The 288,358-nt window shown below is 39.1% G+C and overlaps 5 protein-coding genes across 10 annotated transcripts; 3 read left to right on the top strand and 2 right to left on the bottom strand.

The window, feature by feature from the left end:
• Positions 1–6,199: 6,199 nt before the first annotated feature.
• ndufaf6 (NADH:ubiquinone oxidoreductase complex assembly factor 6) lies at positions 6,200–33,059 on the bottom strand. 5 transcript variants are annotated; one of them, XM_004551083.5, is made up of 9 exons: positions 32,689–33,059; positions 30,833–30,932; positions 30,187–30,309; positions 29,900–29,956; positions 29,452–29,554; positions 28,388–28,521; positions 18,203–18,304; positions 12,106–12,162; positions 6,200–7,166 (listed from the first exon to the last, which is right to left on the bottom strand). In XM_004551083.5, exons 1-9 carry the CDS (start codon positions 32,877–32,879, stop codon positions 7,038–7,040), a joined length of 996 nt encoding a protein of 331 aa, XP_004551140.2. In that variant the 5' UTR covers positions 32,880–33,059; the 3' UTR covers positions 6,200–7,037. The 5 variants fall into 5 exon arrangements, with proteins under 5 accessions (XP_004551140.2, XP_076746280.1, XP_023008373.2 ...); XM_076890165.1 differs by having other exon boundaries at positions 30,829–30,932; positions 32,689–32,826; XM_023152605.3 differs by having other exon boundaries at positions 30,829–30,932; positions 32,659–32,753.
• Positions 33,060–33,324: 265 nt separating this feature from the next.
• nagpa (N-acetylglucosamine-1-phosphodiester alpha-N-acetylglucosaminidase) lies at positions 33,325–57,640 on the top strand. Its single transcript, XM_004551082.6, has 12 exons — positions 33,325–33,500; positions 37,197–37,402; positions 37,586–37,853; positions 40,003–40,142; positions 42,290–42,398; positions 45,934–46,062; positions 46,235–46,440; positions 47,694–47,741; positions 48,078–48,206; positions 50,393–50,524; positions 54,364–54,445; positions 56,508–57,640. Exons 1-12 carry the CDS (start codon positions 33,418–33,420, stop codon positions 56,767–56,769), a joined length of 1,794 nt encoding a protein of 597 aa, XP_004551139.1. The 5' UTR covers positions 33,325–33,417; the 3' UTR covers positions 56,770–57,640.
• Positions 57,641–70,914: 13,274 nt separating this feature from the next.
• On the top strand, positions 70,915–82,650 carry tp53inp1 (tumor protein p53 inducible nuclear protein 1). The gene is made up of 4 exons (XM_004551081.5): positions 70,915–71,141; positions 73,566–73,957; positions 77,440–77,974; positions 78,332–82,650. Exons 2-4 carry the CDS (start codon positions 73,825–73,827, stop codon positions 78,552–78,554), a joined length of 891 nt encoding a protein of 296 aa, XP_004551138.1. The 5' UTR covers positions 70,915–71,141; positions 73,566–73,824; the 3' UTR covers positions 78,555–82,650.
• Positions 82,651–85,162: 2,512 nt separating this feature from the next.
• Positions 85,163–94,547, top strand: ccne2 (cyclin E2). Of its 2 annotated transcripts, none has more exons than XM_014408223.3 (12): positions 85,163–85,291; positions 86,781–86,820; positions 87,442–87,508; positions 87,618–87,671; positions 88,429–88,571; positions 89,950–90,085; positions 90,173–90,319; positions 90,428–90,523; positions 90,623–90,757; positions 90,900–91,011; positions 91,134–91,291; positions 93,027–94,547. In XM_014408223.3, exons 2-12 carry the CDS (start codon positions 86,807–86,809, stop codon positions 93,138–93,140), a joined length of 1,176 nt encoding a protein of 391 aa, XP_014263709.2. In that variant the 5' UTR covers positions 85,163–85,291; positions 86,781–86,806; the 3' UTR covers positions 93,141–94,547. The 2 variants fall into 2 exon arrangements, with proteins under 2 accessions (XP_014263709.2, XP_014263708.2); XM_014408222.3 differs by lacking the exon at positions 85,163–85,291 and adding an exon at positions 85,754–86,067.
• Positions 94,548–104,826: 10,279 nt separating this feature from the next.
• Positions 104,827–243,456, bottom strand: si:dkey-22o22.2 (neural-cadherin). Its single transcript, XM_004551080.3, has 34 exons — positions 242,011–243,456; positions 185,608–185,796; positions 180,572–180,797; positions 177,580–177,784; positions 173,316–173,427; positions 172,342–172,591; positions 171,748–171,890; positions 166,122–166,294; positions 165,870–166,038; positions 165,132–165,302; positions 163,389–163,561; positions 160,737–160,904; positions 152,964–153,213; positions 151,744–151,871; positions 151,474–151,660; positions 151,177–151,320; positions 136,096–136,379; positions 131,998–132,627; positions 130,909–131,905; positions 128,509–128,602; positions 125,312–125,496; positions 124,595–124,833; positions 119,400–119,677; positions 118,850–119,064; positions 116,620–116,747; positions 116,359–116,462; positions 115,967–116,078; positions 112,906–113,086; positions 112,332–112,498; positions 111,779–112,034; positions 111,180–111,360; positions 110,723–110,973; positions 108,845–109,002; positions 104,827–106,942 (listed from the first exon to the last, which is right to left on the bottom strand). Exons 1-34 carry the CDS (start codon positions 242,972–242,974, stop codon positions 106,271–106,273), a joined length of 8,784 nt encoding a protein of 2,927 aa, XP_004551137.3. The 5' UTR covers positions 242,975–243,456; the 3' UTR covers positions 104,827–106,270.
• Positions 243,457–288,358: the final 44,902 nt, after the last annotated feature.

The raw sequence follows: 288,358 nt of genomic DNA, 5'->3' as shown, positions 1-288,358 counted from the left end.
AAAAACATTATGGAGGGAACTGTAAATTATTTAAATAGTGCCTACATCTGTCTTCACTTAAAGCTGATAAGCCAAACCATGAAGCTATGAGAAAGGGTTGTTGACACTAGCTTAAAAAGAGAGGTGACAATCAGTGAGCAGCAGCATCAGAATCAGAATACTTTATTAATCCCTGAGAAAATTATGTAATTGCCTAAACTAAATGAAATAATACAATATATCACCAAGTTCCAAAATATAGTAAAATATCTTTAATATGTACAAATAGTTATAAATACCCCAGTGTATAACACAAATTAAATATATATGGTTGAAAAGTAGCCATCATGCAGTGAAAAAGCACAGAGTGTTCGTGGAAAATGATAGAGAAGGTCAGAAAGAGCAGCACTGAATCTTTATGGATCTAGAGAAAGCATATAATAGGGTGCTAAGAGGGGAACTATACATGGTAGTGAGACCTTCCTGGAGGCCGAGCTGGAGATGGCAAGATTTTCATTGGGAGTGATCAGAATGGACAAGATTAGAAATGAGGTTACATTTGAGATGGTTTGGACACGAGGAGAGGACGGATAGTCGATATATTGGGGATGTAGAATACGGTGGTTCCAGGCAAGATGAAAAAGAGGAAGACCACAGAGAGGGTTCATGTAGGAATAACTGCAGAGGCTTGGTGTGTCAGAGTAGGATTCTAGGAAAAGGGGGAAATGGAGGCAGCGAATCTCTTTAATATTAATATTTTTCTGCTTTTTGCATCATTAAAATTAGCACTGCAATTAAACACAACATTTGTTGTCTTGTTGCAGCAGTATGTTAAAATCCCAACTTATAGGAACAAATGTGGCCTTGGTGTGTGTCAGGGCTCTCGTGGTCTGATTCTCATTGAGGTCTTCAGTCTCATAATGGAAAACACATGTAAATTAGAGCAGCATTTCAGTGACTCTAAAAAGGTTCACAATTATATTGAATGGAATTGTGAACGATGAGGCAGATATGAATTAATTAACGCTTTCTGTTCTCTTAGTGAAAAGTAGGTGCATCTGCTGATGAAAGCAGCGAGCTTCCCTCGGTCATAGTTAGTAATTACTGGTCTTGGTGCTGACAGTGACAGCTTAAGGCAGAAGAGATGAGGCTTAATTATGGACTAACGAGACACGTGTCACGTCAAGGTGAGGGTAGGGTGAACAACCCTGCTCATCAAATCCGTAAAAAACATTATCCAACATGAGACCATTTCGATTTGTCGCTCCTGTAGGATCTACTTGGCACACTTACAGTAAAGGTCATGCATTTATCTGTTTTGGCTTTCAGTAAAAATCTCTTCAACCTCCTCTCTTATATACTTGCAGAGTAACACATTACATTTCTTTGCTTTTTTTTCCTTTTGAGGAGCTGAATTTTATGCAAATGTGAAATTATAGAAAGCCTAAAAAACTATAGAAAAATTGTCTTCAACCTCTTAGAGCTCTAATTATGTTATATGTTGATGAATGTGAGAGGATGGTCAAGTTAGACTTCAGGTTTTCATTAACTCATTTGAACATCTGAACCCAGGTGAGGTTCTTCTTTTAATCTTGATATAAAATTCTGTCCATGTGTTTCAATAATCCATGAATGTCCATGAGGTAATATATCAGATTTTGCATGAAATTAATTTTAATGGCATCTGAATGGCCTCTTTATGCTTATGAACGGCCTGTCCCTGCTGTCCTACAGCTGACAGTAATCGCACGTTCATAAACAAGCTACACACAAGTCCCGTCTTCTCTATGCCCATCTTCTCAGCCATCAAAACTTAATTTACATAAACAAATCTCCAGATTGTGGTTCAGGTCGTGCTAAACGATGTTTACTGGTCAAAACTTATTTTGTGTGTTCTTTAAGGTAAATTAAATTATATTTGTGTAGCCAGTTCACAGTTCACAACAAAGTCAATTTATTCACTAAGATAAAGACACTACAATATTAGAAAGTGAACTCTTGGAACTTGGTAATGGTTTACACAGACTCTGACCAGTGCACAGCCTTGCATTTTCACCTTTCCACCTGACCCTCTGATTCCAACATGTGTTCTCCAAAGCATACCTCCACCTCTCCAGGCTCTCTTGCACCCACTCCCTACTTACACAGCAGGACAAAGTGTCGTCTGTGACCCTCATAGTCCAAAGAGACTATTACATTGTTAAATACAGAACTATAAACCAAAATCATCATCTTCCTGTGACCTTCTTTTGTTATGTAAATTATTCTAAAACTGAACTGCATGTGGTTTGCTGTAAATAATTAAATAAGAACTCATTAATGAAAAATATTTGAAGTAGTCTCTTGATGTATGTCTCCGTTCTTACTTACATTTTTTCACAATTTATAGCCACATTTTTGTTATTTTTGTCAGATTTTTAACTGGTCTAATCCGGTGCTTTTGTACATTATAATGACTTTATGTCTTACAACTTGCAAGTTTGATAAATAAATAAACAAACATGACTTTGCCGGTGCTAACATATCTGTAGTCTCTGTGTCAGGTTTGGCACAAAAAGGCCAAGCATCTGAAACCACACACGTCATAGATGGACCAAATTAACATGCTAATAGCATTCCAAGCATTCAAAATAACTTTCATTTTTATTCATTTTGTGGCACTGTGGGGTCGCTCGATGCCCAGAGGTGAATTTCCCACGTGATTTCTTTTTATCATAAATGCACATCTCATGAAATATACAAAATGACACGCAGAGCCACAAAAACAGCATCAGGATTGTGCAAGAAGATTTCAGTATTTAAATCTTTGCATTTGAGCTACGAGCTGTCACATAATGTACTGTCCAGTGTTTTCTCCTTTTTTAAACAGGCAATGTTTCCTCACCACATAAACTGATTTTATAATCAACCTGTTTCAAACATTTCAACAGGTGCTCAGAGCAACTGCTGTGGAGTCAGAGAGGCTTAAAGGCTTGCTGATATCTGTGGACACGAAGGAAGCAACCAAATCGATCCAGATGGTCTGGGAATTTGTGAAGTTCCTTTAAAAAACACAACGCTGCTTCTTCTGCAATAGTTAATGAAATATTGCAATATGCAGTCCTTGATGTAAAAAGAGCCCATGTAGCCCACATGTTCCTAGAATGGCCATCATAGTCTTTTTTTTTTCAGGTACAAATTGGATTTTTCCGGCCAAGATTTAGCTGAAACAGTTTTAGCAAGTACAGTAAATTTAAATAAAATATGAAATACAAGAGGCTGCAAACAAATTGCTAGTTTCTTATAATTTTTTTCAGACCTGATTAGCTAAAGGGATGTTCTGCTGTAAAAAACTTTTTATGTTTTTACCCAGATCTGACAAGCAGAATGTGCTCCTCTAAGATTTGGGTTGGGATCACCACCAATGACAAATTCATAACTGAGCGACTTAGCGACATCTTAACTTTTCCAGGTAAACAACAACATTCCTAGGACATCATTGGTTACTTAGAAATTCACTAATCACAGAGCAACTTTGTTCTAGCTGGGGTTGGTGTATGAACCACGTGCAGGATCTTAGAAACAGCAAAATCTGATTTTTTAGGGTATTTTAGTAAGTGAATGACCTCCATCCATCCAACCATTCGCTTCTGCTTATCCTTTCCAGGGTCGTGGGTTGCATCTGAACTTATTGATGTATTTTTGCTTGAGAGAAATAACGAATATTTTTCCAGTAAAACTAAAAAAAAGGAAGTTTAGTAAAAGGTTTTGCCATCGAAATGTAGGTAATGCACCTCCACGTATCTCAGAATTGCAGCATTTATCGAACGACAAGAATAACAGGCAGGTCAGCTCTGTAAGAAATAGCTCATTATATTTAAAGGCTCCAGCGGTATTCTATCCCACAGACACAACAGCCATGATGTGGGGGTTGTTTCAGTCTAGAGAAACTTGATTGGTTGCAATTTCCTCGATGTTTTCCAGCCTCAGTGTGAAACTGAGCTGACGTGCTGCAGTTCTTTCTTTTCTATTCGGGGCTGTTTGGTTTGATAACAGCTGCAGAACATTAGATTTATTTTAGGTGAGACACCTGCTGATACAGTGACTGTAACACACAAAGACAGAGGAACCTGTCTGAGTACGCCGATGTATTGTGCCGTAGAAAACTTCAGACTGCTCTCCACAGGGCTGTTCAGAGATAAAATGTTTCGGGTTTGAACTGCCTGCTTTTTACGTATGCATCTTCAGTCTCATTACCTTTTGAGTTTCTGTACTTATATGTGGCTCCATTCTTTGAGAGGCTCCATGGGCCTCCTGAAGCCAGGAACAAAACTATATGAAAGCTTTGAGTCATATTTTCCTCTCCTGCCTCAGCAATTCTGCATTTAAAGGTAGGAAAGCAGCCTAAAAACCCTTGTATCAAACAAATGGGAAGTTTTTGAAATTACTGGCAATGACAAAAATAACAGGATTACAATTCAGACTGTCTCCCAAGAATAATGCATAAAAGTTTTGCAGAATTTGCTACAGTTGCAAAAGTTTTCCCCAGCTTTTCTTGTATTCTTTATAAGGTTGTATTTTTGTAGTTTGTAGTGTACTCAAGACAGTGAGACAACGTGGAAAGCTGTGAACAGACCAGCCGTACAAAGTATCAACAGTACCCAAATGATGGATAAAGACACCTAAGTTAGTGACATATAGCATAATGTGAGAAGACTCACAGTCTACTTACTTTTTGACGGTAAAAGCAACAGGACTTGTTGGCAGTAAACTTTCATCTAACTTAAAAATGATCAAATAAAAAAAATGACAAAAGGTGAAAGGTCGACGAGTGCTGTGTGAAGTCGGCTTAATGGAGTTTTTCTGCTACAATCTCATCAATTGTGGTCCGATGTGTGTTCGGCTGACAGCTGCTCGGGATTTTATAAGTGACCTATGACCAGAATACTCACTCTGCCCATATGAAACTCTGATGCTTTGACATTACAGCTGCCAAACAACAGCATTAAAACACGGCTCTTTGAGCTAACAAAAGGGTCTAATGTACTATAGGCTGGTATAAGAGTTTAGTGTGTCAAAGGTCCCTTTGCAGCAAGCTGAACTGACACAGTTGCAGAAGAGTGAATGTATTTGTAGGTAAGGTACTGACAATAAGAAACATACAGTTGAAGTCAAAAGTTTTCATATGCTCACATGCTTCATGGACATGAATGTTATGGTAATTTCGGGCTATTAATGATTTTTGAAGTGTTCTTTTTCCATACTGGAATCATTATAAAACTTGTCTAATCATAAAAACAACAAATTTGAATTACTTCTGATTTTCTCTAATCCACATAGGGTCAAAATTATAGTTTTGATATGTGTTTGCGATCACTGTCTTGGTGGGTGTCCCAACCATATAACTGTTGATTTCATTTGAAGTTGAAGAATTTGGAAGTAGTCTTCCTTCTTCATTATTCCATCCAAGGCAGCAAACAGCACCAGCGCATGATGTTAACTCCACCACTTTAACCTTTGCTATTACTGGGTTTTTTCTGAACATCCTAACCAATTTCTGATCTGAGGGTGACAGTTTGGGTTTACTTCAGAAACCTTGGCAAACTTGTGACTCATCTGAATAACTTGCACTTGTTTGAACAGATAAACTCTAAATCTGCAGTTGTTTAAAAATGGCTCGAAGAGACCTTCCCAAGTTGGTGAATCTAGTGAGAGCTGTCAAACAGATCCTTTTATGCTGCCAAAGCTTGTGCACCCAAATCTTGTTTTTACTATGTTGTACAATCATTTTGCCCTGGGAAAAGAACAGTTAAAAAAAATTAAAAGCCCCAAATTACCATGACATTCATGTGATGAGTCCACAGCTGTACTGTCAAAGAATAAACTAGGACTGTTCTGGAGGGCCACATCAACAAGCTTAACTCAATTTTGCTCATATTATTTTTCTCTCTTCATAAGCCTATTGGTGTGGCCCTCCATAACAGTCCCAGTTTCCTATGTAAGCTCTTGAGAACATTAATTGTCCAACCCTGGTCTGGCAGACTTTTACTGAGAAACATCCACGTGTTAATGTAGTCAAGCAGGCATTACTTAGCTTCAATTCATCAGTTACCCCAAGCTTTATATTGCAAGTTGAAGACCCCAGCTCCTATGAGAAAGCACTCGGCATTTGTAAGAGCAGAAGAGACAAGAGAATCATAGGGAAACAAGGACAAAAAAAAAAAAAAAATTCCATAGTTTCTTTTTATTTATTTTTTTAATGTAACCGTCCCGAGGTCTGTCCCTCAGGCTCCTGTCAATTCCACATACAGTAGAAACCATATCGGTAGCACAGCTCACAACAGAATTAACATGTCTGCTACATGTATTGTGTTCCTGGGGAGGCATGATGTTGGTCACTAATGTTTGAAAAAAAACTGTCTGCAGGTACTCTCAAAGTGTTTTTATTAAATATTCACCTAGAGGTTTGTTTCCAACCCACCTGACTGCTCCGGTTTTATCACCCACTATTTTCTCAGATCTCAGAAGCTAAAGCTTGAAGTCATACCTCAGCGTTTCATGTTTCAGTGAACATGTCCACAACAACAGCACAGTAGCAGCGTCGTATTCATCAAATAGACAACTTGACATAACACTAAAAAGCTACATAGATGTAAAAATTTTATGTGTTACTAAAAATAGACAAGTCCAGCTCGGCAAAGGTGACTTCTAACATCCCACAGGTCTCAACTTGTAAGTTTGTGTTTATTACAGAAACGACGAGTGAAAAAACAACAACAACAACAACAACTGACCCAATTTGCAATTAGATTTTTCTGTAAGCCACGAGAAGACATCTGATCAAAGTTTTCATACATTGTGAATAAAACATTACACAAGCATTTTCTGATCAGGATGGCAGGACACCTCCAGTGAACTTGTGGATTAAACAAATATTTCAAAGATATAAGCTGTTGTGGGAACCACAGACTTGGTCTGGTATGGTTTGTGGTTTTTTGGTGGTAGTGGTGAGATAAATCCCCTGCACTTCATTTCCTGCAGCAGTCCTTAAAAAGGCTGAAGGAAGAAGAGAAATGAAGTCAATAAGTCTTCTTCCAGGAGCGGATGTACAGCTGGATTGGGAGAAGGGGATTTCTGTTCTGTAGACTCTTGTGGAAAACATCAAAATCCACCCTCCTCACTCTGTGAAGATAGTCCTCCAACACCACCTGAAGCACACATCACAGGAGAGTTTGGTTTCGGCTTCAACAGGTTTGACCTAACAAGCTCCCGTGTAAACACCGACTCATCCTCCTACAGGTATTGTTCATATGGATATGACTCAGACCTTCATAACATGGTTTAGTTGTTGGTTAGGGTACTTGAACAAGTTTTTAACTGCAATTGCAGTAGAAATAAGTAAACACATACACCACTGGCCATGTCTTTTTTTTGCCCCTCCATATCCTGTGAGTCACTGAGCAAAATGGAGGTGAGTCAGAAACCTGAAACTAGCCAAAAATTGACTATGGCCACAGATGTACACTACTGAGTCTTAAAAATGCTACTTCTATGGTTTTATATTTGGGTATAGAGGACAAAATTGCAGCTTGACTAAAGTAGGAAAACAAACAAAATGTCACCAAATGATTTGAAAACCATCTGCATGACTACATCAGATAAGAGCATTTTAGCTCTCTTAGAAATCTGAGTGATCAATGTCATAAAGAACTTTGCATTCATATTGCTATGGTATTTGTCCTCAGCGCTAAAAAGGTACCCTCTCAACTGTAAGGTTTAAATAAACTACTCATGTGTTAATATAAAAGAACCTAAGCGGCGGTTGTGCGTTTCATGTCCCTCAGGCTTCACTAGGACTACTCTGTTTTTACCCTGCTGTTTCACATGACTCATCCGAGCCTGCCGTTCATTTAAATCAAATCGTCGGCGCGGTGAGAAACGTGAGTGTCTGTGCCGGCTTTCTTGTGCGGGCAAGAACACTGAGCTGGAAAAGTATCAAGCACATGCATATGGACAAATAATACAAGTCCACCGCAGCGTGAACATCATAATCTACACTCAGGAGTGCAGAGTGATTTTTGCTGCAAACTGCAGAGTTGGAGAGCTTTTCAGCTTTGTGCTGTAGTAGATGCAGGTCAGTACATCAGCATCATTATCATCTGAAATCATTGTTTTAGATTCAGAAAACAGCTTCTGCATGCAGGTATAAACAGTCAGCTTAAAACAGTGTATTCCTTTTAGGAACCAATTGTGAGATAAAAGCAGTGCTGCATTTTTAGCTACTGGGAAGTATTGACTAACCCTTCGGTGAATTACATCACTTCAGTGTTGTAGAGTAAAAATTTCCAGGTACTCACACTTTAGTAATGCTGTTAATAAAATTTTAGAAACATTTTTCTTTTTTTTTTTTAAATTCAGCTTTAGTCATATAATGATGCCATTTCATCTCCAAAGAGATGAGCTGCAGTTTTCTTACACAGCACTTAGTGCAAGTTCTTTACATTTTCATCTGAATACATCTACTCTGAAAACACAAGATACATCCTGAGTTGGCAGATATTTGATGATGTATTGTCCAGATTTTACACAGGTAGCAGCAACATAATGACATCAATAATTAAAAACAGGTGTTGATTCCATAAGTTGTTAGTTTTTTGTAGGCAACAGTCTAACATATTTGGAGGACAATAAAGTAGATTGCTTTGATTAATCATATTGTGCTTCATTCTCATGGTACCAAACACGTATTACTTTAAATTCAGTACGCTAGAGTACTAGTGCATCTCAACTAACTCGACTGTGAAAAATTTTTTTTTAAAAAATAATTTATGTCAAAAAGGTAAACTTTTACATCTTCTATATCCACAACACAAAAAGTGAAACACCTCAAGCTTTTAAAAAAAATTGGTTGAGGCTCCTTTATCACAAATTACTGCAGTGATGAGTCATGGAGGTGTTCAACTTAAGTTATTATTGATCTGTTACTGAAGCCCAGCTTGACTTGACGATATCAGTTTCAGCTGTTTCTCATCTTTCTTAAATGTTCTATTGGATTGATGTCAGGAGAGTTGGCTGGAACACTGAAGCACAGTAATCGCATGCTTAGCAAACCCTTTGGTAGTATTTTGGACTTTTCTGCTGGAAAAGGACTTTGCATCCTCATAAAGCTTTTCAGCAGATGAAAGCATGAAGTGGTCTAGAATCTCCTGGTAGATGGCTACTTTGGACCATTGAGCACGAGTCCAGTAGTTCTTCTCCTTAGCCCAGGTATGACACGTCTGTCTTCTCTCATTCAGGAGTGCGCCGATAATAGGAATGTGACAGTTGTGGCTTCTTTCCTGAAGCATGGTGGCCCTTGATGCACCGACACCAGCCTCAGTCCATTTCTTGTAAAGCTGGTATTGACTTTTCTTGACAATCCTCTCAAGGATGAAGTGATCCATGTTGCTTGTGCACCCTTCCCTGTGTTTCTGACAAAGTTTTACTTTCCAGTCGATTTTCCATTACCTTGCTTTCATACAGCACTTGAGAAGCCAGCCTTTCCAGAACTTTCTGTGACTTACCCTCGTTGTGAAAGATGCTGATGATTGTCATCTGGACAACTGTCAGGTCAGTGTCATCCCTGTGATTGTGTGTATTCGCACTGTTTAAATAGTTCTAACAAAAAGGCTTGAAGTTTTCACTTTACATGTCATAAATATAGAATTTGACAGTTTACTTTTTAAATTAAAATGAACTTTTTCAAGCTATTCATTTTTTTGGAGATAGACTACAAATAACAAGGATCAAAACCCTTCTTCACCTCTTTGAAAACACACACAGCAAAGGACTCAACACATAAACACATAACACTTAAAAAAAAAACAAAAAAAAAAGCAGGCAGCTTAATCACAGTCTTTCTTGTGGACACTCAACTTTGACTACAACGTCTATCTGCGTCATGAGGAAAACACTTTGTTGCATACTTGTCTGTTCTAAAAGTGAATTTCTAAACTACCATCTGTGATTAAAACCTTGCGGGACTTGAATCATTGGAATAATTGAATCATGCTGAATCTGTGATTCAAACATTGACCTCAAATTTTATCTATCAACTTCTGTGTCAAACTGACCCAGCTTTCATGCTGAAGATCACTGCTGGAGATAAGAGCTGCCTGTGTAGCTACAAGTCACTGTCCAAATAGTGTTTTGATGAAGAGTCCAGTGCCCAAGTCCAGAGGCAACAAATAAGGTCAGCAGTGCAACGATGAGCATGCTCATGTTTTTGTTTTTAACATTGTGTGCCATCAATTTTCCTCCTCGCTCAAACTGCAAATGATGAGTAACATCCTGAGGCATCTTGAGAAAGAACATTCAGCTAAAATGACCTAAACTGAGTTTTTTGGCCATAAGCAATGATTGCTCACTACCAGGCCCAGTGGCCAGATGTAACCCCCATTTGTTGTTTTCCCCAAATGACAGCCAATCTGAAGGGTTGTTTTCACTCTTTCTTGTATATGGTATACAATGATCAGGCATAACATTAGAACCACCTGCTTAATACTATGTTAGTTCCCCTTCTACTGCAAAAAAAATAGCCCTGACCCAGTGAGGCATGGACTCCTCTTCACCCCTGAAGGTGTGCTGTGGTATCTAGCATTTGTTTGTCCATTATATCCCAGAGATGCTCGATTGGATTGAGATTTGGGGATCTAGGAGACCAAGTCCTAACACCTGAAACTCATAGTTGTGCTGGATGCATTATCCTGCTGACAGAGGCCAAAGCCATCAGGGAATACAGTTTCTATGAAAGGGTTGGTGCTTTCAGTGAAGGATGGGGGGTCAGCATGGGCACCCTGACAAATCCTTACACTTACCCATATATTCCTGCTTCTAACACATCAATTTTCAGGACAAAAAGTTCACTTGAAAGAGATGATCAGTGTCATTCACTTCACCTGTCAGTAGTCATAATGTTGTACCTGCAGATCTGGTTTAACTGTGCAGTCACAGTTAAAATCAAGTTTTCTCAAACTCATCTTTGGGCACGGCAGCTCATTGGCACAGTGGGTTTACTGTTTATGTGGTTTCTTCTCCCACTGAATAATATGTTTTCTTAATCGCCACGATTTCTAATGTAGCGTTACATAAAAGTTAACAGATCTTAAAAATATGCAAATTTTAAAAAGTTTAGGCTTTTCCCAAATTAAAAGTTGCGCTTCCAGAGATATCGCATGTAACAGCTGGAAAACTAAAGAGAGACATATCTTTGTGCCCTAATTTTAAATGTTTTCGTCTTTAAGCAGAACGCCATCGTGCTTTTTTAAAAATAAATAAATAAATTCTCGCAACTTACATCATGGCTGCACAGAATAATCAGTTCTGTGATCTATCGCCTCTCTGCGGATCCTCGTTTGTCAAAAGGCTTAAACTGCGATTGCTTCTTACAAACAATGACTTGCATTCATTTTTAGTTAATAAGCAAGACTTCTAAACATTTTTAAACCTCCATATGTAATCTGTCCTAAAGACAGAAAAGTGGGAAATCAACTGGGAAATATAACGTAATCCAATGCAGAAGCTCAACTAAATACAACTTTATGTCCATAATTGAGGTCATGGTGCTGGAGGTGTTGGAGGTGCACTGACTGAACTGCACTGAACACTGCTGTTAATATTCTGGATACTGGACACCTCATTAATATCCAAGAGAGGTGATGTGGATTTCCAATTTCATTATCTTATTTTAACCCCCCCAAATAAATCTTACAGATATAGAGCCGTAATTTTCAAGCCTAAAGGAATGTTTGAAAAGTCAATTTAACTCTTGATAAGAAGTGATGAGGATACTATATTTGGGTGCAACAGAAGCCTGAAAAATCGCTTTGCCTTGGCCTCAGTGGAAGTCTGTTTTTCTGGTAGTCTGAACAAAAAGAGGAATCCACTAGAATAAATTGATGGGCTCAGTTCTTAAAAGCTTTTCATGGGAGGTTAATTAAAGCTCTGAGTCACTTTAAGACATTTTTTTTGGCATATTTGACATTCAGATGAATTTTTCTCCAAAATAAATATAGAGCGATTTTATACGAAGCAGTTCAGAAGGCATACAGAGGAATGTCAGCATCAAATTGTCAAAGAATAAAACCATGACCACATTATTTGACTTACAGTGGGGAGGAAGGCTGGAGTGGCAGCTGCTGGAACATTGTGGCTAAAGGATTGTGCCTGAAGGAGAGAGCACAATAAACAGAAATTAAATGGAAAGAAAAAAAAAAAATCTACACTCGCCCACACCAAATATTTTAAAACGCGCCCACACCGGCCTTTTAGGGTTGCTTTTCTAAAGACCGTTCACCCACACAGAAACAACAGGAAACGGTTACATCTCATGTTTGTCTGCCGTCACACAGCACATACCTGAAGCTGTGGGACGGACTGGTTACAGTGAAGAACTCAGGTCTTTTTTTGTTCTCTCATGGACACAACTTACACATTTTTGTGCTTCTCTTGTTATACAAAGGAGCAAGTGAACATATTGACACACTGGCAGCTCATAAACTACACTTGCTGCACTGAGACGTCAATCAAATCACTTTTTTAGGAGCTAGACTTCTGCGATTTTCGCCCTGGTTATTGGCTTCTCTTTAATTTTCAAAAATAAATCCGACATATTCGATTTAGATGAATGAAGTTTGTGGTATACTACACAGTAACCAAGAATGACAGTAGAGACTCTTACAATGAGCAAAGATGAAACATGTATGCATTATTTTGGTGGTAATTTGTTTTTCATGGTTTCTTGGGAGAGTGGCTTGTCAGCTCAGACACCATATCGATGGTATGCAGTGTATCTTTTAAAAATTTGATCGGGACAAGTGGAAGTCAAAAGCGATGGCGACTAGTTCCATCTTATACTTTGACGTGTCATCAATGTTCTTGCAGAGCAGCATGACTCCTACTGGGCGTTTAGGGAGGCTGAATACTTTTTCCACACTTAATCAAATCTCCCTGAATTTCAAATCAATTTGTAAGTAGTTTGGTTAGACTTATTGCTCCATCTTGGGCCACCCAATTTTCATGCAGTTGATTCTTAACAGTAACAATAAGCAGATAAGAAACACTGGCTAACTTAAATCAAATTAAATCACTTTTATTGTCACATCACATGTGCAGGCACACTGGCACAGCACATGCGAGTGAAATTCTTGTGTGCGAGCCCCACAAGCAACAGAGATGTGCAAACACAACAACACAAACGAGCAAAATACAAGAATGGCCAACCTGAAACTAATAAATATATGTACAATATATAATAGTGTATGCATTTCTGGATGTGTATACTAAATATTTTCCTACGTGTGTGTGTGTGTGTGTGTGTGTATACACATTTTTACAAATTAAATAGTAAAAAAAAAAAAAAAAAAAAAAAAAAAAAAATAATAATAATAATAATAATAATAATAATAATAATAATAAAATATATAAAATATACAGAGTTGAATATGTGCAAAACAAGTGGCATTTATATACAGTGTGGAGTGCATAATGTTGAAGTTCCAGTAGTGAAGCTGAGGTGTCTATGACGTGTTCAGCAGTCTGATGGCCTGGTGGAAGAAGCTGTCTCTCAGTCTGCTGGTACGGGACCGGATGCTGCAGAACCTCCTTCCTGATGGAAGTAGTCTGAACAGTTTATGGCTGGGGTGACTGGAGTCCTTGATGATCCTCCCCGCTTTCCTCAGGCAGCGCTTCCTGTAGATGTCTTGGAGGGAGGGAAGCTCACCTCCAATTATCCGTTCAGAGCACCGCACTACTCGCTGGAGAGCTTTGCAGTTGTAGGCGGTGCTGTTGCCATACCAGGTGGTGATGCATCCAGTGAGGATGCTCTCAATGGCACAGTGATAGAAGGTCCTGAGGATGCGGGGGCTCATGCCGAATCTTTTCAGTCTCCTGAGAAAGAAGAGGCGCTGCTGCGCCTTCTTCACTGTTTTGTTTGTGTGTACTGACCACGTAAGATCGTCAGCCAGATGTACTCCAAGGAACCGGAAGCTGCTCACTCTCTCCACAGCAGCGCCGTTGATGGTGATGGGGGTGTGTACTTCTCTGCACCTCCGGAAGTCCACTATCAACTCCTTTGTCTTTGCGACGTTGAGGGTGAGATGGTTGTCTTGACACCAGTGGGTCAGGGCGCTGACCTCCTCCCTGTAAGCCGTCTCATCACCGTTGGTGATAAGACCCACCGCTGTAGTGTCGTCCGCAAACTTCACAATGATGTTGGAGCTGTTAGTGGCTGTGCAGTCGTAGGTGTAGAGTGAGTACAGGAGAGGGCTCAGTACACACCCCTGTGGAGCACCAGTGTTCAGTGTGATGGGGGATGAGGTGATGCTGCCCAGTCTGACCACCTGGCGTCTGTCAGACAGGAAGCTAAGGATCCAGCTGCAGAGGGAGCTGCTCAGTCCTAGATCCTGCAGTTTCCTGTCCAGCTTCGAGGGAACGATGGTATTGAATGCTGAGCTGTAATCTACAAACAGCATTCTCACATACGTGTCTCTCTTCTCCAGGTGTGACAGGGCAGTGTGTAGTGTCAGGGCTATGGCATCATCAGTGGACCTGTTGTGGCGGTATGCAAACTGTAGAGGGTCCAGTGAGTCGGGTAGTGCAGAGCAGATGAAGTCCCTGACCAGCTTCTCGAAGCATTTGCTTACGATGGGGGTCAGGGCTACAGGTCGCCAGTCGTTCAATGAGGAGATGGTGGAGGATTTGGGTACAGGGAGGATGGTGGCCATTTTGAAGCAGGCTGGGACTACAGACAGAGAGAGGGAAAGGTTGAAGATGTGCGTGAACACTCCAGCCAGCTGAGCCGCGCATGACTTGAGGACGCGGCCGGGAATCCCGTCCGGACCAGTAGCTTTGCGTGCGTTCACCTTCCTGAAGCACTTCCACACATCCTCCTCAGACACAGTGTGCGCTGCAGGTCAAGCTGCAGGTCAAGCTTAAAAACATCTTAATACAGGAAAGCACCTGACACTTAGATCCAGCAAGGCTTAGAATACGGTGATGAAGTGTGAGACCTTACTAGCCAACTTACTTGTAACTCAAAGAAATAGTAATATGAAAATACAGAACACCATAACAAATGCACAGCATGTTTAAACCCAACCATTTTTTAAATTATTCCTAAATGTTAATTTTGAGATTATATAAAAATATTGACTTGTAAAGAGAATAGTTTGTTTTTTATCCTTTTAATGAATTAATTTTTGATTCAAGTTTGGTCTTATATTTAATTTAAAGTGTCATTAAAGAGATTTTAAAACCAAAAAACAATGTAGTTGTTCATCTGGCTCACAGTAAGTGTTCCTATCACTGGTGTTGCTACACAAGTACTGCAAATAAGAACTAAGACCCATTGAGAAGTCAGTCTTGAAAAGAAACACATCAAGGACGGATTAATCTTGTTTCAATGACCAACAGTGTAGGAAGAGTACCACTTCTTTTAAACCTAGAAAGGAGTCTGTAGAAAAGACAAATGTGACTTTAAGCACACTGTGAATTAAAAAAAACAAACAAAAAAAACCCATTAGAAGTCATTTAGAAAAACTGACTTTATGATAATTAAATGTAACATTTTGTCTGAATTAAAATTTCCAGTTTTAATCATTTTAAATATGCATTTATTTTAATTATAAAAAAAAACACAAAAAAACCCCCAAAAAAACAAACAAACAAACACACACACACACACACACACACACACTTTTGTGGGGGTATCTTATTGACATAATGCTTTCCCTAGCCACTTACAATCAAAAATGAACGCGTAACCCTAACTTATTGTAGTCCTGACACTAAAACCACATTTTGACTCTTAAAAATGCCTTCAAAATGGGGGCATTTGATCCCCACAAACATATGTAAACATACCACACACACAAAGAGGTCATTACTTGCATAATTTGTGTAAACTGGCTCTTTGGTTAATGGCTATAGCCACAATAGGAAAAAAAATAACATTACATCTATTCATGGCAGAGAAATCATTTACATTTTATTGTTTACACTTTAATATCACACGTCCTTTAACTGTTGGCGACACTCCTAACTGGTATAAAAAAGGCTCAAATTAAAACAAGTAACTGCTGATGAATGTTTGGGAAGCCACTTAATGAAAAAGCCTCCTAAAGTACAAAAATCAATGAGGCATGTAAGTGGAGGTTAATAAATCTCCCAACTAATTAGAGCTACATTAGTTAGACAATACTCAAACTGAAGACATTTCCAGGGCATTTTCAATGTGCAAGACGCACATCACAGCATGTCAAAGCATTATGTGTCACTGGTGTTCATTTACATTATAGCACAGCTTTTTGTTCATGCTGTTTTGAGTGGATTAAGAGGTGTTCATGAGTGTTATAAAACACAGTAATGCGGAGGAGAATTTTACTTCATCTCGTCTCTGAAACGAGTCATAATTTCAATCAACAGGTGCTGCAGAGGCATTATGCAAAAATATGTTGTGAGCTTGGCCAGCCTCGATGTGATGCTGCTGCTGAGTTCAAGGCCTTTGTGGAAATCCTGAGTGTGTTAACAGATCAGCCTGGTTATGTTCTATACTGTAGAAATACCGCACTGAAAGACGAGTGTCTCCTACTAACAGGTTTACAAAGCCTGATTATTTCCCCTGAGCACCACTATTATCCAAAGTAAGCTTACATTTGAACTGGGTGAACACAAACATGTAGTTTATAAGAATGCAATCCAGCAAACATATTCATGTGCAGTGCTGACTGAACATATGAAAAAAATATCCATCTCTCTTTTTAACTGTAACTCAATTGAACTGTACTTCGATGTCGATTTGTCACCTGAAAATATTCAGTACTCATTAGGGCAACATACTGGACAACACTGACAAATTAGAGGAAGAGCAACACAATGGCAGAGGTAAAGACCAACAAATTTTATGTTGTTTTTGTTTGAAGTTAAACACAGTTTGGAGTTCAAAGGGCCGACATAACCGTGCATATGTTGTGTGGAATTTGTTTGTGAAAGATCCAAATGTTTTTATTATGCAACTTAAAATACACTTTGTAACTGCGGAATATTAGAATATTTCTAAAAGCTACTGTGGTCAGCTGTTTTAAGCCCCAGTCCCACACGGTTACAGACCCACGGACATTCAATGGGTTGCTAGGGAAAAAAGTGTAATTTTATATACATGAATGTATATAAAATATACACTTAGCATCTTCCCTTAGCATCTTGCATGCAAACAACTGCCAACTACTTGCTAACTGGTACTGAAACTGTGTTGCCTTTACTACTGCAATAGTTATGTATTAAAAAGCGCAACTTTTATTTTGAAAGGAGATATTCTCCATTTCCCGACTGCTTCGAACTTACTCGGGTTTCACTACTGCTTTCTCCATAGTTGGAAAATGTTTGCAGACAAGTTGGTGTCTTTCATGCAAACTATCAGCAACCTACTAGCAATCAAAGCATTCACGAGGTTGTTTTTGGTTTAAAGCCCTCTTTGTGACTGATTTCACCTGCAGCAACTACCAACCGACCCGTCAGGAAATACACATTTTTCTAGTCACCAGGGGGTCACTGACCTCTTTTTAGGCCTATGTATCTAAAGAGGAGGAAAAAACAGGAGGAAATTAGGCCTCCTGTTTTTGTTTATTTTCGTGAACAGTTCCTGAAATTAACAATAAGTGCCAATGAGCTTTAAGCAAAAGCAAGGCAGTCACAGAGTGGCTGGATGATGAGAAATATTCAAATTCTGTTGTTCAGGCTTCCCCTATGGTACCATATTCTCAAATGAGCAACAACTAGCCCTCAAACTCCCACTCAAACTTCAAAAACCACACAAGGGTGCTTACTCATCTAATGTGCTCTCTTGCTCTCCTACCTTACCTCTCAGGAGAAAATGAAAAAAGGTCATTTGCTATGCACTTTATGTTGTTTCATACACTTGCAGGCTTGTTGCACTTGTTTCAAATGGGATATGGTGCTGAGTGTTGAGTTAATTATTCTCAAAGCTTTTCTTTGATCTGTTGTCCCTTACTTTGGACAAAAGCCTGAACCAACTGAGTACATGTCGATGCATATGTAAATCCCAGAAGCCAAGTTTCATAAACTAGCGAATCATATATAAAAGTAGCACTAAAAAGAACTTGTTTTTGCCATGTGAAACATCTATACAGGAATATGCCATGTGCATGTGCATGCAATGTAGACCTTATTGTGTAGGTGAAGTACATACATGTTGCAGGTGCACGTGAGCCTGACTGGCGATGTCATACACAACATCCCGAATGTTCTGCTCCCGGCTGCCGCGGATGAAATCCTCCTGAGAAGCTCCGTGCTGGAGAGACACACAATAACAAAAAACGGTGATGTTTGTGCATTGAGTTCACAGCTGTTCTTTCAATTTAACAACAAAAACTATCTCTGCAGTTCAGCTGTCTCCATTTTAGCTCCACTTCCCACACGAGCCGAGTCTTCTCTTTAATATGCTGAAAAAGGTTTAAAAGCACCGAGTTGGCTCCTGGAGCTCTAGCAATGAAATGTGACATTGTGCTATGGGGGCATATCACCCCCACACTTGAATAGTAAAAAATAAATAAATAAATACACAAACACACACACACACACACACACACACACACTGCAGCAGTGTTTACATTACAGGTTTTTTTTTTTTTTTTTTTTTTTTTTTAACTTGTCAATAGATAAAAATGCTCTGCTTTGCCTCTAGTAGCCCCTGGACTTCTGCAGAACTGCAAAGGATGTTAATTTTATGTTTGGTTCCAGGTGCCTTGCCTCAGTGCGTAGTCGGCTCCCATACAGTACCAACAGTGTGCAACATTAGCGCCGCATCATTTCAAAGTTTCAAAGAGTCCAAAACCCATGCGTGACCATCTTTTTATATATAGTCTATGGTCACGTGCAAACATGGACAGGATACTGAGTGCAGGCCATTTAATGACCATAGCTGTCTTTAAGAGCAGAGGTTCTGTGGATGTTATACAGGAAGCATTTTGTTGCTCCTTGATATTCTTATATTGGAGCCTTAAGTAGCAAGAAAACTGTATTAAATGACATTTTCGTATAAATAAGTAGTTACCCTGTTAAAAACCATGGCAATTTCCGTGTTAGCACCATGTTATTACTGTGGAAAATTTTTGCACGATATAATAGTTTTTTGTTGAGAACCAGCTGCGCCTGACAGAGGTCTCTTCCTGCTAAAAGGGGATTCGTCATTCCCACCATTTACCAAGCGCTTGCTCACAGAGGGGGTGCGATTATTTTTACCCTGGAAGTTAAAGCAATTGTATTTAATTCAAATAAATTATTTACAATTCAATGACAATATACATTTTTTTTAATTAACATAATGTAAGCATCAAATCCTTTGCAATTTATTTAAAAGTGGTAAACACTTCAGTTATTGGTGTTTAGTGCAGTAACTAACATCACACAAAATGCAGTTTAACACCCCACCCACACCCCTTTTAAGAAAAAAAAGAAAAGAAAAAAGAAAAAAAACCCAACAACAACAACAACAACAACAACAACAACACAGGTCACTGGTAGAAATAATAATAAAGTGTATACTGTATGCAGAAATGCATATCAGAACAACCAATTCAATCCCAGACTAATTCCCATTTTTCCATAAATGTATTACCCTGGCTCCAGATAAGCACAACGAGCTGACAAGATAACAACAGGTCATTTTAACTGATGATTTTCAGAATACCTCCCACCTTTCCAGCGACACTAGCGACTGTGTATGAAACTCAACAAAAAAGTAGTGAACATAATCCACTGTTACAATCCCACATTTAATGTCTACTAGTATTCCTGTTGATGTTGAAAGTCTAGCAGGAATGTTGAGCCTATTCCAAGGTGGAAAACACATTCATGAGCTAAGATTGAAATTTTATTCAAGACTTTAATTCAAGGAACTAAATTTTGTGCTTTTCCACACCTGCAGACATGTCGCGTTTTAATAAGTTCTTTCAACTTGTTGGATGATGTGGTATTAATATAACTCCCACTGGTGCGTCTGCATATGTGGCCACACATAATGATGTGACAGCAAGTCAAGGCCACTAAGAAGAAGAGAGAAATCAATGACTGGTGTCCATTATTGACATCCTGCAGTTTACATGGATCATTAAAGCAGCAAAGCCTGTTCTATTTATTTCACATAAACTGAAAGCATTGATTCCTCTGCACCATGAGCACTTTTCCTCCAGCAGAATATAAAATCTTACATGCACGACCATTTGCAGGTTACCTTATAGCTGAGATATAAAAAGGAACAAAAGTGATATTTACAGCAGGATTTAGGAAAATTATTCCCTACAAACAGCATTACATTAACAAAGATTAATTCTCTTTGTCTGTAACATCTTTATATTGTTCTGCGATTATTTAGTGAATATCTCAAGACTCGTATGTTTGGTTGGTAACAATGATCTATTCTTTTTGTACCTAAAAAAAAATATATATATATATATACTCAGGTGTTCAAGGGTTTTTGAATTGAAATAAATAAATTAAACTTCAAGAAAACTTGAGAAAGTGCTAAATGAGCTTTTGGGAGATGCACAAAATAACTGTTTCTGTAAACATGATAGGCAACTTTTGGAAGCCTGGTAGCCACTGGGACTTTGGAGAGAACAAAAACTATGAAAGTTTTGCTGTGTACCAACAATATTACATTAAAATATGTCACAATAATTCAAAACAATGGGAAAAAAAAAAAGCCCAGAAAGCCACGAAAAGCTAAAAAAACAAAACAAATGTCATCAAATAATTTTTTTTTCTTTCATATTTGCAAATCGACCGACACAGAAAGAAACAAACTGCCTTCAGACCACATGGTTGTGTGATTAAAAGTTTTCAACTTTCAGCACATAGCATGTAATTTTTCTGAAACCGGACCAAAGTGTTGGTCTTTTGTGATATGGCATCTGTACGTCACCTAAAATAACGTATTTAAGATTTAACTGAAGTTTAGACTGTCGGGTTTATTTCAAGGATTTTAACCAAATACGGCATTGACCATACAATACATAGAAATCTTTCAGGACTCCCTGTAAATCACAACTAGGTTGGACCTCCTTTGTCTTCAGAAGTTCCTTAATTCTTCACGGCACAGATTCAACAAGGTGCTGGAAACATTCCCCAGAGATTCTGGTCCACATTGACATGACATCCACTATTTGAACCTCCTGACCACCACATCATACACTGATTGAGATCTGGTGACTCTGTGGGCCGTCTGATTCATTGTCATGTCCAAGAAACAAGTTCCTGACCTTGCACATTACCCTGCTGTAAGCAGCAATCAGAAGATAAATCAGTTAGTATTAGTATTAAGGGACACGAACTGTAGCGATCAGCCTAAAGTATGGACGCGAGGCAGGATAGATCTAAGCTTTTATGCTGTTTTACTAAAAAATTTTGAACTTAACATCTGAATTGAAACTCACACCAAACAACGATTTTAAAATCTCCTAAAACTGCCACTCACTAGGTATTTTCTCTTTTTCAGACCTCTCTGTAAACCCTGGAGACTTTGTAGGAAACTAAGACCAGCCGATCTGACACCAACAACCACACCCTGTTCAAAGTCATTTAAATCACCTTCCTTCCACTTCCTCCAGCAGGTATGGGTTGCCACTATGCAAATGGCTGAACAGATATTTGTGTTACCAAGCTACTCAACAGTACCTAATAATGTGACCAGTGAGAGTATATCTGTCTTCTCTTTATTTAAATCTTTGTTTTATTTAAAATCTGTTGTGGTGGTGTAGAAAAAAAAATCCCTCTTCAATAAATGATGGGATTTCCAGTATAATGTTGCATAATTACACAGTACAAAAACGTAACAATAACATTTATATTAACCATGAAACAATTTACAAGCTGGCTTGATTTGGAAAATGGAGACTGTATACTGTATCATTAGTTAAATTGTCATTTGTTGTAATCAGCATCTTTTTGAATCAAGACAGGTTTCTTTTTGGACACATGAGGAGATTCATTTTGCTCCGATAAAAAACAAAACAAAACCAAAAACCAAAAAAAAGAAAAACAGACATTTGACAAAATCAGCTATCATAAGCTTTTATTAGCATATTCACCACATACAATGAATGACTGTTGGATTAATAGTAATTATTAAGTATTGTTAGCCCTATATATGATATTCTGGATTACTTTAAAATATTTGAGTAGCAGGAATCATAATTTAGCAAATTGATATCTTCACTGTTCGATATAACGATATATATCGGATGACGATATAAAAACGTCTAGTTTCATTTTACGCTATCGTTTGTTTCGTGGTGTCGCAAAATAAACTGTTTACGGCAATATTTTTTCATCGTTTTGATGGTCACTGTAGTGGCTATATTCATTTCTTAAAGTTCTCTCTTTCTCTTATATTTAATATAACCACGACGGACGGACAACGACAGTAGCACCATTGCGTGTCCGCTTGCTTATGTTCCACATAAACCTTTCACAATAAAGCTCAAGATCCTGTTGAGACTTTTCAAAATAAACTGAATCACATGAAAGAGCAGATTATTTACGGATGAGAAGTAAAAAAAGAGCCGCCAGGTGCTAAAAAATAAACCTTAGACTCAAACGTTAGAACAGGCTTTTCCCGGCAGCACGCCGTGTAATAAATACTCACAAAGAAAACGGCGGCCGTTACAACTTATGTCTAAAAATGTATCGTTTCATGCATCGGTTAAAACACTCGACTCCAGCTACATGACGCGCAGCTGGAAACACTTCCCGCAAGTCGAGCTGCCTGAGATTCACAGAATTTACAGAAAATGTTACATTTTTGTGATTTATGTCGTTATCGGACGATAGAATTCTATATGGGGATATGAGATTTTGGTCATATCGCACAGCCCTATATGTTTACATCTCAGACAAGCAGATAGTAGGGACTAAACTGAGACTCTCAGCTCTAGGTCTGCTGGGGGGGGGGGGGGGGGGGGGGAGTTGCGAAGGATGAGCTATTGCGGGAAAATAATGGAAAAAAGTAGAAAAAGGGGGGGAAAAAGTGGAAGGCAATAATAAAAGTGACGTTGAATATGAGAAATTATTTCCAGGAAAGATGATGAGGGGTTCCTGACCATCCAATTACCTCTAACCAGACTACCTGCAGTGTCTGCCTATTATCAGTTGTGTAATTTCTACCTTTTTCGCAGTCATTTTCAGAATTCAAGCATCAATGAAACACAAAGTAACACAAATTGTGTACCCACACTGCCCAGCTGTTACACTGTGTGAGTGAGAAAAGTCAGGTGACAAAATCCAGACGAAGCAATTTGGTCCTGTGTTTGGATTTGTTATTTTTGCACTCACAACATAATATTTATGAATGTAATGTCAGAACTTCGACAGAGGCAGACAGATACTGAGCAGAGTGAAGAATGACTGCAAACAACCTACAAAAGCTGTGCCGCAGCTTGTAGTTCAAGTGTTATTTATGGTGCCAAATGGAATAAGAGCACAAAGGTGATGATATCTCCACTGCCAGCATAACTTCAATCAATATTTCATGTGCCTCATTTAACAAAAGGATGGAACAATCCAGACTGTTAAAGCTGTTGCTATTCTGAAAGTCCTTTGTGCCAATTTCAGAAAATGATAGAAGCTTATCATATGCCAGGTTTTTGCTGTATTTTTAAGTGGACTGTTCGATGCACTCACACTCACTATACTTCAAAAAACGAGAATGTCATTTAATACTATTTTCTTGCTACTAAAGGCTCCAATAGAGGAATATCAAGGAGCAACAACAGGCTCCTGTATAACATCCACAGAACCTCTGCTCTTAAAGACAGCTATGGTCATTAAATGGCCTGCACTCAGTATCCTGTTCATGTTTGCATGTGACCATAGACTGTATATAAAAAGATTGACACACATTGGTTTTGGACTCTGTGACTTGAAATGATGCGGCGCTAACGTCGCACACTGTTGGTGCTGTTTGGGAGCAGACAACGCACTGAAGCAAGGCACCTGGAACCAAACATAAAATTAACATCCTTTGCAGTTCTGCAAAAGTCTATGGGCTACTAGAGGCAAAGCAGAGCACTTTTATATATTGGCAAGTAAAAAAAAAAAATCCCATTAACGGCACTTTTCACATCTCAGTTTAGCAACTTTTACAGCCCTATATCCTCTTTTAAATTACTTTCCACTCAATCAGTGCAAAACAATCACTCTGAATAATCTGTACTTCATTTAATTAAAACATCCACCACATAAGTAGCATAAAATAGAATAGATGATTACTGCATCCATTCTTTTTTGCTGCCCTTTATAAACATCAGGCTTTCTATGTGTTGTACCAATCACAGTGTTTCCTGCAGTGAGTTATGGTGATTGAAATTCCACAAAGGGCCCTGAACAGCCTCCTGCAACTAAATCTGATTTAAGTTGACAAGTGTATAAAATACAATTAACATTTGTGCATACTATTAAATTTATTTCAATGAAACTAAATACACTGTGACCTCGTGCAACAAGTGAGTGGGTTTACCTTTAAATCCTGCAGATTTTGATGCGCGTCACTCCCTGTCAGACTGTGACAGAACTGAATGGAGCTCACAATGAAATAAACTGCAGGACGTCAGTCAGTGTTAATGAATAAAAGATGAGAGAAAACTCTCACTGTTCAGACTGTACATTCTAGTAATCCTGCATGTAAATAGTTCTGTTACAGACTCAGGCAATTCAAAGCCTTTTACGGTTCAAGTAAAAGTCACCCACACGCATAGTATTTTCATTTTGTACCTAACGAGGTGCTTTCGCCATCACATAAAGATGACACACATCAAGTTTTTATTTTTAAGGGAGGATTTAACCCAAAGCCCAAAGGTACTGTGACATGCTGACTGGGGATCAAACCACCAACCTCACAATTTATGGACAATCTGAACCACAGCTCCTTAACCAACTGTAGGCTTGTTGTCCCAAATATTAAAAACAGTCCAAATTCTTTCAACCAATAAAATGATCCATGTAGTGCATAAAGTATCGGATAAAGTACTGAGTATTAATCACTCCAGTTGTTTGTGAAAAAAAAAAAAAGGTTTTATGAGATTGAGGTGATTCAGAGGTTAACAGCAAATTAGCTAGCTAGGTGACAGCTACAGATGACATGCCTGCAGTCATGTGAAAAAAATATTTTTTTCAGGAATCTCTGCAGTCGGGTAAAAAAACTTAAGTACACCCACACAGCTTCCAAGGGAGTTAAGAGTGTAAGCTACAGGTGCTGCTAGTCACATGCACTTAACCCTCTCAAGGCAGGCGTTGCAGATTTGCAACAGTTAAACACTAACAACCTGATTTTTTACTCAGAAGTACCCCTGCAGGACGTGGTTGTGTATTAGCAACTAAAACTTAATTTGAGCCTGAGAGGGTAAACTAATAATCAGCAAGTGTGAGCACCTGTGTAAAAGCCAGATGTTTGGGCAGTTTGCCAGATAGGCGCATTCACGTGTGTGTTAACACAATGCCAAGGAGAGGACGCCCCAGCAAATTGACTCAAAGGTCTGACTGCTCAGTGAAAGAAACTGCAAAAAACTCAAGAGCTACATCTCTGCAGGCCTGATGTGATACATCCGCACAAACGCCCCATGCCAACTGTCAAGCACAGCGGTGGAGGTGTGATGATTTGGGTTTACTGCATTGTGCGTTGACTGAACTGCTCTGTATACCAAAGAACTCTACAGTCAGACTGAAATGCTGTAACAGGTCCTCAAAAGAGCTGTGAACAGAAATGTGCAAACCTCAATGAACTGAAATAATGCCGCAAACACATTCCTCAACAATGATTTGAGATGCTGATAAAGTCATACAGAAAATGATACTACCAGTGGTGGCTTTACAAGTTGCTGAATTATGGGGTAATTTCAGTTTTGGTTCCCATTTTCACAAGACTGTGAAGACTGTGACACCACAAATATAACTTTGGAGATGTTAAAGACTAAAACCTAATTACCAATGACATTTGGAGAGTTACTGCAGTTGGCTGACATAAGAATGTGCCATCTTGTGGGTAGCTACAGAGTGTTTTTTAGACTAGTACATTAGCACAGTGAAGCTCTAGGATGAAGGTTAAATTTTCCTCCATAAATATACACAAGGATGCTCAGCAGGCAGAGATAAATGCCAGAGCTTGTGAAATTAGCCCATCCATAACACAAAGGATGTCATTAATATGCAGCTGTGTGGTTTGGATTACTTGCTGTGAAAAAGTTTTGATCCCAAGCTTCATGCCGACCCTGCCAAAGAGTCATTGGAGAACAATGTGAGCCCATCAGCTGCAGCATACACTGTCGGTTTCTAACTAATCCAGGTGATTGGACCTGGAAACAGGGTTGTTACCTCATCTAACCTATTAATTTAACAAGCAAATAAATATGAAATATTTTTAAACTAAAACGCAGCAAAAGAGAGCAGACCTCTTAGATCCAGTGGAACCTATACATGGACAGTCAGAGCTTAAAAACCCTCTTTGGGGAAGAACAGCAGCTATTGTAACAGCAATTTGAACAAATTAGATACAATTACAGCCCATTAGACTTAGTTGAACAGAAACATTATCCCTGTGTTAATCAATAAACCCTGTTTATGTGGCATATTACAACCATGAAATCAAATCAGATTTTTTAAAGCCTATGTAAGTGCAATGTGTGACTTAACTGCAAAGGTTCACATCAGGCTGTGGTGTGTTGTTCTAACAGTACTATAAATCCAGCTTAACCAGTGAGCTGTGCTGGAAAAGCATTTTCTGTTGCTCTTCAATACAATTTGCTATAACATAAAAGTTTTTGTCCTGTCTTTGTGCTCCATCCTTCCTATCCAGCAAAACCAAAAAAAGAAGAGGTTACCAATTAAGTTTGAATATTATATTTTGGTAATTGATTAAATCTTAAGACTCATATATGAACGGAAATTTAATGAAATTCAATCAAGCAAATCTTTGTAAATAGAAACAAGAAAGAAAAGATTTTATGGCAATTCAAAAGATGAATGTTGCATCAAAAAAAATAATCAGATCCCCTTGTGAATGTTTGCAGTGATTTGATTGACTGTTTAAACAACATTAACTCTTCAGTCTACTTACCAGCCCCTTTTCCCTCCTCAACTTGCTCCCCTTGTGCTTTTTTAAACATGAGTGATTGTTCGAGTATCGGGACAATTTATTCCATCGCGCCTGCCTGCTGTGTCCAAGAAATTCAACTCCTGTTTGCTAATTGAGGGAACATTACATTATAACATTTTGTTAGTTCATTAGTGATGTGCAAGTCACCCTGCATGGATAATATGAGCCGAAGTGTGCATGTGTACATGTGCAGGGTATTACAGCACACCACCAGCGCCCTCTTAAGGCAGCAGAGGGCAATGACATGAGGTAGGTTTTGTCACAAGGCTTCGAAGATTTTAAGGGCACCACCTGCATGCTACATTCAATAGTCCAAACGCATCTGCACAGCAAATACAGCCCAGCGCATCCTGGCTCCCTCTGCATCGCCGGACTGTTATTGTTCTGGGTGTGCGACAGATGGCTCAGCGTGTGGATGCAAATTGTTTGAGGTGTCTTTTGTTTTTCTGCTGTGCCTGCAAATATGCAAACTAAGAGGGTTTTGCCATATTGTTGTTGTGTAATAATGCCTCACAGTTTTGTTTTCGGTTTATGGTGGACAAAAATTTCAACACTGTTCCAACAAGAACGTCACTGACAACGCGGCAGAGTCGTGCCATGAGTCGGTCAAATGTTTGCTGGCATGTGTGGGATTGCCTTATGTTACTTTTGTGAGGAAGATTCAGACTCAGCTAAATATGAAGTAGCACTTAAAAGATCCTTCACTGAAAGTACTCTTAGGTTTCTGTTACAAGGCTAGAAATGCTTAAATTACATCCATGCCTTCTGAAAAAGCCTTGCAAAGTTTATATGCAATTCAGGCTTCAAGTTTTCACATCACTCTCGTGTAAACTGGACCATGATTGGCTTCTAAACTGGATGTGATGTTAATAAAAATTCAAAAACATCCTGCTTGCATACACAAAAAAACCTTTGATTTTCACGGGACTTGATTTAGTTGCCTGAGTAAGGCAACATTAAAGTAAACGCTAGGGTATGACTCTTGAGAAATGAATTTAACACAATAAATAAGAAATAAATAACAAAGGCACATTAATCTGCTGATGATGATACCAAAAAATCATCTGGCTCAAGTCCTGAATTTGTTGATTTCCTGGGTTTGATTTGGGTCAACAAAACCACAGTTTATCAGACGTGTCACCTTCATTAAAGTCTCAACAGCTGCAGCTCAAACCTCACCCAAGTTTTTCGCTCCTTTGGGCCTGAAATCAAAGAAAAAGTTCAACTTACCAACATGCAGATGTCCATGGGCAGGTAGACTTTCCGTCGGCTGCTGTGATAAGGAGTCGCTCTCAGACATGTTATGATTCCCTGAGCTTTACCGATGTGACTCGCTGCGTGGTCCGCTTGGACATTTTTGACACCTGCAAAGAAAGACAGCCACACAGTTTGGCATCACCTACTATAATTCATTTTCACAGGTAAATCACACTCCTCACTTGAGGCAAAAAACAGGTTTTTGTTCTGGAAATAAAATGCTGTGTGGATCAAAACCATTAATTTTTTTTCGTAACACCAAAGTACACCAATTAAAGCATCTAAAACAGACTTTTCTCATTTTGAGGGGCCCAATCCTAACTACAGTCCTTCCATTTTAAATGTCTCCAAATCATAATCCAATCTGACACCTATAAATTTACTTCAGTGTTGATTAAATATGTATTTGGCACAGAGTAATAGCCACAGCCTTCTTCTAGCTTCCTGGCATATTTACTCACAATGTGACACAATTAGAGGGAGGGGCCTGCTGGTATTACAGAATGATGAATCCACCAGCACAAAACACCAGAAACAATATTTGGCAGGATACAGAAAGCAGAAAGAAGACAAAATGAACAACAGACCATTTATTTTGACCTATATTTAAGTTTTTAAATGGCTTAAATGGTAAAAAGCAGAATTTGTGCTGGCTAAAATGAAACTTGTGAATTTGCTAAGAAGGTTAGACGAGCTGGCTTAGGCCGGCACAGCTGTCAGAGCAGAAACAATCACTGACCAGATAATTTTTTCCTTTTCACACTCTGTTAACTTTCACTCTCATATCCAGTGAAATGCTGCTGTGCAGAATCCGGCTGTGATTAAAGAAACCTGCAGCCACACGGGCACACTGAAGTGACAACACACAGCAGAGCTGAAAAAAAGAAACTACTGGATTTTGACTGGATTTGTTTCAGCAAACAATGACCCATAAAATATGGATGGATCTGCCCAGATAAAGGTCTTTAGGAGGGACTCGGGACACCCCTCAATTTATAATTACTGTTTGTCTTTTAGCTATCAACACAGTTTCTTACCTAAACACTCCAGCAGGAGGTAAATCAAGGATGACTGTGTGTTCTCTGAATATGCCTCCAGCTCCTGAAGGTTCCTGTAGGCTCTGTCATCCAAGTCCTTTTCCTGGTAAAACAAAGTTTTAATAACAGAAATGTCACTTTTCCCATTTTTAATTACGCTAAACAGCAGCTGGCAAGTTTCGTTTTTATTTCCATTAAAATAAGCCATTATTTAACCTCTAAGGGCACAGGATGCAACCATCTGACAGGTCTTGTAGATAACCCACAAAGCGAAAATAATAAATGAAAATTGAAAAAAAGCAAAATATACACATGCAAAGACAAGTTTATATTGTCACATTTAAGCAGTTATTCGTGTTCAGTTTCACTCATCAGCAACTTCATTTATTATATCACAATTTAAACTTGCAGCAATTTGAATTTAATGATCATCTTAATTTTGTCTTACTCTCTCTGTTATGATCCTCAGCAGCCATCTCTTTGTCAGTTTGTGTGTCCTCACTGCCTGAAAAACACCACACAGACTGTTAATTAGCTGAGGTGCAACACTGATTCAGATTGGTGCCCCTCAGCTAATTGAAGCCGAGGGACAGAAACACAGAAATCCGACACACTGCATGGCATGTTTAAAACTGAAATAAGACATCCAACATCCTGACAGTGTTTCCCCTATATATTGCTAACATGAAGAAAAAACATCTTAAAATACCCTGTATTCTGTTGGCTAATATTTACCCTCCACAGCTCAGTGCTAACTGGTTGGTTCGGAGGCTCATCTCTGTAGATTTCTTCTATAGCCGTCTTCCAAAACTGCATTCGCATCAAACCAATGGTCTTTTGGGAAACAGAGTCCTTCACCTTGTAGAGAAACAAATGAGCAAAACAATTGGTTGACGAGCCAGTTTGAGAAGGACCTGAAATTAGCCACTGTAAGGCAAGGCAAGTTTATTTGTATTGCACAATTCAACAAGGTGATTCAAAGTGCTTTACAGAGACATTAGAAACAAAAACAAATAAAAGCATGATTTAAAATTGATTAAAACAAGCAAGCAAACAAAAAACAAACAAACAAAACAGTATATAAAATCAAAAATCAAAACAGATAAAATCTGAACAGTAGATAAAATCAGTAGTTAAAATGTAAGTTTTGAAATTTAAGCTTAAGTGTGGATTTGGTGCTTTATTTAAATGCAGCTGAGAATAAGTAAGTAAGTACTGTAAGGATTTCATTAAATTCCTTTCTTTTTTAATTTTAATTAAGAGGAAAGTCAGGAATAGTGGCGGTATAACAGTAGTAGCAGCGGCAGTGACGCAAGTAGTAGAAAAACAGCAGTATTATCAGTAATCATTCTGCATTCAGCCTGATTGTACCAATACCTGCCTGTGCCAGCTCCACATTGAAGGCCCTCAGAGCCAGAGAAGAGCGCCGTGCCTTCTCTGGGAGGAGGAGAGAGGACAGGAAACCATCATAGTCTCTGGACCTGAGGAGGAGAGAGAGAACGAGCTGATAGGGGTGCCGGGAAGCAGATGAGATTTCATGTTTTATCCAAAAACATTTTCATACCCATATAACAAAATAGTCCCATTAACTTGCTACTTCTGTATAGCCTTTGACAACACTGTAATTTTGCATAAGTTGGACAAGATAACTTCAAAAGCCACATTTTAAAACAAACACTTTAAAAATAATAATAAATAAATAGGAGATTAAACAAACCAATTCTCTTAAATATGTTCAAACAAAAATAAGTTCACATCAAACACAACCGAAAGAGCTTGTTACCTCCAGTGAGTTTCTGACAGTTTTACTAAAAACTAAACAAAAGTACCTGCAAATAGGGATCCCAGGGAACAGTTCGGGATCCCAAAATATTAGAAAGTCTTAGTTGTTAGGGATTCTTTTAAGAAAAAAAATTCAAGTGACCCACCCATATTCCTACAAAATAATAGTATTTTGAAACGATTGTTTTTCTAAAACATTTGATCTGTAAGTTCTCATATAAGAGCTCAAGCAACCAATGTTAACGGGTGGAGAAAATAAGGGCACAATATGTCTTTTTTTCTAGCACCATTTAGAAATTAGAATATTAGAGATCAGCTTTATAACACAGAAAAGAAAGTCAGCGCTGCAGATTTTGTTTAATCTTAGTGACGGACAATAACAATGATCATATACATACAACAAGGGGAGGTATGTGATCCTCGTGGCTTTTTTACAGCTGTTGTTTCCATTTTAGTTCATTTTCTGAAGATGTCATGATTTAAATTATGATCATATCAGTTCATAACAAGAATAGAACTGGTAGTTTCTCATTGCAAGCTTAAAAGGGCTTTGTTTTTACAGGCCTCATTGAACTGACCAGCAATGAGAACCAGAAAGTCCAAGGAATCCAGTGCAGATCTAAGGAGAAGTGTAGATTTACACAGGTTGGGGAGGTCTCGTGGAGCCATTTCTAAACAACTGCAGATTCCAAGATCATTGGCTTAAAAAAATGTATGAAAGTACAAGTTATTCGGATTTGTCACCACTTGGCAAAGGTCTGGAAGAAGACCTAAACCAGGGGTCCCCAATCCCAGTCCGCGAGGGCCGGTGTCCCTGCAGGTTTTAGATATCACCCTGGGTCAACAAACCTGAATCACATGATTAGTTCATTACCAGGCCTCTGGAGAACTTCAAGACATGTTGAGAAGGTAATTTATCCATTTAAATCAGCTGTGATGGATTTAAACTGGGATTGGGGACCCCTGACCTAAACTGTCGCCCTCATATGAAAGGAAATTGCTTAACGATGTTCAAGAAACCCACTAAACACTAAGGCCCAACCCTGCCATCAGAATCAGAAAGACTTTATTTATCCCCAAGGGGCAATTAACATACAACAGAGCAGAGCGTTGAAGATAAGGGCAGGGCATAAACAGGCAATAAGAGTGAGATAATATGAATGAACTATAAACTGCTGGCGCATTAAAGAAATCATTAAAATGACATACAATTTATATTCATTTGAATAATTGGTGTATGTAAACTGTAGGTGTGCGATATTTGAAAGAAGTCTTGCATAGAGATGTGTCCCCACAAAACTTAAAAACTTTAGATTGCTTCCATTTATTTATTTATTTTTTCAATAACAGGACGAAGTTTCTTGCTATAAGTGACCGGATTATATCTGCTTTCTATAAACACAGATTAGCTAATTAACCACTAACCCAGTTTGTGTTGCTAGCAGTCAGACCCACCTAACCAGATCCAGGCAGTACTTTTGAGTGTGTTGTGAGTCTCCCGTCGTGCTGGTTGATGCCCTCACACTCTGTATTTCGGCTGCTCGCTGGATACAAACACTATAAGGTGATATTTTCCTCTGAAGACCATAAACCAGCCGGGCTTTGCTGCATAATAATCCATGTTTCACACTAACACCAGCCGCCATGTTCCCCTTTAGCGTGCACCCCGACCTTGTGTTACATCAAAATAGTTCACCGACCACCTTGAACCAGCAGATTTATTTATTTATCAATAAAATAGCCAGCGCCCATGTTGTTAATTAATTTCCATTGAATATTTGAAATATAAAATATAAAAAATACATCTGATTTGTTAAATAGGTATAAAAGTCCTAATTCAATTGAACTGATTGTAGTTACCGGTGTTCCGGTAACACCACCGGATATGGCATGACTCTGCTGCCAAAATAAGAGCCGGTATCCTATACTCACATTTACCACAAATAGTTGATGATTAAAATAAGGGGAGATTCTGTTTGTTTTTGAATGATTTACGAACATATTGCAAAATAGACATGAAATAACTTTCATATCTATTCTTCTGACAACGATGTGCCACATAGCAACCATTATTTTGAAATTTAGCAGGAAAAGGAGTTTGCCGTGTGTTTTCTGCTGGCTTTGATAAGGATGTGGGATCCACAGGAGGAGACAGGAGTTTGACAGGCTAATTTTCCTCTTCATATGGCAACACAGTCGGTGAAATGTACGTGTGTCTGGCTGCTGTTGTGGCTCTGTGTCCGGCTGTCCCAGACCACAAATACCCGGTAAGGCGCTACTTCCTGGTTGAGCTAACTGTTATATATAGTCAACTGCTAACTAACTGTTGTTAGCCAAGAATAAAGATTAAAAGAAACGTGTCTTCTTCATTTTCTTTTTCTGGTAAAATAAAAAATCACTTGAGGTAGGTGGCTGACGATATTTCGGGATGAAGTTGACTTAATGTGCAGTGTTTAATTACCTACACGTCAGCATACAAACTTAGGTAAGGTCACTTGCCAGCTGTTGGGTAACAGTGTCCAATGTTTAAAGTCTTATCAGAAGAGTCCAAAGTTCACTATTCACTCTTGCGGTTATTCACTAGTAACCGCAAATACAGTACGTAATTTAATGTGCTTATTTAAATACATCTAATAATAAATAATAACAGCATTAACAAACACGTGTAAGTCATTTGTGGTTGGCTCGATTGAATGTCTTCTCACTAACTAACAGTGTTCTTTACACTTAACTTTTCCCGTGTTTCTGTGATTGCAACTGTACATAATATTTATTTAACCCAAACTTTTGGTCACAAGACGAGCCGTCACGTTTTTGGTTTCATTTAACACGGAAGTTGACGGTTGGAGAAAATGTTGACGCAGTTGGATTTATTGGCCGCAAGACGGCGCTGATGTATTATAAACTTGAAACTTAAATTGGATCAGTTTTGATATTTGACAGTAGCAAGTAAAGCCTAAATGTCATTCTTTTAGCCAGAAACGTTATAACTTCTCCTAAAATTAACCAAAATACACAAAAATTACAATAATTTAAGGTTTTGTGCTATTGTACAGGTGCTACAAATTTTTGTACACAGAGGCTCACCACTCTTTGAATAAATGTGGGTCAGTTTGACCCATATCTATTTAGATGGTTTTTAGATTCACCAATCATGTATGTGTATTTTTTTTTTTTTTTTTTATGGGACAGCAGTTACAGAGGTTGAGGGAAAAAACTTGACAGGTACTGAGCTTTCTCTTGGTAGCCTAGCTTCTTTCCACTGTCTAAATACATATGTGTCTGAATAAGTAGGAATTCTGTACTGACAGGCACATGAAGTGTATGTATTAAAGTGTTATATAAATGTATAGTTAAAAGTGTGACTTGTTGTTAGAAGATCTTTGAGGTCAGTTAGACTACAAAAGTACAATATAAATTCAAGTACATTACGAGTCCGTCAGCGCTGACAGGTGCAAAGCACAAGAACTCACAATGTAAGAAAATATACAAACAAAATATAAGCCAGTATTCTACACCTAATGAGATGAAACTAACTCAGAACAGCTGAGATTAAACACTCTCTGAAATGGAACCCCCTTTGCTTTGAATGCACATACTGATTTGCAATAAGAAAGTTGTATATTCTATATGTTAATATTGATAATTAAGAAGTAAAGGATTGTGTTTAGTGGTTGCAGTGGTTATATATTGGTTATACAATAAATCCTAGTAGTTCTAAACATTCCTAGCACAGCTCAACTGGTATTACGAATACACTATTATTAAAGATATCTGCAAGAAATAGTTAAATAATATTATTAGAGTTTCAGTTAAATACAGCAAAGGAACAGCACTAGTGGAGGTTACAAATTATTTTCCTATGCTTCGGGCAGTGGACTCTGTTTGCCCTGTTAGACTTAACTGCAGCATCCACTGACCACAATGTTTTACTACAGAGATTAGAACATACTGCTGTTATTAAAAAGAAACTGCACTGGAATGGTTTGAAACATATCTATGTGCAGTACTATCCATACATGCTTGTAATACTGCATACATAATCTTTGCTATGCAGTTGATACCCAGCTATATTTATCTGTGAAGCCAGATAACACATTTAAGCTACAGGCACGTCTTAAATACATAAACATCTGGATGTCCTGTAATTTTCTTTTCCTAAATTCAGAGAGAACTGATGTAATTAACCAGATACTCACCTAGCAACACTGTGAGAAATCTTATTGCCAGGATATCTCCTTCAGTGCTCACATTAAACAAATGTGTAGGTCTTCCTTTTTCATGTAAGCAATATCTCTAAAATTAGAGACATCCTGCCTCAGTGTTAAGCTGAAAACTAGTTAATAGATTCTAGGTTGGACTAGCTTTTTTTCTCTTCTCTTCCCCAAGTGGTCGTGGGGTTTTTCCTTTCCACGATCTCAAAGTGTTTGCTGATAGGTGGTTGCTTAAATGTTAGGGTTTTCTCCTAAATACTGCAGGACCTTTACCTTATAGTATAAAACAACTTGATGTTATTGTGCATTGACACTATAAAACACACCTTAATGAAGAAACTAGTGGTAGATGTTAGGAGGTCCAAACAGGTGGTTTGAGAAAGAACATTTATGGCCCTTTTAGTGGAAAAAATACTGGCTACAGCAAAAGTTCCCAAATGGTGGAAAAACTGCCAGCTGGCCAGTGACATCGTTTTTATTGGCTCTGGGCCATCAGGCTATTGGTTTCATTGAAACCTGAATAAAAAAATATAGTAAAAAGAACCAAAATATTCTTACTGGGCAGTGGGCATACATACAAGTTATTTGTTTTGTATATATACTTCAGAATATAAGAATTCTAAGAAACCAAATTAAGGAGTAAGAGTTTAACATTCAAGTAATAATGGGATCTTTGAAGATTTAGGAAAAAAAACAGGCTGTGCATGGACTATTTTTGCATGACCCTGAGCAGAAACCACAACTCAGCACTTTTGAAAACACATTCCTTCATGTGATGAAACTGTGATTTGACCAGCTAAGGCTGTGATGAAATTTTCTCCATTAAAATATGTCCTCACATGATTTATTTGTTTAAAGATTAACACGCAAATGCGTTTTTATTTCCACAGCGTCCCTAAGGGGAAGGGGTTTTTGTAGCTCTTATTTTTGGAGATGTGGGAATGTTTTTCTTCCTCACAGAGAGCCAATGGGACACACTGAGCTACTAAAGGGTTTATTGACATTACATGTTGGTGCAGTGGATATCAGGATTTGTTATTTTTGTTGCTGTTATTTTTCTAGCAAAACTGCAGCATCTAATATTAGTCGAGGTGTGTGTTTTTAACACATATTTGTTGGCTACTAACTAATGATTACTAATGATTTCAATAATTTTATTATTTTTATTATTATTGTTTTGGTTATAAAAGCATGGAGCCCCTTGTAATCTCAAAGAACCCATAGTAATATTCAGTTTGCTGGCATTGATCAAAAAACTGTCCAGAATAATATGATATGTGATAGGTTGGCAGTATATGACAAAGCAAAGCACCAGAGCTTTGTTGTGAGAAGATGGAACTAGAAAATGTTTGGCATTTCTGCACACAAACGTACACAAAGATTCAGTTATGTCTTTAGATCAATGAAGGGATTAACAGGTCCGTTCATTTATCTGGCTTTTTTCCCCAGTAAAACCTTTTTCAGTCTCCAGACAGTCTTGAAAGAATTGTGATGGAACATTGTCCAACTATCTACTAAGTTCACTTGAGAAATGTTATTTCTACATTGGCCTTTGTGTAGAGACAGGGTGTTTCCTTTGTCTGTCTATAGGTAGAGTTCTAATATACAAACACTTGGGTGCAACTTGGAACCAAAGGCACACCCACACACACACAAAATGTTTTTGCATGCAACACCTGCCACAGGTGGCACTTTCTAATTGACTTTTGTCACTTTCAATTAAGACCAACAACTCTTCTCTCGTTGCAGAGAGTCTATGGACGATGACATCCTGCTGCCCTACACACAAGGCCACGGCCCCTCCCACTCTCATCGCTATGTCAGGGATTGTCAGCCCATCATTCATGGCAACACCACCTATGAGAGCTGGGCCTCCAGTAACCGCAGCGGGCAGCCGGTTGCTGAGACCAAGTTGTTTGTGTCGAATATTCCGGGGAGCTCCAGAATTGTTTATGGTTAGTGATGACATCATAAGTTAAAGGAACAAAAAATAATATCAATCTCTGGTGTTTGATTTATTGATCCCTCTTTTTACTTCTGTACTCGCCCACCTTCATCTCAAAGTGTTGGCAAGAATCCTTTATTATATATCACTGAAGATTCAATTTCACCTCATCCTGCTGCGGCTTTCTTACCAGGACACATGACAGTGGTCAACGACCCCCTGAGGACGGTGTCCGTGTTGGAGCCAGGGGGGCCAGGCGGCTGCGAAATGAGAGTGAGGGCAACAGTACGAGAGACGGCTGAAGCGGCTGAGTGCCTGTATGCGCAAAATGCTGGTTTCTTCAATACAGTAACAAGGGAGTGTCTGGGAAACGTGGTGAGCAACAGCAGGGTGGTGCGGGACAGTGGAGGACTGCAAAATGCCCAGTTTGGAATCAGAAAAGACGGCAGCCTAGTGTTTGGGTAAGAAATGCGGCTTGAAAATGTAAAACAGAGAAATCCGTTTCAGTGATTGTTGATTCACCATTAGATCATAGCCCCAAAGACAAAGGATGAGTTCATCCAAATACTCAAAGATATCTGCATGAACAGACATGATCCAAGGTGAGGTAATGTTTTATATGCAGTTTTAAACACCCTTTAAACAGCATATTACACACAGTATGCAAGGAGGCAAAAAAAGTCAAACCTTTTAAGAAGTGTGATCATACATATCAGTATGTTTTTATTTTCCAGACAGCACGTTTTCTCCTCTGTCAAGTGTGTCTCAAGTACCGTTTCTGTCAGGCATCTGTGCTTTATATGGCTGACTGTTGGATATTTTCCTAAAAAGATAAAAATTGTAAAACAAAGGAAAAAGAAAAGATGCAGAATTAAAGTAACAAATGTTCGTGTCAATCCAATTTTATATATAGCACCAAATAACAGCAACAGTCACCTCATGGTGCTGTATATTTAAAGGCATAGACACTAAAATAATATGGAGAAAACCCCAACAATCAAACATCCTGGTATGAGCAAGCACTTGGGAACAGTGGGAATGAAGAACTCCCTTTTAACTGGAAGAAATGTCTGGCAGAACCAGGCTCAGGGAGGGGCAGCCATCTGCTGCAACCAGTTAGGGGGGGTGAAGGGAGGGAGACAGGACAGAAGACACGCTGTGAAGTTACCAATAATTGTAGAATTACTGCTAGATTGAGCTCTCAGATTACAATATTCAACGTACAAGCCAGCATTTATTTTTACAAGGTACAGCCCACTTTCACAGTTTGTATCATCAGTGTTTTCAAACAGCCAGAAACCACACCGTGAATAAAAACAAACCTCTTTCCATTCCCTCTTTGTTCTTAACTGTACCTGACATCATGGCACTAAAATATCTTCTCACCTCTGCCTCTGATACTGGCCTCTTTTCAGGTTTTGTCCCAAGTAATGCACATTTGCAATACAGTGACTTCCTGTTTGCATAAGCTTATAACCTCTGCTCTTTTTTAATGTGAAAAACAAAAGAAGATGAGCTCATGTCTGAATCACTCACTGATCTAACTAGTGTTTATCATTGTAGCATGTTAAATCAGTGGAAATGCATTAAACTATCATCAAATTGTTGTAGAAAAAGAAAACTGCATATCTTTACATTAATGCTTTAAAGAGAATCACATTAAAATTGAACTAGAAGTTAAATAACACTCATATGTGAAGCCACCACATTTTCCTCGATGAACAAAAACAAAACATCTGCTCATCGTCTATCTTTAAACCATGAAGTACTCTATGTAACTTGTTTGTTTGATAACTGAGGTCAGAAATGCACATGATGCAACATGATGTGGTTTGTGTCGTCGGTCACACTCCCAGGGAGCGAGTGCACCTCAGTAAAAAAATAACCTGCTCACAGTCCTGCTTGGGCCCTTTGTGCCGTCCATGACCTGTCAGTCGAGCTCATAATAAACCTACCTCTGATTTAAAATAGGACGCATTGCTTCGCCCACAAAATGACAGTTTTGGGTCCTAGTTTGAAGTGACTGTTGGGCTGTTTACTCCTCCAGATGGAGCCGAGCTCAGTTTTTCTTTGTAGACACAGTGTCCAAAAGTTCAGTAGCTTTGGTCTACTAAACTAAATCAAGTACAGAGTCCAAACAGCTGTTTGCTATGACTAATATGTTGTTAGATAACTGAAGTGTTGATATCTGTGTGTGGGTTGTGTGGTTTTTTTATTTTTATTAAGAGACGCATCAAACAGCTACAGCGAGTACAAATGTGGGAACCACCGTGCTATGCTGTTTTAACATTATCCCTCTAAGTTAACAGAAATGCTGTTAAAGTTAATAAAGCTGCCTGAACCTAAAGTGGTAAAAAAGAGGATTTGTTAGTAGTTGTAACACAAAAGTAAAAAAATATTCTTTGTTTTCTCTGGGGTGCATAAAAAACTGTGCAAATTGATGTCAGACATTTCAGCCTGGACTAAAGTAGAGGATTACCTACCAGCATTATTTATCACCACAAATATCAAATATAGAAACATGAAATTATAATATGTACTACAGTAGTATTATATTTATTTTATTATTTATATATTTTTTGAATTCCTTTCTCCCCTCTTACCGTTCAGGTATCTATCTCAGGATGACGTTTTGGATCAGTCCAATCCGTTTGTCCAATTAGTCAGCGGGGTGGTGTGGTTACTGAGAAACGGCGAGATTTACATCAATGAGAGCATTGAGGCCGAGTGCAACAAGACACAGGAAACAGGTAATGATGCAAATCCACATCCAGCTGGATTCATTTCTTTGACCACATGTATGTATAAAGGTTTTCAATCGTAAGATTTTAGGATTTGAGAAATAGAGATATTTATAAATCTTGTCACGGTATACTGATATTGATGGTGACTGAAGTTAAGCAAATAAAAGTAAAGGTTGATTCTGACTGGTAGAATTTTTTTAAATCTTATATGGATATTGCGATATTATCTGTAAAGTCTTATTCCACGATACTTGCATAGTGAAAATTTGATATTAGGACCGGTATTGACCCAGATTTTTGGTTACGTTAAACTGTTACATAAAAGGATCCAGCCTGTCAGTAACCAACCCCCCCCCCCAAAAAAAAATGAAGAAATAAAATAAAAAAACATTTCTCAGGATTTCAGTTAAAAAAAAAAAAAACAGAGTTCATTTGGAGGTAATTTATTTTAGATTACTCTCTGCTTGTCCAGCATCATTTTCTCTGACCTTGGAATTGTCTGGGGCTTATTCAATCAGATTCAGTAACTAACTGGCTAGAGTGCTTCAGTACTGGCATAACCCAGAGGCCTGTTCATAATGCCCACAATGTCTTTACATTTATAGACAGCTAATTCTTTTACATTGTCTGTGCTTACACTCTCTGTCTTCACTAAAATTAACAGCTGCTATCATGTGTGTAGACCCAGGTTTTCTAAATCTAGCTCTGAACTAACACGGGGGGTGTGGCATGGCGCCAGATGATAAACATGACACGTCTAGAGTCATTTGTCTTACACAAAGAGCAAACTAATCCTAAGCCACTATAGTCGTTATTAAAGTAATTTTTATCTTGTCTTATTTAGCCTTATCTATCAACCCATACATGTTTTCAAGGCTGAATTTATAACATGGAAAAATATAGAGCAGTGCAAGAGACATGGTGCAGCCTTTCATGTGTTGCCCATTAACAGCCAGTACAATATGTCTCTGTGTACCAGCTAGCTGGAATAAGTAGTAGTTCTCAGTATTGACTGATAGATATTAGTAATGACTAAATGTAATGGCCAAAAGCCACATTACTCATCAATGTCATGCAGCTTGCCTTAATTTAGTTGTGTATAGGGAACACTTACAGCAACCTTAAGTGTTGGAGCACCTGGCTCCCAGAAAAAAAATTCAAAGGTCACGACCTTATTGTCTCAATAGCTGCTGCCTTGTTCCTGTAGCCAACAGTTGATTACAGTATTTAAAACTTTACTGAACTGAACTGGCACCCTGGATTGACTCTTCAATCGAACCATACTGAAACAAAAAGTGATTTTAAACATTGTTTTGGAGCAAAGACACAACATTGAAATAATATTTTTATCAAATTTTATTGGTCATTCTAATAAAGGTAATTGCTTTTTCTTCATTCGTTCGGTTAAATGTTTGGTCTTGTTACTGGGGATGTATGATTAAAACACATTTCTGGCTAATTTTCACTGCAGTTTTTGAATTTATCAGTGAGAGAAAAACAATCATCATCTCACTATAAGGAATATTAATGTCAGCTTCAACATAAGGACTCACAAATGTCAGCAAATTCCTGAAAGGACATTGATGAAACTGTCAGTATGGATGTGAGGGGTGCACAAAGGAATGGTAGAACTTGAGGGAAAAGTATGTTGGCCCCCAAAAACAACAAAGAGTAGGGACCCAGGAGGGAATAGGGAATATAAAACACAGGGACATGACCACAAGGTAATTGACACATAATGCACCAAGCACAAACATAAATGCCAGCAGCAACGCTGGGGACTTACATATTACATTGTAGGCTCTACAAGCATTCACTGCAGAAGTTTAAATCAGCCATTAGCTTGAAATAGCAGCACTGAGGCATTATTGAGTCATGTCTTTATAATGCATCATTTGGATGTAAAGGCATGGTTAGGAAAAGGTGTTAGACTTTAAATTCCCAAATGTGAGGTCAGCATAAAAAAGACAAAATATTGAGTTAATTAATCACAAAACTCCTAATCTGGAATAACTGGTTCATACTGGTGTGCACATTTCTGTAGATCCTGAGTTCTATGGTGGGATAAATTCAAGACAGTTTGATTTAACAGGTTTTATTGAACTGTTAATCGTACATCATAATTAAAAAAGCATTTTCTCATATTTTCACAGGGGGTTTCCGCACTTTTGTGGATGTAGTTTCAGCGAGGACGGCAGTGGGCCACGATGCAGAGGGAAGGTTAATCCTGTTTCATTTTGATGGACAGACAAAAGCACGAGGGTAAGAAAAGGAAAGGTGATAAACAATGTTTACAATGCTGTTTTCTTTTTAAGAAATTTGAAGCAAGAAGTAGTGATGAAATTGAAACAATTTGTTTTTAAAATTACACACAGTGAGTGGGAAGCTATCTACTCCAACCATTAGAAAAGAAACGGCAAACACGGGTGTAAATGTAAGAAAAGAGTCAATTTATCCTGTTAGCTTGAAGTGATTCACTGGTTTTTGAGTCAACACAGGATGTCCCAAGTGGGAATTTATTATCCAGGAACCGATTTCACACACAGTGAAGAGAAAAACAACCTCCATGTACGTTGGAATGTCTCCAGTTTACTTCAGCTCATTGAAAGACTTGACATGACCATGAAAATGACATGTTGGCTGTTTTCCACTTGCTGGTTTTCTAAAGATGTTTAAAACCTTGAAAAAAGTGAATCTTTAAAATTTGTTATATACCAACACCAAACTTAATCCATCAGTGTTTATCTTTTGTTGATCTTGTGACACAAGCATCTACAGCCTAACACTGGCAGCTTCCTTGTTGTGGTCAGGAAATATCAGAGAATAAGCAAGACAAATTACCTAACGACCGTCTAACAAAGACATTTTGGCTGATCTGGGCTCAGTGAGCAGCCCTAAGACCCTCTCAAACTTTTCACAACAGGTACTGGTTTGGCTGTAAGGTATTGCAAACATTTTGCAGCAACATCCTACTAATCAGTTTTTATTTTCTGATGACTTTCTTTTTTTAAACCATAAAAACAATGAGAACAATGGAGGGAATTATTGTCACAACACCAGGGTACAGCACCGGGTTTTATAAATGTAGGCAAGGTTGCTGCATTGTTGTTTTGTTGTCAGTCAGTAAAACTTCACACTGTTAATGGCGAGGTTGAAGAGGTGAAGACTTCTGGCCGTCAAGGACAAAAGGTTCAGAAATGGCCAATCAGCTTTGAGCAGAAACAGCCAAGTTAGCACTGAACAGCAGTTTCCAGAGCCTACAAACGATTAGATCTGCTTTTGCCTCCCCCAGGAAAAAAAACAAAAGAAAGAAGACCCTCAGGGATGGCTCCTGAACTCGTAGCGCACACAAAACCCCCACAGGTATTTTGGTGGGAAAAGGCTTAAGAAGACACATCACAAATGTAAACAGATGCTCAAGCGTAAACACACAAAACACACATGAACACACAGCTTTTTCGACCTGCTTGTTTCCTGTCTTGTAGGTTTGTTTTGACAACAAAACATCTTTTTTTTTTAGAAGCAGCAACAGTAAAAATGTGTCCACAAACTCTGCAGAGAAATGATATTTTCACAAGATGCAAAAAAAAATATATAAAGTTGTTTCAAAATATAGCTGTTAATTATAGATTAGTTTAATCAATAACAACAGCATTGAACAACAAGATGATGGACTAATGCAGGTCGAGGTCATTTGGAGGCTGAAAAATAAAAAGCTGACAGTGAATGTAGTAAACAGGGGTTTTGGTAAACAGAGATCCGATAACACTATCAGGCTTATATTAGCTCAACCCTCTTAGATACTCCACCAATCAATTGCATTGATCTAATTTTCCCTCCACCTTTAGTGCTGTGACCCCACAGACCTGCACTGACTTCAGATATTCTATTGTTGTGTTTATGATCGGGGTTTGAAAAGCACAACAATCGGACACATCTGAACATGTCTGCTGCCCTCTGTATATCTCTGCTCAATATAGGGCCACCTCCCACTCAATAAAACATGAAAAAGTCAGGTCGAAGGAAGCTGTGACCTCAGAAACTGACCTCTAGTTTCCATGAACGACATGCTAGTTCTTTGAAATTCTCAACTAATTCTAGTGGAGGTTGCCGTAGATGATCAGCCAGTCAGACACTTAATCTATGATTATTTTCACAATTAATTAATCATTCTGTGTTCATTATGTGATGCATTGATTAGCATTGAATTGTGAGACATCTTAACTGCAAAGAACCACTTATCCACAGTACAGTGGCCATTTTTGGACTTTTTAGCCTAATCTACATGCGATTGGTGAAATAATCAGGCGTCTGTTTTAGAAATTTGGCCAGACAAACCCAAACATAAAGTAAAATGCCAACAACATGAAAATATTTGACTGCAGTGTTTTTGACTCATTAGCTTTTGAAGATTTTGTGTTTTGTATATACTTTATTTCTCATATTATAGTGCCATTGTAACCACGATGATGGTAAGTCATACTGAGTAAATGAAAAACAATATATTTTGGTATTTGTTCTTCTTGTATTAATTCTGACACAGGCAGGTCTGCATGCTCTCATGATCAAGAACATATTTCTCTTCAGGGACTATCATTTTTATCTTAATCTGCATAATCTTAATTATTTGCAGAGTTTAATGGTTGTTTCATTCCATTTAGATTAACAAAACAAAAATTAAGCCAGACTACTGAGATGAGGTTTTGTCATCTATTGTCACAGTTTCAATTTTAAAGTTACGTCATCTACAGCATCCCACACCTTTCTTTTCTTCTCTACCCTTGAATCCTTGAAAAGACTCACTCTTTTTAAGTTTGGCAGGCAGGTGACACATGAAAACCTGTGGCAAACTGTGACTCCGCTAGAGTTGCTTGCATCATTCACAGTGGAAAATAATGGACTTTGGTGCAGGGCCCCAGGTCATCTTCTGTCTGAGGCAAACCATGATAGCTCCTCTCCTTTAAAGGACACTGTGTATTTAGGCCTGTTGTCTTCTGCATGACTGCCTCTCAAAAAAGATTTAAATGACAGAGGGGGGCTTCTGTGGAGACACACACCCAGAGCTACCATGTACCTGAGGTGACCATATTAAGTATATCCCCCTCCCCTTGTTGACATCATACAGAATCAAGATCAAAAACACTGTTTGCAAAAGACAAATTGGAGACTAAGCTTTTAGATAACTTTTAGAGGTAATTTCTACTGTCTGAAATATATGATATTTGACCAAAGCTTGCCACTTATCCACATTGCCAGCAATTCATATCCAACCATGAGAGGTGATCTGTGGGACATTTTTGCAAAATGTCAGCACTACCTTGTATCTGCTCCAAAAATGATCTTTTTATCACGTGAAGCTTTTACCTGTGTGTCAGTAGGATTCACCTTCCGAGGACTATGAATGTTTGTATACAGTTATTTGAGATATTCTTGTAAATGGATATCTGTTTTGTTTTATTGTTTTTGTATGTGGGGATAAGTATGCAATGTACAGCAGCATATACCAAGGAATTTATAGCCCAAGCTAATGCAACACCCATGCAAGTTTGTTTCCATACAATACACAAAGCTGAATGACTCATGCACAAGATTTTGTGAGAGAAACATGGTAGTTACATAATTACAAACACAAAACACAGAACCAAATAAATGTAGACAGACAGAACAGTAACAGATGCACCAGGCTGTTTGGCAATCACTGATTCTGACATGCTGCCAGTATGACTAAAGTCCTCAACATTTCTATGGCCACAGTGTTTGTCTTCAGTTTTTTCAGTGCTGCTTTTTTTTAACACAGTTTGAGTCTTTGGGAGATGGCTGATTTCCTGAAGGAGCATGGAGTGATCAATGCCATTAATCTGGATGGGGGCGGATCTGCCACCTATGTTAAAAATGGCGTTTTGGCCAGCTATCCATCTGATCATTGGTGAGTGAGTTGTCCCTTCACACTTGTGAAACTTTACACTTACTTTTTTATTCTCCAACATTTAATGTTAAAGTGTGCATATAGGTGTACATGATAATTAATAAATGATTGATTTTTTTAATAGACTTTTTTCTGTCCTTCCATGCTGTCAACACATCTCCTTCCCTCCCAGTATTTCAGATAACATGTGGCGCTGTGAGCGAAAGGTCTCCACCATCTTGTGTATCCATAAAAGACTATGCCAGCCAGCAAACTGCAGCGAGCACGGTGACTGTGTGGACGGACACTGTCTGTGTCATGATGGTTGGCAGGGTGCTGCTTGTGACTCTTTGGTGTGTCAGCCATCAGCTTGCCGACCCCATGGCATCTGTACCGCCAGTAAGTATGAAAGTGCTGGTAAAGATAAAGCAAAATAGCAGGATTACTTATAGTACAGTAATTCTAAACCTTTAGCCCTGTAAACATGTCATCAGTGATGTACTGAATTTGACATCAGTGCACTCTAAGTTCCTCTAAAATTTGAGTTTTAAAGCTTTTAGTGCAGTTGCAGCTGGTTTAAGAGTAATCTTTGTCCAATGTCTGGGTATTAAGAGTACAGCCTTTAAAAATTTCCAGTCATATTTGTCAGATAGGAGTTCCCCTGTGCATTTAGGACAGTATTCATTATGTGTGTCCCCACTTGGTTGAGGAATACCTAAGGGTTCTCCATTTTTTTTTCATTTTATATATGCTTCTCTTGGGGTCCATTTTTAAAAAAACAACATCTCCTTTCATTGCTTTTTAGAGGACCTACAGATAGGTGTACACATTACACCTATACTGACCTCTTTACACTGACTTGCAGTCCATTTCAGGATCCAGTTTAAAATTTGATTGCTTCTTTTTAAGAGTGTCAGTGGTTTGGTGACAGCAAAATCCTAGCTGAGCACTGAGGTCTTTGATATCATAGATCCAGGCTTAAAATCAGAGGTGATAGCCTTTTCAATGGTGGCTTCTAATCTTTGCAACAACAATCCTTTTCACATAAGTGCTGCCCAGTCTCTTAATCATTTAAAAACACTGTTAAAAACCTACTTTTTTTTAGCTTGTGTTGTTCACATTTTGATACCTCAGTCTTACCGTTTTGGCTGCTGCTATTTGAGTATTTTGGGCCCAGAAGTTACCACATATGGACAAGAGGGTTGAGTGCTAAGTTACCAGCAAACGCTAGTAAGCTTGGCTGGCAAGCTGCCACAATAAACAGTACTTTTGAAATCCGCAGACATGGATATCAGCTAAGTAGTGCAAAGTAACAGACTAATAAAATGTAGAATTTCAAAACTGAAGTCCAAACTTCACAAACATAATTAAGAAGTCCGATGACTCAAGTTAACAGATGTGAGGTCTAGCTGACAATGATTGTCAGCTCAATGTGCAAAGACATGCTCCAAACTCCAGAATTGGATACAAACTGCAGTTTGACTTGAGTGGTGGAAGCGTAGAGCAGCACAGTATTTACAGTTATATTTCAAGCCTGCCTAGAGGGGGTATTATAAGTGAAAGATCAAACTTCTTGTTTTCCCCACTGATTGTTGACTCATTGTTTGTCCTCTGTGATTCATGTCTTTCTGTCTGTTCCATCTGTGTTGCAGATGGCTGTGTCTGTGATGCTGGTTGGAGAGGAAAGAACTGCAGCCAAGGTAATCAAAAGCCTCATCCAGTCACACGTACGCAAGAATGCAAACACATGTTTTTGTTCTTCTATACACATACGCAACCTCATTAACTTTCACCAACACCAGCCTCTAATGGTGAGTTATGGTTTGATTAAATGTGGCATTTTTCCCACCCGTGTGGGTCTGTTGGTCATCCCACTGCACCTTTACATGTTGTTTTTTTTTTTTCATTTGTGTTATATTTTGTTTAAATGTGTATGTATGTTCACACATTGTTTGATTGCTGTCCTGTGACACAAAAATAAAACACGCTCCTTACATGAAATGTCTCTGTTGTTTTGTTTTGTTTTTTGTTTGCAGAGTGCCTCGCTGGTTTCTATGGTGACGGCTGCAATCAGACCTGCTCCTGTGTTAATGGCGGTTCCTGTGACCCCGTCCACGGACGCTGCACCTGCCCTCCAGGTTTCCATGGCAACTACTGTGAGCAAGGTAGAGCTATGCATGCTAAATGTCACTTCACCCGGACCTGTTGAAAGTCACTCGGAATTTTAGTGGAAATAAAAGGATTTTCTTTACTATTGTGTTGAACTATTGCATGTATGTTCTGTCACATGTGTTGAACTGCAACTTGATTTCCATCCATTTTTATTTATGCTGTAGAAGGAAATCATTAACTAAACCTTTGCTGTGTTGGCTAGAATTCACACCACTTAATACAAGTTAGTATTATGTGTCACATGTGGATCACACTATGGTCTTCAAGGCATGGTCAGGTACGAAGGGGCCAAAAGTGTGTTAAGAAAATATTCCTCACACCATTACACCACCACCAGAAATAGAGATCATTGATATAATGCAAGATGGATTCATGCTTTCAATTGTAACCTTACCATCCAAATGTAACAGCAAAAACTAAAAATAATCAGACCAGGCAGCATTTGTCCAATTTTGGTGAGAAGGTGTAAATTGTAGGCACAGTTTCCTCTCCTTGGGAGGAGTAATGGCACCCAATGTGGTCTTCTGCTGCCGTAGCACGTCTGCTTTAGAGTTCGACTTCTTGAACATTCAAACATGCTCTGCTGAAAACCTTGCTTGCAAAAAGTGGTGATTGGGGTTACTGTTTCCTTTGTGTCAGCTCAAAGCACTCTGGCCATTCTCCTCTCATATCTGGCATCAAGTAGGCATTTTCAAAAAGAGAACCACTGCTAACTAGAGCAGGGCGATATGACCAAAAATATTTATCACGATATACATTTGAAAATTTGCGATAACGATATAACTGACAATATAATTGACACTAGACAAAATACTTTACAACTCCTCAACTTTGATGGTTTTTTTTGCACTAATAATGTATTTTCACTTAAACAAGCAGCTGTTTTTTATGTGCATTAAAGTTATATAAAAATATAACAGTGCAAATGCAAATTCCTTGCTGACAGTTTAACCAAAAGGCATTTCCAGTGGAAGTTGGCTGACATATCCTCAGCATAACCATGTATAATATCCACAAAACTTTAAAAAGAGGTTATGCACACACAATACGGTAATATTATGTTGAAGCACAGTACGTATCACTTCGTGAGGCTCCTGCCTAAGATAGCCGTAATGCTCCAACAATCCATCAAGTGGTGCGGCTTCGTAGCTTAGCAAAGTCGTACTAAAACATTTGACAGCTTTTCGAGCGCCGTGTACCACATAAAATCATTTCGAGGTCAGTAAACACAAACAGAATTCATACATAAGGCCCACTGGATTATACAGGGGCACTGTCGATTTTCAGAAAAATAAAAGGATTGATTTTAAGTGTGCCGTATTTTCAAAAGAACACGGTACTAACGACAGCCCGCTAGCATGCTCTACCAAAAATAGTGCTTTGTTTAGCTTTCTGACAGACGAAAGCTAAACCAGTTCCACACCACTGAAGTTGCAACATTTTTACAAACCAATTCTGGTTCATCCGTTTCATTCAATGATCCGCTTTCGTCCTTCTCATTCTCCGCCATGTGCGTATGAAAACAAAGGCGCTGCACATGCGCGTTTTACCCATATTCTATCGCGATATTTCATTTTCTTATCGTTGCTCAACATTATACCGGTATTACTGTGAACAGTATGGTATGGCCCAGCCCTACTGCTAACTGGATATTTTCTCATATTCAGAACATTCTCTGTAAAGCAGACAACCATATGTTTGTGTGGGAAAATCCCAGCAGATCTGCTCTTTCTGAAATATGCAAATCCACCAGTGTGGCACCAAACTGCCTTTTTCCCTACTCTTATACTCAGTTTTATACTCAACTTCAGCAGCTTGTTGTGACCATGTCTACATGTCTAAATGGACTGAGAGGCTGCCATGTGATTGGCTGACTATATATCTGTATTAATGAGCAGTTGAACAGGTGTATCACAAAAAAAGTCTGAGTGAAGTCACTCAATAACCTTTTTGTTTTCATTCATGCTTTTATTTTGGCTGTAAAAATGAAACGGGTATTAAAACTTTTCAGAACTTATTTAAAAGATCCGACGATTAAACTTGATTGAAAAGAAACAGAGAAAAATCAACTTGACGACCATTTCAGTCACAAAATGAACCATTTAGTTTGCTAAATTTGTTTGTTCTTTATTTAAATATTAAAAAATGTAAATTCACTTCATTTTTTTCTTTCTTTCAGTGTGTCCTCTGGGTTTCTACGGTCTGTCCTGCGCTCATGAGTGTCAATGTGAGGATCGGTGTCCATGTGACCCACAAACAGGAAGCTGCCACACCACACTGCCAGGAAGCACCAACTACACCTTACACACAGGTACAGACCAAGGTTATTAAAGTTAACCAAGCTAAATTATTTTTTTTTTGTTTTAAAGCTACGTAAAGCATAAAGTAAACTTAAAAGAACTGCTTGAAATAAAAAGAATGCAAACAAAGTTGTTACAAAACTGCAATAACTCCTGTGCAGACCCATATATAGGCACACATACTGCTTGTACACACAGGGTCATATGGTGGTTGATGGTAGCGGTAAAGAGATGAACGAAACCCTGTCCTTAAGCTCTCATGCAGCTGGTGATTAGCTGCAGGGGTTTTCACGTGAATGAACAGTTTGAATTTTTTTTTCTATGCACAGCGCCTCTGTTCCTTCCTTTTCCCTCATCCCTAGCCTGTTTGTTACACCATATTTAATTATTAATTATGCCGCTAGTTGTGAAAGCAGGAACATTTATGGTTGTTTTTGTAGAGAATTTGAAGTGAAACAAGATGCAAATAACTCAGTTTCATCTCCTTTGCCTGCTTTCTTCTGGGCAAAATTCACAGCCAGCATACAAGAGAGGAGAAAGATTAAAGACTAAAGTATTATTTAATAGATGCCTTCTGACCAAATCACAGCAAGTAGCAACCTTTTAAAGCATGTAGTTCCACAGGGTTGGAGACCAAATCTTTTGTCTAACATACTTTGCTGTTTCACTGTATCACATTTCAAAATGTGGTCATCTGTACTGTGTTTCAGTGCAACTGAAGTCCCACTGTGGTGTTTCTCATTTACATTTTTCTTCTTTCTTTTTTTTTTTCCTGTTAACCCTTTACAGCCGATCGGAGCGGGCACGCTCTGTTTTGCGTAACTATTTTTAAATCCCGGTAGCTCTGCAACCACTTAAGCTAGCACAATAATTTTTTTGCATATGAAACTGGAGGAGTTGTACTTACATCTTATGCCATCAGCTTGTCCTAGGTCACAGTTTCCTTCCACATATAGCTTTGCAAAAACTGCATAAAAATCACTTGCAGCAACAAAAACATGATATTCCAGAAACACGCTTCGCCGATCCATCAGCTGTTTGTAACACTTCCTACGTCCATCAGCGCGAACTATCACATGACCGCATGACCTGCCCGAAACCGGAAGTGACGTCATTTTGCGGAAATGTAGTTTTTTACGATCGGGCCCTTATGAGCTTGTGTTTTACTTGTTATGTGTTTTAAAAAGTTATGTTTGAGTTTATGACTTTCTGTGTCGTTTCTGGGATGCTTAGGACTCATATTGCACTGCTGGAAATAGTTTATTTTGATGCATATGCTGTTATTTTGCAAATTTGCACTATAATATTTATTTTCGTTTTTCCTGCAGTATATAAAAATTGGTGTATTTCAAAAATAAAACTATGAAGACACTCAAAATAAATTTCCTGTGGTGGGAAACTAGTTTGTGTAACTTTTTTGTATTTACAGTTTTGAGGGATAAGCCTCTTAAATTTCTCTAACTAGAAATATATGTTAAAAAAACAAAAACGATTTTCAATTTTTTTGTAGTTTATTGCACTTTTTTGCAATTTATGTAATTACTATGCACCTAATGCAGACATATTATTAAAGTTTGGGCTATAATGGTTGTATTGATGTATAGCAACTTGAAATGCTCCCAAAAATGGCTCCACAGCATGTAAAAATATAATATAAGCTCTGGCGAACTTGGTTCTATGGTAGGTCTTAAAGGGTTAAACAGCTGAGCAGATATTAAATACTGATTTGCCTGCTGCCCATAAGCACTACACATGTACACATTAACCAGCTCTCAGTCCTTACAGCTGGTTAATGTGGCTACTTTGTTTCAAATATATTTCCATTTGTTGATTCAGTCATTCTCTATCCCATCTCCTTAAAGTAGGGTGAGATACTCACATAGTAAACATAGTGTAAGAAAGTGAGAGAATATGTGTGAGGAAAAACAGTCAGTGTGAGAGGAGACACTAAAGTAATGTGACACTATGTAAATCAGCTTCAGTATGTGTGTGCGTGAGGAGAAAAGGCAGAGATGGTGTTTATCATTGTGTTGAAGTGTGCATATTCTCACAAGAGCAAATGATTCAATATTTGCAGAGAGCAGATGTAGACGCAGCTCTGTCTTTGTTGCCGTCTGTCTAAACAGAGGAGCACCGTGTCAGCTCATCTGGGAGGACTGGAAATGTTACTCACCTGCATGTCAGCTCTCAAAACTTTCCACTGTAACTCATACGGTTATGTCTTTCTGCTCTACAATCTGTTTTCAGAATATTAGGTACATGTAGCCAAAACTAGTACAGTGAATATCCTCATAAAAGTTAGTAATGTTCAATCATTGTTTATTTAAAAGAGGCTTTAATTCCACTCTGCACTCTACTTGTATTACATTATACCCTTTAATGTTATTATTATCATTGATGTTGTTTTTTTGTGGGGGGGTTTTCAGCTTTCTTTTTTTTCCTTAAATCCTATCCTCTCAAGCATCGTTTTGAAAAATATTTCCACCCACACGAACATATTAAAACACAGTGTCAAGGGCTGTGAAGAGCATACCATAGCAGCAACAGATGGTAATATGACCATAACTGTATAGAAATCCTGGCCAATCAGACGCCTGGGGCAGGAAGTTATTATATAAACAAAAGACAGTGCATAGAGGAAGAAGCGAGATTTGCATTTGTGCGCATGTGTCCGCATGCTTAGAAAAATGCAGATAATATCGTTAACAGAAAAAGTATTTTGTCTATGTCCGCCATTGCACAAAAGCAAAAAAAAAAGCATAAAAATGTGATAAAGCCACACACCTTTGATGTTACATGATGTCATTGCAGAACAAGTTTCTGAAAATCTTGACCCTATAACGAGTTTTCAGGAACGCCATTTTTTGTGACCTAAAGCACTGTTTATGTGGCCTGACAGGTCTGATATTTTACTTACATCATGATATAAATAGACTTGTTTTTTACTGCTTCTGTTATGTTTCTAATAGGAACAACAAAAACAGAAAAAATGATCTCGGATACCGCTGTATGAGTTCAAACCACAAACCTATAATTCATAACTTCCAAATGGCCTTCCTACCTTCCTAACTGCATGCTCTAACTATCCATCGCTCCAGTGTTTTCAGTCTCGTGACAACACATCTAAAGCTGTGTGCTACATGGGAGAAAGTGAAGCTTTAAATACTGTCTTCACCTGATTCTGTTAACATTTTCCAAAGTTGACTTATGATATCAGTTTTAAAGACGTAGTAAATTAATATTCAAATACATCTCTCTAAGCAGTTTAACTCATTGGTCCATGCAATATTTTATCCAACAATAACTTATGAGATGAGGTCTGTAGCAGGCATCGTGTGCACAAAGCCAACACAGAAACATAAACCTCTCCCCAGAGGTGCACAGGCGTGGGAGACTTTATTCAGAAATCCTTTTTCTAAGAGTAACAAGTTGGCAAAATTTAGTGTGACTTGCATATAATTATCTTTGATTTCTTGCCTTAGTTTCTGATTACTAATTTACATGTCCAACTATATCAGTGATAGTCTGAATATCTATAACTGCGCTGGAAACCTGAGCTGCTAATAACTACTCCAGTTTCCCTTTAATGGTGACAGCCTGTAGGTTAAATTTCACACAGAGCTGATATAAAAGTAGGCCATGCTGCTCTATTTGGAAAAACACCAATTTGAAATCCAAGGTTTGGCTGTGGAGGAGATTTCAATTACAGGAGGAGCAGCCAGTGTAATTGTGGCTGAAGTCTGGGTTAGAAAATTACCTTTTCATGCAGGATGGGATTAAAAACACTGACCAGCCACAGTCAGTGTCCTCTGTCATTTATCTCTTGTTCTTTTTCCTCACCTCACCATAGCTGGACACTGCCTGGCTAGAAAGATGTTTATATCTTGGAGGCGAGAAGAAGACGCTTACAGAGAGCGGCCTTATTTTACGGAGTAAGTGTCAAAGATCACACAACCTTAACCCACCCTCCCCTGTCACCTTTTACCCTGCTGTGCATCTTGAGGTCTTTTCAATAAATTGTCTCCCTTTTAAAAAATAAAGTGGTTACATTTTGCCATTTTGATACCATTTTTAGCATTGATTTCAGCTCTCGACGTAGTATTAATGTGTTAAATAAGAAGGAATATGAATGGGAATGAGGTTCAAGAATTCTTATTCACTCACACTGGCTGCACACAGAACCAAGAGCTTTTAAAAAGCTGTTTGTGAAATCTAAGGCTTTGGCCATGTTCCATGTATATATGGTATTGCTATGTATACAGAAAATTACAGATCCTGTTAATAAGTGATCCAGTTTTTCCCTCTGCTCTAAATACTGTAGTTCAGTTTAATAATAATAGAAAACATCTGAAGCAGCCCAGACCCGCATTTGGCTTTTTCTCTCACACTCTCTCTTTTACATGTAAACAAGGCATGTAAAAGACACTCTGGGGGTGGGATGCATTCACTGGCCTCATTACCTTTCACATGGAAGTGAGGGATTGTTAGTTGTTGCTATGGTTTCTAATGTTTGGTCACTTATGTAGGAAAGGACACGTTTAAAAAGAACTAATCCCTTTAAACAGTGTTTGTTAAAAAATTGGACACGTTCCAATTTGTTATATTCAGCAGTAGTCAAAGTGCATGTCAGCGTTGAAATCCCCTTCCCCCAGGGCCTTCCAGATGGGGCTGTCTTTGTCATTCATTTCTTGTAACTTTCCAAAACCAACTCCCACTTCAGGCAGGGATTGATCAGCTGCGACAAAGTAGGTGGAGCTCTGTTATCTTTAACTGTTTCTGTCCCTTATCATCCAAACAAGCATGTGAAGGAGATACTGACTCAAGACCACGGTAACAATAATACCACCAACTTTTCAGTCTGGCACTTAAACTGATTAGATATATGCTAATCTCATGCACAGTCTTATTGAATATTAAACAGTTTTTAACCTGCCTCTAACAAATAGTGTAAAAATCTGCCAATTCAAAGATAAGATAAGATAAGATAACCTTTATTAGTCCCACACGTGGGAAATTTGTTAACATTTGTTAACATGCAGAGCTCCACATGATGGTGACCTCTTTGTGAATAAGAAGGCAGCTGAAAGTAGCTTTTTAAAGCAAGTGAGCAGTCGTCCTGCACGCAGCTTCCTCCAGGCAACTGCCTCAGTACTGACAGAAAGTTTCTAGTGGTCAGAAGAAACCCTTAGCAGACTATCTCATGTTGTGTGCCACATGTGAGAAATGTCTCAGACTTCTTCTCACGGCTTGTTGCTTTTTCCTCTCACTACTTACTATCAGACAAGGAAAAGTATTTGTATTTGCTTCAGGAAATGATAAACTATATTCTACATATTCTACATAAACAGAAGGCTAACAAATTGGTTAAGGAATGAGATACATTGGAAAAATACATTTTAACCCTAAAGCAGCTATTTTAGCAACTGATTTGGTTTTTAACCAACACTCAGGAACACGTAATTTTTAATGGCTCTTTTTCTCTTTAGCATACCCATAACATTGTCTTTATATATAGTAAATGTTTTAAAATAGTCTAAATATAGTTTTCCCAACTGATGTCCATCAGCTACATTGTTTCCATTGTCACTTTGGGCATTAAATCTCCCTGCAGCAGTAAATCTTCCTACTGTAGGACTGTTAGCGGTTCACTATAAAATACTATAAAAGTGGAACCTAAAAATCAAAACATTTGATGTTTAAAAAAAAAACATGCACATATTTCCCACAACTTTATATTATCCCTGCCACACAAGTGGGTCAGTTCCTGTATGAAAAGCTGTTTAAAGTTGTAGGAGAAGGAGAAACTGCACAAGTGCAAATACAGCTGTGGACATTATTGAACTCAGTCACTCAGTAAAATCCAGTTTTAAAATGAAGGCACACTGTAAGGAAACCTTGCTTGCTCTCATTACAGTAAGGCAGTGAGTGCTTTGTACTGATACATGTGGCTTCTGGATTCATCATTGAAATGATCTAACCTCCTCCACTCCTCAGGCGAACGTGGCTGATCATCACCTTCACCCTGGCTACTGTCCTCTCAGCCAGCCTGCTGGTTCACCTCGTACAGGCGTGCCGTGCCGTTTCAGTGGCATCTCACTTTCCCGAGCGCAAGGATTATTCGTACGTCCCTCTGAACAACATCAACAGAGTCAATTCATGTGCCAGAGGCAACACTGAGAGAGCTGAGAAAGAGGATCTTCAATTGGAGGACTCAGACTCTCAGGATGAAATTTGGTCTTCCTCACACTCAGGGTAGTCGTAGCTGTCAAGAGGACCAAGGATAGTGAGTGAAGACAGTTATTGCACAAAAAGATAACGCTGAACTCTGTAATCCTCTGCTTTATTTGCTCTTCTTATCAATGACAGGTTTCTATCAACACTCCTGATAAAATGAAACTGAAACTAAAGGACAAAGCACAACAGCTTTATTGCAGTCTTTAACCCACATACATGCCTAAGGTTTTTGTTTACAGCTATGAAACTTGATCAGCAATCTGAATGTCTCCATTCCAGCTAAACTCCAGCAAAACCACAACTTTTCAAGTTGTGAAGAACTTTAAACTCCTGTCAGGAATCTGTATTACAAGATCGCATTAATGGGTTATCTCACTTAAATGTCAGTTAACTATCTTTCCACTTAGTATAAAACAGATGGATATTTTTTCATAGCTGACTTTTTAGAATCAGATTTAATTTGAACGCATCAGCAATATTTTTAAGATCAGTGAAGCTATGTAACCAAAGAACTCCCAGACTGTTGAGCTTACTTTATGATACTGATTCCTGATAGGACAAACTTTTCCGCGTGTTGCAATGTAATCGGATGAAGAAGACGAAGATGAAAACGTTTGATGTTCCAAGCAAAATGTGGTCCAATCAGACAATTTTTAAACAAAATGATAGAGTTTACTCAATTTGCACTGAGCTCCATGTCTGAATTTCAGATATCTATGAGATAAATGTGAATAATCCCTTTGAATTTCTGTGTAGAAAGGTGCCAATTTTATATTAAATGTTATTAAGAAAATTATTACCATGTCATTTATAAGCATAATCGGACACCCAGAGTGTATTTATGAGATGATTTATTTTTGTTTTAAGCGAAATAAAGTAAATATCACGATTCAGTTTTGGTTGTTCAAAGTAGAAATCATTTACTTTTCTTTCTATGTTCACTTTCAACCTAACACAGTTGTCGGGGCCATTATACTCGCTGCTCTTGCACTCAAACAGCACCATCATGCAAAAGCAACGTCATCTGGTCGGTGCGTTAGCATTTAGCATAGTAGTGTACTAATATTGTATGCTAACTGAAACACCACCATAAAGACTGACTGCTACAGTTGTCAGGAAAAATAAATGACTAAAAGAGTTGACCTTTTAGAAAATCTAGCTGCAAACACAGTGAGATGTGTTTTAAAGCTTCTGAGTAAGCTAGCAAAAAGATCTTGAGTTTTAACTTGTGCTGGTACTATAGCAACTGGTCTTTAGATTCTTCATTACCAGGCTTTAACAATAGTGTTTTGGCCACTGACTTGTTGGTTTTGTGGTGTCTGAACCAATCATATTTAGACAAGACGTTATGGTACTAAGTTGTAAGCAAGCAGGCTTGGTTAGCAAACTGTATCTGTAAACTGTAATACATTGAAACAGAAATCCACTAATTACTGCTAATTAACAAACTTTACTAAACTAAAGCTTTTCTCACGAAATCTGAAGTGCAAACTTTTTGGACAGACTCTATCTCACAAGAGACCATATTATCCAATAGCATGCATGAATTTATACAAAAGTACCAACAGTACTCAGTTCAGATCCAGTTCGATGATTTGATCCGGAGCTAAAAATGCTTTTAATGTTGTAAAATTGGGAATTTTAACATGAAAGTCTTCTGGAGCCAGCCTCAAGTGGCCATCAGAGGGAACTGCAGTTTTCAGTTCAGCACTGGAGTTTGCAGGTTCACTGGTATACGATAACATTAGCCAAAAAGTAAAATCATCTTGTCAGCATGCTAACACGGTTGTGTTAGTGTCCTGTGTTATATAAAGATTGTGTTTGCATGGAATTAGCTCTAGAAGGGACTTCAGTTGGCTGTTTGGGAAAAGTAAGTCTGACCACCAAAGTCAGTGGGATTCTGGGGATACTGAGAGGAATCCACCCAACATTCATCAAGACGGTGAACCAACAGGAAAACAGGCTTAGCTTCTGTTGCTAGATGTTTTGTGAAACTTATATTTCCTGTTTTCTTCATTCTGCACTAACTGTCAAACGGCACAAAGAGAAAGCACTGGGTCATTTTGATGTTTTAATTAACTGTTTATGGAGGGGCTCAGAGTAGAGCAGCTGCTGCTCCACATCGAAAGGAGCCAGCTGAGGTGGTTCGGGCATCTGACAAGGATGCCCCCTGGGAGCCTCCTGGGTGAGGTGTTCCAGGCATGTCCCACCGGGAGGAGTCCCCGGGGCAGACCCAGGACACGCTGGAGAGATTATATCTCTCGGCTGGCCTGGGAACGCCTTGGTATTCCCCCGGACAAGCTGGAGGAGGTGGCTGGGGAGAGGGAGGTCTGGGCCTCTTTGCTTAGGCTGCTGCCCCCGCGACCCGACCCCGGACAAAGCGGATGACGATGGATGGATGGATGGATGGATGTTTATGGAGTGATTTTATGCATTGTGCTAACTGTTAAAGCCGATTTTGTAGATGCACTTGTCTTTTTTTTTCTCTCACTGACTGGCCTTATCCTGTCTTTGTTTATTTGTTGTTCTAAATCAGCATTGTGTTTCCATGAGGAAACTCTAGTGCTGCTACACAGTGACAAAGTTTTAACTGTGCAGAGATAAACAGGCTGAACCTTCACCTGCAGGTGACTGGGGCATACAGTTGTCCTCGGACCTTAACCATGAGCTGCTCACTTGTCACTTTATATAACTTTGTCCTACTTTCACTTTTACTTTTTTTTTTTTTTAGTGATTTTTTTTAACTTGTTCTGAGTTTCCTATCTTCAGCTTTTTGTGTGTTGCTTGAATGCTTCACATTTTATTTTGCTTTATTTGAGAAAGACGAGGGAATTGAGGACATTTGTATTTCTGCTCTGTAAGGCAGTCTAAATGATGGACTTAAGATTTTCTATTAATAAAATACATTTTTCATTCTTTATGGGAGAATCTATTATTTCTCTTCCTTCCCTGGGAAAAATACTGTAGCTCCGGAAGGCATTTTCTTTCTCTATCAGTCCCTAATAAACAGTGACATGAGACTTTCATCATTTGCGGGCTCTGTATATATTTATGGATTCTTTATTTAATTGCCAAATTAATTATTTCCTAAGGCAGTTGCAAGAAACTTAAATGCAGTTCTAATTATGTTCAAAACTCACGGTCCAAAAGCATCCACAAAGCAATCAAAGGGCAGACCAGTTACAGGAGAAGGCAAAGAAAATATATAACTGGAGCTCATTCAGGCACAGTCCCCTTAACTTATGCAATCAAATGTAAACTGATTACAGAAGGGGTAGAAGGATAAAGCAGGACTAACAGGAAAGTTAAAATATTTGAACGAGTTATGTAGTTCACCATGGCGCTGTGGGGATCTGAGTATTATACCATCAGCTGAAGAATTGGGTCACCACTCATATGACATCTGGACACATAAAACACGCTACAAATACTCCACCACTTACAAGTGCTGCATTAGCTGCTCTCACGTGATCTAAACCACACAAATTGCAGTCATCATGCCATTAGACCGACACACTGTTGCATAATATACACTGAATAAAAGGTGATATTTGCATTAATAGAATGCTTTCTCCTTCAATGTTTACTGATTGCAACTGCAAAGTGAAGAACACCCTTTACACCTCAGTGTGGCAGTCACAAAGATGAAATCGAATCAACACAGTATACCAAAAAACAGAGGACACTAAGTCCTTTATACACTGCCACTCTGGTATGTGGACACCAGTGTTGTCAGTTTATTTACTTGCTTGTTAACTTATGCAACCAGATCTTACAAATGTAGGCATCAAATTTACTGACAACTACACATGTAAAATTTAAAAAAATCATAGCTGTAAGTTAGTTTTGTAATAAATAAAAAATCCTTCAGACCTGTTTTTACTTTGAGTACATGCGAGTGCACCATTGCATAAGAGTATGGACACTGCGTATGCTTACACTAACCTATCAACTTGATATTTGCCACACTTCTGTACAGGAAGCATGGGAAATGTAAGAGTGTTTTCAGTCTCATTCATCTTCAGACAAAGAAAACCCATGCTTTTAAACTTAGTCATCCAAATAGTTTCTTCACTGTAAACCATCAGCTGTGGTTCTGTGAAACTAACAGGAAAAGCATTCAATAGAATATTAAGTCAGAAAAAAAATGTTTGTCTGCAGAAAGGAATGCTTTTGTTTGCTTTGCTGAGTTAGGTTAAAAGACAGCAGGCCGTAGCTTCACGTTTAACAGAGAGACACGAGAGGCATCATACTGCTTTTGAATAAATACAGATATTTTCCCTAATGTCAGCAGGAACCAAAGTAACATCAATGTTTACAGTACCAGGACAAATTTAGCTGAACCAAGCAAGTTTATTGTTTCTGTTCCATGGATAAAAAGTTATGTGACTCTCTGTAGAGGACCTCCTGTCGGTCTCTCTGACAATGCTCTCCTGTTGATTTCTTTTATTTCAAGCATTCCTAGTTAACCTACAATGGATATTAACACTGAGCAGCTGCTGACAGTCGCTCTGCAGAGCTCCACCATGTTTAGTAACCATGTTAGCACTGACCATCTGTGGAGAAACACAGTTTGTGACTCAGCAGCTTAGTTGGCTTCACTTCCGCGTTCATCTCAAAAAGTTCACGAGCAAACCAGCTGGAAAACCGGTTATATAGATAGAAGACTCTCGCTTGTTAAGAGTTTTGAAATTCCAGGCTTCCCAGCCAATCATAGCAGGAATACAGGGATTTATACTGCACAAACTACCCTAACGTGGTATGTCACTGTTTTGCTACGAGAGGGTTCCACATGACATTTTTAATTGTAACATGTATTTTTTTAAAAAAGAAAACTGCTGTTTATTCATCAGTTATGTGGCATCATCACAAACTTCCTTCTGCATCATGATGAAAACAGTTGTGCAAAAAAGCCACACATCCTTATACATGAAATAAGAAAAAAAGGTTTTATAATATAATTTTTGTGATAATCACAACTCAAGGTGTCAACATGATTCTTATTGATGAAAAACACAAATTTACAGATTTCACTCATCTCAGAGAGCAGTCATTTGGCTTTTCTACCTTTAAAAGCTGCTGTAGAACAATGAGGATGCAAATCGGATGCAAATTCTTTGTTGCCCAACCTCGGCTGCACAGTAGGAGGGTCGTCCATTAGCTAACTTCTAATCTCAAGGTGGGTGGGTCACTCCTCGCTGTTCACTCAGAAAAGCGTCATTGAGAAGAAACAATGGATCTTCCCACTGCATCCAATGGCTAGGCTGGTGCTGTGAATGCTACCCTGTCCTCATTGTATCCGTATGAATGGGTTAAAAAGGGATTAAATGTTTTTGTATAGAAACTCCATATCAATGCAACCAATTTACCTGGTAATTCTAGACCAGTTAGTTTTAAAGGTACATTTATCCACGTACTGTACTGTAGGTCCCTATTTTAAGTATAGAAAGTTTAGACGTGGTGTCATTCTGGACTAATAGGAATTTTATTAACTCATTCACTGCCATTGACGTCTATAGCCGTCAATTGCAGTGAATGAGTCAATGGGTTTAACTCATTCACTGCCAATGGCTGGCAGTGAATGAGTTAATATTATCATTCAATTAAATGAGGAAATGTATAAGTCATTCAAAAGTGTCTGCTATTTGTGTCTTCTATAAAGTCATTTTAAAATGAAGCCAGAAAATGCTGCTTGGTCATTAGTGAGTAAATATATTCATGTATAAAAGAGGATTTAAGTGTCCGCACCTCTACAACACAACAACTCATCAACACATTTACCTAATTTAAAAACTCACATGCATTTATGCCTTTTTTTTAAAACCTGTTCAGTAATGTTTCTGAAGTATTTAAATGCTTCTTCCTTAACTTTTTTCAACATTTGAATAACCTTTAATGCTGTCTTGCAAAATATTAAACCATAGTGTCATTGTGTACAGTTGCATTGCTTTTTTACATGCAGTCAAACTCTTTTTCCCAAGCTGTGACTCATGTTCTTCCTGCAATTTCCTAAAACAGAAAGGAAACTGTCTGTGTTTTATAACTTCACCACTATTATTAACTCACTTTATGAGCAGCAGGACTGGAGCTGCAGCCAGCAGAAAAGGGGCATTAAGAGCCAATGGCCTGCTGGTTCTCAGCACCTTGTCCCGCCCCTTAGTCTGCTCAGCTCAGCTGATGCAACTCAAGAGGAGGATGTCACCTTTCAGCTTTTCAGATGTTTATATTAAAACAGCTTTCAAGCTTTCTATTCTGAAGAAACTATGGGAGGGACCTTTTCCTTTACTGCAAAGTTAACCATCTGCACAATGTGTTTCTGATACCAGCACATCAAACCCTTGTCGGAATTCTAAAGCAGCATTTTTCCACTGGGTGTGGATACATGTTTGTGTTTGTGGTCTTGCATGTAAAGGTTATAACGAGTTCGAGTGATAATCCGCCCCATCTATCAACAGCTCGAACGCTCAGGTCCTGTAGGCTTTTAATTTCCTTGTTGATAACAAGCAGCATTTTGAATTCATTGCTTATTCATGCATTCAGAGTGGACACATCTCAGACAATTACTGCAGTATAGTCCTCTCCTCTGTCTGTATACCCTACATGGCCAGAATCAGCTGATCCCTTAAATAGCAGGCCCAATAAAACACACAACAGCCCTGACTAATGTACACAACACATTTAGAGAGTATAGCTCGCATCCCTCTAGAAGGATTTACTGTAGTCACTTACGATACATCATTTTCAGTGCAGACTTTGAGCAATGTGTTTTTCATACAAGTTCTTTTGTGGACCCTCAAGTGGGTCAAATACCTTTGTGCATTTGTGCAGCTTTTATGGGCATCTACAAATCAGAATAATGGAATATGAAATCAGATACAGCTATATTCACCCTTTTGTCACTGTGATCATTGTAAGATGCAATTAGTGTCTCTGATTACAGTCTTTAGAAATACAAAAGAGTTGCTAAAGAGTCTTGTTTGAGGGACAAATAATAAATTTGTGAAATATCTGCAGAAAACTGTATCTATTCAAAATCTAAAGCCCTCCATTTTTAAACCACAGGAACTTAGAAATATTATGTTTGAAAGCTTTACTACTACATTTTTGTAAGATAAAGTAGAAGTTGTCATTGATCGTCGTTAGTTGTGAAGCTGTGACCTCTGATGCCTCAGAGGTCAGTGTGCTACTCCCAGCCGGGCCCACATTCCTCTCTGCATCTGTACGTCATAAATCTAAAGTGCAAATCAACAGACAGACGGCTTGTCCCCATAGCAACAGTCAACATGGAGATGATACTGAAAACATGCTGAGAGGGCGCGTTTACTTCTTTCGGCGTTGCAGATGTAAAACAAGAACTGTTTTGATAAAGTGTTAAATTTGATTTAAGTTCACACTGTTTATAAAAGATGGATGTGGCCACAGGGACATCGCTTATTGGGTTGATGCTTTCGACCATTTGTGCCATCTTGACTGTTGAAAGCTTATGTCGCAAGCAAGGGGTGGACCTGACTGAGAACAACACTCATATGGTAGTGGCTTGTCAATCACAAAGTGGCCTGCTCTGTGACACATTCCCTGCTTATGACCATAATATACTAAATTAATATGATGCTGTATTGCGTGACACTTGAAACTAGCAACCTAGACCATAAACCAATCAGAAAAGTATTTATTGAGATCGCTGATAAAGAAATGTTCTCCTAAACGTCTATACAACTGGTCTTCTTCTGCAACTTGTATAGAGTTTAAGCATTTCCTCGTAGTTTCAATTCTGAGACTGCACCTTTATTTACAGATAAGAGTTAGTTATAGATTTATCAAGGAAAATAAAACATAATTACATATTTTGAAATTTATCAAGATCACAATGTCTCAAATGACACCATGTCTTTCATAAATTCCAAGTTGGATATATAATGTTCTAATGTTGGTTCTTTAGGATTATACCTTTGCTTATGCCACACATGGAAACGTTTAACATCTCCTTAGATACATTAATGACAAGGGACCAGTTAGATTTACTCAAGGTGTTTGTACATCACTTACTGCAAGAACTATTTTTCAATCATTTTATTGTTAATACGATTAAATAAAATACGCAGTCAAGGAAAACATAAGAAGGAAAAAAGCACAAACAAAATCTTGCTCTACACTTGATGTTAGGATCGGACTAAATTAACACACCTATCCTAAAAAACACATTCTTTCTTACATGTACACATAAACTATGAATGCCCGTGCATGTAAATATACATATGCATAAAAACTGCACATTAATATGAAAACATCCACACGCATGCTAAGAAAACACATTTTGCATTTAATTATTGTTACACGTTACTTATGTCATGTTAGCCAACATGAATTACAAATATGACATCACAGTTTAATCATTACTGAGTTCATTACAGTCTTTTCCCCATGGGTCTCTCAATAGTTTTACGAGTCCGGATGTTTTAGAAATACTTTGATACCCTTGCTCCACCTTAACACTCACCACTGCTGGAATCCCTGGAGCAAACTGAATTCTTTACGGTCACCTTTCAAAGCTGCAGCAAGTATCACTTTAGTATGAGGACAAACAGGTTCTGGTAGGTTCCTGTGATCACTGTGCAGCATATACGTTACTCAGTGTGTCTTGAATGACATCAAAACAAAGTCATTGACCTCCGCCGTCTGCTCGCCGAGGACAGAATTGTGCAACACAGACAGTGAACATTAGCTCGATTACATAAAGCCGCAGCAGAAGGACGGCGACTGTGCATTGTTGTGATGGATGAATGCGTAGTGTAACACACACAGTACTTATGTTGGCAAGCGGACATTTGGTTCATGACACTCCTGTTTACTTACACATACCAGGGTTTGCGTCACTCCACATGACATTCCTTAGTAAGTCTAACCTGCATCTAATCTTACCCTCATCTTATCATAACCTTAAACCACGACTAAATCTTAGCCATTTAAGTTTTGAGATCTTTTTTGTTTGTATGAAAATAGGTGTACATATGTCCCCACTGTGCAGGTAATGCAAACACACACACACACACCCACAGGACAGAGAATATGCCTCATTAGTCCCGTAGTATTTGTTAATAAGAAACAGCTTAAGTGAACAAACAAGTGTTCGTAAGCAGGGAACAAGCCTTAATTTAAAAGACAGTGAGTACCTGAATTAGCTCATCATCCACACACCCACTCTCCTTTTTCAAGTGTCAGTTCATGTCTCACTACCTCTCAAGTGTTGAGGTTTAATTCAAAAAAGACTCGGGAACTTCCCAAACAAGCTTGTCATTATAGAAGAGTTTAGAGCATATTTTTTGGAACTGCTTTTAGAAAATTTGGTCCTCTGGTATGTGTTTTTGGGGTAGCAGGGAATCGAGTATGTGGTCAAGTCAACTGTGTGTGTTTTTGTGATAATGAAGGAACAAGTCACACAGAATAGCTTACTGATTAAGAGTTTCTACACAACAACAATAAAACTCTGTGGCACTGAGTTCTGTTGAAAACAGCAATAAGACTTAGAAATTAAAGAAAGATAATGCTATTGTTTCAGTCAAGTCAAACATTGTAATGTATTTATTTAACAATCCTGTAACAGGTTGATGTCACTACATTCGTTTTGTCTGTCCTTTCAATACCAAGAATGCTTCTAGTTTTATGATGCAAGTTAGCATTATGGACGTTATATTGGGAGGATGCAGCAGCTGTGATGTAATAGTTCAGAAAGAAAAATAAAACAGAGCAGTTGAGGACATCTTATCAGCGTTGTGTTGTCAGAGTGGTACAGGTGCGTCCTTGTGTTTTGGGAAATGGAAAAACATGGTAGGCTAACACGTTGGTCCTATGTTCTGCGTCCCTGTATGTTTTTTCGACATGGATGTTCCACTGGAATTTCTGTTCTGTTTGCTTGAACCAATCACATTTCTTCTGTGTGGATGTTGACGGCTGTAGAAAAGTCAGGCATACTGCTAGGATTGGTGGCTCTGGACCAGAGAGTCCACTTAAAGTGAGTCCTAACAATTGTTATTGAAAAGTAACTCATCCGGAGAGCTACAATTTGACTATAAAGAGTTCAAAACTAACTAAAATTGCACAAAGATGCACAAAATGACCACAAGGAGACACAGTGATCCCAACAGGGAGCAAAACAACCTCAGTGACCCATAAGCCACTGCCAAATCGCAAAAAATAATGACAAAAACTCACAAAACAAGCTCAAACAGACATAAAGCACTCAAAGGGACGCACAAAGCCACACAAAGGATGAGTGAAATACAAAAAAAGATAGAAAACAGCTATAGGGAGAAGAAAAAGAAAATGCCAGGTAGACAAAGCAAGATTAGGGAAAACAAATTATACTCAAAATACATCCAAAAAGACTGCACAAAGTGACAGCACAACCAGTGATCCCTTATGTGTTTCACAAGTTGATTAAACTCCATGGTTTTAAAGAATTCTAAGTAGCCAGATGTGTTCAATAAAGTTAAAGAGTGTCATGTTGGGTTCTGAAATGTAGAAGAAATATGTGAAGAACAACAGTCTAAAATTACGTAAGAAGAGTAAATATACTCAGTAGCATTCCAACCCTGTAACATCTAACAGTCAATGAGTCAACTTTGAAACTCAAACTTTCCACATTTGGAGGAAAAATAGAGAAAGCAGCTGGAGGGAGAACAAAAGAGAGGAACTTAAGCTAGTCAATATTACAAAAACCTCAAAAACAAAAGCATGAACATCAAGTGTAAATATTTAGTAAAAAGATTTGAAAATATAACATATGGATTGGAAGGAAAATACTAAAAGGTAAAAATTTAATGGGACATTTCAAAGGGAAACATCTATTCATAAAGACTGCAGTGAGCCTCGTGCTGTATGTCAAGTTGCATACTTCAATATTTGCTATTTTGAGTGTTCCAAAGTGCACTATTAGTACCTGGGCTGTGTACTAATAATGGTAAAAACTATTAGTTAACGAGTTAACAATCCAATATGGCAGGATTGAAGGTAAACAGAAGTAAAGCTGTGAACTTTAAATCTGTGCTGCCACTGTTGTGTTTTTTTGACTCGCTAAATACGCTATGCGTAGACCACTGATCAGGCTTTATCCATGAATGTCCTGCAGAGCAAAAAAACAAGCATTGTGCTGCATTGTTAGCGATACACACATTTTTCTATTATGCTAAGAAGCAAAATGAATCCTGTTTTTCATTGTTTTTCTGACTTTACATCTGGAATGCACTCAACTCAAAAGTGACGTCATTCTGAGTTCTGATATCCGACTTCTGAGTTAAAGTCAACACTGGCTATGTGGAGGTACCACCGACCGGGAGGAATACGTTTTCAGTTAATTAGGTGGCACTAATGCTATCAAGCTACCTAACAGCGCCATGTGTTGTAGTCTTATTTGATATTTGTGCCAAACCACAGCCGACACAAGTCCAGTTGCTCTCACAGCCAGCTGAGGCTGGCTACAAGAATGAATCAATCCCCATAGAGTTACGTATTAAAATACCCAACGTAGTACAATTAATAAGGATGTTTACAGCCTGCTACCTGCTTTCATTCCTTTATTACAGCTCACAGAGTAGCTGGTGAGTGTTTATAAAGAAGTCGCTGTATTTCATGCAAACTAAAGGTGACTGGGGCAATCTGCTGTTAACCAACGCAATCACAAGGAGGTTTTTGCCAAGCAGACGGTGATTTCTCAGTGTTTGTCAGATGGCTTTGGACATGTCTGTAGGCCTGTGACACTGGGCCTTATTCACTTAAGCCTACATTATCACCACAATTGTCAACACGCCCAAAATGGAGGAAAAGTTAATGCCATGTGGTTAGTGGTTACATGACTACGAAACCTTAATGGATACCATCAAGAGGGCTAAGTAAATCTTTTATATACAGTCCGTGGTTTTTCCCTATTAAGTGTTTTTATTCCACATGTAAAATTTAAGTATTATGCGTGTTCGAAAGGAATGACAAGTTGTTTTGTCTACATTATCTAAAGTACTACAATCATTGTACAAAGAAATACAGTCACCATCAAAATGCCTGTAATCATTTCTGATAAAAGGGAACATGTTGTGTTCCAATTCTGTTAAAAAACAAACACGAACAAAGTTCTTTTAAAAGAGAATCATTGTCTTTAAGTCTTTCATATTTGATGTGATTTCATTCGTGGTATTGTTTTCATCATTATGTTTTTTAAATGTCCTGCTCTAAAAAAGCCCTCGTGTCCCTATCGTTGGCATTTATGACCACCGTGACAATTGATGTGAGCAATATCCCATAATGTACTAATATGAGGACATTTTTAAAAGCGAGTACTTTCCACTGATTATCTGTTTATAAAGCTACCTGCACTTGCTGGTGTCCACAATAGAAAATACTAGTTGACAGACCACTTTTATCTTATCTACAATTGCATTATAGCGTGTTATACAGTTAGACCTACATGTTTGTGTTCACCTTATGTATACTAGCATTTATGAGAAAAAAAATTGTCAGTACTTTGAACACCATAACATCTTCATAAAACAACTTTATAGCTGGAGATAAAGAACAGAACATACTGGTGGTTCGAGATGAAGAATAACACAACTTCCTGGAGGCCTTTTGTCTGGCCTGATGGCCCTTCCTCCACAGTGTGGGTCGTGTGCAGGGCAATGGGAGGATGAGATTTTTAAAAAGGGGAAGGGGTGAAGGCTAGGTTTCCTACTTCCACCCTTCCGAAGGTGGATCCTATTAAGCCTGCTGCTGACCAAAAAAACCCAAAACTGATGTTATCTCCATCCTGTTAACATGATTTTGAATTTGGAGCCAAGCATGCGAGTCAGAAGCTTATAAATAGTGAAAATTAGGAAGAGGTGCAGCATATTTGTCCTTCTTACTAAATTCATGTTAATATAAAACTCATCTGATTCCCTGATACTTGATGTGGTGTCTTGGAAACTGCAGTGGATACCAATGACAGCTGTTCAGAAAGAGTGGTATTAATCCAGTTTTAAAGGTTAATGCAGCACGAGTAAATTAGTTAAACGTTAACTGTTAATAAAACCGTTATTAGAATGGCGACATTATGTTTATCGGGCTGCTGCTCTCTGTAAAAACGGGTCAGTGAATCAGTGGGAAAGTATTCAGTTTAAATGGAAAATAGTACAGTGCAGGCCACACTGAAGAATTTCATTCATCTAAACATGAAGACAAATCCAGCATACCATGTACTCTTGACATGTCTAAATCCAACAACTGTTGGTTGTTGTTCATAGTATCTGTTATTACCAAGCCTAGAATAAAACATAGTGTGCAGTTTGAACTTAAGAGTATCGACTTTACAGCTGTAGCTAAAGACCAGTGAAGATATCCAAGTGTATCTTTAAGGCCTTTTATTTGGAACTGATGGCCCTTCCTCCACTTCTTCGGTTGGGTGCAGGGAGGGTGATAAGAGGATGAAGTGTGAAACATGGGGGAGGGCTGCATTTTCTCATTTTGCATTTCTGAGGATTGAGACTGCTGAGCACAACACTGATCTTTACTGGATTTTTGCATTTCTTTTATGCTGAAACTGGAAGGGGACAAATATAATGTGGAAGCACATCAACCGTTTTTGGCTTTTAAACTTTTAAATATTAAGTGCTGCTGTAGCATTTTTTTTTCTTAATCTTAAAGCAAAAACAGTTACTCTACTGTAAACGTCACAGATACTCATATTACTTACAAAAAGCCCCAAAACTTGTGTAGTATGCTCTATTTATGTCTAAATGTCAAAACTAATGAAATCATTCTTAACTCTAAAGTAAATGATGAAAACTTTATTCAAACCTCGCTGTGTAATCGTATTTTAATAAAATTGTAAATCTGATGACTCTAAGGGGGTGTTTGAACGGTTAGAAAACAGGAAACCCAGCGGCTGGACCCGGATATCTGCTCTGTTATGTAACATTAACTTGTTTTGGGGGAAAGAAACAAACTATAGTCTTGCTCAGCTGAGCGCTTTGTCCAGTCATGTCCCTTTCTTTTTCCTTAGGAGAGGGAGGAGGGAGTCACGTGGGTTAGTGACTGCCCTTAACGCGCATTTGATTGGCCCCTCGAGGGCTCCGGTTGGCTCCTCCCGCAGAGAGGTGGTCCTTAACGACGTCACGGCCGATCAGCTGTTGAGCTCCACAACAACAACAAAAGAAGGCGCAGTCGGGGGCTCGAGGAGGAAACGGGACTGAAAAGAAACGCCGCACTGTGACTCCTGATGTGCAGTCCTTAAAGTAACGTTTTTATATTTTATTTCTTCCGCGAAGAAACCTCAAGTTTTTCTATTTTTCGAAAAGTAACGCATCTACCTCATTTTTAAGGATTTTAATCACGGTTTGGACTCGTTTACACCTCCTCCTTCTGCCGCAGGTGAGCTCTTTGTTTTCATCTCGGTGAATATACCCGGCCCCAAAGCCTCTGATTTCGGTATTATATATAAATTGCATGCACATAACAGGAGAGGCACTTGGTGTTTTGGTAGATATACAGCAATTAAGAAGCTATGCTCCATTATTAAGCCTTAACTGTGCGTTTTATTCGGCTTTCTCTGCCGGTGGCTTTGGTTGCTGTGGCTCTGCACAGCTTTCTGCCTTTGCTCGACTTGGACTGGAGTAAGTTTATTTTGGGAAAATATTTGATATCATATCATACGGAGATAAAAGTTAAAGTGAATATGCGGTCCAGCACTGTGCGGGTAGAATTACAGCCTCCTCCTCCTTCTTTCCTTGTATAACCATCGAAACCGGCCAACACTCTTAGGGAGCTGTAGCTCCACATTATTACCGAATCACTTCAGCCTTTATCCCCCCACAGTCTGGACGCCAAATCACATTAGCGCTTCGATCACTCCATTGAGAACAAACTTAACTTGGTAATTGGTCTTTTATCAAGCAGAGGTGTCAAGTATTCCTTTCGGTAATGACTATTTGCTGCTTTTGTCCCGTAAAGTCAATAAGAATCTTTTTTTCTTTTTTTGGGGGGGGGGGGGGTGCGCGAAATAAGATGGGCTCCCCAAACAATCTTAACTATTTTCTACAGAAATCATCTAAGGTGAGGATAAAAGCGTGCGCCCTTTGAGTTTAGCTGTGTATTAACTCTTGTTTGCCAGCTAAAACGTGGGTAATCTGTATTTTATCCTCCACTGAATCCCACTTTATGGGTTTATTCTTAATCCCGCAGACTGCATACTGTATAGACATCCGATTTAAACACCATGCAACAGCCCATCTTTCTTTTACAGCCCGTTTCGCACTCAACACCCAAACAAAGCGCGATCTGATGTAATAGATGCATCAATTGCGCTGACGTTCAGTGACCCGTTTAACAACATTAATCAGGCATTAACCAAGCCCGGGAGAGCTTTTCTTTGTGTATGGTTATTATTATAATAACAGGAATAAAGTCGTGTAAATGATTTAGGCCTATCCTGAAATGACCTGCCCTAGGAGGGGCAGGAGGGTGAGCAGGGGGAATGAGAAACAGGTGCTGCAGATTATCAGCCTGCTGTTGTCGGTGTGAGACAGTGAGTCAGTCAGAAGCGTTTTCTGTCCCTCACAGCTGTTCGATGTTTACAGAGGCGGGGTTAGATTGTTCTTGAAAAGAAGAGCGCTTTTTATTCGCTATGTGCCGGAAAATACGAGAGGTAATTAAACGCAACACAGCCAGAGGCAATGCGCCTTCAAGGGTAGGGAGAAAAAAATCGGATATCTGGGCTTGTTTGCTCCTGATGAGAATTTAAGTGTTTTTATCCAGTGCCGTGTTTTGTTTCCGCCTCCTACCGGTGATTACAGTTATTGTAACTAGATGTTTAAGTGTTCGTGGATAAACCATAACTTATCGTGAGTCATTTTGCGTAAGCAGAAAAAAGTGCCAACAGATATATGAAATTAAAATGTCACTTATCCACTGAGAGAGCTCGTTACTCATAACAAATGATTAGGTTGTGAATGATGTAAGATAAGGCTGTTATTACAACAGTTGAGCTACTGCACCTGTTAATGCAGTGTTCATGTGTTGCCTGACACACCTATACATGAAGTATGATGAAATTGCTTATCATATTTGCCACATTTTCTTCAGTTTACATCTAATTTACATGTAATGGAAGTCTTATAGATGATACATTTGCATCTTGCACCATCGTTTGTTTGTTTAGCCATAAGTAAACTCTATAGGGCTATCATGTTGGACAGTAAAAGAGTTCATTTGGACATATTACAGAAACCTGAATTTGTAGAGTGAAGGCCAAAATAAGGGGTGGGTGGGGGGGGGGAGTACACTTGGCTTCAATCTGCTAATATCGTGCCAGTGGGTTCCATTTACACAGCAGCTGTAGGGTGACAGTGACACTTGTGACTTTTCATTTCTTTCTACTTTCCTCATGTGAAAGGCTGTAGTTAGGCCAACAAACAGGCTGCCAGCCAGCTGTGTCTGTACATCCTCTGAGCACAGCAGATCCTTTATTTGCACGTGAATTAAACACAGACAGGACATCTTTTTTCTCCGCTCGTTTCCTTCAGATCAATAACTGAAGAAACTGCAGCTGCTGCTCATGACCATCAAGTCTGACAGGAAATTAATCCATCCCGGAAATTTGTGCAGCTAGAGGCGAATACTAACAGGCTTGTCATTAAAGTCATTCTTGTGTGTGTGTGTTTGTGTTTAAACCATTTCTCTGGGAAGCCCTGGTGTGTTTTCAGGCTCTGTCCTAACATCTTTAATGAGTGGCCTTGTGTGTAAAACCAGCACCTGTAAATGTTTATAACCGAATCCTCATGTTTCTCTGCCTCTCAGGGCTTTTTTTTTTTGAAGACTTTTGCACTCACTGAAGCAATCCTGACGTTGAGCGATGTCCAGCCTGCGCCTGCTGGCCCTCAGATGATCTATGACCACAACTTATTGATGCACTTTAGCACCTTTACGGAGCCTTCCCCCTGCTGTGAACCCCGCAGCTGATGACCAAAACGACCGCAACACCTCCCTGCCGTCGCCCAGAGCCACGCGCCTCCCCTGACCCCTCCCTCATCCTCACGCCCCTGCAGGACATCTCAGGATGTTCCAGAGGTTCGCCAGTGCTCTCTTTGGGGACGATGTGGAGGAGGTGAGTCGAGGCAGCAGACCTGGGGACGGCAAAGTGGAGGAGACAGAGGAGGAGGATGAAGACTGGATCCTGGTCAACTACCTGAGTAAGTCTGATTCTCACAAGAACCAGTTAATGGTTCAGAATCTGTAATCAGCCAACACCTTGCATTAGTACCATAAAGTAGAAGGTAAATAAACATTTTGACACGCAGCAGTGATTTTAGAACGACTTTGAGACTTGCTTCACTTGTTCAGCTGTCAGACAATGCATTTTTGTTCTCAAAACACTGTAAACTAAACTATGAAATGAAAGCTGACTCTAACAGGAGGACACTGAGGAACAAAGGGCTCAAGCAGAAATGTTTTATCCAGCCTTTCATTATATGGCATATGTGAAAACTTTGGGTTAAATAGGTAAACAAATTAGAAACACACACACACACACACTTCAGATATATGCATAGCAAGTGTTAAATGCCATGCATATATGCCAAAAGTAAAAAAAAGTCAATCAGTTTGAGGAAGATTAGAGCAAAATCCACCCCCTGATGAAGACTGTGAGTTCAGGAAAGGCTACTGAGCTAATCCAACATGGAGCAACCAGCTAGAAAGACAGTGTATAACTTTAGAGTTTTGTAATGGCAGGTAAAAACCATGCCAAGTTTCCAGTGCAGTCTGAGACCATAAAAAGATTCCAGTCAAAACAGACACGACACGACACAGAAGAGTTCAACAAGTCACCCACCCACACACTGTATGCAGAAACATGACACACTGCAGTGACTCCCAAATGGCTCTGGATGATTCTTGGCACAGCTTTGGTTTGGTGTTAACCCACAGTGGGTCTTAACTTGAATTGACCCCCCCTCCCAAAATTCCATAACCGTGTGAATATTTCTGGCACGAGGGCTGGTGAGAACGAGAGGCTGTCTGACTCACTTCAAGCTGGAGGGGGTGAAGAGGTTGGATGTCAGGCAGTTTATGGGCAAGTCAACCTGCAAACAGGTCAAACAAAAGTGTCTGGAGAACCAGATGAGGTAAAAATAGGTCCCAGTGCTTCCAGGAGGTAAACATGTATGGGCAGAAAGTTTCCTCAAACATCCCTCCACTATAAAAACACCTGGCTACATCATATCCGTGTCTCCATCACAAAGATACACCATGCTATGTTTTGTACAAGGCTGATAGAAGCTCAGTGTATTTGTGACTCAATGTTTTGTTGACATTTTCTGTCAGGTTTCTCACCAGCTCTGGCTAGAGCTGATTTAAGGGGGACCTATTATTTATTCTATTACAAACATTTGTGCTCTTAGATCTGTGTGGTGAAAGAATTGTGTTTGGGTTTTATCACATAAGTAAGCATGTCAAGAGCAATATTTAAAAAAAAGAGGTTTTTATGGCCTGTCATCACTCATGCATATTATCAAGTGTGAATACAGGCTCATGAATGTGCCACACACAGTGTCAGAAATGAGTAAGAAGTAATAATGTTATAAGAAAGTATGGCTTGAACGTTGCAAATGTGGTTGAATGAGGCCAGGAGCTGAAGAAGTCTGGTTAAAGGTGATGCTGTCTGTTTGCTCTGCTGATGCTCTGCATGCTCTGAGCCTTTGTGGTTCATGGAGGAGACAGGGTTATGTGGGGGATCAGCTGGTCCTTTCATAATCTGGACTGACCTCATTAACCCAATGTACAGTGAGCCCAAGTGTACAAAACACTACATGCACCCCATTCTAGAGCTGGAGACCTGTTGTCTAGTTGACACTGCATACCGTGAGCTGCTGTGTTTGCAAACGCCTGCAGCCTCCGCAGGAAGAGATCAGCAGCTGATGGGGCTCGGACAGTGGGAGCTGTCCCACTGCTGCTGAGAGGATAAAGTGAGAAGATCAGCTGCTGCGAACTGAGTCAGCACCCTGCAACCTCTCTGGCCTGTTGTGGGTAAACAAGGACTCCTCTGTGAACTCCAGGGAGTCAGAGCCACAGGGCGGTGTTAATGTCACGTGTAGAAATTGAGCTTCAAACACTGCTCTCACAGTAAACGGGTGAGAGCACTGAGGTCAGAGGAGAAGGGTGGAGGTCGAAAAACCTTTATCTTCCTCCTGTGTGTTTGATGACCACTAAAACATTCTAATAATCATGTTCTTTACAAAAGTAAGTCCCCATCCTTAAAGAAAACTGAAAACAAGCAGAGATGTCTGCTGTGTTGACACAAAGTTATTTTTAACATCCAGTCTGCAAGCTTGAGATCATGTTGGCCTTCCACCTCACAACTTCCTGTTTCTCTGTGAATCATTAGAAGCTGTGGCTGGATCAAAACAAGAGCCCGACCCGCAGCTTTTGGCAAGCCTCCAGTTTTGCATAAGATAGCTAGCAGGGCAGGATGTATGCGTGCTCGCTGCACACGATGATTTATGTGCAAAGGAACGAGCAGTGGTTGTGTATGCTGCTTCTTGTAGAGAGAGCTTAAGTTGCTCTCCCTGGGGTTAACAGCAGACAGACATTTTTGCAAATTCAAACAGAAACATGTGTGCGTGCGGTTCATTGGGCATGCAATGTTGAGCTGTCAGGCTGTCAGCCTGCTTGCAGCTGTTTGGCTGATCAGCTTCCAGAAAATTATTGTTTACATCTGGCAGGTTCCCTTCTGCTGCGTGGCCAAGCCACAGTGCCTCCTGCTGGTACACTGATGACATTACACAGGCGTTTTACTTTAAAATCAAAACAACAGCTGGAACAGTAAATGACCTGTTGCATAAAGGAGTTTGGATTTATGATGTCTGTAAACCAAATGGTTCGAGACCTCATAGAGAAACATTTTAGAAAAGTAGGGCGCAGAACATGTTTACAAAGATATGCTGTAAAGAGAGGGACGCCTATTTTTGAATCTCTTTTCACTGGTTTGTGTATAACCAATGTAGTTTAAGTTTAAGGGACGAACTTTTTCCACCACTCAAAAAAAAAACATAAACCAAAGTTTTGGGTTATTATTTCAAAACTTCGAGTTTGGTATTTTAAAATTTTGATTTATTACCTCAAACTTCTGTGAAAATAACTCAAAAATGAGAAAATAACATTTCAAGTTAGCCAAAGTCCAAATTTTGAGATAATGACCCAAAGTTATTTTTAAAAATGGATTTATGTTTTTATTGGGTTTTTAAAAAAATAGTTTTTCTGTTTTTAGTTGTGGAAACAAGCTTCTACAAGTTAACGACATTCACCACCACCGCCTCCTGGAAGGTCAATACAAAACAGGCCTTATTGTTTGACAGACGATGGCTTTAAAGATGCTCAAAAAGGCACAAACACTGTCATGAGGTGCAGTTCGATGACTCACAGTAGAAGACACCTGCTGCAGTCAAAGCGGCCATGCCTTAATAATGAATAGGTTTAAGCCTTAAAAGCCTGTTTTTGTAACAGGTTGTTCACATGACTCTTTCTGCCGTAAAAGTTGCCTGTAAGAGCATGTGGGGAATGACTAGTACTTGGTACTTTTCAGATACAGGTGTTACTTTTTTCATAAGACATAAAATCTGATGCGTCTCTAGTACTATTTTCATTCCATTAATGACACCTTCATCTCACCCCTTAGCTGAAGCTGGCTCCAGCCAGTGTAACGATGGCCACTCGGGATCCACCATCATCCAAGATGAAGACGAGGAGGTGGAGGCAGAGGAGGATGAAGAAGATGATGAGCTGGTGATGATCCCCTCACCCATGGGCATCCCACCTGTCCGTTACGCCTCCTGCACCTCCCTCAACTCAACGGCTGACACCGACCCGGACGGTGGTCCAGATGAGGACGAGGAAGATGATGAGAGTGGGTTTCTGCGTGTGGACACCCGCTCTCTGCAGGAGAGCTGGTTTCTTACCCCCCCACCCTGCTTCACTGGGCGTAGCACCTTTCCCATCGTCCTGGAGCCCAGCCCTCTGGAGAACCTGCTAATCGAACACCCCAGCATGTCCGTCTACACTCACCACAGCATCCCACGACTGAACCTTGACCCCCTGCCACAAAGCTCACATGAACCAGAATTGAACTTTTCGTCCGATGAGATGACCGCGAGCCTGACAGCTTCAAGTGGAAAGGAAAAGGCCAGAAGAACACCAGATGGCTCTCGCCACAGGTAAAATCTGGGCTCTGTCCATGGACAGAAATTTCATCATCATTGGAAAATAGATTTCAAGCTTGGACATATTTATAAATATGTCCAAAAGTACCAAATGGACAACACTTCAAAGGCACCAACTTCGCAATAGCCGTTTTTAGTGTTAACTTATCCAGTCACAGGCTTATTGAGACATTTTAATAAAAAATAATCTACTAACTGAAAGAGCACACAAGGTAGCAGATACTTCAAAAATGCTCCTGATAATTGGATATAATAGTAAACCAATGCATGTTCTGAAGCAGCTGTTAAATTACTTATTGCATTGTGCTAAAAACTAATCTGCCTTCTTCTGAAAACTTCTGCCTCCTGCAGGCCAGAGGCGGCAGTTTCACAGCGGCGCTCCAGTCTTCACTCCTCCTGCTACGCCGCGGCGCTCTCCGCTCAGGCCGGCCTTGTGCAACAAAGGCCGGGAAACCCCACCCAACGTACCCAGCCCATGTCCCGCAAGGCCCTGCGACGCCTCAACCTGCTCCGCCCCCCAAAAGCCAACACCATGCACCTGCACCAGCCCAGCCAGAGGCATCTCAACTTCTGAGACATCCTCATCACTATTCATCATCATCATCATCATCAACCTCAATACTTTAAGCAGTACAGGAATGTAACACTGGCCACCCACAAGCATTCATCTCCGTTTTCTTTCATCTTCTCAACAAACAAACACCAGCAGCAAGTTAACTACGACATCAGCCACCACTTACACACCTCACACCTAATTTCTCCTGAAAGCTTAATGGGTGGTGAAATCGGGAAGGTGGCTGTTGACTTTTTATATCAGTAATGTGGCCAGTGAAGACTTTTTCTCCCTCCCTCACTTCACTCCCCACGTCCTACTCCTCTTCATCCATCCTCCATCCTCCTATGTATTGATACTGAGAAGAAGGGATATGTAAAGGTCATAAAGTTAACCCCCCCTCCCCTCCCTTTTCACAAGACCATTTCTTCTTCTATTTCTTCAGAGCATTGTACGTCCAATCACAGAGAGAAACAGAGGTCATGATGACTTCTCTTTCTTTTCTTTCTTCTTCTTCTTCTTCTTTACCGTCACCTTAATGTGTAGAATCAATGCTGTAGGTCACTTTACTAAGCGGCAGGTTCACTGTGTGGCAGGATGGTCTGGTGGTGTCACTTCAGGGTCTCACAGTGAGACTGCTGGTCATCTAGGCAACTTTTTGGACTGACTGAGGGCAGTAGGAGACATTTCAGATCCTAAATGACTTGAACATAGACAGTGCAGCCGGACAACGTTTTCATTTAATCAATGCAGGAGTATTGGAATGCAGTGTTCCCAATATGTTGCCAGTGAAGGGCTGTTCACACTAGAGGATGAAGTTTAGGTGGGTTTAAAGGAAAAAATCCCTTTATGTAATCTCACGTGCTTATAATCAGTGATCTGTACTAAATGCTCTGTTTGTGTCTTGAGTGACTTCCTGCATTTTAGAGGAGAACAGGGTATGTCCATAACAACTGTAGGAACAGAAGCTCTGCTTTATTACAGCTGACTTTATTATAATTACGCCTTTTTGATGGTGAAAGTTTAAAGCTTTATAACATCTTTATTACAGAAGAAAAGTGCAACATTTTGAGCCTCTTTATAAGTGCAATACAAATTCTCTTCTTTTTATAAAAAACATGGTTCCTGCTGTTATGTTTTAATACTAAACGCTTCAGCCAGACTTAAACACGTGCATTCAAAGGTTCTCCTGTGAAACTGGAGGGTGTGTTAACTGAAAACAGAGAGTTTCAGCAAAATTAGAATCACGTCTGAGTCAAACCTAACTATGTACTGTAGCTGCTTTGCCTGTTAGTCCATTTTCTGCTCTCGTACTTTCAGACGTAGATTTCTAGTTTCTGTGCTACGGTTCTCTCTGTGATTCACTTTGGTTGCAGAAGAAACTCGTTCCCTTCACCCAACCTTATGCTGTGTGTGTTTGACTGATTATTAAAAAGCTTCGAAAACACCACAAATGAAGCCAGTGAAGCAAAACACAGCTGTATTAAAGCCTTTAAAGGGTATTTTTCCTTAAGTTCCTGCTTTTTGAGCTCTGCAGCACCACCAGAGGTGAAAAACTTCCATGTTGCTCATCCTGCAGCTCCAGCTGAACCTGCCTCTGACTTTATAATTCAGTACTTTTCATGATATTTCTTTAAAGGAGAAAAAAAGAAAAGAAAAAAATGGGAAAAATACTGGGTTAAATATCACTAAACGCCTTGTTTTAACAGTAGCTTTGAGATAAATAGAAATGTTAAAAAATATGTAAAACAAAAAAAACTTCCAAAAATATTTTTTGAAAAGAAAAAACAAATTACATATCAGTATGAAGTTGGTATATATGCGTCCATGGTTTCTTGCTTAGGTGTGTTTGGTTATGATAGTGTGCAATCTGTTGCATGGTTGTAGAGTTTTGTTAGTGTCATGATGGTGGGGGAAAAAAGAAAAATGGATAATTATTATTTTCTTTCTTTTTTTCTGTTTTGTTTTTGTTCTTAAATGAATCTGCAGTCCACTTCTCAGGGTCACAACCAATCACCTTTACTCTTTAGGAAAATGCAGATTTACTTGACGGCTGATGATTCTTTGTGTGTACTCGGACTTTTCCAGCTATGTCCCTGCGTGCTTTCCCTCTGTGAAAACCTTTGTGAGAAATAATCAACTTCTTGTTTAGTGTCACAGAAACGTCTTTTGGTCCCGGGACTGTGAAATGAACTCTGACACTGTCAGTTGGCTGTTGGAAATCCATCAGGATGGAGAGAAACTGTTGGTTTTTTTCAGCTATGTTTATATATTTTGCTCAACTGTACCTAACATGGTTTTAGAAATGTACCTTATGCTATTTTAACTGTTCTCTTTTCCATGTTAACGTAGTTACATTTCGTTAAATATTTAAACCAAAAAAAAAGTAGCAGCGATCTTTAATCTCTCCGTAGTTTTATTATACTGGTGTTCTTTTTTTTAAAAATTGTTTGAGTGTTTGATAACAGCTCTCGGTTACGGTGCTCTAAAATGGTAGACTGTTTAATGGTTTAATGTGTCTGCTGTAGGGATAAGCGGAGCCCAGGCCGAGTCGCCACACTGCAAAAGTTGAGAAATAACCAACCTTATAGAGTGACTAAAATCTATGGAAGACAATTTCTGCCAAAAAAAGACTATTTAAATCTATATATAGGGTAAACAGGTTTAAAGTAAAGTTCTGGAGCATGTATGTTTGTCTGATGTTAAACAGAAAATTTGACTCAGTCTGTGACTTTTTATAACTGAAAATTTGTTCCAAAATGTTTAATTTTTTTCTGTTTTAAACCCTTTTTTTTTTTTTTTTTTTTGTCTGGCAGAAATCGGCAACCATCTTAATGTTCGTAAATAATTTAAGAACAGGTGAAGGACTCTACATATAACTTCACATTTTGCTTATTTATCAACTTAAAAAAAAATTCATTTCCTTACACACATCAACAGAAACTTACTAAACTCTGTAAATTTGCCTAACGATGATGTTTTGGAAACCGATCCTGTTCTGAAGATACGGAGATGCAGCGTGGAACGAACACATATTATGGAGGAGAAAAGATTCAGTCATTTTTAATGGAAACTGTTGCAGTGTGGTCTTCTAATCGCCTTGTAAACCTGACTGAATGTCTCTAGTCGAGTTTCTGGGAAGGTAGCGTTGTTAACAAAGCCCTGTAAGGCATTTTTGTTATTTGCTGTAAATAATCGTAAACTGTAGTAGAGTGGATCTCTTGTGTTTTCAAGCTTTTTTTTTTTTCTTGTCCTTTCTCGAATGTCTCTCTCTCTGCAGTGAGTTTTGCAATCACGAACGATGTTATTTTGTGTCATTTTATTTTTTGAAAAAGAGAAACTTAAAGACAGAAGGGATCGGAGGTTCCTCCTGCTGTCAGGAGCCTTAAACGATTAATTTGTTTTTTTGTTCTTTTGTTTTTTTTCTTAAGTATCTGTTCTCAGCTCATCTCTCCATCATTAATCTAACAGGGATTTGTAATGCTTTTTGTTCAATGCCTTGAAATTTGTGGATCACGTGCCTTCCAGGTTGAAATGTTATGATGACAATGCATCAATGAAGAACTTGAACTTGTTTTTCTTTTTGTTTAACTTTTTAAGTGGACGTAATAATAAATTAAAACACACAGACAAACATCAGAAACCAACTATGCATCATTCGAGGAAGCTCATATGCTCTCGCCACCACCATCCGCCCAGTCCTTGTACAGCTTTTATAATGACTCAACAAACCAGACAGAATGATGTAGCAAAACCTCTTTTTTTCTCCTATTGTTTTATTTGTAAGTGTGAAGAATATTTTATGGCATTTTTCCACTAAGTGTTAGACTTTTTGGGTTTTTGTTTGTTTTGTATTGTTTTGTCATTTTTTGCTTTTCTGTGTAGTTTACTGGAATAATACTGCACTTTGCCAAAAAGAAAAAAGGTGTAGGACTTTTAGGGTTACCTTTTTATTTATCAACATAACTGGTTTCCTTTGTCTTTTGGATGTATGACAGATCACTCAGACATCAGAAACAAAAAAAAGCTAATTAAAAGTGGGGTCATCTGTTTTCACACTGTAATAGTTAATACATGTGATCTCTTATTAGCCTCTAATAAATGTTTTCATACACAATTTTCTTGTCTTTGTCTTTAGCCTCAGTTTTGCTTATTAACACAACAACCAAAAGCCAGAAATAACACATAATAGTGCAGAAGATAACTTCATATTCTAGGGAGTGCAGTGGTTAGCACTATTGCCTCAGAACAAAAAGCTGCTGACAAGTGGTCTTTTTCAAACTAGTGGCATCAGACGGACAAAATGCACAAACTGATGCTTGTATCCACCTTTGAAATAATGTTACAAGTATCTGCTACATGACCATATTACCAAGAGCTTTAAGTATTTCAGTCTAAATTTTAATTCTATTGAATCTATTTAGCTTGAATCAATTATGTAGAACACGAGCAAAGAAAAAAAGAGTGCATTTTTTAAAGTAGCTCTATTTTCTGTTGTCTACATCGTAGAGAGTAACTTTAATGCCGCACCTAAAAAGGGAAATGAGTACAGTCAAAGGTTAAAGTGGATTCATCAGGTGGAGGAACCCTTAAATTGGTTGTAGTGGCTCAGTGTGGAGAAAAGACTCAAAGCTCACAATAGTTTTGATTGTGAGCTTTAGTAGATTTTCTTAGTGTACAGACTGTGATCAGCTGATCCGCTGCTCCTGCTCTGAGGTTTACTGCTTGTTACAGGGCAGCCTTTTGTGGCTGGATTTACAATGAGGCAGACCAAGACAAGTATAGTGGAACAAGGGGTATTTCTTTATCAGACAGCTCTCCTCACCAAACAGTCCACCCATCTAATGGCAACTAGCAGCCTTAAGTACTTTCAGCTGTTGCAGGCTAAACCATTATTCTATTAACAGGTGAGTTCTCAAACCCAACCTTCCACCACATTATACAATAAATCAACTCAAATAAATAAATATCTAAATACATTTTTCATTTTCATATGAATACATATTTTACACTTTATCCTTACACCAAACCCATTATTATAAAAACGCCACACTCTCTTAACCCATGGCCTCTCCCGGAACCTTTAAATGGTGTCTGGACCCCCAAGGAAACATTTGCCCAAACACCCTGAACAGGACACAAGAAAGAAAGGTGAGTAATTGTGTCTTACAGTTGCTTCTTTGCACCACCTTTATTTCTAGATTTTCACACACACTTGCATTAGTTATCCTTACTGGTAAACCTTATTTGCTCTCAATCACAACCTTTCCTTTTCACAGACAACCACCACATTTCTTGACGAGGAGCAGCTGTCCAGGACCTGGAACAAAGGCTACCAACTGATTTTAAAATACACAATAAATATTCAATGAATAATTAAACTTTGTATGCAAATGTTCTTCCTCTGCAAATCTATGCTTAAAGTACGATGCTAAATAAAGTGCTAGATAAGGTGCTCCTAAAATGCTGAAAATAACAATGAAATAACTTCTTAACGTACAAATTACAACAACAAAGAAAACAAAGAATATGTACAAAAAATACTATTCCCTTAAAAGTAAATACTGCCTGGAGAGGAAGCTGCCTTTCCGGAGGGTTGTGCTCTCAAAGTGCTTGTTGTTTTGCAACAGTTTTGTGTATTTACAGCCATTTTGTGTCTACTTATGGTTATTTAATGTCTCTCTGTTGTTCTTGTAAGACTCTTTTGAGCCCTTTGTAATGTTGTGATTTTTAGGAGTCTCTGTAGTAGTTGACTGTGTATTGGCAGCTGTTTTATGCCTCTCAGTGATCTTTTTGATCCACTTTGGTGTTTTACATATCTATATTCCCATATTATCTCTTTGTCTCTGACTTATTTGTAGTTGCTTTTTAAAAAAAATCTATTTATGAGGTTTATATTAGCATTTTTTTTTACTGATGGCATTCTTAATTATTTGGCTCTTTGTTTTTGAGTATTTGTCTGGGTTTTTTGTTTTGGTTTTTTTACTCCACTTTATTGTTGTTAGGAATCTCTGTAGTGGCTTGGTGCCTTTTTTGTCAGTTTTATTTTCTCGTTACTGGTTGGTAATCTCAAGTTATTTTATTTACTTTCTTATAACTGCTGCTCTGCTATTGTTTCGTGAAGTAATTATAATTGTTGTAGTTAAAAGTTGGAAGTAGCAGCAGCTTTTCAGCACTTCTTTTTGACAGCAGATGCACGTGGTCCTCTGTTTACATTCTGCAGAAGGAGCACGCGGCTGCAGCTGCTCGCCTTCTCATTGGCTCTACGTCATGGAGCTCCCTCCCACAGGCGGGACTCGGATGCGGAAGGAGTTTCGATGCCGCGTAAAAAAGCGAAAATAACTCCACGGATTGAAATAATTACCACCAATATCTATTGCTAGTATACTCAAGGGTGTCTACGGAATCGTTAAAGTTTAACCGGAATGTACAGAAAGTGGTGTTTACTGCATAATTCATACTTCAGCTCGGTGTCCCTTAGAAATGAACGGAGGCTCCAGACAAACTGGAAGCACAGCCGGTTTACCTCCGTCCTGAGCCTGTCAATAAGCTGTTTTATCGCGGTCGAAGTTATAACAACCCGATTAGAACCGTCCAGTTTAGCCGGTTTGTACAAATCTCAATTCGTATTTAAACGTTTAGCGCGTTTCTGTGAAACCGGGAACGCGCATGCGCACTGGCAGGAGGCAGGCAGATGCGGATATAAGGATTGGCGCCGGCGCCACAGCTGATGTACTCATTCATTCTTCACTAAGGAGGTAAGAGCACCGACTCGGAGACTTCAGCTATATGAATATTTATAGTTTAATATTTTATGCCTCGAAGCTGCTTAACCTTTCCTGCGGTTTTCATTTTAGGTTTCGTATTTAAGTCGTCGTTATTGGCGCAAAAAGGATTCAAATGTGGACTAAAGCGGGGACTGCTTTCTTGTTTACTTGTTTTTTAACTGCCCGGGCATTGTTTCCACCTCTGATGTAGTCTGTTCTACTTTAGTTGGCTCTTGCATGTCGTGCCAGATGTGTATTTAGAGAGAATTTGGCCTTTTGGTGGAGATTCTGTTAAAATACTGAGGCGTGTAGCTTTAAAACTTTGTACAAAATTACGTCCTCACGTTGTCTTTGTCATTTGTGCACGTTTCCTTAAACCAAGCATTTATCAATGCGTTTGCATGCAAAAGCTGTAGATGCCCAGTTTAAGTACACATCGGGGTTAGCTGGTTATTGTTGACCTAGTTAGGAGTTACCGAGCTAAGTTTGCTAATTACAGTAGCTCCCCTCTGTATCTTTGGCCTGAGGTCGGTCTCAGTTTCTCTTACTTTGTAGCGCTTAAAAATCCTCTTGTTGACAAATGTGCTTCATAAGGGTTTGTTTTAGGTGCCCAGGTGGCTTTAAATTATATATCGTTTATGTTAAGCGGTCTTTTTGGCTATTTTAACCCGGCAGGCTTGGAGCAGTTTCGGGGAGGTAGGGCTCAAATCCTCCCGCTTCTACGCTGCGGAAATTGGCGCGTCTTTGAGTTTCAACCCCGAATTAAAGTTAGTATTTTGTCGATTTCACTCATTCTAAATACACCAAAGATGTTTGGAGATGTATATTGTGACGCTGAAAGTGGTAAATTTGATATGAATTGCGGAATTTCTCCGCTTTTTTTGTTCAAAATCGAGGGAAAAACCAGCCCCCCTCTTTTCTGGCTGCAGATACCACACTAGCTTACAGGTCCTGCCTGGCTGCTTTGGCTCTGTATTTATCACGTTTTTAATCAGTTTTACCTTTTTACTCTGAAATGAGACACTTGGTAGTCCTTATATGCAGTCTGTCGGCATTGTTAATTCCCCGTTCTCGGTTTTTATCGAATCTCCGTGGCTCCTAAAATGGTGGCCACAAGCTAACACTGCATATGTTATTATAAGCTAACCATCACTTGTAAGCAGGTTAGAAGTAATCCTACAAAGGGATGTCTTATTATATCTGAGGTTGTTGAGCGTATTAGGATCCAGCTGTGGATCATTCACTTTTAAACGGTTTTTTTGGTTGTATATGATCCTATAGCATTAAACCAGATGCCTAGTTGCATTGGGGAGGCATTTTCTTCAGAAAGGGCCCACTTAACTCTTGGAAACTTCCACGAGAATTTGAATTATTTTTCCCAAGTGTTTTTTATTTATTTATATTTTTTCATTTTTTTTAATATCTCTGTTCACAGTGTTAATATTGAATTTAATGTAATCTCTCCTTTTCTTCTTTACAGCGGAGCCATACAATACAGTCAGCACCATGTCCAGGCGCAGGTGAGCACCTCTTGGTGATTGTTCTGAAACTGGGGGCCCGGAGGTGAAGTGGAGCCACTACCCTACAGCAAAGCTATAGGAGCTCCTCAGAGATCAAACTCCAGATGTTTATACATCAGGAGACTTTAATGACACCATTGTTCAAATTAAGCAGAGATGAGTGACTGGAGGTGAAAACTAATAGATGTTTGTACAGTTAGATTGGATCACATTGTCTGTTCACTGTTGCTTTTAGTGTTTTGATTGCTGAAAGGCATAGTCTGTTGTAAATGTGATTAGGTTTTAGAGCCTACAGTGATGTCATACATTTTTGTACTTGTCACCAGTTCACAATCACATGTAGTAAGATAAGATGGCCAGTCGCTCAAATGTAAAAGCTTTAAATCCATCAAGCTGTAATCACCCCTTTCTTTAAATGGGCGAAACTCCTAATACAGTTGCCTTGCTGATTGCTTTTGTCACTGTGGCCCAGTCATTATTTCCATCAATACTGGTGTTTAAGTTGATCACCAATATTTATTTTTTTAAAAGTTGGCTCTAATTGCAGATTAATTCGATTAATATTTCAGTGAGCAAGAGGCAGATTCTTATTTGACCATTCTTATTTAATTTTAATTTCAGTGATCGCATCACTCTTCAAGCCAGAGATCCAAATAGCACCATCACGCTGAGGAAAAGAAAGACTGAGGTTTGTTTCTGTTACTAGCTGCAATCCTGTGTTTCAGTTTATCAGTGTTTGTCTCAGCTTTGTCCTGTTTTTAGCTCAAAGACACATGTTTCTGTCTTTTCTTGTTTAGTGTTCTAAGAAGAAACTACAACCCGCTGCCAAGAAACAAAGCTATGAAATACAAGTTAGTACTGCCCAAATGATATTGATGCTTAATGACTGTGTTTGTTACTGATAAGAGCTCAGCCGTGTGTGTGTGTGTGTGTGTGTGTGTGAGTGTGAGCCCAACTTTTTTTTTTTTTTTTTTTTTTTAATAAGGAAATTAATTTAATTTCCACCATTTACTACATAGTAAAGCTTTATAGTAAATGGTCTCTGTATTTATAGATAGAATGGGTGCCTGTAGTCGAAAATGGGCTTTGTTTGCATTGGTTCCTTTTTATTTAATTAAAATATTTTATTTAACTATTTTCTCTCATGACTTGATACATGGTCCTAAGTGACTTATTTCTAGCAGATTTGTATCTGGATAAGATCATATTATAGGAGTAGGTGAAAAGGTTTCAGTAGTAAATTTCTAGTCGTAGCCATGCACTACCTTTTATTCAACAGCAGGTGTCGCTGTTTAGCATGATATGAAACTGAACTTCACAGTGGTGGTGTAACGTAGAGTCCTGCTGTAGATGAGATGACACTTGGTATGTAGGCAGTGTCAAAAATGACAGAAATGCAGCCACCGATTCCACAGAAAATCATACATTTTGCAAATTTAACATTGTGACTAGGTGAAGTCACAATGTTGAGTAACTTTGATTTGTTCAGAGCAATGGGATGTGCCAGATTAATCCCTTTTAGTATGTTAATACATCTGCTTGACCAACAGTCAGGTCTGGGAGTTTCCGTCTCCTCTTTTAAATTCAAGTTTTATTCTTTCTTTCCAGAAGTGTTGGTCAGAGGATGGAGCGTCTCCATGCATTCTCATAGAAACTCCCCACAAAGAGCTAAAACCAGCAAACCCGTCCAACTTCAAACAATACACATTCAAGAACCTCTTCATCAAGGCTTCGCCCATTCCTCATCTCAGGTAAGTGTAGCTTTTACACCTCAATAGGGAGGTCGTAGCGCAACACTTAATACTCCACAGCGCTATTGTTGTTGGAGATGTTGCTCCACCCCACCTGGTATTTAGGGTTCAAGGCCCTCAATTACAGTCAAAGTCACTTTGCAAGTAAAAATCAAGTTTCAGATGTATTAGGGCTGGGCGATATGACCCAAAATTCATATCTCGATATTTTTTAGCTGGATGGCGATATAAGATATATATCTCGATATATCTTTTTTTAAAGCCATAAAGTAAGAACAAAAAGAGAGTTCTTAGTCAAAGCTGTGTCCCAGATGTCACACAGGCACTTTTATTAACATAGAGCAGATGTACATAAAATTTACTCAAAAATAAATTATGAGCATTTATTAAATAATAATGCTCCATAAATAAAAGAAAACAATGTTGTTTTTGTGCATAACAAAAAGCTCACAAATGTGCAGTCAAAATGTAAAGTAAAAGACGAGCACTATAACAAAGACAGATTTCACAGCTGCTCTGTTCCCAACTTGTACTGCGTGACTGACAGCCTGGAGTTTGTAATCCGCTTCGCAACCACGTCTCTTAACAGGTGCCATTTATGGTCCTTATACACAGTAAGGTAATATTACGTTGAAGCACAGTACGTATCACTCCGCGAGGCTCAGCCGTAATGCTCCGACAATCCATCAAGCGGTGCAGCTCCGTAGCTTACCAAAGTCGTACTAAAACATTTTTTGACAGATTGCTGAGCGCCGTGTTCCACATAAAATCGGTTCGCGGCCATCAAGCACAACCAGAATTCATACATAAGGCGCGCTGTCAACTTTTGAGAAAATGAAAGGATTTTAGTCCGTGCAGCACCTCTGGGCTGCATGGCGTTAGCGTGGTTAGCTCGTTAGCGTGGTTAGCTAGCTAACACGTTGACGCCGTCCAGCCCCACGCACGGGGCGATGCGCAGTAACTCGTTAACGGAGATTTGCCGTGTCCATCTTGTCGCTTCCTGCAGGTGAAGCGATGGGGGAGGAGGGGGAGTTGTGTTCAGTGAAGGAGAGGCGAGGCCGAGTAACGTTGCGTAAAGACGAAAGTGGACGAAAGAAAGGCAAACTTGCGGCTCCGCAAGTATAATTATAACGTAACATAGACTATATCGATATAAAGGATATGGTCACATCTTATATCTCGTATAAAAATATATCGATATTTTTTAAAAACTCGATATATCGCCCAGCTCTAAGATGTATCCTGTTACTTGCTTTGTCTGCAGAACTCGTTAATTCACCTCTCGGATTTTGTCCAGTCTGTAGTCAGTTGTTAGCATCACTGTTGCATGTACTTATTGACCAGCATAAATGGTTAAAACTTGCCGTTTCTCTTCCAGTTGGGCTAGTTCGGACGATGTGTGGATCAAAATGCTTAACAAGGAGCTGAAGTACGTTCATGACAAGAGCTACCTGGAGCGGCATCCTAAACTGCAGCCCAAGATGAGGGCAATTCTCCTGGACTGGCTGCTTGAGGTGAGCGTGAAAATCTTTAATGTGCAGAAATTCGACTGTTCTGGTTTTGGACAAAGACTCAGCCTTTATGTCCGATTGCCTCGGCAGGTGAGTGAGGTGTACAGCCTTCACAGACAGACAGCGTACCTTGCCCAGGACTACTTTGACCGCTTCATGCTCACTCAGGAGAATATCAACAAAGACTACCTGCAACTCATCGGCATCACGGCGCTCTTCATAGCCTCCAAGATAGAGGTGAGTGTCTTAATTCTTATAGAGTCAGATATTTCTGATAGTCAAACCTCTGTTTGTGCTGATGACGTTTAATCTCAATAACCAACTTTGCCCCTTCTTTCTCATCAGGAAATCTACCCTCCTAAAACCTACGAGTTTGCCTATGTCACAGACGGTGCCTGCGACCAGAGGGACATCCAGCGCACAGAGCTTCACATATTAAAGGTACGCAAACTCATCTACTTCACTTTCTAATCTAATCTTGTAATATTGAGTGGTAGCAATCAAAGTTTCTGTGTTGACCTCCGTGTTGCTGTCCCATAGGCGTTAGACTGGAACCTTTGTCCTGAGACCCCCATCTCCTGGTTGAAGCTATACACTCAGGTTGAAGCCCAGAAAAATGGAATGAACTTCCTGGAGCCGCAGTTCTCCCAGGAAACCTACATCCAGATCACACAGGTACTTTCAACGGCTGCTACATTTATTTAAATCCTCTTTTTCTGTTTATCCTTGTTTATTCATCTGTTTGAATTAAAAAAAAAAAATGATGCAAACACTTTCTGATTCAGTATTATACTGATCTTTGACCTGCATGTTACAGCTGTTGGACTTGTGTATGATGGACATCACCGCGCTCGACTATAACTACAGCGTTCTTGCCGCAGCTGCCTTCTGCCACTTTTCCACCTTTGACGTTGTTCATAAAGTCTCAGGTGAGTTTCCCCATTCACATCATCAGATTTAATTTCTATTTTTTTATTTTTTGGCTCTATTTGTTGGTGGGATTCTTTGTTTTATAACTTCACTCACAATCGTTAACTTGTTTTTGTCTCAGGTCTCACATGGGATAGTGTGTCTCAGTGTTATCAGTGGATGACTCCCTTCATGGAAACACTGCGATCTGAACCCAAACCTCAGCTCAAGAACTTCCCAAAAGTCAGAGCAGATGACAGACACAATATCCAGACACACGTGGCCTATCTGAACCTACTGGTAAGAAAAAGTAGACAGAAAACTAAGAATCTGAAATGCAAGATTAGTATCACTGTAAAGTAATACACAATTTTGAATGTTTTTAAAAGGGTTAGAAAGTGTAGTTAAATATCTATATAGACGCCTCCTTGCAAGAGCTTAGAGCAATGCATGCCTATATATAAGTCTATATAATTGAAAGAGTTGTTAATTCTTTGGCTTAAATTTCACATATTTGTACAGAACCGGTGGAGGACTCGAGCCCAAAAAGGGAAAGAAAGAATATAACTGAGGCCACTTAAATTGTTTTACCACAGTGTAACACTTATTGTTATTGTCGCTGGAAAAGTAAGGCACCAATATCAGGCTTTTACCTGGTAAAAATGGTACTCGGGTTTTTAAAAACTTGCCTGATCATTCAGGGTCTACTTGGTATAAACTGGCAAATTTGATCATTAGGGAAACTGCTTAATCCGGCTACATGTGTTCATCCATCAATGACATGAAAGCTTTGAAATTTGATTTTATGACTGACTGGACAGTAGGGCTTAATTAATCGGACAGTAGGGCTTAATTAATCGGACAGTAGGGCTTAATTAATTAATTAATCGTTAGAAAATCACGATCTCAATTCATACTTATGTGCGATCTCATTTCCAAATGACAACTATGTTTAAAAAAAAAAAAGACTATTGTACCGCATTTTGATCCGGGACATAATCTGCATGAAAACAAGCGCTCACTCTTCCTACTCAGCAAATGAGTATACCACGTGATACAGAAGCCAGCTGGCTGCTAAAATTGGCAGGGGGAAAAAACAACGGAGAGCACGGAGAGATGAGGAGAAAGTGACAGGAGAAAATCCGTCCCAGTCAACCACCCAACCATCAATAACGGGAACCTTATACAGCGCTTCCCCATACCTGTCGAACTCCTGCAGGCACAAAGAAATTACGGAGGCTATCACTTATCGCCTGGCTAAAGATATGGCTCCCATCAACACTGTGCAAAACGAGGGATTTAGGAAAACGATCGCCCTAGACAAACGCTACACAGTGCCGTCCCGCAACTATTTTTCTATTGTCGCACTACCTGCTCTATACACGCAGTATCGAGCAACGGTGGAGACGGAATTGCAAGCAGTACAACATTTTGCGGCAACGACAAAATATGAGACATTTATTGTTTTTATGTTCGGTCTCAACTGTTACAAAGTTGATGTGCAATAAATATTTATCTTGGAAAAGAAAATCATGAGAGAATCGTGATCTCAATTTTTAAGCAAAAAAAAAAAAAATCATGATTTTCATTTTATGCAAAATTGTGCAGCCCTACTGGACAGATTTTTGTCCTTTTTTTTTTTTTTTTTTTTTTTTTTTGGTTAACCTCCTAAGACCCGAACTCTTCCACGGCATGCATTTTAAATTTCTCTTTGATATTTGGTCACATTGGGGCACGATCAATGTAAAAACAAAGAATTACCAGATTTTTATTTTATTTTATTTTTTAAACCTGATTTTTGTTTATAAGAAAAATAAGAGCCACATCTGAGGATATTCGTTTAAAATTTTGATAGAACAGTAGCAGTATAATGTCCTCGTAAGTGGATATCGGGCCCTTGAAGAGCAAAAATTGAGTATTTTGGTCTAAATAACCCAAAATGTGATGTCCACATATGTGGACGCCAGGTCCTAGGAGCTTAAAGTATATGATAAAGTGATTTTAATTACTAACATGGAACTGTTTCTTCCTGCAGAGAATGGCTCAGGAGTGTATGATCTCTGAGAGTAACGCCGGTCAGCTATCGCCTGTTGCCGCGGGACCAATTCTGACACCACCCAGCAGCACAGAGAAGCCACCCAATCCCTGACCAGGACAAAACCAGAGAGACGTGCTACCTCTCCTTAGTCCGATAGGAGCCACTTGCTGAATGATGCACAATTTTGGGCAAACTGACCTCATGTAGCTTGTGTGTGTGCGTGTGTTGTTGGGTCTGTTTGTGTGTTGTGTGGTTTTTTTTTTTTTTTTTGGGGTTTTTTTTGTTTTGTTTTGTTTTTTTGTTTTAAACACTAAGATCAGACTTTTAGTAGCCATGGTGATGAATTGACAATGTTCAGCTGTAAAATATTGGGATTTGTCCCTGTTGACAATCCTGCCAACAGTATTGTGGTTAAAGGTGACGAAGGCTAAGATCAGCGTGTTCACGTTTCCATTCAGGTCTGACTCCTTTGATATGGTCAGAGAATGCAGCTCACAGGCTACCTAACTTTAAGTTTTTTTTTTTTTGTTTTTAATATATTTAATACATATACAATTAGCAAATGTTGGTCTGAATCAGCAGCAGCTACTTCAAAACTGATTTTAGCTTGACCAAGCCCACAGATGTGCAGCAGCTGTCGTGGCTTTTCTTTTTCCTTAGACTGGTTTTGGTCTGAAAAAGAGCCAATCATTTCATATCTGGGAGTTTCACTGGTGCTATTCTAAGTGATGCCTGCTTTTGAATGGTGCTTCAGGCCATCTTCTCAGGAAGATGGACAGACTCATTTCCTGTGGTGTGTGTATTATTTTTATTTTGTTAAATCTTAATTACATTGAAAGGAACCTTTGCTCTGAAGAGCTGGATTTTGAAATTTAGTGTGATTAATGTCCCCATTTCATTTTGAATCTCAATGTGCAGACCTGCTGTAAATTGGCAAGGTGGCAAACTGCTTGATAATGAACTACACAATGAGTTTCATAGCTTTGTGGGTCAAAGGAACAATCTCCTGATTTGCTCACACCTAAGTGTTTTCATGCTCGTGACCTGTTGGTGGCTTCCCCCCCCCTCCCCATATTATATAAACTGTTGCAGCCTTGTTGCAGACTCTTGTTACATTCCTGTGAAACTTGATGATTGTGCAAATTTTTATTTTTTTTTTAATTTTAAGTGCTTGTATTTATTGAGCCTTAATATGTAATAGAAAAAAATGTTAATATGTAAATTCTTTCAGTGATTGAGCTCAGTTTGATCACAGCCAAAGGCAAAAGCTATTTATGATTTTTGCTGACGCCTGTTGAATTACAGTTCTTTATAATATGTTGTACACTAGCCTGTCATTAGTGCCTTTTTATGAAAATATTAACTGTATTGATACATACTTTAGGCTGAAGCAAGCCCAAAGGCGTAGATCGAGTAAACCTGTGACTGGAAATCTCTGCAGTGAACCTTCCACCATGTAAACTGTACATAGAAGTCAAAACGATGAATGTTTAAAACATAAAGCAACTCTGAAATTTTTTTTTTTCTCCCTTCTTTATTGGAATGTTTTAAATAAAAGAGAGATGTGACGAAGCGAGTCTGTTTAGTTTACCGATGAAAGTTACCAAGACTTTGTTGGGAGGGCATTATTTATTTTTGCATGTACTGTGTTCATTTACATGCAACCTCACGCTAAAAACATTACTGCTAATAGGCCAGAGGGAGGTTCGGTTAGGTGCTATGCTTTCTACATTGTGTCTGGGTTTCATATTTATGTTTTAGATCATCTTGAATAATAACTCAGAAGGAAAAATATACATTGTGCATAACCTTATGTTCATTGTGGCTTCTATTCTACACAGGGTTGTTGCTTTGAGAAACAAAACCCATCCATGTGACTAATATATTTTAAATTTGGCATACCATATTGGAATATCTTCATTAAAATTGTGATAACCCTGGAAAAAGTAGAACAAAAAAATAACAATGTGGGTTTAAAATATTCAATTTCACAAATACTCTATCCATTGATGTTCCTTTATAATGAATATATATGCATGCACACTGGAAAGCTGTCTATATATTTACATGTTCAGAAGGCTGTTGTAGTCAGCTACAACTAAACTAAAAGTAAGTTTGAAATGATATTCCAGTTTACTGAAATACTATTAAAATGATCATATACTTAAGACAAAAATGAAATAAATTTATACAGGGAAGATATGAAAAGTATTTGGGAGCATTTTAATTTATCAGAGTCACTAACTCATTTGGTTGCAAAGCCATTATAGGTTAGTGCCTTAGTTTGCAGTCTTAAGTGGTCTTGAGTCATTACAGTGTGAGATTTTTTCCTCTTTCAGTCCTAAAGGGGTGAGAACACTATATTCATATGCAGCAGCTTGTGTTATTAGAGGCCAGCTGGGCTGTTTGTGGGCTTTTAGCTTTTAACCATCTTTACAACATCTTTGTTAAGAATGATTGTGATTCAGGGGTGAAAGCTAAAAAAAAAAAGCTGTGAAACACTTCTAAGGTTTCACAAACCTAACAGGGAATGTGAGGCTCTGACTGGGACATCCAACACCTTTCATGGGTGGTACAAACAACAGAGAATCATCTGCTCAGTACTGTTATATCCTTATGGTAAAATACCTTTAGGACCAATTACTCATGCAGCTTTTGTTTTTGTCTTTTCCATCTACTGAAATGCTACAGTGAGCCATCTTTGCCTCAAATAAGCATTTCTTTGAATGAAGTATAATTCTAATGTAAAGTGCAATAAAACTGCTCTGTTAGTTTTCACACTTAAGTGATGCAGGAGCGTTTGTGGTAGGCAGCGGGTGTCAGTTCAGCGTGATGTTTGTTCACAAAGCAACCTGAGAGAAAATAAAGTCTTACTTCATAGCACTCAAGTGCTAATAAGAGAGAGACAAAGAGAAGTGTTGAGTATCTATACTTAAGGATTTCATGAGTCATAAAATAAACCTGAAAACATATTGACAAGCCTCACACATATAACCTGTGACTTCCTGAGTGATTACTCATAAATAGAGCTAAAACAATTAAGTCAAAGGAAATCAACTTTTAATTACTTTAGTTAAACAGCTTTATCAAACACTTACATTAGCATGTGCATATTGTCATCTTTTTCTCCTCGTCATCTGCTTCCTGCATTACTACTACATCTCCACCCTCATTTTTACCTCATCCTATTCCACCTCACCGTAGGCCTCATCTCCTGCATCAAAGTCAGAGCTCTAACACAAGATGTGCATAAATGGCTAAACAGCAGCAACAGCTGGTTATAAGCTAACATCCCAGCTAATGTAAGGCTCAAGTGTCAGATAAACAATTTGATTACATTCTCACATCATATAGTAATTTATTCATACGATGTCCAACAATATTAGATCCACATCTAAGAAAGTTTCACTAACAGCGGTAAAAACAGCATTTTTACCAACAGAAAAGCTCAGGATATCCTCAAAATCTTCCTCATTATAGCTTTTATCAGACAGAAGTGAACTTCACTGGCTCATCGACTCCTATCGGACTCCTTTCTCAAAGTTTTACAGCCTCCTCCAGAACAAATACACATGTACACACACTGGCAGCTGAGGTAAACGGCAGACTGATAACCTACACTCACCACTCACTGCATGTGAACAGTGGCCAGAATTTGAGGTGGTCATCAAAATATATGTTTAACTGACACAAATACATTTTATAATCCTGATTTATTGCTAATTGTTATTGTTAAAATACAGTATATGCAAAAATGATTTTTATATACAAAAAGTAGAAATGCTGTTGTGGGTGTAGTCTAAATTTAATGTTTTTGATCTCTCGACTGACTAAAATGTTTGTCCTACAGTAGTTAGGTTCATAAACTTGAATTGAAAGGGGTACTAAATTCACTAACATTGAGCAGTGAGATTTTACACGCTGTAACTTTAACTAACCTAAAGCCTGCAGTGTGGGCCTTTTACACATACACTGACATCTGTTACATTCATGTCCTTCCTGATTGTTTTCGGATGATAGCAGCCCAGGTAAACCCGTTATAGATGGCTTACCAGAGCCAATAAGGTGAACAACTAGTGCGGAGAAAGCCATAGCATCTTGTGGAGCCTTTGGTGGATTAACCTAATTTGGAAACGTTACCCGTCTTTAATCGATCCTAAAGACGTCAGAACTACAGCCATGGTTTTAGTTGCCTAAACATGTTCTTACAGTTGACCCCTAGGCTTTTTTTCCCAACCCTTGCTCTCCCACTTGAATGTTGAAAGTAGGTAAAGTTGTGCCAAAACCCCTGTGATGTTTAAATGTTTAAGCTAAACTGGACATCATGTTAAACCTAAACTAATCTAACCTAACAACCTCATTGTCTTCATCCTAGAATCTAGTGATCCTGGTGTTAGGAATACACACGAACCCCTGTGCTGATGTGTGTGTTAGACATAGACTATAGTGGCAGACAGGGGCCCCTCATGTGTGTGCACCTCCCCTAGAGTGAGTGCATTGTGTGGGCCTGGGAAAGCGTGGTTTTAACCTCCTCACACACAAACTGACCCCAACACACACACAGTGCTCAGCTTAACTTAAACATGAGAGAAAATGATGAATTCTATTGCCACCATCACCCAAAAAGAAGGAAATTCACAGATACTGAGGTAAAACAAACTTAAACTCAACTGAAAGACAGAACGATCCTAAAGATTTGCTTCAGCGGCAAGAGTCGAAGGCTGACAAAGGAGGAAAGAAATGAGAGAAAAACACAAATGCATGGTCAGTTTTGTTGTTTTTCTAAAATTAAGGAAATTATTGATTAAGACCAAACATATAAATGTATTCATACCTGGATAAGTTATAAAGATAGGCGTCTGACATGATGGGTTAGAGGTGTTTCTCTATAAAGGAAAGTACTTGTAGATTAGCCAAAAATAAGCTTGTGTTTCCCAAATCATAAACTGAAGTTTATGATTTTGTAACGTTATGTCGACTTAAATTGTTGGATGAGGAGGAAGCAGACTGAGAACCTCTTGTTATAGAGGTCCAAGGCAATGCATGCTTCTGCACCACACAGTGTGTGTGAGACAGCTCTTATAGATACCTAACATAGATACTTACTCTCTAACCCTGACATTTGTTATTTTTCTCAATCTTGCAATTATTTCTCAATTTGTTGAAAGTGATCAGTTAAAAGATCCCGTTAAAAGATAATTCATTCTTAAGATATAATAAATCCAAATGTATGGTTGCACGAGGAAACAATGAGCACCTCCAGACAAAACATGAGGTCTCAAGATGTCTAAAATATCTTCACTCTCATTGGTTCACAGAGCAGCAGCTGCATCAGAGCACGATAACCTCTTTCCATTGTTTGTAACAATGCATATGCTTCATGTCACTCAATATCGGCTCTATATGTGTGTCAGATGGGGGAATTAGAGGGAGGGGGAAGGGTCTGAGGCTTTTTCCCCCCTAAAAATTATGACAGTTTTGAAAGATTTTTAAATACATGCATTTAAAACACAAAAATAAAGAATCGTGAAGTCTCATCTCAGCAGGAAGACCAGTGGTTTGGTTATTGTAAAGGAACCAAAGCCGAGTGCTGTTACATCATGGAGTGAACAAAAATTCAAGCTTAGCTGAGAGAATTCCCTCTGAAAACTGACAAACTGATAAAAAAAAACCCTCTGAAAATGGAAAAACTACAGATCTGATGTGGTGATGCAAATTGGGGCGATCGTGGCTCAAGAGTTGGCAGTTCGTCTTATAATCGGAAGGTTGCCGGTTCGAGCTCCAGCTCTGACAGTCTCGGTCGGTGCAAGTTTCCTTGGGCAAGACACTTCACCTGTTGCCTACTGGTGGTGGTCAGAGGGCCCAGTGGCAGCCTCACCTCTGTCAGTGCGCCTCATGGTGGCTGTGGCTATAATGTAGCTTGCCATCACCAGTGTCCAGGATCATTTGTGGTGGAAAGGTTTTCCACCTAAACGATTAGTTTAATTGTTGTGCTGATTTCATTTCAGTTTTGCTCCGTTTGCCATGCTTTTAAAGTACTTCTCATTATACAGTCAAACATGTTATTAGGTACATGTAACTAGTACTGGGTTGGAGCCATTTTTGCCTAAATTCTTCAATGCAAAGATTCAATGGGGTCCTGGAAACATTCCTCAGAGGTTTTGGTCTATACTGACATGATAGCATCAAAGAGTTGCTGGAGATTTATCAGCTGCGTGTCCACAATACAAGTCTCCCATTCCAACACATCCCTGAGGTCCATCCATTTTCTTCCACTTATCCAATTAAGGATTACGGGGAGTGGGGTGGGTGAAGTCTATCCTAGCTAGAATGCAACAAGAGGCAGGGTACACCCTGGACAGGTCACCAATCTGAAACAGGTCTAACATACTGTAGACAGACAGACAGCCATTAACACTCACATCACATCACCAGTTAACCTAACCCCACTAACTGAATGTCTTTGAAGGAAGCTGGAGTCCCCAGAGATAACCCACGCAAACACGGGAGAACATGCAAGCTCCACACAGAAAGGCCCCGGCCAGATGGCGGTAACTCTGGAGGCCATTTGAGTACAGTGAATTTATTGTCATGTTCAAGAAACCAGCTTGATGATCTGAGCTTTGTGACATGGAAGTTGCCATCAGAACATAGCTACATGTGGTCGCCTTGATCGTGGCTACTTGCTTAAATGCATTGAGTTGCTGCCATGTGATTAACTGATTAGCCGTTTGTGTTAACGGGCAGTTGAGCAGGTGTACCTAACAGAGCGAGTAGTGATGCTGTAAAATGACACAAATGCATCTTTATTCCCTGTGATTACACACATTCTCGAACAAAACCAAAATGTTTTAGTGTTCGGGCTCTCCTATCCCTGCTCTTTGCTAACAGTCTATATATAATAAATAAATGTCAATTACGGTGCTTTTGTGAATATTTAAAAACCAAAAAAACGAAAATCGAACAAAAAAAACCTTGAGGTCTACTTAAACTCTTGTCTACTTTTATGCTTTCAAGGCTTCTTGCTCTTGGTAAAAGCAAGGGAAAACTGAAAAGAGCAACTTTTTAAAATGAGCATTTTAGAAATATTTTAATTTGTTTTCAAAAGATAAATCAATAAAATAAAAAAAATAAAAACAAGATGATCACACAAAAAAAGCCCTATGCAGTGTTACCTATTACCACGTGGTGGCAGCATTGCGCCATATGTGTAAATGGAAACTTACTGTGATCTCTCTTTCTATGTGTACAGTTAGGTTTTTGAGCTTTATACATTGAAAACGTAAAACACGATCTCCCACTATGTGTGTACAAAGGTCTGGTCAGCTCTTACAGGAAAACACATCGAGTCCCACTCTAAGTAACGAATGCTATGATTCATAAAACAAATCTTTGAATCGTTGTGAGCCATTTCTGAAGTACTATCATGCCAGTGCAGCAGTGACAGTATATGATTTTTAATGTATGAATGTTTTTCTGTGATTAAATGGGAGTAAATGCAATAAACCACCACTTTCTAAAGCTGAATCTAGATCCAAATCTCTCAGAAAGATACATGGACAGCTTCAAGGATTTTTTTTAAATGTCCTTTTATCCTTTATACTAGCTTTCTTATTTTATTTAGTTATTTTTCAACTTGTTCTCTTACCAGAGAGAGTTTGGGGGGGGGGGGGGGGGGGGGGGGGGGGGGGGAGAGAGAGAGAGAGAGAGAGAGAGAGAGTAAAATCACTGAACAAAGACACCAACATATAAATCATGTTCTTGGGAAGAAAAGTTTTTCTTTTTAATTAAAAGTCACATACAAAAGGAATATTCCACATTAGGTTGCTATAAAACGTTCATTTGTACATCTTATTATACAGATCAGCACAGCTCTGTGGTAAATGACACTTTAAACCTTTACTCTAATAAATGCATATGAATTCAATAAAAATGTTCACGCATCTGTGTTAAACAAAATTCAACAGATGTTGCACACATACAGGTCAAAACATCTGAAGCGTCACAATAGTTTATAAAAAGACACCTGTGTTATTCTATTTGGATGCATAGCTTTAAGTACAGTTCTTACAAGGCTTTTTTAAACATTTTTTTTAAATTCATTATCCAAAAGAAGGGGGGAAACCACTGAATTGAAAACGTCTTATCTGTAGAATCTGTCTACGCAGTAAAAATCTCAGAGCCTAGCAGGCAAATATACTGGCTTTTGAATAAAAAAAAAAATTCTGACTGTATCTGGAAGAAAACCATGACTTAAGTGCAAAACCTTTAAAATATCAGGAAATGTTTATCTATGTTGCCATTTTTGCTGGCTGAGGATTGAGTTACGCCGAGTTCTGTGATTGTACTTTACTTGCTCAGACTTCCTCCACAGGTTTTCTCACTCTCTCTATTTAAAAACTACATTCATCAGGCGCTGTAATGACAATATACTTAGCCAAGAGGTAGGCTGGAAAACAACCATCAGACACGACACTGATCTGCAGCCAGAACCAATAAACATTTGGCTGCTTTAAAAGTTGAAGAAGGAAAAGCTGGTGTCCTGTTGTGCACACGAGAGAAGTCTGACCTCTCCTGTTCTGCTCCTCATTTATCAGGGAAATCATCTAAGAAATTTACCGTCAAAGGATGGCAGCAAAAAAACATCAGGTAGCTTCAAAAGGAACAGAACAAAATGCTTGTGCTCCAAATCAAACAGCCCATTTTACAGATATGGAATATGAGAAGATTATTAAGTGGCCACTAAATAAAAACAGGGAATCAGTGCTGGATTTAAGAGAGTTTAGGTCAGGTTTGCAAGAACAGAAATTCTCAGTGTTACTCACTTTGAGCAGTGCTCATTGGCTCAAGTTTGGTCACTTTGTAATGGTTATATTCAAAACAGCGCTGATTTATTAGCTGCAGAGCATTCCGTGCACACGCACTCGATTTTCTGCTACAACATGTATAAAGTTTTAATAGAAATGGTAGAAGCTCGTTCTGCATACTTATTAGTTTTTTAGATGCTGCAAATACTTTAAACTGGAAGTTTATGAGCCCCACTCTTAATTTTTCCTAACAAGTAAGCAGTTTAACAGTGGCCATGTGACATCAATAAAGTTATATACTGTTAAAAAAATTTTAAACAACACAATACAGACGTCTTGAGTCACCGTCTTTATATTTTGCTTCCAAGCATGGTGGTGCTGAGAAATACTTCTACAAAGTTTTCCAAAGGTCTTCCAGAGTTTTTCTTTGGGCACTGGCTGTTTTTTCCATTCATTTTCAGTTCAATCCTTGTACCCGACTACTTTCAGGGGAAGGCTGTTTTCTTTGTTTGGCCATATATATGAATGATTGAAGCATAAAAGGCACCAAACTCGAGGGATGAAGCAGTGTTGTGTTCATAAAACCATCAGACCTGTTTCCATTGAGACAACTAACAGACAACTTAGCAAAGAACCAGTTCTAGTTACAATTCATCTTACAGCCATCGATAAAGCATGGTGGAGGCTGTGTCATTGTTTTAGGCTTTCGATTTAGCCAGTGTAGTAGGAGTCATAGCCTGGCCTTCCTAGAGCTGGAGCTTTAACATTACTGAATAATCATTCTGACAGAAGAGCCAACGTCAAACGAATATGTGGAATAACTGGAATGAAGAATAAAGGTGGTCTTATTGAATATTGACTTTCAAACACTGCTTATCAATTTCCAAGCAAAATATAAAGAAAAGAAGACTTTTGCACAGTACTGTATTTTAGTAGGATTACTTTATAAGAGAAAGACTTGCATATACTGAATATCCTGCATTTTCATAAAAGAAACAAAGTAAGTAATTTTTGCCTATTTGTTAAAAGCCATCTTCACATGTATCACAACTTTCACTTCCAGCTCACAGCAATGTCTAAGCGTGACTTAGTTTCAGTACCTCTGGCTGTCATGTTGATTTCCAAATGGATTCACAGTTGCAGTGTTTATATTTGACAGCAGTTCAGCCTTCGGAAACACTGGTCTAACAGGGTGCTCCCTGTTTTTTTTTTTTTTTTAGAAAAAGCAAAAACATTAACAGTGCACGACCAACTGCAAGTGAAAAGAAGCTTCTGGGGAGTTTCTACATGGGGGTTACAAAAAGAATGTCATCTGAAAACATACTAGCAAAGCTCATTTTACACGGTGGAGACGCTGTAGGCTGCAAGGTGTTTCACTTGGTGAACTCACAAGGCTTTTAATTGTTAACTTTCTACGTCTTACTTGAAGATGGAGAACTGACTTGCCTGCTAGTGCAACAAGAACGGCAAAGAGAAATGCACGCTGGTTACTGGAAGGTTTTTTTGAGGTCAGGTTAATCTGTGGAAACGCAGAGGGTAGAGAAGCAAAAAAGATATTTCTTAGGAAAATAAAAGTGTAGAATAAAAGCTTGACCTTGGTAGTGCTTCTGTATGAAATTGAGTTTTTGTTTACAGCTGTGGAGCTGCACAGGAGGGTCAAAATAAAAAAATTGCCATGCCAAAGATAAAAAGATTCAAATAGTACTTTAAAATTCCCTGAAAGAAGAACTCGGAGCTGTCTTTGTTAGATTTCTACATCAAGTCCTTCTTACCAGACTGTTTCTCTAAATACAAAGCTCCCCTCATTCTGAACATTTCTGACATAATTTGATGTTATATTCCTCCAGAAAAGAGAAACTTTTGACCTTGAAAGTCTCCATTTTCCATGGAACGAAAAACAGCAACCCACAAACTGCCCTGATAATTAAATAAACAGAGTACACCGCTTCTAAAAGGAAGAAGTACAAGCAAAATAAATAAAAGCTGAGTGATGTATTCCTGTGTTAAGCTCAAAGATGAACTGGTAACCTCGGTTTTGAAGAAACACGAAGATCACATAATGAACCTCGCGCCCTGAAAGTGTCTCAGCTTTTCTGTGGCGATTAATCTACACGGGGGGAACAGAGCTGCTGCGTTCCTGCCCCACCTGAGAGAGATTTTTTGTTTCATATCAGGTAAGATGTGATAATATTCAATCCCATTTGTGCCACAAACATACCGAGAATCAATTTAGAGATAAGACACTCTTTCTTTTTTTGTTTTAGTGGTGTGTTTTGAAGAAACACCGTGGTGGAGCTTGCACTGAAATAAATGAATACACAAAAAACTCGAGAAGGTCAGTGAGAATGAAGGAAATGCCTGCCAATTGCCTTTTACTTGAATTGTCTCCATTTTTTTCCAAAGTTAAAACATCAGAGTAATGCGATTACAGCTGTAAGTCTGCACTTACAGTTGCGATTTATGACTTTGGTGACATTTCTCAGTTTGGTTTACTCACTTTAAAGTTTCTCTGCCCAGATTTCCTGTTTGCTCCACATGACACAGTGACCACAGCATTACAGACAGTGGCTGGACCAGCGTCCTTAAGGGCTGGCAGCCAATCCATCCATCCATCCATCCATTCGCTTCCGCTTATCCTTTTCAGGGTCGCGGGGGGTGCTGGAGCCTATCCCAGCTGTCATAGGCCGAGAGGCGGGGTACACCCTGGACAGGTCGTCAGTCTGTCGCAGGGCCAACACACAGGGACAGACAACCATTCGCACTCACATTCACTCGCACATTCACACAATGGCAATTTGGATTTTCCAATTAACCTATCCCCTCAAGCTGCATGTCTTTGGACGGTGGGAGGAAGCCGGAGTACCCGGAGGGAACCCACGCAAACACGGGGAGAACATGCAAACTCCACACAGAAAGACCCCGGCCTGATGTTGGAATTGAACTCAGGACCTTCTTGCTGTGCGGCAACAGTGCTAACCACCGTGCCACCGTGCTGCCCTCAATCATGAGTGATAATTCTAAGTAACCAATCAAACTCTCCAAAGCCATACAAGTGTTTTCAATCACTGGGGCAGACTGAACATCCTTCTTGTTGTTACCTTAGCTTTGTAGCGTATCTGCCTGACGCAGCCAAATGTCTTTCTGTTCTTTTTTTTAACTAAACCAGTCAATATTTTTAAAAAAAATGATACGTTACAATACAAATAATTCTTTTTCATGCGCTGGTAATAATTTCAATATCAGTGAAAGTAAAATTTAGTTTATTAGATGTTCATGATACTTAAGTAAAGAACTTTGATGTTGTCTTAAGAGCTTAAAAATAAGTGAATTGAACTGAAAGAAGCCTCTTGGAAACGAGGTGAAATGTTTCCAAAAAGTCCAGGTTTCAAGCTCTTACACAGACACGATTTATGTTGATAACCATTTGTTAAAAACTGTAAGAGTAAATACAAGTATGCAAACATATTTCTTTGGTCAGTTACTCTGATTTGTTTCTTTCCTTCTTGTACTTGCATGGCCCAACGTGTCAGGAGTTCTGAAGGATTTACAGATGGCTTTTGCACATGTCATCCCAAAAACATGGTGATTTTTTTTTATCTCTCTGTTGATAAAAGTTTCTGGTTTATGGAGTGCTAAAAAGACTCATGTGCCAACAAATTCAGAATCCGACTTTATCTATCCATTCAGATTCCTGTAAGATTGTGCAAATTTGCACATATTAAGATATAATGCCTCACTTGCATATTGAAACATTATATCCTTAATGTAAATAATAATCTGGGTAAATTTCATGTTGATCTATGAGTTTTTACCCTGTTTACCTGGACGATGCATGATATCTGTCATTTATCACCTGTTTCTACTTGTAAAACTCTCTTGAATAACTGTTGCTGCTGAGGGCTCATCCCTGTCAGACAACTCTAATAAGAATGCACAGTCCTCCCAGCTTTGCTTCTTCTGCCTCATTCATTGTTTTTCTGTTCTTAATTGCTTCTTTATGCCTCGTTATTTTTAATTAATGTGGCAAGCTCATCTTGCTTCACTAAACTCTGACATGAACCATAATCTGACATTTAATTAGCCAAAAGAACTGAAAATATCACTTGTTTGGACCAGTTTGCTTAGAGACCTTTGTAGAAACCACAAACTGTAAAGGTTTACAGCTGAAAAGGTGAAAAAAGGTAGATTTGTTCAGGCCAAAAAAATTCAAATTTGTATGTCTTTAGAACAGTGAGTATATTTATATATATTTCAACATCAGAAAATTAATATTAAAACACATATTTTAAACATATTCCCAGCCATACAAAACAATACCTGACCAGCCATCCTTGTTTTGATTTTTTTTTTAAATTTGACAAGATCACAGCACTGAGTCCCTTTCCACTGTGGCAAATGTTCTATGAGTGTGTACTTGTATTTGGGTAGCACCCCCTAATGGTGATGTGGCAGGGGGTCATGGCTGTGGCTCCTCTGTATGTACGCCATTGCATCCCTGTATGTGAGGGTCAGCTGTGGTCGGTCGTACATCTCACTGAGTGCCTGAAACTTTGGGCCCCACCGCGAGAGTCTGTCATAAACAAAACCTCCATCATCTTCCTCCTCTTCCCCGTCGTCCTGATCACCGTCGTTTGTGTTGATGTTTCTATGGGACACTGCGGACCCCAGTGAACTAAGGCTTCCTGCCGACGACCCGGAGCCTTCCACGCACCAGACGTGGTAGGCGTCTGGCGGGAAAGCCTCATTGTCATTGTCTGCCTCCCAAATGATTCGCGCCACGTAGCTTCTAAAGTCCACGTGGGAGCGTGAGCCAGGCGGGGCATCAGTGTAACTGCCTACGTCGCTTGTCTCCACGTCTCTGTTTACATGAGCAGTGTAATTAGCGTAGGTTGCATCGCTGGTATAGTTGGCGTTGGCGGCATGCTGATGGTGGTGGTGATGTGGGATGCTGAGGTAGGGAGCACCTGAGCTGCACGAGGAACTGGATGGATGAACCTCTTCCTGGGAGCCCGGTGAGGATTTGATGAGCGGAGCGGTCGTGCAGGAGGATGACTGAGACAAACTGGAGCACAGTGGACGCTTCAGCTCTGTGATGTCATAACCGTTCTGGAAGGACGGAGGAAAAAAGAAGATACATGGGTACCTATTAAATCTGATGCTTAATTTTAAAAATTTTATTTTTTTACTGTAGTGCCCCTAGTGGTCAAATAATATAATTCCACATTTTGGTTTTACAACTTCAGGAAGGGGTGCTAGGCGAGTTCATACACCAAGTCTGGTCATAATACATGAAAGATGCTAAGACATGACATGACTTCGTGTCTGAAGTCATGTCATGCCATTGACCACTGTCAACTGGGTTTTTCGAATTTAACTTGGTCTGATGGTGGGTCACTTAATTACACAAATGGTTCCAGCTTTGGTGGCCCTTGAATGCTAAAAACAAATTAGATAACTTGTTTACATTATACATGCTTCCCTTAGGCAGCATCATTAGAAGACATAGCATACATTTTCACTGCTATGCAGATGACACCCAGCTCTATCTGTCCATGAAGCCAGATAACACACACCAATTAGTTAAACTGCAGGAATGTCTTAAAGACATAAAGACCTGGATGGCCGCTAACTTTCTGCTTCTTAATTCAGATAAAACTGAGGTTATTGTACTCGGCCCTGAAAATCTTAGAAATATGGTATCTAACCAGATTCTTACTCTGGATGGCATTACCTTGGCCTCCAGTAACGCTGTGAAGTCATTTTTGACCAGGACATGTCCTTCAACGCACATATTAAACAAATATGTAAGACTGCTTTCTTCCATTTGTGCAACATCTCCAAAGTTAGAAATATCCTGTCTCAGAGTGACGCTGAAAAACTAGTTCATGTATTTATTACTTCCAGGCTGGACTACTGTAATTCATTATTATCAGGATGTCCAAAAAACTCACTGAAAAGCCTTCAGCTAATCCAAAATGCTGCAGCAAGAGTACTGACAGGGACTAGAAAGAGAGAGCATATTTCTCCTGTTTTGGCTTCCCTTCATTGGCTTCCTGTTAAATCCAGAATTGAATTCAAAATCTTGCTCCTCACATACAAGGTCTTAAATAATCAGGCCCCATCTTATCTTAATGACCTTGTAGTACCATATCACCCTATTAGAGCACTTCGTTCTCGCTCTGCAGGCCTACTTGTTGTTCCTAGAGTATTTAAAAGTAGAATGGGAGGCAGAGCCTTCAGTTTTCAGGCCCCTCTTCTGTGGAACCAGCTTCCAGCTTGGATTCGGGAGACAGACACTATCTCTACTTTTAAGATTAGGCTTAAAACTTTCCTTTTTGCTAAAGCATATAGTTAGGGCTGGACCAGGTGACCCTGAATCCTCCCTTAGTTATGCTCCAATAGACGTAGGCTGCCGGGGGATTCCCATGATGCATTGAGTTTTTCCTTTCCAGTCACCTTTCTCACTCACTATGTGTTAATAGACCTCTCTGCACTGAATCATATCTGTTATTAATCTCTGTCTCTCTTCCACAGCATGTCTTTGTCCCGTTTTTCTTCTCTCACCCCAACCGGTCGCAGCAGATGACCCCGCCCCTCCCTGAGCCTGGTTCTGCTGGAGGTTTCTTCCTGTTAAAAGGGAATTTTTCCTTCCCACTGTCGCCAAAGTGCTTGCTCATAGAGGGTCATATGATTGTCGGGTTTTTCTCTGTATCTATGAAGCACCTTGAGGCGACTGCTGTTGTGATTTGGTGCTGTATAAATAAAATTGAATTGAATAACTGTTCCCAATCAGCGTGCCAAATTTCAAAACTTACTTACAAAGAAGAAGAAGAAACACTGGTTAGTTGTGGCCTCAAACACAGGATGTTTGTAGACTATTATTTGATTACCTGAGATGCTAAAATGCATTTTTGACGGTGAGGCCTTGATTCTTAAAAAAAAATCAACTGTCATGTAAAATGCAGAACATTGTATCCATTTATTGTGTGTGTGTTTGGTTCTGTGTACCTGGTCCTGCTCTCCTCCTCCCTCTTCATTGTAGTTGAGAATGTTTTCTCGGATGTCCTCCCAGCTCTCATGCTCAGCAGGGATGTGGTAAACTCCTCGCTTCCTGAACTTATTTCGGCTGCCTTTTTGGTTCCACACTGTCACTGCCACCAGCACCGCTGAGCGCACACACACACACACACACACATGCACAGAGGAGGATGGTATGAATATGCATCTCTTCGTAAATGTGCTTCTGCACCACCGGGACAGACATTAGTTTCCTTCCTGTATATTTGAAGCAGTGGCTCATTAAAGCTGCTCTGTGGAGTCATTTAGCCTCAATAAATCAGTACCAAGTTCATTTAGAAACATTAGTATAATTACGGCAAACAGGTGAAAAATAAATGAGGCAGCCATTGGGAAGAGTATCAAATTCTAACAGCTTTCTACGCAGCATTTTTATTGAGACTACAAGGTCATTTGTGTTTCAAAAATCACCTAGAAGATATTTAATCTGTTCATGTGAGACGAAATGAAGGCTTCTGATGGAAAAACACAAACCATAACACAGTAGGTGTGAAGCTGAGGGAAACAACCGTTCACTGGTTAGATTAAGTTGACTTATGAACAGCTTAAGGGGCGAATGGTTATTTTGTAACATTTATTTAACTGAATTCTCTTTGCGTCACCACAGCTTGTATTTTTAATGATTAGTGCTCCCAGAAAAAACTGTTGATCTTCAAACAGTAAAGGTCTGCAGTGGAGATTCGACCTGACCGGGCTGGATGTATGCACACACTTTTTTGCCAGCTTCCATCTATCTAAATAAGTTTAATTTCTGTTGATTATGCTGCCAGTGTCACTCAGAGATGAGTCATCACATGACTCATACTGAAGTCAGATGTGAGTCATACATTTGGCAAATTTCATCTCCTCCTACCGTAAGCCTCTGGTCGTAACCTGAATCTCTCAGCCAAGACTCTGATGGTCATACCACAATCTCGGCTCATAACCAAGGCGATCTGGCTTTTTCTGTCAGGGCCCTCACTCTTTTGAATATTCTTCCCTCTTTAAAGACACTTTTTTTTGTGAGCATGCTTCTTCTGTGCCTCTAATTTAAGTTATGCTGATATTCTCCTTTATAATTGTTCTATCAACTTCTACTGCTGAATCTTTATTTTAGTTAACCAGTTTGTGGAAATTTGGATTTTCTTTATTCCCCACTTTTAATCTTCTTGTGCTGCCAGGATTCCAACAACTAATATTGTTTCATCTTTATCTCCTCTTAAAGCATGAGTGCTGTCACCCAGGTTGGCACGTGCTGAGATGTGACCCTCTGTTTTCTGAGACAGAGAACATTAACCTTTTTCTCCCTCACACAAGACTTTGTCCAGCTCACTTCAGCCTCTTATTTCTGACTGGCTTCCTCTTATAAATAGAAAGTTTGAAAAGTAGGTGGGAAGGGCTTGAGAGATTGTTACCCACCCTCCCTGAAATCATCAAGAGTCAAAAGTAGAAAAAACCCCCAGTCTATCTTAGAGCGGTCTACAAAGAACACTTGTACACATGCTGATCTCATTTACTGAAACATTAATCACAACAGAAACGAAACAATTATAGATAAATTTGCAGAGTTTCAAAATAACCACAGTTTTAATATAAACTACTAATATGCCATCATACTTTCCTGGAAACAAAACAACAACATAAATATTTCCCGTACTGTTAGTTATATTGTGTAATTCATGACAACATCAGAGTTTATTGTGTGAGGTTTGATTTAGTTCAGTAAATTATGTGTCATTCAGATGACTATAAACCAAAGAACTTTAGCAAAGTTTACCTCATCGTACTCTCTCTTAATTTCATTCTGTTAATGACTCTCTTTGCTCTTACCGAAGAAGACGAGCAGACACATGCTGATGGCCAAGATGGAGCTGGGGCTCAGAGCGGGCAGCCGGTGACCTTTGACCTGCCCCAGCTCGCAGCGTTGACCCCTGAAACCCTCCTGACATCGGCACCGGTAGCTATCGGGTGAAAGCGGCTGGCAGACACCACCGTTACGGCAGGAAGAAAGTCCACAGGGCGACGGCGCGCAACGCTGCTGACCTGAGTCGTCAGTCACGGTTACCTGACTACCAGGACACCTGGGACATGATGGAGAGCAGGACAGATGACAACGTTAGTTAGATGTGGCACTAAAATGGAAATAAATTCTTGGAAAACTTTATGCGTGACCTCATAGGAAAGACAAAAAACTTTTAAGAAACAAAACTGCTAAAAGAATGAATTAATAGCTTCCCACCAGTGGAAGCTATATAAGTGTGCTGCTTTGCGTTTGTGTGTCATTTACTTGCACTGGTGTTTCCTCCATAAGTCGACGCACCACAGCGGGCTGCGGCAGGGCTGGCTGCTGCAGGCATTGCTAGAGCACCCTGAGGTGACACCACGTCTCTCCAGCACTGTCACCAGGTCCCGGCTCTGGCCATCCAGAGGCAGGACGTGACCATTAAATCGAACATCCCGCAGACAACCTGTTTGCCAAAAATTCCTGTTTAGCATTGCGTCCAATATGGTTTTTAAGATAAACTATTCAAAAATAATGCACTTGTGATGTAATGAGTGAAACTCAAAAGCTAAACTAACTAATTGCAATGCTTTATCTTGAAAGAACAATTAACACAAAAACTTAAGGAAAACACAATCATTGCTTCATTTCTGAGTTATCTCTGAATTAAGCATCTGCACAGCTATAAAATATTTAAAAACTGAATTCTAAGTTTTCTGGTAACATTGTGAAAGCAAGAATAAATCCGAAGAGAAACACAGTGTATTTCAAGAATTTAAATACTTGTTGCCATGGCTGTCAGGCACTTAAGAGTCATTTTACTCCATTCAGAACTCACTTGAATAAACAAAGACTTTTTTTCTGAAATTAGATTCAGCTCTCACCCTGGAAGTCAGCCTTGTCTGGTCCATTACCAACCATTAGGCTGGATGGATGAACCACGATCTCCCTGCGGCTCCCCAGGCGGGCCTGCACTTCCCTCGAGCCCCCGCCGTGCTCTAACCGCAGGGTAAACATGTTGTCATAGCGACTGAGGCTGACCAGGACCCACTGCCCGACATCCACCCGCTGGCCGGGAAGCCGCAAAGCGTGAGCGCCGTCACCAAGGTTGGCACGTACTGAGATGTGACCCTCTGTGATCTGAGACAGAGAAGAACATAAACCTTCGAAAAAAAGCTGCTGCTCGGGGATTTAAATTCTCGCAACAAAATCTGTCATGTGGGGAAGTAAAAACTGCCACCCATTGAAAATGCATTCATTATCTAAAAATGGTGCAGTAAAAGTGCAGTATTTGATAAAATGGTTAAATGTTCTTTAAGAAAAAGTGAGATTATCTTGATAAGTGGATGCTGTTTAAACTGTGATATAAGCAGGCTTATTTTTGAGGATAGCTATCATGTGAAAGGTTAGTCATTGTTGTTCTACAGGTGGACTGACCTCCAGTACGATGTATTCATTGGTCTCCCGGGACGTCACAGACAGCAGGGTCCCTGAGGTGGCTCTGGTTCGGACGAGCAGCTGAATGTTTGTGCGTCGGGAGATGCCGCCTCCTCTGAGCTGAAAGCGCACCACACTGCCCGAATCGAAGGAGAACTCTGGCATGGCTGAGGGGGGAGGAACATATAAATGTTTAAATTGTTTCACACAAAAGGACGAACTTGAACTATTAATCTTCTTTGCAGACTGAAAACAAAACATGTACACATAAGGAGGTAATTGTTTTTCACAGACTGTTTGGCCTGACTGCTCTCAGTCAGATCTAACAGGTACAACACTGACTGCTTGCTGTGGATGTCACAATTATTAAGCTGACCACAGAGCCCTGGAAAAGGAGTCAGACTCTCTGTGTGTGCTATTTTAGGCTGACGGGCTTTCTTTGCTCCGAAGTTTCACAGCTTTTATGAAGGTTTCTAAAATTTCCAAGGTCCATAGATCTAATTCTGTATTCCCAAAACTAAAGATTTAAAAGAGGAAACTGCACTGATATGGACTGAAACGCTCTGACCCTCACCCCTGTCACACTTGTGCCCCGTGTATCCAGCGTGGCACTCGCAGCTGAACGAGCCCCAGTCTGCGAGGCAGGTTGCGTGAATCCCACATGAGGGTCCCGCCGCCGTTACGCACACGCCGTCTGTGAGCTTACAACCTGGGGTGCTGTCCACACTCTCACCGGGAGATGCCAAATCATACACCTAAGGGACAACAAAAGAAAGGAGGGAGATGATTATTTGTTGAAAAAAAATATTTACACAAATTTTCTTTTATATCCAGCAAACTTTCGTCACATGCTTTACAAAGGAACCCAGTGCTGCCTCTGGTCATGTGATCCAGGCTGCGCACACAGCCAAGTATAGATCAGAGAAGTTTTTTTTTGTTTGTTTTTTTTTAAAATTCTACCATTTTCCTTCTTTATATCTGAAATAGAACAAAGACCAAATTTGACATGCACTGAATTTCTAAATGTGCCCATTCTTTCTGGTTGGCAGCCATTTTCGTGCTGTGTCAATCTACCTTAATGCATGAGCTACAAAAATGTGTTTTGAATTTTTCTGAGGGAATCAAGAAACCAGCTTTGATTACAGAACAAAGAAAAGCATGTAAGGCGGGGGGTTCTGTTTCTGTCTCTTTTAAGGTTTTAAAAGCCTCTTTCTACTGTCATAAAAATTTGGCTTTGAAAAGTGAAACTAAAGGGGTTCCTCCTCAATGGAGCATGAATGTGCTCAGCAAACCTCCCACAGTTCCTCACACAATATTTCTTCTACATAAAAAACAAAAACAAAAAGACCCCAATTGCTTCCTAATGGTGGCGCCAGTTGAGTCATTGTATCAACACTGTAATTGATCATTTTTGAAACGTGATTTAAAAATGTTGGGCTGTATGTTGTTGATGCAGAGCTTTGAGCTTTGTGAAGCTGTGAGGCTTCAAGTGTGCTAATCTAGTTTAAAGTGGAGCTATTATGGGTTTCTTATCTTCTGTCATATACAGTTGGATCCATAATTTTTTGGACAATGATGCAATCTATTGTAATTTTGCATCTGTATATAACCCCACTGGATTTTAAACCAAACACTCAGGCTTTCAGCTTTATTTCAAGGGGAGTAAGAAAAAGTATATCTTTAACTGTGTAGGAATTACAGACTTTTTTTTTTTACATATACAAAGTCATACCAATTTCAGAGGCTAAAAATAATCAGATAGTTGACAAGCAGTCTGATAAGGCCAGCTCTTGGCTCTTGATGATGATTAATATTGTCATCTCAGGCCCACAGCTCTGGCTATGAGCACAGAATCTCCACCCACCTGATGTTCAAACCTTCTGTTTATAGAAGTAAACCAATGAGAAGAAAGCTGGCTTAAAGGAAGCGTGAGGAGCCAAAAGGGCTTCTTTCAGACAAATGATGAACCGAGGGGCTGTACCAGTTCCCAGCATTAGATAAATAAGGATTCATTTGAGCTGATTTGAGCAAAACTCGTCAAGCACCAAATAACAAAAAGATATAGCTCGAAATGAGCATAGAAAAAATATTTATGTCTATAAGTTTAAATTGATTTAATTTGAACTTGGTACAAAATAACAGCTAGAGGATGGAAAATACGCTGATACCTTCATGCTGGGTTATGCCAACTTACCATATTTAGAAAGAATAAATGTAGCCAAACCTTTAATTACTCACAGAGGACTTTTGATGCATGCTGAAGGCAACAATAGGCAGGTTTTCTCTCAAGATCAGTGTCTCTGCTTCTGTGGTTACTGCATGAGCTCACAAACTGGGGATCTTGTACATGTATATTTATTGATCTTGAATGTATGAAAACATTAAATAAACCCCATAGCACGGTTAGAACATATGACCTCTATGCTCACAGGGCACAGCTCCATCAAGCAGTCATCGCTTACAAACGCACGGTAAACTACAAACAGATCCTGGTTAACTGACACCTCCAGTGAGGTTGTAATCAAACAAAATGACTGCTTTGAATCACTTGCTGAGTTTGTGAGACTCCCCATTATCAGTCACTGCACTGTGTGGAGTCCTGCTTGACCTTTAGTGCAAGAGCACTGATATTGCCCACTGAAAGAAGTCCAGCACCCCTCTCACACTCTTCAGATTCACAATAAATTGCATACATGAGGTTAGAAAAGGAACCACTTTGCCATATTTGCCATATCTACCTTCCCTGTTTGGTGCATGTAGAAACAAAATCTTCAGTCTTCAATTAGAATTTGATACTTTATTAGAGTGCAAACACGACCACTGGAAGGTTAACCTTTAATTACCTTTAATACCTCATTATTATCACTATAAATCATTTTATGTGGCAGTGTTTTGCTAATTTAAAAAAAAAAAATTTTTTAATACAAAAACTGTAACTCATCCACCATTTGAAGGCAGAGTTAATCTTACTCCTGTAAAATCAGAGCATTAGACCGAAGGAGGCATCCCCAAAACACAGGGGATTGCGGTTTGAATGAGGTGCCACAGTGACAGGCTGATGGTAACATACTTCCATATCTTCTTGTCTGAAAGCTGGTTGAAATCTTTCCAGGGGACTATTTTGGGATATTTGAGAAGTGACTGAGGTTTGCAGCAGTAAAGGAACCACAGCAACACGCTGAGCTTCATGAGGACGAGGGAGATTCTTTTCATTTATGTTACATTTTGGACTGTGATGTTGTTATGCTGGCCTTGGCTGAGGAGCCGAGCCTAGATCACCATCTGTCCAACCACCATCCCTGTGGTACTCACAGGCGCACAGATAAACACCATCACCATCCACCAAGGACTGCAAGTGAATACATGCATGAACAAACACAAACAGGTGCAGACCTGCAGACATTAAAACTGCATTTAAGAGCCAAGAAAAACACACACACACACACACACACACACACAAAAAGCCTAATGATCTCTGGGATTAAAAACAATCATTTAAAGAGGCTTTAAACAGAGTATGGCTATTAAAATCTAATCATTTACATTAAGGCTTTTTGCCCCCAAAATTTCACACACACATTCATGTCCCCACAATAGGAACTCTACAAACCAGCATGCTCATATTGTAATATTACCTGACTGTCGACCACCAGGTTGCGGATGCAGCCAGTGAAACTGCGGTAATGTCTGTGAGGGGACATTTCCTTCACCCCTCCCAACTGCAGAGGCTGGAAAACATTCAGATATCTGAAGAGGAGAAGAAATAAGGAAGGGAGGAAAAGAAGTGGAGGATGACAGAAGAAGGGAAGAAAAACAGAAGTAGTCAGAGGATGAAAAGCAGAGTTGGGAGGATGATGTGAAAGAAGAAGATTCGGAAAAGGAAAAAAAAAAAAGGATGAATTGAATGAAAACAAAAATAAAGGAAAAAAGAAAGCAAGAGAAAGGTAAATTGGGTTTTTCACAGCAAAGTTTTAGATTCTCTGTGTTAAATTTGTAAGTAAGCAGTGAAATCTGGGGTTGTTCTTACTTCTGATTTCCAGGTGTCTCTCCTGCAGCTCTACAGCTGGACTCATCTGTCTCCAACTCATTCACAGCCACCCCTCCACACTGGTCCAGGATCAGCTGGACAGCCTGAGGACAAACAGAATGCACACCGTTACCTCATGTAACCCACCTTTTCCTCCTATTTTACAAGTTTTTTGATTTCCTGTTCCTTTGTTTCTTTTTCATTATTTCCACCTATCCAGTCATCCTTCCATGCATCTGCTATACTGCAGATAAGTCTCACCTTTCCGTCACTGATGATGTCGAGGCGATGCCAGCGTCGGTCGGTGACAGTGGATTTGGGTGGAAACTGCAAAGTGAGTGTTCCTGATCCGTGGTTTATGCTCAGAGCTGGAACGCCGTTTCTCAACTCTGAATGGGGAGTTGAGAATATTATCTTTGTTTTCTCTTTTCCATCTCACGGTAAACACACATACGCATACACACACACACACACACACACACACACACACACACACACACACACACACACACACACACACACACACACACACACTACAGTGACCCAAATACAAAATCCCAACAGGCCTAAATAAACAATAAAGTCAAGTCTGTAAACATCAACATAACAAATGTGTAAAACAGGCTGGAAAATATGTTTAGAGCTCATAAAGTGAATTTTGAGGGCTGCCTTACTTAAGTTGATGTGTGCAGTAAAATTGAACACAGCTTTGGGTCATTTAATACCCACTATGACAAAAAAATATTCGTTTCTTGTGTCTTAAAAGTTGACGCATGCCCTGACATCACTTCTCCTTATTGCTACGTAAGCTTCTGGATCCCATCAACAACTGCAGTAAGCCACTTTATCAATTTTCTCTGTGTGAATCTCCCAATATCCTTTCATCTGCTGCTGTAAAATGTGTGGGTTTGTGTCTATGTGTGTATGACCTGATCAACCTCATAGTCACAATATTGGACATGTAAGTGCAAAAACGCTTCAGAGAGATCAATCCTGCAACTATCTTTGATTTTCCCCTCCCCGGACCACTGCAGCAACAGCCTGGGTTCAATAATTACATAACTTTAATGCCACAAGATTATGCAAGAAGTGTTCGAAAGGCCATCTGCAGGCTAATCCATCAGCACCACATTAGGGCCACTGGGAGCTGACATTAGAGTTTATGAAGCTCCTCATCCACTGAGAAACTGTCTATACAGCAGCAGATTGATGAACGCTTTGTGTTTGCTGAAAAGCAGGACCGGCAGCACGTTCCCATCAGCACTGTGAGATTAGTATGATTGTTATAGAGCTAGAAAGTTAAAATAATTTGTCAGCTTTCAGCAAAAGGGTACTGAAGTTCAAGCAGAATGTGTTTGCTGCAGCAAATGAGCCACTCTCAGAGACTTCTGCAAGCATTGCAATAATCACCTCTGCTCCTCATTTTTCTAACGCTTTGTTGGTTAATAGATGATTCTTTTTATCTATATCATACCAAACCTAGCTGAAAACTACAATGACTAGCTGATAGTCTAAGAGTTGATAAATAAAATCAGAGCCATCTGTACACTGAAATGTGCTGTTAGCTTTGAATCACGACAATCTCTTTGCTGGACCAACATGGTGGTTGTGTGGTCCAAAGCTTATGTACCAAAGTGTTGCACGTTTATATTTTTTATTTTGCGTTAAACTGAAAAGTTAAAGGACATCACAGGTCCAGTAAATGAAATGCATTAGCCACATCAATCATCCCAGAGCACACACTAAACCTAATAATTTAAATTTAATTTGATCATTTTCAGCCTTTGTTCTCACAAACACCTTCCAGAGAATTGATTAGATAAAGAATTATATTTAGACAGTGGAATTCAAAAGCCTTTACAGTAACGATCGAATCTAACCTCAAATCCACATATGTCATATAACAGTTCTGACTTCAGAACATCTACAGTACAATGTGCTACTTACCAAGAACATGAAGTTATAAGCTTTATAAACATGGAAGAAAACCCATTAGATCAAAGGCCTTACTGTATAAACTGTGTTCTAATGTCACCTAGTGCATAATGGAGCTGTTGTATAGCTGCATGTAATCAGTGGTGCATTTTCTGATTCTTTGTTGGTTTTGTCACTAAGTCTTAAGATGCAAAGAACACCAACAGAAGGTTAGTAAGGGTGACTGTAAATCATTTATTTATTAGACTCAACACTGGCTCACACTTTCATGTGTGTTTTTGCAGCTATTTAAGAGCACCTTTACTGTCATACTGACATATTCAGGCCAAAATTTCTACTTCCTTCCAAGTGGCTAACTTGAACTGAAATTACTAGATCTAGCCTTATTAGTTTATTTGAAAATACTGACTGTTTGATCTTCATAGATCTTCCGAGTAGAACTCTTTGGATTTGTGTTTTCATTGAGTTTGACTCCAGAGCAAAGAAAGTTAAGATGTTAACTCTTAATCTACAAAAGTAGAAGCTTTACACACGAGAGCCTCAGCGTGAAACTCACCAATGGCAATGAAGTCCTCCTGCTCCCCAGAGTGAACATTACCAAGCGGCCCGTTGTAGAGGAGCAGCCCATTGGCTGACTCAGCCAGGAACTCCAGGGAGATGTGGCTCTGATAGCAAGGTTTGATGGGAGGGAACCAGGCGTAACCCTGGCCGCCAAAGCTGTGTTTGGTCTGCTGACACTCGGGGCCGTCGTACATGGGAGGACACTTGCATCTGAGACAGAGAGTTAATCTACTTTATTTTCTAATTATATTATTTATTTTATTATATTTCTTATTAAAGACTTTTTACTGTCCATTAGTACTGCTGCAAAGCAAATTTCTTTTCTGACAGGTTGACAGGTGATTCACAGTATCTCATTATAAAGAAAACTTTTCCTTCGATAACAAGTTTCAAAGACACAGCACTTTAGAGACTCTACTTGCTGCAATCAGATAAGTGCAACAGTTCAACCTCCAGGTAACTGAAGGTTGAACTGGATCCTGGATGCATTATCATATGAAGAATTATATGGAACATGCAAAGACCCCTCCTTGGCTTACACCTACCGGTATCCCAATGGTCCGTCCTGGCAGGTGCCCCCATTGAGGCATGGGTTGACGGGGTAAGCAGAACAGGACAGGTGGACTGCCTCACGGCCCCGACAGCCACATTGCGCAGTCAAAGAGGCCGCCAGTGACACCAGAGAGATGTTACCAGAGCTGAGAGCCACCGGTGCCTGGCTGAATGAAACCTCATTGCTGCAACCTCCAGACTGGCTGCAGTCTGTGTATGGGCAGTCATCCACACCCACCTGAGAGATGGACACGCCCAGAATGGCCTCCAGCTAAAGGTGATAAAAAAAGGAGTTAAGACACAAACAGAGGAACTTTCAAAATATGATAAGCTAAAAATAGAGACAAACTATTAGATTAGATTAGATTAGATAGAACTTTATTAATCCCTCGGGTGGGTTCCTCTGGGAAATTCGATTTCCAAAAAAGCACAGCACCGACAGAAGTTACAGAGTTACAGAATATTATATATATATATATATATATATATATATATATATATATATATATATATATATATATATACACACACACACACACACACACATATATATAAATACAGAGACAATATAAATAAAATATACGAAGGGGATAAATAGAATAAATAGGAATAGAAATAAAAAGGAATAAAAATAAAAATACAAGTGAATTGCACATTTCAAGTATTGAGTCTATTGCACCGTTGACTATTTACAAAAGTATTGCACAAAAGGTATTGCACAGTGAGGTGAAGAGGCACTACAGCTTAGTTGTTCCCCCCTCCTTTGTCCTCCTGTTTCCCCTCCCTCTCCCCTCCAGGGAGGAGTTAAACAGTCTGATGGCGTGTGGGACAAAGGAGTTTTTAAGTCTGTTAGTTCTTGTCTTGGGGAGAAGCAACCTGTCACTGAACAGACTCTTCTGGTTGTTAATGGCCGTGTGCAGAGGATGTCTGGCATTGTCCAAAATGTCCATCAGATGTCCGGAGATGGACCCCAGAAAAGGAGGATGCTCTGAGGGACTGTTATGACACCACAGACTGGGATGTGCTCCTGAGCCCACATGGTGAGGACATAGAGGGGGCGACACACTGTCTTACAGACTACCTCAACTTTTGTGTGGACACGGTCGCCCCTGCTAAGACGGTACGGTGTTATCCTAATAACAAACTATATAATGAAACAAAAAACTAATGAGGGAAAGTAAAACAATGTTGAAACAAAGTAAAAATAGCATAGAGCAAAACGGAACCTCAGCTCAATCAAAGATAGATAACTCGAGATTTTGCTGAATAAACTGAAGAAACACTGCAAAAATGGGACAAAACTTCTCTGCAATGATCTGAAGGACTGAAAACAATCACTGGTAAATTTGGTTCTATAAATCACTGAAACATGAAGTGTACTTAGTTTTTCATGGAACAAAAACCTGTGAAAACAATTGACTGTAGAATATTTTGATATAGACAGGAGTTCACGATCAGCTCAAAGAGTGTACTGACCAGGTTCTGTGGCCCTTAAACCAAACCCAAATCAACAAGTCTCCATCAGTGTGCTCCACAATTGATATGAGGTGTTTGTGTTGATATCCTGTGTTTGTTTTTTGTCAAATGCGGTACTGTGCATTATTGCCAAACCCTGCCTTTGGTCATCTGTCCAAGAGGCTTGTCTTTTGTGTAGATGCAACTTTTCAAAACTAAACTGCGCTACCATGTTCTTTTCAGAAAGAGGTTTTCACTTGGAAAGCCTGACAAACAAGCCATATTTGTTCAATCTTTTTATAACGTTACTGTCATGAACTTGAACATTTAACATTCTACCCAAGGCTGTGAAGTCTCAGATGTAGTTCTTGTAGTTTCTCTGAACATTTCAGAGCCTGACCCTAGGGAAGATTTTTTGGGATTCCTGCTGCTAGGAAGATTGTGGCACTGTCTTAATACACACCTATAACACACCTTCTGTAGTTTCATTTGCTTCTGCAAGTGTAGCGATTTCTAAAAGAAACAATAAATGTGTACTTAGTTTTTTATAGGACTGCTCAGGTGAAAACTTTATTTTCCACATTGTAGGATTGTAGGTATCCTCGAAACTAGGATAAGCTTGGCTAACCAAAACTAAAACAACCATGAAGCTAAAATTTAAGCTGGCGTTTGGTCCAAACCCATGGACCAAGGTTTCATACCTTGGCATTTTTTGTCTTTGATTAAACTGATGAGTCCAATTCAGTTAGGTATAAAGCTGACCTATGATTAAGCAGAGGAAACAAAACTAAAGCTGAAATGAAGATAAAAAATGGCACACAACTAATTAAAAATCAAATATAAGCCCATCAAGACAGATTAAGTGCTGTGTCGTTAAACTTCAAATAAGACTAAGTACTGTGTGTGAAATGAGTGAAACTAAAACTAGCATGGGGGGAAAGCAAACTCAAACTAACAGCATTGAAGTCATGAGCTCTGTTTGAACATATTAGAGAATTTCAGAGAATGACAGGAAACGTCTTTGATCTGATGTCTACCTGCATCAGTGAAATGTGAATTTACTCTATTTCCCTTACTGTTATTTATGCACTTTGGTGTTTCTCTGTCATTTTCCCTTCCTCTTAAAGTTTTGCTGTCATTTGCTTTCCGTTGCCAAATTCACTCGCTTCCCTGCTTGTCATCCTGATTCTTTTCTCTCGTTTTGTTACTTTTTTGGAGGGGGGGTAGGGGGTGAGAGGTTTTCATCAGAGTCCCTCAGGGTTTCCTGTCTCTCTCCAACTGTGTGTATTTCTTTTTTTTGGAGTTTAGCTATTCAGCTGACACTCTCATCCACTGTGACTTACACTCCCCAGGCACGGCTTTAGATTTTGGCTCCAGAGCCAGTTTCAACATCGTCTTTTTTCGTGATGACTTTGTATCTCTCTGACATTTTTGTTCTAAATCAGCCAAGACACTTTTCCTCTTAACCCTGAGATAATTAAAGACGTACCTTTCATCTTCAGCATTTGATGGAAGTTATTTTAAATCATGCTGTGTTATTTATACTTTAACTAATTTTTATTGTTGTAGGTGCTGATTAGGCTTTTGAGCCAAGCTGCATTAAAGCTGGAGATGTGCTAACTATCTGTGTCTTGACACTTTGACAGGATTTATGTTAGCTTCAATATTTGAACAATATTTGCATCTCTGGTAATATGAAGGCTTTTCTAAACACACAATGTGTAGTTTGTTTTGCAGTTATGCCTTAACATGAGCATTATGCACAAAGTAAAACTAAAACACTGCTAATACCCTGCTGTAGAAGGCAACAGTGTAGAAAATTTGTATACTTCAAGAAAATCATCAAGACACCCCGACAGCTATGTAACCAAAGTGGGAAGGAATTATGTACTTATGTGTTATACTTCTACAACTAAGCCTAGTTAATCAGCAGTAATGCCACCAGGCAATTATTTAAACCTTGATTGAAATGAACTTTACTTTCAGGATATTAAAAAAAAAGTGTATTTATTGCATAAACAGTCACAATATGATAATAAAACACATGCAATAAGGTGTTAAAGGTTGTTTTTCTCATCTTCCTTTCAGCTTCCTTTGACTGTTTTGTTTTTCTCTTATACTGTCTCTGGTGTTATGTATTTATTCCCAGTGCTGTAGTGTTTCTGTGTATATTATCAGTATTATTAAACACTATTATTTAATCATTGAGTGAAATAGCTTTCTGGTGTAATTTCCTGCACTGTTTCCTTCATGTGAGCATATGTACAGTAATATTGATTCACTTTATCCCCCAGCATATAGCTACCCCTTCTTGAGGCTGAACCAGATGTTTCTTCCTGCTAAAAGTTTTTTTCCCCCTCCCCACTGTTACCAAATGCTTCTTTATACAGGTTCGTCTGAGTGTTGGGGTTTATCTATATTATTTTTGGGTCTTTACAATATAAAGTGCCTTGAGGCGACTGTGGTTGTGATTTGGCGATGTATAAATAAAAGTGAATCGAATTAAACAGAACCAGAATTAACTGAACTGAATCGAGCTGTGTGTATAAACTGATATCTGTACAGACATGTATTACGACAATACATTACACATTTCTGTAGCTATCTTTTGCTCCATTGTCAGTAATATTAGATGGTTTTGTTTTAGTAATATACTTTTCAGTTTTTGCTCATATTTTGGTTTTATTGGCCACTTGGAAGCAGAAGTAAAACTAAATACAAATTATGAACCCCATAGTGCATATAGTAACTGAAGATGTTAATGTGAACTGCAGTTATATTACAGTATGCTACAAATCTCTCTTTCTCCTAATAGATTTATTCACATTATTGCTTTGCCAGTGTCATAACTTTTATGCAGTCTTTTAAACAAGACGTCAGCTGAGCGACAGCTGACAGTTAGATATTTGATCTAGCTCGGCTGTCTATGTTTGCGCAAGTGTGTTTATTTAATATGCATATTTATATGATTCACCAACTGCCATCATCTGCCTGCCTGTCACAGAAATGAGATCAGAAGCAGCTCCCAATGCTTTAATGGTATATTTTCATATAAAAGTATACAAGTGTGTACATATGCACGCAAGTATGTGCGTGCATATGTGGGTGTATCACTGAAGAGAGACATGCTGAAGCAACATGTCCACATATTAATGTATGATCAATTTTTCACCTTTCCTGGCATGTGGGTGTGCATGAGTGTGAAATGGTTTACACTTTGTGCTAAATGTCTCTGCCTGTTGAACTGCACATATGAATATGTGAATGTAACATGTAACTGAGTGTAATTAATGCATCATTAATCCTATGGCTGAAGATGTAAACTGGATGGCTCATTTTTCCCGTCAGTTCACCACGTTTACGTTTTCACACTTCACCTTGCTTCACTTTATTTAGCTTTTGCACAATTATCTGTTTGCTTGTTGGATTGGGGCACTTCCTCTTTGATTTTCCCGACCGAAGAGAAAGTAAGTTCCTGAGATTTCCAGTAACAAAAATCACAAATTAGCCGTTGAAGGTTTTGGATTAAATAACTGGTTTTTAACTTACAAAGAAAAATGTAAATAATGGATTTTTTTTAAACATCAAAAATGTGCTCAAGAAATGCCACCTTTCAACTGAAACACTAGAGAGAGTGGAAAAAATGCCAAAAAGTATAATAATTTAACATAATTTATATTCCTACATTTAAATAGTTTAAAGTGTATTTTCCAGACTCTAAGTCTTTCCTCACCTTGGCCTTGTTTGCTGCCACGTAGCCGTGCAGTTTCTCAGCCTTGTAGTAGGGAGAGCCGTGGGCAGCAAACCAAACATTAAGCGCCCTCCCACCATGTTTGCTGGCATCACCCACAGAGAAGATCTGGACGTTTTCCGGCAAAGTCTGCAGGAGTTCAGCCAACGTCAGACCCAGACGGGAAAAGCGACTCTTCTCACCTCCACCACTACTACTGAAAAACTCCTCCACTGTCAGGTCTGGAAGAAGAAGAAGGAGGGGAGGAGAACAGATTTGTTTACTAGCTTCAAAAATCACCATGGGAAATTAGAGGCAGCATAAAAAGCAGCGGACAGACAGAAATATCCTGATACTACAAGTTGAATGAAAAGGTGAATAAAACAGAAGGAAAAAAGGGAAGAGACAAGAAAGTCTGAAGAGATGGAGCTGAAAATAAACAGCAGGGAACACAAGAGATGATAGAAGAAGAGGAGCAGGGAGTTATTTCCAATATTGCGTCTGTGTGCCAATGCTGATGGAGCCTGATCGAGCTGACAGCCCTGAAACTGAGACCCTGAAGCACTGTGCCACATCGACAGTCACAGGAGGGTGTAAATGTGCGTCTTGTGTCAGTGCGCTGAGATGTTGTTAAGTCATTTGACTAACAACTGTTTTGTTTGAGGTTAACAAGTGTATTTTCATATTTTAACAATCTGACATCTTCACTTTGGGACTCACTGCTCAGGCGGATGGAGGCAGCACGCTGCAAGGCAACGTGGTGCAGCTCTGTGACGTCTACTTGGGCGGTGGAGGTGACGTCTGGCCAGGTGCTGTCGGATACACGAACCTGCAGGTGGTATGAGCCGGGAGGAGTTCCCTCCCTAATACTGAGCTGACCTGAGCTCTGGTTCAGACTGAACAACCTGAGAGAGCGAAAGAAAGATTAGTTTGACTTATTTTCTGTTGCTGCTTAGAATTATATTTGTTAAAATACATCATATCTGCTTCTTTCTTGCATAAGAAGCGGGTGCTATTTTCAGTCCCAGCAAAAAAAGTGTGTGTACCGTTTCGGATTTTTGATTTATGTATGTTACATAAATACTTATGTCTGGATTTCCAAAAAAAAGCAGTGCAGAAATACACTTTATTAACCTCTTCCACTCTGGAGGTCTGTTTGCAAGGAACCATTTATTATCTGTCTATTAAGGGTATGATGGATAGGTTGGATATTATAATTGTTGAGCAGAATTCCTGCTGCAGAAAATGCATTAGTTCAAGGACTTATTGTTATAAGGCAAATACAAATTCAGACATTTCAGCTGTTCCTTGTGCTTGGAAAACCAAACACATTCATAAAGTTCCCAGTGAAATCTTCAATCCGGATAAAATCTTTCTCAGATGGGATTTGTCAGATCAAACTCTGACCAGATGGAGGTCAGCTGTTGAACATGGATCCAGGCCGGTGGGGGGGACTCTTGATCTGGAAAACTCTGGCAATCTCTGCTCTGCTGCACTACAGAGTGGATCCCAAACCTTGTGGAGAACATGTGCCGCTGGCTCATGTTAATATTTAACCTCTTCACACTGAAGTGACCTTCAGAGCTCAGACTAGACCAATTAATTAAGCGTTACTGAACTGAGGCCAAAATGAGTCTGCGGACGGTGCTTGTGCTGCCGCTACAAAACAAGCTCTCATGTACCGTCTCCTGGAATACCGTCACGCTTGAGAGATTTCCAAACATGTCAAAGCACTTCACAGACAGGAAACAAATGAAAACATAGCATACCGATCAATTCCAAACAAATCGCTGTCTGCTGAGGCAGAATGCTGAGGTTTTCTGGTTATTTTGTGCGTTTTGTGATTTACTGAATGTCCCCAAATAGCACTTTTTTTTTTTTAGCTTTGACATGTTTTTAGCCCAGCACGGTGGCACGGTGGTTAGCACTGTTGCCGCACAGCAAGAAGGTCCTGAGTTCAATTCCACCATCAGGCCGGGGCCTTTCTGTGTGGAGTTTGCATGTTCTCCCCGTGTTTGCGTGGGTTCTCTCCGAGTACTCCGGCTTCCTCCCACTGTCCAAATGGATGGATGTTTTTAGCCCCTCGGGCTCCTTCACCTTACCAGAACGCTTTTTCATATTTTCCCCTAGATTGTATCTTTTTATATGTAAATAACATTCAACCTAAAGCTGATCTATACTGTGAACAAACTGCTATCTGCTGTATGCTCTGATGAGGGGCGGCAGTTCAGGAGCATCTATGGTAATTCTCTCTCTCGTGGTTCCTTTGTTCTCGGCCATTTCTTGTCGTCTCTTGTCGTCCCTCTTTACAGGTATCTCATTAGAAGAAAAGGTGTCAGGGAGCGCAATCAGGCTCTCCTTTCAATGGGTCCGCGTGAAACCTTGCCTCATCAAACAAAATGAGTGCGCCCTCGCCGTGCTTCACTGGGAATTTTCAATACCGCTGGTTATGAAGTATTAATAGCACTGTTCCTGACAAGTCAGATCCCCTTTTCTATCTCTCTCCTTCCTGTCCTCTTCCCCTTCATTCTCTTTCACTCTTTCTTTGTTTCCCCCTTCAAACTGCCTGTTTCTCTGTCCCAATTTTCCTTTCTCCCCTTTGTCGCGCGGCACCTTTGTACTGTCTCTCCCTCTTTATTTTAAATCTGTCAGCTCCTGTGCAGCTCTTTTATTTTCTCTCTTTTTCTCTTGTGCATTTCTTGCTGCTGCGTGTCACATGAGAAGGGACACTTTAGCAGGGAATCTTTTCTGTATTAGTCCCAACACATCGTAAAACTACTTTACATCTGTCGTTCTCTGGATTCTTTCATCCAAAACTGGTCATAATATGCTCAACAGGAGTGTGTAGATTGGTCCAAATCACACTGTATATTGTGATATTGTGCATACATCTTTAATCCCAACAAAAAACATCGTCTTGTCATTCATGTTTTAATTGTTTCATTCCTTGTTCAGAGTTTCGTGAGCTGTATTCTACATTTACGTTGGTTTTCCAGTGGAAGGTGCAAACGGTACAATTTTACATTTTGGATATATTTTATAGTCTTATTGTGCAAATTAAAATCAAAAGGAACATCAGGTTTGCATTATTATTTAATTATGAGTAGTACGTTAACTAGATGAATAAACAAACAGATTTGAAATGTCACTGCTTACTTAGGATATCGCACAACCACAATCCTAAGCTACAAAGGAATACATTGAAACTGCAGCCTGTCTGGAGTCATAAAAAATGCATTTGCCTGCCTAAAACAAAGCAGCATTTCCATTTGAGAACATTCAAAATGTTTAAAAGAACCAGCCTGTATCTGTTTCCATCTCTTCTCTTCATCATGAATCTCTTTCCTGTCCTCAAAGTGTTTACACGCATGATTCTCTGTGACTTAAGCTGAACTCCAGACAAGGTCCAGACGATCAGGTAAGGACATTATCTGAAGTTGCACTTCCTCACATTTAGAGCACTAAAGCAGATCATATCAGATGTGTTTGCACTGCTGGAAATTCTCATCTTGAGGACGATTACATGAAGATTTACTTTAAAGGGGTGAAGGGTCAAAAACTATTTAATGCTTGATCTAACTGCCATGAACGTTTGTGTTCTCACATATGCCTCAGCTGGGGAAGGACTAGAAAAGTTCAGGGCTGCAGTGCATGTGGGAAAATGGCCTTATTCAAATTTTTCTTCTACTTCTTTTCCTTCCTGTCTTTTCTTTGTTTTGTCTTTAATTGTGATTTAATTAAAAGAATCTTTCTCTATATTTTCAATATTATTGCCATACTTCTGACTTTATCTATATCTCCTTCTTTTTCTTTTTGCATTACTTAATTTATCCATCTGTGCTTTCACCTCCATCACTCTCTTTCTGCAAGTCACCTTTCAGGCATCTCAGAGTTTTCAGCTGATGAGATCAAAGTACCTGGTTGGTTTGCCTTCAAAACGGTACACTTTCTCACTCCAGTCATCAAGGTCGGGGGATTGAACTTGTCCGAGCACTGTCGTCTGGAGAATACCTGTCAGGAGGTGGGAAAAAAAAAAGAAACAAAAAAGTCCAAAAATGTATAAGCTTTGAGAGGAATTAGTTTTGAGCACAAAGGGTCCCTCCGGTACAATCCAAATATTAAGAGTGAAGGAAAAAAAGTAGAGGCTTCTTTAAGGAGATAAGGTGACGGGCAATGCCTCATTGGCACACACGGTCATGGTTTGACGGCACAGCAGTAATATGTTCACGCATTAGTTTCCCCCTCTTCCAAAAAAAGCTGAACACAGCTCTGTAATCTCTTTAGCCGTGAAATCAGCTGCCTTTTAAAAAAGCCTCCTGTTTATGTGCTCATCAAACCCGGGACTTAAGCTGGTCTTAATTGTTTGCTTCATGGTATGTTGTTAAGGTACGTGATGGATTCATATTAGCAGGTTAATGCACTTTCATGTGGAAAGGCCCCCGAGAGGGAATCCACTAAAAATACATTACAGAATACCTTAGTTTTTCCAGCAAATTACAGAGGGCCGACAGATGGTATGAAACGCTAAATAAGTGATGTGGGCTGGAGCAGGAGGCTGTGAGCAGTCGACTGTGACAAGTACAGTTTTAACAACATGAGTGGAGAGCGCTCAGAAGGTGGTGGGAGGGCAACTCGTTCTCACTCCCAACACGTTACATACTGACGCTTGGTCAGGACCTGCAGGTGTCACATGTTAAAACATACTGGGTAACGCTTTAGTGTCATTTTTCAATATTGAAGGCAGTCTGGCGGACTTTAAAAAGTCCCTAAATGTCAGAAGGAGACAGCAAGAGACCATAATTAAATGTGCTCCGCTGTTGAAGGACGCATCAATATGGTGACCAAGAAAACTGAGGAGATGCTTGCTGCAAATGGGAGAAGTTTGACTTGTAATGTGTGGTTAATGCTGTGAAAGAGCATAAAACACAATCTGTTCCTAAACCTAAATAGTGACAGAACAAAAAGGCAGGCATCTCAGATTTGTTGTAAATGATAAATGGTGATATATAGCGCCTTTCTACCTCAAGTCTCATTTACCCAATCACACACATTCATACAGAGCTTAATCTATACCTAGCTTCCTAACATTCGCACACATACTCGCCCTTCGATGAATGCATCTGGGGCAACTTGGGGTTTAGCAACTTGCCTGAGGATAATTCGGCATGAGGCTGGAGAAGTTGGGGATCGACCGAGCTACCCTCCTGGTTGTAGTTGTGTGATTATGCCTTCTACCAGCTCAACTGCATCCTTATTTTTTTCTTATGTGGAAAAATGAAAGTACGGGTGAAGACCCTAAACACTGCACTGAAAAATGGCACTAAAGGGCCACTCAGTGCATTAAACGCTTGATGTGAGGAGATTTTTATGTGATAGGGTGGGATAATAGAGACCTAAAGGTTTAAAAAGAAACCATGCTGAATCCCTCAGAGTGACCAGGGAACTTTTAACTGGGACAATATAATATAATACATTATGTTCTGGGGTAAAGGCGTGTTCAAGCAATAGTACACCCAAACTTTCTCCAGTGGAGTGTAAAATACTAGACTGAACGGTGAGACTCTAATGAAAGAAAAATCCAAAATCAAATGAATGTCTAAATTTTGTGGATACAAACAGCACACATTTATTTAAACATCGTGTTTTCATCAATTTCCAGTTTTCAATCAGTTTTCATCAGTGTGCAGCTAGTTTACATTTATTTTACACTGGTTCACTTTGATGCCTCACTAAATCAGAGAAAAGCCTGGGGCCAGTTTCACAGTTTTTGCAGCTACTGTTCACACCACAAATGTTAGCAGCATTATGTTTCACAAATTACAGATAAATTTACAGACCCTACAGGGCTCTTGCATGCTTACTGTTTTTACAAATGAAAAGCATCGCGATGAACAAAAACACTTTGTTTTCGCAAATCACATTGTGCATTCGGCACATTTAGTGAAACATGCCCACGTTTAATTTTCTCTGTTCGGGGACAACAATGAGATCACTGAATGAAAATGTCATAGATGCAACAGATGAATAGTGGTGAACAATGAAAAACTTGCCGTCACATCTAAAATCAACCCTTTTTTTTGACACAACACGCTTCATGTGATCTGTGTGTAGTTTTATTTGATCATGGCCATAAAAAAAAAAACTTTTTTTTCACAGACTAGGACTTCAGAACCTATTTTCATAAACCTCAGCAAACTCTGTAGCTTTGATCATGGACATTTGGAACCAAATTATGTAATAATATATAGGTTTCATGGAGCTAGTCTCAAAAATTAAGCATTGGAAACCTCATTGAATTAGATAAAAACAAAACATACCTTCATAACTGTAGACAATAAAGTTGGTGTGTCCAGGTGAGTGGGGATGATCATTCCTGTCGCCGATCACAACTGTCAACGTGCTAGTAGAGCTCATTGGAGGAGAGCCGCTGTCAATCATGAGAATTGGGAGGCGGTACTCCTTCTGCCGCTCACGATCAAAAGCGCGGAGCGCGGTGATGGCTGCGCTTCCGTTCCGAAAGTCCGTCAGGTTAAAGTTGGTGGCGTCTGAGGTGAGCATCAGAAGCCGTATGGAAAATGGCCCACTGTTGGTGGAGGTGTCGCGATCGGTGGCATGAAGGAGCAAGGAGGTTTCATTCATTTTCACTGGCTGAGGTGCAGCTGTGTTCTCCCAAACAACAGGCTTGTAGGGGACCTCAAACTCTGGCCCGTTGTCGTTAACATCAAGTACAGTCACCACAACAATGGCAGTGCCAGTCAGGAGGGGACTCCCTGCATCTGTAGCCAAGACCATGATCCTGTGCTGTGAAATTTTCTCCCTGTCCAAAGAATCAGCAACTACAACCCAACCAGACTGGTCCACCAGGAACTGATTGTAGGGATCTGACTCTTTGGATATACTATAAGAGAAACGCCCATTTTGGCCAGAATCTAGATCAGAAGCTGTAACTTGAGCAACAATTGTCCCCACTGGCACATCTTCAGACATAGCTGGTGACTCATAGAATTGTGGAAAGAAGACAGGAGGATGGTCATTGGAGTCTTCCACTTGAATGAGACAATAGGCGAGGCTGAAGAAATCGGCATCTTCGGCCTTCAGGGTCAGATTGAAAGTCCTTTCGTTAGGCTTCTCAAAGTCAACTTTCTTCTTAAGTTTTATTACGCCACGTCGATTCACTTTGTCTGTCTCCACAAAGAACTTTCTGTTTTCATCACCACCTACAATGCTGAAGGTTACCACAGCATTCTCGCCCTCATCTCCATCTGTGGCAGAAACTACAAGAACCTCGCTATTCACCTCAAGGTCCTCAGTCACCTGATCAACACATAGAAGTAAGTGATCTATTTACATGCATCACTGGTAAAATAAATGTAAATGTTTAAAGAAGGTTAGCGAGGTTGACTCACCTGAGTATTGTAGAGTCTCTGAGTGAAGATGGGTGGATGGTCATTGACATCTGAAACCATAATGGTGGCTGTCCCTGTCCCTGCCAAACTCCCTCCATCACGGGCCTCCACCACTACCAGATACCGGTCCTCCATCTCCCTGTCCAGAGAGCGTAGTACTGTGTAGATGGTGCCCGTAGTGGCATTGATAGAGAACAGGTTGAGGTTGATCTCGTTGCGAATGTTCTTGATGATGCTGTATGTGAGCAAGGCATTCCTGCCCTCATTGGGGTCATCCAGATCCATGGCACGCATTTCCATGACGGATGTGTCTGCAGGTGAATTTTCAGGCACTTGACCAACAAAACAACCATCTACTTCCAGTGCTGGGCAGGGGAAGAAGGGAGCATTGTCATTGATGTCTCTGACTTCTAAAAGTACATCAGCAAATCCTGTGAGACCTGCCCCTCCCTCATCTGTGGCGAGGACAAGGAATCTCCAGGCAGGGCGCTCCTCGCGGTCCAGTCGACGTTGAGCATAGATTCGTCCAGTGCGCTCATCAATGGTAAACTCACCACCAGCACCCTGGCCATGGAGGGAATAGCGAAGAGCACTCTGGTCAGCTTCCTGATCGGGATCTGTAGCTGATACCTACAAAATTTACACAGAAATATAACAGTAAAATAAAATCTAAAATTCTCAAAACACTGAGTTTGTAGTTCAAATTAAAAATTAAAGATCAAGCTTGCTGTTTTAGTCACAGTGTTACTAGAAATTTCCAGGTGATATAAAGCACTGTGTAAATGTTTCCCCTGATTTCTTTCAAGGAGCCAGGCTTTCTGGAAATATTTTAAAGTGGTCTTAAGCAATAGTTCTCCAGGCTTTCTGCACACTGGCTGCTTCTTCACTCATTTTCAATCCACTTCTTGTACCTGATCATTTTCAGATGATTGTTTTTTTTTTCCTAAGCCAATGAATATTAGAATAGAATAGAATTAGAATTCAACTTTATTGTCATTGCACATGTCACAGGTACAGGGCAACGAAATGCCCTGTACCTGTGACATTTAAGCATAACAAAGCCCATCTATAACTCCATGGATGAACCAGTGTTGCATACACACATAACGGATAGCTTAGCAAAGAACTATCTTTGGGCACATTTTTTAACTAGCAGTCTGCAAAAACTGCAGGTTCTGTGATGGTTTGGGTTTGCATTTCAGTTACTGTTGTTGGGGATTTTGTCAAAATTTGTCAGAATTTTGAACGCAGAAAAACACCATCAGATTTTCATTTACACATTGCCTTCTAGCCTGTCTGATTGGAAATAGTTTCATTTTTCAGCATGGCAATGGTCGCAAAGTCACTGCCAGTGCAATAAAATATACCTAGATGGAAAAACAAACAATGGAATTTCCCCAGAGTCTGGACCTCAACATTACTGAAGCAGAATAGAAGGCAGCCAACATCTAAAGAAGAGGTTTGAATGTCCTTGAAGAAGCCTGAAGACCACTTAAAGAAATGATGAGAAAGCTTGGCTAAGAGAGTTCAGGTTGTGTTGAAATATAAAGGTGGCCATACCACAATATCAATATTGTTAACATCACAGTATTACCAATACTAATGGTCCCTCACATTAATATCCTAAAGTATTATGTTGTTAAGCGTAAATAAACATATTCATTCCTAACTTTTTCATTTACCAGGAGCACATACTTTAACAGATACCATTATTGTTAACTGCTATGGTTTACCTTAAGGAACTGTTTTAAAATTTGATGTTTCACAGAGCCTTTGACAACCTGTTTCTGCACGAGATGACAAAATTTATGTCACCCAGATTCCTCTGGACACACAGATGCATGAACTGTATTCTGGGCTTTAAGCCAGATGCTGCATTTTATAACATCAGATCTTTATTCAAATTATTTGAAGTGCTTTTGTGTATGAAATGCTGACTAGTCCCCATTTTTAAATTGGAAAAGTGGAAAAAGGGCTGAAAATGTCTTCAGAATTAAAGCACGAAACTTATTGCAGACTTACTAATCAAGCTTTTGATGATGTTGAAAATAATTTTAAACTTAAAAAATTACAAATACATAAAAAATAATCATCAAAAAACACCAACTGAACATTTCCTTGTTAAAAAAGTGGCTTCATTATAGAAGGACTGCAGCAAAAGTTAATCGCAAGCTGTCACATTTGTCGTCGCAAGTCCATTCAATAACATTTTTTTTCTTTAAAGAAACAGTTTTTTTTATTGTTCTTTTATACATCAGGCAGTTTCTTATTAAAAAAGCTGAACTGCTTGTTCATTATGTACAAATGTCAAGCCCAACAAATAGGACACGAGGCAGGGAGCTGATTGCAGCAGCTGCCCCTGCACAAGGGGACTTGCCAACACAGGAATAAACATTTCTCAGTTGCTTTGTCCTGTTTGCTTAATTAACCAGCCTTCCTGCTATCTCTCTGAACAAGGGGACAAGAGCAGCAGAAACGAGACGAGCTCTCACATCTGTCAAGGAGACACACAATGCAATTAAAAGTTAATAGACACAGACAAAAGCAAGAAAAAGTACACTTTTACCCTTTCTCTTCCTCTTTTCTCACCAGAGGGTTTGTTTACAGAAGGCTTTGAAGTCATCCCCCCTTCCTCCCTTCCCCAGCCACCTCCCCCATGTGGGTTCTTTGCATTTCTTGACAACGTGATGCAGGTACACAATATTGAAGATGAGCAGCCGCGGCACCGCAGAGCAGGCTGCTGCGCAGGTGAAGTCAAAAAATATTCATTTCAAATTGGATTTTCCCCTCTGTTCGCTATCTGCTGAATTATATTTGAGGGCAAGGGCTGAAAGTGGCGGGCATTGAGGGAGGCCCTGGTCGCCGCGTAGCAGAAAAAACTATCGAGAGCGTTAGAGAGGAACCAAACGCACATCAAATCAATTCCAGCAGGCGAGGGGAAGTAGGCCCAGGTTGAGGGCTTGGTGACACATGCCTCTCTGACAGAGATTACTTCCCTGGCCTCCCAGACGCGCTTCCACCTTTTTAATCTGATTTAGCTTGGCGGCACATGCATATTACTGTGAATTACCGGTGATAGGTGTGACGAAATGAAAGCCACAGGAGGAGGAGGCTGACTCTGACTTTTCTGAAGCAACTTTTCAAATGGCAGGCAGTTCCTGTCAGGAGGTTTTGGTTGGTTAAACACTGGCGCCTCTGTCAGCTAATATTGTGCTAACCAATTTCATACATGTGCGATGTGTTAGTATGTGGTCACTTGATCTCAGGTAGGTTTTTGCTCCAGGCTAATACAGCTCGATGTTCCTAATGTAACAAACACAATTAGGTTTGTTTCCAGTACATCTGATACATTTTCACATATTGTTCATATAAACACTAACATTTTCACAATAAACTCCTTTATCTTAAAGGTATGTTTGGGAGGTGCTACTTTCTCAAGTTTATATGTTAAACAGTTTCATCTGGACTGAGTGGACATGTGATCAGTGCTTAAGGCTAGAGGCTAAAGCTAATGGCTAACAGTTACAAAAAAAATGAAAACATGCCATCAATCCATCCATTCATGTGTTTTGTAGTTACGCTGTATATGGTCATAAATTGACTAATCCATTATTTTGTTGTGTGAAAAGAGTAAAAACTTGGCACTTATTAGTAGTGGAAAACAAAGAGAACTTAGCTTAGTCTGGCTCTATTTGGGGTTCTTGGCTGAGCTCAGCTCTGTTTATGGGAGTTTCCTAAGAGCAGCCAATCAAATTCAGCTTAAACCGTTTGTAAGAATTTGAAAAAGACAATGCTGTGAGTGTGACTCCTTTTAGCAGTTGCTCTGTCTGTTGCATTGCAAAAGTCATAAAAATTCCCGCTAAGCATCACCAGAAAAGGAAATGTCAAATTCTTAAGAACATAAATTGCTGTTTAATTATATATGATTTTGTATAATTTTTTACGACGCGACTAAAACTTGAAAAACCGCATTGTCTATTCTAATGTCAGTGTTTTAAAATCACAACTGAGTTGATTATAGTGAACATAATCCGATCTAAAATGACTAATAAGAGTCCTTTAAGTAACTTTTAATACGACACAAACAGATTCGCTAACCTCTAGGATGAAAACAGGAAGCTGGGTGAGTTCTTCCATCACAGCAGCGTGATACTCGGTCTGGCTAAAAACTGGTGCCTCATCGTTGCGATTTACCACCTGAACGACCACCAGTGTCTCGTTCTCCCACTTCCCGTCTGAGGCCACCAGCCGGAGCTCGTAGCGCTGCTCCATCTCATAGTCAAGAGGTTGAGCCACAAAGATGGTGCCCACTTCAGGTTCCACGTCGAAGGTGCCCATGGTGTTTCCTGATGTGATCTGGTAGCGCAGCTTGGCATTAGCACCTGGATGGAAGACATTAAGCACTTGTCAGTTTTTTAAAATCTTTTCTACGAAACTGATTTATCCGATCATACTGCTTAGCTCTGGAGACAAAGGTAGGAGGAGGATGATGTTCCTGTTGCTTCCAAAAAGGACTGTTTAATTTTATTGAAATAAGAAGGCTGCAAAATCCAGCACATCTGGTGAAGAGTTGTATATGCTACTATCACTCATATCAGTTGAATGCATCATTGTTGTGTTGCATTTTTGCTTTGGTAGAGTACGAGTTGGGCTTTCTAAAACTAAAATTTCGCCTGGTAACGGGGGCATAAATAAAGAATCTTTTGACATTTTATAAAATATTAAGTTATCATAATTACATATAAGTGTATAGATGTGATACTAAAATTGCAACACTAATGACCAGCGTCTCATGTTATGCAAATACTCTTCCTGTGGTGCTAGTCTGATGAAAGCTCTAATTTTTAAAGATCAGTCACAGTCAAGTGATTATCACTGTGGTAAAAATGTCTCCCATTTTTTTCTTATCTATGCCCCTTTAAAAAATAAAAAAAGTTAACCAAAAATGTGAACCAAAAATTGAGGTAAGACTCAAACTGTGGATTGAGAAAACCCTTAATCCTCTGCACACAGAATTATAATAAAATGAGGTTTTGTAAGAAGCCATAATATAAGCTTTCTGGTCAAATTCTTCAGTAGAATCAGGTATTTCTCTTACAGTTGGGGTTATTAATACCTTGGCCTCCTCAAAATCTCCTCACACAAACAGTCGTTTCCCCATCACGCAATTAATTTTCTAGAGACCTACAGAAAGGCTCAGAATTAAAGTAAGATGTGCTTTTTGTTACAGCAGAAACTTGGGTTATTCTGTTGTGACTATTTAAGATTTAGGTCCATTTAAATTGGATAGTATGAATAGACACACTTCTTGTATACTGAAACTCTCACACATTTTCCATTGTGTTTCCAGAACAGATGAGTCGGACACGAGTCGGCCTTTAGTCGGCCCGAGGGTCCAGTGAAAGGTACTGAAAATGCATCCTGATCAGATGCCACTCTCTCACCTCTGCTGTCAAAAATGTAGCTGTTGCTCTACTCAGAGAAAGAGTAAAGACTTCAGATATGTGGTGGGAACCCACATAAGGAAACTAATTTCATATATTATTTGCAACCACATATTTTCAGTCATGACCACAGGTGATGGCCTGAATGTACACTGACTGTTCAGTCTGCAGCTTTTTCCGCTCACCACAGCAGCCAGTTATGATGTCTGCAGTACCACTCACTCTCACTTCAGTTACCCTCACTACTAAACAACGCCTCAAGAACAGCAGCTCACTTGGGACATCGACTCACTTTCAACTCTGACACGGTTACAAACTGTCATTTCTTCATTTCTCTATTGTCTGCCATTTGATCCCATCTCTTCCTGCAATCTTTGGTCTCCTTCCTGCTTTTTTTTCTGCTCCTGAAGGACTGGTCGCAACAGAAAGTGGCAAACTTCTGAGAGCACTGTTCTTTAACGGCATCATGCGTTGTTCTTGGTGGATTTACCCGACAAATGTCACAGGGACAAAAGGATTTTCCAGAAGGAGAATAACAAAAGCAAAGTCCTCTTTCAGTTGCTCCCTTTAAGGGTCGCCACAGCAAATCAACTGCCTCTCACCTTGTCCCCAGCTGACTCCTTCATCCCACCAACCCCATGTTTGTCCTAAAATAATGAAAGCAAAGCGAAACACCCTTTTGTAGTTTTTACCTTTACTATTTCTACTAATATTTTCAATCACATGTTCAGTGATTTTGCAGACTAAAACTATGGTTGGCTTTTATTTCAATGTGTGTTGTAAATACACAGTTTTTTCCATAAGTTCTCTAAGTATTAAAAATGATTCTTTGAACTGATGCCACAATATTTTTCTATGTCTTGCTAACTGCTTTGATGTCTAACCCCAATCAAAAAGCTTGTAAAAATGAAAATGATGTCATGTAATGCAAGTAAAGTCCAAAACAGAAACTTTATATTGGCTAGTTTTAATTAAGGAAGTATAGCAGATTATCTGCTAATTGGAAGGTTGGTAGTTCGATCCCTGGCTGCTCCAGTCTCCCTGAAACAGACTGAACCCAGATCTGCTTGTGATTCATTCATTGGAGAGTTAAAGTTAGAAAGAAAGCACTTAGATAAAAACATTGGGTGAATGAGACCTGTTGTGTTGAGTTCTACATTAAAAAAAGAAAATTATATTTAATATCTAGGGTCAAGTGGATTAATCCATGTTACTACTCCGGCTCCCAAATGCCGAATCTTGATGTTATTCTAAGCTGAAAACATATTAATGATTCTGCTCAGCAGAGTAAAATAACCTTCAGTCAATGAGGCGATACTGACTTCCCAGTAAATGGAGGAGACCCACTCTTGGTGACATTCGTAGGACTCATGACAGCTTATCAACCGTTTAATCAAACATAAAATAACTGAAACAGCAGTTTTTAAATTATGGAAAAAAATGTAGATTTCCATTTTCTTATAATGTGAATACACTTTTTTCGGTGACTTGCATCTTTGCCTTAAATGCTTTGGTGACCAGTTTTTGAAGATGAGTTTACACGAACCACAGTGTATACATCCAACTTGACTAATTTCCCCCTCTCCTTCTTCTCTTCTCACATTGACGGCTCTTTAGTTTTCTTTCTTTCCTGCTTTCTCCATGTGCCTCCATCCCTCTAGCCTACCATTTCTTTCAGCTTTGCTATGCAGTCCTGTTTTCTTCCTTTGATTATTTTTTCTTGCCACAGTCTTTTCTTCCTTCCTTAACTCTCCTTCATGTATCTTCCTCCCAAATCTTTTATTCTCCTCCTACTTCCGTCTGTTCTTTAGGCTTTTTGTCCACTTGTTTTGATAATCTACTTTCATCCCTCTTTCCCTTCACTTCTTTCATCTTTCTGTTGCTTTTCCATCTCATTCTCTAGTCTCTTTCCTTTCCTTGTCTTTCCTCTGTTGGCTTTCCCTCTACTTTCCTGATGAACTGAAGAAATGCCAGCACACACACACATAGGGACATGGTAAACATGGCAAACACATACACACACAGATGTATGTTCAGGGCCCAGAGGCAGGTCTGTCTTGGTCCGGCTAGCTCTCTGTTTACCGGCACCAATGAGACTTTAGGAGACAAACACCATCTGTGGAGACATGGAGGACCTTCATTACGACACTGGAGAGTGTGTGTGCTCGTTTGTGTGCGAGGAAAAAGCTTAAGTGCACTGGTCCGTCACAGCCTCCAAGCACGATGTGTTGTGACACTCAGCGAGCGAGTTAGTGTGTGTGTGTAAATGTGAGTGTGTGTAAATGTGTGTAAGGAGAGTAGCTCCAGCGGTTTTTGCCTCCGGCAGCCTCCCTAATGATCAGTCTGGCCATATGGTGTTGCCCTCTTAACACATACACACACATATGAACACACACACACGCACATGCTAGGGGATAGAGCTGATTTAATTCGCAGCCTAGCAGGAGGCCCAAATTGAGATTAAGGTCAGATCTCTGCTCCTTGTGAGGTGGACCGGAGGGGAAAGTCGTCCCTGAGCAGTGACTGCAGGTTGACACTCTGAAGGACTAAACTCATATTTGGAGGAAGTTTCATTTCGTTTTACAACCACATTAGAAAATATCACATGTTGTGGCCTCAGATGCCTGCAAGAGATACTGTGGATATTTGAAATTCAGCTGGCTGCAGTACCCAGAAATCTTGAGTAGAGCCATGTATTTATTCCAACATGACAGAAAACATTAAGCCTGATATGTGATGGTAGATTTTGGAGTAAGGTTTCCCCAGTAATCGGTAAAACGCATCCTAAAATGACAAATTCGAATACAAATAACCGAAAGCTAAATTTACAGTGTAAAAATTAAATATTAGTCTGCTGCATGACTGAGCAATTGGAGGGTCCAAAGACATTAGACCCTCCAGACATATGCATCTTCCAGGTTGTGACAGATGGTGACAGCTGTGGTTCCAAAGAGACTTTCGATGCAATGGAAATCGATGTGAATCTTAATCACTGTAAACACTGATGTTATGGGCTCAGTCACTCATTTTGGGTCATAGTGAAGAAGAATTAAGTCTATTTTCCAAATCTTGGTCATACCATGTTTAAAAATCAAAGGTTATCTGTGGTATGAAACCACAAACTCATTCAATAACGGGCTGTCACTCACAACTAATTAGTTAATGGGCAAAGTCAGGCTGTCCCTTCTCATCACATATGTTTTTTTGGGTTCTTTTTTTTAGCAAAAGCAAATATGCTCATCTTGAGGCTTCAAAAGAGGACTTAATGAATAGATACATCCATCTTCTCCTGTTATTGTGTGCTATAACTGTTATTCATGTAATAATAAGTTCTGTAAATATTAATATCTGACTTTTCGATATAGATTCTAGCAAGGTGCTAGAACCTCCTGAGATATTTCTATATTGATATGATCCGTAATATTTACTCAGCACATCAATGATGTGAATCTCCTTTTCTACCACATTTTCAAGGTGCTCTGATCTGAAGAAGATCTGTTGACTGTGGAGGCTATCTATCTATCTATCTATCTATCTATCTATCTATCTATCTATCTATCTATCTATCTATCTATCTATCTATCTATCTATCTATCTATCTATCTATCTATCTATCTATCTATCTATCTATCTATCTATCTATCTATCTATCTATCTATCTATCTGTCTGTCTGTCTGTCTGTCTGTCTGTCTGTCTGTCTGTCTATCTGTCTGTCTGTCTGTCTGTCTGTCTGTTTCAAGGTGTTGTGCATTCAGACATACTCCTTTGCATATTTGGTTCTAATGAGTTGTTATGTGAGTTGATGTTGCTTTCTTATCTGTTCGAATCAGTTAGAACCATTTTCACCCACAGAACTTCCAATGACTGGATATGTGAAAATCCCATTCGATCACAGGTCTCTGAAATACTCCGACCAGCCCATCTGGCACCAACAACCATGCTGCATTTACAGTTTTTCTCAGTCGCTTTGGTGCGTTTCTCAGAACACCATTAACATTTGCACAGCAGTTAGTGCATTTCCCAAAACAATTAGTGCAAACTGCAAAACCTAGTGGATAGCCTGCAAAAGCACGTCACATGCACAGAATTGATTATCCATACCTCAAAAGCAAGTATCCATGTCAATGAAACTGTCAGTGCCATCAAAATGAAAAGTCTTGACACCATCTTTATGAACAAGATAGTCAAATGGCATTGTCATGTTTCCACTATGACAGTTTATAATTTCAGTGTTTCCCATTGCAAAAACAATTGGTGACACCTGAAAATGCTGACGACAGCACTATGGCCTACCTGTACAGCCATCTGAAATGTGCAGTAAAGTCACTGTAGATGTTATGGGAGTCTTGGGAGTAACTGAGACACTGAATACGTACGTTTCACATTTCCATTGTGTAGAAGTGTTTGTAATCCTACAGAATTGTGCAAAAGAAAAATATGCTACAGTCACTTGTGCACTGTAGAATACATGTAAACATAAAATCACCCATTTGGTAGAGCTGTGCACTAATGTGAACAATAAACAGCACATGTAACAGTACAGTAAATCATTCTGGCACATCCAGACGTTCCTGTCTGTCTGGCCACATATTTTCATCTACATCACAACAGATGTTATCCCTTGCAATGCAGCGAGGAAAGTATCTCCTGGAGTGGCGAATCCATCCTCTGCAGGACCCTGCTGTGATGTCGTCACATGCTGCATCCATGGCTGCTAGCAGGGCCATTTGCTCATGTGGATTTCATTTTTCTTGAGTACTCTGTCAATTGTTGAAATTGAAACAGATTCAATATTGCCAAATACCGTGTAATTCTCTATGACAGCGCTTTGTATGTCTCTCAGCTTTATTGCATTGTTTGCAATGACCATTGCACAAATGGCTTCTTCTTGCTGTGGGGTAAAAAGGGGCCCTCTTCCGCCTCCGCGAGGTTGTCTTACAATCCTATGTGGTGCAGAGTAAACTTTTTGTGAAATTGCAAATACAGTACAGTAACATGTGATGTGTCTGAGATGGCACAGTACAGTACAGTGTATTACTGTTTGCATACCTGTTTTCCCTACGGAATGTTTGAATGATTGAACTGACAGTAGTTCTTCCAATATTGGGTTGCACCCTTCGACCAGCCTCCTCCATGGTGAGGCCGTGATTGACAACATGGTCCACAATTGTAGCCCTTATTTCATTAGGAATCCGCCTATATCTGCCTCTTCTCCCTCTTCCCCTTCCCCTTCCTCCCCGCATCCTCACCCCTCTTCCACGGTGCTGACCTTCCATTTTGTGTCACAGAAGTGTAGAAATGGTACACACTAGCTCCTGCGCAGTTTATATATGCTTGCCAATTGGGGATTCACAGGATTCATCCATAATTGACAGTGAACAAGTTGTTTGTCATTGGTTACAACTAAACTTTCACACGCCTCCTCATGAGTGACAGCTGTAATTCACCCGAGATCAATTGTTCAATTTCGGAGACATTTCCAGGAACAATGATACAGAAAGGTATAGGATTTGCTTGACAGATGGCCAATATTTGGCATGTGATAACTAGTTCAACAATTTTGTGTGTGATGACTCAAGCAATGGATGTATGAATATTAGTTTTATTGGGAACGACTATTCAGCATCTATAGGTATGATTACTTTTGACTGACATGACATAAGCAAATGGAAATGTCAGAAAGCAGCAGGGAAATGTATGGAAGCAACTGATTCATGTCCAAAATCATTTGCAGTTTGTTCAGAGAGAGGAGAAATTGCTACTATGATGTGCACAAATGACTGAGTGTTGTGGAGGTTGAACTAATAGTTATGAGAATTTCAATTCTGATCTGAGAAACGCACCAAAGCGACTGAGAAAAACTGTAAAGTCAATTAAATCACTTTTCTTCCACATTCTGGTGTTTTTTTTCCTCTCTGTCTACATGTCTAGATGCACTGAATTTCTTCCACGTGATTGGGTCATTAGATGCAGTTGAACAGGCGTACATAACAAATGAGTGTAAGTGACAATTTAACTGATACAAAACTATAAAAATAATGTTTTCACAAGTAATAAATATTGGTATAGTTTTAATTTCATAAAATGTAAACATAGCATTGGCCTGGAGATGAGGAACTGCGATAGAGCATTAAACACTGTTTGCTTATAAACTGTGTACAGTGGTCCCTAAAGATGATGCACAGGAAAGGGCAAAAGCATGGGATTTTTGCATTTTTGTTTTGCTTGCAAATCATCGTGGAGCATCTTAACAGTCTGTCTGGAGAATAATCAAGGCCTGCAAACAATTTTCAAGTATAAAGGGGGAAAAACTCATTTTTCTGGGGCTCTCCTACAGGACACATCTTTAAAACACACTGTTTCATGTTTATTAGTTTGAGGCAATGGTTTCGTCTGTTAGTAGGAAAACCTAGAACAATAGGTATGTGCACTGCTACCAGCAGATGATGAATATTTTGCTAAAGACCAGATGGAAGGTCTAATACGGAAAGGTGTGTTACAATTGTATGTATAAATATGACAAACACGTTCAACATTAATTTTGGTTTTTCTGGGCTTTGACCTCATTGTCCCCCCACTCCCTGCTGAGCTAAGGTCAGGAAGCCAATATGGTTTCCTGTTGTGAAAGGGTGATACAAACTTACCACCTCAGGGGACTCAGAGACTGCATTAAAGGCAGCAAGGAGAGAAGAATAAGCAGCTCGCTGAGGGCTTAAACACTGCTATGATTAAAGCTGTGTTGCAGTGACTGAAGTGTGGTATCTAAATGCAGCAACAAACTCAACTTAGCAAACAGGCTAAGCTTCATTTAGTAGAATTGTTACACACTCTGATGGCTTGACTTTGGACTGCAAATCAGGAACCTTTGTGTCCCAGATCCATCCAATCCTAACCATCATAACCATCACCTCCATTCAGTACAATGTAAAATTACATGAACAATCACTCACATTCACACATACCTCATTAGCTCAACTTCACTGCAGTAGTAGGTAGTTGTGCATGTGTACTAAACCCAGGGGCGACGCGAGACTGAAACGCCAGACTCAGCAGAATTTTAAAAAAGCCCCTTGATCTCATTACAAGATGATCTTAGTTCGGCAGTTTTTTTACACTAGTAGGACCAAATTTACCCAGAAAACACGACGGGTGACAAAAGCTGCTGCACCTAATCAGCTTTAGGTTGGAGAGGAGGGGGTAAAGAGAGGTAATCTAAACCCGCCCTTCCCCCGTCACCTCAACTCTACCTTAGGTTATATTACAACAAACACCAAATCAAGCTGAAACAAATGCAGGAACTATTCAGCAAAGGAAAGCGTTGGCGTGTGTGTACGTATGTGCGCTTAGTCCCTGGTAATTGTGTTTGAGTGACCTACAGTTTATGTCTGGAATGAAGGTCACCGGTGCTTCAACATCTGTCAGCTTCAACAACAAACTGTGGTCATAATGTACAACACACACACACACACACACACACACACACACACACACACAGCTGAAGCCAAGGTGACGGCTGCTTTGCTGCATTTTAGAGGATAAAACCTTGAGTTCTGTTTACAGCTAATCAAACTTGAGATTGGAGCTTTCAGGAGTTTGATTTTTTTCACCTTCAGTTAGCATTACACACACACGCACACTTTTTAATCTGCCTAACATGTACACACATGCTCTACACATGCATATAAACAATGTATCTGATCTCCATATAACATGGGAAGGAATCTGACTGAAAAAACACCAAAATGCATCAGAGGTAAATGAGCCTAAAATCTGCATAGCTTGCAATAAGATGATAATGAAAATGACTCATTTGCCATTTTGGAAACATGGACATGTTCACTGTAGAAGAATGTGAATCAGCTCATGCAAGCCAGTGTTTGTGCAATAAAACACAAGATAGATAAAACAACTTTTATGCATTACATAATGGACAACGGCGAGGACTGCAAATCAGTATGGGCTAGAAGTCCGTGCTCACTATTCACCAGCATATTATTTTCCAGGAAAAATAAATCAACAGTTTGATGACAAATGAACGACAGATTTGTCGCTTTGCCAACTGTCATTTTTCAAAAGGCGACTGACTGATAACTTGAACAGACCTGAAACTAGAAAGCTTTGGGCAGCAAGTAAAAAATTGCAAAATTGGACTAAGTTAAAAAAACAGGTCAGAGAAAACAGTTATTCACGGAAATCTTTTTTATATTTTACAGTAATGATTGCTTTGAGTTCTGTGAACATATGTGATAATGTAATTACAAAAATGTTCAACAAAATATAAATAGAAGCACATTAAAAATATTGCAACATAGCACTCTTAAAGATAACATTAGGAGGGCAGATGGCAGTGCTAATGTTTGTCTACCAAAGTGTTGGATTCTGCTGCTCTCACAATAGAGACAAAGCAGTAAGAGAAAGTAAGTGACACAAGGTATTTCTCTTGTTTCAGGAAACAGTGAATCAAACGCCCGCATGTCTTCTAATAACTGTAATTACAGAAATGCAAACATCGCAATTCAGTGCAGCCACTGAACTGCAATTGTTACTTTTTAAGATACTGAGCTATAATCTATAAAAAGCAAATCACAAAAGAGCAACAACAGAGCAAACACTGAAAACAATCTAATTAAGGTTTAGTTATATCTAACCACCAAATATGACTAGAACTTAACAACCGAGTTATTAGAGGTAGAAAGATGCAGTTATTATGGACATATGATAAATATTTACAAACATTTCACCCTGATCTCCCTCTTTTACGCTCACAGAGCTGATTCAGCATGGATCAGATCTGGGGGTTTAGTTAATCTCACCCTTACCAACGTGCCTGTTAGGAAGGTTTAAGGGATGTTTAAGCCAACACGGCTGGTTTTCTTTATCTGAGCCTTTGGACCCCCAAGTGGTATAGGGCCGAGGAGTGTTTGTTGATTACTACGGGGAGTCTCTGGCGAGACAAAAAAAGTGGGGATAAAGCGTCAGCAAGAAAAAAAGGTTAAAGATTTGTACAGCTTTTTGCAATCTTAGCATCTCTTAATCCAGTGTTCAGCGTCTTTCAGAACCTCACGGGATCAGTCTGAGGGGGGTAAAATACTAAATCTAGACATTTCCAGGAATAAGGCCACATAAAAAAGACAAAACAATAAAAAAAGAGAAAAATAAATAAAACAGCTATTTTAACTGACTGACTGAACTACTTTCAATAAAAATTAGAAAGCAAAGCAGATTTTCAGACACAAGCCTCAAAATATGGAGCGCTCCCAGAGAAAAAGAATTTATAGGGTTTATGAAGGTGCTCAAATGAAAATGAACCATAAATTAATCAACAAGTCAAGGGCCAGAAAATAAAGTGAAACTTCTGTTTTCAATTTATTTGTTTTCTTATATTAATCAAAATTAGGGTCAAGTGGGCCTAGAGTGAGGGGTGGGGTACTTCCTGGACAGGTTACCAGTGTACTACAGGGCTAACCTTCCTTTTTTCATACCAAATATTTTAGTATAAATATTTTTTTAACTTTGCAGTAAGAAATAGTTATAGAATAGTCTCTAACGTCCCATCACAGTGTAACTTTTTCAGCTTGTGGGGATTTCTGTTTGCATTTAAAATGTTACTTTTATTCCTCCTCATGTTTTGCGGGATGTAACCTCGTAACTTTATAGATAATAACATCCTTATATGACTTCATTTACATTATGAACAGTTGGCATGTGTCAGTCAAATGTTCCACATGAAAGGGGAAATTTAATTTTGACTCAGAAGACTATATGATCAACAAAAAAATGACAGTTCTAAGTTAAATGTAAGTACCTTTGCTAACAGATTGCTTTAATGGCTTATTTGAATGTATGATTTCTGTTTTCAATAACTTCAATTACAACTGTAGTTAGAAAAGAGCTGATAGATTATTACTTTGTATTCTCTTCTAGATAAGTCTGACTATCCTGCCTACCTGTCAGACCACTGAGTGTTTTTGCTAAAGATCTCAATATTTTCTGGGGATAGCAATTAGTGGTCATAGAAATAACAGACAAACTAAAAAAAAAAGAGAATCACAACTTTAAAAAGGGATGTGCATTCTGCAAATATGACATGACTGATGGTATTTCTGCTGTCATTCTGGCTTTATGAGTCATGCAACATGGTATTTATAAACTCTCAATTACACATGTACTCTGCTGCTACCAGCCAACATGCAAAAGTGCAGGAACGACTTGGACTGAAATTCATCCAGATATTCTTTTAAGCGCTATAGCTTGTTAGCGAAGCCTATAGCAAGTTTGGTTGCGTGCCGAGGTGTTCCTTATTTCTATTTTTAAGAAATTCAGTAAATGGCTCAATTCGGAAGTCTGCTCAAACTGTGGGAAAAAGTATTAAGAAAGGAGACAGTGGAAGACGAGTGACTGGAAGTTTGGGGAACTCCTCAGGGAATCAGGGTGAATATAGAAGATGAATAGGAGGTAGACTGTGTCACACCGTATAAAAGTATATTGCAGTCAACAAGAAAAAAAAAAGGTTAAAGATTACAAAAAGAAAAATAAATAATAAGACATCACTCTTCTTTCCTTCACTCATGCTCTGAGTATAGAAAACCTCAAAGGCGTTGATCTGACGCCAACAGCTGTCATTAAGAGAGAGAGTAGAAGAGAGAGAGGCTTGTTTTTTGTTGTTTTCTGATATTTTTCCTTTTTTTTGCCTCCTGGTGCTTATTGGTTTAGAGCGGAGGAGGAAGAGGAATGAGGGACAAACACAAACAAAGAGACAAACATCAAAACCGCCGACCTCAAGGGAGCAGCGGCACTCGCTAACGAGCTGTGACAGCAAGAGAAGAAGAGAGAAGGAGATAAAACAGAGGAGAGAAAATAAGGAGAGTGGAGACGAGTGACAACAGTGAGGAGAACGGGGACTAATAAATTAAGAAAACTGAAGAGCATGAAAATTTTAAAATCAGTTTTTAAAACTACTTAAATGTACTTCTGTTAGCACAGACGCAACTACCCAATTACCCTCCAAAAAAAGAAAACAAAGCAAACAACAACAAAAAAAGCAAGAATACTTTCCACATAACCTGTATATCAAATATGAATGGAGGCACTCTGATGTTAGGTAAGTAGGTTAAACCAAAAATGCTATAATTTAAAATACTGTCACGTAGGTTAAGGTAATTTAACATTCTGGTGCTTCCAAAATGTGGGAGGCGCAGCTTGAGAAGCAATGTTTACTTATCTAACATTATCAGTTTAACGAAGCTAATTTCTTATCAGTGTGAGACTAATTACTGTTAACCAAAACCTACCATGCATGCCACTTAGATTAAAGAAAATGCACTGATTTGAAACATAATCAAGTCAATTAGTTTTTATAAATGAGGATTCTTTGTCATGCATAAAAGTTAGTCATGGAGTTCCACAGGGTCCTGAGTTCGGACCAATACCTTTTAATTTACACATGGGTCTCTCAGGTAATATCTTTAGAAAACAATGCATACATTTCCAATGCCATGCAGATAACAACCAGTTGTATTTATTTGTGAAGCCAGATGACACAAATCAGTAAAACTATAGGGACGATATGTAATTTACGATGTAATTTACAGGAGGAGCTGAGAACATGCTGTATGAGGAGGATATGTTCTTCAATGTGCACATAAAACAAATATACAGGAGTGCCTTCTTTCATCTTCGTAGCATTGTCAAAACTAAACAAAGAATCCTGTCTGAAAGTAATGCTGACAAACTAGTTCATGGATTTATTATGTTGAGGCTGAAATACTCAACTGTAATTCCTCATTATCCGGATCATCTAAAAGTTTCACGAAAAACCCTCAGCTGATCCAAAACACTGCAGTGAGAGTACTAACAGGAAATAGAAAGAGAGATATTTATCCCATATTAGTCTGTTTTAACTAGCTTTTCTTTTTATCTACTTCCCTGTTAAATCCAGAATATATGAACTGAGTTCTTCCTTCACACTGTCACTAAATGCTCACTCATAGGATATCATCTCATTGTTGGGGGTTCATCCTTTAATGCAATATGTTTTTTACGTTACAGTACAAGGGCCTTGAAAGAGCTCTTTGAATAAAGTTGAATTTGAATTCAGCTCAATAAAAAACATTTCTGTTCACGTTAGTCATCTGGAGACCTATGGGAAGTGTAGAGCTTAAAAGTACATGTTTTCATGTGGTATAGACTTGGGCTTTGTATTCAGTTTTATTGTGAAGTCTGAATACATTTAAACGGTTTTATAATTAGTACACAATGGAAAACAGAATAAAACTAAGACTGCTACCTCTATTTGGTGCATTAAACAAAGTAAACAAAGTTACACAAGTAACTATAAATGATTAGTTAACAGTTATAAACAGATGGGTGCCACACTGGTTCTCGTGATTTTATTTAGATATTTTTTAAAGAAGAAAAGAAAGAAAGAAAGAAAGTGTACTTTATTGGTCCCCGTGGGGAAAATCCCTCTCTGCATTTAACCCATTCACTCAGTGAAGCAGTGGGCAGCCACTGGGCGAGCAAAGAAGCATTTACATGGAAGTTTACTACAAATTGTACTTTCAACATTTTTCTGGGTCTTTCAGTACAATCAAGCCTGCAAACAGAGGAGTCAGCCATTAATGGCGATCAAAAATAATACAGGTTTAAGGAACTTTTGTTGGTGTAATTTTGCTACATCCATCTTTAATATACACTCTGTGAACTTCAACTAATGACCAGAAACAACAGAAACTGCAAACATTAAGAGTGCCATCAAAGATCATTTACTGTAATGCTGAGTATCCGTATTCTGCCTCACATCTAAAGCCCGATTGTCTGCACAACTGTTTACTCTCAGTTCAACAGAGCATTCATTTTCATTCACTTTGTGTATGTGAACCACACTGGTTAAGCGTGTCCCACTTTGTATTACATCAACAACAAGAGCGGACTGAGTGATTTGCAGGTCTGAATAGATAATGGATAATATCATCCACCATATAAATCCTGTGTGGTAACACTTTAACACTGATCAAGCTTTCATGTGAGGTCTCACAACAACAAACTGGATAATTTCACTAAAGCAAGTAACATATTAGTTTAAACCTGGGCAGCCTGATTTTGAATTTAGACACACATAAAAACAAACAAACAAAACCTCTTCAAATTTATTGCCCACAGTCTCAATAAACAGCAATAAAAATTAAGTGGTTTTTAAGCTGTAAAACGTAGGTGTGCTTTTGTTAAACTGATCCAGACTTTCTAATGTAAGATTTTACAATGAGACATGACCACCAGCTATTGCAGTGGAAGAAAACAAATGTCACCTTATACAGAGCAAAGTTTATCTTAAGAAAAATCAAGAGAAGAGACAAATTCAAAAAAGAAGAGAGCAGAAAATTAGAGTGGATTGAGACAAGAAAAGCAGAAAGGGGAGAAGAGGGGATGCAAATCATCCAAACAGAAGCAAAGAGGCAAAAAGAGGAGAAAGATTATAAAAAAGTATGGAAAGGAAACAGCGCTCAATGGGAGAGGGGAGAGACAGAGAGGCAGGCAACAGATCATTCAGTTCACGCACCTAATTTCTTGCTCAACACTTGTTTTTATGACTAACTGCACACTCAGTCAGAGACTTTGATCAGTTTGACTGAAGTTCACATGAAATCACAAAGAACTGACTTCACTGCCACCACTGACAGCAACAACAACAGGTGCATCCCAGAGAGACAGAAAAACTGCCAGATTCTAACTCACCTTCATCCTCGTCGTTGGCCGTGACGGTGATGAGGACGAAGCCGACCTCCTTGTCTTCCTCCACGCTCACCTCATACACCGGTTGGGCAAATGCCGGGGCGTTGTCGTTCACATCGGTGACGAAGATCCTGACATAGGCTGTGTCTGAGTCAAAGTTGGACGGAGGCTTTGCTCAGGAATATAATTTCAACGTATCCAAACACATGCAAGACTCTCTAGACTTTCGTTTTATAAGGTCTGCAAATGATCTCTTTTATATTAATTGGACTGCAGGCCTTCTCTCTGATTGTGCGTTACCTGTGTTAGGCTGGCCCTGCTGGCCTTGTCGGGCCGACTCCGAGCCGTCCTGTGACTGCACCTCTATCAGATATGAAGCTTTCTGCTCACGGTCAAAAGAGGCTCGAGTGAAAATGATCCCACTGTGGGAGTCAATGCTGAAGAACTGAGAGTCCCCACTTTCATCCTTCAGGATCACATAGTGGATCTGAAGAACACAGAGAGATGCAGTGAAGCAGAAAAAGAACAGGAAGTAGAATATCATTAACGATCAGTACAGACGTTTCTCACCATCCCGTGCAGACCAGAGTCCAGATCAGTGGCTGACACCTGAGCCACAGACGTGCCCATCTGCGCTCCTTCGGGAACCGTGGCCTCATAGGTGGACGACAGAAAGAAAGGAACGTTGTCGTTCACGTCTGAGGGGGAAAAAAACAAAAAGAAACAGTAGAAAAAAATATCCTTTATTTTCCCACATTCATATTTTTTTGTTGTTGAAGGATCTGGCAAAAGAACACATACAGCCTGTCATGTCCATGAAAGCTGATTAAAGTGGATTAAAAACAGACAGAGAAAGAAAATGCTAGAAGGAATGGAAAAGTGAGCAGGAAATAAACAAAGACAGAAAGAAAGAACAAGCAAGACAGAAGGCAAAGAGACAGAAATAAGATTGGATTTTTAGAACAGCAGTAAAGGAGATTAAAAAGTAAAGATGAATTACAGTGAAATAAAGCAGAAAGAGACAAAAAGGCAAAATTAAAAAAAAAAGTCCATCAGAAAGTGAAGCTGGACTATGTCTACCCTCACTAATGAAAACTGAGTTATTAGTGAGGAATTATCCTCCAAACACCCTGAAGAGTCCACAAAGCAGCTTGTCAGCTCACTTTCAAGCTCCGCTAAGCCAATTACAGCGTCCGATGTGGGTTTGTTCAAAGCCAATCAAAGTCAGGAAGTGTTTTCTCCTCTTTCCTTCTCTCCACCCGCCTACAGATGCTGTTTGGGAAGTGAGTCACTGTTAAAGGGAGACGGCATGGAGCTGACACCACCGGTCGCTTCTGTTTTCTTCTTTTTCTGCCAGAAACGACCCTGGATATGAACCGCACTTCATTAATCTTTCTCTTCTCGTCATTTCCTCCAGCTTGTCTCTCATTACACCCGAGTTTCTGTTGCTCACCAACGGCTTCTTTACATTTGATGGTCAGAGCTCTGCTACTCATTTTAAAGTCCTTGTAATGGCAACTTTTAAACCACTAAATACTTTGCTTTGTTCATCAATATAGCATATTTAGAATTGTGAACATATCTATCAATATGCAAATATGTCAATATCTCATCTTTGAGACTCACTCACACTGAGTGCATATAGCCAACAGGGGCCTTGTACTATTTAAATGAAAGAGCTGTAAGTTGATTGGTTACCTGTACAAACCTATGGGACTGAATCCACGTTTTTGACTAGCAGTCTGGCTAAAGGAGTTGAAAATGTTTGACCCTTAACCATACAAACTCACCTGTCACATTAACATAGACCGTGGTAAAGGAGGCGAGCGGCACAGCAGCGACATTCTGCACGCGCACTCTGAGCGTGAAGAAGCGCGTCGTCTCATAGTCGAGGTTCTCGGCTACCAGGATGGACGCCGAGCCGTCGGCCCGGTTTGGTTTCATGTAGAACCGCACTGGCATGTTGGTCTCCGGTACCTGACCCTCCTCCAGGTTGTAGGTCACCCTGGGGTCGCCGAGGGGAGATGTTGCCTTGATGGTCTGTTGACAGAGGGAAAAGAACAAAAGATATGTTTTTGTATCCAAAAGAACCAGCGTCTGCTCGCACATTATGACTGTGTGCGCCTGAGCTTCCTAATGTCACGGCTTTTCCTCATCACTTTGTGTGTGTCGCTTTTCCACTGAAAAAGGGGCAGAGTGATTTGAAAAGCAGAAGAAAAACTTGACAGGAAATGACACTGTGAAATATACTGATGTCATGCACACCAAGGGACAGCAAGCGTGAGCTGGCCATTGAGACTTCACAGACATGGTGGATTATACAGAACTTACCTTTGTAGTGAGGGAGAGACTGAAATTCAGATTTGAAATTCTCTCATGGTACAAACATATTTCTCACATGAGAAAGACCCTTGAAAAATAGTTGATAGCATCAAACTTGTCAAACTAGTAACTTGCTTTTCTATGTTTTCCATCTTTTCCACATTAAATATCTTGGTATCTTATTTTTATTTACCTGCGTTGATCCTCAGTAATGATCACTGTCAAGGGTGTTTCAGTGTTAAAGTACAAAGTCGGAGACTGCAGGAGTCTTGGGGACATCCTTTGAGGATCATGTGATGGATTTCAAAAGTGACTGCTGCTCAAATATTCCAGATACATTAATGAGTTATAGAGTTCTCATCAATGCTAAAGCAAAGTATCCAGCTTGCTTTGATTATCAGAGAGGGAATTATGTGGCTAATCCCAGCTTCCGTGTTGAATTGTGTATCATTTATTAATTGCTAGTAAATATATTTATGTTATTATTTATTTTAAATGAGCACCACCAAAACAAATAACTTGCTTCTCAGGTAGCTGGAAAATCTCATTTAAAATTCCTTTGCCTATTGTAACTAATATAAAAAAAACATCTTTGGGTGGAAAGTTCCAACTTACTCTCACCCCAGGGTGTCAATTCATGCTTTTCTTTTAGATTGAACTGGCCATTCAGAAATATGCACAAGGTGTCCTTTGGCTTAAGTGCCAAGGTGTAAGTGCTTACAGCAGAATGGAGAGTGAGAGACAAAGGTCCTCTTTAAAGAGTGTCAAAGTCTGCATTTCGAGCTTGGATGAGCGACATCCCTGAGACTTGGGGTATTTATGATATGCCTGAACATACAGAAGTATATAGAGGACAAAATACTGTGGAAGTTGTTAGACCTTTACGTCTGAGCTTTATGGAGAAGTTTAGAACCAAGCTGTCATGATTTGAGTACACAAACCTCAGTTTGTGTTCACAAATCAGTGTTCAAGTTAGAATTGCGAAGAATGCAGCTTCTGATACAAGTACTAGAAGGCGGCATATGGGAGAAAATATATAAATGCAAGATCTATAAAAGATATCTAAAAGAAATGCTGCAAGATAAGAGATTGCAGAAGACGAATGTAGGTTTGCTCAGATCTGATGTCATGCCTTTGGGTCTTAAAATCCAGTTTGAAGAGTTTTAAAAGTTTTAAAAATGTGTGTATTTTTAAACAACCTTTAATATTAACTGGCAACACTGTTTTTGTGAAATTCAGTGTTGTTATATGTAGCCTGGTATTTGGAGTTCTTTTTACAAGTGCATCTTTTTCAAAAGCAAGCAGAGTTGGTCGTTTCTGACTAGAATAGGAACAGAGATCATCACTCAGACAGATTACATGCAGTGCCGACAGAACAAAAGATATCCCATATACAGACACTGGAAACTCATCTTCTCAAACCTCTGTTTACTCCTTTTGGGCTTCAAGTTTATAGAGACAGACTTATCTCCATTTCTGAAGCAGTTACTCCCACATTGCGTTATAATCCGTCAAAGGCAGAAGCCAAAGAAGAGTCTGTACTGGTTCATGATGACATCATGTTATCACACAGCTGCTCGTGTCGACAACGAGGTCGTACATCTTTATAACAGCTCCAACGGCTTCCAGATCTTTAAACTATAACACTCACCAGAAAAATGACACCCTAAAATACACAACTACATTTCAAAGAATGCGACGTTTTAACGGCCAGAGGTGCAACTCAGTCCTTCTATGGAAATAAAGCTCTCATGGTGAAAACTTTCCAAAATACCCAAAAAGGATTCGGTTTCTGCTTTGTTGATGTTTGTCCTTTTTGTGTTTTTTTAAAATAAAATATGTGTCTGGATCAGAGTGTGTTGTCCTGAGCTGTTCTTCTACCAGCAGCAGAGCTTTTAAGACTTGTGTTATGCTCCTGGCAGTAGACTAAACTGACCTTAGAGTGAGAAAGTGTGTATGTGTGTGTATTTATGTCCTCAGGGAAATGGAGTCATAAATCTGTTTACACAGTCACATTGTGGAGATATTGCTCCTTTCGGGCACAGAAATTAAATCATTAAACCTTATTACTATAAACCTCTTGCTTATGTTCAGAATGAGTTCAGGTTTAGGTTAAGGTCATAGTTAGGTTAAGTTGGAAGGAAATGCACAAAAAGTCAGTATAATGTCCTTTGAAATGATGGAAATACGGTGTGTGCTATTGTCCTTCCTGACCGCACACTCCCCACCTTGCCAAGGAGGGTCTGTATTTTCCATGGCTGAGTGATGCCACCTCATTTTACAGTAAGCTATGACCTGGATTGTTAGACACACACACACGCGCGCATGAATTTCCAGTTAATTGACTCACTCTGATTTTTACCACCACAGTTTTTGTTCACTAAAGTGTAAAGGGGCTCATTTATTTAGATTGTAACTTCAGCTAAGATTCCTGTGTCCACTCAGCTGCAAATAAAATATGTCAGGTGGTCTCGGTAGCAAGCTGCGAAGAGGGTCATTGTACGAGTAACAGCAGTTAATATGGAAGCATTCTTGTATCATTAAAGCAGGAGTTTTGAACTGTTGGACAGAAAAAATGCAATATGACCTGTTTAATTAGCAGTTTTTCTGGTATTAATAATTAATGATGATGAAATATGCTTTTACTGGAGGGAGCATGCATGATTTTTTTTAAATCTTCCTACAACGACATGACTGAAAAATCAAGGAGAAAGCAAGGGCTGTCTATGCCTGCTAAGATCCTGCAGGCAGATGAGTGGGAGAGAAAAGGTTGCTGACGACCACTTACGAATAAATCTTTTGTTAATTCAGTGTAACGGTGCATCTGTCAGCCTGACCGCCACATCTATAAATGGTTCTGTAAAATGGCCACTATAAATATAAAGTACAGTCAGTACAGAATCATTTAACCCCTTTAGTTCAGGACATGGTGGCTTCGAGCAAAGACTGAAATCAGGGGAGAACCTATCTCAGCTCCAGTGTAAGGACAAAAATCACCTCTGAACAACCGTCGCCCTTGTCGTCACTTCCACAAGAGGTAACATGTTTCCCCTGAGTGAGAAATGCTGTCTGCCACTTCAAACACTGAAACCCTTTCAGCCCTCAGACCCAGTGACCACAGCAGCTCCAACAGTCTCAATCTAATGCATTTACCAACTACTTAGTATGCTGGGATGACTACACACTCTCACACACAGAGAAAAACACTTAATTCTAACATTTAATTCTTGCCTGCTTGTATTTGCATGCATCCCTGTTCTGCAAATATTATTGCCACTGTGCTACTTCTCTACTACCTTTCAGACCATCTATCATGCAGTCTTCCTCCACTTCATCTCCATCTTATCCAGATTGCAGAACATCTCAACCGAAGCCACTTCAAGTCATTTGCTAACTGTGTTCCACTACAACTGTCTGAACTCCGGGGGTTCCCATCTCTATTTCCTACTTTTCATATCATCTGCTCTAAGATGTGGATTTTCATCAGAATCTATTAACCGAAAAGAATTTTATGTTACACGCTGTTTCTCCAATTAATTTCATCTTTACTTCCAAACGATCTCTCCTTATTATATTGATTTTTAACTGATGAGTATAAAATTGACTTTTAATCCATTTTGCTTTCCTGCAGCAGTTATAAAGGACAGATGAGACTCTGACTTTCTTGTTTGGTTTTTCCATTGGTAGTCTCTTAAAAATTTTAAACAGGATGTTAATCTAAAATCTCACAAACAGCCCGAGATGAAGGCATCCGGTTTCAGGTGAAGAGTTGCGCGAGGGTATGTTAGTGGAGCGTGGCTCAGCCTCACAGCAGGCCGAAGCAGCAGAGTGTATGGAATCAGGACTAATGAGAAATCATCTCATTAGACATCAGTGCAGCGTGCTGAAGTTAAGCTGATCAGTGTCTGCCTTCCTCTCCCACACAGATTAATGCCCGTGGAGATATCGCAGCAGATCGCTCTCAGCTGGTGCGGCTGGTGCTGAGAGTGATTCAGCAGCTGGAATACAGATTGCCCTGTCAGCTTCAAATGCTAACAGTTAGCAGTCAGCTGAAAAGGGTAAGGTGGGGTCATCAGGGTTGGTGTGTGTGTTTGTAGGGGTCTGCTCCATTTTTTGATGCTTACATGTGGTAATTACACTTTTAATGGCTCCTTTGCTTATTTATCTGGGAAATAACATAATTAGTGTTTCTGCCTCGTGTGTTTCATGTCTTATTATCTCATTTATCAGCCCGTCACGTGGGTAGCCTTATTAAACTGATACAAATCAGCCGAAAGAAAGAGATGGACGGTGTCTTCCAACGCCCCCCCCCCCCCAACCCCCCACCCCCCACTGTGCTCTCTGTTATCATATTCCCTGTGTTTTCTGGAGCTGAATTCAAAATGTAGTTGTTCTCGTTTGCATATTTTTCTAATAAAATGAACCAAAATACCACACTGTAGAATTGCCCATGCTGACATTTAACATGAGTGATTACATAGAAGGTTCTCTGGCCCATATGCCCGATGGCGACTGGATTGTTTATCTGCAGTCTTTCATAATGAAAATATGGTGATATGAAAAGGCAGACAACTGTCCATCCCTATTGCACGCTATTCAAAAAACTGCAATGCACACAGGTCAGAAATTCCTTCATTTTGTGTGATACTGCAATACATCAGACATATTCTCTTTTATCAGATGCTTGAAATGAACTTCTTTTTATACTTTCCAAATGATTTTTAAGCATCAGTGGATAGCTAGAAGATAGATTTTAAGGTAAATCTAAGAGAATATTTAAAGTCATTTGTGGCCATGAGAGAAAGTGTTTGCATAAGAGCGAACACTAAAAACATCAACAGGATGAGGAAGAAAACAAGAGGAAATCAGCTGATGAGGAGGCCTATTATAACATGCGACTCTCACACACATAAGCAGGAGATGACTTCAGCTTATTGATATGGAGATTTAATACACGCGCGCACGCAGAGCATCTTCCACCTCTGCAGCGGCTCCCTCCCTCTGCCTCGTTAACAATGTGATTAACAGACCTTATTAAGGCTGCTAAATTTAAAACAACAGTTCCTCCTCAGCGCAATTAACACCGCAGGGGAGACAAAGGAGGGAGGAGGAAGAGAGGGAGGAGACATTTCAGCCTTCCATTGTTTTGTATATGTAGCCAGGTTTGGGTAACTTAACATATTTGTCCACTGAATTTATTGCTCATAAAACATTATGTATACATGGTTTCAACATGCAGACAGATGATTCTCAGTTGATCACAGTTTTTTGTTTTTCCTTTGCCAGTATTTTGTCCAACAGTTGTGCATCTGGGCTCAGCTTTCAGGTAATACTTTTTGACAGGGAGAGCGTAGTGGAAAGATTCAGCCTTTTCTAGAGGAATGAAAAATGAAGGAGATGAAACATTGATGAAGGGAGAAAAATCTCACTCCCACAGTTAATTTGAACAAAACAAGACACATTCAACAAGGAACACATTCGTGTAAAGTGTATTCTTTCAGATGCAACTGTATCATCTGATTAAAGGAGAAAGCTCGTGTTATTTTATATTTCTCCTACTGTCAACATAAAAAGACTAAAATCCACACAGCCTTTTTTTTAATCCATCTTTCAGTACCATAAAGCTTTCCTTTCCCTAATTTAGCACCCCTCTTCACTTCTTCTCACTGCATCATACAGCCTCTGTCAGGTTAAAGACAATAATTAAACGTCTGTTTTTCTGAGGTGATAGGAGTCCATTGTGACGCTCCGACAGCAGGTGTAATTTTCTTGCTCTGCTCAATCATCTCTGACAGATGGAGCTGTGGGTGGGAACCCCAATCACCATCATCGTCTTTTCAGCGAAAACACGGTGTCGAAAAGAAGCACAACAACACGCGAACACACACAGGATTACACTTACCCTCCAACTATTTGAAAACTGACTAACCTCCATGAAATCGAGCAGCTGGAGGGTAAAAACTCCTCTACCTTCTAAACCATCAGCTTAGGAATAGGAAGCAAATTAGGATGGAGGGATCAAAAGAGGAAAAAAAATCACCAGAGGTATACAAGCAAAGTGTGTGTGCATTTGTGCGTGTGTGTGTGTGTGTGTGTGTGTGTGTGTGAGATTGCAGTGAGTCAGGTGAGACAGACTCGGGGCTGGTTTGTTGTTTGCTCGGCAGAAAATATTTAGAAGTGCTCGGTTAAACGTGCTGACACAGAGAGAGAGGGATGGATGAGCTGGAAAGTGAGGAGAGAGGGATGAAGAAGAAGAAAGAGTATCTCTAGCCTCCTCGGGGTGCTGTGCACAGACGTGAAGCAGGATGTAAATGAAATAGAACTCTTTTACTGCTGCAGGAGGGTGACTGAGTTTAAATATTCCTCCATTTTTACGAGTCATCCCCTTCTCACGCCCATGTCACCTTCGAGCTCTTAGGGCTACTGATACTGATGAAAAGAAACGCGTGCTTCAGTTCCCAGACCGGCACCTTTTCAGTCATACATTCACAAGCCACTTTGTTATGTACACCTGTTCAAATGCTCATTAATGAACATATCTAATCAGCCAAACTGGCAGCAGATATGCTCACGATGACCCGTAGAAGCTCAAACCAAGCATCAGAGTGAGGAAGAAAGGTGATTTAAGTGACTTTGAATGCCAGACTGGATGGTCTGATTATTTCTGAGATTATTTCTGAAATTACTGATTATTTCAGAAACTGCTGATCCACTGGGATCTTCCCACACACATAAGTCAGAGGAGACTGGCCAGACTGCTTTGGTAAGAAGTCAACAATAACTCCAATAGTAACACGTAATACAACGGATAGGCTATAGGAGCAGAAGACCACACTGGGGTCCACTCCTGCCATCTAAAAACAGCAAACCAGGGACACAATTTGCACTGACTCACCAACATTGAACAATATAAGATTGGAAAAAAAACCCTTCTCTTCTGATGAGTCTCGATTTCTGCTGTGACATCTGAGTCCATGAGTCCATCCTGCCTTGTATCAGCGGTTCAGGCTGGTGGTGTTGTAATGTTGTGGGGAGAATTTTCTTTGCACACATTGCATCACTTAAACACCAAAGCATACCCAAGTATTTTTGCTGACAATGGGCATCCCTTTAACAAGGAAGCACACCATGTCACGAAGCTCAATCCATCTCAAAAAATGGTTTCTTGAAAAGTGAAAGTTGAATGTTTTTTAGTTATCATTTTACCATTTCAGGGCTCAATGTTCTCATCATAAACTCACCACTATCTTGGCATCTCGGACGGTGTTTTCCGGCACAGTGACCCAGTATTCGGACTGCTCCCACTGTGGTGGCTGATTGTGGACGTTTGTGATGATAACAGTCAGCTCCACTGAGCTGCTGCGGTTCCCTCCATCTGAGGCCACAATCTGCTGGTTGATTCTGGATGTCTGCAAAGAGATGAACAGGGAGTAATTAAGATCAAGGAACTCGTGATTCTGATCAGAACATTTTCGTTTTAACAAGTTTTACCAAACAAATAAGGGTGTTTGCTATTTAGAATTGATTTGCCTTTAAAACTTGGTCTTGTTATCTTCAAAATCAAATTTTAATGATCAAGTAGCTCTTTGATAGTTCAGAAAGACCAAACACTTGTAAAAATTGTAAATAGTTGAGCAGAGAAAGAAAGAAAATATTGATCTTTTAGTTTGTTTGCAAAAAGTGAATCAAGAAAGTGGGTAGGGATACATTTTCCTTTGCTAAATTATTGACTGAAGTGCTGCTAAAAAGAAAATGAGAGGCAGAGAGAAGAAGAACAGAAAGGAGATGACAGTGACAAAAGAAGAAGAACAGTAGGCATCATTCATCGCCGACGTTAGCTTAACAGACGGATTCGCTTCATTATGGATTTTCAGTTTGACATTGTAAGATTGTACTGAAGAGAAATCAGACACACATAATGATGACAACCATTAAAGATTTAAAACAACAGTCTGTTTGATGCAACTTTCATTCCTCACGCAGTGGAAACATCAGAGCAGCTGTTGCTGTTGGAAATAACTTTGACCTTGTGACCTCATAATATCCCAGTTGTGTTTAATTTTTTGCATTGCCTTGTTTACATGCTGAGGATATGCTTTTATGTGCATATTATCCAGCTTATTACATTTATTCATTATTAAAACAATGTTTTTGTGTTGTGATATGGCCCACCGTCTGTGCTTTCATGGAAATAGCACAAGGTCATCATAGCTGGACAGGGTTTAAATAGATTTAGGGTGACATTTACAATTGGATTGGGGTGGCTTGGAAGCTGTTGGGGTGAACAAAGTGCATAACCGCTGTGCTTGAATACCCTCCCTATAAGCCACTGTTTCAGAGAATTATAGGTCCATTTCCAAAATCCGGCATTAGTGAAAACTACTAATGATACTTATGCACTTAGATAATGGTTAATATTACATTTGAATCCTGCTAGACTTATCTCCAACGTCTGATACCACTAATCATACCATTCTTTTTAACAGATAACAGAACTGTGGTGGTATCAGTTCAATTCAATTTTATTTATATAGCGCCAAATCAAAACAACGGTCACCTAAAGTGATAACTCATCATCATCAGTGCCTTGCTCTCAAATGGTTTTCATCATACTTGTGACTTATGTATGTATGTATGTATATATATGTATATATTGTACTATTCTTAGTTAGCGTATTGTCTGTCTTGTCTTAATGTTGGTTTAAAATGGAGCACTGTAACAAAAAATAATTTCCCCCAGGGATCAATAAAGTATTCTGATTCTGATTCTGATACTTATCTGACACATATGTTAGAATTCATATATATGCACCTATGGAGTGAAATGCGCCTCAAACGTGTTGCAAATGTGTAGGACATGATTTACAAATGTGTACAATGAATTGGTGTGCAACTTTTAAGGACTCAGGAGCTCATGCCTCGATCCGCACACAAACACGAAGCATTCTGACCACACGTAAAACTACTTTACAAATGCATACATCCCGACCTGAATAAATACTATTCATTTACGCACAACCTAGTAAGTTCGTCTTCCGATAATTTTAGGTTTCAAAAACCTTTCTGTGCGTATCCTAAAACTACACGTAACATCTCACAGAGATACTCACAAATCAAGTCGCATTCCACATGGGGCTTTGAGACAAATTTCAGCTGTAAGATGCATTCAAGTCCCAGTGTAAAACTGGGACATCTGTGTTTTCACTGCATACGTGGCATTCTCTCTCTTTTTCCCCCAAATAAGTAGGATGTTTCTTTTTCTAAATAAACAAAAGAGCTCGTAACCTGTTTATTAGAAAACATGTTACAGTTACAGACTGTACTCTGCCACATGCTGAAATATTCAGGATCATTCATTATGCTAACATTAATGTTAGCCTACTTTCATTAAAGAATGGTAAGATTATCATCAGTGTTATTCCACCTGGATTATATCTACATTCAAAATATACAGAGATTAGTTCGCATATACTCACTGCAGAGGATGATACACAGTGATGCACAATCATGGTGTCCCCCCATCTGCAGCTGAGCATGAGTGACTTTTCCCACTTTTTCCAGCAGATTATTTCAACCATATATAAACCTCTATTCAGACTGTGAAGTAATTTGTAACTGTGTGTTTTGAAAGTGCTAATAGTGTTATTATTATAATTCTAACCCTTATTGTAGAGATTGGATCTTGCATCTAGTTCACTGTCTGTAATTTGTTGCAGGGAGTCAAAGCACAAAACATTGCTCTTTTTGAGGATGGTGTTCATTTCCAGGAAGTTTTAGCAATTTGTGAGAATGAAATGAGACATTTTTGATATGAGAAGTAATTTTGTAAGTGTGGACACTTGCAGACATTGCATCATGCTGCAGCATGAAGAGGCTGCTGATGTGCTTCTGACCTGAGAGATTGGGTGGTTGACATAAATCCACCCAGTGCTCGGGTTGATGTGCAGGTAAGCCGGCTTCTGTCTGGACAGTGAATAGGTGATTGCCGCGTTGCTCCCCTGGTCATCGTCATGAGCTGCTGCTCGCAGGAAACTAGTTCCAACTGGAGTGTCTTCTCTCAGAAAGTCTGACAGGGAAAACATCAGCTGTCATATGGGGAGCGAAGTTCTACTAGCACCAGTTTGATTTACTGCAACTCCTACTACTATTACAGGAACCGCTATGGTGAAACACTGTGTATGTCCAAAGCACGAATACCCAAATCATTACAGTTGACTGAAAGCAGTGTAACATTATGTTCTGTGTTGGTAAGCAGGTATTATAATAATGGAAACACAACATTGTGCCGGATCAGCAGTCTGTCACCTCATTTTGTCATTTCTGGGTCTCACTGTGCAAAGTCAACAGATGCATTTTTAAATTTATGAACATAACCTCCAATCCTGCTGACTGTGATGTGTGTCAGCGCTGATCAGACAACAAAAACAACGAGCAGCGACGAGGTGCATTTGCCTCTGTAAGACTGCATTTCAAGCATTATGTCAATAATAATGTCCTTTTCACAGTCACGGGTCTCACTGGATACATTTCAACTGAATAATCACATCAGATCCTGCTGAGTCTAATGTGTGTCACAGAAAAACAACCAAAACCAGCAGGTGGAGCAAACACAGGATTTTCCTTTCAGGGTTCACTTTGACAAACAAAGAATCTTACATCACCATGGTGAATTTCTTTTGTTTATATTATGCCAATTAACATTAATAGTAAGATATTTTGCTGTTAGCATCATTCTCAATACACAAAATGATTTCATATTCTTTTTAGATTTTTTTCTCTTTGTTGTACTTCACATCGATTTATGTGATTGATAGTTGTGGAATTGCTTTTTTCTTTATTAAATGTAAATCTATGTCATATTCATATGGTTCTTGTTGCTACTCCTATCTTGCTTGGTTACACTTAAAACAGCCCAGAGTTATAACAGGTACCAGGGAACCCGAGCCCTGTTTAGTTCTACAACCAGAATTTACAAGCAGAAGTGATGTTTTACATTCATTTATTGAAGTTTCAGTTTGTGCCTCTTTTCATAAAGTTGTTCATATCAACTGTAAATATGACAACACTTAACATAAACATGGTCTGGGTTTGCATTACCAACCCAAAAGATAGCTGGTGATTGTGTTGTCTCCTTAAGCAGAAAATCTTTGCACTGAAATACATGTTGGTAATGATGTATGGATAACTAAGAAAAGTCTAAACAAGCTCAAGATTTCCAGCTCATTTCCATAATTTGTAAAGGAACCCCCCCCCCCCCCCCATAACACATACACACTCACAACTGCTAAATAAATGCATGTCCCAGAAACATTTCAATCTGCCTCTTAAATAGTTAATGAGACACTCTGTGCGTTTCTCTAATCGGACGAGAAGAACTTCTGACACTATGCTTATCAAAACACATATTTGCACAGATAGTAAACAAACAGGGAGCTCTGGGACCTGCCAGCGAACATTTCATCAGTCCTAAGGGGTTTCCAGGATTACAAGGATGCAGATTGATGCATGATGGTGACGACAAATACACGGTTTCTACACTTCCTCTGCTCCCTCAAAACACACAGCTACAGGATGTTTTTGTGTTGAACAAGAAGCGGACGGACTAAGTCACTGGGAGGAGTCGTGATGGTACTCACACTGGTAGCGGCTGTTTTCAAACTTGGGGTCGTTGTCATTCTGATCTGAGATCTGCACTGTGATCTGACAGATTCCAATGAGCGGCTCTTCTGCTTGATCGGTGGCCGTCACAGACAAAGTATACTCCCTCTGACGCTCCCGGTCAAAACTCACTGCTGTGGTTATCACACCTGACACACAGTGAGGACATTAGCACACTTAGAATTTCAGTTTGTCATTGTTTGGACTGAATTGTAAAGCTTTTCTGATATCCAACAGGTACTGTGTGTGTAGAAACTTTTGAAACACACATATTTGATAAGACAGTAAAACCTTAATCACATAAGAAACTAACTCAAAGAGGTGTTTGTGAATTAAGATTCCAAGATTTTTGTTGGATACGACCAGAAAGGACAGCTTTAGAAATGAGCATACCAGAGGAAAAGCTGTGGTTGAGCGATTTGGAAAAAAAGTAAGAAAGAGGGAAGGCTGAGATTTTGATAATATATAGAAAGGAGGGATTGTGACAAAAGAATGTTAAACATGGAGCTGCCAGGCGGGAAGAAAAGAGGAAGACCATTGTGAAGGTTCATGGATGTAGTGAAGGAGGAAATGCAGATGGTTGGAGTGACAGAAGAAGGTGTGAGGAATATGGTGAGGCAGATGATCTACTGTGGAAATACCTAAAAGGAGTAGCTGAATAAAGAAGCTGTGGAAGAACTGTTTGTAAAAATTATAATGAGTGTTTCTGAGCTTACCAGTATCAGGATCAATATCAAAACCAGATGCCACTCCGTCTCTGTTCATTATGCCATATTTGACCTCTCCATTGACGCCCATGTCAGCATCATGAGCCTGGACGCGCAGGACGAACGTTCCTGGAGGCTGATTCTCCAGGACTGCTGCGTTCAGGCTATAGTTCTGACACTGACAACCAAACAGCAAAGTCAGGGGTCAGAATTTGTCATTTAATTTGCAATAACGTAAAAATAAATAATAACTCGACTCACCTCCTTGAACAGTGGTTTGTTGTTGTTGATGTCATTTATTCCCACAATGACCTGCGCTGAGCTGCTGAGTGGGTATGGCCCACCAGATGCGTTGTCATCCGTGGCAGTGATGTTGAGGACGTACTGTGGCCCCCTCAGGCGTGGAGGAGGACTCCGCCGCAGCTTAATAATACCTAAACACACAAATACAGGTGGGGCAAATCAAATAGGGTAGAAAAGGTTTTTTTGTCAGATTCAAATTGAATATGTGCAGGTGGACTTTCTGACATTTCTAAGAGTTGTAATATAATTCACAAAAAGACTCAGATCAAATTGCTTGGGGCTAAATTTATACCTTCAGAAAAAAAGGGACATAATGAAAGTTCAAGTTATATCTTGTGACATTTTCAAGCCTTTAGATTGGGCCACACTAAACTCTATATAAAATAGCTTTATCCTTTAGCAGCTACAACACTTAATGGTCAGTAGCCTTTTTGTTATTTTGTGCCTTTACTTTTGTTTCTTTTACTTCTTTTACACCATTTTTGTCTTCAGATAAAGTCCAAAAGTAATCAACACATCTTTAAATATGACAGAGGCCTGGTGTTGGTTGGCAGGGCTCGTGGTTTCCTTTTATTTAGCAGATTTAAAAAAAAAAAAAAGAATAAAAATCAACATTTTCTACAGGGAGAAATACAAATTTCAGCTTCTTTCATGTTTCATCCAAAAGTGGTTTCTAATGCCAGGGGACACTGTTCACTTTACACGTTCCTCTGGAGGAGAACACAGAGTGTAAGTGCTGCTGTTCATGCTTTCCCTCAAAGACATCATAAAAGTGAAACTGCAGGATGTTTGTGTCTTTAAAAAGGGCCTCAATTTCACCTCAACTATTTGACATTTTTAAGTCACCTTAACAAGACATGTAATTGCAAATTATAAACGCTCACTGACTTTGCTTTAAATACACTGAATTCTGTATGGAAGTGTTTTCAGTTGGGTGTTCAGCTTCTTTTTTCAATGCTATTTACACTTTACCAGGCTACTAATATCTCTCATTATGAGATGGCAAATGACTCTGATACAAAGGCTGGTGCACACCAAGTGTTAGATGAAGCATTATTTATAAAATTGAGTGGCTCAGTTATAATACCAATTCCAAAAAAATTGGGATGCTGTGTAAAATGTAAATAAAAACAAAATGATGTGCAAATCTTACTCAACCATATTTCACTCAGAGTAGAACATATCAGTTATTTGAACTGGAGGAACATTTTGGAACTAAGTAGAGTGGCATCAGGTCAGGAATATGATTGGGTACAAAAAAAGAGCATCTTAGCAAAGTTCCTCGATGTAAAATTCTGAAGACTTTAAATATCTCATCATCTACATGAGAAATCTCTGTGGGGACAAAGATGAAAATCAATATTTTGGTCTTTGGGACCTCAGGCAGAACTCCATTAAAAACACGAACAATTCTGTCCAAGAAACCATTGCAGAGACTCAGGAAATGTCTAGATATCATTGCCTATGAACATCGTTTCTCCACAAATGTATATCAAAGCTCGTTTAAAATGGACTGAGACAAACTGTCCTGTGGTCAAAAAAATCAGAATTTGAAATTCTTCTTGAAAAACATGGATGTCAAATCTTCTAGGCTAAAGAGAAGAGGGACCATCTGGGTTGTTATGAAAACTCAGTTGAAAAGCCTGCATCTCTGATGGTGTTGGTATGGGGAGTCAATCAGTGCCTGTGGAAATGGCAGCTTGTACAACTGGAAAGGCTCCATCAATGATTAAAGGTATACAAAGGTTTTAGAGCAACACATACATCCAGACAAAATCTTTTCCAGGGAAGACCCTGCATATGCTTAACAATAACAACTCTAAACCATTTACTGCATCTGAAGAGTCTGGATACCGAACTAGCTGGTCTGCAGTCCAGACCTTAGACAAATTGAAAACACAGCAAAAAAGTCAACCGAGGACAAAGATGAGTCAGGACTGTTGAACAGCTTTATCCTACATCAGACAGGAATGGACCAACATTCCTCTCACAAAGGTCCACCAACTGGTTTATATAGTTCCCAGATGTTTATGGGACGGCCCTGTCTTAAATTTTGTGAGACCTGTCGCTGTGTGATTTACACATTCACCAGGAGAAAGATAAATACCTTAGGGGTTGCACTAGAAATTGTACATTTTGTCATTTTAAAAATTTACTATGTTTTCTATGTTGTACTGTCTATAAAATATAGGTTTATATTTGCATATCAATGCAAATATATCTTGTTTTTATTTATCTTTTACACAGTGTCACAGCTTTTTTGGATTCAGAGTTTTATGTAATGATGTTATGTTCTTTTAAATTTGTTACAGGCTATTTTCTGGTTATTTTCCCATCGTTTGAGTTATACACATACAAATGCCGAATGTCTGTGGATGGAGGCTCCCAGCCTCTGTGTCCACAATGGTAAAAGCTTAAGTTGGTGTAAAGGACAACTGACACGTTGAGCTTAAAAACAACATAGATGAAACGCATTGCTGTGATGTTTTCTGCTCTGTGGGTCACCAACAGCACAGATTGTTGGCACAAACTGCAGCCAGTAAAAAAGCTCGCATTAGTTTAACTCTGGCCTAAAACAAATGTCATATTTTTCTGCGCTAACAATCACTTGCACATTAACATAACAGAGCAGCAGTGCAAACAAACAAACAAATAAGCTGCTTTGGTAGAAACATGAATAGAGACACAGAGGCTGGGAGAGAGAGAGAGCGAACACATCTACATGAAAATACTTCAGAACTCTTTGAAGTGACAAAGCAGAACAGCCAAGCAAGCCAAAGGCCATCTGCTGCTGAAGTTCGCGCGTGCGTGTGTGTGTAAGAGAGAGAGACAGTCTTAAAATATCATTTATGTGCAAATGTTCATGTTTATATCTCTTTGTGCATGGACGCATATGTGCGTGGGGCACAGAGCAGTGCAGCAGTGCATGCTGGGTGATAAGGTGGCACAGCGGCTTAGAGAGAAAAAGACACATACACATGAACACACACACACAGATAAACATGCAAAAATATGACTGAACATCTCACTGCTGCATATGAACTTTATCTTTAAAGTGTCTTTCTCTGACATACACATTTATACTTGTACTTTTGTGAGAAAACTCATGGACATGATGCAACCCCTGGCGCCTCACCCTCAGTGAATACAGTTTTTTTTTTATTTGCACACACATACAACACAGTAACATCCTTTAAATATGAATGAATCAGATAAGGCAGGAGAGGTCAAGAAGCAATTATCTACACTCAATTTAAAGCACAAGGAAAATAAACAGCGAAAGGGAAAAGGAAACATTCAGAAATGCAATGTGATTTTAAAAAAATCACAAAAGAAAAAAAGGATTCGAAATGGTAATAAAATGCCTACAAGCTTATCTTCTTGTTGTCAAGTGGTCCCAATCAGTAAGTGTGTGTGAAAGGTGTTCACCTTTTACCTAAATGCAGTATGAAACAGTGAATTTCTCTTTAATTCTGCCCCAAGCTGAGAACCAATAAAAAAAAAATTCTTAGCTCAAACTGACCCTCACAAAGACACAGAGACAAATATGTAAATGAGTCAATTATGTCAAATAGTTTATATTCTAATAGTTTATATATTCCTGCACCGATTCTACATTTGTGTGTTCATGTTCTTTCTATTTATGCGTGCTTGTGTGTGCGTGTTTTCTAGGGGGGGTTCACTGGCCTTGTTAATGCTACCAAGCTTTATCCCAAATAATCGTCACCATGGCAACAATCACTTTATTCTGTGAGTGTATATGTGTGTGCAGCTTGGTAGAGTGATCTGAATGCTGCTGCTGCTTTGTGTGTGTATAAAAGTTATTGTTTGTGTTGTTTGTGTCTGTTAAAGCTACTTTGCTGGCAAACAAATAAAATGCTCATAATCAGTTAATGAGTTTTTGTGCTATTCAAAGCAGACATCGCTGCTGTCAGTCCATGGGAATATATCACAACAAGTACTGGTCAAAGGAAGGGAATATTTACTTATTCTAATAATAATTATATTTTTTTTTTACTGTCTTACTATAATAATCATAGCAAATGCATGTAGGTCTGTTCCTTTTAGATGCATTAATTCATCTGGATGAACCTTACTATATTAACTGCCCTTTCTCTTGATGTTCACACAGTGTAGCAGTGGAACAGAAACTGTCAATCAAAAAGCTGTTTGTCTGTGTGCAGCTGTGATGCACTGAAAGTGACCAATCGTAAGATGACCAGAACATCCCTTGGTTTCTGCTTGAAAACTCTTAAAAGCCAGATCAGTTGGATTTCTTAGGATATTTAGGGCTTTTTTACCTTTATAACCACCTGTTAGCGTTTCTGCCTTCCATGTCTCGTCTATTTGATTGGATGAAGATGACTTGCAGTTTTTTGCTTTGTGCTCTGAGAGATGCTCTAGTTGTAAAACATTAGTGCATGCATATACATTACGTAAAGTCTACACAATTGTTCATGAGTCATTTAATAAATCCGAGCTGCAGCTCAGCATTCATTAGCGTAATTAGCTGCTCTTTTCCTGCCCCCTCAAGAAAAGTTGAGACTGGATAAACTGCAAGCATGTCACTACTAGTTGAGTTTGGTCAGAACCACTATAATTAAAAGCAGATTGTTATTTATGTCTGCAGTAATTTTAACTTGGTGGTATTGCTCTGCAATGGCAGTGAACATGACACCGATTAGTTAAACCCAGGATAGAAGCACATGAAGTGGCTTGCAGCAACTGTGGGGAGGGGTAAAACCTTATCAATAGTGTGCCCTATATGAGATATGCCAGTTGGATGTGTAGAAGGATATGAGATGAATTATCAGCCAATGAGGGTTGGCGTTAAGATCAACCGTTATCAGATGTACTTGGACTGCCAATTAAATTTGGCTTCGTGGTTTGCCTGAAAACCTGTTGTGCTCATTTCCTAATAAGCAAAATGCTAGAGCGTACATCTATTTTCATGTTATTTAAAGCACTTTGCAAGTACATTTTGTGAAGTGCTATATCACCACCAAACTGGGCCACCTTCAAACCCCCTGCCACCTGCTCCTGTATCAAAGACTCCTTAACCAAACGGCCTCAATCAGTCCCACTCAGCCCCCACCTCTCAACCCTACTGTCACTCAGCACCAGATCCCCACAGGGCTGGATCTCAGTCCCCTACTGTATCCCCTGGACACCTATGACTGTTTAATAAACCACCGAACCAACATCATAGTCAAGTATGCTGATGACACCAACGTGGTTGGGCTCATCTCTGATGAAGATGACACAGCCTTCAGGGAAGAGGTAGAGAATGTGTCCTGTTGGTGCTCAAAAAATAATCTGAAGCTGAGCTCATAATGGACTTCAGGAGGCTCAGACAGGTCCACTCATTATAAATGGAGAACAGGTGGAATCTGTCTCCATCTTTAGGTTTCTTGGCACCCACATCTCAGCCAATCTCACCTGAACCCACTTCCTCTGTGTCCTGAGGAAAAATAACCTGGACTAGAAGCTGCTGCTGGCCTTCAGCTTCAGCTGCTTGCTGTCTTATTTGTGTTTACATAAAAGAAGAAACACATTTTATGTACACCAGCTGCCGCTCCCTTACCCTTCTGGTTGTCAAGCAGGAAATTGCTATCCTCATTGCCTCCAGTGATGGCGTAGGAGACGCCATCTCCGTCCGGGTCGTTGGCATGAACGATGGCAACCAGAGTGTCAGGACCGGCATCCTCACTTAGGAAGGTCTTATAACTAACAGAGAGGAAGAGAGAAAGATGTGTTATTTCTTTACTGCATACAAGCACTTTGCAGACCTAAAGAGATGAAGGATGTCATGAAAGGGTATTAATGTATGAAAAGAAAAATAGGCTGATGCCAGAATGAGAAAAAAGTTCAATAAAAAAGTAGAAGAAATAAAAGTGTGAAAGAGACAGTGGAGCGAGAGGAGAGGTGAAGATGAAGTGAAAACAGATGGAAGAGAACAGTGGGATTAAAAATAGATTCTGAGTTAAAAACAAACTTAATTAACAGATTGACTCTGTGGGCGAGAGACCCAGACAGCGACAGGGGTGAGGCAGGAAAAAAAGAGAGAGAGAAAGCTCACAGCTGATGTTCATTATTAAACAAAGTTGTATTAACAATTCAAAAGGTGACAAAAAATGAAAACGGCTGCAAAGAGTAGAAGAATGAGGATAATTCTTACACGCTCTGTGAAAAGATGGGTGCCTCGTCATTGGTGTTGGCGACTCGGATGCGGATTGAGGCTGTCCCGGTGCGAGGGGGTGTTCCTGCATCCACTGCAACCACCAAAAACTCATAGATGTGATTAGGGCGCTCATAGTCCAAGCGACGGGCGGGGCTGACCACACCCCCAGATGTGATGCTGAAGTCACTGCTGGGAACGAAGTATGAGATCTCCGAGTTTATCCCGGAGTCACAGTCCCGGGCAAGTACTGGATGGGAGGTGGGTAGGGTGAGGAGAGAGGTGAAAGAAGAAAGAAAATTAGTTGTAAAGTGCAGAAGATAACGCGGGGTAAATAAGGAACAGAAAGAAGGGCTCAGAGAAGATGGTTGTAAAGATAGAGGTGAGAGGAGTAGGAAACAGAGATGAAGAGATTGGATAAGGTGGAAAAAGAAGAAGAAGGGAGACATTTTTATTAATAACTTAGTTTGTACACTGTTGTAATGTATGTATGATTATGTGTACTTGTCTGTCTCTGTAAGGACCAATCTGAGTTTGCAGCCTTGAGATTGATGTAGTTAGTCTTCACTGTAGGATAAAATCTTCAAAGACGTGCTTGGAGGTTCAGACATAGTTTTAAGGTTCAGGTTCGGTTAAGGAGCTCAGTAATGTAGTATGTCAACAAGAGTCCTCGCAAAGATAGAGGGTAAAATAAGCATGTGTGTGAGGATGTGATGCTGGCTGCTCGCCTAATAAGAGCAAAGCCTCGCTGAAGTTGGAGTGTTTGATCTCAACCAGTCACCAGCAGCTATGACAGATGGCTCTGACTCACACACACACACACACACACACACACACACACACACACACACACACACACACACACACACACACACACACACACACACAGATGAGCTGTACAGTCTAACCACAGGTGTAATGTGTTGGTTTTGTGTTCACACAGACCCTACTTGACAGATCAGTGTGTGTGTTACCTTGCAGCAGTGAGGTTCCAGGTGCGATGCTCTCAGGTATGTTGTCTCTGGTGTAGATAGAGTGGAGGAACTCTGGTGTGCAGTCATTCTCATCCGTTATGTGTACAACCACCTGCAGGGAGCATCCCACTGTTATTATCTGGTATATCTGGTATACTTTATGTTGGTTTCATATTCATTTCAGCGTGAGCCAGCAGGAGCGAACAGGTGAGTTATTTCATCACAGTAAGTAAAGCTTTGGGAAGTATGACACACAAAAAAAGAATTGGGTCACACATAATCACTGATTCGACTACATTTTAATGACTGCTACAGTAGATAAAGATGGAGCTTTATCTGCTGATTTATCTGATTTATCTACACTCCATGTATAGTGGCAACTCAAGCTGCGACTATACATAGAGTGTATAAAATTTATAATCAGGAGTCTTCACAAAACAAAGTTAACTTAGGGTTCTTAACTTATTTGTCCTTAAAACATTGTCCTGTGGTTTGCATGTGCCACTTTTTTCTGAATAAAAAAGCCATCTTCATGAAATTTAATGGTTAAGCAATGATTTGACAGACACAGCTAGTAGGGATGTAATCAGTTTTTTCAATTTGATTACAAGAGCAGTATTTTGTGATTCATCAGGGTGGCGTTATTTTATGTCAGAGCTTTTTTGATTGTATAATGCAGTTTATTATGGGATACACACACAAAAGAAGAAATCAGGCAGACAAATTCTTTGTTTCAGGTTTATATTAAACTAATCAAAATCAAAAGACCCAATCAAACCAGTGCCTATGACAGAATGAAGAGAAAAACCATGAAGATGTAAATTTAAAGTCATTTTTGTTTTGTTTTCAGACATTTTCTATTTCTTATCACAAGAAACTAGAATGTCTTAGTGTAAAATTCACAGCAGACACTCTGACTTTATTAAACGTATATACTTTTCAAGATAATTGAAGCAAACATTGTGAAGACATGTCCTCTGGTCAAGGATGAAAAATATTTTCTCGTTCTCCCCACTTCTCCTTCAAACGTCCTAAACCTTGAGCCTCTGCATCATCACCTCTCTGCTGTTTCAGTTTAGTTTCACCCACTATCCCGAGCTCCTGGAGCCCAACCAAAATGCTATTTTCCATTCCCATAAAGCCTGATTTAACTGGTAAGGCTGCAGACATGACCACTTGAGCACAGATTTTCTCGGCAGTCCTGAACCTTTGACACACCACCTGTTCAGTAATAACAGCAGGGCAGAGGAGAGGCGAGCAGAGAGGATTTAGATGCATGACTGCTTCTGCAAACATGCACTGAATATTTAGAAGCGTAAACAGTAACGCTATTCCTTATTAGTTTTTTTTTTTACATCCAACTCAACAGGTGAATATATATTTCCTATGCTGAAAGACTGATACAAAAGAAAGAAGCACATACACACCTTTTTACATCGGAGAGACACAAAGGCAGAAGCACTGACTGCAGTCACTGTGGTGCAAATAGTAATCACTTGATAACAGTAATTACTTGATTTTATCCTTTGCTGCACATGATTTGTGTGACTTATTTTTACTGACAGAAAACATTTTTCATTTCTGGGGGATTCATTTGTGCATGAAGAATAAGAGCAAGTGTTTATTAGTAATAGAAAACATTGTTAAAGTTGAGAGCTTTATGAAACACCACAAATACACTTTTTCTGTAATATCTGCTAAGAAATTGATTTCATATGGTTAATAGATTTGACCAGTTGTTACTTGAAAGTGATAAATACAAAAACCAAGTAAAAACACAAAGATAACACCGTTTGACAGGCATGAAGAGCTTTCAGCTGAGAACTTGGCATTTCTTCTGTTTATCCATCTTCAGTACTGTTGATCCCTCTATTGTTTGCTGAAGCTTTATCAGAAATGGTTTCAACTGAAGGGTGGTTGGGAAACCATTGTTAAAGAAGGCGGAGAGTAAAGGCTAAGTTGTGCCAAATTATATAAGAACTGGAATGAAAATCATTGGAAACAGGTCTTCTGGAGTGATGAATTCAAACTTTTTTTGTTTCAAATTTTCATGAGTATGTACAGAGGTGGTTGGAAGAAAAGGACAGGAGTGAGTATGTACAGTCATTCATGGTGTGGGGCTGCATTTCAGCCAGTGGTGTTGGAGATCTAGCCTCTGATCTCCCAGCACGATATCATAGCAAACCATGTAATAGACAGGCCGGTCCACCGTGTCCATTTCACGCTTCAGGCCTCTCCAAAGAGTGAAATGAACACACGTGCACAAATTTTAGTACCAGCAGGGGGAGATACTATATTTAAAGCCAAGAGGTCGCTAGTGAGCAAGGAAGGTATGAAATACATTCCAGTGTCCTTCATCACTAGAGACAATTAAGCTAGGTGGCTAATATGTATTTAAATGTGTTAATAATGTATGTTTAAACACTTTCATGTGATTATTTTCATGGTAGCCTGGAATAAAAATATCTCCCTCTGCTGGTACTGCAACTTGCATGCATATCCATTTTACACTTTGGAGAGACTTGGTGTGTCTATTAGACATTTTTGGATCTCCACCAAGTAGACAAAAGGTCATGTACCTAAATTTTGGGGGAAAATTCCCATCAGCCAATTCCCATATACTGGGTGAAGATGGATTCTTTATATAGTTCAGGCAAAGACAAGTGTACTTATAAACTAATGGTTCAATAACAAACCAATAGCTGCTCACGGACATAATTTTTTTTAACCTAAATTCCCTTCTCTGTTATATATTTAAAGATGTTTTTCCTTTACAGGTGGCAAAGAGATGCTATTTTAGTGTGTTATTGAAACTATCTTGAAGTCTTGGGGTTTCTATATTGAGAAAATTGGGAAAACGTGTGTAGTCTAGATTCATATAATATTAACAGTCAAAAAAAGGTACTAAGCTTGACACCAAATGTCAATATAAAGCTGTTCGACTGAACAATGGAAAGAGACAGAGACATGTTGACGGCTTTAAAATGTCTGATGAAGGTGATGAAGCCAGAGGCAATAAAAACCGCAGAAGCTACAGTAAGGTGCAACATAAGCAGTGCTGCAAAACCCCCTCTCTCTCTTTTACATGCACACGCACTCACTCACACACACACGCACACATGCACACACACACACACACACACTGGCATGCACGAACAGGCAGGGCATTTATAGTAAATTAGCCAGCCAAGCTTATAGAGCAGCAGTGGCCTTTGGGGGACACTGGTAGTTTAGCAGCTATTCTCTCTGTGTCTCAACCATCTGGACACTGAGAGCAGGTGATAATGGATTTCTCTTGGTGTGTGTGCTTGTGGGAGTGTGTGTTAATGTGAACAGATGTAGATATCTGTTGTAGTAAGTCTTCAAAGCTTACTCTGAGGGTAAAAGTCAGTACTTAGCAGCCAGGCTTTTGCACTTTACGTATGTGTGTATGTGTGTGTGTGTGTGTGTGTGTGTGCTCGAGCCACATATAATCTATTATTGTGCAAACCCTGTAACAAAATAAAAAGAAAGCTCCTGCACCACAAAACTGCTGATTCCTAAGTGATTCCTAAATTCTGAACACAGCTTTGAACTTGTGCATTTCACGGAGTTTTCATCGTGAGAGCTTCACGGGATGCTCAGCAGTTTGTTTTTAGTGGTATGCTTGCAAAATAAACACATAAATTTAATAAACAGTAAATGAAAGAGTTGCATCACAGCATCTGATTCAGCAGCAGCACTTTCTTTCTCATTTTAAATTAATGAGTTTTCATCAGAGAAGTGGTATGCCGAACTGTCAAGGGTCAACACCCTTACATGTTCTCAGATATGTGTGATGATGAGCTGTGGATTTATTTCAGAGGCTGTGGTAACACTTACAACTCTGTATTGACCTTCCAATTCACACCATAATACTCCATGGCCATCATGTGATTCGACTGTAAGAGTTTAATATGCCATTGATGTGTGAACACTTAGAGTGCCTACCATTCTCCACCAGTTATCAGATATAATAAATTATTTTCAATCACTCTCTAACTTCTGTTTTCAATTATCAGGTTGTCTGAGTGTTATTTTTCCCTGGTTATTGTTTTAACTGCAGTGCACGGGACCATAACTTTGTCCCAAAAGATAAAGCTGTGTGTTAAAGCTGTAGCTACATGCTGTTGACATGGATGTATAAATTTAGAGCTTGCATTCACACATCAAACTTGTAAAAGTATTAGTCACTTTACACAGATTAATAAATAGTATATTTGCATGCTTGGTAGTGTAGCTGTACCTCTGCCACGCTGCTAAGGCCGGTGTCGGGTTCAGAAGCTCGGACCTGCAGGGTGTGCAGGTTGTGACCACTCTCATAGTCGACGTTCCTGGTGAGGCTAAGCGCTCCGCTCTCCTGGTTGATGCTAAACAAATTCCCTGGATTAACCAGTAGCATGTATGAGAGACTCTTCTTCTGGAAGGAGACAGCATGGACAACTGCAACTCTACATGGACGTGGACATAAACACACACAAAGCAAGAAATTTAAGCAACATTAGCAACAGTTTTCTTACCAGAAAGAGAAAATAAAGGGAAAAATAGACTTGAGTTCTCCAAGATTTTATGAAATCCTTTTCTTAGACCTCTGTCTTCTGCTGAATCAGATAAAATACTGTGTTAGTTTTAATGTATGTGTGCACCACTTCACAGTCAGCTCCAAGTCATGTCTTAGCATGGCTTAGCAAAAATACTGCAGCCGCGGGGGAACTGTTAGCTAAGCCCCCTAAAAGTAGAAAATATCGAGAAATTTCCATATCTTTTGTAGTTCTTTAAATGTCATTACACATTGGTTGTGACATTTCCTTACCTACTTTAGCACTGTTGTTATTTTTATTGCTTGTATTCCTGTTTTTATCTGTGTAAAGCACTTTGAATTTCTTTGAATGAACTTGGTGTGCCTTGCCCAAAGTATAAACATGACCACAGGTCTGCAGAAAGCTGATCTGCATTTCTTTTTCCAAACAGACTTATAAAGTGAAGAGGAGCTGTGACGTGCTGGTCGAGCTCCAGTGCTGCGTTTAAAGTCTGCAGCCTTCATGGATTATTCTGAACTCAGACACCATTGCAACCCGATTAATCAATTTAACATAAACTAACACACAGGTATGCACAGACGCACATACGGTCAGAGGACACGTGCATGTGAGGACATAAAAACAAATAAAAGGGACATAATGGAAGAAGAGACACACAGAAACCACATGCAGAGATACACCCACAGACACACTGCTCACAGGGTGGCATGGATACTTGGATATTAATACAATGTGCTTTGCGCCAGCAGCCCCGAGGATTCACACACACACTCTCCTTCATGTTTATCCAGACCTCGCTTTTAATAAATATTTGAATTTGCCACACTTTCAAATTCTCAGCCTCAGGCCACACTCATACATCTGGGTCCTCTTCAACCACCTCCACCCACCCCAGCCTTCTCTGCATCATCCCTCTAGCCTTCATTTTCTTCTCTTCCCTCTCCTTCCTTCCTCTATCATCCCTTCACGCTCTCCACATCCCTCCACCTCTCCCTCCTCCTCCTTCTTCTTCTTTCCTTTTGTCTCGCTCTACAGGGCTCATCTTTTCATGCATCACATGACATGCAAAGCAAGGGAGCAGGCACACACAGACAGACACACATATGCACAAAATGCCATTTTCACATTCTGTGTCTGAGGCAGTGGAATGCAAATCATGTTTCTGTATATATGGAGTCAGAAATATAAACAGACACTTTTGTTAATAAAACCTACTCACAACAATAGCACCAGATGTAAGATTACAAGTACTTCTAATATGTCTCTCTGTGTATAACCCTGTCAGTAACATATACAAACATATAAATTAAAAGCACATAAAACTGGTACCTGTTGGATCACTTCTAATGCAGTTGCTTGATACAAAGCAGCATAAGGTGCTGTATCAAAACTTGTACTAATGGATCATACAGGAAATATGCGCTTAGTATTTATTTTTATGTGTTAACTGCCAGGCATTTTGGTTTGTACACATCTGTACATCCATGCAAAGGGTGAACCCGTCATTGTCAATAGACCACACAAGATGGCGTCTTCTGGTTTAACTGGTGTAACTGGTGGAGGCCTAAATGCTAAAAATAAGACTTCAGAATTTGTCGAGTAGAGAAGGATCTGTAACAAGGAATGATAAGAAAAAGAAAAACTTAACACTGTCACTTTCACCTTTTTTACTTATTGAGGTTTATATTTCAGAAAGCATGCGTGTAGCAAAAAGCTTCTTTTAAGTTACAGTTTTTCTCAGTCGCTTTGGTGCGTTTCTCAGAACACCATTAACATTTGCACAGCAGTTAGTGCATTTCCCAAAACAATTAGTGCTACAGTCACTTGTTCACTGTAGAATACATGTAAACATAAAATCACCCATTTGGTAGAGCCTCCTCATGAGTGACAGCTGTAATTCACCTGAGATCAATTGTTCAATTTCGGAGACATTTCCAGGAAAAATGATACAGAAAGGTATAGGATTTGCTTGACAGATGGCCAATTTTTGGCATGTGATAACTAGTTCAACAATTTTGTGTGTGATGACTCAAGCAATGGATGTATGACTATTCGTTTTATTGGGAATGACTATTCAGCATCCATAGGTATGATTACTTTTGACTGACATGACATAAGCAAATGGAAATGTCAGAAAGCAGCAGGGAAATGTATGGAAGCAACTGATTCATGTCCAAAATCATTTGCAGTTTGTTCAGAGAGAGGAGAAATTGCTACTATGATGAGCACAAATGACTGAGTGTTGTGGAGGTTGAACTAATAGTTATGAGAATTTCAATTCTGATCTGAGAAACGTACCAAAGCGACTGAGAAAAACTGTAACAACTTATACTGCAAATAAACATCCAATGCTATTCTTTGGGAGTTTCACTGTATGTATGCATAAGGCATATATTTCCAAAGAAACTGGTAAACCTGTGAGACCTAATTGACTTGTGAAGGGCTAAAATGTATAATAGCAGTCTGGCAGTTTAGATGAAATGTCTCAGATGCCATCTTGCATTTTACAGGATTTAAAAGATTAGCCACTAAGATCTTGACGTATTACAGAACTTTCGAGTGTCTTGGAGTGTATACAACTTACTAAATGTGAAGCCTCAACAGCATAGCCAGGTGGTTATAATGCTGTAAGTGTTATTCACAGAGCATACACACAAACAAGGGATAACAATATGTCAAACTGCTGTAGGGACTCACGGTTGGCCAACGGGTATGTTCTCTGGTACATTCAGGCTGTACGTGGAATTGGTGAACTGGGGTGGCCGATAGCCTGCAAGGATAGCAACAGTGGCTGGTGGCCCTTTACGACCATGTCCATCCACTGCCTGAACCCGAAGGAGGTACTCCTTACTGGGGGTCAAAGGTCGACCGGTTGTCCTGATCTCCCCAGAACGATGGTCCACCTCGAAGCACTCCTCATCACCTTTATAAAGAGAAAAGGAAACTCTGCCTTTAAAAACATTAATTAATGATAGATAGATAGATAGATAGATAGATAGATAGATAGATAGATAGATAGATAGATAGATAGATAGATAGATAGATAGATAGATAGATAGATAGATAGATAGATAGATAGATAGATAGATAGATAGATAGATAGATAGATAGATAGATAGCAGCCACAGCTGTCCAATTATAAAACTAAATAAGGTAATATGAAGCTAGAGGGATTCTCTGAGTATGTTTATTTCTGTGTGTGTTTGTGATTAACACGTTTTGAAGAGTCCCCACTGGAGAAGAGAAGGAAGAGGGAAGGGAGCAGTAGAAATGTGGAGACAATTTGACAAAAGAGAAAGAAAGCAGACATGGAAACTTTGAGAAGAGGAGGACAAGAAGAAAAGTACAGTTTAAAGTTTGCTTAGCCTCTCTGTCCACCATAATAACTGCCATCATCACCTCTTGGGCTGGTGCAGAGTCCAACAATTTCAGTAGCTTTCATCCTATATTCTATCTATTATTTATTTCTAAAATCCCTGAGAAAATAGTTGTGTCTCAGGTTCTTGCTCACTTGTTTGGCAATAATCTTTTTGAACAGTTTCAGTCTAGTTTCTGTCCCATTGATTCTCAAGAAAACAGCCTTTGCAAAATTCACCAATGACCTCCTAATAGCAGCTGACTCTAGTCTATTAACCATTCCTCTTCTTTATTTCCATTACTATTTATGCAATTGCAGACTATCACACTATGTCCCATAATATCCTTCTTGACAGACTAGCCTCTACTGGAATTAATAAACCACCCATAAACTGGTTTAATTTCCATTTTTAAATCCTATCCTGGTTCAGTCAACTTAAATATCTCAGCTGAAATTTTCATTTCCAGTTATACCACTTGTTCTCCAGGGATCTGTTTTGGGGCCTCACCTATTTATCAACTGTCTATTTCCTTCTTTTGTAAAATTATCAGCATTTCAATTTCCATTGTTATGGTGATGACACCCAGCTCTACCTGTCAGCCAAACCTACCACCACTCTCCCAGCCACCTTCCTCCAGGAAATCAAATCCTGGTTTTTCTCATTGGCATCCAGAATGTCAAAAATTTTCCCTCCCGATCGACAACTCCTCAGTTTCTCCTTCCCCTCAGGTTAAGAGTCTGGGTGTCATCCTTGACAGCACACTTATTATGTCACTTGCTCCTCATACTTCCATCTTTGTAACATTAATATATAAAGACATTAATGTCTGTCTGTCACAACCAATAGTACTCCCATCTTTATTCACACCTTGGTTATGTCCATGGCTTCCTGTATATCTCTTTCTCTCATATCCATCCATAACTTTCAACTGGTTCAGAAGTAGTCACAGAAGTTTCTCCATTTATCACATCACATCTGTTGTTCAGCAGCTTCACTAGCTCCCAGTTAAATATCGTATTGATCTTAAGATTCTGCTCCTCACCTTAAAGGCAATCCATAACCTCCCTCTGCAGTACCTCTCTGAACTACTGCACGTTACACACCCATTCACATCCTCAGGGTTTCTTCTTCTCTTCTTCTTACTATGCCTTATGCCTGTTTGACTACCAAACAGTTGCTTCAGTTCCTCTGTTCCTCACCTCTGGAATTGCCTCCCATGAAACATCTGTAACACTGATTCTCTCCACTTTCAATTCCCATCTCATAATGCACCTCTTTAAACTGTCATACTCACTCTGCTGGTCTTCCACCTGTCATATGAATCCTCTGTTCTTAATTACTTTATATATTTTAAGCTTGTTTTACTGACTTGATTGATATTTTCTTGGTTCATTCTTGCACTTTTTTAAAACTCTTTTGTGTAAGGTTTTGAAAGGTACCCATTACAAAATGTGTTTTTATTATTGTTATTATTGTTAAAAACAAAGATAGGCAAAGTAAGGTACCACTCACAAAGGCCTAGACAACATCCGCGACCCCTAGACAACTGCTAGTTACTAAAAAAAGATTTGTATTCCCCAATTGGTTGGCAAGTGGTTGGTGGCCGAGGGAAAGTGGTTACAAAGAGGAAACCCATCCTGCCTGCTGCAGCCATCCATAGTTTGCATGGAAGATGTGTCTTGTCTGCATAAACGTGCTAACTAACCACAGAGCAATAGTGAAACTTGAAAAAAAGTGTGACACAGGCACACAACGAAACAAAGAGGCAAAGGCTGTATATCATGTCATGAATAGAAAGAAGATGAAAGGTTAGAATGGGCGGATAAAAAAAGACATGAAGGGCAGAGAAGAATCCCCAGCTGTTGACTGGAGGGTTTTGAACCAGCAGCTGCATCCAACCTGTCAATCATCTTCTCTTGTTTTGACTGCTGAAGGGAGATTTTTCTGACACTTGTTTGTCAAAGTCTCACTAAATGAGTTGTGGTTTGCTTCTAAAGCAGCGGTCTCCAACCTTTTTTGCGCCACAGACCGGTTTATGCCCGACAATATTTTTACAGACCGGCCTTTAAGGTGTCGCGGATAAATACAACAAAATAAAACTAGTACCGGTACCGAAAAAAGAAGATTTATTAATAACACACGTGAAAAGACCCAGGAAAACCGAGTAAACGATAAAAACGATAACAAAATAACGCTGAAAACCGATAAAAACCCTGAAAACCATACATTTCACACCTGAGCCTCAACTCTCACGGCCCGGTACCAAACGACTCACAGACCGGTACCGGTCCGAGGCCCGGGGGTTGGGGACCGCTGTTCTAAAGCTCCTACAGATTGCCTTTATTGTCTCACTTTCATAATAATCTCTTTTGAATTGAAATTAAAACTGACTTAAAGTAGGTTTCGTTCAGAGACAAGAAGATGCATATTGGTTTCTTGCCCCTGATTGGCATAGCATGAAGACTAGGCAAGAGGCCAGGGAACCAGCTGGCAAACCTGTCCAAAAACTGAATAACAGCACCTCTAAAAGCTCACTGACTCATGCTTTATAACTGCATTCAGTGACCTAAAATATCCAATGACCTCTCCAATTGTTCTGGACAGACATGTAATATATGGTAGTTGTTACTATAGGAAGAAATATATTTTACTGTGGAATAACACTACTATGATTTTGTGAAACTTCTGAAAATAAAAACTGATATCTGTCAACCTCATCTACAGCTAGAGACTGCTATAGATTCTTAAGTTGTCACTTTACAATGGAACCATTAAAATTTGAGATTTTTATTCCAAATAAGTAGGATTCATGGTACTGCATTTGAGCCCCCTTGTGTAGGTATTTGACTATGCAGAGTGAAAGATTTTGGGTATACGGATGTGCTTGCGTGCACTTCAAAAAAACAGAAAACCCCAACAACAATGCTGAATGCTGACTGGTTGAAAGTTGGTCCTAAACAGGAAAGGGAGAGACAGCTGAATTTATCAGCAACATAAAGAACACAGAAAGTGGTTGAAGTGGAAATTATTTTTGAAAGTTTCACTTTATAACTTAGGTCTTCTCCTTGGTTGTTTGGAGGACCTACTAAATATAAAAAACATATTTTAAAAAATCTTGATGGTGACGCCTGACAGGAACTGGATCAGAAGATTTTACATATCAAATACAAACACAAAGGGTTACAAGTTTACAGTTTTATAAGAGTAGCATTCCTGATGATTAGATTGTCTTATTCATTTAATTTTTATAAAATCTAAGTTTAAATTAAAGTGAGTCTTGCAACTTGGTGTTGTTTTAAGTCTATAAAAACATGGCAGAAGGGAATGACAGTGATTTATTTCAGTTTTCTAAGAATATGTTGAGTATATTGAAGAATAACAGAAGATTTTGTAGATATAAAAAAAGAACCATTCGTTTCAACTTTTATTTTTTTAATAGTACAGTGATGTCAGTGAGCGCACACTGTTTTTAAAAAGACCCACAGAAACTGAAACTTTCAACTCATTTTTAAGCCACTAAAACAAAAACTGCAAATTTAGGATGCTGTAACTGATTAAAATAACATTAATGCCCCTAATTGGCTTCACTCACTCTACATGAATATATTTTCACATTGGCATGATGTTAAAAAAACATTTTTAATATAAATTATTGGATTATTCATTCGTACACATGTAGTCACATTACGCCAAGGGGAAGTAAGAAGCTTTTAATAAGAAAGCATTAGAAATTAGCTCTCAAAATATCTCCCCTTTACTTTCCTCCCCCATTTTTCTTCACTTAAAAAAAAAAAAAAATCCACAGCCACCGGCGCCCATCCGCCCACCCTCTGACTCTCCCATTCGCTGCCTCTCCAGAGACTTCCCTATTATTCCTGAATCTGGGAGCTTTCTTTGCCCCAGGGAGCGATTAACAGCGCAGCTCCATCCCGTTCTTGAGCATTTCTTTCTCCCTCTTCCATTTGATGGTAATTGAAATTCAACAAGTCAAATTTTTATTTATAAATCACTCTTTTGAAAAAAACAGGTTTGTCACACAGAGCCTGGCAGAGCTGCAGCGGACCTAATTACAGATACGAGCGGGAGATAAGAGGAGGAACAAACACATGACAGGTTTTTAGAAAAACTGACTGAAAAAAGATGGAGGTTTGACTGTGGTAGGTAAAAAACACCCCAAAACAATGAAAAAAATACAATGAGTCGGGCGAGTGTTGATATTATAAAAGACGTGTTAATGCATTTGAAATGTATCTTTCATCTTTGAAGGGTTCTTAACATCTTAATAGCTCATTTTCAGCATATACAGTATACAGAAAATATTTATATAGTCATTATGCACAATACAGCAATTTAAATAAGATTTTAACCACTCACCCTCAAGTAGGAAGAACTGAGCTCGTCCTAGTGTCCCATCTCGTTGTCGTGCTGACAGTCGATACACTACAGAGCCTGGTGTTGCATCAGGACCAATAGCAGCCAGGTAAGGTGAGGGAAACATCGCCCACTGCAGGTCAGCCTGACTGGGCATGCTCAGAGTTAACCTGCACAGGTACCAGTCATCACCTGGATAAGAGAGTAAACAAATATGACATTACTACATGTAACTGATTTGAAAAAATCCTGTTACTCAAGAATCCAAGATAGCTCTGAATAGCTACCATACAGTGATTAGGATTATGTAGCTGTCCTTCTGAAAGGAATGGTTGCATTTAGCCAACTTATTACTCCCCCATGTACCTGCTCCACTCTCACTTGAAAATAGTTCAATTGTTATAACACCATTAAGTTTGTGAATGTTACTTCTCTCGCAAAATCAAGAAGGAGGTGAAACTTAAAATATAAGAGAATGGTTCTTGCTGGTATTTAAACTAATCTGTTTATTTATGTATTGTTAAATAACCCTATTCAAAACTACCTTTCACCCAATGATGGCTGGGATAGGTTCAAGCCCCTCATGACCCTGAACTGGATAAGAGGAAGAAAATGGGTGGGATGGATAAATGAATGGATGGAAAGAAGCCCTTTTCAACTGAATACTAATCTTTATTGAGCCCAGGAAAATTCATAACATTTCTATAACCAAAAAAGATAAATGTTTGAAAAATGTCCTCAGAAGACAACAGAATCTGATTTAGTTACTTGGCCAGTACTGTATATACATATGGTTTATAGTTTTGTTATGGCTTCTTATCCAGTATTAGTATTGGATAGTATTAGTATTAATTCAATGATGCAGTTCAATGTTGAAAAATAACCTCTTTTATTTAGCCTTTGGTTTTAACCAACTGAAATATCTGACTGGTGAGCTACTAAGGTGACCAGTCAGTTTCTATATGTGTCTCTCAACCTGTTTTCCAGACACAGGACATCAAATAACTGCATATAAAATAATAATTATCCACAAAAATGAATAGAATTACCAATTATCATTGAAGGTGTACCAATTGATAATGTGAGTGAAAACAAATTTTTGGGAGTTATAATTGATAACAAAATTTCATGGAAACCCCACGTCAGACACATAAAAACCAAAATTTCCAGAAGCCTCGCAGTTTTGAACAAAGTGAAACAATTCCTTGATAAAGATGCACTTCGTACTCTGTACTGTACCCTGGTTCTTCCATATCTTACATATTGTGTGGAAGTGTGGGGAAATACATATAAAAATACAACTAATCCATTAGTCACAGTACAGAAACGAGCACTGCGTATTATTCACAAGGCTGGTTATCTAGATCATACTCACAAATTCTTTCTTCAGGCAAAGTTACTTAAATTCCAGGATCTGGTTAATTACAATACATCCATAATTTTGTATAAAGCTTTTACTAAACTTTTACCGGCAAATTTACAAACTAGATTTGAAATTCGAGAAAAGGTTTATAATGTGAGAGGCTTTGGAGAATTCAAATTACCCAGAACTCGAACAACCCGTAAAGGCTTTTGTGTGTCTGTATGTGGTGTGAAAATCTGGAACAGTCTGAGTTTACAATTGAAACAATGCAAAAATATTCATAGATTTAAATTTCTCTACAAACAGTTGGTCTGGTCACAGTATACTCAATGATGGGTTTTAGTGTGCTCTGTAATGTCTGTCCTCTTACCATTGCTGGTATGGATTCCAAAATAAAAAATAAAAAATAAAGTGTGCGTATGCATGTACATATATGTACTTGTGTGTGTAGATATATATGTATGTATATGTATGTGTGTCTGTTACTTGTAGTTATTACTGCCTGTTACCTGTGGTAATGCAATTTATAATTTATATATTCTGTATTCAGTTATGAAGGCTCTAATTGTTGGTTGCGAGCTGCCGCTTAGATGCTTGTATCTGCCCGGGGCTGTTGATGGGTCTGTATGCAATGATGGGCGTAGCTGCGGGAAGTTTATTGTTTTTTTTTGTTGATGAGTGAGTATAGGGGTGGGATTTAATAAGTTTTCTTCGTCCCACTCCTTTTTCAGGCAAGTTTTGTTTTTTGTTTTGTGTATTTTATGTTCAATATAGGTATTTGTTGTGCCTGAAAATGAATAAATAAATGAAATGAAATGAAATGACTGTAGTGTCCATGAAATGGCTTTGTATTAAGAGTATGCAGTATGTATTTACAAGATTACAAATCTAAAATCAACATTGTTAGTAACACATTAGCCATAAAACTGCTAAACATCTGGTTTTAAATCATGTCTATGTAAAATATGTCATAGAAATGCATTTGCTTTTAGAAATAATGACTCTTTGTACTATAATATACAGTAACAGTCAAAAGTTTCAATTGATAGTGATTTAATAGATGATTTCTGTGCATCAGTGTTTTTATATGTTTTTATTTAAATGTTACCTAACAGTCCCTGTGTTTTGGTGGTTGGCTGAGTGCTTCAACTGCATGGCTGCTATTGTTGTCTCAGCTTTGAAGTGACGAAGCTTGTTAGCTAAGCCAGCTGCACTCGTTCAGACAGTGGTTCAGCCAATGGGGACAAGGTGACATCTCTCAACTTTTGTCATTTTTTCCTCATCTCTCATCATCACCTTGCTGCTCCAGAAGAGAACAGTGAAGGAGTGACAGGGAGGAAGAGAGAGAAGGAAGCAGTTCCTCCAAAATAAAACAACAGAACTTTCACAAGATCACAAAGACACACAGCAGGAGCTCCCATTCTCCCAGTCAAAAATACACACACGCACGCACGCGCATGTTTTTTCTGCATCCAAAAGTCAACTCTCTTTATATATTTTGTTGTGTCGTCTGGTTCTGAGGAGGCATTTGTTTGGTTTGAAGGTGCTTTGGCGCTAGCTGTTGTTTTGGCTCTTGTGTCGTTTTGCAACAGCAAAGGAGACAACAGCCTGAACAAGCGAGGAAACTTCACTTCAGAGAGACCAAAAAACGAAAAAAAAAGAGATGAGGAGGTGGCAGAAGAGGAGGTGGAGGAGGGAAGGAGGTGAAGACACAATGGTGTCTACCTTTGTTTCTGTCTTCTCTGAAGGTCTGTCAACAAACTGAACATGAGAGGGAGAAGGAAAAAGAGGAGGACAGGAAAAAGGAGGCAAATGAGACAGGGACATAAAGGGAGACAAAGAAGTAATAATAGAAAAAGCAACAGGAAAACAGGAGAAATGAACAATGGGGTGAAGCCAAAATGGGGGAAAATAAGGCATAAAATGCAAAAAAATTAGAATAAAGAAGGAATATGGTGAGCATAGATGCAGAATGAAGAAAAAAACAATGAGGAAAAAGAAAATGTGCTCCATCTTAGAGTTACCCATCAAATTCAAGTACACAAACACATACTATTACACTCAGTGTGACGGGCACTGTCAGGGGATCCCATTATCTCTGAATCTGCATCACCAAGAAATGTCCACAAATCAACAATATCCTCTATGTATTTAACTCTGTGGTTTGTGAATCACATATTTTTAGCTTCAGTAATCCATTATTAGTTACCTGTATGTGGAAAAATAACACTAACAGAAAGCTGTTGTTTCTGTAATGATTAATATTAATTCTGTATATGCCAAAGAAAAATTAATGTCCTTTCAGAAAAGAACAACTTAATCTGAAAATAAAAATATATCCTATTCCAGGCCAAAGCATGCTGTGACTATGATAAACACCCATAAATAAAGTGAGAAAATGAGCAAAACGCTAACTAAAAAAAGTTAAGGAGATGAGGGTGAGGCGATAATGAGGACGGAATCTTCCAGCTTAGCGCTCCACTGTCCTCTCCCGCGTTAGCCGGCCTTGAGTTTTTAGTCAATGCATAAAATCCAGAATAATCAAATCTATTTCTGTCTGTTGTTTTACATATGCTGTGCTGTGGGCCGTGCATGAAAGCCAAATGAAGTCTGTCCTATTATTATGATAAGCATCAACACGTTCAGATGCAGTGCCAGCGGTCAGCACATGTGTCAGCCTGGGCGAAAACTATAAAGCCAACCTTACTGTATGGAAATACAACTGCAAGGGGGAGCGAAGTGGACACAATGCCTCCTTTGTACCTCCAGGCTGATAAAAGCTCACTGACACTAGAATAATGGCATTTGATATATGATATAATACGTAGTCTCTGCAGGGTCACACTGCAGCTTGTTTATCTGCATTAGTGAGTGGAACACAAACCGCAGCCCCTCCTACATAAGTAACACTTTTTATTGGAAAATTTTAAAAAGTACATTTTGTATATTATTTAGGAGTCTACACAGATAAAGCAAATAAAGAGCTTACTGAACACTATGGGCATTAGAGAATGTCCCTGTTAGATTAAAAGAGTTTTGCATTATGCGCACAGTGTAATATATTTTGATGTTAGCCCAATCAGTGAAAACAAAGGGTCTCCAAACATCTTTGCTGCACACAAAGAACAGTGGACGAATCATCTGTCCAGCAGCCAAGACTATTACAGAATGTCATGACAAGGAGCTTAATAAGAGCTGGAAAATACTGCCAGAGACAAGAGGCAGGAGATGAGAATGTGGGACAAACAGAAAGAATTAGCTAAAGTGCTTCTGAGGGAATATATGCACGTGGAATACACGGCAGGCTTTCATAAAAACATGGTTTTGTAGATTCGACCTCGACAGCTGTTAAACCGGTATTTCATCTCAACATACATCCTAAAATGTAAAATCTTAATGTAGTTTTAAAAATGTGACTTACAAATGTTGGACTGCCTTATTATTAACAAGTTGGAGTGTGTGATGATTCAGTGACTGCAAACTATACTTATCACAGTTCAGTTCCTCAGAGGATGGTCTGTCTTTCAAAATGTTATTTCTATTACAATGTTTCAGAGGGAAACACATTTGTGACCACATTATATTTGGCATAGACGATGGGTTGTATATGTGGCATATCACATGTCATTTCTTACATACATAAAGTATGTCTACTTTATAAGGCAGTACAGTGTTATTAAACTTTTTAGTCATTCTTTAGAGGTGCTCATAGCATTGGCTTAGGTTCGGGTGAAAGTTTTGGTTTGTTTTAATGAAATACGAGTTCCCTTTAATTACACTTTCTAATAAATATTTATACAGTAACACAGACAGGAATCAGCATGTGATACCAGCCTCTGGTATGACGGTCTAGCTCTTTGTATCCCCTCCATCTACCCCAACTATCTCCTGATATCTGCTGATTCTGATGCAGTTCATAATTATTGTGCTTTATTCATTATAAAATACTTCATATAGTACTGGGACCGGTCCACATCACACTGAAAGGAGTTACTTGGCCACAGAAACCTATACAGTGAGACTAATTAGGTTAGTTTGGAAGTTTGGAACTCTTATTGAGCCAGCAGAGCATTTTTAATGCATTAAGCACCTCAGCTCTCAGTGACCCTGCCTCTAACTTTCTGTTGTCTGCCACTTCATGACTAAGTTGCTGTGGCTCCTAAACACTTTCACTTTCCAATGAATGCACTTAGAGTTGATATTGAAATGTCTAGAAAAGAAGAACACACAAACTACAAACTGATTTGTTGCCACATTTGATTCTTATTGCAGTACAACCTAGACAATCAGTGAGCTCTTTAAGTGTTTGCAAAGGCAGACTGCATTGCTAGATGCTTGATTTTATACACTTTGTCAATGAGACTGAAAACATCTAATGAGAGGTATGGCCCAATTCTTTTTTTACATATAACATTTAATATACTGACCAATTACACTTCACCTAAATGTAATGGGAAAAACACTTCAATCATGTAAAACAAACAAACAAATGAACAAACATTCAAAAATCCCTTTAATTTAATTTCGTTCTAGCACCATCCTCAGGACAAACCAGTAGCAAAATGGCATCTGTGTTGTTTTATGCTGCAGTGTAGCCATGAGCTACAATTGCAACAATCCAATTAACTCATATATTTTTTTTACACTAAACTGTGGTTCTAAAAGAAAAGTATTCAGGAAATGTTGCAACAACTTGCTCTGCCAAACTATAGCAATGAGTTTAGTAAAGTGGAGAACTCGCTTATATAGCTTTAGTCCAGCCTTGCTAGCACCCAAATGTGCTGAACAGCTCCTTGATGCGAATCACTGAACTCGAGAAGTCAACGAACACAAGCATGCATGCAAGCATGCATATAAATATGCAGAGGAATGTCCGGCTCAGGGCAGGAGTGGGCCTGAAGCAAAGAAGAGGAGTGGAAAATGAAGACGAGTTAAGAACCTGAACACTGAGCAGTCATTCAGTGTTCACAACTGTTCATTTTCACAAAGGAATAGATGTGTTCTTTTCCTTAAACATGTCAAAGTAAGAAAGTAAAGTTATGTTGCTTCCTTTAAGATTGCTTTTCTGTTATGCCAGTTACTGTGACATAACAAAAGGCCATTTCAGATTATTTTAGGTTTTCTCGACTGTCTAACCTGTTAAGAACACATGAAGAAATGTTATGTTCTGCTAAGCGTTTCATCCATGACTTATTTTATTCCTCTGCTTCTACCCATAACCCCCTGTGTTTTGGGGTAATTCCTCATCACTGGTTAAATTAAATTTTCATGTGCAATGAACTGCACCACAGTTTTTGTGTTAGAGGACTCAGTGAATTACTTTACAGAGCAGTGGTCTGATATGATAAACTGTATATCTTAAGAACACGCTGCAGGCTCTCATTGATGGACAGTCAAGTGAAGAAATTCAGGACAGTTTAACTGATCTTACCTTCACAAACAAATTAATCAAAATTATATTATTATGTGATATGTTGTTCTATGGGGTCTCAGAAAAATTACATTTCAACTTGTAGTTCTGACCATTGGTCATTGGCCACTGAGCTTTTAGATCTTGGAATGACAGACTGTAATAGATCTAAAGTACTTACTATTGTAAGTCAAACGCAGAGGGGGCCACTGCTGTAAACATTGGGTTTTTTTTGGTTTCTGATCAATTTTAATTTGTAAACTATCTATTGTTCTAGGTTAACTAGTAAGCAGCTATTCTTGCTTAATTATCTAGTGAAAATAATGCAAAATAAATGTTGCCTTGGAACCATTTCTAGTCCTTGAGCTCTCACTGTAACGCCATTGCATATCTAAAGCTCATACCCAAACCATACCTTTCAGTTTCTTTGTTTACTCCACGCTTTCAGCTACCTGGGGAAAAGTTACCAGTTGCTATTCCCAGGGCAAATGGTTCAACCAAGACAGTGTGAATCCTAAGTGAAAGAACTCCTTTTTCCAAGGACATTTTGCAGCCAGTAGCTGGCAGATTTACATAATGAAAACAAGACGGGTTGGAAACCAGACTAAATGCAAATGGTGTCACTATTCAGCAGCATTCACAATATTCAATAGATATTAAATTCATAAAGATAAGTAAAAGCCACAAGCTTCTGTGACACTTTAATATTTTAAAGTGTTGGGAGAAGTGGCGACTGACAAATACAAATAAGCCTCGGCCATCAGTTGTTTGCAAAAACGATGAGGTATCCCATGATAGCGCACACACACGCACATACACATAAATGTTTTCTAAGCAAGTAAGTAAAAAACAGTATAGTACAACAGTCTTGTCATACCATGGGTCCCAGCTGGACTTCACCACTGAGAAAACTAATGTTTGGAGAAGAAATACTGCTCGTTTTTCATCTCTTTGTCTAAAATTCCCAGTCTTCTATCCTCAGACTGTCAACTCTACTGTGTCTGTCATTTACATCTCAGTCCCTGCTGAACTCCTTTCAGACTGTTATGTTGGTGTTAGTTTAATGTAGCCTGCACATTTGCCACAACATATCCCATCTTCAATCCTATATTGAAAGTGATCCTTTCAGGAAAAAAGGTGACAAATCAAAGGAAAACATGGAGCCCTGACTGCTTCAGTAGGGGGCTCAGATGGCTTTGTTATTCTGTTTTGGGGAATTCTGCAGGCATCATTTGGATCTTCTAAAAGGAAACTGTTACTACATACACACTACACACTTAATGAAGAAACACTGCTTGATATCATCTTTATCACACGATGAAACATATCCATCCATATCTATCCAGACAGGCGTGGTCTCCTCCAGGATGACAGTGCCCCGATCCATAATGGCACCAGGGATAACTTAATGATCTGATGAAAATGTGTTTTTCCCAGTCAACAGGTTTCAGTTTAACATCTGAGACATTTTGGATTGACGTGTTAAACGGTGCTCTCGATCACCATTATCAAAAGACGAAATGAGGACAAATCTTTTGGAAGAATGGAAGATGTTTAATTTGTCACTTCCCTGTATATAACACACGTTGGAAGAGGCCCGAGCTCTTTGTTTCTGTTCTGTTTGTGTGTGCTGACTGTACTTGTCCCCTGCTTATCTGATAAATCGGTTTGGCTGCTGCAATGGCCTAATTTCCTGGCAGAGATCAATAAAGTTTCATAAAGCTCTCAGCGGTTCAAAATCCCTCACCGTCTGTTGTGTTGAACACTGACTGTCCTAAACTAGTCAAACAGGAAGTGTTGAGAATGACATGTCTTTTATACAGCCGGATAAATAGTCCCAGTGAAGTGCAGCTAAGTCCATCTTAAGCCGCCACTTACTCATTTGAATCTCAATGCAGAGCGTGTCATGGCTTGTTATGCAAAATGAGGCTAAAAAGAGAAAGGGAATTGTGCTTTGTTTACACCAAACTCCATTCTGCTGTCTTTTAATTTAAATTCATTTATTTGTTTGGGGAGGGGATTTGTTTGTATGACACACAGCGTACCGGGATCAGAACAGGATGCAACCGAATCGAGAGGACAGAGGCACAATGAGAAGAGCTATTTTCTGTCTTTTCCCTCTGAGTCTCTAAGTTGAAGGGCAGCTGATGCATTTAGCGTGAAGCTGAGCTGTGGCAGCCAACCAACGGCGCTTCAGAAATAGCTGTTGCTGGTGCTCGCAAGAGCTTCAATTAGAAGAGGGCTGGAAAACAAGATGCGGGGGGATTAAATTAAAATGTGGTCGCGCCCACAGGTTGTCACACAGCCGATGATGAAAGGTGATTAAAGTGAAAGATGTGTTTATGTATAAAAAGGTTTTAACAAACCTGTTTGTCACAACCTGCTACGCAGAGCAGCAGGAGAAACAAACTCAGATACAAAAACAGGCAAGAAAGATTAAAGATGAGAAGAAAAGTGCAGAGATGTCAAATACAAGGAAAGACAAAACAAGCAGACGCAGATTCAGGCAACTCACCGACCCCCGGATAACCTCCCATCGCATTTAAGTTTTTTTGTGATGCTTCAAAAGATTAATGTAGGAAAAACCAAAGACGTTTGCTATAGAGAAAATCCCCAAAGAATGAAAAAAATACAGCATATTCTCAGAATCAACAGCACAAATGTATATAAAAGACTAATGTTGTGCTGTCACATCCTTTCAATAAAGCTTTTTGGTGTACAAAGTCAATGTAAGGAGAAGAACAGGCTGAATAGAAAAAGAACTTGGCCTAACTCAAGGGCAAATGCCACTCTAATAAAGTTAAAGATAAAAGATAAAATAAGCACTATTTAGAAGGAGCTGACAGTTCTGTAGAAAACAGTCCCATCATTATTATTATTATTTTTTTTTTTTAAGGATTATTATCATACTAGTTTGAAAATAAAGAAGAAAGCTGATAAGCCCCAGAGTAAAACCTCTCTGCAGACCTTTTGATCCCTTTTATCCCTGATGTGTGTGTAGCAGGTAGGTTTAGACTCACAAACTGACACATCTGTATTGGGATTGCTGCAGTGTGCTATGCTACTTTGCGCCACACATATATGCACGTCTTTCTGTCTCTATGAGGACCTTTGTTGACATAATGTATTCCAGAGCCCCTTACTGTAACCTTCTCTATCATATCTAAACATCCATCCTCAGCCCACCCACAACACACAGACTTAAGTCCCTACAACTTATGTGCAAAACCATAACTCATGTGCACATGACTGCCATAGCGCAGGTGTTTACATGTATGTATGTGGTTGCATGTGTACGTGGGTGTGATTGACGTAGTGGGATGCATCTCCGTGGTGACTCGCTGGAAGCAGGTGTTCTCATGGGACTGGTTGCTGGGACAACACGTTAAGTCTCTATCACATGTGAAAGCACTCTGGCTTTGTGACACCACCTGTGTCCGTGTATGTGTGTGTGTGTGTCAAGGTATTTAATATATCTGAGGAATTTGAAGGGCTTGAGTATATTTTGGATGATGAATAGTTACTGTTTGCAATTTAATGTGACTCAGTATATTCATATTTTTGATTTGTATTTTTTCATTAGTAGTAAGATTTATAGTGAAACTGAAAAAGCTGTGTAATTGAATGTATACATCTTTGTATATGTCTATCTACATAAACTACATTAATTAGCTCTTTGCATCTATAGGACATAAAATATTAAGGATATTTTAAAAGTACTTGGCATTTGACCTAAACTGAGAATAGTTTTTTGTTGCTATGATAGCAAAATATTTATTGTATATATGTTGCACGTGATTTTTTAAAGAATTCTAAAGAAGCAGAGAATCCTTTAAACCTCTGGTAGATGTAATTTCCATCACCACCAACACTCTTGGTTATTACTACAGACAGCTATTATATTGACAGCATAATACAGCACATGATGGAGAGTCATGTGTTGTATTACTGTATGCGCATTTCTGAACTCAAAATGCAGACTCAAATACGAGTTACTCAGATTACTCCAAAAAAATTACAAATAGTAGGGGAAGTAAATGGGAAGTGTGGCATGATGTGACAAAGAACAATGGAAAACTGAGGCATATGGGAAATACCAGGGTAAAGAGAGACAACATCAAGAAGATGGGAAAGGGGAAGCAAAATTGGAAACAGGACACAAAAGACAGAAGCTACAAATTAATAGTAAAGAAAGTAATAAAATGAGGGAATACCTAAAACTACATCTGTAAATTACAAAAAAAGGTTTGACTTAGATGAATGAAGAAACCATGAGAACAGAATCATGGGAAATAGAATAAGATAAAAACTAGAATTCAAACTCAAATGATATGAAGAAAGATCATGCTATCCAGAAAACATATAAAAATAAACAGAACTGAAACATTGAACTTGCTATTGTACTACTGGTTTGTATCAGTACATGATTGTCTGCAAAATCTATACCATTTGGTATCATACATAACACAGTGTCATGGATCGTGTTAACTGGTCAAGTAATTTGCTAAGCTAGTCTAGCATTTTAACCAAGGACTTACTAGTAGTAAGATTAGGCCTCAGTAACACAGCCCTAGAGACTGCTTAGCAACAACCCTCGCAACCTCCGGTAGTCACTAGAGAAAAATGTCTATTCCTTGACTGGTTTGCGAGATGTTGCTGGCTGTTGCTAGCTGAAACTGCTTATAAAGAGGGTGTTTCTGATTTTCTAAATGTAAGAAAAAGTCAGGCTAAATTGTTAGCAGCAGTCAGGGAGCAGATCTGTGATGATTTCCTGAATGTAACACTAGAAGACAAATAACAGTGTTATCAGCAAGGTGGTGGAACCTCCAAAGCATCTTCAACCCCAGGTACCCCCGCCAACATGATGAAAAAATCCACTATAAAAGCTGCTAGATTTCAAATAAGCAAAGAAGAAATATAATGTGTGAAAAGCGAAGCAAACGATGCATGAAGAAATTTGAATCTGGCTTCTCCTTCCACAGTTGAACCAAAGTGAAAGTTAAAACATCACTGAACAAACCCTCCTCTGTTTGTGAACCCGGCTCTCCATCTGGTCCCTAGGAGCCAGCGGACAGAGGCCTGCTGAATCCTAATTAACCACCTTATAGACTGGCCTACTTTACCTCTGCACACACACATATACACAGAAAGCTAAAGTCCTGCAGGCACACAGTTAATTAAGCCCCATTTTTCACTGCTGATGAAGAGAGAGAGGGATAAAAGGGAGCGAGGGTGGAACGATGGAGAGAAGACAGAGAGAGAATCCGTGTTTAGAGCTAAGATAACAAGGCAGATAATGATGAAAATAACAGATGACAAGAAAATAAAAAATCAATGCATAAAACTGCCTGTTTGGAGGAGCAGAATACAAAAAAAATGAAGCAATGTAACAGTAAACAGAGCTATTATAACTGGATTGACATTTAAGAAAAAGAATTAGTGAAGCAAATCAGGAAAACATTGAAAGGATAAAAAAAAACAAATTTAAAGCTTTCACAAAAGCTTTCATATTTCATTTTCATTAAAAAAAAATCAAGCTGAACTCTCTCCATCACTTTTCCCATTTTATTTTTGAAAACAACTTCAGGTTTTGTGGGCTTATCTCACCAGTTGAAAGTGAAATGACCAAAGGCAGATTTTATTAATTTGTTACTCAGTGGGAGGTGACACATAAATCAGAGGTAGATGTGAAGGTAAGCTAAAACAACTTGATATTAATGGTTACCCTGTGCACAACAGCTAATATACGTATATAAAACAAATGTTTTTACATTTGCTGTTGCTTTTAGTTGCAGAAATGTAACTCTTACACCCTACACTACACCCTCTTCTCATGCCTCGCATAGTCATTTTAATTGATTATGTTTTACACATTGAGTTTAGCCACGGGATTAGTTTAAAAGCAGTGACCTAAAATGTGCTTCTGAATAAGATGTAGTTCCCTTAGTTTATTGTGCTGAAGATGTTCCCATTCAGTTATTAGAATATAGACTCTCACATGTTAAAGTCAACTGTTTTGGTAGTAATGTGGTTGCACATTTCTACTCACTAATGTCCCTACAGATATTGCTAAAATGTTAATAAGTACTTAATAAGTAAGTCTTTAGGTCTTTAGGAAATTTATAATTGCGGGTACAGCACTTAACACAGAGTAAGAGTGCATTTTCCACAAATGGACGTGTAGGTCTGTTTTATGTTTATGATCACTATTGTCATGCGATGGGGACTACAGACTGGCAGTGGTTTGTAGGAGGAACCGGGACAACATGAAAACTCAATTAAGGTTTCATTCTGTGGTCAGGGCAGAGGGGCTGAAAGAATGAAGGAGACAGAAGATGCAAGTAATGGATGGAATGATGGGAAAATGGAAATTGAAGAGAAGAGAGATATCCATAATAGGGTGAACACTGCAGGACAACACTAAGTTCTGACTGAACCATTTGCATACTTGAAGTGCATCACTCTACAAAAAAAAAAAAAAAAGAAATTATTATTAAATTAAAATTAAGTGGAAAATATTCAAGACAATTGATAGTCTCCCAGGAGTGGATATTCCAGAAAATTCACCCCCAAATGTTAAGCTCAGTGGTAAAGAGTGAGTATTCTAGGCTTGTTTTAGAGTCACGGGACCTGGACACACTGCAGTCATTGAGTCAACCATGACCTCCTCTGTATATCAAAATATACTAGAGTCAAATGTGAGGCTATCTATCAAACAGATGAAGCTTGGCTAAAATCACACAAGTACAGCAGCAACAGAAAGGCTGAAAAACAAAAGAATGAAGGTTTCACAATTGTTGAAACAAAGTTCAGAGCTCAAACTGACTGAAATGCTGTGGAAGAACCTAGGGAGCGATACATAAACAAATCCCTACAAACTTAAATGACAGTGGGCCAAAATATGACTGCTGCTACTGCTGTGAGACAATAGAGCAAAGGGGGGCAGGAGAATGGCAATAGAGTGTATAACACTATCTAAGCTGTACTATCAACTATAAATAAAGAAAATAAATAAGTAGAATACAGTGCACATGAGTTTTACAACTAACAATTCCATCAAAACCAAAGTCTTACCACTTAACTTTAAAGTTATTTCTGCCTGGTTTCAAATATTACAAAGACCAATTTCACTGAATCATAAATCAAGTGGTATCTTTAGTTTTCAAATATATTTTTAAAGGATAAATTTTGTCCATTACCATCTTTTCTGACTAATTACTATGCTTCACTACTTGGAAAAGATATTCATGTAAATAACAAACCCTAATATGCTTGTGTGCATGTGTATACTAAAGTCTAGCTGCTGCAATACCACAAACTGGAGAACTAGAGATAAATAAAATGGATCAGATGAGACATAAGAGTGACATAAATTAAATATGGCTGCTGTGTCCATAAAGCAAATGATGACATCATTGCATCAGCCGCTGTTGTTCAGTTCACAGCGAACTGAGGCAGAAACTAAGCGGCGCTTCGCTCGGTTGGCAGGAAAGATCCCCGTTTCCCACGGAGGGAAATATATAGCCCTAGGGGGTCCCCTGTGCTCAAGAGCCTCAATGCCCACCCAACCCTAGGTTCAATCCATAGAGACAAACAGTGGATCCATGGGCCTGATTTCTATTGACACAACTGCAGAGAGGATCAATGACACAGGAGGGTAAAAAGGGGGGGGGGATAACGAAGAAAAAGACTGGAGGAGACATACATCAAAGGAAAGACAGAAAAGAAAAATGTCAAAAAAGATGAGAAAGAGGGAAAAAAAGAAGAGGAAAACACCACCGCCAGCTAAAATCAAACAGTGAAATATCTAATGGAAAATTCAGTCCACTTAATTCCTCTATCTGATCTTCCCTCATGATTGGCTGGATGAAACAGTTATGGGGAGTGGGGCAACTGAACGGGTCAAACAGGATTTACCGATAACTCAGAGCGTTTGTTTTAATCTGCTTGGAGGCACAGACAGGTGGAGCTTGGCTATATACCCTCAAAAAATAAAAAGAGGAGAGTTCCAGCAATCAGAGGAATGCATTTGGTGTGTGTGTATGTGTGTAAGAGAGAGACGGTCAGATTGGTTCTGCAAGAGTTACACCAGAAGATGAAAAGACGACAAGAGAGGGTGAAAACATGAAAGGATGGGTAAGAAGTGCTGAAAGGAAAAGAAAAAAAAATCTAACATCTTAGTGTGTAAATCTGTTAAAATCAAGAAAACCTCGGAAAAAGGAAGGAGGGAGAAGAGAAAGTAAAGACAATAAAAAGACAATGAAAGGGTAAAAAATAGAGAAAAGACAGACAGCAGTGAAAACTAAAAAAAAAAAAAGGCTAAAAAGATACTAGAACTGAACAAATCTTGGCGTGGAAATTATCATCTATCCTTTTTATTAACTGTTTAACCAACCCTGCCAAGACACGAAATTACAAAACAAACAAACAAACAAACTTCCAAATTCCAGAATAGACCACAGCAGACATTCCCAGATTCGGCTAAACAGCTAACTGGAGCAGGATAAGACACAAATGCCGAGACAACAGACAACCCCATTAAGATGGGACCAAATCAGAATACACTGAACCAGGCTAAACTTCTGTGGATACAAATTGTATATTATGTCTATTTGTTTTAACAACACCGAAAAAGGTTAAAAGATTGCTAGTTTTTTCTGGACGTTTTGTGGAGATGGTAAGGTTTTGACTTTGGAGGGATTTATGACAGATTTGCACTCAGTCCAAAATCCAGGATCTGTTTCCAGTTATTTCTGCAGATTTCTGCAACCAATAAATATGTTACTTTCTATACAACAATCTATGATGTTTTATGCAAACCACTGAGTGTGACACCCTAAGACTGAAAATGTCCACTGTTACCACCATATTTTAACATCATGTCATCCTCCACATTTCTGCTTCAGACATCAGACTTCTGCCATGATTGAGAAAAACACCATATGAATCAAATTTTCATTTAATGGCATTATTTTGTCACAAGGAAAGATACTCCAGGCATTAAAACAAGGTTCCCTGAAGAGCAAGAAAAAACATATTAAAGATAACTATGTTTTTTTGTTTTGCTTTGTTTTTCTGAACAACAAATTCCAGCAAAGTCAACTTTCCAATCACGTTCTATTTCTCTAATGTCAGAGTTCTTTTTATGAGTAGCAGAAGAAATGATTTAGTAGCGACTGAGCCTTTTAAGACAAATGTTTCAGCAATTTGTACAGTGGGAGGGTTTTAGATTCAACAAAGGTCAAGCAAAGTTTTTTAAATAATTTTTTAGAGGAGTTTGTTATGTCAATTTTAGCAGCCTTTATGATTGATAGGCATGTTGAGGACCTGTTTTCAGGTCTCAGGCTAAGTTTTGTTAGGGCCCGTGGCCAGGGGGTAGCAGGTTGTGAGATATTTCATAGACTTAAGTTGTGTCTGTGGTAGATTTACTCAAGCTGTTCGGCATCTCTGACAGAGCGTTGTCACGCTGACTGACGAAGAAGAATCCAGTGTGATGTGAGAAATAGCGGCTGTCGTCTGAATTATGAATATCGGAGGACTTTTGTCAGCCATTAAAAAATAAAACTGTGAAAGTTTAATGCAGCACTTCATTGATTATTGATGGAGAAACTCCAACACTGACAACTGTGGGAATGTGAAGTATGTGGGTCTTCAGTTTTAAAACTATGTGGCCATGCCTCTGACTCGTGCATCCTCAGTATTAGTGCGTAGATAAAACATGCAAAAAATTACTTTAAATAAATTGTATATTAAAAAATATGTCACTCATCAGCTGGTAGAAGGTGTCTGCAGGTGGGCATAAATAGCAGCCACATAACCTTCAGGGACTTTATGGAGTGCAGCTGTGGAGCCACCGGCTGTACATCTGGGTAACAGTGTGTACTTTAGTGCATTTGTTTGTGCTTTTATGTGTTTTGTGTATTTGTGTCATCTCAAATCTCTCTGTGACAAACCCTCTGCAGTTCTGATGGAGTGTGAGTGTGTGTCTCATGTTTGAGCTTTCAACTCATGATGGGATTTCCTCACTGTGACTCAGATGTGTGTCTGTGTGTGTGTCTGCTTGTTTGTGTAAATCTGTTATCTCTCACCATCATATGGAAAGAATAAAAATAATCAACAATAGAAGAAAGCTCCAGTAGGAGTATGCGCGTGTGTCGTTTGCCTAATCAACTGCACTTTTGTTCTTTTGCATGCTTATTCATGTATATGTGTGCAGTTGTTGATTTTTATGCAGTGTTGCTGTTTGATGTCTCTAATGTGTAACTAATTTGTATCTTTCACAAACTGTTTTGATATTATCAAACTTTTTTCCAGGGGAAACCTTTACCAAATCTTAACCCAATCACTCCAGTTTGAATACAGTTTAGTTAAGATTATAGCGTTGAGTAAAATTGTAGGTTTATTGTCTTCTCTGTAAAGTTTTAGGCTGAGTGCTTCCGAAGTATTACGTTGATGTAATGTGCCTAAAAGTATTATTCTGACTTTATTGGTAACAGCTGCATGTAAATGCAGTCATGCAACCGAGCAGGGGTTATGGTCCTGCCACAAATTTAGTAGTGAACATATGGTATAGCTAGCTTTATGTGTTTGTTCTTTTCTGTGTCAACAGCACTGGTGCATGAAGCCAGTGTTGTTCCAGTAATAGGTGTAAGAACTGAGTGGCCTAAACAGAGCCCTGACCGATACCATTGCTAGGACCACTATTGTTCATTATTGATATCTGAAAGGAAAAAAGGGTTCAACAGTTGGTGGAAAGACTGAGAAGAAGAAAAGTGGAGTTTGTTAATTACACATTCGTGCCCATATCCATGCAGTTGTAGGGTCCACAAACATTACAGCTTGTGTATAGAGGCAATGGCTTGTAATGCACATCTACTGACAAAAGCCAAAAGTTTACTTATAATAAACCCCCAAAACAAGATGTTCTTGTCACCAAGCATTTCTTAACCAAACAACTAAAAAAAGGAGATCGAAACTAGGCTTGAGTGCCATAGTCCTCTTTAGATCACCATATGGTGCTGCTGACTTCTCCCTTATTTTACCCCAGAAAATGGATCTGTTTGTTGATGCCCATCCTGACATAGTTCTCCTATTTATTCAGGCTTAGGACCAACAATACAGGTAGACTGGTCTCTCAAACTCGGGACCTTCCATGTATAAGGCAAATACTACTACACCACAGAGACACTAACATCACAAAATTTTAAATCTCAACCCCCAACTGAGAAAACAAATAACAAACTTCAAGGCTGTTGGAGAATCCTATCGCTACTGAGACCTGTTGCAATTTTTAATGCAATTAACTATGATCAGCGCCAAAATTTAATTTGTTATTTCTTTAATGAAGCTACATCCTAACCAGTTTTCATGAAATTTAACATGGTAGTTTTTTAGAGATCTTGCTGATGGACAAAGAAAGCAAACTATACTAAAAAAAACCTACCTCCACTGGTCTTCACAGTAGTGGAGTAGCAATGTAAATAATATAACTATACTGATATCCCAGTTTGAAAGGAGCAGATTCTCTTGTAATCAGTTTTTCATTTAAATTAGATTAAAATGCAACAGTCCATCTACTGCTGGTCCATTTTGTCAGGAGACACATGCATAGACATTGCTCACGGTTTCAAAACATAAAAGCACACACAAACCCACTTTATAACACAAAGACACACATGCACACACAACAACAAGGGTATTTTAAACTGAACAGAATTAAGCCACTTTCTTTCAGAGATAAACTCTAATGCACTTGTGATTATCTGCACACAAAGTGTTGAATTTCTATCTTTGCGAGGACCTTCACTCCCAGGCCCTTTACCCAACTATCTTAATAAAATGCATAGCCCCAACCCTAAAACTAAACTATACCTGAATCAGCACTTGAACCAAATCTTAAACCTCTGAACTCCTTTTGAAGATCACAGACTAACTGAAATATTCTTACTTTCCTAAAATGTCCTCACTCCCAAGGTCTATAACTATGGTCCTCACAAAGACAGGTAAACAAGTACAAACAAACACACACTCTTCTCTGCAAATCTGGTGACTCGGCCGGGTGATCAAAGGCTTAGATTTGCTCCATTGTGTGGATAAACATCCAGCTTTTGAGACACTCAGGAACACACTCATCCAACACAACTACACAGAATAACGGACACACATTCGGCCAATTTGGTCCAATCTTCCAAAGCCGCTACTTTGGCTAATTCACACAGACGAGGGCTGCTGAAATCTGTGAGACCAAAGCACTTTGTTACGGTGGTTGTGGACACCCTGCGGTGGTCCTCCTGAGCATTCTGCAGCCCTCAGATCAATATAAATCCATTGCAGGCAACTGTGCAGTTCACTGCTAACCTAATTGTAACACAGCAAAGCGATTGTGAAGCCTAAAAGTGGTGAAATCTGTTGAAATACACAGTGCAAAATGAGTGAGAAAAACCTGTGTAATGCATCTAAGGAGGTTAAAATATGTTGCAAATGACAACGGCACAATATCCTCTTGATATAATGCTTCCTTAGAGAGCGAGTATAGAAAGACCTAGTAACAAGGTTTTAATCTCTAAACTATGTGACTTTGTGTCCTTTTTGTCAACCCTGTTGAAACTATGGCTTCCTTTGCACCATCAGTGATTCTGTCAAAGTCAATTTTCCTTAGTAACTCTGCTATCTGCTTCATCACCTGCTCCACCCTGGGTTTACCTGCCAGTTAAGAGAGCTGGCAAAGATTTAGTTTTGCAGACAGTAGTGAAGGCTCAAAAATGAGAATTTTAATAGAACTGAAAACAAGATGCAGGAAGGTAAATCACTATGCAGAAACATGTAAAACCCCCAAAGGGGACCAAAATTGGGTGAACTAAGTTCATGTAAAAATGAAATGAAGTTCTTACCCACAAAGCTAAACTTTCTAAACAACCAACAAAATTGTGGTAAAACTGCAGTTCCTCTAACAGCCACTTTAGCCTGGCTGATTTAGACTTCTGCAGGAAATCTAAGTTGTAAATTGTGACTTAACTGGAAATCTTTTCTACGTCGTAACTTTCCAAGTAACCTGACGTGCACCTACTGAGAAATGTAACATGAGGTTGGCTCGACACAGTCTGCAAATAAGAATTGCACAGTATAACACAGTCAATTCCTCAGATTCCTGGAGACACATTGCTGAAACTATTGAAATGGACAAGATGAAATGTACGTCTGCAAAAAAAGACTGGCTGGCACTGCCTATAAAACATCAGGACATAGTAATTAATATGTAACCACACAGAAGCACAAATGTGGGCAACAGTGTTGGCCACTTACATAGGACTCTACAAAGGCTTCCTGCAGAAGTCTAAATCAGGCATTAATCCTCTTAGACTCTCACGGCAAGATGCTAAAACTGAAAAAGAACATTTATAGTCACGGTTTTTGGTTCTGCGAACAGATATTATATTAGAGTTATCAGTTGTAACCAGTAAAAAGAAAGACCATAGCAGCGAACACACAGGTATGAGATTGCCATCAATCCTCTATCCTCTCTAGGAAACAAAACAAATAAGTGTGATATATTTCCAGCAGCTCATTTTAAGGGAGCTTGTTCAGAGCGGATCATGCAAAAAGAAAAGAAAAAAAGAAGGCTAAGGTTTTTTCTCTTCCCAGCTGAGTTAAGAGAGATGGTGCAGGTCAGGTTAATTGTGTCGAAGTGTGATGGTTGATGAGGCTCTCAGAGTGGAGGGCCTGTTTGACTAATGAGAGCATCTGTCGAGGCACAGCAGCCTGCAGCACGTGAACACGCGCGCACACACACACACACACACAAACACAGAGTGCTGGATGTCCCAGGAGAGAGGGAACTCTGTTCTCTCTTCACTCTCATCACAGTTTCTGTCATCTCCAATCTGCCTCCAATCCCATCTCTATGACAACGCTTCCCTTTTCCTCTACAACTGCTACAGTGACCCATGTAAGATCATCATCACCTCCCTGTGAGACTCTCATCCACCACATTGCTGCATGGGTCAAATGTCAGTGGTTGGTCAGGAAGAGAAACTCCAAATCAACAGTTGTAATCTGTGGTGTTCAGTTCAGTGAATTAAAAGGTTCCTGAAGAGGATTATGTTGATACTTAACCATTTGGATTCTGAATATTCCATCAATTTTCCCAAACCAGACTTTAAAATTAGTTTACTTTTTTTTGTCTTTATCCCAAATCTGTACCAGCCAGCTCCAACATTTCACAGTGACTATGTGGGGCTCGCTCTTCAAGGAGAGCTCAATCATTAAATCAAACACAATATGTTGTGAGCACATGGAATATATGCAATAGGAAACATGTTTTGTCTGTATCAAAAATGCTTGTTTAATCAATGCTTGTTTAATCACAAAATACATTTCAGTGTCGTGACTGAAAAACTTTTGGTCTTTCCATAAACTCCCATTTAGCCGGAATCGTTAAAGGGAAGTTGAGACATAACTATATCATTTGAAATAATGTAATTAACTTTTACCACAAAATGGCAACTGCACATGTTTTATGAGCAAACTGTACTTATTTGAAATGTATATTGCATTTTTACAATTAATTGTTTTCAAATAGATTTTTTTTCCCTAGCAATATTTTTGCAGGGCAGCGCCCTAGCGCCCTCTATTGGTGAACCACCACTGGACGCATCAATTTGGCATTTGTTTTCTTTTTAGTGTTTACTATAATGGGCCGACCTGAAAGGTGGTTCTTATATTTACTCATAAATATCCACATGTAACCGTGTTATTAGACAAGGTTATTTCATATGACATATTTGATTTCATATACATCTTGGCTTAAATTATGTTGCATTGTTGTTGGTAATACTAAAGCAGCTTTGTTCTTAAACTGAAGTGAAAACGTTGAAAATGACCAAAATTGGAGTTATGAGGTTTTTCCACATGACAAACAGTGTTCTCATTATGTCTCACTTGATCTTTCTCTCTGCCCCTGTTGGACTGAAGAGCAGAGTGAAGATGACTCACATCAAAGAGACAGTCAAGAAAATGTTAACGGCTGACTCATCTTCACTGATGGCACACGTCAGCGTTTGTGTGTGTATGTGTTTGTAGGTAGTTACTGCTCGCTTGCTCTGGTGCGCTCACATCTACTCATGCATGTATAAAAACTTTGGGCTGATGCAGTACGGAGGATAGCTCAAAACATACCCATTTTTCTTTAAGAGTGATAGTAACCAATATGTAACAAACAATCAAGAACTGGCAATCGTCAAGGTTGTTAGGTTCAACGTGGGTATGCCTTGGACATATATAGGTCTAAGGCACATTTCATATTTCTGTGTCCATTTTTGTTTTCAAGGACAGATTGTCACAATCTATTCTTGACCAATTTATTGTTTTCTTTTTACTCATTTCAAACTCACGCCATTCATATTTTAGCTTGTACACAGAATACCTTCTCCGTGGTGGATTCAACTTGTGACTTCAAAACCTGCATCTGAACTCTGCTCAGCAGCAATGGTGTAAAGTGACTCAGTGTCAGTGCCTCAAATGCCAGAGTTGACTGGAGATAGAAAATGCTAAAGTGTTGTGATGATTTGAGCACATCTTTTTATTTCATCAGCAACTCCAGTGCAACCTGTCAGACTGTACCATGAAGCTGCATTCACACAAAAACACAGCAGGACGCTGGCATCGGTTGGGAGAGTGATGGAGAGAAGCTGCTGATGTGTCCTTTAAATTGCCACAAAATGAAAAAGCTTCACCTGCTCTGACCATATGAGCCACAGAAAGTAAACTTATGGTGACAAACACATTGTCAAAATAATATAAACTTCCACGAACAGGTTCAATTCAATTCAACTTTGTTTACATAGCCCCACATCACAACAACAGTTGCCTCAAGATGCTTTATATTATAAGGTCTAGACCCTACAACAACACAAATAAAACAGAGGAAACCCCCTATTAGCTGTCATCCCTGTTGGACAACATCTCCCACCCCATGCAAGAGACTCTGACAGCACTGAGCAGCTCCTTCAGTGGGAGACTGCGGCACCCACGGTGTGGGACGGAGAGATTTCGCAGGTCTTTCCTCCCCACTGCTGTCAGACTCCACAACAAAGACTTTTGCAGCTGATCAAACTCTCACACGTGCAATAAGACTGCTATATGTGCAATTCTTGTACAATTCTTCTTCTGACAAAGTTGTACTTTTGTATTTTCTTACTCAGTTGTATATAGCATTTGTATTTCTATTTTATTCTATTGTATATATTATTCTATTCTATTCTATTCAATTCTATTGTATATAGTATTTTATTTTATTTTAATTTATTGCATTCCAGTGTTTTCTAATTTCTGCTACATAACTTTGCACTTTTGCTGTAACAAAACAAATTTCCCACCTGTGGGACTAATAAAGGTCATCTTATCTTATCTTATCTTATCTTATCTTATCTTATCTTATCTTATCTTATCTTATCTTATCTTATCTTATCTTATTAGCAAGTGCTTTGGTAACAGTGGGAAGGAAAAACTCCTTTTTAACAGGAAGAAATATCTCCAGCAGAACCAAGCTCAGGGAGGAGGGGCCATCTGCGACGACCAGTTGGGGGTGAGTGGATGAAGATAAGGCAATGGTGAGAGAGACAGAGATTAATAATAATAAAAATAATAATAATCTAAAAGGTTAACATAATATTTTGCTTCATGTATTGGTTTTAGTGATACATAAAAGTTATTTGAGTGTTACTATGAGCCTTAATAAAAACATATATAACTTTGGGTTCTCTGTCTTAAAACATGTTTGTTAACTAAAAAGTATTGAGGTTTAATACAGAGGTATAATACTGCCACAAATGAACCCCCCTCCACACACACACACACACACACACACACACACACACACACACACACACACACACGGAGCAGAAACTCAGAAGTGTCACATTTGATTGGTCAGAAGCTGTTAAGTGGCCCTGGTTAATTAAAGAATGGTGTGTGAAAGAGAAAAGGAAAAAATTGGTAGCTGCCACGCTGGAAGAGCTAAAAGACAAAGCACATAAGAGCAAGGAATAGACAGAGACGGAAAACTGCCGCAGAGGAGGACAAATGGAGAAAGAGAGGAGCAGAGTGGGATCAGTCAGAGCGATAAAGATAACACCAGGATGTGACACAGGGAGCCCAGAGGAAGAGACAGAGGGACTCAGCTGACACACAGAGTATCGTCTAATGGAGCTTGGCTCAGAGGAGAGACAGTGCTCTCGTCCATAATGAAGCCTAAAGGTCCAGAGGACTGTGGTTAATGAGAAAACTGGAATCCCTCAGAAGAGAGCCAGTCTGTGAGAGATACCTCATCCACTATCGCTGCAGATAGACAGCTTAGGAAATCAGCTTAGATGATGATCACAGAAAGATCACTACAGAAAGAAGAATCACAGATGAAAAACTGAAACTATAACACAGAAATTAACTTATTGGAAAAGAAATTGAACATGGTAAACATTAACACTGATACAGAAAAGAGGAACATATCAATATGAGAAGACAGTGGGTACAAAATAGATACAGAGAAAGAGATGAAATGAGGAAAAGCTGGCAGAAAAGTGAATGAAACGAATAATGAGAATAAGACAAGCGGCTGGGGGTGGGGGTGCAGAAATGAAGAGAAGCTGAAAGCAATAACGGGCCTAGTGGAAAGGAAAGTAAAGCAAAGAGAAATTTAGATGAGCCAGAACAGGATGATGATATGATAAGATGAAACAAGATAAAATCTGAAAAATGATAAAAGCAAAGATGACAGGATTATTAGAGAATAAAGGGAACACAGGCAAAGTAAAAAGAGGAGAGCTAAGGAAATGAGATAATAGATGGAGGAAAAAGGGAAGACACATAAGGAGAAATATAGAAAGGACAGAGCAGGGCGATGAGGAGAGGGTAGAAAGGGGAGGGGGAGAAATGACAGAGTAGTCGAAACATGAAAAAGAGAAGAAGCTGAGGTGGAAGACAGAGGTTTAGATCATAAGGATAAGAAAGGGAGACAGAAAATAGAAGATGAAAACTAGAGATGGCATATTGAGGAGGAGAATAAGGAAAAAATGGGAGTATGAGATGAGGAAAGGAGATGACAGAATGAGACCTAAAGAGGAGGAAAGTTGAGGAGAGAAGGATGAAAGAAGAGAAGGAAAAGAGCGAATGATGACAGGAAAAAAGGAGGGTCCAGAGGAGGAGAAGATGACAAGAAGACAAGGAGAGGAGGAGAAGAAAGGAGGAGTGGAAGAGAAGGATGTGAGAGGAGGAGGTGAAATGCTAAATGTTGTAAAACCTCCTCCGATCACAGAGGAGCAGAGAGGAGTGCCGGCAGGCAAACCACACACACATACACACAGATAGACGCGCAGCCTGTAGCTGCTTCCTGCGTGTGTGCATGTGTGTGTGTGTGCGTGTGATGCAAGCCTGCCGGGCTCTGCTGTAATCGAGGCCGGATGGACATCGGGGCTAAAAGTTGCAGCAGCCCTGCAGGCTGTGATGTATAAAACACACACGCATACACACACACACACGGATACACACACACCCATGGGGGACAGACAGAGTTGTGTTCTTTTTTGTTCTGCTTCATTATATTCTCAATCTCAGTATTACTTTCTTTCCACAGATCTTTCTTCGGTCTTTCACCATGTTGAGTCTTTTTTTCCCCTCATCCTCATTTCAACTCTTCATCTCTCTGCACTTTCACATCCCCCTCTACCCACTCATCTTGTCCTGCTTCTACTCATGCCTTTCTTTGTTTCCCTTATGGTCACCGGTCATATGGCAGTCATGTTTCTCTGCTAGGAGCAGAATAAAGTGTTGTTTTAGTTGTAGTGACAAACTAAACTCAAGTTATTATCATTATCTTACAAATTGAGGTTGATGGCTGGATAATTTTATCAAAACAATGTTTTAATTTTGCTTGGCTGAGAAAGCGCTATTTGGGGAAAGCCCCGTGCCTGTAATGTCAGGTCCCTTAAGTGTGAGAATAATAAGCCTGACCAAAGTGTTTGGCAGTGAAAACAGATGGCACACATTTAAGGCCAGTTGGGACTGATGACAAGTCATTAGCATAGAGTTGCGGGAGTTAGGGTAGGAACTGTGGTCATTGTGAATAAGTTGAAGTATTTTTTCCAAAGAAAATCAATTACATCTGTACCCTTGCCTGTTAACTATAACCCTGCAATGCAAATAAGTTCTGCTCCTACAGGCCAACTCTAAAGTATTTATAAAAATGCATGAAAATTAAAAAATGGCAACTGCATCCATACTTCATACTCAGAGAACTGTTTTAAATGCAAAGAGGAAATGAGGAAATGTTCCCAGTTGTCTTTTCCACAACCCTCATTGAACAGAGCAGGGTGCTTGGCTCTGCTACTGTTCAGACAATCCTCATAATTGCTGGGTTAACAAACCTGGCAGATCTGACATTGGCAGAGCAGTGCAAAACTACTGCCAGGCTGGGTCGGGAAACTGGGTTGAGATCTTTGCGACTTGTAGAGAAATTGCTAGAAGAGGTCATGAGAGCTCTTCTTAGCCTCTTTGGGGTGTTGCTGGGGACTTAATCTGCAGGTGGTCAATCATTTTTGAAACTTGACTTTCCATAATTGTCTATTTGTGCTCTACAGGTAGAGCAGGATGTGGAAGAAGGCTTACTGTTATCTTTTTGAACACCTGTGTGAATTCTCCGAAATATCGAAGAAGACTCTGTATGTGGTAGCAGTGAAAGGCTCCAACAAAGCTTTACTGTGTGGTGTCCAGGAGTCGAGGCTGTTTGGTGTGTTGGCTCTGGGGTCATCTTCTAGGGGCAGCTGGAGATCCCTATATTAAACTCTCATAGAGAAACACAGTCCAGATCTCTGATAGACTGGCGCATAGCACTCTAGCTAGGAACAGACATGTGGCACATATGGGACAGGGTAGGGCAGGAAGCCATTGTGTTTTCTGTAAGGATAAGGAGAGATTGCAAGACCTCTGGCTTAGCTGTCTCAGATTAATCTCCATTTTATTTCTTTGTTTCAGCAATGGCTCACTGATTCAGGGGTATTTTTTGGAAGACTGTTTCTAAAAAGTGTTTGTGGAGCACAGTGCATATAGTTTTCTTATACAGGCTAAGATGAGCCTCACTCATCTCAACTGACTCACTAGCAGGAATCAAATGAAGGGACAGTATCAGTAAAGGCTTAGATGAAGTCCAGAGGTCTGGTGGTTGTGTGACTTAAAAAGAATTTGTGTATTATAAAATGGTCTTTGATGTGATGTTTTGACTTGGAGATTCAATGGTTTCTTTTGTAATGTAGCTGAAGAAATATTAGTTCTTAATTTTAGAGAATGGCTTTTTTTTTTTTTTTCTGATTGGGTGGTTGCAGCAACTGTATATATATTAAACTTTCTTCTTAATTCTCTTGGTGTTAAATATTAGTTGAACCAATAAAGGATTGGTTAAAGGTAAAAGGTCCCTTCTCCTCCCCTCATAAATGCTATAAAATATCCATGTTTTTTTCCCATGACATCAAATGGGAGAAAATGAAAAAAAATAAAAACGTTGATATTTTTTCTCTTTGGGTCAGAAAAAGAGGGAACAGGTAACAAAAAAAGGAAATGTAATTTCACTCCATAGAAAGGTGGTTCAGAAAAAAATCCTCCAATCTGTCTTTCTTTTAATTTAACTTTCTGGCAAGAAAATTCCCAGCATCCTTTGTTTCTCATTAATTTGCTCTCCCTGTTTCTCTCACCCCTCTGCTAATTATGCCACTGGAGCCTTTGATCTGTCCGTTAACCCCCCGTTAACTGAACAATTAGTCAGCAGCCATTCAGGTGAGGATTGATCCGAGCCACTCAGCGCCTACAAGGCTTTTAATGGATTTAATTAAACTGCCAGGGAAGTGTGTGTGTGTGTGTGTGTGTGTGTGTGTGTGTGTGTGTGTGTGTGTGTGTGTGTGTGTGTGTGTGTGTGTGTGTGTGTGTTAGCACCCAAAAGGGGATCAGAATAAAAGCGAGACAAGCCTGAACACAGGGTTGTCAAGGAAACGCAATTAAAATGTGAACATACATGTGACGCTTTGTTAAATCACATGCAGAAAGTGAACAGGCAACCCGAGGCAGACAATTAAGTCCTAAATATTTTTTCTTCATGTAAACCATGAAAAAACAGATTCATACAACTATGTCCTGCAGTAATTCAGCTTTTAAAAAAATTGTACAACATCAAGTCTATAAGTTCTTCAGTAAAATTTCTACCTATTTGAGTCAGTATGACAAAAACACATTCCTATTTTTACCATTAAATAAAGAGATAGTTGATGTTTGACCTGCAGTAAAAATTCTTTAAGAACAGGAATACCCCAAACCAATCGTACCAGCTAAAATATAACTCTACAGGCATCGCAGAGAGGCTCACTGTCTACAAAAGTAGGTTCATATCAAATGTCAACTCAATTAGGTAAATGCTACCACTATGAAAAGATTTCAGTCCTGTTTTGCTCATCTAAAAATCACCTAATGTGTTTTATGATACTGCATCACCAGAATTCACTAAGAAAATCCCAGCCTGATTAATTCTTAAAAACCACTTTTCTTAGGCTTTTAGCTTTTAGTTTAAACTGAAACGACAGGAACACAATATACATTTTAAATTAGTTTGAGGAAAAATAGCTATCAGAGAGAAAGAGGACGAATTTGCATCAAACTCCTGCTTTGACAGCTGCCACTAATTCAGCGTGACACACACTGAGCTCTTCTAAGGTCAAAGGACAGTTTAAGTCCCACCCACTACGTGTCAATCAAACAGTGAAAGGCCAGAACCCAAACAGCATCATGCACAAGAAATTACAAGGGGACCATTAGGTAGAGGGCCCGATTTTCATATTACAGGTTAAAATAATGCAAAATTACATAGGTCAAAAATAATAAATCACATACAAATACCACATCAAGCAGATGTTTTTTCAACATTGAAAACAGTACTGAACTTAGTAATTTTGAGTTATTTTTATTTGGAAAGGGTCTTTTATGATTCTCCTTATTGTGTAATGTATATACTTCTTTTATATACAAGTTATATATATATATATAACATTAATTCCAAAAAGACCATCTGCCAAAAAAATTCAGCTATTACTGTAAAAAACAAACAAACTGTATTTTCTGTGCATTGAAGAGACGGTTAGAAGAGAGACAATGAAGCGGACAGAGGGCACTGAGGGCATGACAAACATAGTGTTCATGCCCTCTTTCGTGTCAATAAAGATACATGCACACACACACCTCTGCATCAGAACAAGCCCTGTCTGCTTTTAGTCATCACCCATGGGACCTCAGGACCCCTCCTGCTCTGTTACTCCAGTTGTTTGCCACCTCTGAGTCCCCGCCCCCATTAGATGTGATTGACAGGCAGGGTTAAAAGACAGGACTGTTGTGTGGAAATAATGATGGAAGTAGAAAGAGGGTGAGAGAGAGGGGTGGCCAACAAGAACAACTGTCACACTGACACACTTTGGATCTGAGTGCTTCAGCCTACAAGTCAAGGATTGCAATAATAAGGAGATGAAACTGTATCAACGAAAAATGGCAACATGTTATCATGCCAGTGTGTCAAATTCTGCAAATTCTACTAGATGCTTGGTTAGGTTTGAGCACTCGAACTGCTTCTTCACAACATACAGTGCTTCACAATCGTAACCCTGTATGCTGAACAATGACTCTTACCCAGCCATGTACATGAGCTAGGAGTGACAGCCTCACTGTTGCCATGATCTAATATGTCACGCAGAAGCACTTTATGCTTAAATGTTATGTGCCAGCAGATTGGCGAATGGGAACAATAGGAAAAAGGGGTCCAATTTTTTTCTACTTATGCCACTATATTATACCAAATACACAATTATCTGATTGTGTCCTTTTTAAGAACACAAAAGCTTTTAAATACTTGGGAAGTTTCTCCAAGATCGACATCCTTGAAACCTTATTTGCAAAAATAGGAACACGGACAAGCAAAAGCAAGATTAAGATGTTCCTGAATAATCAACGTGAGATTAAATGTGCAATATGAATAATTCCTTTTTCTAGGAGTTAGTTAACCTCGTTATCTGTGACAGCCTTAATTCTTCCCTGTTTGGTTCATTTCTGCAGTAATCATTCATTATATAATTATTTCATTGGTAGCAGAAAAACACATCATAGAAGAGTTCAGTAACTACTGCAGGTTAAACTGATATAAAGCAACTCTTTTAGGCCTGAATATGGAAGACTAAAGATGTAAGAAAGAAAAACAGACTCATGAAATGCTGGTACTCTCCCAGTTAAGAAGCTGATCTGATTTCATGAATTGATTCTGGCTTGAAAATAAGGTAAGTAAAAGTTTTTCTAAGTTTCTTCAAGAGAAAGAAGTGTCACCCTAAAATAAACACCCCGAAAGCTCACATTATCTCATATTAACACATTAAATTTTGATTATTTCACCAGTGTATACCAGCATAATATTAGAATACACAGAAACTAAAGAGCCTATTGCCCCCTCCTCCATCTATTATTGTCCACTATGAGAACATTTCCTCGAGAGAGTGAGCAGGAGCAATGCTGTATTAATAAAAGAAGCAGATATTAGAGATGAGTATTATTTGTGTAGCTCTCCTGCCAGCTCACAGCTGCTGACCACTTTAACAACCGTCGAACCAGAAATAATCCTGCACACATAATCCCGGGTATATGAACACAGACAGCATGTTTGCTCTTATTTATCTGCTGGAATCAGCTAACAGATTTAACACCACCAGCCTGTTACACTCGCGACAGAGGACTCACGTTCACGTCCATCTGCTGTGTGATAATATCAGACCTCTGAAACCTTGCATATAAACTGAGATTGAATGTGGTCTCTTGGGGCTCCACAGGGCTCCTCACCAGCCTCCTACCAGATTAACAAACCAGGCATCTGGTTTGACTTTCAAGGCTCATCTGATTATAAAAGTATCAGATTAGAATAATTAAATGAGGAGGATTCTTGTATCTCTGCTGTTAACACAAACAAGCTTTAAAAAAGGACCACGGCAAGATGCGCGCACTTATATATATGTAATGTATCTGATATTTTAAATAAACTATGATACAAAAGCTCAAACATTTTCTGGTTCCAGCTTATAAAATACAAGAGTTTGAAGATCTTCTTTAAATTTTTAGTTTAAAATATCAAAAGAATCAAAAATCAAATCAACTAGTAGGCTCAGACTCTTCACAACACTCACATTTTCATTCACATTATCCACAGTTTCCTTCCAACCTCACATCCCATTGACATAAACCCATCATGTCTGTGTGCAGTAAACATGAACCCCTCCACCTCTCTCCTGCTTTGTCTTTGCCCTTTAAATGCTGTGGCAGTTCTGAGGGGCCCTGTGCTGCTGAAAGAGATCTCGACCTCACAGCTGAAGGGGCTAATTAAGCCGACAACGAGGGCTAAAGAGCGGCACAATCGGTCTATTCAGCAGCTTAGACTGGCACCTCTCACTCACAGTGTCACGGCTTTTGTCTCACTCAGGGCTGAGGTGTCGTGCCTCTGCCTGATCTGTGGGTGTGCTCCGCTGTGTTCGGGTGTTTTGGGTCCTCAGAGGCAAGCGCGAGTGGAGCCTTTGTGTTTGTTTGTGTGTTTGGAGGGTTTGATTGACAGCAATTATGGGAGAGTTCAGAAGAGGGCATGATCCTGTGTGCGTATGCAAGCTCTCTTACACGCTCCAGAAATGCATGCACGCACAAGAAAAAAATGCAAGTATAAATACATAAAGGACAAACAGAAAGACAAATGTATACATATTGCAGGTGTGCTGCAGACTAACACATCTTCTGTTCATCTGTTCTCAGCTTGCAGCATATTTCTGTCTGGAAAATAAAACTGAAAAACTCCAGCAGGGTCTCACTCTGTTGTTTTTTTTTTCTTCTTTTTTTCAGCTCTGAATCTCATTGAGGGCTCTGTAATTAGAGAGAGCTTAATTTGCACATGAAATGATGCAGTGTCTTCAGCCCACACTGATGAGAAAGAATTTTTTTGTGTGTAACAGCTCTGTGTTCACATGAGCAGTTTGATCCATTGAGTAGTGAGACTGGTGATATAACTGTCTAAGGCTGAAGGTGAGTTAAATGTAAATGTAACGTCCAAAGATTTCTTTTAACAAGATTTTATTGTTTCTGATTTTAATGCCACTTATCTTGTCACACTGAGCAATGTTTCACAATGGGTTTTTTCTTTTTTTTCTTCTAAGTTCACAAGCTGACAGCAGCACACAATCAGGCAGCCTCTTTCATTACATTTCTAACATGCAAGTGACTTTTAATTGTTTGTTTAAAACTTACAGGAAACACAATGCAATTAACTATGATCTAAAATAGCATCAGAGTTTACAGGTTTGCTTTGGTGTTCTTCTCTAATACAATTGTCTCAGCTATTATAACATCAAAAAGGTTTCAAAAAAGTTGTATAAAATAGGTGTGGCAGAATATACAGAATATATATATATCCATATATCAAAATAATATATATATATATAACATGGCACATACATATATATATATATATATATGTATGTGCCATGTTTCTTGTATTAAGAGTAGTTTGAGAGTGGAGGCTAAAAATGGGTTCTCAGTTTTAACACTTGGAGAATCTGTTCTTGGTATCGTCAGAATGTATCTTGAAGCTTCAAAAGTTTTATTGCATTGACTGTCACAATGATTTGAATTCCCCTAGTTCTTTAATTCCCCTGCAAATAACACAAGATTCAAGTGATGCCTGTTTGATTTCTTTAGGTTAAACCGCAAGAACAGAGTAGGTTAATCCTTTCTGGTGTGACAGCAGGATAGGTTTCTATTTTTTCTAATCATCAGGGACCTGAAAAAGTATGACAGAGAGTAAAGACAGTAAAAGTAAAACTTTTACTGTCTTTCCAATGAGGCTTTCCAAGATGATTACAATATGTTGTTCTCACAAATATATGACAGTGGAGTCTGAGACTGAGTACAGTAGCAAAACCACTGTAAATCTGTTTTTTTCTTCTGATTTGTGGTACAGACAGCCAGCTGCACTTCCTATAAGTTATTCAGTTTTCCTAAGATGACAGATATACCACTGGTCTGCATGTATGTGAAGGCTTCTAACAAAAGTGACACTGAAATGTTTCAACTTGTTGCTCAACTTGTAAAAAGTGTGCTAACATTCAAGGCCAGATAAACAGAAAGCTTCACTTTCACACTGGTCTCATCAGTTCTCTCCTTTGTCCTTCTAGGATGGAGACAGGAGACAGAGAGCGAGTGTGAGAGAGAGACAGACAGAGTAGGAAAACAGAAGAAGGACTTATAGCCTTGCTAATGAGGTGTGGAAATATTATCAGAGAAAGGACTAATTATTTTCTCAGCATAGTTAAGACGCAGAACTAATCCTGTTAGCATGGAGGAGGAGAGTGGAGGAGAGACGATGGAGAGTGAAGTGAAAATATAGAGCGGGGAGTGCAAAGATGGATGAGAGAAAAGTAAAAGTGTGAATGAGGGATGTGAAACCATCTGGGATGGAAGGACAGAGAAAGGTGGAGAAACGAAAGCGAGATATTAGAACAAGATGACTGAAGGATAGAGAACTTATGAATGGATAAAAGTGAATGAATGGGAATGAAAGAAAAATGGAGAAATACATTTTGATATAAGGATAAAGGAAAGGAAGAAGGATGGAGAAAGATGAAAAAAGCATGAAAAAGATTGGAAGCAAAAGAGAAAGCAGGGAGGATTGAAGGGATGGATGAAGCATAAATTAAATTAAGGCTGGACAGAAAGAAACACGTGCTGATTGATATTGAGGATGTATGAAAGGATCATGAGTAGATGCATGAAGGATAGAGGGTAAATAACTATAACAAAATATGGGAGGAGATGGAGATGAAAGGATGAAACATGATGAATTGATAAAGTGGAATTGAAAGAGAAAAGAATTGACAGCTAAAATGTTGACTGAGGGAATAAAAGAGCAATGGAACATGATGAAGGTAAAGAAAGTTGAATGGCTGAGAGGGAACGACGGAAAGGAAGATGGAAAAAAGAAGGAGGAATACAGAAAAGGTGTAGATGGATGGATCAAAGAAGGAGGCAAGAAGGAAGAAAGAAAAAGATGTAACGGTATCTTTTCATGCTGGACTAACAGAATCTGTTCTTTGCTCGTTTATTTTCCAATTAGTGAAGCAGGAAGTCGTTAGTGTAGCGACGCTTCCTGTTCTAATGATTAGTGCCAAATCTGCATTTATTTCATGTTTTCTTTTTACATTTCTGCCCTGTTTCTTCTGATCTTTGAGCTTTATAGAGACAAATTGGGTGTTAGCAGAGTGTCGCTGTGCTGCTACTGTGACACATTTAACACACACATTAAAGAAAGAGTGTTCTGATTTTTTTTAAATAATTACAGTAGGTTAAGAAGTCACAGAATTTAGTATATAATGTATATTTATCCATATACATATTATTCTTCATTTCTGTTCATCTAAAAAAAAGCCAAGTAAATGATTATATATACATTATTAAAACAACTTCATTTTTCTAGCAGCTTTCAAATGAATTCTAAAAGACGCTTTAAACCAGGAAAACAAACAGTCCACGTGTCATCAAACATTCAGGCTACTCCATTAAAATGTACAGACAGAGCAGGAAACATATGATGTGTAATGTGTATACTCAGTGCATCTTAATGCTATTATGTTCATATTCCTTGTGCAAATGAAAATTGTGACTTAAGGGTAGAGTGATGTAAAGGTCACGGGGGCATTAAAATCACTGGCAAATGTGGAAACATGAACATGCTTAATGAATTTCGTGGCGATCTGCCAATAACATTGTAAGATACCTTGTGTAAGAAACTGACATTTGTTCCTGGGGGTGGAGGTGATTGAAGGTCATATTGAGGACAAAATAATAATTTGAAAATATCTCATGACCTGCCACCCACCGGATTTCAACATTTCTCAGCTAGAGGAAACATGGTCAAAAATCATCAGTGTTCATCCTCTGGGACATTTTACCATTAGGAAAGCAGCCATTACCATTCAGTTATTGTAACCATCAGTGCACTTTATTCTTCTCATACTATTATGCAGGCTTTTTCCCAACAATTCAGCCAGCACTTTTGCTCCATAAGCAAATTAACAGTATTGTATTATTAGATGGATTGGCTGCTGAAGATGAGTTTGACTTGTTTTAATGGCAGCACTGTGCCTCATGCCAAAGATGACAAAATAAATTTAGTCTAACAGAACAAAGTGGCTGACTCAGTTATAAAATGTAACTCTGAACTTGTGTTTAATGTTTATGCTTATAATGTCGCACATTTTTTGCCTCACTCCTCCTTTGTTCTGTTGTCGCCACAATAGTTTAGAAAAGAGTTGCTTTTTTTCAGTGCATTTACTGAACTGATGATGATGTAGGAAAAATGTGCCACAAAGAGATCAGCTGCACACTTGGAACTGTCTCTGGCAGCATAATCTGTTTGATGTTTGCATATGTTTGTGTATCTTTGCTCCGGTCTTTCTGAGGACTCATTTGAGGTGGTCTTTTTTTTCACAAAGTGAGGGCATTTTCACCCATCTTCATTATAGGAGTGACCCTCCTATGGCTATTTGATGGTTGAAATCAATCAGAGGATATTGAGTCTTAAGCTTAAGCCAGCATGGAAGGGACTTCTGCTGCAATGCAGCCAACAGCTGGTAAATGCTGGCTTCAGTTCAGCTTTGTTTACTTGTTCTGAGTAAAACTTTCACCTTCTCTCAAGAGAGAATTGGTCATAACGGATTGTTAAATGTTGGCTTCTCCTTAAAAATGTGATTAAGGACAAACCACTATGCTTGTGGTTAAGAGGTTCACTATCAAGATTTTCAAAGGAACATGCTACTTAATTTTAGAGGGTTTAATATTTGTAATTGTGCAAAAACAATAGCTAATGTACACCAGTCAGTGTTTCCAGTAAGCTTGTGTTGACTATGGGCAATGCAAGCAAACAAGGCACGTTTCATGCATGAAACACCCCACACTCCTTATTTGGAAGACTGATTTCAAATAGAAAATATGGTGCCAGCCATAAGCTGCTGACTTCAAATTAACTTTAACATAAACCACTGTGTGATGTCACACTTTGCTAACCTTGCCACAGCCATCTTTTCCTTATGGTTAAAAAAAGTTTTTATATTTAGGTAGGGTTAGTGAAAAGACAATTATCATTTAGTTTTGGCGGGTAAGGTTAGGTTTAGGGGCTAAGGACCTCATAAAGGAGTATAAACGTGTGTGTGTGTGTGTGTGTGTGTGTGTGTGTGTGTGTGTGTGTGTGTGTGTGTGTGTGTGTGTGTGTGTGTGAGTGGTGCCTTATCTCTCCCAGTCGCAGGCTGTGAAGCCCTCCAGAACATTCCACCAGCTCTGAACACACGGCCAGCTGGCATGCACACACACACACACACACACACACACACACACACACACACATACACAGTAGCCTCACACAACCCGGCTTTTGGCCCTCACACGTCTGAGGATACATGCACCCCAGGCATTCGACGGCAGGAGAAAGACAGAAAGAGAATGAGGGCAGAGAAGAAAGAAGAGGAAGGGAGATGCAGATGAGAAAGAATAAGAAAAAGGGAATCACTTAAAATTAAAAAGAAGGCAGAGACAGCAGTTACAGAAAGAAGCAGTAAACATATTGAATAATAAATGATCAAATATTTAAAGCAAGCTTCTCCAGAGAGATGAGGACAAAAGAATGAAAGAATGGCGGGAGGATGGAAAAATAATTAAAAAAAGAACAGTGAGGAAGGAAAATGATCCCCATCTTTACAAACACTGCTTGATCAAAGCCACCTTGCACTTCTTTGAGGTATGACCTCAGGCCACTGCTACTGCGACCTCCAGAAATCTAGAGTGTGTGTGTGAGAGTACTTGTATTACTGTTTTGTGTGGACATAAATCTGTGTACACAGTCACACTGCAGGGACCCTATTTTCTTTTGAGGACAAAAAGCAAGACCTTAAAATTTTAAATCCAATGTTAGGTAGTGGAACTGAAACAAACTTTGTTTGTTGTTGAGAAGTTAAGAATGGAATGAAGAAGATCAAGACGAAGCTAAAGAGATCAAAGAATAAGTTGAATAGAAAAGGAAGCAAAAGAGAAGATAAGAAAAAGACAATAAAAGATAGGAAGGGTGAAAGGCATTAAAGAACTGTATAGGAGGTATAAGAAAGGGTGTAAGAAATAAACTGATGAATAATATGAACAAAGGAAAGGAGAGTTTGGAGACAGGAAGGCCTGAGGAAAAAAAGAATGACTGGCAGGATGTAGAACAAAAAAGTGAAGATGACTAGCATAAAGGGATGGGCAATAAAGATGAGAAGAAAGATGGAAAAAACAATTGAGGGTATAAGGAAAGCTGAAAGGGAGAAAAGGGGAGAGAGCAGAAAAGGTCCGGAGATGAAGAGAGATAAATCAGGACAGTGAGGAGAGCAAAAGAGGTGAAAAGGAAGAGAAGAATAAGCATATCATGGATATGGGGAGAAGAGTAAAAGAGGGAGAAGAAAGAGTGGTTGGAGGAGAGGTTTTTGAAGAAGAAGAAATGCCCTGTAGGAGGTATTGGAGGTGAAGGAGGTCTGGCTCCAGGCTGTATGTTCAGCTTTACTTGGTGAAGGTTGTTTTGGGCTCAGTGAGACACCACGCTGAGTCAGGTGTGCGTCTGTTTGTGTGTGTGTGCTTGTTTGAGTGATTCATGTGAAGTATTTAAACCAGGACACCACATTTTTTCCATTAGATGAGACAAATGTTCACTGTTATCCTCTTGGTGGGATTTCGATATGTTTACAAGAAGAAGAAAAAAGAGTTAAGGTGGACATATTTTGAATACAGTCACCATTTGGTGCTCCAAAGAAGACTAAACTCTAAATGTACACTTCTTAATAAAATATAAAGGTCCTTTAACAGACGTCTAACTCCAAACATCTCTGCTGTTAGTGGAAGTTTAAATGTGTTCTTCTCCACTTAACTGTGGATTGCAGATGTTCCAGTTGTCAGTTTCACGAACAAAGTCACAAATTCACACTCTGTATATGACCCTTTATATTTATCTGGAATTAAATATCTAGACGGAAATTATTTTTCTCTCTAAATATAACCAGTCTTTTAGAATAGCATAAAATTACTATTGTAATAAAAGGATGGATTTGGGTATCAGAGGGTAGGGACAGATGTCCAATATGGATAGCACAGATTGCACCTTTTAGCTCTAAATCTTGGTATGACTTTCAAAAGCTCAGTTTCATTATTTGTGTCATGGTTTTGTCAATTCCAGTGTGAATGCTATCTTACTGCTCTTTTACTTCAACTGTTGTTTCTATTGTTACATTTTTTTTTATCACTTTTCAATTTTTATTTTTCCTTATATAATTTTATCTCTTTTTTTTTTTTTTTATCATTACTGAAATTTTTTCCTATTTTTCATTTTCATCGTGCTATTCATCTTTGTGAGTTTTACCATGTACTTGCACTCACAAAATGGCTTTTTCATATATGTTATATATGATCATGATCCCATTATGAACATATGTTTTAGGTGAGGAAAAGGAGGAAAACTTTCAAGTTAAAGAAGCTGGATTCACTTTGCAGACGTTGCGCATGTATGGCTAATCTGTGTAAATTGTGTTGCAGTAACACAAATGGCCACTAGGGAAAATTGTTACTTGTCTGTAAATTGTAGCATTTTATTTTGTGTTTCCAAAAGAGAAACACAACAAACTTTAATAAGCCAAAAACTTCCCTGTAGAGAAACTGATAATAAGGTATAAGCACATGTTCATTCTTAAATAGAGCTGTCATTTTAGGACAGCCTTTGTCATTGGGCCTCCTTCACTACATAGACCTGTTCTTACATGTCCACATGGCTGCTGTCAGCTCAATGAAATGCTCCAATCCATCATATCCCTTACTCTGTCATCACATCTTAAACTCCTGACACTTACTATGTTATCTGAGAAGTCACTTTTGAGCAGTGTTTTGTGGGAAATGGAGTCTCCAGCGGGTGCGTTGACAGAGCTGCGTCACCCTGGTGCTGCTAGAGTGAGACGTTTATTGCAGCTGACACGCAGGAATTCACTCACCTGCTTTATGCACTTTTAGCAGAACAACAAAAGAGAGGTGATTGTAAAAAAAACCCTACATCTTCTTTTCGTTCTATCTATTAATTTTGTATTCCTTCTACTTCATAATGCATGTTTACATCCCTTGCTATTCCATTATTATTAACCTTGTTTGTTTCCATTTTCTTTTTTTCTGTTTTTAAAACTATTACCACGTGGGTTAAGTTTAATGAAGCTTCTTACAGAATAATAAACAGCGGCTGATGAGATGGTGTTTCAGCTACAGGACCCCACCATGGCATCTTTCATCAGAACTGTTTCTGTTAAAATATAAGACCCCCCTTTCCCCCAAACCCCCAGCCCCCCACCGACACACAGACACACGAAGAAACACACTTTAATGCAGAGACCTAAGTTTCTTCACGTCTCATTAAACAAAGTGAAGCAAGTTCAGGGTTTCCAGCATCGCAGTGATGACAGAGCCGCTGGCTGTTTGTTTTAGCTCCTAAAACTCATCAACACACCTGCAGCCTGCTCATGCAGAACAAACTACACCTCCACTCCATGAACACTCAGCTGTGTGAGGCCAGCTACACATTAAATTCAGTGAAATTCAATTCAGAATGCCTTATTTATCCCTCAGGGGGCAATTTGAGGGAGCAAGTTTGCCAACAAAGTGTACAGGAACAAGTCACCTACACGCATTAAAAAAAACCAATCTAAAAATACCAATTTTGAAGCTCTTGTTTAAGGTTTTTCTTTCTGTTTGACAAATCAAATCAGAAAATGAATCATTTTATTAACTTCTGAAAAAGGCTAAATTACTTTTTGTCATCATTCACTGAGTTACTGCGTAATCTGCCAAGAAGAACAGTTTCCAAGTATTTGTCTGGACTATTTAGCAAAATGAATGATGTTTGGACAGTTTGGCTTCAAGAGCTTACCTCATTCAGTCACTCAGCCACATACAGCTCTGTTTTTAACCAGCTCTGTGTTCTCTCCTGCTTTCGGAGGTACAGGTAAACTCTAATAATAAAGGAGTAATCAATAAGAAACTAACCATCCGATTAATGACCAGATGCTATGATTACATATAATATGCATCTCTCTGTGTATCTGCCCATCTCTTTGCCTGCCCTGTAACGAGAACAGCTGCATCCTTTTCTGCTGAATAACTGATCAATGTGTCTTTTCAGGTCAAACCATGGGATCAGTAAATTGTCATTATGCAAATCCTGTTCATTCCTTGCTGATATAATGTAATTGACTGGCAGCTCTTTGATTGACATAAAACTTTAATGGCTAAATACAGCAAGGTGTTTGAAAATATCTGCTTCTTTAATTAAGAGTCAAGCTTGGGCACATACAAATTAACTGAATGGAGCCAAACAGACCACGAGGTTCTATTTCATCTTGAAGTATCCAATTACTCAGGTTTAAATTTATTTTTTTATTTATTTATTTACCACTAATAATGAAATGAAACCACTGCACTTGTATTTGCTTTGAAAATGAGGCACACTGAATTTGCTACAGCGCTGATTTACACCTCAGACTGACTTCTTAACATGACCCCAGGGCTCATGGGTATTTTAAAGGTCTCATACCAAAAGGCTGCAATGTTTAAGCTTATTTAACTATAAACCAAAGTTACTCTTACTGCAGTGATGGAAAATGGAAATTCCATGTCATTTAAAAATCCAGAAAAAGATATCTTTTAGTTTATTTGGTTTCGTTTTAACTCTGCAAGCTGACACAAGACAGCCATGACTGAAATCTAAATGTCAAATCACATGATTCTCTGTTTTTTTCTGTACAATTTCATTTGCATACTATCAAATCAATCAAAAACTCTACATACATATGCGACACGTTACATTTCAGATTTCTCAAAACAAATCATACCAGCTCACTCTGTGCTTGCTAATCAATATTAAAGCATAAAAATATGCATAGTTTAAAATTTGAACAACACTCATGAAACAAACTCTTCCTGTTTTACACCACACTCTACAACCAGAGCGTGTGTGTGACGAACTGGTTCACCATCGCTGCCCCGAAGGGCTAAAAAACTCAGCAAAGAAGACAACAAAATGGCTGCTGCATATCTTCAGTAAAACACTCTCCAGCCTGGAAGCCACTTTGAAATCCACCTCCTCCTCTTCCTCCTCCTCCTCATCTTCATCCTCCAACTCCCTAAACATCAGACAGAAAAACCAACAAGCTCCGGAGGGGAAAACTAACAGAGAAACATCCTCTCTTCTTCTGTTTTGTAAAATGTTTCTTCTTCTTTGTCTCTCTATGGCTCTGCTGGATCACAGTGATGCATTTATATTTGACAAGTGGCATCAATAAGTCAGCAGGCGTGTAGATAGAAATGTCCTCACACCTTCAGCACACCAGTGTTCAGCGGGGAGTGTGCATCGGAATGTGAGCGCATGCATGAATGTTGTGTTTCTACATTTCTGTTTCGGAAATGTCCTCCCTGTCTCTTAATATATTTTATTATCTCTTTGGGTGCCTATATTTATGTGTAAACTGAAAGTACGCACACATCAATTATGCAGAAGAAAATGAACTTGAAGTTAATTACTTTATAAATGCAATTAAAGTGTGTTATTTTTAACCTGCTTGTGTTTTACATAAAGTTTTGAGGGAAATTAGAACAGCAATGCGGTAAACTGTGTTGATCAATAAGGGGTAATTAAGTCCAATGACGTTTCTATTATTAATACTAGAGTTTTGAAACCTCTGCTTTTTATCCATCCACTTCTGCTTAACCTTTTCAGGGTCACGGGGGGCACTGGAGCCTATCCCAGCTGACATAGGGTGATAGGCGGGGTACAGCCTGGACAGGTCGCCAGTGTAACACACAGAGACAGACAACCACTCGCCATCACATTCACATGTACTAGATCAATCATTTAACCTATCACCACAGCATATCTTTGGATGGTGGGAAGAAGCAGGAGTACCAAGAGGGAACCCAGGCCAACATGCAAACTCCACACAGAAAGACCCCGGTGGAATGGTGGAATTGAACCTTCTTGCTGTGCGGCAACAGTGCTAACCACCGTGCCATCTGCTTTTTATATATCAAAATTAAGTTGCAGCATTATCAAGTCCAGTATAATATCAAGACTTTCTGTGGAATTTAAAAGCTAAAATGAATATATCCATTAACATCAGAAGAAATGATTGCACATTTATAAGGGTTAGTATAAGATATTAGCAAAAGACAAGATAAGGGTTTTACAAACAAAGCTAATGCTGAGGTGACAGAAGTGGCAGTTCCTTATATGGCCACTAGCTGGCTTAAAAAGTGATTCAATCCCTATAAATAACTGAAATAAAATGAAATAACGAACGATGGCTTTCTGTACAGTTAATTGTAGAAAACATATAATTCAAGAAGCCTGTCCTCAAAAAAGTGTTAATATATGTTACCACTAATTAAGATGTTGACGGAAGTGTCAACATGGCAACAGATATAAATGTTATTCAAAAGTTCACGCCATAGAAACAAATAGCTATAAATGCATGCACTTTGCTATTTAATATTCTTCTGCAGCATCTACCAAATGCATCCCTTCAACTTTCAGTTACATTTGATAAAATTTAAGAAAATTTAGTTATTATTCAGAATTCCTTACCCAAATAGTATTTTAGTACTAATGATAAGCAACAACTGAATAATAATAATAATAATAATAATAATAATAATAATAATAATAATAATAATAATAATGATGATGATATTTCAGCCAAATAGCTACTGTTCAAAACATAGCACATTATCAAAAAAAATCAATAAATAAAATTCATATATATGCACACACATAAATAGAAATAAGCACACATAAAACACAATAAGATCTAACAGAGTCACAAGAACAGGGTCACTGAGCACAGAAAACGTGCATGAAAAGATAAAACACAAACACGGCTCAGCTAGGTGTTACCAGGCCGTGGTGGCCGGACTGGTTGACACGTTGACACACTCACACACACACTGTGGCGGACCCCTCGGGGTGTGAGGGAGCGAGTGGCGGCCGTCCTGTCAGAGCTGATTTGAGGCCGAGGTGTTTCAAACCCTAACCTGCTTCATATTGGATTACTAACCCTGCACTGAAGAGGTATGTGTGTCTGTGTGTGTGTGTGGGTATGCATGTGTGTGAGGCGATGGACATCTAGACTCATGTTGTCATCCCTGAAGCGGCATGTGACAACCGTATAAAGTTTAGCCCTCTATTGTTCCTGTAGTGTATGTTTGTGTGCGTGCTGCTCAGGTTGATTGCCATGCTACATCTAACTTTGAGAGTGTTTTTAATTAGTGGAGCTTCATTTGTCAGGCCAGTAGGTCACACATGTATGCGTGTGCCTTCTACTTGTAACTCTGTGAGGACCACTTTGATGTTTAGACTGTGGACATAGGAAGGAGGGAAGGGTTAAAGTGGGACAGTTTAGTATTGGGATTTTTTTTTAACAATGTTGCTATGATGAAGATTCCTGGTGCAGATCAATTTAATCTTCAATTTAATCTTTTTTCCTAAATATATTTTGTACATTTGGCTTCCCACTTAACACTCAAAAAATACAAGTTGATGTATCAACTCTGTCTCGGACACAGCTCATAGAAAACTGAACTGCTATTTGCAATTTTGTTGGGGTGATGATGCAGCAACTGGAGGAATTGTTTACTAACCCATTAGTGAAATTCTTAATAGTCTTATTATCAGTGAATAATTTCATTAATAATAACATATTAGTGAAATTTAGAAGTCTTTTGTACAAACTTAATGGACATGAGGCATGGACGCCTTGACTTTATCACCACACAAACTTGATGGATGTGTCAGTGCAAGTGATTTCTTTTACGTTAATTTGCAGCATGTTTATGTGTGTGTATAAATATGTGGCCATGTGGGTCAGGTGCCATGGGACTGCTGTGTGACAGCTGGCATTGAATGTGTGCGTGTGTGTGTGTGTGGCAGATGGACTGGTCAGACTGGTACATCAGAGGATATATGATATGAACATTGTGGAAAACACCTTCTGCTGTGAGCACTATGAAGGCCAAAATGTTACTGCGGCTCCCCATGATGTTTAAAGGTCCATCTGAGCTTAATGATGGTGTATCATTTTCACTGTAAAAGTAATGGGGATTAAACATTTGCTCTCTTATTTATAAACAGACCAGCTTATTAGTTACTTTCGGCCAATCTGCCTTATTTTAAGAAAAATAGTAGTTTCTTTGTCTTCTTCACCATCAGTGAAAATTCAGACACTGGAGCTGCTGAACTGCATCGTATTCTGAATCACCGCTTGAGATAACAAGATTAAAAGTAAACGCAACCAAACTTGACGTTTGGCTATTTATTTATTATTGTTTTTACTATATTGTTTACTATAGTCTTTATACTATTCTCTATATGTTACACAACCTGATTCTACTGATAGAAATTCAAAAGTACAATCCTGTTCATGAAGTGTTTTTTAGTGGAGAAGTTAACTACAACTCCAAAGTTTGGTAAAAACAAAACAAAACAAAAGAAAATCCAATCAAGACTTAAATCTGTGTCACAAAAATGTTTTGGTAAAAATATATTCTGTAAAGTCACAAACCCATATTGCTTGGACAGAGAGGTTTAGTTGGATGCTGCCACTTGTTTTACCTCCAGGTGCAAAGTGTGAGCTAAATGTCTAAACTACAGATGTAATAATACCTCCTGCGTGTGTAAATCCATGACCGTATTTGCTACACATTTTTATTAACAGTACAATAATGAGGGGAGAAGCTTCTCAAACAGTAGATGTAAAGGGTGAAGGGAGGGTGGGGGTGACAGGAAGTTCACTGCAATTCTTGCTTAGACCTGCGGAAAAATCCTGCTTTTACTGCTGGAAACGAAACTGCCTCCTGAAAATGTTGAATGTCCCCAATATCTTCACTCCCGTGGCTTAGCGAGAGGTGATAAGCAGCAAGTAAGCAAGATGTGTGTGCGTGTGTGTGTTCGTGTGTGCAGATGAAGCCATAATGAAAGCCCTTCTTCTTCCTAAAGCACACTAGTTGAACTGCTGCTGCTGCTGCTGCTCCTCCAGAGGAACTATTTGTTTGGTTGTTTGAAAAAGATCTTTTTCCATGGCAGTTTTTTTTTTATCCTCTAAAGAGTGTGGTCTTTACATTTGAGGGCATAATTTCTTGATTTTATGTTCACATATTTAAAATTACTAACATGGACAAATTCCATATGCCTCACTTACAAAATAACTCTATCTTACTGACAAAGTAATTTTCTCTGTGAGTAATTACAATGGCTACAGAGAGAGCAACAAACATTCCTCTTGAAAGATAGCTAGGCATATATGTATCTACAGTAGATAATACTATACTATATAAAGAGTACATTTCAGATCCAAGAGCTCCATGCAATGTGTAAAAAAATTCTGTTGCCCAGAGAAATGACAGTAGTAGTGGTGAGAACAGGCCTTACCATTTCCTTTCTGTCTTCTGCCCCGATCCCCTAAAGAGACGAGTTCAGTCCTGATAAGGCGCTGAGTGGAGAGTATACTTTTTAATCAGCACAGCGACCTTGACTTGAAGCGGAGGAAGAGTGAGCCAAAAAGCGGACAGAGAAACCATCTCCCCTGGGGTCAACCATGAGGGGTGAGAGGAATAAGAACCCGAGGGAGACGAAGATGAGGAGGACAAAGCGAGGAGGAGGAGTGTCATGCTGAAGATTGATGGACAGACCAGGACTCTGGAGACGCTAAGGTTTTAAACGTGATTCTTCATGCTGCGGGGATCAGTGAAGGTCATAAACTGCTGCTGGATAAAACTGACACATCATTGAAGTCTACAGTTCATCACTCTAAAAAGTTTCTCTCACCACTTCCATGCTGAGTGACTTCTCTCATCCTGCTACTTTGTAGATATCGCTTTCAGTTTACTTATGCAGATAGAGGAGGAAACAATGCTTCTTTGACATATGGTTGATGATAGGTAAGTTCTATTAAAAGAAAAACTGGTGCAACCTTAATGGGAGCCAACATCATCAAGTTTATAACCACCTGTTGTTGTTGTTGTCATTTAGAGCCTGGACTTCAGGCTTATTGTGAGGAGGAAAAGGATGACATTTTTTTCAGATGCCAGTCACATAGTCTCTTTTCTTCATGTTTTTACTTAATTGGTAAAGGGGACTCTTTCTCAGATAATAAAACATACATATGAACTATGAAAATATCTTAAGTCTGAAAATGCAGACACTGCACACAAATGAAAAGTTATCTGTCCCATTACCTTTGGCATTCTAAATATGTGACCAATCTCTAGCCACATGCATTAAATGCAATTAGGCTAAATAGCACTGTAGCCACTGTAGTCAAGATGGCAGCTTCCACAGACCATCACTCGTTCCTGTGTATTTTTAAGACGTTAATTCTAAGCTTATGAGGAAGCATCAGTTTGTTGAAAGATGTAATTACACACTAAACAGTGTACATTTATGAACACATTATTTTTTTTCTATTAAATTAACAAACAAACAAAAAACTCGCTGAGTGTACTTTTAACTCAAAGCATACACAGATGCCACAGATCCATCTACCAACACACAGTGACTTCTGTTCTTAATAGTCATTGCATAGTTTCACTTTCTAATTGATTTTGCATGATAGGTCATTCATCAGGTAACATGGTCTTAAGTTGAAACAGATACGTCAGGATTCAGGCTGATTATCAACTTGCTCGGTAGCTGTCGGATTCTGTTAATTTATACCCTATGAATTTTCAGCCACACTAGCAGCGCCATCCATCTCATTATCAATCCCCCCGTCTGTTTCCCTCCTGAGCTGTAAGAGAACAGCATCAGCCGAAAGTGATGAGAGGCAATTAGCAGGGACACGTCAGCGCACACACATGAACAAACAATGATGTGTAACAACCCCGAGGGTGTGCGTATGTGTGTGTGCCTGAGTTTGCATTGGGGGAGTAAGCTAACATGGAGAAGACAGATGTGCAACATATACATGCTACCAACATATACACACAGCTGAGGTCACTGTCCAGTTGTTTGCATGTGTGTTTTAGTTTGTGTGTGTGTAGGTTCACAGACAGGGTGTTGTTTTTTGATGTTTTCCGAAGTAAACACTGCCGTTCAGTTACTGAAGGGGAAGTGTGAGTCTGACTGCAGATTACTCCTCTCTATCCCTTCATTCATCCCTCCATCCCTCAGCAGGGCAAGAGATGGAGACAGAGGGGAGGAGGAAGTCAGTTTGTATTATCACTGTGTGTCGGTGCAGGACGGCGAGAAGAGCAGCTCGACTAAACCGGGGAGAAAAGACGTCTCTGTTCACTTCTGTTATATAATCCCTGCTCACACGCCGAAGCTTCATCTGAACAAGTCTTGTCGTTATTACTGAGTGTTATGGTCTTATTTTCTTAGAAAAAACATCTGTCGACCAGCACTTACAAACATCAAGCTTCCCTACCAGCCCTATTTATTCAAACTGAGGTACAAGAGCTTTAATTTCCGAAGAACTAATGCTTAAGAATTTTCTCAGGGGTAAATATTTCTCCAAATATTTTAGTTTTGTCAAGATGCCATACTTTGAACTACAAATCTTACACTCATGTTGACAGAAGGATTCATCTTTTGGGCCCCGCTGGTAGGTTGTTTTATGTACTGGACAGAAAACACAAAATATGAAGTACCAGTTATGCAAGACATATTTTGGGGTGGGGTAGGAAACTGTTTTCTCCGGTTTTCATCCCAGACCCTGTTTTATATGCATTTGCATCCTTTTTTTGATGAAAAATTACTGTGTCATACACTTAGTACATTGCTGGATGGGCAAAGGAGGTCACCTTTTTCCTGCTACATACATTCTCTTTAACTCTGAACCCAACTGTTTCCAAAAGGTTTTCAAATGAGGTTATGCATGATGGGTCAGCAGCAGAAATGTTAAAGGTCAAAGAAAGAGCTGTAGAATGGCAAAGGAGAGTTGAGTAGATAACAGCAAAAAAGAGAGGGATAGCATGAGTGTGTGTGTCTGTGTGTGTGTGTGTGTGCGTGTGTGTGTGTGTGTGTGTGGTCCTCAGAATGTCATATGCACACATACACGTCTCCTGTGGTACCCTGAGTGGAGCAAAGTGGTGATCAAGCCTGCAGCTTGTGTGTGTGTATGTGTGTCTGTCCTCTGAACTATGTTATTAATTAACCCAGATGAAAGTTTCTCAAGATCTGAAACTTGGCTCTATTGGTGTATGTGTGTGTGTGTGAGTGTTTATTGGACAGAGAACATACATTAGTATGTACTGTGCTTTGATACAGTGGATATGCACTAAATCTAACAGCAAATCTAGTCTGGGCAATAGAGGTATGACAAATGTGTATGTGAGGATTTCCTGGGGTGGTTTACATATGTAGTGGGACTGCACTACATTATGAAATGCTCCATATCCCTACTGATAAGTTGTCTTACTTAGTTTGAAAGATACTGAGAATCAGAATCAGAATGCTTTATAAGGAAAATATGTAATTATTATTTATATTCAGTTCAGTGTCACATACAATGAAAAAAAGCTTCCAAATGTTTGCTAGTTGATCCATTTTGTTCAGTTCTGAGAGAAGCTGACAGTGAAAACTAATTTGTAAAAACACAGCCGTCTTGGTTGTCAAGCAGCAGGCTGGCAATCTCAGAGTTTTTGAGTTGAATTCTCAGTCAAACGAACCCTCTGACATGTTGCTGGATGGTACATTGAAGCCGAATATCTACTTATTGACAGAATTATTTTCCTGAGGGCACCAGGACACTGGTAGGAAGCGTTCATTTTAGCTAATGACATCATAATGACGTGTGGAAAATATTGATTCGGTGTGCTGTAAGCGAAGTCGACGCTTTTGGAGCCAGTGACGCTTTGAAATCATACACTAGCAGCCTTCAGTGGTATTGCACTTTAAGGTACTTCTGCACTGGGTTTACTTTACTGACCCCCAGGTTAGCACAGAACTTTCTAAAATGTATATTGACAGAATTTGCTCTAAATTACAACCATCAAAATGTCTCTGAAACAACAAAACAGTTTGAAGAACTTTATGTAATAAAATAAATAAATAAAGTTCCATACTGTATATGCATTTATTCCACATTGCTGCACTGGGTGTGTATTTATTGGTCCAGTCAAGATTAAATGACCTTGTCCTACTTGGTGATTGGTGAGCAGTCTTGCCCAAGGGTACAGCTGATTGGCTGTCAATAAGCTATTAGGACAATACAGAGAAACAGAAACAATGGGGAGGAAGAGTGATGGAAAAGTGGAATGGGGACAGACAAAGAGGAACGGAAAAGAAAAAACTGTCTCTGGTCCATGTAGTTATCCACTGAGATTCCAAGTTTTATTACAGCCATGATATATTATGATGATGATTTATAGCCTTAAAAGTAGGTTATATTCTTGTTTTCATACAGCTAGAATGCTGACCGGACTGAAGCTAATGAATGCTAAGAATTAAGGAACCATTTTAGCTTCAAGCATTCTGAAAACAATTGCACGTACTAAAACTTACATTAGCATCATTGTTATATTGGCAAAATTCATCCCAAAAGTAAAACTGAATATAACACGTTTGAGCTAAAAACGGATGGATTTTGGAATCAATAATCTATATTCAAATATCTGAATGCATAAAGCTTCAGTATTTGTGCAATTACAAACTGTAAAAATGTTCAATATGGTGAATCCAGTCCATTATTTATGTGTGTTGCTGCTTTGTTGCCTTTTAAAAAGGTCATTCTGGGGAGCTTCAGCATGTGGTCACAGTAATTTATCCTCCAGCACTTTAGACACAGACACACACACACACACACTAAAATACCAACAAATACACACAGATATCGAGACTACTGTGATCAATGTATGTGGCACTGACAAACACACAATCACTCTGATGCTAAGCAGCCTCGAGGACACACAGTCCCATAGTGTTTGGCGTCTTACAAAACACACATTCACACAAACATGTGGCGCTGTGGCAGGTTGCTTCCGGCCTCGGGCTAAATCCAGAAATAAAGACAATAGAATAAACAGAAGGGGGAAAAAATGAGTGTGTGTGTGTGTGAGTTGTGTGTGTATAGGTGTGTATGAGTGTGTGTACGTTTGTCACCTCAGGGCTGCCAAGCACAGAAAATCTGTAGAAAATCCTGACAGACCAGGACCATGTTTGAGAAACAATGTGTATCTGTGTATGTGTGTATGACACAAACACACTTTGGCTAAAACATTTAATAACAGTTAACAACAGTAGAGCTGCAGCTTAATGAGGGAACAGGCCCGTCGGTGTGAAGGCAGCTGCATTAATTGCAGCCAACAGGAAAGATTTTCTCATTTAAATATGCAAATAAACACATTTATTACAGTTAATGAGACAGTTAAAAAATAGAGGCTATGCACTCTGGGAAGTTTGTCTGAGTCATAGTCGCTAATTTCAGTTGGTTTTCTTGCTGCGTTCACATTTGATTACTTCACATGTTCACTGTTTCGTGCTTAAGTATGCTTGTTTTTCCAAGATTTGACAACATTTTATGACGTCTGAATTCAGCCCCCAGTATTCTTATTGAATAACCAATAATAAATTCCAATAAGTGGGGTATTCTTAAAGAATGCTGCTTGGAAAATTTAAAAAGGAAAATTGAGCCTGAGTCTGGTTCTATTGAAAATTCCTTCTTGTTAAAAGGGAGTTTTTCCTTTCCACCACTGCCAACTGCTTGCTCATATAGGCTTGTTTGATTGTAGGGTTGTATTATTGTTGGGTCACCTTGAGGCGACTGTTATTGTTGCCGCTACACTGAAAAAAAGGGATTGGCCATCTCTTGGATTTATGTAAGCATCTTGCGTGTATTTAACACAATTGCCTCATGCTTTAAAGTTAAGTGTAACTATTTAGTGTAGAAACTACATGATATGCATGGGTAGATTAAATTGTTCATATCATGTTCTAGTGAAGTAAGTCAATAATATAGCAATGTTAAATCTTGCGACACTGCACGGGAAGGTATCCATCTCAGTCAAGTCGAGCAGCCGCCTCTACTTTTTTCGGTATACCAAAAAAAGTAAATTGGGTGGTTGTTACATTAAAAGTCTACCTTGTAATTTGAACACAAGAATGTCATGTTTCTATCTTGAACGTAACCAAATCATGTAGGATTTGTATGAAATTCAACAACTTAATTTGTTCTTGTTGAGATGACATGATACAATCTAGTAAGAGTGGTTAGTTGCTGGACTCATGAAATTGACAAGATCACATAAGATTTCAAGCTGCAGGAAAATCACTGGAGTTATAAGAGGCAGACAACTACACACTACACACACCACGTGCATGCTATCGCTATTTATTGTGGTTTAACCTGTCAAGTTGCCTCACAGCATCTATATGGGCTCTTTCTCTTAATAATGACAAGTAGTTTTACTGACATACCTTTATCTTTATTAAGTTTAAACATAAGACCTTGCAGTATGTGTCGTGTAAAGCATTGATATGAAAGTGAAAGTGTAAAAAAGACCTCAAAGGCAGGATTTTCAATAAAAGTGTAGAATGCTACAGAGTGATACAAAATTCTTTGAAAACATGCCAGCTGAATCCAGCTGACATAACATGACATAGACCTGTAGAGCTTGTATTTTCCTCTACTAAAACAACTTTTGATCAAACATCTGGGATATTTTTGTGTCCTAGTCAATTCCTGATAGCAATAATCTACAAAAACTCAAAACAACTTCACCAAAACATGACAATATTGGGTATACTGGCTATGGAGGGGGTTAGAATGACTGATTTTTATGGCTAGGTTCTTGTGGTCTTTTCAGTGGAGTTCAGAAAATAAACAGAAGAACAGATTGTTTTCGAGGCCCAAACCTAACCTGTGCTTAAACCTTAACTAAACAATCACCGAAAACAATAAATATTTAAAAATCATCAGTATTGCTTTTGTCTTATCTTTAAATCTGCAAATGCTCACATTGAAGACATTATTTATGTACAAGTGTCACAAGTGGAAGTCACAGGCATTGGATCTGTTCTGTTGTTTAGACCTAAAGATGTGTTACGTAAAAGACTGTTGGCTAAAAATTGCCAGATTTACCAGCTTTTACCTCACCACAAAATTATTTACTCCGTTGCTCTCTTTTTTGGCTACGTAGAGGAAATTTGTTCAGTTACTAAAGTCATGGCCACGACACATGTAAGGAAACAAAGACAGCTGTTATCATGTGTTTAGATTTATAAACAGTCAAGGATAAAGCAGAGTCAGTAGAGTCACTGCTATCTGCAGTGATGGACATCCTGCCAAGGAGTAAGAGAGACCAGTGCGTGTCTGTGTTTGTGCGTGTGCATGTGGTGGTGGTGGTGGTGGTGGTGGTGGGGGGGAACATACACCTTGACATCTGTCTGTAATTTATTATATACAGGCAGTGAGGAGAACGTGGGACTGCAAGAATTGTGATTCACATCTTATGTCTTTTTTTTTTTTACAATCTGCAAATTCAGAACTTGATTTTCTCTGAGTTTCTGAACTAAAGCAAGCTAATTTTTCAGGTCCTTGTTACACATTTTAGTCAGAAATCCTGCCTGACTAAAAGTAACTGATCCATTCAACTAAAAAAATACTATTGATTGATGAATCATTGTTAGATTTTTTTTTTTTAATGAATAATTTAGATGTAAACTTGATGATTTCAGGGAAAAAGAAGTGGTTTTGGAATGGTTAAAAAGCTATGTAGGGAATAGGCAACAATATGTACAAATAAATGAATATAAATCTAATTTGATGGATATAGCTTGTGGAGTACCTCAAGGTTCAGTACTGGGTCCAAAAATGTTTATTATGTACTTAAATGATATCTGCAGAGTATCGGAGATTTTAAAGTTTGTAATATTTGCAGATGACACAAATATACTGTGTTCAGGTGTGGAGTTGCCACAGGTTTTGGAAATGATCACACAGGAATTAACGATATTAAAGAAGTGGTTTGATATAAATAAATTATCATTGAATCTCGATAAAACCAAATTTATGTTGTTTGGAAACCAAAAGAAAAACATCGAAGTAGAAATATGTGTTGACAATGTATATTTAGAAAGAGTAAATGAAATAAAATTTCTTGGGGTGATCATTGACCACAAGCTCTGTTGGAAGCCACACATTACTTATGTTCGGGGGAAATTGGCACAGGGCATTGCCGTCCTGGGAAAAGCAAAGCATATGTTGGATCAGAAAGCACTGCACATTTTATACTGTGCTTTACTACTGCCATATATGAGCTACTGTGTAGAGGTCTGGGGAAACACATACAAAAGTAACACACAAACAATAACTATAATACAGAAAAGGGCCATTAGATTAATAAATAATGTAGGGTACAGGGACCATACAAATGCACTCTTTGTCAAAATGCAAGCTATTAAATTCCAAGACTTGGTGAAGCTTAAAACAGCGCAAATAATGTATAAAGTCAGAAATAAATTGCTTCCCAAAGAAATCTGTAAATTGTTCATAGAAAGAGAAGGTGGGTATAACTTAAGAGGGAAATGGAATTTAAAAATACAAAGTGCTAGAACAACTTTAAGAACTATGTCAATCTCAATTGCAGGAGTTAAATTATGGAACAGTCTAACAGAAGAAATAAAAGACAGTCAAAACATAAAACAGTTTAAAGTAAAATATAAAAACCTAATTTTAAATAAGTATAAGAATGAAGAAAACGGGGTTAACCCAGGATGGTAATGTTGCTGGTAATGGTGTTGCGGTTCTTTTTTGGTTGTTTTTTTGTTTTTTTGTTTTGTTTTGGTTTGTTGTTTTTCCATAACTTGTGTATCTGCAAATATACACATTCTGTATTTTTCATATGAAAGAAACTATACTGTGGTGGGGCTTGCTAATTTCTTGTTTTGATTTATGTATGTTATGTTTTGTTTTACTTCATATGTTTCATATGTTGTTTGTTTAATTTAAGACAAAAAAAATTAAATGAATGAGAGGTAAAACTTGAGGGGGTAGGGACAAATAAGTAAATACTTCAGCCTACTCCTTTTCAAACAAATAATGGAATGATATTTTGTAATGATTGTGAAGGCACATGTTTGAAATGTTTGAAATAAAAATGAACTGAACTGAACTGACTCATCTGCAGATCCAGAGGTTAAACTTATGTTCCCTGTTTGACCAGCATTAGTCAGGAACTTCCAACTGCAAACTATTTAAACACAAACAGCATCTGCTTAGCCAGCTGACCAATCAAAGACGAATGCACTGCCTCCACCAGACCGCTGCTGTTGCCCAGACCTTATTCCCACAGATCAAAATCGCAACCACAGCCGATGAAAGACAGTTCGCCTCAATCAGCCGGCCAGTTTATAACACGCTCAATGCCGTGTCGACCAAATCACACACTCTTTCTCTGCAGTCACAAACCAGAGCCAATCTGAGCTCGGCAGTCTGCTTTAACACAAACACTGCTTCCTGTCTGAGGTTCTGGATCTGTTTTGACTTGTGTGTTCAGACCTGGGAGATCTCCAGGTGAGCAAACACAACTAATTTCTACAAATAAACATCGGAGATGCAGTTTGTATCAACTGATTAACCAGATCTGACCAGGACACCGAATTGCCAGAACAACCACCACCATCCAGATGTGAAGAGTTTAGTCTTTTGATTAAACATTGACTTTGCAAAGTAGGATGAGCACATTGGCATCTGGATGTCATTTCATCCTGTCAAACACATCAGAGCTGCAAGACACTAACACATTTCAGACTCATAATATGTTAACCAGCAGATTTAATACTATTTTTAAATATTTCTTGGTTTTAAGTGAGTGTAGCACCAGATGTGAGAATTTTGCCTCTTTGGGGGTGGGGAGATTGTGACTGACAGATTGCTGGGATTGGGTGAGTTTTGTTAAGGGTTAATACATCCATATTTCACCTAAAGCCTAAGTAGAATTTCTTAGGCTATACAGCTTTCATTTGTCCAAGTTTTGACTTTGCTTGCTTCAGATTTTTGAAGACTCCTAAGTAAGAACTGGTCTTTAGGTAGAAAACATGTTCTTTTTAAATGCTGATATTCATCGCTGATGGTAAAGTAGAATAAATGTCTTTCTTTTTTGTAGTTTGTTAAACTCCTTTAAATAGGTCTTTGATCTTTCTGTAATTTCCTGAGTTATTACTCAAACTATGGCAATACTTATAAAGACAAAACTTGTTTTACGTAAATTTTAACACAGTGCACTTGGGCGTGAAAACACATAATTGTGTAAAACCTAGAGGCAGATTTGACCTAAAGAGTGCTACAACCGAAATAAGCTTGTAAGCTCACCTGTAATTGCAGGAAAAGAGACAAAACCATGCAAGGCATAGCTTATTTTAAACAAGTTTTTGCCTCTAAGCTTATATCTAAATCTTTTTTTAACCATGGCAATGTATGATGAAAGAGTGGCACACATACGACCATGTGAATATGGTTTGAAAAGCCGTCCTTTAACCAGGTCGTTATTGCTACATATCACAATCCAACCTTCACCACAGAAATGGCAGATTGGATTAGTCTTTTGGAAATCATGGATATATGAATATTTTATGTTCAGGCTGTGTAACCCTTGTGAATCCTAACTAATAAAGGTGCTGTTAAAAAGGCTGGTAAGCAAAACAAATTCTGTACAAGTGCTGTTTGCCATTTAAATAATAAGCTGCAGTCCAATTTTTTTCCTTTTGGAGAACTATCAACACGTGGATGTATGTGTGTGTGTGTGTGTGTGTGTGTGTGTGTGTGTGTGTGTGTGTGTGTGTGTGTGTGTGTGTGTGTGTGTGTGTGTGTGTGTGTGGTAACTGTATTTTAAAAGTAAAATCTCTGTGTGAAGTGTGTTGACTTGTATATACTCTGCCTCACCTCGCTCTCAGTTCTGTTTGTCCTTTAACAAATTACTGGCAACAGTAATCTCACTCTGTGTATTTTACTCGCACAGACTTTCACACGCACACACAAGAAACACACACTTGGCAGTGCCGTGTGGAGTGTTGTAAGGAATGAATGAAAGAGTGGAAAGTGACCGTTGAGGTCGATTTAAACTCAGATGGAAAAAAGCCAAAACATACAAAAGCACGCGCGCAAACTTCTCTAAATGAATGAGCACCACTCAATTCTGAAAGGAAGATTCAGCAATAATTTTAGGGAGAAATTATTGCTGAAACTGTTAGAAAAGGTACTGAAAAGGTAATGTTCCTCCACATTACGATTACTAACTTTGGTTTTACCTTGCTGACTCCTGGCCCTACTTTTAAATTTTAAAAAAGAGATATGTGGCTAAGACTCAATAAAATACACTTTGAGTACCACGTCTACTTCAACATCCAAAGGTAGACACCAGCCTCCTAAGCCAGCATGACAATCTTCAGGTAAGTCTGGCTTTCTTTGCGCTTTTACGCACGAAAAGAAAACCAGAATTTTCTTACCTCGGAGGCTCTGAATCTTCACTACCACCTCGGCGGGCTCTCGCAGACTGCGCGCCAGGTACAAACGCCCCGAATCCCGCTCGATCTGGACTGGTGAGTCGGCTTCGGATATCACTTCAAACCACCGTTGATCGAACCTCTGGTCAGGAACTGTGAACACTAGGTCGCCAACTCTGACGTGGTCCGGAACGGTAACTGTGTAGGTCAGCTCCTCGGACAGAGCCCGCGGCATCCGTCGCGCTCTGTTGGACCGGCGGACGTTGATGCGCAAGAACACCGGCTCACCTATCAGTGCTAAATCTCCTCCGTCCTTCACGTAAATGCGCAAAGTCACCTGGCTGAATCCAGCGAGAGATCCTGCTAGGCTCACTTGTCCGTTTTGTGGATCCACGTGGAGCAGGTACAAGTCCGGTGATGCGTAAAAAGTGACATGTCCATTGCTCTCCGCGTCACCGTCCTTTGCGTCAAAGCGAGCCAGCTCGGTTCCGGGCGGCGTTAATTCATCTACTTCAATCGTCTTGTTCCCGCTGGTAAACAGAGGGATGTTGTCGTTCTTGTCGGACACCTCAATCTGGACGATGGCTCGTCTCCTCATACACCGAGTTGGCAGCTCCACCATCAGTTCGTACATAGCTATAAACTCCCGGTCCAGTGCTTTTGCGGAGACCAAACATAATTGCGCTCGATGGACCCGATGCCCGCGGTAGTGAACAAGTCTGAAATCTGACGCGTAATCTCCCTTCAAACTGGCAGTGAGGTTCGCACCGGGGCAGTTTGCAGCTGTGACAGAAATTACCACCCCTTCCACTGGCGTCCCAGCTGGAGAGTTCTCCGCTATCTGGCCGAAGTAGCGCGCTGGATGTCCGTGCTGCGCAGACAGACACACCGGTGAGACGTGAAGCAGCAGGAGCGGGAGCAGGCATAGGGTGTGCAGGATAACCGGCCCAGTTACGGCTTTGGTCATGTTTCCATCAAACCCGTTTCACTTGCACAAGATAGCAAAGTGTTCGCTAACGGGTCTCTGTTTCTTAAAATGACCCAAACAAAAAGATTTTACGCATAAAAAAGAATAGTTATCTCCAGGAAAGCGCAAAGTTCCCCAAGGAAAAAAAATCCAATAATCTAAATATTCCCATAAATTATGCCAGTTTAACTTGTAAATCAGTTAAATTGTCACAGGTAAATGTGATTGCTAAGAAGAGCTCAAAGTCCATCTAAAATGCAAGGAAAACATCAGTAACACTATCGTTCAGCGCTCTCCTCTCCAGTTAATTAAGAATGAAATGACAAGAGACTTTTACGCGCAAATAAGATAGGTCTTCTTCCCCACTGCTATTGAAAAAATATGGATTAAGCAATAAAAGTATTATTAAAATAAGCAAGTCTTCAGAGCATATTTTTCTTAGTCCAGCTGCAGTATTTCCAAGTTGGTCCAGCGTGTCTGGAGCGTCGCCACTGGAGGATGGAATAGACTAACGGGCACAGAGATACCCAACTGCCTCCATGTGGATCTGATGGCACCGCCTACCAGCGTGGAAGAGAGAAACTAATCACGAAGCAGGAGCAGCACTGAGTGACAGGATGAAAGACCCACCCACTGACAGGCTGAGTCAGCGGATGGGGAAAGAGAGCAGAGAGAAAGGGACCAACAGGGAGGTGGGGTTTGTGGGTAACGTTAAACCTTTCTCATCACGGCCATGGCAAATTTGAGACGATTTTCAATCAAAACTGAGGACCCCGATAATCTCTACCAGATTTACACAACACACGCTGATGCAGGTTCAGCAGGCCATTATAAAAAAGGGATAGTCTTTTCTCCAAATGAACTAAAATAACTTTTATTTGTTGGTTTGCTTTGTTTCTCATAAATGAAACACGTCAAAAAGTATTAAAAAGATCTCAAGTTAACTTAACCATTTGCTACATCAAGTTGCACAATAACTGAGGAGTAACCCCACATCGTTATCAGAACATAATTTTATTCCCACTATAAGACAAAAGAAATCCTCCAATCTGTTGTGACCTTTATGAACATACTGCAGCATGAGATACATAAGCCTCTGGTTTAAACTGTCAATAATCACTGTTGAAACATAATTAATCCTTTGATTCATATGGTAATTCTATTGGTTTGGATTTGTGTTAAGCAGAAAAAAGCAACAACTAACAACAAGTTGAATGTGATTAGGAAAGATTATGGTTTGGCTTGAAATGAGAACTTTAATTTCATGCAACCATTACAGTCATCTTTACAGTAATAGCATGTGGTAAGGTTATAAAAAGGTCATAGCTAAAAACCACAAGTGATTATCAATTTGAAAAGGAAGAGTAAATTCCTGTGTTAACAGCCATTCATTAACCCCAACATCCCTCCTATTGTGACGTTGCTGTAGTGTCACTAAATGTAGTAATTTGTTAATGTCATTGCCAAACTGCTTGGCAGTGCAGTGGTTAACACTGTTGCCACACAGCAACAGGATTCCTGGCTCAAACAGGCTTGCTAGCTTGAGTTTTCTGTGTGGAGTATGCATGTTTTTCCTATGAAAGTCCAAAGACATAGGTTTTAAGTTAACAGGTAATTCAGGATTATAACAACCTTACACTGCACTCCAGTGTTAGCTGGAATAGGCTCCAGCCCCTTGCCCTGACAATTGGTTAAGAAAATAAACAATCAATCTCATAATGTTCACATCCACTAGAGGGCGCTGTCACCTGAACGTCAAAATGAGATTTTGAGGCATTTACTGAAACTACTAATATTACTATACTGTTTTCTCGTGATTCCTACAAGTCAACCAAAGCCATACTATAACTAGTAATGTATTAATATTTTGGTAAAAATGGTATGGACTCATTTATCATGTCCGTATTACAAAACAAGAAAATAAGCCTGTTGGTCTCCTGGTTTGGTATTTCCAGTCAAGAGGTTTGGAAATGAGCAAACACTAACATTAGCTAAAAATTCCATTATATAAACTGCAGGTTAGTCAGCGTGTCTCTTTGGAATACATGCACTACAGATGTTCCACTGAACATGTATTACAGTGCCTAACATAATATTCTTACACAATATTGAAATTATTTTTCAAGTTGCAGCATTTTAAAGTGTTGACTCTTAACCAAATGCAACAAACAAAGATCTTTGTTACATTTACTGTCTTCAGTTTGATTAAACTCAACAAGTCCTATCACAATCAGAAGACTTGTAAGTTGGTAAGCTTCCAAAAAAAGGTCTAAATGTAAACTTGCTGCTGTACAATCTTTACTGTGTACAGTCATATTTTATCCAACATGATATAACACACCGTCACACATGAAAATCAACTATCGTTCGCGGATCTTTAACATTCACATAACAAAACTCTGTTTTGACAATTTACTTCCCCCCCCCCCCCCCCCCCCCCCGTTCATTTCCTGTGTGTCCTGTTTATCAGATCAAACTGTGCCAATAACTGGCTTGAAAACCCTTAGTCTGCATGTCGTTTGCTGTTTCCTGTCTGCAGTAATGGCAGCGGCCCGTAGCAGTGTAATTTATCAGTGGTTCAAAGATTTCAAGTGACAAACAATCTAGTTCTTCACACACATTTTCCCCTCTGTTAGAGATTAAATCAGCCACGTGCGTGTTTGCCTCATGCAGGAAATCCCTCTGAAGTTTGCAAAAATGAGAACTTGTGTGCTTGTGTTCATTTTATTATCATTCATAAAAGCAAAATGAAAACTTTCTCAAGCCTTTGATCACAGACTGGAGGGCGAGAGGAAGCAAGTGAAATGATGTGAAGTGAAATGACATGCAGAATGAAGGAAATCAATTTAATATGTGAGCCCAAAAAACCCAAAAAAATGCTCCCATCTGTGTTCAAGAACAGAGTTCGGTGCGGTATGAAGTTGTCCTGCGTTGTGACAACTGAAATTGAAGTGAAACCAGAAGTCTGTGGTTCTGTTCTGGTACGAGAATCTCAAAGAAAATACCATTGGCATTACTAAAGAACTAACTTTGAACAGAACCACAATAATGTGTATTGTGGCTTACTTCATTTTCATATGTTAAAATAGTACTTTCTTGGGTAAAGTCCCATTTTTTTCTTGAATTTTAATTCCTCTTGAAATCTCCACTGAAAACTATTTCTTATTAGTCCTTGAAGTCTAGAAAATGGCATCTTCGCGGGACCTTCATGAATGAATGGATGGTAGTTGAAACCTGTCTGTGGTAACAACAGAAGGAGAAGACTGAGCACTGTGGAAGTTTAAAAATCTGAATGTAGTGTAGTATTTTCCTGCGGAAAACAAGGGCACATTAAGACATCTGGTCTCATATATCAGAGTGCAGACTGAAGCGTACGGTCAGTTCAGTCTGCATGTATTCCAGCCTGAAACAAAGCAGCATTTTTTCCCCCTTTTTTAAGCAATCACAAGCAGAATTTGTGATCAGCTTGACATTCTTGTGTTTGCAATTTAGCTTAAGTTCTCTGAAGCTCATGTAGCAGTGAGCCACTGCTTCAGGTCTCAGTTTATTCGTGCTGATTTGCCTGTGCAGACTCGCATGCACTAAGGCGACACGATGGCTGCACATTCAAGTCAATCGGTCATGCTTCTTCAAGCCCTCTATCAGGAAACAACCAAAAAGAGGAACCTAATTTGAGTTACAAAAAAAAAGTCAAAACTTCACTGCACAAATCAGATATAATGCTCACAGAGAACAACAACAAAAAAAATTGTATGAGTGGCTCAAACAGAGAGGCTAAAAGCTTGGAAATAGGCATGCAGCTCCACTGTTGATGTTCCCGTGCTGTGTCTTCAGTTGGTGGATAAAATATCACAGCAACATGTTGAGTTTCTAAATGACGGATGGAACGTGGCTGAGCAGGTAAATCCTTCTTACACCTGTGTTAACATTAGTCATAGTTGATTGGATTGAAGGAGGTTGGTGCCAAATCCCCCTAAAATATTTCAGTCTTCCAAACCAGCCCAGCTTTAGAGAATGACAAGCAGTGCTGGCTTGCTTTTTGAAGAGACTTCTGTTGCAGTAAAGCAGAAGAGGTGTGACGGCTAATGATCTCAACCATCATGGACAAAGGACAAACCACAAACTTTATTTTAAAACCTTCAAACAAGTTGAAGTTTTCTTCAAACATCTCCTCGAAAACAAGATGTCCTAAATCTCAAAAATGTAAAGATTATTATATTATCTTAAATATCATTTGCACATATTTTACAAAGTTCTTCAATTTGTACACACGCTTCAGTTTTCAGTAATATCCCTACTGTCTAAACTTCAAATCTCTCAGAAAAAAAATATCCCACTGTCCAAAAAAGTATTCACGTTTTACAAATGACATTGACTTACTTTTACTCTTGAAGGCATCATCTTGGCCTCCAGTAACCCTGCGAGTAATCTTGGAGTCAGTTTTGACTAGCATATGTCCTTTAACAGCACACATTCTTTCATCTGCATGATATTGTCAAAATTAGAAAAATCCTATCTCAGAGTGATGCTGAAAGTCCATCCATTTATTACTACATCTATTACTTGAGCTACTGTAATTCATTATTATCAGGTTGGCATAAAAACTACCAGAAATGCCTTTAGTTGATTTAAAATGCTGCAGAGAGCGGTCTAATAAGAACTACAAAAAGAGAACATAGCTTCTTGGCCCCCTGCTAATTCTAGAATTTAAATTCTTGAATTTAAAATCCTTCTCTTCATATACAAAGTCATGAATAATCAGGCCCCATCTTATCTTAGCTCCCAGTTTGGATTCAAGACACAGACACGCCTCCCACTGTTAAAATAAGGCTTAAAAAAAGACACGAAACAGCACATTTTTAGCAGATTTTATATAAAATTAAGAGTTTTGTAATTTATTTTGAAAAAAAAAACTTGACTACATAACTAATGAGTTATTTTCTCAATGGCTGCAAAACTATGCTAAACTTTGGTTAGTGCAGAGGTCTGCAACCTTTAACACCCAAAGAGCCATTTGGACCCGGTTTCCATGCAAAAGAAAACACTGGGAGCCGCAAATTCTTTTTGACATCTAAAATGAAGATATCACTGTATATATTGTTTTTTACTTTTATGCTTTGTGTGAACAACTAAGGTGTGTTTCTTATGAAATCCATGAAGAGCTACAGAGAAAATTAAATTTTATTTATGTAATTAACACATTTTGAACTCTTAAAGAAATATAATAAAAGGAAAGACACCCAGCTGAACTAAAATGATCCATGTAGCAAACAAAAACTGTTGTGAGCCGCCACCCTTATATCGCCTTTGGGCTTTTGGAGCCTTGGCCTGGCTTTTAAAAAAGTAATTGGAAAAAAAGCACTATGCTGCTAAAAACAGAAAAATAGATATTTGCAAAGTTCTGCCTAAATATGTATTTTACCTGGTTAATGTGTGTGGCGGGGCGTGGTCTGACGCGCCGCTGCAGGGGAGGCGGACGCACCTGAGCGGCACCCGCAATCACGCCTCGCCGCCTTAACGTCTGTGCTATCTGTGCTGTTGTGTTGGTATGAGTCGGTCTGTGAGCTGAAAAGCTACAGCCGGCTGTATGCGAACAGCAACTGTATGTGAAAAGTGGTCAATAAAGAGATGTTGAAAAGCATGTTCATGGAAACATCGTCGGGTCTGCTGTGATATGTTTACAATGGGACTTCTGCTCCTGAACCTCTGCGCACAGCGTCTGCAAATCGGGGCTGTATGAAGTCACTTTCATCTTTACGCAGGTCTGTAAGCAGTCATCTGTGAGGCGTGAGCGGTGTTTGTTTTTAACATAGTTCATGGTGGAGAATAGCTGCTGACATAATGTGGATCCGAAGATCCATAACTGGCCTACCTGAGGTTGAAAGTCTCGATAAATGCACGGCGTTTCGGCGGGTATACCAGCATCCGTGAGTGTGACGCTTATTTTGAACGATGAAAAAATAATAGAATATAATTTCATTTTTATATTTCAATATCACAATAATCTTCCAATTTAGAACTACAAGTTAAAAAAGAACTAACATAAATAAAAAACACTTCAGCTAAATACTTCTAATTTATTTTCCCAAACCACGCAGAGCCGCACTATAAGGACTAAAGAGCCGCATGCGGCTCCAGAGCCGCAGGTTGCCGACCCCTGGGTTATTGGATGGAGCTCCCCCAGTAACGCTTGTTTTATTGTACAGCGGTTATGTCCATTTGCGTATGCATTTGCCTATGGAAAGCCTAGAGACAGGGGTTTTCAACCTATGCAAACATACTCTATGCAGCACTCCAAAACCCAAATCTGTGCAAAGGTTGAATGCTATTTGGTTAACAAGTGGGCTGGAAGGGGGAAGGGCGTGACATGCTTCTTCACCAGCAACAGTAGAGGCATGAAAAAACATCAAAGATCAGAACAGCATGAAAAGCACAGACAGTGGCTGTAGCAGATACCTTTTATTGCTTTTAACAGTCAGTTTCATTTCAGGTCCTTTTATGTTATAACTGTGCTCTTCTCCACGGCTGGCTGATGGCCCAGCAACAGCACAGGCTGCTTGTTCCTCATACTTTGGACACTGCCTCCATCTGGCAGAACAGGGTCTCTGCCGGTAGACAGGCTCAGGTCTGTTAATGTAGTGTCAATGGAGAACCACGTTGTGCTTCTCTGGATCATTTGCTTAAAGATTTTCCCTGCTTAAACCTACCCACACTTACTAGATGATTTTCTGTGAGTTGGGTATTTTGGAAGTGGCAATGAGTTCACCGTGCCAAGTACATGTGGAGACCATCAGCTGCAGGTACACCTAACTGTTGCCAACAATCTAACCTCCAATCTAACTGTCCCATGTTTGAAATGTTGAATGAAATTATGTAATCTAAACAAGTCACTTTACGATTCATATCCATAGTTGCTATTTGACTAATAAGGCATAAACCTGAGATCAGACACATATAAGTATTTTTATAGTACTTTTAATGAAAGACAGTGTAATATTACTGACTTTGTTTTAAAGAAGTTACCATTCACTTGTTTGTGACTTATATTTTGACTCAGGTTACTTCACAGAAGATGGCAGAGTGTCACTCTGTTCAGATTAACTTTAAATAGACATGTAAGTCATGTCAGTCTGCTGCTGCTTTCTGAGAGGCACAATCATTTACACCTGACCTGTGAAAATAGAAAAAAATGCCAAATACAAAAGCATCCAAAGTGGCCTTTCCCCTTTTATGCTAATCCTCAGCTCTCTGTTCCTGTTACGCATATCTACACACAATAATGGTCGAGATTTTCAAAAGAAAAATTTAAATATCCTGGAGCTGGGTTTTGTGCACAGTTGAAAACTCTTGAGGTGCAATTTCAGTATACCAGCAGGAGGGCAGTGTCAGAAGCTGTGTAAAATACAGTAGGTTGTGTGACAAAAGCACAGACAGCACATAATGGTGGGGGAAGGAGTTAAATCCACTGATTTCCTGTTCTACATGTGGAGAGCACCTTTGACAGCATGTTTGTATTAATACTTATGCCGTCTTCTCAAAGACAGGAGTCCAGCTGCATTCCTTTCTCATGGACTGGAACTGTGATTCAGACGTCCGTGGTGAATCTTTGTCGACACTACAACATAACCTACATAAGTTGCCAATACCATTATCACCATTTGTGCTTTTGTGTGGTGTCTTTATATGTTACTTTCCATTTCATATTATTATCTTAGTGGGTGGATTACTTTATATTATAATTGTGGAAAACTACAGCACACGAGGAGCAGGAGGCGAATGTAAGGTAAGTTTGTTTTTGTTTTTTTCCCCCAGAGAGATATTAATGAGTATTAGGATTTCTGATCATGCCACAATAGGAAACTTAGTTATGGTTGTGACATAATGCCAATGTAGCAACCTATCATCTTGTTTATTTAACTGGGGGTAACTGTTAATCTAAATAGTGCTGATCACATCATGTGGACCTATGCAAAAACAATAGGGACATGTTCTCATTCACACATTCTTCATCTATATGCTGATCTACTTTGGTTTTAGTTTGTTGTTTTCCATTGAGTGATTAGTTCCTTCTCTAATTCTTCTCTCTAATAAGCAGCAACCAACCACCCAATCAACCCAGTGACATCATACTCTCTTACTTCAGTGCTACACTTAATACACAGATTGTTAAATCCAGTTTTTCAAACAATGTTTAGTCTGTGACAGGAGTAGGTGTACATTGGGGTTAATACTTTACCTTACTATACTTTAGAGTAACAAGAATGTGTGTAAGAGGTGGGAACTCATAGCCTTTTGTGACTGACCTTGTTGCATTAATATTTCTGGGAGTTCCTTTCTCAAGGCCCAAATACAGGGAGGAGACTATTTAAATAAACTGCTGATTAACTATTGTTTGGGACATTTTACTGCTAATTGCATCAACAACACAGAAAAGAATTCTTCCTGTTAAAAGGGAGTCTTTCCTTCCCACTGTTGCCAAGTGCTTGTTTATTATGGATCTTTTGATTGTTTGAGCTTTCCTTCTATTACAGGGTCTTTACATAGCAATATAAATCATCCTGAGGTGACTGTTGTTGTGAATAGGTACTACATAAACATAACTGAATTGAATTCAAGTTAATTTGTGTAAAGGTTCTGACGCCTCTTCAGTACAATTGACCTTATTTTAGAGCACCGCCTCATTTTCTGTAAGTGCCCGCACATGTATGCATTTATTATAATAAGTCCCTAAATATAAATGTAATGCCCTCTCTAGGTTTAAGTTATATAAATATCTGGAGTAAAGTACAAAAGTTTTCTCAGATTTTCTAAAAAGGTTTGGTTTTCCAAAATTTGCAAAAACTTCCCATTGTTAGGGACCTGCCCATGTTCTACCCACGTTAACTTAGTTTCAGTATTTCAGTTGTTAAAGTTTCCCAGATTATGGCTCAAATATGACATTGTCATCTATGGAAGCAAGTTGGAAAAGGTTTAATAAACCAAGGTGTCTTTTATTCTGGTTAATTACCATAATATGCCATAACAGGCCTTGGCTCAGTTACATTCACTGATGATATATGTTTTTACCCAGCGGCAGCTTTGCTAAATATACCCGTTGTACTACACACACCTTGACAACCTGCGATCACACTGGGCTCATTTCATTATGCTGCATGATGGGATTTCACCACATGCAAACGGGTTTAATTAAGCCGAAAGTTATTAGTCAGTGGAGTGTGAGTGAATGGATATGTAAATGTGCAGTGGTGCAAAGAAAAATCTGATCGCATGTATAATTGGATGCAAGATAAAGAGGCTTAATAGCACGGTGGTGAGCTTGCAGTGTGTCATTAGCTGACAGATAGATGCAATGTAAACATGATTGCCTACAAGTTTATTCAGACAGAAGTGATCGGATTATCTGAAATCATTTTCACAACAAGGTAAAGACAAAAGGCCAAAAAGTTAAAATAAAGATCTAGAATTAATAAGAGATTTCATTTCAACAAGTTTCCTCTTAACCTGTAAAAAGTTCAGAATCACGTTATCGAGACTCTTCCTTGTTCTCTCCTGCCGAGGAGAGAGGAAAAAAGCGAGTGAGCTGTGATGAAAGAGTGGACTGAGTGGTTTTGACAGGACATTCGACACCGTCTTCTCCGTCACACTGCTTCACTGTAGGCCTTGACTGCGGTGATTTAGCTTCAGACAGCTGTCAAGTACAGAGTAAGAGGAAGGCGGAGGAGGAGTGGGTCAGAAAGGTGATGGTTTAAATCCCCAGACTGAATAGGGCAAAGGTAGAAAAGTGAAGGTCTCTAAAATCAAACTCCAGAACCTAATATGGTTTGATAGACACATCAAATCAAACTGATGCGGCAATGCTAAACAGATGTGAATTGTTAAAAGAAGGTTCTAATAATTTACATGATAGCAAATTAACAACCAGTTAACTATAGCTGACGATCATTTATTGCTTTACCAGATGCTTTGTAACCCTCATGCAAGCTCCTACAAGCTTTCAGTTCTTGAGGGGAACAGACCAAGTGTATGACAGTGATACTGACAGTGAGAACATTTTGTTTGCTCCACACTTTGGAGGGAAAAACATTATGGTTATGTACCTTGCATTTATTTATACACTGAGACATGCCTTCGGTATGATAAAGGGAGCCTAAATCGACAGAGGATCTTCATGAAGTGCACAACTGGTGCTGACTGATGCCTGACAAACTGTCAGCCCGGGTGTCAGACAGGACGGATCAGTTCTTCTAACCAGTGGACTAGTCAAGTATTTCCCTGGACATGGTGTTGTTCTGTTGCTGTTCGGTTTGCTTATAAGAGATCATCTGATTGTTGGGATTTTCTCTGTTTTCTTTGTATTATTGTAGGATCTTTACCTCACAATATAACATGCTTTGAAGCAACTGTTTGACTAACAAAATAAATAAATAAATAAATAAATGGATAGCTAAATAAAATTGAACTGAACTGCATCACAAACTTGAATTAAATTGAATTCAGTTTTGACTTTTATGACTTTTTTTATCACCAGAAAAAACAGATAACAGACATAAGATTATATTTAATAAGTTTGCTTTGCCTCATTCCCTGTATTGAAATCGCCCAACCACACAGTCAGACATGATCATCAGTAGCACCAACACTCTTCCCTATTATCTCATGAAAGGTCATTGTTTATTTGTAAAGTTTCTTTCATGAAGTTTTGTGCTAGGCTCATCATAGGACCAAGGAAGTTTTTAGAGAGGAGTCTCAGAGGTAATATTCTCTGGGAATAGAGCTTATGATATTCACACAGATATGAACAAATGTGCACTTGATTTCAGCCAAATGGCAGAGAATGCCGATCACACAGATGGACGGAGGAGACCACCAGCAGCTTTGTTGGAGTTAGTGGGGTTCAACACATGTACAGTGATATGAATACCACAGCTATCGCTTCCTGTGACCTACATAAATATCTAGATATCAATCCAGATTTCTTTGTTTTCTTTTTTTCTGTTCATTAACATAAATATCGAATCTGCCAGTCACATGACAACAGCTCCATATATTTGAGCATCCAGACATGGTCAAGGCAACCTGCTGAAGTTCAAACAGCAGGGGGAAGAAAGGTGATTTCAGTGACTTTATAGGTGGCATGGTTGCTGGTGCTGATGAGCTGGTCTGAGTATTTCAGGAACTACTGACCTACTGGAATTTATTTATTCAAAGATACCCTGAAAGCACAACTGAACCTTGAAACAGCCTTCCTGCAGCAGTAAAAGACCATACTGGATGTCACAGCTGATAATATGAGAATGAGGCTACAATTTCCCTGGGTCATGGAAACTGAACAATAGAAGACTGGAAAAACACCTTGTACAGAACAGAGTCGGCATCAGTAACCACAGATGTGACATTGGTTGCCAAGTGGCTTGCAGAGCATAACAATATTGTAGGTGAGTGGAGAGAGGTTAAATAAGTGCAGTGCATGTGAGACTTGACGATAGGATCAGGGTCCTTCAGCATTTACCTGGAATTAAGGAACCCAGAGCCACCCACCATTATATAACATGTAGTGGTATTGTAACAAGTTACTAAGTGCACTTACAGTATTGCTCAAAACAACAGGAAGCACTAGCTATACTTTAGTTATCATAGTGTGTCTAGGTTATAATCCTAAAAGCATAAAGTTTTAAAAATCTTGGTTTTTGTTAAATTACTTTTAAAATCTGCCACACTTGGAGATATGAGAGCAGTGGTAAAGTTGTGCCAGATCAGGCACCAGTGAACCGTTATCCTCATCCTCTCAGTCAGCACACATGGTTTAAATTAAGAAGAGGAAGACGACTAGGAGGAAGGTGAGTGACAGTTATCCTCCACCCTCCATCTGTCCAAAATGTCAGGCAGCAATCTGAGAACCATCAACCTGATGGACAAGTGAGGAACACGTGTGTGTGTGTGACCGTGTGTGTGTAGCAGATGAATTACAGGCTCCAAGTGACATTTTCAATTGAGTGGTATTTCCCTGTAAGTACAAGGCTGAATCTCACTGCAGCAGGTGAGTGACGAGTTTGTGACAGTCACAAACTATGTAATTTCTACTCTCTTTCTTGCTCACACACACACACACACACACACAGATGTGCACATGTGCGCACACACACACAATTATGACCAGCAACAGTAATAATTATGGCTGATGAATGAGTAAAAAAAGAGAAAACTGGCAGAGTAAAACACTTGATGTTGATGGCCATTTAACTCTTCAGTGTTGGAACAGAGACAGCACACACACACACACACGCACGCACGCACACACACACACACACACACACACACACACACACACACACACACACACACACACACACAAATAGAGGATTCTTTGAAGCTATTTCTTCCCACCCTGTGTTAATAATGGTGTTTTTGAAAGTGCTGTCAATCAACTGGTGTTTGTACTGCACACCAACAGAAAGACGGGTATAGGATGTGAGATAGTTTTGCATTCAAAAATAACTTTGGTGATTTGTTGAGACGGGCGAAATGGAAATGCAAAAATGTAAAAATAATTTACTCTGTCACTAAAAAGTTTTTACAACAACTTAAATTTGAAACAATGTTGAGAGTGTCAGAAGACTGGATTCAAACAATGCCTGATAGTCACTGTGGTACAATCGACCCACAGTGCATTCCTATGGATAAGCAGCTGCACTTGTGGATGCACTCACAAAATAGGAAAATTCTTTAATAGTTATTGAGATGATTCCATGATTTAAAAGTGAAAAGATATCCTCACCTCTCTTCTCTGGTAAAGCAGATATGCACTTAGTTCATTGTTAATCTTTCTTTCAGAATTTTTTATTAATGGTAAAAGCTGAAGGAAACAAATTTCCACCGTTTTTAGGGTTACATAAATCCTGTCATCTGTGGCACCTTCAGGCCATGTGCAGTGGAAGAGACCAGAAAGAGAAAGAAATGTCAAAAGTTGGATTAAGACAACAAGAAGTCAGATACCTGGTTTCCACTGACACAGTGACAGTGTGGAGACAGTTCTGCCTTAGCACATTTTCAGAAGCAGCCCACATTCATGTGGGTTTGAGTAACAAATGTTACCCAACATTACACAGCATTAGTTAGTTGGGATTATTTCATTGGCTCATCAGTCTCTCTACCAGAAACACAAGAAAGAAAATTTGGTAAAGGAATCAAAAACAACTTTTCAAAGTCACACTCCACAGTGCCACACTTGTTTGTATTCAATAGTTTGTTACACACTGTATCTGATTGCTGTGCACTGTCAGCACTATGACTTCGACATCAGCCTAAACCCTGAGCATCTGTAACATCTGAAGAGCGGGAAGTGCCCCTCCAATAAACAGTGAAGCGTGCAGAAAAACAGAGCTGCAGGCCCTCTCTTCTTTTTATGGGAGAAAAGTGACAGAGTCAGTAGATTCTATATTAAGGTCTTTTCCAGTCAGTGTTCCTACCCTGAGTCATCTCTCTCTCCTCTGCAGGCCATCCCGCTGCTGTCAACATGAGGCCAGGCTGAAATATCAGACCGATGGCTGTTTTTAAAAGTCTCACACCAGCCAATCAATCAGCTCCTGATATATTCTCGCACAATCTTTTTTTAAACATTTCTTACAAAATCACGCGTCAGGTTATTCTTATTCACTGTGAAAGCCAAAACACCACAGAAGAAGGTACTCTAGCCAGAAGAGTATGTGTCCGTCATGGTAGGAAAAAGCATGATTTTGGCCACACTGCTGCACCGTCTTTAAGCTTGGAGAGCTGCAGGCTTAACGTTTGCACTATATCCAGGGGAAAATCAGAAATGCATTTCCTCTGATAATGTAACATGCTGTGCTCTATTAAAGTGAATTGTATCCTGTATTTGATGGTTCCAGCATTTGAAACGCAAGGAATTATTATTTTTCCTTATTTTTTTGGCTTGTAACAAATGTTGTCAAGGTGTCTTTATAATTGTAACACAAATTTCTCGTGTTTTACAAAAACATCAGTTAATCAGGAAAATAATAGATCCTCCTTAACAGAGCTGTTAAAATCTGCAAAAATAACCTTGTCTATGCTTACGCATGAGTAACAACAACATCTGTACAGGAGGTGACCGCTTTTAAGTTTTTTTTTATCTTGAAATGTGTTATACAAGTGAAACTTTAAATACAGGTCTTTTATTCGATATGTGTATTTTTAGTGATAAGCAATTATTTTTTGCAGTGCGGCATTGTATTTAGGTAAAAGCTGTGAATACTTACCTCAGAAAGAACACCCGGTGAGAATGAATCAGTACAATGTGGAGTGTTTTGATGGTAAACTCTGTATATTTATGCTTGTACAGTTCCGCTCTGCTATTTGTCAGATTTCTCTCAATAATCAGCTTTTTACCCTCAGACCCAGTTTTCAGCAGCGCTCAGCACCATGTGGAGCTGCAGAGCCCGCAGGAAGCTTAATGACCGTGGCCTCCTGCTCCCGGCGGCCGCTGTGACTGACGGCCTGACGGCTCTTGATGAATGATGTTCTCCGCCTCGACAGACTGAAACCAACGGCAGGCGGTGGGAGGTGATTCAGCTGCTAAACATCAACTCTCCATCCTCTGAGGCCCTGCCACTGTAATGAGCCTGCCGCTCGGTTCAGTGGAGGGCCAAGGGGGCCGAGGCCAAGAGATGAGGGCCGAGCGTGACAACGTGATGGAGCGCAAGCAGCAGAACTGGTAAGGAAATGAGGGAAAGGGGCATGTCACTGCTGTCAGGAGAAAAGCTAATTTCTCCAGGTTTCTCTTTCTAACCTTTAGCCACGGAAACTAGTTTAGCTCCATCTGTCTTCTCCTACTTTGTATTCATACACTAGAGCTGCTTTCAACTAATTACACAGAGTTTCTTGTAAAAAGAATTACAAGGAGCAAGCAAAATTGTGAAGAATTCAGAAACGAACAAAGCTGCAAGTCAAATGAACTTGTTTCTTGTACTTTTCACCAAATGAGCCATTAACTATTCTTTACGTTACATTTTTAAACAGATCAATACAGTTAAAAAAATTCTATTGTGTGTTTCAGGACCTTAAATGTTGGGGAAATAGTGACCATCAGTGTGGACAGAATAAGCAGAGCATGCACTAATGGAAAAACTGAAATGACCAAATGAAAAAGGGGTTTACCAATTCATAGAACAAATACTGTTCACAAGCTGTCATTCATAAGCTCAGGCCATGTTAGATATCTTATTTTTAGACACTACCTGGACCTCCATAATTCAATTCAATTCAATTTTATTTATATAGTGCCAAATCACAACAACAGTTGCCTCAAGGCGCTTTATATGATATCAACAAATGTATTTATGGACGTTAAATGCTCTGTATTGACGTGTATTCCTGTTCTTCTTGATGTAAGGACAGCTGCAGACCTCGGCCATTAGCCACAGTAGTCCTACAGTCCTGGCATGAAATATTTTCATCCTTGAGGACTGCTGAGCTATAAAACATTTCTGTTGTCGACGTATAGTGTCACTACTAAGACCATCAATTCTTCACCATCTGCCCTTGATCAGCTCAGATGCAGAAGTCTGTGACCTCTGAGAAGGAAGTCAAACTATTAAAACTCCGCATGAGCAGATGCAAAACCAACTTTTTCTTTCTGTCTTTCTGCCTCCTCATCTAATCGCCTTCAGAACTGATATTTATTGAGTCTATGTTGATACAGTACTCACTCACTCCAATCATTCTTCCTCTCCATATAAGCTGTGAAAAAAAACTTTATGGTGACTAGATTGTATTAGCTTGCTAAGCCACAGAGGAGGTATACATCCTTATAATTGCATAGGCTAGACAAGATCCAGGGTTGCTAAGATGAAGGTGTCAACATGAGCCTGCCTTTTATATACAGTCATGTGAAAAAGCAAGCACACTCTCCTTCAATTATAAGGTTTTTGGTATCAGGACCATAAAAGTCATCTGGTCCTTACAAAGGTTCTAAAACTATTTAAATACAAGCTCAGACTAAGCATAACAGCTGACACATTACACAATGTCATTTATTTGGAAAAGAACTAAACTAATGCCGTGATTCAGTATAGATCCACGTATAGCAGAGACATACAGCAGCAATAACTTGAAATAATAATTTTTATCAGTCTCTCTCATCATCGTAGAGGAATTTCGGCTCATTCTTTACGAAGTTGCTGCAGTTATTTGAGTTTTGCAGGCCTTTATATATACACAGCTTTCTCGACTGGGACATTGTAACATTGCCCTCTTGCAATAACGAATTTTGGCAAATCTTGAGCTGTCAGACAGATGTCCTAACATTTAACACTAGAATATTTTGGTACACAGAGGAGTTCATGGTCGACTCAAAGACTGCAAGGTGCCTAGGTCCCATGGCTGTAGAACAAGCAAAAATCCTCACCCATCCAACACTTTGCTTGACATTTGGTATGAGATACTTGTGCTGATATGCTGTGTTTGGCTGGGGCCAAATGTAGTACAATACATTATGTCCACCCATCTTTACTTTAGTTTAGTTTAGCCAAAAGACATTGTAAGAGAAACGTTGAAACTTAATGACAACCCTTCCAAACAAGCCGTACATATTCAGCATTTTTCTAATTGATCTGTCATGAACTTCAGCATTTAACCTGGAAACTGAGGCCTATCCGGTTGTTCAGTGATGACGCGACGAATCCTACTTCCGGGCCTAAAGTAGTCTGCGTTTAATATGGCTTTTGTGTTGTTAACATGTTTAATGTTATGTATTTTCTTCTATTTAATCTCAAAAAGCTCCTAAAACAGTCAGTGATCACTGTTGACCTCCCTCGGCTTTTATTACCGCTAATCATTTATTTAAGCTCAGTTTTTGAAACCTTAGGATGTAACTACAGCCCAGCCCATTTCATCTTTAATAAAATGATCAGCCTTCTCCTCTACCAGGTGTAACAATTGAGTTTAACATCCAGGCATCCATGAAAACGGAATTTATGACATTTAACGGAGTTAGAAGTTAGCAGGGAGTTAGCTCGCTAGCTTCTATCTAAATACAATATAGCATGTCCTGACTGCGGGGTTTTGGAAACAAATTAAAACGTACAGCTCTGCTATCACTTCCAGCATAAATGAAGACAGAAAACTAAACAGCAGTGACGTTTGTAGGGTTACTGAAGTTGGGCTAGCTGGTATATAATGATGTGCTACGTGACCGCTAGCGACACAGCTATGTTAGCATAATATAAACAAGCTAACTTTTTTTCCACTCGATAAAAGTTAATGTGAGTGTTCTCGGTGGTCAGGAACAAATGTAATCGCATGGCAGGATGCTGTAAAAGGACCAAACTTCAGCCAGGAGAACAACTGAGATAATCCATCCACAATACGAGGTTAGTCATTCATATACTGCTGCATGGGCTGGGCTGTAGTTACATCGTAAGGTTTTAAAAACTGAGCTTAAATAAATGATTAGCGGTAATAAAAGCCGAGGGAGGTCAACAGTGGTCGCTGACTGTTTTAGGAGCTTTTTGAGATCAAATAGAAGAAAATACATAACATTAAACATGTTAACAACACAAAAGCCATATTAAACGCAGACTACTTTAGACCCGGAAGTAGGATTCGTCGCGTCATCACTGAACAACCGGATATTGTATTTAGATAGAAGCTAGCGAGCTAACTCCCTGCTAACTTCTAACTCCGTTAAATGTCATAAATTCCGTTTTCATGGATGCCTGGATGTTAAACTCAGTTGTTACACCTGGTAGAGCAGAACGCTGATCATTTTATTAAAGATGAAAGACTTCAGACAGTTTTTCAACTCTCAGTAATGCCATAGTGATCGTTTGATATATGGACCTGCAGCGGAGTTTAGACCCAGACACGGCTAGTGACGTCAGACTGAACAATCGGATAGAGTCTGAGATGACACAAATGAATGATCAAAACCAGCAAAGTGCCCAAACCTCTGCTTTAATAGAGGTGCTCACACGTGCCGATGATCAATTAATCAAGCGCATTTTATTACCAGCAACTAGTTACATTTTAGTTGTGCTTTTTTATTCTCATTCTTTCATAAAAACACACTGATGAATTTGTGCTGATTGTTTCAAAGTACTGTACATTGTAATACATTTGAAGATTTGCTGGTAACCTAAATTCCATCCCTTATTTTTTGCCCATCAGTGCAGAGTTATTTGATCCACTGTTAATGTGAAAAGATATTGATTAGTGAAGCTTTAAATGCAGGACAGCATGAACGCCGCACAACTAATAAATGTGGGCCCACCCAGGAGATAATCCATCTGTGACACTCTGCTGTTTGTCTTGGCTTTCCTCAGCTTACACTTAAACATCGACTTTTGTATGGCCGGCTTAAAATAAGCACATAGCTCCCACACTAACACTCACATACAGATCTGGATAGAGTTACCTTCAATCTTAAGTTACATATGTTGGCTTTGTGTGCCCTTAAGTCTTCTTTACAACACTTTCACAAATTACTGTGGTCAAACAAATAAAATCTGCAAAAAACATGATGCAGTGTGGAAAAGGAATGTGGCTATTACAGCAGTGACTTTAGGGATACAAAGTGGAGGTTTTAACACCTTTCTGGGACTCGGGGATCATTAAATCCTCAATGGGTTAAATGGCTGAATGAAAAAGAAAAATACAGAAATTGCAGCTTCACTCTTTCCACTCTCTTGTAGCTTATTATGTTTCCACTCTGTCACTGAACAGTGCAGCTGCGGAGGGTTTTTATTATCCCTTGTAATAAAAATGATAGCCTGTTATGTCCGAAAGAACCTCAGACATTCACGTTAAAAGCCTGAACAATCAAACGTGAGCGCTTTTCCGTCAATAACTCCCAACAAACCGGAGAAGGATTAATGTTCCTGCTTTATGGCTGCTGTGTTTGGAGTGTTTAGTTTTGCCATTACAGAGAGGTGGGTGGGTATTAGGGGGCTGAATTTAAAAGCACCTCGTGTGCCTGTGGACAATAAGAGTGATCACACAATTATGCTTTTGAGTTTAGTGGAAATTGGTTGTTGTGAGTTTAGCGATAAATGTGTTTGATGTTCCCAACCCAAGGCTGTTAAAATAGGAACTTCAATCACATAACATAAAGGGATTAAATGGAGAGCTGTTGGTTTCACTTTTTCATAGCGTCACACATCTATAGTGTGAAATTAATGGTGTATGCTTATGTTATAAGAGACTTTACATATGTGTGCCTGTGTAGCTGTCCTCTCTAGCTTTTAATGTGACTTGTGCAAAGAGCAGTTTTGTCACTTCCCACCATTTTATTGCTGTCAGAATTTAGCATTGGACTACCGTAGAGTTCTTGTGGAGTGAGTAGGTAATGTGTTGCATACCTACCTATGGCTTTCTCAGTTATATTTTCAAATGACATGTTCAGAAGATATCTAGAAGTAACAATTTTTACAATGGTGGTCTAGCAGTGGCAGGACACAAGTTATAGGCTACTTCAGATATACATGATCCTGTTGGATATATAACCCATTAACAAGGTTCTCTTTAAGAGATTTTTGTCTATATAGTGGAAACAGACAATGTTAAAAAGCAGTGCTTCTCAGTACCCATGTGCCACAAAAGAAACAAACTTTAACCCTTTAAGACCTACCATAGAACCAAGTCCGCCAGAGCTTATATTGTATTTTTACATGCTGTGGAGCCATTTTTGGGAGCATTTCAAGTTGCTATACATCAATACAACCATTATAGCCCAGATTTTAATAATATGTATTCATTAAGTGCATAGTAATTACATAAATTGCAAAAAAGTGCAATAAACTACAAAAAAATTGAAAATCGTTTTTGATTTTTTAACATATATTTGTAGTTAGAGAAATTTAAGAGGCTTATCCCTCAAAACTGTAAATACAAAAAAGTTGCACAAAATAGTTTCCCACCACAGGAAATTTATTTTGAGTGTCTTCATAATTTTATTTTTGAAATACACCAATTTTTATACACTGCAGGAAAAACGAAAATAAATATTATAATGCAAATTTGCAAAAAAGCAGCATATGCATCAAAATAAACTATTTCCAGCAGTGCAATATGAGTCCTAAGCATCCCAGAAACGACACAGAAAGTCATAAAGTCAAAGATAACTTTTAAAAAGAGCAGTATAGGCCCTGAGGCCCTGATCGCAAAAAAGACTACATTTCCGCGAAAATGACATCACTTCCGGTTTCGGGCAGGTAATAGCTGAAAAAGTTCGCGCTGACGTCTATTCCAACGTAGGAAGTGTTATGAACAGCTGATCGGATCGATAAAGCGTGTTTCTGGAATATTATGTTTTTGTTCCTGCAAGCGCTTTTTATGCAGTTTTTGCAAAGCTTTATGTGGAAGGAAACCGTGACCTAGGACAAGCTGTTGGCATAAGATGTAAGTACAACTCCTCCGGTTTCATATGCAAAAAAATTTTTTGCGCTAGCTTACGTGGTTGCAGTGCTACTGGGATTTAAAAATAGTTACGCAAAACAGAGCGTTCCCGCTCCGATCGGCTCTAAAGGGTTAAAGAGCATAGCATTAGCAAAAACATAGCATTTCTTTTTACTATGAAGTCTACTGTGTTTGTTTGTGATAGCCACAGAAAAATTACACCATTAGCATTTAAATTAAATCTTCAGATTTGCTTTTTTTGCAAAGAGGAAGTACATGAGGATTTGTGCAAACATATCTGGAAGTGGAGATATCAGCGGATAGCTTTGATTAGCCAGGATGGCAGATATATGAACCTTTGTGGAAACACAGCCATCCAAAAGACAAAGGACTACTTTATTAGATGAAGCAAAGAAGATTGGAGGGAGAGCGACAGAGGACAGGAGAAAGAGTTGACGCCGATCAAAACAGACAGCCATCTGGTATTATTTAAACTCTATGACCAAATAACAACACCATCCAGCCTGTTAACCAGCTTAGTATTTTTATTTGAGTGTACTTTTCCACTGAAATGTGTCATTAGATTTAAAAGGGCATTCTTAGGATTTTGAAATGTTTGTGGGCTACAGTATGAATACTGTTAGCATTAACCATGTCGCTAGCTAGTGGCATTAGCATGAGTTTTAACCTGAAAACAAACAGTAATTACTTAACATAATAAGAACATAATTACATCATCTCCTTAGGGATTAATGAAGGATTTTGATTCTGAAGAAATATCCACAAACAAACAATGAATGTACTGTATTTATGAATTCAGTTTTTTGAGGCAATTTTGTAACAATTAGCCACGTCATTAGGAAAAATTACTGAATGGCTTAAATTACTTAAAAACACACGCAAATATTTGCTAATTAATTATCAAGATCATCATCAAAAGTAAGAAAAATAAGGGGAAATAGGGGGGAAAAAACAAGCTGACATCTGAATATCTGGGCATATGTGTGAAAAACCAACAGACAGTGTGTGTCTCAATGTTTTGGGGGCAAAGCCATCAGCCTCTTAATCCCTCTGTCACTTTTTCCAACGGTCATATAGTGAAGCCATAAACTCAGTCTATTGTCTGTCCCAAACCTCCACCCCCACTACACCCACAAATAAACACACACACACGGAGTTTAAGCCTGTCAGTCTGTTTCCTGCTGCCCTTCAGTGTGTGCTTTGTATGAAAGTGAATCACCAACATATGTGAGAGCTGAGCAACTGACAGGCTGTTAATCCTTCACCTCCTCCCTCCTTCTTCCCTCTCTTCCCCTCTCACCCTCCTCTCCCCATCTTTCAATTTCCATGCCTTTTTTTTCTCTCCCCTCCCAGCTTTTCCCTTTCACCTCCTTCTTCCAGTCATCACCTCTTTTGTAATCTAACCTTCCCAATCCATCTGGCCTGTCTTTGATCTCTCCTTCATCCTTTTCTTTTTCTCTTCTCCTCCTTTATCTTCTCTTTTCCTTCTGAAGCTTTTTCATTCCTTGCTGCTTTTTATCAGGCTTCCTATTACTGCACCTTTCCTTTTGTCTCATTGTCTCATTCCTCCGTCCCTTCCTTCCCGCTTCTCTCCTCTGTATCCTGAAAATAGATGCACCAAGCAGACAGAAAGTAAAGTGTTTAATCTCGAGAACTAAATGTTTTAACAGTCCACTTCCTGTTCAGCATCCACAGCTCTCACATCAAACAGAAGAAATAATTCACACTCATTCGCCTATAAATATAAAATCACACCATCTGATCTTCCTTCACCGTCTCCGCAGCTTATACCAGTGAATGCACCGCATGTGTTAATACGCCGTAATATGTTGAACAAGACACGGCCTTGTTAAACTCAGCTTTGAAGATGATGCAACACGATGGACAACTGAGACACTTTTCAAATGGGTGAATTCAGATTTTTTTTAAATGCTCTCTGGCAGAAAATCACTCCAGATAGAAAAAGAAAGCTGAGGAGAATATTATATGAAACTAACATGTTTCTCAGAGGTACTCTGTATTTGCAGAACTTAATTTTTTGTAGAAATACTTCAGTGCTAAAGTGATTTTTATGGACAATAATTAAAAAAAAAAAAGTACCATAAAAAATAGGCCATGTTAGTCCTGTGAAGATCGGCGACCTGTCCTGCCTCTCGCACAGTAGTAGCTGAGATAGGATCCAACCCCCACGCGACCCTGAATTGGATAAGCATAAGACAATTGATGGGTGGATCATTTAAAAACTACATTTTGCATTTACTCGGGTTATCTTTGTCTAACAGTAAAATGTCTATGATGATTTTTTGAAATATTGTGAATTTTTTTTTACAACTCTGTATCTGCACAAAATGCCTATACAAGCTATGACTGTACCACGCTATCTAAGACTGGTAGCTCTGCTGATAATTTAGTCTTCCACCCTTTGGCCAAAAATTATTACTTCTGGCTTTTTTTCTTCAAAACCACCCAAAAATCGTGGTTCTGTGAAGTTTATATGAATCCTTAACTGCTAAAAAAAAGCTGTCTCTGTTTTTGTTCATGCTTTTTTTTCTTTGCACTGTTTGAAAAATCAGTTTTAGCTTACAGCTTTAAGGTTTTCCAGTGTTTTTAGTAAAAGCATGCATTTAGAGAATTAAAAAAAAGTAGCACTTTGCAGATTGTTTTTTCAGCTGGTGTCTTTTTTATATGAAAGCATAAACCCACACGGATGTCCTTGTCTGAGATTATAACGACTTTACTGCTTCATCACCATCATACAACCATAATCGCATTAAAAATTGCCCTCTCTGGTGTTATTTTCATAATGTGCATGAGTTAAATGTGCCCTATTGTTCTGAGGCAGCCAGGTGGAAGAGCAGGGGCGTTTCTTTCACATTAAGACGATGCTGTGGGTGTTTGTGGGTGATGGAGCCACGTAGTACACCGACCTAGCTGACATGATGGGAGAGACAGGCAGGACACCAGCTCTGGGCCTAGTTACTCAAGCTCCATTAAGCTTCATGCTTAAATTATACCCTAATACCTGTTGTCACGGTGATGCACTGGACTGCAAGCGTTTATCCGGGCCACAGGGGCTAAAAACCGCCCACGCGTACATCACTGTTGGCACAGAGTACACAAATACACTTGCAAATGTTTCAGGCTTGCTGCCTCAAACATTTGCCTGAAACATTTCATCTATGTTACACCCTGCAGGTCTCACAAACACACACAGGCTGCTCTGAAAGCATACACAAACTTAAATACATTATCATTGACACATTATCCAAAACACCCTTTGAGACTTGCACCCCTTTCCATTAATCTGACAGCAATTTAACATGTTTGCCTCATCTTCATATAGGTTACACTCATTTTTCATTGAAGGTCACAACAGGTCAGAACTACAGTCACGTGAAAAAGAAAGTTTTCTAAATACTGTGTGGCGTTCAATGAAAAACTAAGTAAACGCTTGGCGTTTCCATAGGAATTAAGAGGGTAATTGATTATCAGCACATGTGACCACCTCTAGAAAATCACAAGTTTTGGCAGATTGCCAGTCTGGAGCGCTGAGATGTATATTAACATAGTGGTACAATCTTCCCATGAGTGGATGTCCCAGCAAATTCATTCTAAGGTTAGGCCATGCAGTGCTCAGAGAAACTCAGAAAACCCAAGGCTTTAAAGGTTTTAAATAGCATGTTAAATGCTAAAGTTCATGACAGTCCAATTACATAATGACTGAATAATGTTTTCTTGTTTGGAGAAGTTGAATAAACCAAGACTTCTAGGACAATGTCCCTTGGACAGACAAGACAAAAGTAGAGTGTTTTGGCATAATGTGTCAAACACATACACAAAACCAGCCACAGCATATCAGCACAAACTTCCAATGCCACCTGCCAAGCACTTTGGTGGAGGGATAATGATTTGGACTTGTTTTGCAACCACAGGACTTTGGCACCTGAGCCAACATGAACATCCTCTGAATACCAAAGTACTGAGTCAAATCTGAGTCCATCTGTCTGACAGCTAAAACTTGACCCAAATTTAGTCATACAATATGACAATGATCCCAAACACAGCTGCAAATCTGTAAGTGAATGGTTGAAGAAAAGAGTCAAGGTCTTGCAATGGTCCAATAAAAGTTCAAATTGCATCAAAATAAAATTGGTCCTCCTTCATTGTCTAAATTCAGTGCATTGCTGAGAAAAATATAAATAAAATGAAATTCTACCAAAATTTTACACAAAATGAAATCAATAGGGCACTGCTTTCAATTTTATGCTGTGGTAGTATACTATAAATAAATCTTTATAAATGATGAAAAATAAGGTTTTTGTATATACTGCATCTTAGTGGGTCTCCAAGAAGCAAAGTAAAGTCTTCATTCATTCAGTCATTCAGTGCAGCTGCATGATGGATGTGAATAAAACTCCTAATTGTGAGATCCCTCGACGCTTTGCATACATGCAGGTTTTGGCACTTTGGAACAATGACTGTGGATGACCATTTCCCCAAAGCCTTCATTACTCACTTCTATTGGACACATATCTTTTACCAGTACACAATTGGATTGCAATGGCGATTTCAGTGTGTCTTTACCTTTTTCTTGGACTTCATTTGTCCATCACACTGCTGTTGTTGGATTTTTTGTTGTACAGCTGTCTTTTATCACAGTGTTAGACCTCTAGCAACTATAGATCAATAAAGCTTATGAGCTTTGGCAAAGAGTTGCTGAGACTAGTTTAAGAGAGAGAGGTCACAATCAGTGAGCAGCAGTATGGCTGCTCACTGATTGTGAGCAGCCATAGATGCGATGTTTGCTTTGAGAGTGTTGATGGAGAAGTACAGAGTTGCACCGTGTCTTTGTGTAACTAGAGAAAGGATATGATAGGGTGCCAAGAGAAGAACTGTGGTTTTGCATGAGGAAGTCAGGAGTGGCAGAGAAGAATATGAGAGTGGCGCAAAACATGTGGGCATGGTGAGAAGTGCGGAGTTACAAATGGGTTTAAGATGACAGTGAGATTACATAAGAGGACTTCTCTGAGCCCCTTCTTGTTTGCAATGGTGATGAAGAGGTGGACAGATCAGGTCAGACAGGAGTCTCTGTGGCATCTGATGTTTGCAGATGACATTGTGGACAGTAGTGAGAGCAGAGAAGAGGTGAAAGAAACCCTGGAGAGGTGGAGGTATGCTCTGGAGAGAGGAAGGAATCGATAGGTGGAGAAATTAAATCCAGTAGCGAGACAGAACGTGTGTGTGTGAGTGAGAAGGAAGCAGGTGGAAAGGTGAAAATGCAAGAATTAGAGGTAGTGAAGGTAGATGAGTTTAAATATGCATGCATAAGCATGCAAATCAGTGGATGGGAATAGTGCATTAGGGGGCGAGACAGGGTGAAGGCACTGTGGAATGGGTGGAGATGAGTGCCAGAAGAATATGAGCAAGTCAAATGGAAGATTTACAACAAGCTAGTGAGATCTGCTATGATGTATGGTTTGGGGATGGCACAAAGAAAAAGACAGGCTACAGAGCTGGAGGTGGCAGAGTTGAAAATGTTAAGATTTTCATTGGGAATGACCAGGATGGACAGAAATGAGGACATCAGGGTGACAGCTCAGGTTGAGCTGAGATGTTTGGACATGTTCAGAAAAGGGAAACAATGGAGCTCACAGGTAGGAGGAAAAGAGAAATGCCACATAGAAAGTTTATGGATGCAGTGAAGGAGGACGCGCAGAGGCTTGTTGTGAAGGGAAAGGCATGCTCCACTTTTAAAATCAGGGGAAGATACCCAAAGAGATACAATATACACAGCTTCCTGGGCTGTCTATTCTCACATGTTAAGCTCCATTAGAGTAGGATTTATTTCCTAACAGCGGTGGGGCGATTTTAAAATTACCTGCCCTGGTCAGTGATTTTAATTCAGTCCAGAGTGTTTATGTGAGTAATTTTTCACTCTCTCCCCATAAAAGATGACAGCTGAAATTACCTCCTGATTTTCAGCTACCTTGCTGCTCCTCCTTTAATTTATTACGAACTTTATTTAATCAGGTAGTCTCATTACCAGCCATGACAGTGATCTTTGTATTGTTTTCACTCTTAAAGTGTGTGTACTTGTGTCTGTGTGTACGTGTGTGTCTGTACATGGTTCATCATGGCAAAATGTTATCCTTGAAACTCCTACTGCAGTGGGAGCTAACCCGCAGGCATTTATATGTGTGTTTACTTCTATGGACAGATATTGTCAGCACAATAACATCACAATGATTCAAGACGCATTCAGACAATATATTAAATTAAAATGAAGGCAGAGTTTGACATACTGGAGGGAAGTTTGAGATCTCTTTTACTAAAGGGATTTGGAGTAGGAAACATTTATAATCTAAGAAGCAAACAGTGAAAATGTAGGCACAACACCTGAAGCCAGACAAGTCAATAATGAGCATTTACTAGAATCATAACAAAAACACGCACACGACAAATTTACAGAATGGGAAAGTGTGAGTTAAATGAAAATGGTATATCCTAAGAAGCATAGTATTTAAATGTCTGTGTGTGTGTGTGTGTGTGTGTGTGTGTGTGTGTGTGTGTGTGTGTGTGTGCTCGCTCTGACACTCAGCCAGTCTGTTTTATCAAAGCTCAGACTTTCATCTCTGCAGCAGAGCTGAATGCAGAAGACAGACTGGGTGACGCTGACACCAAGGGGTCCCATCAACTCCCGTCCTCTATAATTCAGCCAAAAAACCCTGAAATCTCTGGATACCAACATGACTTTGACACACACGCACTCGGAAAAACACACACGCATAAAAATACACACTCACTTTCATTTGTACAGATGAATCCATCGCAGATGTCGCACCCCGTTTCGTCACTTCAGATTCAGTCATCATACATTTCTGCATACTGATTTGATTTTTAATATATTTTTATGTGGCTGCCTAGTCTAACATATCAGCAGTAAAATTATATTCTGGGCTATGTAGCGATGACACTGGAGTGCTATCTTCCTGGTACCTTTAAAATCTCGGTATACTTCATTATTGTTCACAGTGCTACTTGTTTATTGCTAATAAAGCAAGGCAAAAAATAATCATCATTGTTACAAAACTGGAATTTTAAGTAAGAAAACACAATAATCTCGAGGCACTTCCTTTAGAAAGCTGGGCGTGTAACAAAGTGTGACAACTACTTCTTATGAAAGTACATTAAACTTACTGAACTTGCCTAACTGTACTGCTGCTGATTGGTATTGATTGCTGACTGCTGTGCTCAGCAGTGAAAACCTCCTTACTTCTTGTAAACACTTGTGTTATAACTCATGAACTATTTATTGACTAAGCGAGGCAACACCATAGTTCAGGTTTTTTAATTTTAAGTTTACATTCTCCAAGTTAAGACTCTGTGCTTCTCTTTTAATGGAGCAGAAAAGCACTTTGGAGGAGAATAATTTGGGGGCTCAGCTTGGCAGTTCAGCACATGAAGCCACCTGACTGCTCCGTGGTCGGCTCGGCATCAGTCTGACAGAGGGGAAGCGGGAGCCTCCATAAAGTGGGTCGCAGAGGGTAAAACTGCCGGAGGGCAGGTTGGCTGACACCCCACATCTAAATCAGCATGTTAAGCACCGGTGCACGACAAAGAATTACGGGGAAAAATGCAAGAGTGGGGAAACTGCATGCATTATGTGTTTTAATATTCAGAGTTTGGAGAGTGGATGAGATCAGTGCTGTGGAGCAGAGCCATTTGGCTTCCCTTCAAAGCAACGGACGCATGAAGGGTGCCGACCTGCTCAGGTTCAAACAGAGCTGTTTTTCCGGTTCCAGATGAATCCTCACCTGAAGGTCGTCACTCAGTAATTGTTAAGCTGACAAAGGGTTTCAGGCTATTTGTTAAACTAAACGCTAAAGTTAAACTAAGTCATTAAAGCCGCATCATTTCTTAATTCAGTGGGTTTGTTTTTTTACTTATTAGAGAGGATTCATAAATTAGGTTTCATAACCATAACTCACGGGATTAGTACTTTAAGCCAATTAACTAGCAAATGTAGAGTGTCAACCAAGCTGCCCTCCTCTGATACATTTAGTTTATTTTGTCTGTATTAAAGCACCTGTAATGCTAAGAGGTGATCACAGAATTTCACTGGCTCCATAACCCCCCCCCCCCCCCCCCCCCCCCGCTCTTGTGCTCCTCTGCACTTTTAGTGAACTAGGTAGTGTTAGTGAAGAAGGTAGTGTTAGTGAACTGCTGCCTAGCCTCAGTACCAATAGCTGATTCACTAGCAAACAAGGCTCCACATTTTTCAAGCACAAAGGCTGTTTTGTAACCTGTACTCTACCATCACACCAGCAGGGAATGACAAGGCTTTGACTTAATGTTTTTCAAAAATAATTTTAATTGTTGTGCATAAGAAAAATGAAAAATGAAGAGATTCAATTACTGGTCTTAATAAGGAAAACCAGATGCACCATTAACTCTCTATTTAGCTCACACAGAGCTGCTGCAGCCTTGACTTTAATCTGATGGCATTAACTTCAGACTTATTCCAAATGTAATGTTTGATCTGGTAAGAAATCACTTATTTGGAGCCTTATTTGAACAACAAATCAGAGTCTTAAACTGCCATTAGATCTATGCTGGAGGCTTTAGGTAATTTTTCCTGTTCTTGTAGGGAATGGTAGATGGACTGGTACTTATACACTGCTCTATTCAGAGCACTCAAAGTGCTTTTTTACTATAAGCCACACACAGTTATACAGCAACCTTCAAGCTGATGGACGGCCCACTTTACCTCTTTACCACAGCAATCCAAAATCACTGCTTCTGGTTGTTTTTACATTCTTTTCTACATCCACAAATGGGCTAGAGTGTATCCATGGGCAGGGGGACAGGGTACTGTATTTTGTATTTATACCTACAGCCAACTCAGAATCATCTAGTTCAACATGCATCTCTGTGGACTGTGGAAGTAAGCCTGGGCACCTGGAGAGAACCCACACAGCACAACTTGCAAACCCCTCATAAAAAAAGGCTCAAGTTATCCTGCACCATCTCACTGCCTTGATATCTCTGTGAATTTATACAGTTAATTACATATCCATAATAACAGTATGATACTAAATAACAATTTAAAAATGACTTACTCAACCAGATCTTGTAATTTTACCTAATTTTATCGTATTTTTTATTTTTGTTATCCTAAGATAAGCCCAATTCACATTTCACAGAGTAACATCAACAAATGCATTGATTTCTCTTTTTTTGGCATACAGACTTACCTGAACATCAACCACACCATCACACTCAGTATTAGATTGAAGGAGGTGTGTGTTTTGAAAACGAGGTCAGCTGCACTGGTTCCAACACACTCCTCTCTGTCTCTGTCTAACCTTTAGAGAATCCTGCCGACACTCAGATTAACTCTCACTGAGCGTAAATCCTGGACGACAGCTCACACAGGCGCACGCAAAAGCAATGTAATACCTTACACATACGCACACAAATGCTTGACTTCTTGCTCAATCTCTCGCATGCACACACATACACACACACACACTGAATAAAGTAAAATCTCAAGCACACACACAAGCTCTCAATCTGTCTTTAACTCTCTGGTGTGCACTCGCACACATACTGCTGCTCATGTACCATCACTTTGCAAATGTGCATACACAAGCTCTCTCTAGTTTCCATACACACACATACAGACACACACACAGACCTGTCCTGAACTTTTGGGATCTGTGGGTAAAAAGCTGACTTGATGTGACGGGAGGTGTGCAGACTCGGCAGAACTGTGGTTTTGCAGATGGTTGATGTGAACCTGCAGCAGCTGTCAGATCTCTGTCAGAAACCGTCGCCGCGCTTTTTATTCTACAAGCTCTGCCTCTCCCCACCATCCACCCTCCACCCTGCCTCTCTCCACAGGAGTTTGTCAACCAATCCTCCATATGGGCCATAATAACATACCAAACATCTGCTTCAATGCTGCAACAGCAGCTCGTTCAATTAGAATCATATTGGAGGCGTTGCAAATGTTTACAAAGAGTTTTTGACAATTAATTTGTTTAAAATCAGTTATTCTAGTTTAACAGAGGATCACGACTACTTATGTGAAAAGTGTTGATTTTTTAACTCATTGAGGATTATCACTCTGCAGATTCTGGCCTTAACTGCACTTTACCTACTCTGCACTAAACAGGAGACAGACACAGAAACTAAATGGAGTGGAAAGTGCAACAGCCAAATATTTGTTTTAATAATACGTGCTGACCAGAGGTAAAAGGAGACTAAATACTGGACCTAGACAGAAACCTATAAATTTATATTTTCCTACAATTATCCAAGTTCCCTATAGGGACACTTTAAACAGTTAAACCTCTTTGAAAGCTGAAAGTCTGTGCTTCGATCAAATCTAAAAAATAAAGAAGAGATAAAAGATCATTTTCTCCATCAACTGATCAACTGATTTGTGGAAATTTGTAGAAAGTCTCAGTTCTTCATCCAAAAAGCTGCCAGTTTTAAGTTAGTTGACCAACCAATTATAGAGCTGAACTTAAATAAGCTGCTTGGTGGTTTAATATAAATGTATGCAAACATATACAAGTCTAAGTGTTTGCTCATAGGGGGCCATATGATATTTCTCTGTAATATTGCAGGGTTTTACCTATAAAGGGTTTTCAGCTATATAAATAAAATTGTATTAAATTAAATATCAAACGTGTTCTTTAACCTTTGTATAAAAAACCAATCTCAATATGTCAACTACACCTTTACTACTCACTGTAGTTGCCACGGCTTCTTAAAAAAAAAAAGACTTTGGATGCTGTGAATTTTGTGGAACATGGAGACTACAATGAAATGGGCTTCCAGCTGGCAAAATACTCAGATTCATTAAGATCAAACCCAAATGAAATGCTTATTATTTTACCTCCCGTTGTTATTTTTATTAGCACAGCCCAATTTTGATAACTTGCAGGTAATGTTAACAGCTTCTCATTTAGCTGGCACTAATTGTTGCTTTGTCACATTGGAAATATTGAAAAATTTCATAAATGCCTTTAAATGGAATTCAGCTTTAGAAAAATGCTGTCAAACCTGCATCCTGCAATGATACGTTTATGAAACAATAGAGCAACCTGAGTTTATAGAGAGGCTGTTTACTGCACCAGAAAAGTTATGGACTTAAGTTTAGTTCAATGTCAAGCTCATTGCATTGCCATCGTGCCTTATATTCTTCCTTTCTATCAAGCCGGAGCTCCCTAGGCTCCATGTAATCCAACCCTGAGGCTTTAACGCAAAACATCCAACAACAATGATTCCAGTCACTAAAAACTCACATTAAAATGGCTGGATTTGAGAGATTTTCTTTTCTACAAAGTAATAACTTCTGGATGCCACCATGGGATTGTCAGACACTTTCGAATAACTACCTGGGTTCAGAAAAAAATGATGTTTCTGGATTGTTTTTGCTTTTTCCAACCACAATTCAAGTAATGGTTGTATAATTGCTGTCTTTCTGATAGGCTTGAAATCAGACCTACAAAGCCAGAATTAATAATACTAAAAACTCCTCCACTGCAGTATCAATGAGCAAAATGTATTTTATTAATATTAGTGCAATCAGACCTCCAACGTGTTTCAATTCACCGTCCTCCTCCTCTTTGTCTTGATCTGATTATTCTAGTCGGCGGTGTGTCTGCTGCCTCTCGTCATTATAAAAACTGGATTTCTGTGTCAGAGGACTGGGATTTTCCAGCTCAGATTCCCACTGAGGAAGACGTGGGATATGTTTATCAACTGCAAACATACACACGATAAAGTGCCTTCATCACAAACTGTGTATGAAAATGTAAATGTGCGGATATTCACACACGGAGGGGTAATATGATACCAGGGATTTTTCTCCTCAAAAAATGCCTGTAAGAGGGCTGCAAATATCTTGCTAATACATACACACACGGGAGTGCACACACACATGCATAAATTCACAACACATGTATACTGTACACACACATGCACACAAACACAAGGATTATTATTATTATCACATATGCACACACACACACACATGTAGGAAGCTTAAAACTGTTTTTTTTTTACTCATAGTCAGGTATCATGCCACACACACACACACACACACACACACACACACACACACACACACACACACACACACACACACATCTCCTGCATTGTCTAATCTCAGGAAAAGGGAAACAGGCTGTGAAGCTAAAGCAGCAGCAGCTAATGTGGATTTACAGCATCTTCGTCCTCAACCACCTTCCTCACAGCATACGCACACACACACACGCATACGTACACTCACATACTTACACACGTGTCAGCAGACTGGGTTTATTCAGCAGTGAAATAAATCTGGCTTCCATGTACGTCTGAATTATGGTCCTTTGCCCCCTTGGTGCAGTTTGTTTGTGCAGATGTGAACATGATAATCGTACTCAGGTGTGGACCAAAATAACTCCTCTGAAACTCTTTGGAGGACGTGGTCTTGTGAAACCATAGGAAAAAGCTACAGCACATCTACTGATTCAGACCAGGGCAAATGAACTGTAGGTATGAGGACTGCCTTAAACTCTTAGATTTCTCCTGAAAACAAATATTGGTGCGCCCAGAATCAGACAAGATATTGCTTATAACCTTCAAGGCTGATGCTTGTGTGGTTTAACAGCACTTGGCAGTACAGTGAGGACAGAATAGACCTTAAAACTGATGAATCGACTGCGAATTCAGGACTTTTGAGATGCAGCGCGACCATTACACCCAGCGGTAACCAAAAGCTGTAGCAGTTACCGCAGATGTGGTACAAATGTGTTATTTATTTAGCATTTTAGCTGATTTAAATTTTTAACAGTGACCATTTAAACATACTCCTTATTTTTTAAATCATTGAAAAATCTAGCAACATTACTCATGCCATGACACATGACATGACACAGCAACTTCCAATTTTTGTTATCCCAATATTGGGATCCCAATTTAAAGGCTGAATTACTCAGTAAACTAATAAACCACTACTTGAAGAAGGGCTTAATATCCCGCTTTTATATTAACGTCAGAGATGGCTCTCAAACATCCTCAGAAAACAAAAGACTTGCATGGTGTCAAGATTTAAAATGTAGAATATCCGTAGAGGAATGACAGCGAGCCTGATTGAAAGTCCAAAAACAATCTGCCCAATGCCCAACTATAAATGGCTGTAAATGCACATAAGTCACTCAAACATTGCTAAGCAAATTTGATTTTAATATCGTAGACATATGTGTTAAATGTAAGGCCAAAGGCACACTGATGGATTGCTTACGGGAATGTTCAGAAATTCAAAGTTTTTGGAAATAATTTTCTTTGTATTTTCACATATTACAAGTGTTAAGTTGAATCGATATCCCAAACTATGTATATTAGGGATTTTCCCCACTGAAGATAATTGAGCAAAGTTCACCAAAAACGGACAAGCAAAATACAGCATAGCCATACGCGAATGTGTGTGTGTGTGTATGCATGCCTATTATACGTGTTATTATTTTGTGTACTTCTCTTTAAAACATCTAAAAAATCAATAAACACATTTTTGGAAAAAACAAGACGAAAAATTGCTTCTAATGCTGCACACTCTGTGGATAACCTTTGTGTGGTGATGTTCTTGCTAATCAAAAACAGTATTTGATCTAATTTTCAAAAACATACAACCTCCTTGGGCCAACTCTGCATTTGTTTTAAGGGTTTAATGATGTCGCCAAAGAAAATGCTCCAAAAGGAAAAAGCGTTGGTTACAATTCTGTTGAATCTATACTGGCTTATACCTTTTACTATTCTATTATACCAATGGCATTTTGCCACTTAATGTGTACAGACTCAAATATCTGTAAAACTATCCATGAATCCATTTTCAATTTTTCTTCCGATTATCCAAATCAGGGTTGGTGGGACAGTGGGGGCTGTTCCAGCTTGCAGAGGGTGAAAGGCAGGGAACACCGTGGACAGGTTGTTACTCCAACACAGAGACATTCACACTCTCTTTCACACCTACAGCTAATTTAGAATCTCCAATTAACCCAACCCCATGCATGTCTTTGGATGGTGGGAGAAGGCCAGAGTACCCAGAGGAGTACCTGGAAAGAACCAATGCAGACAAGGGGAGAACATGCAAACCCCACACAGAAAGGCCCGATGCAGGCTAAAACAGTTGATGGTGGATTTAAACCCAGGACCTTCGTGCTGTGAGGCAACCGTACTGCCCTTATCTGTAAGACTAAAAATTTATTATGAATTTTGTTTAGATATCTGCAAGTCCACCGAGGATGATCTTCACTTACTTTGTAATATCTCAGGTCAAAACCACTCACAGTTTGGTCTCCTTTGCTTAATAATTACTGTCCCCTCTGGAAATGATAAAGGAAATCCAAAAAGTATCATCTCAATCATCCGAATACCCAAGGAGCTCCAACTGTCACTTATCTGCAACGTTGTCCAAGAAACAAACTTTTATTTCTGGATCAAGAGGTGCTTAAAATAGTTTTTTCCATTAAAATTTTGAAACTTCAACTTCTGAGTAAAAATGGCATTGCATGCTGCTAAAATCTTAATTGTTTTCCATTTATTGTATTTTTATCTCTATCCTCTCCTTTACTGCTTCTACAATGACTCAGGATTTGATAAAACTTTAATGATCCCTATGGGGAAATTGGGTCCCCGTGTCTTTTCTGAAGTTATATAATACAAAGAGCTTTTACGAAAATAACAAGGACCCACTTCATACTTGCTGCCAGTGAAAAGAAAAGAAATAGAAAGTTTCAGTTATTTAATCTTACTTTACTTGATTTAACTTAAATAACAAACCTCGTTTCTCTGAAATCTTCGGTAAGCTCTCAGATTTAACTGACAAACTAATTTCTGTTTCATAGTACCATAGTGTCAGTTTTAATCCACTTTTCTTCATATTTTAATTGTATTCAGCCACGTGTCCCAGCACACAGGCTCTTATCTCATTTTAATATGGATTTTAGCACAGTCTGTTGGTTTCAATGACTTCTTAACCAACAGATCCCAGAGGGTCTAGGTTAATATAACCGTGTCCACTAAGCTCTCATCTTCCACACGATTCCCTCAGGGCTGCGTGCTTTTACCACTATAATTCGTTTGCATGCCAACCGGTGTTATAGTAATCATGTATCAAGTCTGTTCTTCAGTATGCCAGTGGCTCTATAATTGTGAGATCTTCTGCAAGCCACGGAACAAGGTCAAATTTGTTCATTTTTCTTCCACCTAAATGTGACTGAGAGCAGAGAAGGACCAGAGGAGGCCATTTTCTGTGTTCCTGAACCTTGTCTTATTAAAGGTCAGCCAATGGCAGCAGTACAGCAAATATTTGGGCCCTGTCCTACATGTGCTTAATCCTTATGAAATGCAGATGCTGTATGCAAATTTCCCCAAGGGACACTTTCATGACTGGCCTTTATTTATATTGAAAATTATGTTAAATTATGGTAACATATATAGAATTGCCATCACCAGTGAGATGTACATTGCTAGAACTGAGCTGGACCTTCAGAACTGTCTTTGTGTCATAAACTTAACAAGGTGCTGGAAACATTCCTCTGAGATCCATGCTGACATGATAGTATTGCATAGTTGCTGCAGATTTGTCAGCTGAACATCTATGATACGAATCTTGTGTTTCTCAGAGGTTCTCTAATGAATTGAGATCTGGTGACTGTGGAGACCATTTGAGTACAGTGAACTCATTTTTATGTTCAAGAAACAAGTTTGAGATTATCTGAGCTTTATGCAGGAAGCAGTCATCAGAATATGGTACACTGTCATCATGAAGAGTGAAGAGAGACTGTGGCATGTTAACAATGCTCAGAGGATAATAAAGGAGACAAAGTATCCCAAGAAAATATCCCCCACACCCAATCAGAGGCATCCAGAACTGTTGATACAAGGCAGCATGAATTCAAGCTTTCATGTAGTTTATTCCAAATACCTGACCCTACGAAACTCATCAGACCAGGAGACATTTTTCCAAACATCTATTTTCTGATTATGGTGAGCCCCTGTGAACTGTAGCCATTGTAGCTGATCTACATCAAGGTTTCATGTATTCTGCATTCAGAGATGATTTTCCAATTATAGTGATTGTAGTAAGAACTTATTTGAGGTACTGTTGGCTTCCTTGACCTTTGGTATAAACAAGGCATTTTTGGCCAAAGCAAAGACAGTGTGAAGTACTGAAGCAGATTACTCTTATAGTTTACCCAACAGACTCTTTGGTAGAAAAAAAGAAGAAAAAATTATAATTTCTTAGCAACACTTTGCAACAAACAAACAAAAAATGACACTAATAAATCTCCACCAGCTACACATAACCAAAATAAATAAATAAATTCAGGTGCAGCTGGTTAAGTTGCACAGAAGTAAATATCAGCACTCGACTCCCAGTCTCCTCAATGAAAGGACATCTTTAAGAGCCTGCCGGAGAGATGTGAATGTAGCCTTTTGATAAGCTGGAAACCTGGAATACCACCCATTGTAGGATAGGCTTCCACTTCCTGTGACCCTGAACAGAATAAATGGGTAAAGAGAATTCATGTCTGAACGAAGTGAAGTGAAGTGAACTGAATTTAATGATCACAGGAGCTGTCGACTGAGAACCAGAAAGACCAAACACACACACTCTGATATGCATGGCTGGACACACCACAGAGACTCTTTTAGAAAAATACCTAAGTCAGAGAGATGAGCTTCCTCTCCTTCCTTCTACTCTCTTCTCTCTCTCTTCTGTCTATGATTTAAAGCTCCAGTTTGTTGCCTTAAAGATTCAAAGCCTCAGCGCTCCCTCTAAACAGATGTGCAGTCTTTATCGGCATTTTTAAAAAAAAAATCATCCAGGTGTTTTAAATTTAAGCTAGTGAAGTGTTAAACCTCCTGCCCAGGAGTTCTCAGCTCGTCTGGCCGATTGCTAACTGCAGCAGTTCAATGTTGTGTAATTTGGTTTTGCTTATGTGATTTTTTCGATCGTCATTAACTGTTTGAATGTCTGAAGCTGACACGAAACAGACCACATGATCTGATCCTTGACCAGCTCTTTCTTAACATTATTTTCAATGTCATATGCAGATAACACAAATTTAAGTCAGTAGGAGTGTGTGTGTGCCAAATGTGACCAGGAGAATCAATCACACAACTGACCTCTGATCAGTCTGAGCTCACACCCGTCAGTCATCTCCTGTCACCTTGGTAACAGGAGCCATACTGACCTTCAGCTGCTATAATCACAAACAGGCTGCTGGTGTCAATCGTGTGTGTGTGTGTGTACCAATCCGAGTTTAGACCTTGGGAGTGAAGACATTTCGACATTTGGCAAGTTTTCACTCCTTCAAAGGGCCGTTTGAAGGTTGATACTTAGTTTTAGTGCTCAGCTTAAAAGCAGGTTTTGGGTTAGAGTTGGGGGTTAAAATATAACAATATTTTGTTTAATTTAGATAATGCATTACCCCAGTGAGAGTCCTCACAAAGATTAGTGTGCAAATGTTTGTGTTAGGATTTTTTTTAGCAACTTATGGCTTCATTCAGGTTACAAACAGTTGGATTTTTACGCAGTGTGTTGACATCAGCTTCAGTGATAATGTGTGTGTGGGTCTGTGTACTGCTTTTGTTTCACCGTGATTTAGTTTTATTGTTATCCTAGGATGCAGAAGGAGGAACCATAGGAGGATGCAGACTGACAGTAGGTACTACAGCTCCCCCTAGAGACAAAAAGTGAGAAGTGGCGATAGATGGCTCGACTTGTACTAGAAAAAGGCGACATGTTGCGCAGTAAAAGCGGGAATATGGGAATAAACTGATATATAACAAAAAAAATGTTGTTTTATTTTATATTTTATTTTATTTTAGTCAGTCTCCAGTGAATTGCTTTCACCATGAGAGAAAGATATGTTCTTGGTATATAACATCTCTTTTTTCATGAAGACAAGATGCTTTAACACTGAATGTAATTATTATTTGTTAATGTCTTTGCAATCCAAACATATGGTGTATTTTGAGTTTGATAGTTCTACTAACCAGAACATATTGTAATTATGTGATTAGGTAAGCTACTCCATGCAAAACAGTCATCTGAATTTTCAAAATATGTTCTTTCCTTTGTGTCTGAGCATCGCAGATTTTTTTTTCTCATACATGTTCCTCTTTTTGTTTTACACAGAAAAATATAAAAACTGGTGCTTTTAAAATCACCATCTGAAGGCTATTCGGTTTTAGGCCCAAAAGTACTCTAATAGTATTCACTGTCCATTTTCATTTAGTCATTTAGAATATCTAAACATTTTGACCACCTTAGTGTTACACCATGTCAAAGAACATCTGATTTGGATAGCAATTACTGCTCATTTACACTAAAACTTAATTTTGACACAGAAATTTGATGTGTGTGTTGGGAAATATTGCACGCCTTTGCAGATTAACTTTAGTCTTTTTCTACGCATAAGCTGTTTTGAGAAGCGCATCGACAGCGGTGAGAACTTCAGAAATGTTTCCAGAAATATGCAAAAGTGATTAAGGAAGGCTGTCATTTTATTTGTTTACATGAATATTAAATCTTGTTTATGCTGTTTCTGAGTGAAGACTTTCATGCCATTCTCTTTTATCTGATAGCAGAGGTTGTTATGATGAGTCTATGGTAATGAATATGTCTCATGATGCCATTAGACTCATACCGATTGAACTTGTTATATCTGACAGATAATCCAGTAGAACGAATCTAAATGTGATATTTTACTATCATATAATGCTATTTAAGTTGTATCCAAAAAGCAACTGAAAAATTAGGATTCCCTATGACCTGGTTAGTGTTAAAATCACAAGTCAATTCTAGTAAAACATGGGCTGACTAACAGAGATGGGCAGTAACGCGTTACTGTAATCCAATTACGTTTTTCAAGGAAAGAGTAAAGTAAGGGATTACTATTGCAAAAAAAGTCATTAGATTACTGTTACTTTCCCGTAAGCATGCTGCGTTACTGCGTTACTAAAGCCGTGATTTTTTTGCGAGTGTCTCATGACAATGACGTAAGCGAGTGCAACGTTCGTGGCAACAGCTGTGTGCAGATCAACAATGGATAATATATCGAGTGCAGGAGAGAGTATGAGCGTGCAGCGTTTAAGTACGCGTGGAAGTACTGACCTTATTTTGAGTTTGATTCTGTAAAAAGTGACAAAAACATTAGCGTCCGCTGCTCACTGCGTGGGAAGAAAACTTCTCTATACAGCGAAAAAAAAAACTAAACTTCTGAGCAAGCACAGAGTGCGCTGCCAGGGAAAGGGAAATTCACAGACAAACTCGCGGATTCTTCCACTGACCGCTGCGACACACCTGCACCAGGGTAAACCTCCGCCTACCCCACTCCTGCTATACAGGTGAAAATAGAGCAACAGGACCGCTGAATCTTTGATTTTATTTATTTTCTGCTGTGTTTCACTTGCATTTATTTGAAAGACTGAGTGTAAACACAAAAACTTGTTTTATTTTATGTGCTGGAATGTGCAGAAAATAGGTTGAAATGTTAAACAAATTTCTTCCAGTCAGAGAATGTTGCATATAATTTAATTTTTGCTTGATGCATAAAGTTAAAAGATTAAAACTAATAAAACAAGTTTTAAAAAGAGACTTTTCCATTTGATTACATTTTGTATGATGGATTATGTAGAAAAGTAGAATTGGGCTGAAAGATTTATTGCTTTATTACCTATTCAGGTTGTAAATGTGTTTTTAAAAAGTAACTAAGTAACTAATTACTTTTGAAAATAAGTAATCAGTAAAGTAACGGGATTACTTTTTGGGGGAAGTAATCAGTAATTAGTTACTGATTACTTTTTCAAGTAACTTGACCAACACTGCTGACTAACAGTGCACCCTTACAAACATTCAGATATGAAAAAACCTACATAGACACACTTCCACACAAAACATGAAGAGTAGTTACACACAAGCACACCCACTCAGCTCATCCACACAAGTGTCACCTTAAGTCAGATGTTAGAAACAGACAGAAAAGAATCTATGAGCAGAAACGCCGTATCTGTGCGATGAGAAGAGACAGACGGCTGGCGAGCGGCTCACAGTGACACACACACACACACACACACACGACTCATGCATCCCTAACTTACACATGTTTGTCACATCAGGTAAGTGAACTACACACATGATCGCTTAACTGTGCGTGGATGCGAGTGCATGTTAGATGGACGCCGATGTGACACTTTCAAGCAGACGCAGCCAAATCAAACAAACATGTCAAATCAGCTGTGAACCTCATCCTGCGTGTATGCATATATCTGTTTGTGTGTGTGTGTGTACGTGTGTGTGTGTGTGTGTGTGTGCAAGCTGTGCATAGCTTGTATTTTTTACCTATTCTTTCAATTATTTTATTTGACTCTCTCATAAGTTTAAAGGCAAACATGAGCCTGGTTGAGTTATACAATATGGTCATTTCTTAAAATAGCCCTGGGCATTGCAGCTGCACAGTCATGTGCAGGTAAGCCCATCCACATTTCATCAACCGAGCATTTCTGTCTGGAGTTTGCATGATCTCCTTGTGTCTCCGTGGGTTCTCTCCAAGTTCTCTTCCTTACAAAAAATAATTAAAATGATATTAAATATTAATTTAGTTGTAGGTCTGTCTCTTTGTAGTCTCTCTCTGTGATGGCCCTATGATAGATTGGCAGCCTGTCCAAGGTGTAGCCCACCATTCACATAAGTGGGATAGGCAGAAGATGGATGGGTGGATGGACAGATGGTCTTCATCAGCTGCTTATAGCTCTCCGCAGTAGATGAAAGCTTGGTTTTGCACCAATCACACTCCTTGATCCATCACCACTCTGTGAGACTTGATATTACAGATTTGGCCACACACTGCAGAATGCTTGATACATTCATCATAAAAGGTTCAATTGAATGTTAGCTTGTGGTTAGTTGTAACTGAGCATTCTTCAGTGTTTATGTTAAACGCTGCTGGCCTTCTTTTTTTTTCTTTAGGGTCTTTAATGACAGTTTCACCTATCATCTGAAAGACTACTGGTGGGAAATCACAGCTATTTAATGCCTTTTGGGACTGTCACCTTGGAGGTAGTGCAGAGAGTCACTGATCCAGCCTGTCATCATGTGAATCATTAAGGTCACATAGGTCAAGTATGAGTGAATTGCTTTGGAACAGATCTTAAAATGGCAAATTCGGGACTATACTGTACGTGGGCAGTTTTGAAATTCCTTCCAAGGCGATTCAACATCTACTCACACCATGACCCATGTTATCAGCTGATGGCTCATGCAACCCTGCGAATTGACTCTTGTGTTTCTTTTTGCTTGCTTAAAAAAATCTGTTGTTGCTGTTGTCTTCTGTTGGTTAAATGAAGATGGTACTGGGTCTTGCTCCTTCTCAGTATTTTCTGTATTCCACAGCTCCCATCTAGTTTTGCATTTAGAGCAACTGTGTAGGTCTTAAAGAGCTATGAAACAGAGCAACATCATGTTCACGTAGATAATGTGTGGGTGCAGATTGGAGTAGGGTTGTACAAAAAAGAACCCAAAACAAAAAAGAAATAAAAAGATCGATACTCAGATGCTAATTTATGCAGCAATTTAGATACTCATTTGTAACAGTATCAATACCAACAGTGCATGTCTTCACATCCTCTACCTGAGGCACTTCACACAGTACTACTGGAGACAGGCAGGCATCATTATAAGTTAATTATATTATTCCAAGACTCTAGTTTTTATTTTTATTTTAGTAAATTAAAGTAATTATGGTTTACTGACACTAAACTAAAGATCTAGTTTATTTTGTAGTTCAGCTTAGTAAGCTATAATAATTTTGCATTTCACCACACTGCAGCGTTTAGCTAGCACTGAGAGATAACAAAAAGGCATTAACAGCACAAAGTCAGTGTAGAGCATTTGATTGTTTCCCTCTAGGGGCAAGATTTATGTAGATTTTGTCTCTATAGAAGCAAAGGTCAAAGTTACAAAGAAAAAAAAGAATAATAATAATTTCAAATGATGTAAAACTGCTGAATAATAATGGATTGGATTTATATAGCGCTTTTCAAGGCACCCAAAGCGCTTTACAATGCCACTATTCATTCACACACTGGTGGAGGCAAGCTACGGTTGTAGCCACAGCTGCCCTGGGGCAGACTGACAGAAGCGAGGCTGCCATATCGCGCCATCGGCCCCTCTGGCCAACACCAGTAGGCGGTAGGGTAAAGTGTCTTGCCCAAGGACACAACGACCAGGACAGAGAGCCCGGGGATCGACCGCCGACCTTCCGGTTACAGATGCGCTTCCCAACCCCCTGAGCCACGGTCGCCCCAATCAAAATGATGTAATAATATATTTTGTATGCTAGCTACATGACGTTTGCTTGTCCAGTGTCATCTGAAACAGCTCTTTTTCAGGTGTTGTATAACACAACAAACTGGATGCATATGTTCAGTGTATCAATGAGTACTTTCTATGTTGTGCTCATTTAAATAATGCTTCTTAATGTCAAATGATAATATTGACCAAAACTTTCTTCAGATGAAATATAATTCAGCATCCAAATCCAGATCTTGATATACTTGCAAGCAAGTGTGGTTATATGTTATTTTTTTGATGAATTTAGCAACTTGGAGCAACTTCAGCTGATAAACCATCTTTTCTCTCCATTTTCTCTGCACTTTCTTGTTATCTGATGTCAGTGGCACCAGAGGAGTGTGTTCACTGTGAACTGTGTTGAGCTGTGGAAGAATGGGAACTTGCTACCATGCCATCCAAATGAAAAATTGTAATAAATTTTTTATGCTTCTTTCTTTGTAAGAACTATTAAAACCTGAAAACAAGGAAACTCTGTCTTGGGTACTGGATTTGTATATATGTGTGTCTGCGTGCTAAAGGCTATTTTTAACAATGTGTGCATGTGAAGTTAGGTAATTGGCTTTGTTACTATGTCCATGTGGGAAGTTTGGATGTGGATGTGTGTGCGAATTACCCAGGGGAAAATTTTCAAAATGCATGAACCCAAGCATAAAGGTATTTATCTGTCACACCAAGACCTATGATTCTCCCCCTCGTTACCCATCAGCCCTATCACACAGCCGACCCGGCAATGGTTACACAGCTGACTGAGTGAGTGGAGCGGCCTTGTTGAACGCTGCTTTTGAAGATGATGCAACACGATGGACAAGCAAGCTTTTGCTTTAAAAGAAATGAATCTGCTGTTTTATTAAAGAGCTCACTGCTTGTCATGCAGCGTGAAAAAATCCAGCCGGGGGATGGAAGTCTTGAGAAACACGATAAAAGACGGGATAAAATCACCTGAACACGACTTCAATATAGTGGCGGTACAGTTGATCCTGGGGTTTTACAAAGGAAAGAGACTGTGAAGTGTAAATAAGCACGCATCACACCTTTCCTGAATGCTGATGTTTAGTACTGTAGACATTTAAACATGTAAACAACTTCAGGCTGACGAATGAATCAAATCAATGTAAATGTATCAATTATTTTAAATTGCAACATCACATTTATGGAACTTGTATAACTCAAGCATCTAAAGGCGTGACATAATTGAAATAACCATGTGATAATAGGCAGAGGCTAAAATTTCACCTCAGTCCAGCTACCTTAAAAGGTTATTCTATTCTATTCTATTCTATTCTATTCTATTCTATTCTATTCTATATTCTATTCTATTATGGCTTAATTTACCACTAACAAGTTTCTCCTGTATTTCTAAACCATTTCTAGCATTGCACCATTTTATTCTTTGTGGGGAAAGTGTCCTAGCTTGAAAGAGCTTCAGACAAGAAGCAGACAAGAATGATTAGCTTTCTTAGCTACACCTAGTTTAGCTGTTGCTGCTGTTTTACTTCAGCTCTCTTGGCTGAAAAGACACAAAACATAACAAAACAAAGAGTTTTTCTTTCCCGCTGTATCCAACTGCGTGCTCATAGAGGGATTGTTGGGGCTTTAAGTTGACTATTGTTGTGATTTGGCATTAAATAAATAAAACTGAACTAAATTGAATGGGCCACTTTATTAGGTACACCTTGCTAGTACCTGTATTGGATCCCCTTTTACCTTCAGAACCGCCTTAATTTTTCATGCCATAGATTCAACAATGTGCTGGAAACCTTTTGTAGAGATTTTGATCTATATTGACATGATAGCATATAACAGTGGAAATTTGTTACGTGTCCCATTCTATCACATCTCAAAGATGCTCTATTTGATTGAGATCTGGTTTCTGCAGAGGCCATTAGACTCACTGTTGTGTTAAAAGAAAAGCACTGTGAGGGGATTTGTGATCTATCCTCATGGACAAAATACAGACAATATTGTGTTGACAGTGCGTAATGTAAATGGTCAAATTTAAATACAAAGTGCCATAAACTACCAAAAGCCTGTTTCTGGTAACCCAAAATAATTTTAGAAGAATATTCTGAAGAGGCGAGGCTGTCGGACACTGGCGCCACCGGGCCCTCTGACCACCACCAGCAGGTGAAGTGTCTTGCCCAAGGACACAACGACCGAGACTGTCCAAGCCGGGGCTCGAACCGTCAACCTTCCGATTACAAGGCGAACATCGTGTCTCTAGAGTGGATTGTATTTGCATCACATTTCTATCTGAAAATATTTTATAGGCAGTATTATGTACTTTAAGACATGCAATGATTATTTTAATTGAAAATAGTAAGACACAATCACCTTATAGTCAAAAATCATAAACTGTCTCTCACTGTCATCGGTTACTACTAAAACAGACAAATGCACTTATCCAAATATCCAAAAGAGGGCATACTATAACCTCATGTGGCTGCCAAAAGCAGTCACCGATACAGTGTGCATGTCCATACTAATCCAGTCTGTGGTGTGCTTGTGAAAAAAATTACATTTGAAGTGAGATAACAGAAAATCGTAAAATTATAATAAAT

The sequence above is a fragment of the Maylandia zebra genome, linkage group LG11, assembly GCF_041146795.1.
Source record: "Maylandia zebra isolate NMK-2024a linkage group LG11, Mzebra_GT3a, whole genome shotgun sequence".
Classification (NCBI taxonomy): Eukaryota; Metazoa; Chordata; class Actinopteri; order Cichliformes; family Cichlidae; genus Maylandia; species Maylandia zebra.
This window is presented reverse-complemented; position numbering and strand designations above follow the sequence as displayed.

Coding starts and splice junctions, on each gene's coding strand:
- ndufaf6 (XM_004551083.5), bottom strand. CDS start 32,879: ATGGCGGCTGGTGTTAGTGTGAAACATGGATTATTATGCAGCAAAGCC. Junction 30,310..30,832: donor TCAATGTGGAGCTGGCACAG/GCAGGTATTGGT, acceptor TTTCTCTACAAG/GTGAAGGACTCTGTTTCCCA. Junction 18,305..28,387: donor CCATGGACATCTGCATGTTG/GTAAGTTGAACT, acceptor GTGTCTCTCCAG/CACGGAGCTTCTCAGGAGGA.
- nagpa (XM_004551082.6), top strand. CDS start 33,418: ATGGCAACACAGTCGGTGAAATGTACGTGTGTCTGGCTGCTGTTGTGG. Junction 46,441..47,693: donor CCATGGCATCTGTACCGCCA/GTAAGTATGAAA, acceptor TCTGTGTTGCAG/ATGGCTGTGTCTGTGATGCT. Junction 47,742..48,077: donor AGGAAAGAACTGCAGCCAAG/GTAATCAAAAGC, acceptor TTTTGTTTGCAG/AGTGCCTCGCTGGTTTCTAT.
- tp53inp1 (XM_004551081.5), top strand. CDS start 73,825: ATGTTCCAGAGGTTCGCCAGTGCTCTCTTTGGGGACGATGTGGAGGAG. Junction 73,958..77,439: donor GATCCTGGTCAACTACCTGA/GTAAGTCTGATT, acceptor CTCACCCCTTAG/CTGAAGCTGGCTCCAGCCAG. Junction 77,975..78,331: donor CCAGATGGCTCTCGCCACAG/GTAAAATCTGGG, acceptor TGCCTCCTGCAG/GCCAGAGGCGGCAGTTTCAC.
- ccne2 (XM_014408223.3), top strand. Junction 90,320..90,427: donor TCATAGCCTCCAAGATAGAG/GTGAGTGTCTTA, acceptor CTTTCTCATCAG/GAAATCTACCCTCCTAAAAC. Junction 90,758..90,899: donor CCTACATCCAGATCACACAG/GTACTTTCAACG, acceptor TGCATGTTACAG/CTGTTGGACTTGTGTATGAT.
- si:dkey-22o22.2 (XM_004551080.3), bottom strand. CDS start 242,974: ATGACCAAAGCCGTAACTGGGCCGGTTATCCTGCACACCCTATGCCTG. Junction 136,380..151,176: donor GGCCAACGACGAGGATGAAG/GTGAGTTAGAAT, acceptor TCTTCCATCCAG/GTGCTAATGCCAAGCTGCGC. Junction 128,603..130,908: donor TATTGTCTACAGTTATGAAG/GTATGTTTTGTT, acceptor ACCTCCTGACAG/GTATTCTCCAGACGACAGTG.